Source organism: Aythya ferina (assembly GCF_964211825.1).
Source record: "Aythya ferina genome assembly, chromosome: 20".
NCBI classification, from domain to species: domain Eukaryota; kingdom Metazoa; phylum Chordata; class Aves; order Anseriformes; family Anatidae; genus Aythya; species Aythya ferina.
In genome coordinates, this window is record NC_140318.1 from 3,202,011 (window position 1) to 3,479,468 (window position 277,458).

The 277,458-nt window shown below is 46.8% G+C and overlaps 14 protein-coding genes and 6 long non-coding RNA genes across 71 annotated transcripts in view; 10 read left to right on the forward strand and 10 right to left on the reverse strand.

The window, feature by feature from the left end:
* Positions 1–293: 293 nt before the first annotated feature.
* On the reverse strand, positions 294–16,781 carry LOC311421674. The gene is made up of 2 exons (XR_014684953.1): positions 14,602–16,781; positions 294–3,409 (listed from the first exon to the last, which is right to left on the reverse strand). It is a non-coding gene; the product is annotated as an uncharacterized lncRNA (long non-coding RNA).
* EGFL7 (EGF like domain multiple 7) lies at positions 7,584–26,720 on the forward strand. 5 transcript variants are annotated; one of them, XR_014684952.1, is made up of 12 exons: positions 7,597–7,753; positions 12,211–12,279; positions 16,804–16,990; positions 18,538–18,660; positions 18,814–18,926; positions 19,474–19,569; positions 20,851–21,015; positions 21,288–21,348; positions 21,622–21,663; positions 21,826–21,890; positions 22,196–22,358; positions 26,424–26,720. XR_014684952.1 is itself a non-coding variant. In XM_084493843.1 (11 exons), exons 4-11 carry the CDS (start codon positions 16,911–16,913, stop codon positions 26,444–26,446), a joined length of 828 nt encoding a protein of 275 aa, XP_084349969.1. In that variant the 5' UTR covers positions 7,655–7,753; positions 10,319–10,378; positions 12,211–12,279; positions 16,804–16,910; the 3' UTR covers positions 26,447–26,720. The 5 variants fall into 5 exon arrangements, 4 of the variants coding, with proteins under 4 accessions (XP_084349970.1, XP_084349968.1, XP_084349969.1 ...); XM_084493843.1 differs by lacking the exons at positions 21,288–21,348; positions 21,622–21,663 and adding an exon at positions 10,319–10,378 and having other exon boundaries at positions 7,655–7,753; XM_084493844.1 differs by lacking the exons at positions 21,288–21,348; positions 21,622–21,663 and having other exon boundaries at positions 7,584–7,758.
* Positions 26,721–27,728: 1,008 nt separating this feature from the next.
* Positions 27,729–36,903, reverse strand: AGPAT2 (1-acylglycerol-3-phosphate O-acyltransferase 2). 2 transcript variants are annotated; one of them, XM_084493850.1, is made up of 7 exons: positions 36,618–36,903; positions 32,693–32,826; positions 32,242–32,417; positions 32,031–32,126; positions 30,684–30,756; positions 29,610–29,743; positions 27,729–29,507 (listed from the first exon to the last, which is right to left on the reverse strand). In XM_084493850.1, the coding sequence occupies exons 1-7, from the start codon at positions 36,803–36,805 to the stop codon at positions 29,505–29,507; spliced, it is 804 nt and encodes a 267-aa protein (XP_084349976.1). In that variant the 5' UTR covers positions 36,806–36,903; the 3' UTR covers positions 27,729–29,504. The 2 variants fall into 2 exon arrangements, with proteins under 2 accessions (XP_084349976.1, XP_084349975.1); XM_084493849.1 differs by having other exon boundaries at positions 27,729–29,743.
* Positions 36,904–41,669: 4,766 nt separating this feature from the next.
* LOC311421675 lies at positions 41,670–43,604 on the reverse strand. The gene is made up of 2 exons (XR_014684954.1): positions 43,033–43,604; positions 41,670–41,900 (listed from the first exon to the last, which is right to left on the reverse strand). It is a non-coding gene; the product is annotated as an uncharacterized lncRNA (long non-coding RNA).
* A 4,254-nt stretch (positions 43,605–47,858) lies between these two features.
* DIPK1B (divergent protein kinase domain 1B) lies at positions 47,859–56,282 on the forward strand. The gene is made up of 5 exons (XM_084493851.1): positions 47,859–48,106; positions 50,539–50,673; positions 52,593–52,700; positions 52,886–53,062; positions 53,351–56,282. Exons 1-5 carry the CDS (start codon positions 48,044–48,046, stop codon positions 54,161–54,163), a joined length of 1,296 nt encoding a protein of 431 aa, XP_084349977.1. The 5' UTR covers positions 47,859–48,043; the 3' UTR covers positions 54,164–56,282.
* A 466-nt stretch (positions 56,283–56,748) lies between these two features.
* LOC311421677 lies at positions 56,749–61,970 on the reverse strand. The gene is made up of 6 exons (XR_014684955.1): positions 61,813–61,970; positions 61,446–61,512; positions 60,669–60,737; positions 59,975–60,021; positions 59,050–59,102; positions 56,749–57,135 (listed from the first exon to the last, which is right to left on the reverse strand). It is a non-coding gene; the product is annotated as an uncharacterized lncRNA (long non-coding RNA).
* Positions 61,971–63,098: 1,128 nt separating this feature from the next.
* MRPS2 (mitochondrial ribosomal protein S2) lies at positions 63,099–71,209 on the reverse strand. The gene is made up of 5 exons (XM_084493883.1): positions 71,183–71,209; positions 64,772–64,844; positions 64,572–64,652; positions 64,333–64,462; positions 63,099–63,991 (listed from the first exon to the last, which is right to left on the reverse strand). Exons 2-5 carry the CDS (start codon positions 64,797–64,799, stop codon positions 63,448–63,450), a joined length of 783 nt encoding a protein of 260 aa, XP_084350009.1. The 5' UTR covers positions 64,800–64,844; positions 71,183–71,209; the 3' UTR covers positions 63,099–63,447.
* On the forward strand, positions 64,851–66,174 carry PIERCE1 (piercer of microtubule wall 1). The gene is made up of 4 exons (XM_084493884.1): positions 64,851–64,897; positions 64,937–65,023; positions 65,107–65,179; positions 65,726–66,174. The coding sequence occupies exons 2-4, from the start codon at positions 64,953–64,955 to the stop codon at positions 65,909–65,911; spliced, it is 330 nt and encodes a 109-aa protein (XP_084350010.1). The 5' UTR covers positions 64,851–64,897; positions 64,937–64,952; the 3' UTR covers positions 65,912–66,174.
* Positions 66,755–69,110, reverse strand: SWI5 (SWI5 homologous recombination repair protein; the record flags this gene model as incomplete). The annotated part of the gene is made up of 5 exons (XM_084494321.1): positions 66,755–67,478; positions 67,895–67,989; positions 68,498–68,619; positions 68,848–68,896; positions 68,983–69,110. The coding sequence occupies 5 exons, from the start codon at positions 69,108–69,110 to the stop codon at positions 67,414–67,416; spliced, it is 459 nt and encodes a 152-aa protein (XP_084350447.1). The 3' UTR covers positions 66,755–67,413.
* Positions 69,795–90,502, forward strand: GOLGA2 (golgin A2). Of its 7 annotated transcripts, none has more exons than XM_084493852.1 (28): positions 69,795–69,904; positions 71,210–71,332; positions 71,718–71,798; positions 75,121–75,255; positions 75,841–75,884; positions 76,027–76,090; positions 76,551–76,610; positions 77,082–77,162; positions 78,652–78,690; positions 79,113–79,175; positions 79,362–79,455; positions 80,126–80,232; positions 80,852–80,910; positions 81,328–81,469; positions 82,555–82,644; positions 82,822–82,929; positions 83,025–83,112; positions 83,604–83,950; positions 84,828–84,941; positions 85,231–85,455; positions 85,631–85,730; positions 85,818–85,906; positions 86,527–86,677; positions 86,822–86,889; positions 87,459–87,561; positions 87,805–87,911; positions 88,125–88,293; positions 88,401–90,502. In XM_084493852.1, exons 1-28 carry the CDS (start codon positions 69,857–69,859, stop codon positions 88,649–88,651), a joined length of 3,150 nt encoding a protein of 1,049 aa, XP_084349978.1. In that variant the 5' UTR covers positions 69,795–69,856; the 3' UTR covers positions 88,652–90,502. The 7 variants fall into 7 exon arrangements, with proteins under 7 accessions (XP_084349978.1, XP_084349979.1, XP_084349981.1 ...); XM_084493853.1 differs by having other exon boundaries at positions 83,607–83,950; XM_084493855.1 differs by lacking the exon at positions 77,082–77,162.
* A 1,586-nt stretch (positions 90,503–92,088) lies between these two features.
* DNM1 (dynamin 1) lies at positions 92,089–159,543 on the reverse strand. 22 transcript variants are annotated; one of them, XM_084493867.1, is made up of 24 exons: positions 159,199–159,543; positions 135,496–135,569; positions 134,401–134,550; positions 133,093–133,296; positions 132,467–132,565; positions 131,813–131,973; positions 130,661–130,803; positions 130,442–130,577; positions 129,219–129,286; positions 128,269–128,407; positions 120,024–120,110; positions 119,740–119,810; positions 119,267–119,318; positions 118,004–118,015; positions 116,679–116,792; positions 105,917–106,026; positions 105,232–105,343; positions 104,033–104,044; positions 102,650–102,820; positions 102,269–102,484; positions 101,627–101,845; positions 99,786–99,943; positions 98,318–98,354; positions 92,089–94,107 (listed from the first exon to the last, which is right to left on the reverse strand). In XM_084493867.1, the coding sequence occupies exons 1-21, from the start codon at positions 159,357–159,359 to the stop codon at positions 101,690–101,692; spliced, it is 2,448 nt and encodes an 815-aa protein (XP_084349993.1). In that variant the 5' UTR covers positions 159,360–159,543; the 3' UTR covers positions 92,089–94,107; positions 98,318–98,354; positions 99,786–99,943; positions 101,627–101,689. The 22 variants fall into 22 exon arrangements, with proteins under 22 accessions (XP_084349993.1, XP_084349990.1, XP_084349988.1 ...); XM_084493864.1 differs by having other exon boundaries at positions 92,089–92,741; positions 102,243–102,484; positions 159,199–159,542; XM_084493862.1 differs by having other exon boundaries at positions 102,243–102,484; positions 159,199–159,542.
* On the forward strand, positions 111,289–112,428 carry LOC311421683. Its single transcript, XR_014684956.1, has 2 exons — positions 111,289–111,473; positions 111,774–112,428. It is a non-coding gene; the product is annotated as an uncharacterized lncRNA (long non-coding RNA).
* A 6,318-nt stretch (positions 159,544–165,861) lies between the features above and the next one.
* LOC311421686 lies at positions 165,862–167,209 on the reverse strand. Its single transcript, XR_014684957.1, has 2 exons — positions 167,099–167,209; positions 165,862–166,832 (listed from the first exon to the last, which is right to left on the reverse strand). It is a non-coding gene; the product is annotated as an uncharacterized lncRNA (long non-coding RNA).
* Positions 167,127–188,318, forward strand: CIZ1 (CDKN1A interacting zinc finger protein 1). 4 transcript variants are annotated; one of them, XM_084493887.1, is made up of 17 exons: positions 167,127–167,262; positions 167,629–167,765; positions 169,862–169,983; positions 172,440–172,606; positions 173,325–173,460; positions 174,361–174,421; positions 177,090–177,163; positions 177,545–177,624; positions 178,695–178,877; positions 179,204–179,334; positions 180,152–180,236; positions 180,823–180,936; positions 181,261–181,437; positions 182,093–182,162; positions 183,252–183,373; positions 185,986–186,529; positions 186,852–188,318. In XM_084493887.1, the coding sequence occupies exons 2-17, from the start codon at positions 167,656–167,658 to the stop codon at positions 186,866–186,868; spliced, it is 2,193 nt and encodes a 730-aa protein (XP_084350013.1). In that variant the 5' UTR covers positions 167,127–167,262; positions 167,629–167,655; the 3' UTR covers positions 186,869–188,318. The 4 variants fall into 4 exon arrangements, with proteins under 4 accessions (XP_084350013.1, XP_084350011.1, XP_084350014.1 ...); XM_084493885.1 differs by lacking the exon at positions 186,852–188,318 and having other exon boundaries at positions 185,986–186,734; XM_084493888.1 differs by lacking the exon at positions 186,852–188,318 and having other exon boundaries at positions 186,049–186,734.
* Positions 187,858–190,961, reverse strand: BBLN (bublin coiled coil protein; the record flags this gene model as incomplete). The annotated part of the gene is made up of 2 exons (XM_084494322.1): positions 187,858–188,224; positions 190,853–190,961. 2 exons carry the CDS (start codon positions 190,959–190,961, stop codon positions 188,031–188,033), a joined length of 303 nt encoding a protein of 100 aa, XP_084350448.1. The 3' UTR covers positions 187,858–188,030.
* A 1,235-nt stretch (positions 190,962–192,196) lies between these two features.
* On the forward strand, positions 192,197–197,958 carry PTGES2 (prostaglandin E synthase 2). Its single transcript, XM_084493889.1, has 7 exons — positions 192,197–192,447; positions 193,584–193,778; positions 194,437–194,492; positions 195,076–195,228; positions 195,801–196,001; positions 196,304–196,421; positions 197,144–197,958. Exons 1-7 carry the CDS (start codon positions 192,238–192,240, stop codon positions 197,270–197,272), a joined length of 1,062 nt encoding a protein of 353 aa, XP_084350015.1. The 5' UTR covers positions 192,197–192,237; the 3' UTR covers positions 197,273–197,958.
* A 1,081-nt stretch (positions 197,959–199,039) lies between these two features.
* ODF2 (outer dense fiber of sperm tails 2) lies at positions 199,040–219,333 on the forward strand (the record flags this gene model as incomplete). Of its 3 annotated transcripts, XM_084493891.1 has the most annotated exons (21): positions 199,096–199,254; positions 201,222–201,306; positions 202,023–202,176; positions 203,494–203,619; positions 204,530–204,700; positions 205,692–205,858; positions 206,542–206,671; positions 206,980–207,111; positions 208,047–208,121; positions 209,106–209,177; positions 209,774–209,890; positions 211,217–211,402; positions 212,242–212,351; positions 213,038–213,173; positions 213,878–213,988; positions 214,455–214,559; positions 215,082–215,240; positions 216,150–216,250; positions 216,730–216,892; positions 217,235–217,360; positions 217,963–219,333. In XM_084493891.1, 19 exons carry the CDS (start codon positions 202,069–202,071, stop codon positions 218,134–218,136), a joined length of 2,469 nt encoding a protein of 822 aa, XP_084350017.1. In that variant the 3' UTR covers positions 218,137–219,333. The 3 variants fall into 3 exon arrangements, with proteins under 3 accessions (XP_084350016.1, XP_084350017.1, XP_084350018.1); XM_084493890.1 differs by lacking the exon at positions 202,023–202,176 and having other exon boundaries at positions 199,040–199,254; XM_084493892.1 differs by lacking the exon at positions 199,096–199,254 and having other exon boundaries at positions 202,008–202,176.
* Positions 219,334–219,698: 365 nt separating this feature from the next.
* Positions 219,699–231,076, forward strand: GLE1 (GLE1 RNA export mediator). Its single transcript, XM_084494161.1, has 16 exons — positions 219,699–219,834; positions 220,385–220,606; positions 221,398–221,523; positions 221,770–221,918; positions 222,082–222,142; positions 222,884–223,138; positions 223,861–224,089; positions 224,344–224,456; positions 225,333–225,402; positions 225,759–225,901; positions 226,784–226,974; positions 227,464–227,593; positions 227,925–228,029; positions 229,119–229,201; positions 229,380–229,443; positions 230,129–231,076. The coding sequence occupies exons 1-16, from the start codon at positions 219,739–219,741 to the stop codon at positions 230,195–230,197; spliced, it is 2,106 nt and encodes a 701-aa protein (XP_084350287.1). The 5' UTR covers positions 219,699–219,738; the 3' UTR covers positions 230,198–231,076.
* A 2,274-nt stretch (positions 231,077–233,350) lies between these two features.
* Positions 233,351–277,458, forward strand: part of SPTAN1 (spectrin alpha, non-erythrocytic 1) — a 50,356-nt gene continuing 6,248 nt past the window's right edge. For 2 of the 14 annotated variants that reach the window (XM_084493902.1, XM_084493898.1), the window contains exons 1-51: positions 242,045–242,284; positions 242,908–243,033; positions 244,511–244,579; positions 245,330–245,470; positions 246,566–246,712; positions 247,325–247,458; positions 248,111–248,255; positions 248,350–248,504; positions 249,242–249,377; positions 249,928–250,029; positions 250,823–250,960; positions 251,344–251,454; positions 251,886–251,963; positions 252,125–252,280; positions 252,617–252,821; positions 252,953–253,134; positions 253,959–254,202; positions 254,404–254,526; positions 255,307–255,524; positions 256,265–256,357; positions 256,747–256,881; positions 257,372–257,520; positions 258,808–258,867; positions 261,191–261,389; positions 262,413–262,517; positions 263,308–263,331; positions 263,645–263,680; positions 264,908–264,955; positions 265,591–265,682; positions 266,072–266,216; positions 266,333–266,514; positions 266,695–266,794; positions 266,935–267,132; positions 267,254–267,400; positions 267,925–268,028; positions 268,174–268,336; positions 268,834–268,848; positions 270,623–270,754; positions 271,105–271,242; positions 271,629–271,733; positions 271,944–272,152; positions 272,985–273,105; positions 273,256–273,377; positions 273,759–273,891; positions 274,156–274,254; positions 274,552–274,711; positions 274,964–275,040; positions 275,228–275,437; positions 275,701–275,997; positions 276,205–276,317; positions 277,181–277,198. In XM_084493902.1, coding sequence (XP_084350028.1) covers positions 242,048–242,284; positions 242,908–243,033; positions 244,511–244,579; positions 245,330–245,470; positions 246,566–246,712; positions 247,325–247,458; positions 248,111–248,255; positions 248,350–248,504; positions 249,242–249,377; positions 249,928–250,029; positions 250,823–250,960; positions 251,344–251,454; positions 251,886–251,963; positions 252,125–252,280; positions 252,617–252,821; positions 252,953–253,134; positions 253,959–254,202; positions 254,404–254,526; positions 255,307–255,524; positions 256,265–256,357; positions 256,747–256,881; positions 257,372–257,520; positions 258,808–258,867; positions 261,191–261,389; positions 262,413–262,517; positions 263,308–263,331; positions 263,645–263,680; positions 264,908–264,955; positions 265,591–265,682; positions 266,072–266,216; positions 266,333–266,514; positions 266,695–266,794; positions 266,935–267,132; positions 267,254–267,400; positions 267,925–268,028; positions 268,174–268,336; positions 268,834–268,848; positions 270,623–270,754; positions 271,105–271,242; positions 271,629–271,733; positions 271,944–272,152; positions 272,985–273,105; positions 273,256–273,377; positions 273,759–273,891; positions 274,156–274,254; positions 274,552–274,711; positions 274,964–275,040; positions 275,228–275,437; positions 275,701–275,997; positions 276,205–276,317; positions 277,181–277,198 — 6,776 coding nt within the window. In that variant the 5' untranslated portion in view covers positions 242,045–242,047. Of the gene's footprint in view, positions 233,425–236,397; positions 236,447–242,044; positions 242,285–242,907; positions 243,034–244,510; positions 244,580–245,329; positions 245,471–246,565; positions 246,713–247,324; positions 247,459–248,110; positions 248,256–248,349; positions 248,505–249,241; positions 249,378–249,927; positions 250,030–250,822; positions 250,961–251,343; positions 251,455–251,885; positions 251,964–252,124; positions 252,281–252,616; positions 252,822–252,952; positions 253,135–253,958; positions 254,203–254,403; positions 254,527–255,306; positions 255,525–256,264; positions 256,358–256,746; positions 256,882–257,371; positions 257,521–258,807; positions 258,868–261,190; positions 261,390–262,412; positions 262,518–263,307; positions 263,332–263,644; positions 263,681–264,907; positions 264,956–265,590; positions 265,683–266,071; positions 266,217–266,332; positions 266,515–266,694; positions 266,795–266,934; positions 267,133–267,253; positions 267,401–267,924; positions 268,029–268,173; positions 268,337–268,833; positions 268,849–270,622; positions 270,755–271,104; positions 271,243–271,628; positions 271,734–271,943; positions 272,153–272,984; positions 273,106–273,255; positions 273,378–273,758; positions 273,892–274,155; positions 274,255–274,551; positions 274,712–274,963; positions 275,041–275,227; positions 275,438–275,700; positions 275,998–276,204; positions 276,318–277,180; positions 277,199–277,458 lie in introns of those variants that run through there. The other 12 variants (XM_084493901.1, XM_084493899.1, XM_084493904.1 and 9 more) reach the window with 12 other exon arrangements.
* LOC311421692 lies at positions 236,461–241,257 on the reverse strand. 2 transcript variants are annotated; one of them, XR_014684958.1, is made up of 2 exons: positions 237,064–241,257; positions 236,461–236,966 (listed from the first exon to the last, which is right to left on the reverse strand). It is a non-coding gene; the product is annotated as an uncharacterized lncRNA (long non-coding RNA). The 2 variants fall into 2 exon arrangements; XR_014684959.1 differs by having other exon boundaries at positions 236,461–236,987.

Genomic DNA, 277,458 nt, shown 5'->3' on the forward strand with positions numbered 1-277,458 from the left:
GCGGGATGGCCGGAGCCCTTTGCCAGGACCAGACCTTTATGACTCTATTTGTGCAGGCAGCCCCGGCTGCTCAGACCTTTATTCTTTCAGGCTTTTCAACTAAAGGTCATTTTCTCTTCCCTTCCAGAAAAAAAAAAAAAAAAGGAATAAAAAAAAAAAAAAAAAAGTGAATTCCTCTTGACGCAGATCCCCTTCCCCTCTGGATGGGAGTTCAATTGTTCTTGCAAGCAAACTCCAAATCTGCCCCTTGCATTCACTTCCTGTTTCCTGCCAGAAAGGAAACAGAGATTTCGGACTGTGTGAACCGGTCCTTTATTTAAGGATACAAGAAAATAGCTAAGCCCTAATTCGGCCGAGCGCTGTGCACTTTACCATGCTGCAGCGCAAAACAAAGAAAGAGAAACACACACCCGCCCTTCCCAGCTGAATTGTAAACTGCACGGCGATGCGAGTATAATGGGTATTTATGAAAGTTGCTCTAAAACATTCGCTGGAGTCCAATGCAAACCCGAACCCTTCGGCCAGGAAGTTTTCAGCTACCAAAAATAATCACCAGGCCTGGCTAATATTTTTAACGATCATGCGTTCTTGGGAATTTCCTCTTCCCTCCGTGGAGATAAGTGATTAAACAAAATAAAGGCAGTGGCCATTTTGATAGGACGGGACGTGTCGGAGAAGAGGCATATCAACAGTTCTTTTTTTATATCTTTTCCCTAAGTCTTGACTTCTGCATTCACTGTCTGGCTTTTAGGCTGAATTCCACTTCTCTATTATGTTGCTGACATCCAGTGAAGTCAGCAGAAAGACAGATATGTTTCCTGGGGAGGGCTTCCAAGCCAAGGTATTAGATCCACTAACAGGGAGGCAGCTTCTCTTACACATTTTATTAATTTTATAAAAAAAAAGAGATCGAGTTCTATACGGGTGCATGGTATTTATCTTTATAACTTCTGCAGACCACCGTTGGTTTAAGGCCTGTCCATTCCTCAGGACTTCTCCACGGAGACCTCACCTGGCCGTAGTCCCACACGAATGAGATCAGAACTGGCCTTTGGAGTGTGATTTTCAATACACCAGGTATTTTTAACACAGAAAATTTTAATCAGTTGCAAGGGTTTTGTTCTACGATGAGGTAGCTTTAATATTTCAATCATTGTTGTCTGGAAAGATCGGGGAAAGTTGCTGGGAAAGGCAGGGGGAGTAGGGTTCATGGCCCTCAGGACTTTGGCGGAGGACAGAGCAGCCCAGAAGAAGGTGCCTTGCAGGATCCAGCACCATTTTGTGACATGGAAAGAGCTTTGCCGTGGTGAGAGGGCAATGTTTCCTCTTTCGGTGACTGCTGAAGCTAGCCATGTGTGAACCAGGGTGAGGGTTTTGGGCATCGGGAGGGTCCTGCCCCTGCACCACCCAAATCACACGTGGCTGATGCCCCTGGTGCAGCACCCAGATCTTCGGTCAGACCTGCAAGGGGATGGCTTTGACTCCGTGTCCTCTGCTCTCACGACAAGCCTTTTCCTCCCAGTCATTCCTTGCGATGTTACACAAGGATTTCATAGAAATAAATTGCCTCTGAAGGTATTCCCAAACCAGTCAGGTTCCCTGTAGGGAACAGCAGAGCACCAAGGGAAGAGCAGGCTCCCGGCTCAGTAAATCACCCTGGAGAGACACAAATTATTTTGCTATTATGAATGCCGTTCAAACATGCCCGTATGTCAGGGCTGTTCAGGAAAGTGGCTTGTTGCAATAGGATACAGCTCTCACTGGGTCACTAAAACAAACATTTATCTGGATCAGCTCTCAAAGGGCCACGTATCGCCAAGGCTTTGAAGCGAGGGGGAGAGTGCCCAGCTTTCCCAGCCCAGCAGGGAGCCAGGACACTCGTGTCCCCGTTCCCTCTGCAGCAATGCTGTGTAGGGACCTGCAGTGAGAGGCCCTTCCAGCCCAGCCCTACCAGCTGAGGAGCCCCTTTTTGTCCTCACACAAACAACGAGACACCGAAAACCACGCAGCGTCGATCTGATCCACCCTGTGTGTCTTTCCATTGCACACGGGTTTCAAAAAGATACGGTCTTACTCAAATATTTTCTGAACGCCTGACACCCACTGCAGCACGGGGAGGTATCTGCGAGATACAGAGCTGCTCTGGCAGCACTGAAACCTTATCTCACACCAAAGAGAAGATAAGGGAGCCCTTTACCAAGCTGGCTTAGCAAAAGAGAGGCTCTGGGCTTTTTCCTGCCTCTGTCCTCAATGTTGTCACAGCAGCAGCAAGGCACGGCCATGGCCCCCATGGGCTCAGGCACCCTGGGGTCCTGGTGGCACCTCGGTGCTGTGGGATGTGCTTGTCCCCTGGTCCTGGTTTGATGCCTGTGCGAGGGACACCGACGTGTACAGGAGTCACCCTCTGCTCCCTGTCTCTCTCAGTTTCTTCCTCTCCCTGAACAGCTTTCCTTGAACCCTGAGCAGAGATGTGGGGAGCGAGGGGGGAGCCCACGGGGCTCATGCAGACGAAGCCTGCCAAGGGCTGGCGTGCCACGCAGACAGGTACATCACCGTGCTTACAGGAAGGGATCGTTCCTGGGAATCCACACACAGCTCTTTTGGTAACCAGCACACACACAGTCCTTGGCAGCCACACACCTGGGAGCGTTCCAGGAGCATCTCGGGGTGGCTCCAGCTCAGGAAGGCACGGATATTGGTGGTGTGTTACAGTAAAGCCTGGCTGATGCTCGATGCCAGTCTTAGCTCTGATGGGGATGATTTAGAGGCTTTGGCAAGCAGGCACACAGGGGATGGCCCTTCTGGGGAGCCCTTTGCAGGAGAAATCTGTGGCGTGGCAACCTCCCCTTTCAAAGGCTGACCTTGATGACACACAGGGTGGTGCTGAGCTCTCCCCGCACCTCTGATGCAGCACAGGACCATGTGAGGAGCTCCAGGCGTGCTGAAAACCTTGCCCACAATGGAAACGCTTCCCTGGCCAGGGGCTGTTGCTTACACGGGGAGCCTCTGCCTTTGCTCAGCTCCATGTTTGTGGTGCACAGAACCTGCCCACCTTCTGCGCAACAACCTGACCAGCTCCTTGTGCAACGCGGTGTTGAATATCTAATTAAAAAATGGGTGGGAATTAGCCTTCGGTGTTAATGAGCAGCTAGTACCAATGGGCCCAGTCTGAGGAGGTCAGAGAGGTGTCAGCACACTTTGAGCAATGTCTTTTGCCAAAACCAGAGGCTTCCATGAGCAATGAGCAAAGAGGAGCTCTTGGCCCAATGCTGGCTTCTCCCGGGGAAGAGAGCCAGCAATCAGAGGTGGCTTCTGGTCCTGGCAGTGTCCACAGAGGATCCGTCCATCCCTGGAGGATGCAGCAAGGCGCTTCCCAGCTGTTGGACGTCAGGAGCCCTTCTGTCTCCCACTGTCAGAGAGAAAATAAGCATTTAGTGTAAGATAAAAAACCTAGAGGCATGCAAACGAGCTGAAACAACAGGGGAAGGCTTCAGGAGGGGCAGCTATCCCAAAGTATCTTTTCTTTAACTTTTTTATGAATATTTTTTTAAAAAGACCAATAATCAAAGAGCTGAGGGAACAAATACTCCCCAAAGACCCTTCCCCGCTGCCATTTCTCCCTGCCCAGCTGGGGGCTCACTGTGCTCTCATGATGGAAATGACCCAAAAACCGCTCCACAGGTAGAGACCGATGAGCTGGCCCTGCCTCATCTGCCCAGTCATCCTGATCCCATCCCAAACCAGCCACCGAGTGCGCCTGCTCACAGCCTCCCCAAATACTTCACTGGGGAGGTTTTGCCTTAACGATAATGCTTTTTTAACCAGTAGGGAAATTTCTGTGGGAAAAGTGCAATTTCAGTTGATCGTTCCAACTTCTGGGCCCTAAGGCTCAGTTTTTGAGCTGCGGGACTTTGATCGTTTCCAGGGACCTTTTCCTGAACTCAGATTTCTCAGAGATGGCACTTTCTAAGATGCGAAACGTGGATAAAATTTCTTTTCATATACAATTTTCACCAGGAGAAGACAAATGTGTTTTCCAGCAAGGCTGCGGTTGTCTGCCGGCCTCCTGAGGCTCTCCCGCGTGGCAAGAAGTGCTAACGAAGAATGCAATCCCTGACCTTGATTAATTACGTCTGTACCGCAGTGGTATTCCCATGGCACCCTCGAAACTCCTCAGTCCTGCCCCAGCACATGAGGCACAGTATAAACTCTGGGCTGGAGTCACTCGTGTCAGCTTCACCCGTGTCTGCACCCCAGGGACCATCTGGGAGGCAGATGAGAGGTGTTTGGAGGTGCCCCAGGGGATCACGGAGTCTGAGCATGCAAAACCTGGGGGTGGCTTTCATCCCAACCCACACGGTGCCTTGCAAGAAACGTCACCACAAGGGAGGAGATGGCTGAGGTGCAGCTCAGCCAAGGGATGGTGGAGCAGAAGTCCCCGCTGCTGAAATCTGGCTGGGGGCACTGAGAATTTGGCCATGGCGTGGGCAGGATGCAAAGCAGTGCTGGCACCTGGTGCCAGGCCCTCACGGCTCCCATTAATGCCCTTGTAGCACCCAGAGAGATTGTGAGGTTGTTCCAGCACGGGTAGGGCAAATGGGGCTCAGGATGGGATGAGCAGCCAAAGGCTTTGCTTTTCTTCCTCTGCTCCCTGAAGATGTTCAGGTTTGCAATACCGTTTCCTCTTACACTTTCAGGCTCGAGTGAGCATCTGATTCTGCTGAGAAGCAAATTAAATCCCACGGCAGCTCGCAACATCTGCAATTAGGAGTTAAATTCGTGCAGCAGGTTTCGTGCAGGAATATAAAAGCAGTTCATGGGTGTTAGTCGGGTAAATAGCATAACATCCATTCGTCGGGACTGGCGCTTTCATTATCCACAGTTGAGAAAACAGACAAGGGATGGTAAAACAGTTTTTCCATGGGGAAGAAGCAGCTGTCACTCAAGGATTTGGAGCGGCTCCAGCCTGTAAACATCTGATGCTGTGCTCCTGAACCCACCCCGGGTCAGGGCCAGCTCTGCGGTGCCCCTGTCCTGCTGCAGTAAAACAGCTGGGTTGTCCCAAACCCGCTGTGATGCAAAAAGCTGTGCAAAGTGAAGGTGGAGATTTTGCCACCTGATTTTGCTTAGTAATTGATTTTATTAAAGTATCACGTGTTGCTGCATGACAACATTTTCTCCGACAGTAGCTTGCAGTGTCACAGCTACCTGCTCCATGCTAGCAAACAGCCCCAAAAATGCCCATCAAATAAACCAAGCAGATTTAGTTTCTCAAGAACGGCTGAGACACAGAGGGAAAAGACACAATGAGGGGCAACGTTCCTGCTATTAAGCACTGGAGTAAAACCGATCACAAATCCAACACAGCCTCAAATTTGAGGGATCAGCGTGGGCAGGGGGTATTCAACTGCAGCCCCATCAGCTGACAGGAGAGCAGCATGCCACGCTAATTGGCTGGTGCTAATGAGGAGCCTGAAGTCCCTCCATCCCCCTACTCCATTCACGCCTGACAGGCCCTGAATGCCGCAGGGCTTTTGGAGAAGCACGTGTCCTGGCTTTGTCTGCCTGCGTATCCTTTATCCCATGCTCGTATCCCTTATCCCGTGCTCAGCCCGTGGTGGGTCCCAGCACCACCTCACCACCAGGACTACCCAAAATGTCACCGTGCCAAGGCTTGGGGCGGCTGTCAGGAGCTTGTGTGTGCTGGGGGACACCAGCAGCAGCTCTGGGGACACTGAGACGTGCGGATAGAGGTGGGCCATGGGCAAATTTCAAATTTAAAACCCGTTTGTGTGGCCCCTTCTGACCGCTTCCTGCCCCAGCAGCTACTGCCGCAGACACTGCAGGCTGGGTAAACAGGAAACTTTTTCCACACATCCCATCCCGCTCCTGCAGCTCCACCACTGAGCCCAAAGCCATCCTGCGCGTGGCGGTGTGGGCGGCCAACGTCCCAGGGATGCACCGTGACCTGTGCCGGGGCAGAGGACACAGGAAAGATGGCTTGGGGCCAGGCGGTGGTTGCTGCAAGTGGTAGGATTTGGGTCTCAAGCTGTCCCCAGAGTTCAGGGGCTTTGGTCTGGAGGAGTGGGGAGGATCGTGAGGGTGCTGGGGGCTTTGGGAAGGCTCTGTGGCTTGTGGGGCTGAGAAAGCCGCCAGCTCTGGCCCTCAGTTTTCAGCGTCCCTCAGTTTCCAGTGCTGCCTCTTCTTGCAGGCAGTGCAAGCCATCCGTGCAAGCCCTATAACTCCATAGAGAGCTTGAAACCCTGAAGCAGAAGAGGCTGAGCTACACCCTCCCTGCACACACACACACGCGCGGTGTTTCGTGCACAGCTGAGCACAAACACACGGTGGCTAGAACTGCTCCCGTGGAGTCCTTCGGCTGGCAATGCTGGCGGGAAGCAACCCGCGGTGTAAAATCACCTATTGCTGGAAAAAGAACAGCGATGGGAGGCAGAAAACAGCCCTCGAAAAAACCCTCGTGCCAAGGAAAACAAGTGGGGTCTTTCTTTAGCCATGCGTTTATATAAATAAACATGGGAATATTTTGCGAGCCTCAGGGGACTTGCCTAGAGTAGCATTTTGCTGAATCAGGGTGGGAGTCATCCTCGGCTTATTGTAAGCCTGCGCACAAGTGTGCTGTGCTGCCGGGGCCGGGAGGATGCGGTGCAGCAAGGGCTGGGGTCCTGGGGCTGCCCTGTGCCAGCGGGACGGATGGCACGTGGGCTCTAACATGGGTCTGGTGGCCAGCAGCAGATCAAGGTTTCGAATTCTGATTAAAAAGCATGCTATTCCTCCTTTGAACCAAGGTCACGTATAAACACGCATTTAAGTGGAAATGGCAATAAGCTTTGCTCCAAAATGGCCTTCAAAATGAGGGAGCTCCAGCACTTTTTTTCTGCGCTCCTCTCTGCTGAAGAGGCCATCTTTGCTGGGTGATTTCCAGCGGGTTTGGTAACCCAAATGGCCCTCTGCCTCACTCGCCTCCAAGGTAGGGACAGTGCTGTGACGAGGGTGACAAGCCAGCCAACAAACTGACTGACTGCTGAGGTGCAACCTAAATTTTGGGGCGTCCTAAACCCTGTGCTGGCACCCCACACCGACATGGCCCCCTGACAAGAAGATGGCCGTTGGCCCTGCCATGTTTGTCACGGGTTGTGAGGGCAGCCCCACCGCAGTGGGGGTCCCCACCAGCCCCCTTTGAGGGGGGATGCAGGGAGGCTGTGGCTGAGATGTGCACCAAGGGGTGCGAGGCGGGAGGGTGGGGGCGGCAGCCATTTTAGGGCTGTTGTGCGGTGCAGGTGGGAGCCCAGGCAGGCGGGCAGTGCCTCCTCCTTGGCCGCCTGTCCTTCCACATGGCCCTGATGGCAGCCAGCTGTGTCCCCTCCATCTTGGGGCCTGGCAGGCACAGGGTGGGGGTGCCGCCCCACAGCCCCTCTCCCCTCCGGGCATGCGGCAGCCGTGTTTGTTCTCCTCGCAGCGCCCGTTATCAGCGCACAACACACACAGGAAGTCCTGTCTGGGATTGTCCATCCCCGGCCTGATTTATACAGGAAGAAAAGCATAAAAAGCCACCCTTCCACCTCAGCAGTCACCTCCTGCCTGTGCGCGGCCGGCGGCCGGCCATGCGGGGGGCGCGAGGCGGGCAGCCGGGCCCTGGCCCAGGGCGGCCATGCGGGGATGGAGGCTGGCAGCCACGGGGCAGAGCGGCGACAGGGACGGTCCCGGCGCGGCGGGGGACAGCGGGGCGCCGCAGGTACGGTACGAGACACGGCCATCACCACCGAGGGGACAGACTGCGACGGGATGGGGTGGAGGGGTTGTGCTTGTCAGGCTGCGGTGGGGTTTTGAGGGCAAGGATGCAGAAATGACGAAGCGCCGCCGAGCAAACAGGTTTGCAAAGCATCCCTCGGCTGCCCCGCTGCCAGCTGCCTGTGTGCCGAGCTGAGGGATGGCTCCGGTGCTGGTTTGCTCAGAGCTGAGCGCAGCCCATAGCACTATTATTTTAATTCACTCCACTGGTGCTTAGGCTGTTTTCCAGGAACAGAAGAGTCCTGGCTGCTGGACAGAGGGTTTATTTTAGCCCTTGCGCATGCAGAGGAAGGCTGCAACGCCTGTGCACGCAAAGATACGTATATAAGACAGCTGGAAATTCCTAGCAAACCGCCTTTCGTTCCGTCATTCCTTCTCTTTTTGCATCTGTCTGTCTCTTGGAGTGCCTCTGCAGTAACCCCACGTTGTTCATCCTTGCACCCGCGCCTTGCCACCTGCGCCCATTCCCCCTGCACAGCTGGCGGCAGTGGGACCCCGGGCCATGCTGCTGCTGCTGCTGTGCTGCCGATTTCGGGTGGCAGTGGCAGAGCTCAGCCCTTGGGGACAGGCAGGACACAGGGCTGGACAAAGCTCAGGGCAGGGACTGGTCTTGCTGAGGCTGATGCTGGATAACTGTGAGCCCGGAGCGTGCTGTGCTTTGCCTGCCAGGAGCTCAGCAAAGCCTCTTAATTTATAACCGTGGGTGTTTTGCATACAGGTTTTTTTCAGCTACCTGCAGACCTGTGCGTCCTGCCCTACTAATCTATGGCATTACACGATGCAGGGAGCAGGCTTTCAGTGGCTCACCGGGGGTATTTGAGGATAAAAGGTGGGCTGTGGGTAGGAGCAGCAGGGCTACCCAGGCATGCGGGGCAGGACCAAGCCAGTGAATATTCGTGACAGAAATAATTGGGTCTACTTTTTCACAGGGCCTAACATTCACAGAAAAAATAATAAGGTTTTGTAAATGATAAAAGTAATGTGAGAGTGGGTTGGCAAGCTTTGGCACTGCCTGGGAGGTGTAAGACTGAAGCCCAGATGCGGTGGCTGGATCCTGAGCCTCCCCTGCAAATGCACCTCTCTGGGTATCAGTGGGGTTAGTGGTGCGTACAGAAACCCCCCAGCCTGCCCTCTGAATGTTGTTCCCTGTGATCAAGAATTAATTCCGGGGATTGAGTTAGTTCCTCTCTATGCTGCTAAACTATCAGCTCTGTACAACTTTCCCTAGAGGTAAGGAAGAGAAATTGAATCTGGGATGCAGGATTATTTGAGCCACTTCCCAGACTCTGCTGCTGCAGATGGGACTGGCTCTGGGGAGATAGATTTACAAACTGCAACAAATTAGAGTAAACGAACCTGACTCACAGTCACACCAGCAGCAGAAGGACATGCTGAAACACAAGGGAAGATTTAACTTGAGCTTTCAGACCAGACAGCGAAGGAAAAGGAAGGGAGGGGTCTTTGCAAACAGAAGAGGGGAATAAAAAAATGTTATTTAATTCTCTGTCCCCTCTCCCAAAGCAAACCCTTGGCTTCCTGTCTGCCTGTAGCCGGGGAGGTGATGGCAGAGAGGAGCTCCGCTTAGTGCAGATTTCTGGAACTGGAGACTTTCTCCTGATACTGAAGGATAATTAGAGGAAAAAAAAAATATATATATATAAAAAAAAAACAACAGTCTTGTGCTGAATGCTCTCGCTGGCATGGCTGTGATTAAGAGACCAGCTGAGCCATGCATGCAACTCCCAGCCGTTCCCACTGCACTTTCCGTGCGCTCCTTGGGGAGTGATTCACTGGAAAAACGCAGAAGGGAAAGGCAGGGCGGGAACCATTCCCCACTGACTAACGCTACTTTTTTTTTGGCCAGGGAAATTTCACAGAAAGCAGCAAAATTCAGTTTATTCCTGAGTGAGATGAATCATTTCCAGTTTGTATACAGCAGCCGTTACTGCCTCCCCTAAACGTATATAAGAACGGTGTGTACTAAAAGGAAATAAACGTGGCTGCAGGATGCTGCCCTGTTCACACCTTTGTTTTTTGCACAGTTGCAGGCTGCCGTATGTCCCTGTCGCAGACTCGATTTATAACATGGTCCTGCTTGAGGAGGCCTTACTCAGAGAAAAAAAATCGCTTTGTGGGAATGAGATCTGGGTCATAATACGCATAGCAGAGGCAACTGGTGGTGAGAGACCCAGTGCTATGGGCCAAGTACTTTTCTTGGTTTGACCTGCTTTGATCCCACTGACATCAATGGACGCCTCTAGATTTCCACTGAGATAACTGCTCTGCAGCTGACGCAATGGAGAACAATATGGAACATAATAGAATAGTGGGAGGTCTTTTTCCTCGCAGAGTTCTGCAGAGCAGGGGCTGCTCCAAAGCCTAAACTTTAGTGTAAAGTTTGCAGACAGCCTTACGAAAAGCCCGAGAAGGAGAATTTGTCCTAAACCAGGAAAAGCAGACCCCCCCTTTTTTTTTTTGAATCACCGAAAATTCCTATTTCTTTCACAAGCACTCCCGGTTCTGTGCCAGACCCCCGTGGAGGCCAGCGAGAGACCATTGTGCACAGCAGGTATGCAGCCAGCCCCGGTTTGGAGCAGCTGAGAGGTTTTGCATCTGTATGTGTGTCACTCTTCTGTCCGTGTCCCCATCCATCCACCTCCAGCTGCCACCTCAGCACCTCTGGCCCCCGTTTTGGGAAGCTCTCCCGTACATGGGCGCATCCCGGCTGGTGCAAAGGGCTGTAAGCACTCCCCTCGAGGAGCAGATCCTGCTGTGGGACCTTAGTGCTGGTCTCTTATGAGGTCTCCTCCGTTAATCATTCCTTTTTTGTGCCGACAGAGCCCCTGCTGCAGACACTTTCATTCTCCCCAAGCTCTCCTCCTGCACGGGGAGCCCTTGGTGCCCCACGGGACGGTTGGATTTGGGGGCTGTGGTGTTTTCACCTTCAAAGCCCGCCTGGTGCATGGTTGGAGACCTTCCCTGGGTGAGGCTCGGTTTAGCTCGTAGTACACGCTGGTGGTAAAACCAGTGGGAGACGAGATTTAATGTTCAATCTGAGAGGGAGGTTGTGCAGAAACATTTCTTCCTTGGCCTGGAGACAAGCATTAATATTAGATGTCGTGGGAGTACGCTTCTGAAGTGCAAGGGAGAAAGCTTCGGAGGAAGCAGGGAAAATGCCAGCCCAGGGAGGACTCCAAATTCAGCCAGACTCTCAGTCGGGAGCCAAAATCCCTTACTGCCACTGTCAGAGCCTCATCACACCTGTATTAACAGAGCCAACAGATCTGATCTGCCCCTGCGCCCAACTGGCACACCTCCACTGCCTCCAAGGGAACTTTGCCAGGCAGTATCCTGGGGGATTTCCTCCCGGCATAATGAATATTAGCATACAAGACACTGAATCCTCCCTCTGAGCGGAGGATTAAATGCTCTTTTAATGTGCTATACGCAGTTCTTAAGCGGATAACACGGGCACTTGCTTGCGCAAAGATTTGGCCAAGCCAGTGGAGCTGAAAAGCAAACATTTTGCAATTCAAATAATTGCAGAAATTTCAAATCGCTGCAGTGCACTCCGGGAATTATTGTGGGATGGCTGAAAGGGCGCTCACAAAGGCCTTGAGGTGTTGTGCTTAGCCCTGCAGCGTGCTGATGTCCCACGAGGAGCTGAAGGCTGCGTGCCACGAGGGAACGGGTCCATCCCCTTTCTCGCCATCCCCGGGGACTCGTGCAAAAGTTGCCTGGGGATTGAGGGAGCTTAGGCCCTAAATCAACGTCTGCAAGTGTTGGAGGTGGCAAAATACGGTGTTGGGCTGCAGCGGGTGGGATCATAAGCGAGCAGGAGGGAATTTTGGTACAGCCGGGCTGTGTCAGCAGGGATGGGGCACCCCGGAGAGGTGGGGAACCTGCTTTTGGGGGTTCATGGAAAATCCCAGCCTTGTGCAGCAGGGAAACTGCTGAGAGGGGAGAGCTCAGTGTCTAGTGAAGTCCTGGCGCTGCCTTTTAGGCAGTCCTGCTGGGCTCTGCCCTCGCTCGTGTCCCTGTCTGCTCTATCCCAAAGGGTGCAAGGGCACTGCGGGTCTGCCCAGCCTTTCCCACCAGGCTCACAGCAGTGTGACCCCACTGCAAGGCCCCCTTGGATGCTCCTAAAGCCCTCGCTGCCCAGCTGTACTGCTCAGGAGGGACGAGATGGCCCTCCTGGCACCCTTCCACCATGAATGCTGTGTCCGTGCCTCTCCAGCACACCAGCTGGATGCCAGACACGGGCGCTCTGCAGCCACAATCCCGTGCTCACCCCAATCCTCAAGGAGCTCCGGGTCCCTCATAGGCAAGGGCTGGATCCCCAATACCTTCCCGCAAGACACAGAGAGTGTAACCACGTTTTTTTTCTTTCTGTCCTGACAGTAAGAAGCCAAGATGCTGCTTCAGGAAAGGATCCCTGCTCGGGACGGATGACAGAGCACCACGGATAAGGTGAGCGTCTCGGTCGCGAAATTAGATGCATTTCAGTATGGTCACACGGAGAAGCTTTCCACCAGCTTCCAAAGATGTTTTGCAACTATTAGACAAGCTGACTATCAGGCACTGTTCATCTCCCCATAAACCAGAAAAAAAAAAAAAAAACAAACAGTGGTGCTCTCTGCATAATAAGATAATTACCGTCCCTTTGAGGCTCTAGGGAAAAGTTGCCTGTGCTTTGCGCTGATGAGATTACGTGAGCTGAAATCAGCCCCCAGAGGTTTGCTGGATCCAGGCGGGGCGAGCAAACCCTCCTGTTTCCTGCTCGTGCAACCTAAGGTGTAACGTGGAGCCGTGCTTCCACCGGCGTCGGGGATCCTGTGCCTGGCTGCTGGAGGGATCCTGTCCCCAGCACGCTCCGTCCTGCCTCGTGGTGAAGCTTTTTCTCCACAAGCATGTCCCGGAGCTGATTCCCATCTGCTCTTTTCCCTTCCCTAAAGAGAGCCTGAGCAAAGCAGTCATGCTCCTGCTACACGAGCCCACCTGAGAGCCCCCCAGCAGCACGCCCCGGCTTTCCTGGGGGGCGCAGCGTGACCCAGGGCAGCTCCGAGGCAATCTGAGCATCCACGGGGAATAGAGGGGACGGGGCAGTGACCCCGGCTGCTCTTCTGGAGCCATTACTGTTTAACTGGTAAACATTTCCTTTAAATGCCTACATGGTTTCATTAAAAAAAAAATAATAAATTGCAAAGCTTAATGGGAACAACTGTTCCCGGGGGGGTGTATCCTGCCACTCAGCCACACATCAGGCCCCTGCTATCTTGAAGGCTGGCTCCAGGCGCCTCAGTCCTTTGAAAAACAATAAAGCTCCGTGCTCTAATTTCCCGAGGAAAAACGTAGACCAAACAAGTGGCACTTCGGCACACGAAGCGAAGCGCAGGGTTTTCTTTGGTAAATAAGCAGGCATTTCACACCAAAAACCTGCCGTATCTGCCCCAGGGCGTCCCAGGAACCCTCTGAGCATCCTTTAGGGCTGGCCAAAAAGCAGCCTCCCCGTCCTGGCAGTCCTGCAGGACTTTGGTGGTGTGAGGAGTTTTGTGAGGAGTTTTGTGAGGAGTCCAGGGGGACTAAAGGGGCACGGCGGGACCCCACAGCCATTGGGTTTCGGGGGGAAGGTGATGCAGAGCCACGTGCAGCCTTTTTTAGGGAAAGACGAATAAATTCACACTGGTGATGGACGACTTCAGGAAGCCTGTAAGGGGACGGGGGCTATGCTGGGGTCTTCCTCTTACCCTGAACCTGCTGCCCACCCAGGGGAGCTGGTGTGCAGGGAGGGGGCCGGGACCTTGCCCCCCTGATGCCCTTGGGGGCTGTATGGACGCCCTGCAGGTAAGCCCGGCCACCAGCACAGCCCCCTGACAGCCCAGGGGACACCCCAGCAGCCCCCCCAAAAGGGTCAGGACCCCCTCGGGGACCCCTGGCACTTGTCACCCTGTGTCCCCCCCCTCCCATGGCCAGGCTCTGCCCGGTCCCTGCGCATCCCCCCACCCCCGGGGGGCTGCTGGCAGCCAGCATGGGGGGGGTCCGGAGGTTTTGGGGAGGGGGGCGACACATCGGGGCGGGGGCAGGCGGCTCCCCCCCGTGTCCCGGCGCTTCTCCCCCCCCCATCCTCTTTCTCCGGGAGGCTCCGCTTTTCCTGCTCATTGGGCCGGGGCGGAGGGACCGGCTGGGGCTTGGGGGGGGGGGGAAGGAAACGCCGGGGGGGGGCAGCGGCGAGGAGGCGACTCCGCGGCTCCGCCACCGCCACCGGTGAGTCCCGGAGGCTGCGGAGCCCCCCCCGGGGGGCTCGGCACGGCTGGGGGGGGGTCCGCATCCTCGGGGGGAGAAGGGGAAGGCGTGGGGAGGGGTAAAAGGGGGGTAAAAGGAAGGGGGAGAGGGGCTGGGGGGGCTGGGGCAAGGGGGTGTCGTGCCCCGGGGGGAGAGGGGCACCCTGCGGTGGGTGCTGGCACCCTGGGGGGTTGCTGGCACCCTTGGGGGGGTGCTGGCACCCTGCGGGGGGTGCTGGTACCCTAGGGGGGGTGCTGGCAGCCTGTGGGGTTGCTGGCACCCTGCAGTGGGTGCTGGCACCCTACGGGGGGTGCCCCCATCCCGGGTGCCCCCCACCCCCTGTCCCCAGGTCCCTGCGCTCAGCTCCGCGCTGCCGAGCAGCATCCATCCCCCTGCCCCTGCTCCTCGACCCAGGGGAGCGGCTGGAAGGGGTCAGAAGGGGGAAAGCTGCGCCCCTACTGCAGCTCCCGACCCTCCCCAAGGGCCTGGGCACCGAGCTGCAGGGCTCACCTCCAAAATCGGGCCACGCTGGTGGTAGAAATGCAGCTCGGGGGGAATCGCATCCCTCGGAGGGGCTGGAGCCTCTGGCATCACTTCTGGAGGCAGCCCCCGGCTCGTGCTGCTGGCATCACCTGGAGCTTTTAGCCTGGGTTTTTGGAGGCAGAGCAGGATGAGGTGCTGCTCGCCTGCCTCGGGTGAGCGTTTTCCTGCTGCTCACCTGCTTCTGGGGTTGTATTTTCCCCCTTGGGTCCTGCTGTGAGTTAGAGAGAGGGCTTGGAAGCGAAATGGGGATGTTTCCGGCTGCTGGAGAAGGACCCACAGAGCACAGGGCTGGCCGAGGAGCCTTTGCTGCCCCCTAAACCAGCAGAAGCTCCGATGCACCTACGTAGTTTCACTTGCCAAGCCGTGGGGCTTCAGCTCAGCATTCAAGAAATGAGAAAGACACTGAAAAAAGGCTTTTTTCTTTATTATTTTTTTTTTCCTTTTTTTCCCCTCAAACCTGAAAAGCTTTTCCTTAAATGATGTGCTTTAAAAATGGAATTCTAGGAGATAGAGGCAACAGGTTGGAGGATCTTCGGCAGCTTTCAAGAGGCCGATTTTCACAATTTTCGTAAGCTCATAAAAGAGACAAGCACAGGCTATGATATTTTCCGCTTTCAAAACTCCATCTGATATTAAGCAACCAGGATTTGATGTCCCGAGGGGATGCTCGGACCACTTGAGGTAGGGCAGCGCTGCCCCAGTCCAAAGAGAAAAACAACCCGTCTGGATTTTCGGCTCCTGCCCTGCATTTCTGCCCTTCCCCACAGGCAAAGCTCCCCTGGTGGCTGCAGGAATTCTGTGGGAGGCCTGCGATGGTTGGCAGGGTTTGACTTGGAGGCTTCTGGAGGAGCACCACTAGCTCAGGATCTGTGCCTGTGGGGAAAATGCGTCCCAGTATAGCTCTGGGGAAAGCCCCAGTCTGAGCAGCAGGGATTGAGTCCGTCCTTATACACCGGTGTCCCTGGGACGTCTCCAGAAGGACTGGGGAGAAAAAAAATATTGCTTTACTGGTTTTTAAGAGCTTTCCCACAGGTCTTTCCTGATTTATTAATCATTCGAACGTGAGAAGTTCTGTTAAGTCTGGAGGAAAGGTAGGAGAATGGAGGGCTGCAGGCTGCGTATCCCCCAAATCCTCCTTTCCTCCTCAAAGCCAGGCTCGCACCTTGGTTAAGCTGGGCCCAGGTGTGTGCAGCCAGAGGGTGGTGGTGTTGCCACCCCCTTAATGTGCTTCTGGAGCCAGGCCCTCAGCTTCTGCCCCGGGTTTGGTGGTGGAGCGAGCTCCTGGGGCTGCATTTTACAGCGATAAATCTTCTTACACGAAGGGGTGCTGCTGCCTGCCTTGGAGGAGGACTTGGAGAGTTGCAGGTCCACAGCTTTGGGATGATCATCCCCAAAAACCCGGCGTTAGGAATTGTCCATGGAAGTTTGGGGATGAACCTGCAACTCTCCAGTCCGTTCTCATCCCACCTCACCTGGGGATTTTAAAACTTTTAGGTAGCTCTGCGGTTTCAGAAGGCTGCTCCTCGTTGTGTTGTACCCCAGTGAAGCAACTCCTTTTTCAGGGTTTAATCAGAAAGCATGATTCTTTCTTTAATTGTCGTGTGTTTAAGGTGGGTTTTTTATTTCTTCCTCCTTTAACTGCTGCCATCCGGAGGCCAACTCTTTTGTATAAATCAGACACTGTGTAAATTAGATATTGTTACTGACCTCCTTCAGCCCTGTTTCAAATTTGTCCTCTGCTAGAAAATCAAAGCCTCTTTATTTCCAACTTGGTTAGTACTGACTCTGCGGACGGGACATATGGCCCTTAAAGCACTTTTCTCTGGCAAGAGCGTGTATGTTAAAGAGAAGAAGATCAGATTTCAGCATGTTATGTGGTGGGAAAATGCAGCTCCACAATGCTGTATGGATTAAGAAATTACAGGCCATTGTTTTGGCCTTGCTGCCTGGAATTGGCTGCGCATTTCGAACGATGCAGGTTCCCTCTGCACAGCCCAACGAGGGCAGTGCTGCCACCACATCCCACCCTGGGTGGATGCCTCAAAAGGCAATTCCTGTCCCCTTAGAGCCAGCCTGGCTGTCAGTGTCACGCTGTGCCCTGTCGGATGTCATGGGCTGGGTGTGGGCACCACGTCTTCACACCTTTTTTTTTTTTTTGCTCTCTTCCAGGGTTCCCCGCTGAAGCGTGAGCCATGCAGTAGGAGCCAGCGCTTCCCACCGAGGAGTGACCCTGGTCTGTGCCGCACAGCCCAGCAGGCAGCAGGAGGGGACAGGACATGCCCCGACTCAGCTGCCTCCTCTCGGGACTCGCCTTCATCCTCAGCACGACCAGCACGGAGAGTTTTGCCTGGGCAGGGTAAGCTCCTTTTTGTCTGCATCTCCCAGAGCTGTCACGAGCACAGGCTCATCCTCACCCGGTGGTGGGCACCTTGCTGGGCTGGCCAGGAGCTGGGAAAAGGTTCCTGGGGCAGCCACATCTCGGCAGGTCCTCACTGGGGTCTGTTTGCTGGGCCACTGAAGCGAAAAACCCCTCTAGAGAAAATGCCCTGGCTCTGTTTAGCCCATGCAGGGGACACAAAGGCACTCTGGGCTTTTTGTCTGGGAGAGTCAAAAGCTAAAGAGGCCCTGAGCTGTTCAGGAATTATTACTGGCCCTTTCAAGCACATCCTTGCACAAAAATACTCTCAAAAATGCTGTCTTGCTGTTGTGCCAGTCAGGCCTTGCAAACGAGCCATCAAAGCTGGCTGCCATCTCCCAGCTCCGAGAGGCTGCAGCATGCAGGGGATGCAGGTATTAAAACCCCCAGGGACTGCTGCAGCACTTGTGGCCCCTGGGAGCAGCAGCCCCAGCAATTCCCCTTCCCTTTTCCTGGAATTGGGGCTGACACAGGCCCTACATCCATCCCAGCACCACCTCAATAACCACATCTCAGCTCCCTGCTGGGCCAAAGGGTGCCCAGCGCTCAGCGCCCCGGTTCCTTCCCCTGCCAAAAGGATCTCACGCTCAGCAGATTCAGCTCACATTTTCTACAAATTTTGTTTTTACATTGAAATACTCTCCTCTAGCATTGAACCTTTTGCATTCTGGTCGTGACCGTACCCACAGGCTGGATTCCTCTCTCACACGCACACGCTGCAGCTATAGCTTTATTATAAAATCTGCAAAGCAAACAATTGCCATTTAAAAACCGTGTCTTCTGTAACATTAACCAGTGAGGCTGAGAGGAGTTTTCTGGAGTTAATGGAAGCCATCTGATGTCCATGTTAATTCCCAGACTCTTTTATTCTAATTTTCTAATCGAGCTGGGAGGCTGAGACAAGCAAACAAGCTCCTCAGAGGGACTGACCTGCTTGGGCTGGAAAATGTTGAAGAAAAAGAATCTTTAACTGATACCGCTTTGGCTCTTAACCTTGGGAAAGTTTTTGACTGGATCTCAGTTATCTTAGAAGGAACAGAGAGCAACTTTCCTCTGTCCTCTACCTTTTTGCTTTGAGCCTGACCCTTTCTGTGAAATCATTAAATTTGTGGTGACCACAGAGGCATCGGGTTCAGGAATAAGAAAGTCTCAGAGAGAAAAAAATACACCTAAAATTGAATGGTTTTAGGGGAAGGGAGGTAGTGAATGAAAGAAGAACAGCCCTGAGTGAATCCCAACCCCTAAATCTAGGCCCCACTTGTCCAGGACAGAGGAACTGTGCAGGGGTGAGTGGACGAGGGGGCGTCAGTGCCTTTGGTGAGGGCTGGGGAGGAGGAGGCCGTGCAGCCCGCAGCGCTGCCAGTGTTGTCTCCCTGCCCCAAAACAGCCTGCAGTCACCTCCCGGCTCACTCAGGCACCGAGCCACTGCCGTTTCAATAACCCCGGGTAATTTGGGGTGGTCAGGCTGTTCACCCCTCTCTGCTCAGCCGCAGGGCCTGCGCCGCCGAGCCGCGGAGCCGCACGGCCGCCTACACCGAGTCCCACGTGCAGCCCGTGTACCAGCCCTACCTCACCACCTGCCAGGGCCACCGCCTCTGCAGCACCTACAGGTGAGGCAGCTGCCTGCTTTCGGTGAGCAGGAGCTGGAGCCTTCCCAGAAAAAAAAAAAAAAAAGCACCTGGGGTGGTGTGGGAGCGGGGTGGGGGGCTCGGGGTGGCCCCCGATGGTCAGTCCCGCAGCTCAGCCCCGTTTCTGTGTTGCAGGACCATCTACAAGGTTGCCTACCGGCAGGTGTACAGGCAGGTGCCCCAGCACGTGGCTTCATGCTGTCCTGGCTGGAGCAGAGCCAGCAGCCATGCACTCAGCTGCAACACAGGTAAGGAAGCTGCTGTGCCACCCCTGGGCTAGTGCTCGCCTTCCCTGTCCCCAATCCCTTTTGCCCAGGTAGCTCAGGTCCCCGAACGAGGCCCCAGCTCTCTCGTTTACTGACACCAGTCCAATTCCCCCTGTAGCAAAGCGTTTACATTTTTAGCCTCCGATAGCACAGCTAAATGTGACTCGATTTCTGATTAATTTCAATCCTTTCTCTGCTGCCTCACAGGCCGTTTTGCCTTCGGGATTGTTTATTAACTTTATGGTCACCGGAGGATAAATAAAATGAGTAAGTCCTTTCCATATCAATCAGCAGTAATGGAAGAGAAATGCTTTCAGGAGGAAACTGTGATGTGCAGCACAAAACAAACGCAGAGCACATCAGCAGCTAATCTGCCCCCAGCAGAGCTCGGAGCTCAGCACCAGACACTTCCCAGGCCTGATGCTGCCTGAGCAGCCGGGGCTGCTGCGTGCACACACACCTTTGGTGGCAGGGGAGGGGGCTCGGGACCCCCAACCCTGCCAATGACGCTGTTTCTGATCTTTTGCAGCTCTCTGCCAGGTGCCGTGCCAGAACGGCGGCCGCTGCGCCTTCCCCGGCCGCTGCTCCTGCCCGCCCGGCTGGACGGGACTCTCCTGCCAGACAGGTACTGCTGCACCCCACTGCACCCCACTGCACCCCACTGCACCCCACTGCACCCCACTGCACCCCAGGGCACCCCGCTGCTCTCCTGGCCCATCGGTGGGGACAGGGAGCAGCACTGTGGCTCGTCAGCAAGCCTGGTGCTCCCCAGAGCCCAGAGGGGAACCTGTGTGTGACCTCTCCGCACATACCCCTACGCATCCTGCTCCAGGCAGCGATGCCTGCTGGTCCAGCCAGGAAAGCAGGGAAGCTCAGAGCTCCCTGTGGCTGTGCCAGTGCTGCCAGAGGTAGAGCACAGCCCTGGTACCCACATTTGCTCTATGCTGCTGCTCCACGCTGGGTCAGCACGAGCAGAGGCTGTGCTCTGCTGCGACTGCAGCCAGCGAAAGGCCTTGTGCAGAGCGGCCGTCACACTCACGGGGTCAGCCCGAGACTCTATTTGCAGTGACCCATCTCCCAGCCTTTGTAAACTCGCGCTGTAAACTAAGACACCCGTTTGCTGCACAGACTAAATCTGTAAACCAAAAATATCCGGCGGTGGAGGGGAAGGGAAGCTCTCCTGCGTGAGAGCAGCCTCTCGCCGGGGCGCAGGGAAATCTGGCAGAGCCGAGGCAGCAAAGTTCCACAGCCCTTAGCACACCAGCATGGTGCAAACCACGTCTGCCGTGGCTCCTGGCTTTCCACCCTCCTGTAACGCAGAGGAGGAACGTGTGGCATTGACCCACGCTGGGCAGGGCAGGGCTGAGCGCATCGCTGACAGCTCTGGCTCCAGCGCGGGGGAAAAGGATTTTCCCACTGCCTAGAAGAGATTCGCCCGGGCGTGGGAAGCAGCTCTGCTCATTTTGCTTTGTGGGAACAGCTTTAATAACTCCCCCGTGTGAGGAGAGGTTACTGGGTTTTATACACACTTGAAAGGCTGATAGCTCCTCGCCACGGCTGGCTGGAACCAAAACCCCGGCCGTAAATCCAGGATGAGAGCCAAGCGCTGCGAGAGGCAGTGCAGGGCCGCCTGCGCCCGCCTGCTCGGGGATAGTGACCACCCCAGCCTGAATTTGGACATTTCTGAGCTTATCTTTTTGCTTCTGACTCATGTATGGGGACACCAGAGCTGTGCCTGGCACAAATGCCAGCCCGCTCTGGGTGCCCCTGGTCCCATCACATCAACGTGGCCGTGGCAGGGGAGCAGCAGCACCCTGCTCGTGTGGCACCGCCATCCTCACCCCTCATCCCCCGTGAGCATCACCCCACAGCCCCGTCCCCACGGAGCCGTCCCCTTTCCTTCCAGATGTGGACGAGTGTGCCGGCCGGAGCCACGGCTGCAGTCAGCTCTGCGTCAACACGGCCGGGAGCTTCCGCTGCGCCTGCCGGGACGGCTTCAGCCTCGCTGCTGACCACAAGAAGTGCCAACCCGCCGGGCTGGGCCCCGGGCCAGGAACCTTCAGCCAAGCAGGTAACCTTCTGCTGAGGCAGCACAGCCCCAGCTGCTCGGGGCCTTTGATGCAAGCTGGGATTACCTCTCGGCATCACAAGGTGGCTGGAGCAGGACTGGCAAGAGGCAGGAGAGGGGACAGCAGCCAGCACCCATCAGCTTTATTCCCAGTGACCCAAGAGACCCCAAAAAACACCCTCATGCACAAGTTTGGTGACAGAGCCCGCTGTGGCATGCGGTGGCCGGGGCTGGGGCCGTGCTCTCCATCATCATCGTCGTCGTTCTTCTCGCAGGGCACGTCTGGAGCCACGAGGAGCATCGGGCGCTGCTGGTGACGGCCCATTATTACTTTTGGTACGCGCTGTGACACTTCAAACTCGTACCGTGAGTAATAATGCGCTGTGGCCAGCACTGGCATCGTGAGGGCAAGACCTGGGAGAGCAGGGCAGCCCCCGGCATGTGCCCCGCCACCTGCCTGCCTTTGTCCCAGCTCCAGGGTCCTCAGCAGGGACAATCCTTTGAGCCGAGAGGGACAGGGCAGAGCTGGCTGCTAACTGATCTCCTGACAACACGGGCATTTTGTCCTTTAAGCATCGAAGCCTGAAATGCTCCCCCACCTTGTTCTAGGTACTCCAGCAGCCAGGAGAGGCGTGCTCACAGTAGCACCAGGTCCGTGCTCGGAGCAGGCGTTGGATCTGGTTCCTGAGCCCTGGGGATGCAGGAGGGGAGCAGCAAGCAGCAGTGCTTGGCCTGAGCCCAGCACGTCCCACTTCACCTTGGATAAATTTCGTGTTTTTACTAACCGACCTTTTGTTGGTCATATTTTTTCAGGCCCTTCCAATGAAATGAAGGAAGAAATGAAGGACCTGAAGAGCAGAGTGGAAGCGCTGGAGGAGGTGGGTGTTCGGTGCACCCCTCTGCCCCTTCCTTCCCCTCCCTGCCATGGCCCACGGCCGTGCACAGCCGGCTCCAACCCCGGGCTGTGTGCAGCCAGGCTTTCCCTCCACCCCTGCTCTATTTTTAACGCCATGCCGGCCTCACACAGGCAGGGATCAGGCAAGGCTCCCAGCTGTGCTCCACGCTGCTGCAGAGCCTCGCAGTGGCTCTTGCAGCACGGTGTCCCTTTGAACACAACCAAACGCCCCTCCAGCACCGCTCCTGGCCGAGGAGGGCACGCTGACGGCTCCCCTTCTCCCCGCAGAAACTCCAGCTGGTGCTGGCCCCCTTCCACAACCTCGTGACATCTGAGCCCGAGGACGTCGGCGCGGACCCCATCAGCCGGCTGTCCCACTCCCTGCAGCAACTGGACAGAATCGACTCGCTGAGCGAGCAGATCTCCTTCCTCGAGGAGCGGCTGGAGACGTGTAAGTGCCCGGAGGAAGGGGGATTGCAGCGTGGCACTCCACCCTTCCACGTTTCTCCCCACGCAGCCAAACGCCGCTAACCCGGCCTCGGACCTCAGCCCACGGCTCTGCTTTGCCAGCAGCCTGGGGCTGGTGGTGCCCTGGGGCAGGGAGGAGGCGCGGAGGTTGGCCCCAGATGCAAGCCAGCCAGAGCAGTAACGCACACGCCACTATTAATCTGCATCTCCCCTCAAACTCGGCAGCCTGTAATTAATAAAAGATGAACACAAACAGCCCATTAGCTTCATTTCAAAGACGTCTTTGAGGCTGCAGCATCTGATTGCCCTCGTAGCATCCAGAATAGCAAGACCAGCACACGGAAATGTGGCTCTGAGGCAGAAGCAGGAGGAGCCCACCATGAGCAGTGGCTCACATCTCAGTCAGCACCTTCACCAGCTCCGTTCCCTTCCTCTAGCATTGTAACTTAGTCCGGGGTGAAATGAAAAGAATCCCAAACTTGTAGGAAATTAATAGTCCAAAAAGGCAATCAGGAAAGTTTAGGGAGCGTGCTGAAGCTGGCAGATTTATGAGCCTGGGAAGTTTTAGGCATGTTTCTTGAAGTCTATAGAGCAATCCTTTGCCGTGCAGCACACCGGAGGAGGTGTCTTGGTAGCAAACTGAGCAGATTTGAGCAAGAGATGCTGGCGAGAGCTGTCGGTGTGACCGAATGCAGTGTGTCCTGCCTGGCATGCTCCCCTTTATTTTGATCTGCAGCTTGTAGGCAATTTGCAGCTAATTTTCCCATGAAAATATTCCAGTCCAATGTTCCCAGAACCCAACCATGGTTTGGCTGGCTCAGGAGCTGGTGTGCAGCAGCAGCCTGCTGCTAACTGCAGAGGGGTTACATGGAGAGACAAAGGGGCAGCGAGGTTTCAGGGCATATCCAGTCCCAGCTCACTGCTTGTGGTAATGGCTTGGATGTAAAAGACTTCAAAGAGCTTGCTTGAAGCTTCAAAATGACCCTTTAAAAAAAAATAATCTCAGAAAGGGGTAATTATCAGACCCAGCAGTGTCACACAGCAGACCAAGTTTCCTGGCATAGTCCTGTACATATTATTAGTGACAGCAGCGAGGAATGTGAGTAACATCACAAGGTAACGTGGATTTCTTCCAAGGGATGACTGCAGAGCCCTGAAATTAGCTTCTCCCAAGCCTGCTCCAGCAAGCAAAGCGTGCTTCTGTCCCTCCCATGTTCTTGGAAGTCCCCAGAGGACACAAGACCGTTCCTTCTCTCCAGTGAGCGGTGGGGTTTGCAGGGCATCCCTTGGAGAGTGACGTAGCCATCCATTTTCTGTGCCTTGTGAAGTGTAACACAAAGGTGTAACTGTACCCCTTGATTCTCTCCCCAGTGGGGCTGTGTTAAAGCCTCTTCCTTAAACCACCAGTGAGGGCACAAGGTCAGATCTCAAGCCGTGACCACTTGAGCCCCTCCAGGCCTGCATTACCCCGCTTAGCACAGCCCGTGTCAGCGCTCAGCAGGCCGCTGACAGCCAGCTGGCAGCCAGCAGCACCACTGCCTTGGCTGCTCTGCGGCCGCAGCTCCTTCCCCAGCCCACAAAACCTCCCTGGGCTCCTGCTTGGGCCAGCCGAGGCGCTGGGGGCTTCAGCGAGCAGCAGAGCCTGCTTCCAATTACTTCCAATTCCACAGGCTGCAGTCGGGACAGGCTGGTCCCAGCCTTATTGTCACTGCTGTCCCCACCTCGGGACGCTTTGTGCAGGACTCCCCAGGCCGGGGAGGCGAGCGCCACGCTCCCAAAGGCAGCGGGAGGGAGCCAGCAGGGCGTTGTTGGCAAAGGGAAGCCAGCAAAAACAGGTGACATTTATAAAGGTCTAGGGCAGCCCCATCATTCCGGGGGAAGGAGACAGTGAGAGGATTTAGCACCTTCTGGAAGATGGGGATTGGTTATGGGCAGAACCCTGCAAAAACCTGCAAAAAATACATCAACACAAGAAGGAGGACTAAGGAGAATCTCCATCCTTTACTGGATGCGGGGGGAAACTTAGTTACAAGAGATGAGGAAAAGGCGGAGGTGCTCAATGCCTTCTTTGCCTCAGTCTTTAGCGGCAATACCGGATGTTCTCTGGATACCCAGTACCCTGAGCTGGTGGAAGGGGATGGGGAGCAGGATGTGGCCCTCATTATCCATGAAGAACTGGTTGGTGACCTACTACGGCACTTAGATGTGCACAAGTCGATGGGGCCAGATGGGATCCACCCAAGGGTACTGAGGGAACTGGCAGAGGAGCTGGCCAAGCCACTGTCCATCATTTATCAACAGTCCTGGCTATCGGGGGAGGTCCCAATCGACTGGCGGCTAGCAAACGTGACGCCCATCTATAAGAAGGGCCGGAGGGCAGACCCAGGAAACTACAGGCCTGTCAGTTTGACCTCAGTGCCAGGAAAGCTCATGGAGCAGATCCTCCTGAGAGTCATCATGCAGCACTTGCAGGGGAAGCAGGCGATCAGGCCCAGTCAGCATGGCTTTATGAAAGGCAGGTCATGCCTGACGAACCTGATCTCCTTCTATGACAGAGTGACGCGCTGGGTGGATGAGGGAAAGGCTGTGGATGTGGTCTACCTTGACTTCAGCAAGGCTTTTGACACCGTCTCCCACAGCATTCTCCTCAAGAAACTGGCTGCTCTTGGCTTGGACTGGCGCACGCTTCGTTGGGTTAGAAACTGGCTGGATAGCCGGGCCCAAAGAGTCGTGGTGAATGGAGCCAAGTCCAGTTGGAGGCCAGTCACTAGTGGCGTCCCCCAGGGCTCGGTGCTGGGGCCGGTCCTCTTTAATATCTTCATCGATGATCTGGACGAGGGCATCGAGTGCACCCTCAGTAAGTTCGCAGATGACACCAAGTTAGGTGCGTGTGTCGATCTGCTTGAGGGTAGGAAAGCTCTGCAGGAGGATCTGGATAGGCTGGACCGATGGGCTGAGGTCAACTGCATGAAGTTTAACAAGGCCAAGTGCCGGGTCCTGCACCTGGGGCGCAATAACCCCAAGCAGAGCTACAGGCTGGGAGAGGAATGGTTGGAAAGCTGCCAGGCAGAGAAGGACCTGGGAGTGATGGTGGACAGTCGGCTGAATATGAGCCAGCAGTGTGCTCAGGTGGCCAAGAAGGCCAACGGCATCCTGGCTTGTATTAGGAACAGCGTGACCAGCAGGGCTAGGGAGGTGATCGTCCCCCTGTACTCAGCTCTGGTGAGGCCGCACCTCGAGTACTGTGTTCAGTTTTGGGCCCCTCGCTACAAGAAGGACATCGAGGTGCTTGAGCGGGTGCAGAGAAGGGCGACGAAGCTGGTGAGGGGCCTGGAGAACAAGTCCTACGAGGAGCGGCTGAGGGAGCTGGGCTTGTTCAGCCTGGAGAAGAGGAGGCTCAGGGGTGACCTTATTGCTCTTTACAGATACCTTAAAGGAGGCTGTAGAGAGGTGGGGGTTGGCCTGTTCTCCCACGTGCGTGGTGACAGGACGAGGGGGAATGGGCTTAAGTTGAGCCAGGGGAGTTTTAGGTTAGATGTTAGAAAGAACTTCTTTACAGAAAGGGTTGTGAGGCATTGGAACAGGCTGCCCAGGGAAGTGGTGGAGTCACCATCCCTGGAAGTCTTCAAAAGACGCTTAGATGTACAGCTTAGGGATATGGTTTAGTGGAGGGCTGTTAGCGTTAGGTTGGAGGTTGGACTCGATGACCTTGAGGTCTCTTCCAACCTAGAAAATTCTGTGATTCTGTGAAACCTGGGTGCTTCTGCGCTTCTGTGCCCATCACGAGCGTGGTTGGAGACATCCAGTGCAGGTTTTGCCTGCAGGTGCTGAAAGGCTGACTCTTGGTGGGTGCAGCCTGCTGTAACAGGTTGTAGTTGTGTGATACGAGCCCCCAGGGAGTCAGGCAGTGCTCCCCAGCCCACGCACACCTCTCTGGCCAAGCAGTGGCACAGGAGAACTGCGTTAGCTATGAGCCAGGCGCTGTCACCACACCAAACCCCGGGGAACAACACTGCTGGGTTCATTGATTTATTTTTCGTCTTCCCAGGTTCCTGCAAGAACGAACTCTAGCTGAGCGCCTGAGGAACTGGAAGAAGCGGAGCGCATCCGTAGCTTTTATCTCACTCTCCAGCCACGGGCTGGGGCTGAAGCCACATCATCCACAGGAAGACACAGGGTAGCAGGAGAAGGCTGGTTCCCCATCAGCATCTCCGGCGTTTTCTCTTGCAGCTCGCCTTACCGAAGGTCACGCAGTTCCTTCCAAACTGGACTCCTAACCCTCGAGCATCCCGCCCCACTGCTGCTGGAGGGGCAGACAATAAATTGCCTTACCTCGTGCCGTTCATGGTGCCTGGCTGGCTCTACGTGAGGCCGTGCGGTGCTTGGTGCTGCTTGGCTTTTACTTGGCGTCACCCAGAGACATCGCCCACGGAGCTTGGGGCACGGGGTGGGCTGTGCTGCGTGCCCAGCACCAATTCCCAGCAGAGCACAGCCCCAGCAGGGCAGGGCAGTTGTCTCCTGACTGCTCAGGGACAGGGGTGCTTGGGGACCTTCCTCCCCCTGCAGCCAGCACTGGCAGGGGGCTGCTGCTTCGTGTCTCCTCAGGGTAGCTGCTGCAGCAGCTTGCTTTGAAATTACCTGCTTAATTCAGTCATCTTTGCCACCCCCGAGCCCCGTAGAGCAGTAAAGACGATGCTTTTACACCAGCCTGAAGGCACGGAGTCTGGTTTTACCTGCTGCAATGCAAAACCTTTCCCCGTGACACTCCCGTCATCCACACAGAGCAGCCAGGGACAAACCTGTGCAGCTCAGCCATGCCAGCAGGGTGCTGCCAAGCAGGGGACCAGTCCCCTGCACACCTGGTTTTGGGGCTGAGGGCTGACAAACCCATTTATTTACCCTGGCACGGTGCTGGCTGTGGGGGTAGCTGGTCTCTCCCTGCCCTACAGCCGCCTCCCAGCCCTGTTTGCTCAAGCCCAAGGTCGCAGGTGCAGCAGAGCAGATGGGACCGACCACGTACGAGGCTTTCCTACCACCACAGCTGCAGGAGGAGCCCCGTGGGCATGGCTATGCCACAGGGCTGTGATAAAATAAAGCCTCCTGCTGCACACACCGAGGCTGTGGACCTGTTACTGGGGGGAAGGAGCTCCCCAGGACCCTGCTTTGAGATGGGTTTGGGGCCACTGAGACAGCTCCCTGGCGGTCTTCGTCCTCCTGCCCCAGCCCAGGCAGGGGCTGTCAAAACAAGGCTGTGAAATTGCCACCAGATCCCCAAACCCTCCCCCTGCCGGGTCAGCACCCTTCCTGACACCAGCCTTCCTCCCCCAGCTCCCACACAAGACCAGGACTCTCCTTTATTTAAATAACCAAAGGTGTACTTTTTTTTTTTCTTTTTTCTTTTAAAGCAAATACATCATTCTCACCCCAATTAAAAGCGAGCAGCAGACAAGGCCCGGAGGCACCCCTCCCTCTTCCCAGGTGCTGCAGGAGTCGCCCCCCGTGGCTGCTCTCCTGGGACCCGTCTGGGTTTAACCTCTCTGACAGCCGCTCGCCTGCCGCTCTTACAAAGTGCTGGTTGAGTTTCCATCCTCCCACCCCGACCCATCCCACGGGTCTGACACCTGAGACTGTACCGTGAGGTCCCCCCGTAAAACCCCAGGCAAGGCTTTACCCCCAAAAATGCCCTGCGAGCCCGCTTCCACCAGCGCAGCCACAGACAGGCTGCAAGACCCGGCTGTACGGGGTACCCAAGCAGCCCCAGGGGGCTCACCTCGAGGTGTTGCCCCTTTAGCAGGGGTGCTGAAGCCTCCCCGCACCCTGGAAGCACCCCCTTGAGCCAGCCCTGCTCTTCTCAGAGGGCATCAGCGCTCCTGCAGCTCCTAGCAAGGGATCCAGGAGCCCTGCTGGTCCCCTACCCCGGAGCACAGGGGAAACCCCATTAGCTGAACTCCTGCTCTGAGCACGGAGCTTATTTCCCCCCAGGGGAAGAGCCGAAGCCTTCCCAGCTCCGTTGCTCGTTACAGATGCAGCTCACACACCCCGTGGCTCCTCCTGAGTTTTGCATCTCTCTCTCGGAGCAGCAGCTCCGCCGAGCTCAGCCCACAGACAAGGGAGAGGCACCATCTTTCGGCCAGTGCTGACCATGACAAGGCTGCGACAGGAGCCCCCTGCCTCTGGAACAAGCACCACAGGCACCGGGATGCTCACTGCGAGGGGCTGGAGCAGAGAGCACAGCAGGGAGCTGGCAGAAATTTGCACCGAGGAAGCACTGGGGCAGCCCGGGTGTGTGTCCCGCAGCGTCCAGGGGCTTGTCCTGAGCGCAGCTTGGCAGACCCTAACAGATCTGGGCTGTTTTTAATCAGGCTGTGGCTCTGAATGCCAGCAGCAGGCGTGGGGTCTCATTCAGAAGATGATTTCTGGCAAGGCTGGGCAGCACTCAGACAGCCCCAGCCCGCGTATGCTGGCTTGGGGAGCCTACAGCTTCCCCTGCACTGCTGCACCCCTCAGTGACCAAGAGCACTCGTTCAGACAAGGGAAATCCGAGCCCTACGAGACATTTAAAAGGCTGCGTGCACTCCCCTTTTCAGCCCACCTGAAGTTATTGGCCTTGGGAGCTTTCCACAAAGTGCAAAAGGCTTGGCTCAAGAGCGCCTGGGCAACGCAAAGCCCCGGCACAAGGCGCTGCTGAGACCCAAGGGCATCTCTCAGAGACAGCCGGGAGCTCTGCCCTGCCCGGGGAGGACACCGTGCTCCCAGCACGCACAGAGTTGGGCTTTTTACCCAATTTTCAGCTTGGTCTGAGCAGCGTCATGTGCACGTTGCTGCCTGGTGGCTTTCCACCTGGGGCCGTACAGGGCCAGCACCTAACGCAGGCGTGGGGACACGGGGCAGAGCCCAGCCTCCAGCCAGGCTTTCTTCATCGCCCCACAGCAGCTGCCCGAGCTGGGGAACTCACCTCTCTGTCATCGAGCCCTTTGGTAGCACAAGTTTGATGCCTGAGAAATACAGAAAAAAGGAGACGTTTCATTGCAAGATAATGTACCCAGAAGAGAAATCCGCTCAATGGGGAACCTCAGCGCTGGCTCAACGCGCCTCGTGTGCCAGTCCACGATGTCCCCAGAGTTAGAAGTCACTGCAGAAGAGAAGTTCCTTGGGTATTTGGCAACAGACAGGTCCCTTCAGCCACCACCGCATGGTGACGCCACCGGAGGAGCATTTAGGACGAGTCCTTCACCTCGCCTGGGCGGCCGGACAGCCTGAAGAGGGTGGCCCTCATGGTGCGGTAGCATCTGTCGGTGAGCTCAGAGACATCGTCGGATGTCAGGCCTTTGGTCTCTATCGGAGGCAGAACCTCGACCTTGATTTTGCCTGGGAAGACAAGAAGAGGCTGTGAGAAGCCCCCCACGCGATGGGAGCGCTGCTCCCGGCCCTCCCAGGACACCTTCACCCCCTGCCCGGCCCTCACCCCCAGGCACCCGGCCCTGCCAGCACAGGGCGCGCTGCCCTCAGGGGGAGAGATCGCTCTGGGAATCAGGCCCTGTCCTGAGCAGCTGCACAAAGCAAACAGCGAAGCATTTCCCATGCCCCAGTCTGCAGGGCAGGGCAGGAGAGGAGGCTGCAGCTTCTGGCAGCGTCATGCTTTGGGTTAGGCCCCTCTGCTTCAGAGGAGCTCAGCCCACGGGCACAGCCAAGCCCTAGCCACACGTCAGGGTGTAAATCCACATCAGGACCGGGTGTAAATCCACATCAGGACCCACCACTCTCCTGAACGACTGCAGCAACGCCTGCTCTGCAGGGTTTTCAGCCAAGGCTGGGATGAGCACGCAGGGCTCAGCCTGGGCCAGGTGCTCCCTCCATCTGCTCCTACCCGGCCTCCTACCTTCGGCTGGCTCCGCTGAGCCAGGCACGGAGCACGCAGAGCTCCCAGAACTGGAGCTACTGATCCAAGCTGGGTGAAAGCCAATTTTCTGCCCTGCACTTCCACTGAGAGCCTCCCGAGCACTGACACAACTCGCAGAGGGGTCCCTGCTCTGAAAGGCCTGCAGGCAGACCCTGCTTGCTTCTTCCCCAGAGCCTGAGCCCTCATCCCTGGCTGCGCCAGCTATGAGAGGGCGAGGTGGTGCCCCATTTTTAATGAAAACTTGGCACGTTTAATCGCATTCTTTCCCGAGTTAACCCAGCCCAGGCTGCGGTGCCAAGCATTTGAACTGCCTCCACACATCTGCCAGCAGGGCTCCTGCTGCTCCGCACCGCTTCCCTCCCACACGGAGATGGCATCTCCCCCGTCTCTGCAAGGTTTCTCTCATACCTGATGTGAACAGATTCTTCTTTGGGTTATAGAAGGTGGTGAAGGAGGAGTACACCACGGGGATCACCGGGACCTTGGGGAGGAAGAGGGGAAAAGGGAAAAGTTACTCGCACTGCAGCATCCCAGGGCAGGGCAGAGACAAGCCGTGAACGAGCCCCAGGCAACGGGGCCGGCTCTGAGCCTTTTGGGGCGCACAGCCCCACAGGGGAGGCTACACTTCAGCCCCAGGCAGCGCTCAGCCTGGCTCCTTCCAGGGCAGGCTTCAAAAGGCCTTCAAAAGGTAGTTTCCGACCTGCAAGCATTACAAGGTGCCTGTTTGGACAGGCCTCCTGTGCTGGGTCAGCACGAGCGTGGGGCAGGCCAGGCGCTGCGCCTTCAGCTGCTCACAGGGCGTCATCGGCTGCACCCCCCCTGCTCCCAGGGGAGCCTCCGACAGGCAGAGACACGGCCAGGAGGGCAAGCACAGAGCCACGGTGTTCCAGTGCTGCTAACACAGGCAGGATCTGGAGCTGGTGACTCACGGGGAGTGTAAACAGAGCTGGGTGCCGTTTCCGCCAGCAGCCCTTCCCGCTGGCCCCACCAACCAGCCCCGGCAGGAGCAAGGGTGGCACAATTCGGGCTCCACCTGGGCTTGTACCAACACCCCGGGGCTCCAGTTGGACACCACCACTCCTTGAGGAGTGCCAAGAGCCCAGAGCCAAGGAACGGGTTGTTCCCCCACTGACTGCTCACAGGTCTTGTCATTTTGGGGTGGGAAGGCATTTTAAGGCAATGCGGAGCGGTGCCATATGGCTGCCTGGGAAGAAGCAGCTTTTTCTACAAAGAGCAAGCCCAGATGTTGCTCTGAAGCTTGAGCTTTAATAAACCCAAATCAACACTTTGCTCTCGCAGCCTGGGGGATTGAGAAAGGAATTGACAGCTTTGGGATCCTCCAGGTTGAGCTGTGGAGGCGCAGGGCGTGCTGGGCTCCCTGCCAGGGGCGAGCTCTGCCAGGAGCTGCCCACGAGCCAGCCCCGAGGGCCTGACCCTAAAGCAGGTTCTGCTCAGGGATCAGGTGTGCCCATCCCAATGCTCTGCCCTCCAGATGGGACACCAGGACCACGGCGCTGGGGTGGTCAGCAGAGGGGACACGGCAGCTTGTCTGCTGCCTGCAGCCACCCGCTCCAAGTGGTCACGTTGCTCCTGGAGACGGAGAGGCCCTCAGCTCTCGCTGGGCAGTGCTTGTGACACCTAATGGTGGTTTAACGGAGGAGCACAGCTTCCTTGAGAGCAAACTGGCCCCGTGACTGCACAACCCGTCTGCAAAACCTTCCAGGGTCCCCCCACGCAGGGGCAAAGCGCTGTTACCTGCGCCTGGACGGCGACGTGAAACGCTCCCTTCTTGAACGGCAGCAGATCCCCGGTGCAGTTCCTCGTGCCCTCTGGGTACACCCACACCTTCACCTGCAGGCGGGGAGATAAGGCCCTGCTCCAGAGATCCCCTCGCAGCACCCAATCCCTGCCGGAGGAGGCAGCAGCAGGGCTGCCACGTCCCCCAGGCCGCCCCGGCCACACTCACGTTATCGGTCGCCATCGTCTTGGCCACCTCTGCCATCACCATCTTGGCACTGCTGGTGCTCTTCCTGTTGATGAAGATGACACCCCCGAGGTAGATGATGAGCCCCACGGTGCCGGCGTACATCAGCTCCTTCTTCCCCACCTGGACACAGTTGTCGGGCAGGACCTCCATCAGCCCTAACGTGACGGCAGAGGGTGAGACCCAGCAGCCACCCCCCATTCCCAAGCGCCTGCACTTGGACGGGACAAGAGACACGATCCGAGGCGGGGAGGGGATTGTGATGGCTCAGGGCGAGAGGAGAAACCCTTCCTGAACCCAGCACCGAGAGAGAAAGCTGGCCCAGCTGCCTCGGTAGCGTAGAGCAGTGCCAGGGCAGGGGGGCTGCGTGGCCAGCAGGGTTTCCCAGCTGGCGAACAAGAGAAGCGCTCCCTCCCTCGGGCCAGCTCCTCACCCATCATGTCGAGGATGCTCTGGTGGTTGGACACGATGATGGCCGGGCCCTCCACCTCGAAGTTCTCCAGTCCTTTCACCTCAAACCTCAGGCCGAAGAAGTACTTGAAGGTCTTGACTACCGTTTTGATGATCCTGGGGAAGAGAAAAGAGAAGAGGAGAGCGGTCAGACAGCAGCAGGGCAGGGGTGTAATGGGGTCTGCTGCACCGTGCAGCACCAGAAGGGGTGGAAGGAGGTGAGAATCGTGTTCCAGCCAGCCTCCAGTCTCATTTGCCCTTGGTTCACCTAGGTGCCTGTCCTGCATGACTGGTCCCACATGCCCACGGTGCTTCAGTTGCTAAGCACGGCCCTCTCCAGCGGGGAAATTTCTGGAAGCCTGGGGGAAGCCGAGTAACTTTGAGCCTGGACCACTCCCATCCCTTTATCACTGCCCGTTTCCCTCTGCATCACGATCTGCCCCAACGCCACCGACGCTTTCCTGCTGCAGTCAGCAGAGCCCCACAACCTGCTCTGACAGCTCTTCTAGGAACTGCCACTCCCCAGCACACGGCCACCAGCCTGCACCTTGCACCCGAGGAGTGCTCTGCTAACCCTGCCCTCTGCCCTGCTGGCAGGTGCTGCTCAGCAGGACCACCACCAGCGGGGTGTCCTTACCCTAGGGGATGCCAAGAAAGGAGGAGAACAAAGGCAAGAAGCACACCGGGGTACAACGAAAGGATGCAAGCAGTAAACGGGGCGCTCCCCACGCAGCTTGGCCTCGGGGAAGTGCCCCTGGCAAAGCCACCTTCAAGCCAAGAGCTTCCTCCTGCCAGTTTGGTCCCCCGGTGCACCTTCAGGTCCGTCCACCAAGCTCCTGGCTTTCTTCCCTAGTGCCTGAAGGTCAGGGGCTGGCAGGAGGCCCCAGCAGCTCGGCTCAGCCCTGCCAACGCATCCCGCGGGTGCTGTGCCCTTGCTGAGCACGGACAGCCCGGGTTCAGGGGCCAAGCCCCTGGCAGCACCACCCACGGCCACCACCCCTGGGCAGGTGGGAGCTGGGGACCCTCCAAGTGTGCCAAAGGACACGGGCAGAAGCTGGCAGCACACGAGGGCTATTTTGGGCAGGGGAGCAGCCATTTGCCAGGACGGGAGGCGGAGGAGCTTGCACAGGAGCAAAGCCCCCAGGAGCAGCCACCAGCACAGCTCTGCCTCCCCTAGAGCAGGTCTGTGAGCATCCAGCAGCACCCGGACACCCTGCACCTTCTCCCTGCAGACAGGGAATGGAGCTTTTCTCCCTGCTGTAGGGAAAAGAGGGACAATATCAGTTTCTCCCCCACCACGGGGTCCTGCTGGAGGGGTACACACCCGGGAAGCATCTCTGTCACCTGGGCTGGCAGGTGAGCAGCCAGCAGGCATCTCATCCCAGTTTGGAGGGGCTCCCAGCATCTAATCCCCAGAAGTCCCCCCTGATCCTTGCCATCAGCTCTTCAGCCACAAGCTCCCCTCCACACAACTTCCCCGCCTCGCTCCTTCCCACAGCGAGGGCCGTGTTTCCGTGGGGTGTCCCCCGCCATACAGATCCCTGGGGCTCTGGCTTGAATACCAGGGGTTCAGGGCAGGCCAGTGGCCGCAGGTAACTCCGCTGCATGACACAGCTGCTATCAGCCCCCGGCACGCAAACCTGCTGCAAAGGTCAGAGCCGCACCCAGGGAAGGCAGGCAGGGAGGCACGGGGGCTGCGGGGCCGAGGGGGAGCAGGGACAAGGGGCAGGTGAGGAGAGCCGAGGTGACACAGACCGCTGAGGGCACGGTGGAGGCCACGCCACCGGCCTGACCTACATCCCACTTCTCCTCCCTTCTGCCTGCCAACCAAAGGAGAGGTCGCTGCTCTGGAAGTCACGCCGCTCAGAAGCCGCCGGCAGAGGCTGGTTACACATTACTCAAGAGCAAACCATCCAACTTCCCCCTGCCAGTAAGGAGCGAGCGCTTCCTTGCACAAGACGTGGCCTGAGCTGCTGAAAGAGGCGAAGGGGCAGAGCTCGGAGCAAGCCAGGAGGAACCAGGCGATGGGCAGCCCTGCTCCGGCTGGCCACGTCACCCACGGGGCTGTGCAGACGGATCCTAAACCCTCCAGCCGTGCGAGCAGCCTCCCTGCTGCTGTGGGTGACCCTGACTTGGTGTAGCCGCAGGCAGCTGTAAACCTGATGTGCTTGCTGCCAGGCACAAGGAGCTAGTGGATAAATAGGGAACGTGCCTTTCCAGCACCTCTGTAACAGCTCGAGCCTGAGATCCAGCAACCCCGGCCCCACACGCTCCGCAGCCTGCGACAGAGGCTTTTTTAGGATCCCTTGATTTTGAAGGATTAGCGCAGGCTGCTGCTTACCAGATTGGAAACTCTCTCGCAAGAGGTTTCGCCACTAGATAAACAGATCTATCTCTATCAGGCACGGAGGGCAACCTCTTCCAAGTCACACCGACTCGGCGCCGGAGCCAGGAGCACAGCAAGGACAGGGCGTTCTGCGCCAGGCAGCGATGCCGCTATCGCCGTCTGACCACCGGCATGTGCTCTCCCCTAACCCCTTTCCTCACGGCGGTATAAACAGCCTGGGAGATGGCAGAAATAAGGAGCTGGTTAGATCACCTCAGCCACAGACCTCCCGGCAGCTAGGATACGCGACCAGGATCATCAGCCAGCGCCAGCGCGTGGAAACGATGGGCTTAAGTTACAGGAAAAGGGTGGTTCTGGCCAAAATTCAGCTCCCGGTTTCAACAGGAGGATTGTTCAGAGCAAGGAGCTCTTGTTCCCAGAGAAGTTCCTTTTTAGCTTTGTGGATTTTAAAAGTTTTCAGGGTAGGAAAAAAAAAAAAGAAAAAGGGGGAAAAGGGCGTTTCCATAACTGACATCACAAACTCTAGCGGTCGCAGGGTTGGCTGTCGACTCCTGGGAGGAGGAGACCTTGCTCTGGAAAGGTTCTCCGGAGCAAGCCAAGGAAGTCAATGCCCGAGACGGAGCTGGGATGAAGACCCCGGGGCACGGAGTGGTTTGTAGCGCCCACAGCCAGCCCACGGGGTGCATGGCAGAGCATGGCCCGGGGCAGGGCAGGGCGCAGGAGCCGCGTTTCCTCCCGACACCGCTCGCTCCTCCCCGCGTGGGGCACTGGGAGCTGCATCAAGCCCCAAAGCAGCCAAAGTCCAGCTCCACGGGCCAGGACGCTGCCCAACCTTTGATCCACGAGGATGCGTCAAGGCACCGGGGCTCCGCGTTCACCCCCAAGGAAAAGTTGCCCCAACTCCCTGCCCGCAGAGCTCAGCCTGCGGGGTGAAATGAGAAACGGAGCAGGGCTGGCAGCAGGGCCTGGTAGCCACCAGCAGCCCAAATCCTCCCGTAGCAAGAGGATTTTGGACAGAAATCACCAGAGACACAAGTGCTAGCCCTGCTCCTGAAACACTCCTGTGCCTTCACCTGCACTGGGGCTGCTCCTCTCCAGGAGCACCTCGGGCTCGTCCCCAAGCACCGAGCACCCTGGGGTGGCCGTGGCAGGACCCTAATGCCCCCTGGGCAGCTGCTTGGTGCCAAGTTCTTCATGCTGCTCCCCAGGCAGAGCACGGGGGTGTTTTAAACAACACAGGCACCACTTTTGGAGGAGACAACACCACTGGTGCCTTCACCGCAGGCATGCCAAAGGGAGAGCCCCAGCATCACCCCCCAACCTGCTGCTCCTGCCGGGGTCCCACACACAACCACAGCACAGTGGGGCACACAGGGGGGGCTCTGAACCCCCAAAACCCCCCTTAAAGCCTAGAAGCCACCCCCAACCCGCTCCCCAAGCCATCCCCAGCAGCATCCCCACAGCGCGGGCAGCCCCAGCGCGGCTCCCCACCACCCACGCGTGTCCCGGGGGCTTCACCCTCACGACCCCCGGGGCTCCCCCCTTTATCCCCAGCACTCGCCTCATGTTCTTGACGGTTCGGCCGCCGTTGACCAGCAGGCAGACGGGTGCCGTGAGCGCCGAGCAGACGAAGAAGAGCAGGTAGTAGAAGCCGATGCGCAGCGCGAAGTTGACGGCGGGGCTCAGCTCCATCAGCACGGGCAGCAGCAGCAGCACCGCCGCCCCCCACAGCAGCCAGCCCAGCTCCATGCTGCTGCTGCTTTCTCCCCTTCCTTTCACCCCCGGGCCCACCGAGGCGAGCTAAACCCTGGTCCCTTCCAGCCTTTCTCTGTGGGTTGCCCCCGCCTTATGTGGGCGGTTCGCCCAGCCCCGGCCCGGCCCTCAGCCAGGCGGGGAGGGCAGGGGGAAGGCGGCAGGGGCCGGCCCGGTGCTGTGGGGAGGGACGTGGGGGGCTGTGGTGGAGCAGGGAAGGGGGCTCTAAGGTGCTTCATGGTACGGTGTGGGGGGCTGGGGGTGCCCCCCGCGAGGTGAGGTGGGGGCTTTGGGTCCCCGCGTGGGCATACGTGGGGGGCTTTGGGTCCACTCGTGATAGTATGTGGGGTCTCGGGGTCCCCTCGTGATAGTATGTGGGGGCTTTGGGTCCCTGCATGACAATCTGTGGGGTCTTTGGGTCCCCTCGTGACAATATGTGGGGTCTCAGGGTCCCCTCGTGACAGTATGTGGGGGCTTTGGGTCCCTGCATGACAATCTGTGGGGTCTTTGGGTCCCCTCCTGACTCTACGTGGGGTCTTTGGGTCCCCTCGTGACAGTATGTGGGGTCTTCCAGTCCTCTCGTGACAATATGTGAGGTCTTTGAGTCCCCTCATAATTCTGTGTGGGGTCTTTGTGGCCCCTCCTGACTCTCTGTGGGGTCTTTGGGTCCCCTCGTGGCAATATATGGGGTCTTTGAGTCCCCTTATAATGCTATGTGGGGTCTTTGGGTCCCCTCGTGACAGTATGTGGGGTCTTTGGGTCCCCTCGTGACAATATGTGAGGTCTTTGAGTCCCCTCATAATTCCGTGTGGGGTCTTTGGATTCCCTAATGACGATATGTGGGGTCTTTGTGTCCCCTCATGACTCAGTGCAGGGTCTTTGGATCCCCTCCTGATGCTACATGGGGTCTTTAGCTTCCCTCACAGTGCCCTGAGGGCTGTCTTTGGGTGCCCCCATGGTGCCATCTGGGGTCTTTGGGACCCTTCGTGGCACCCCCTCACCACCCCCTGGCTGTTTTCCTGCCTCCCCGCAGAGGACCCTAGAGCTGCGTGCTTGGCGGGTGGGAGTTCCCCCGCTGGCACTGGGGTGAAGTCAGGATCAGGCCCAACAGCTTCGTGGGCGCGAAGCTGGCAAGGGAGATGAAAGGAAGTCTGCTGGAACCAGCACAAACCCTTTCTCTGGCTTCAGCAGGTTTTGCAACACTTTTTATGGTAAAATCCCAGTCCCGTGGATGATAATGACTTCATCGGGGTGGGAGGTGGGCCTGGCAGCAAGCTGGATTTACACCCCTGGCGCTGCGGTACCGGTGGCATCAGCACAGCAGACTTCCCAGCTCCTGGAAAACCAGAGGAAAAGCGATATCCCTTCACAAATAACTCATCCCCTCGGCTCCCACGTGAGCAGCCACCAAAACCAGGGGCAGCTCGCTGCGTTTTCACCACCCCTCAGCAGCTGTCATGCCTGACCCGGCAGACAAGCTTTCTCTCTGTCGGAGAGAGCAACTCCCTACAACTGCCAGGCAATGACATCTCAGAGCTGGTCTCATGATCCCTGCTAACGCCACAAAGAACCCTTATTGTGTTAGCATCTCGGCACGGCATTAGATGAATCCCTCGGGCCTGCATCGCAGAGGCTGCTCGGCGAGCCTTGCTCCAGCGCGCTGCCAGCCTGGGAAGGCAGCGCCGCCTTTGCAGCCAAGCATGTGATGGCCTAGAGCGATCTTGCGTTATCCTCATGACTTTCGCTTTTGTTGACACAGGAGGAAAGTCACCGGCAATCCGTCACTGGGGTGCGTGCGAGCCGACCCACCGAAATGTGAGTTTCAATGTGAGTTTCAGCGTGGACGTGGTGCAGGTGGCAAACGGCACTAGGAAATGCAGCATGGAGGGGACAGCATCACGCATTGCTTCGTGGATGTGGCTATAATGAGCCTGGCTGTAATTCCCTCCTCCCCGTGCTCTCCAGCAGGTTACCTGGAGTGATGCAAACGGAACATTTAGCATTAGTCTGCAGCTCAAGGAAGGGGAGTGATTTCTGATGCCAGATTAGAAGGCAGACACGGGCCTGCACGTCAGCCAGCAGAGCTGTCCCTCTGGGTTATTTCATAAGGAAGGTGGTTGTGCTGACAGATGACGACAGCCCGTGTATGAACATTATCGTGCCAAGCTGCTTTACGGAGCAGGGCCCGCACACCCCAGTGCCACAGGGGTTGTGTCAGCAGCCCCGAGCCGCGGCCGACCCTGGGCAGAGGCAGTAGCAACCCCTCCCTGCCTGCTCTCGCTTCAGCAGCCAGAAGAAAGCAATTCCAAATGCTTATTAAAGAAAAAATCAACTTACTAGATTGCGCTGCATGTTTTGCATATTTAAACTACCGACTGAATTATTTAGATGCATTGCAAGCGTACCCTGCAGGTAGTCTAGCTGAGCAGGGTCCAGAAACGGTGGCAGAAACGAGCACCCAGCCAGCACCAAGCACACCACAAACTCTCAGCAGCAGGCGCTGCCTGTTCAGGTTGTGTGCAGTGCCCGGTGCCCTCGAGCATCCGCAGCAGCAGCCTGGAAAAGCTGCCTGAGGTGAGAGTGCTCACAGCAGAGCACGGTGCTGGGACCTACATGAGCAGCAGGGTCCATGCAGCATCACTGACGATGGGGTTTCTGTGGCTGGGTCTGCGAAACACCACAAAGCCCAGAGTGTCACCGGTTGGCTTCGGTCGTCTGATGCCTTGTAATAACCTGGCGCTGTTTTTTTAACTCTTATTTGACTAAATGTATTGCTTCCCATGGAAACAGCGTGTGTGACCTCACTTGTGATGACTAGCTCCTGCCTGGAGAAGAAACGGAGCCGGTGAGAACGTCTCCCACGCAAGCAGCGCGACGAGCAGAGAAGGGCAGAGAGGGAAAGCACTTGGGAAGGAAGGAAGGAAGGGAGAAAGGAGAAAGGAGAGACGTGTCCCTCGTTGGTTCCCGAGTGCCTGCCCTTGGCTTCTCCCAGTGCCTTTGGCAGCGCTGCCCAGCAGCCCGTTTCTCCTCGCCTCCTGCCAAGGGACGTGCTGAAAACAGCAGCTGGTTTTGGTGACATTAAAAGCAGAGGGGGAGGGAGGAAGCGACCTGCTGAGCTTTGTTCTCAGCCCTGTCAAGGCACGCGCTGGTGACCTTGGCCTGGGAGCCCTGTGAGGAAGGACTGATAACGTGGGCAGCACAGAGTCCCGGGGTGGTGAAGCACCCAGACAGCAACCTCCTGCTGCTGAGGGATGCAAAATAACCTCGCCTGTCAGAGACCTGGGAACCGTAAGGTGATCCACGCATCTGATCTAACCTCTTCTGGACCTCTGGCAGCCTATCCATCCACGCACGGAGCCATCCTCTTCCCTCTTTTATTGCCTGTCTCAATAGCAGCTAGCTGAGGTGCCTCCCAGAGCCTGCTGTGGCTTAGTGTCACCTCTGCGTGGCTCAGGCAGGGGACATAAATTGCACAGCATCATGATATTGATGTACTTACTCTGCAAGAGCCCGCTCCATGAAGGTATGGGTACAGATGGGTAACCTGGGCCATCTTTACCTCAACAAACAGGGCTGCCCTAAGGCTGACACTGCCTGCTGCGGGCTGCTCTGCCAGGCAAGGACGGCGGCTGAGAGCCGTTTGTGCAAAGGATGTGGGTTCATCCCCTTTCCGTCCCACTCACTCAGCCTAAACGGGTCCTGGGGCACCCGAGGCAAAGCTCACCCTGCCGTGGGGATGCTGTGGCGGTGTCCCTGGGCTGCACCCACGCTCACAGCCTTCCCTTTCCCTCCCCAGCTCTCAGGATGGCCGGGCAGAGCTTCAGGCTGACCCCCAGCTGCCGCACGAGCTCCCGGTGCCCCGTGGCTGTGCTCCCTGTAGCTGCTGGGCTTTTAGGTAGTCACACGTCAGCGCTCTCATGACAACAGCGTAAGCACTCGGGGAGGAATTAGGATGTTGACTCAGTGTGGTTTAAATGCGAGCGCTGCAGTCACCCACCGGGCTACGAAGCAGGCGGGTTGCACAAGAAGCTGAAGGCTGGGACTGCCAAAATGCCCTGGCAGCGGGGCAGTGGATGCGCAGCCTCCCCTGCTCTCTGGAGAAAGAGAGCATACAGGAGGTTGTCTGTAAGAACGAGCAATTAAAAAGAAAAAAAAAAGAAAAAAAAAATGAAAAAATATGTTAGGTAACTGGTTTTCTTCACATAACCTTTACCCAGCTGCAGATAACTATTGGGAAAGTGACTTCTTTATCTCCTCGGATGTTAGCTGCGGCCAGATGTGGTTTTATGGTCTCTTGTGTCAGGGGACCCAAGCACTTTGCACGTCTCACACCACAGGCTCCGTGGCAGCTCCGTGGCAGAGACCTGCAGAGAACAGCCCCGCATCCTTTGGACACCCAGAACTGCAGAGGTGGAGGTCTCGGAGCACAGCAGGACCAAAAAGGGCCAAGGGGAGCAGCAACCCCCTGCTGGTGTTTGCCGTTTGCTCCCCAGAGACGCCAGCCTCCCCACCTTGTCCCTAAACACTCCTTGCCAGGCTTCTGCTCCTGGCAGACAGCGCAGGAAACAGCAGACAGAAAAAATATAAGGCTGCAAGAGCTGCCTGCTGCATTTGCATTTGCACACTGAGGCCGGAGAAGCTCCCTGCTCCCGATGCTCTGCAGGACCTTGCACCACGTGCAGCAGGCGGAGTGCTGGGTGAAACGTGAGTGCCCTGCACGCGGGGCACAGCCTCGGAAACAGAGCTCCTGCAGGCTGAAAGGTTGGGACCTTGTCTTTTTTATTTTTTTTTTTCCCCAGTTGCAATAGGATTAGGCTTTTCCCCAAATGTCATGTGTAAATAAATGAAATCAAACTGACCGTTTCTGATGGATTTTGTGCCGATGGAAGTGAGGGGGTGGTTGACCCGGCTGCGCAGGGAGGGCAAAGTCGCTGGCCCAAGGTTTCTCCTGATGGCCAACGCGGGACCGAAGAGGGGATTGCTCTATCTCCGTGTCAGAGACTCTCGTGTCAGGGAGCCACCAGACAGCAGCAGAACTCCCCCCAGCAGGGCTGGATTCGGGTGACAGCGCTGAGCAAACCTGCAGCTGGTCCTGCAAACAGGGATGGGAGAGGGCAAAGATTTAGGGACGGGAATGGGTGGCTTCCTACGTGCAGTGCCAGGTGGCCAGCGGTGGCTCCTGCTATGGCCAGGAGCACCCCGAATGGAGGGGAATGCGAGTGTTTGTGGGTGTGTGAGTGTGAGAGCAGGGCTGAGGCTGTGCTGGCTGCTTACAGCTTGCGTGATCCTCCGAGTGTGCCTGCTGCTGGGAGGGCAGGTCCCCATTGCCGCTTCCCCTGCTCCCTTTGAGCCCTTTGCCGTGGATGTGCGGCTGAAATTACAGCACAGATGAAGATCCCATTTCCCCGGGGAGCTGCAGTAATTACCACAGCGTAACGGCCCAGGAGAGCTGGAGCAGCAGGCCACGGGGGTTTGGGAGTGGAAGCGAGGCGTGTACGGAGAGGAAAGGGAAGCTCTCTCCTCCGGGATCTCCATCCCCTCCTCCAGAAGGGCTTTCCCCTTGCTCTGAAGCATCCCTCGGTACGTACACCCTTTGGACTGAGCCCACGAGTGCATTCAGGCACCAGCCCAGCTTCGGAGCCCTGGGGGCCTGTCCTCAGGCTGCATGCAGGAGGCTGCAGCTCCATCCGCAGCCCGAGCCCGTCCCTACAACAGCACACACCTCTTGCAGCCAGCCAGGAGGGCAGGGGACCACAGCAACTCCTCGCAGCCCCCTCCAAAATCCAACCTGTCCTCCTGCTCCTGCACAGAGGGCTCCCAGCTGCATTTGCCGAGCTCCAGCTCTCCAAGACGGGCTCCAGCACCGCCACAGGCACTTGCTGGGGCTGAGCGCAGGAGCTGATTAAGTAGAAAAACAGGCACACAAATACCTTGAGGGCAATGAGGAGGGAGTGGTGCAGCCCTGGGCACTTTGAGCACAAAGAGCTTTCCTTGCAGACAGCCCCAGGCTCCCCGCAGGGCCCCAGGGGCTGAGCCACCCCGCATGGGACGAGCCCAGGCTGGGCGAGGGCTGGGACACCTCGCACTGCTGCCAGGCTGCACCGGATTTAGCAAAAGCATGATGTGAAATCAATACCCAGCAAGCGGGGCTTGTGAAACCAGAGCCCACCTCCTCCTGGGGCACCCGTGTGGGATCAGGGCTGGGTGACACCGGGGTTGGGTACCTGGGGTCGGGTGTCACCAGCTCCCAAGCTGGACCCCGCTCCTTGCACGGCCTGGATGGAGCTGCTGGGTGCTGCAACCAGCTTGGGATCTCCTCCAAGTGCCGGAGTCCAAAGCAAGGTGAACTTTTCCTGGCAGCCCTCCCTGGCTGGCTGCTGGAAACGAACCAGGCGCATCTCGGGAGGCTAAAATCCACACGGGGAACACAGCCGCGTGAAGCGAGCGGCTTGGCTCTGCGTGTTTCCCCTTTTATTGATTAATGCCTCTTAATGACTCCAGCTACTAAAAAAAGAAATGAAAATCTCGTCGTTGCCGCCTGTCACAGAAGATCAATGGAGCAGCATTAGCGAGAGACAGAGAGGCAAACTGTCCCGGGCGAGTTCTCTGCAGGAGCCGTCTCTGGGAGCAGCACGGCCGCCTGCTCGATCAATAGTTCATCACCACCTCTCCCCCTTGGTTGCTTTTTTTCCTCTGTGAGCTAGCTGGGCTGCAAAGCCCGCTCCCAGCTTTCCCAAGGACTGGATTATAACCGTCCCCATTGATCTGATATCCGCGGAGTGAAAGGGCCCCTTAAGCCAGCTGTCTGCGTCGGGAAAACTCAAGTGGCTGCGCAGCCGGGGTCAGGCCCTCATTAACGCCTGGGTGATCGGGAACCCTGCTCACACCGCGGGTGAAACCTGCACCGCGGCACTGGGGGGAGCCAATTAGGGCCAATTAGCCCTGATGAGCCCAGCCAAACCCGTCCCTAGAGGTCTGCCAGGCAGCTGCATGCACCTCCAGCACCTCGTCGTGAACCTGTGGCCACCGGAGCCACTGCAGCCTGTTCTGGGCAGCTCTTGGAGCACCCCATTTGTGCTGCCTCCTTGTTTCTCCTGTGTCCCTTTCTCTGGAAATCACAGTGCTCAGGGTGCAGGGAGGACAGGATGCCCACCAGCAGCTGGCTGTGGGCAGGGGGTAAAGGGATCTCCCCAGCTTCTTAAAAACCCTTCCCTGCTGCACACGGAGCCTCCGGGCTGGAGCCTTCTCCTGCAGGCAGGTGAGATTAATAAACAAGCAGCACCTGGAAGAGGAAGGCTGATTTGTAATCCCAGGATCTCCATCCATCTTCTCCCAGCACTGCACCCCTTAGAGGTGCTGTCGTATTTCTCAGCCATGCCCAGGGCTGGGCTCAGGACAAAATCCACATTTTGCTCCGTGTCAGCGCACCCCTTGCCACCACATCACCCAAAGGGGTTTCAATAGCACCACGGGGTGAGGTCTGCCAGCCTCTGCCCTGCTGTGGATGCTCGTGGTGCTGGGGACAAGGCAATGTCCTGGCTCTTGTGGCCGCAGGATCCCAGCTCCCAGGAGGCAGGGATGTGGGGATTGCCTGCGGGCACCAGCGAGCCAGGGATCCCCCGGGCTGTGCCTCCGAGCACAAGGCATGACGACGAATCGCTCCTCCGCCAGCTCAACCCGGTCAGGGATCTGCTTGCTCAGCCTCCTTGTCCGTGCTCCTTTGCAAGCTCGTTTTTCTCCTCGGCTGGGAAGAGCCAGCACTTGGCGCATGACGGAAATCCTAATGAGAGCATCTCCCCTTCCACAGCCAGCGGGCACACCGAGCTCCTCGGGTCTGCCCACAGCCACAGCCACCATCCTTCACCTCTGTTCCTCTGCCCCTGCCCACCCCAGACAGGGTCAGGGATGTCCCCAGGGTGTCCCCAGTTAAGGGACTGGTGGTGACTGGGAGCTCCCCCTCTCCCCAGCTCTGTAGGGCTGGGTTACAAAGAGCAGGAATGTGGAGAGGAAGCGGAGGGGGCGAGCACAGGACAGATGGGAGGGAAGACTGTGCTGGGGGTGGCAGGGCTGTCAGGCTAGAAGCACCAGAGCTGATTAGCATTTCTAATTATAACTGCCGTGCTCAGCCGCATCAGGGCCTGCCAGGCGGGCAGAGGCAGCTGTGGATGGCGTGCAGGGTGCGGGTGAGCAGCCCCAAACCTTTACAGGGTGCACGGGAAGGAGCACTGGGGCCCCGATCCATCATCTCCCGAGCTGTGGCAGGGTTGGGACTGCCAGGGGAATCGCAGCCCCCGGGGGAAATTGTGGCCGTGGGCAGCAGGGCTGGGGCTGAAGGCAGCACTTGGAGAGGAGGGGACGTGGGCAGGGGGTGAGCCCGTGTCCCTCGGGCGCTAGAGGGACAAAATTTGGAGCTCCTGTTTTGGTGCTGGGTGCCTCCCTGCCCTGCCCAGCAGTGGCATTTGGACGGGCTGTCCTTGGGCTGTCAACCAGAGCGGACACCCACAGCCAGGGGGTGCTGTAATTAATTAATTGAACAATGTCCTAGCACAGTCGGGTGCATGGTAAGGGGCAGCAAAGTTCTGTTATGGGGCCGTGGGTGCCCAGAGAGCTCCCGTGTCCCCGTGACGTGGCTCCAGGACATCCCCAGAGAGCCACTGTGAGGCAATCCCAGGTGATTGTGCCGCATGGGATGGGTTTAGCAGACATCAGCAGAGCTTTTGTGGGCTGAGTAACCCAGGAGAAACCAGAGCAAATTAATCCAGGGTGCAAGGGAGAGATTCCCATGGAGGAGATCAGCGTCGATGGCTTTTGGCCTCCTCTGGATGCCGATGGATGAGGGGGGACAACATCCTCCCACCTCCGTGCCACACGGAGCAGCTCCACACGTCTGCCCCGGGGATTTTGGGGAAGGGGACAGAGCCCCTAGCCCAGGGCTGGGGGCAGCCCAAGCCGTGGGAGCTTGCAGCAAAGCCAACAGCTCCGGGTGGTGCCCGGCTCACCACGTGCCTGGGATGCGAGCGGGGAGACCCCCGCTGCCCTCGCTCCCCGCCTGGCAGATCAGCTCGCATCACACCTGCAGAATTTGTATTACTCCTCTGATTGGATTAATTAATCATTTGGCAATAACTGCTCATTAAGCATTCCAACGATCAATACTAATCACCCAATTACTCGGCGTATTACAGCTCGGGAAGGTCTGCTCGCTCCTAATTAGATTCTTTGGACAATCCACCCCCGAGCGTTGCAGAGCCCCGCAGCAGAGATCCTCCCCGGCACTTGGAGCCTTGCAGCTTTGGCCCAGACGTGGCTTTTCTCATCTTAAACCCCGAGGACTCCAAGGAGGGTCTCGTCCTGCCCGTGTGCACCACGCTCGGCCCCAGAAATGAGGGAAATTAGGAGTTTGTTTGGCTACAGGGCACCGGAGCGCTCTGCCAGCAGCCCAAGGGTTTGCTCGGCCACATGTTGTGTGCTGCAGGAGGCACCTGGAGCAAAGGGGGGAAAGAGCCGAAGGAGTAAAAGAGCAATTTCCCCGTGGCTGCGAGGGAAAGCAGCGCGTTGCAGCCCCAAGACCCCCGGGACCCTCCTCGTCCTCACAGCTGGCTCAGCACCAAGCCCCCTTGGGGTGTCCGACACTGGGGTAAGTGTGAGCCCATGGGAACGGGCTTGGGGCTGGGCTGGGGGCTCTGCCAGACCCTGGTTCTCGAAGGCATCATGGGGAGATCCCACAGCTGGGCACCCCCCTCCCACCCAACATCTCCCCCCGACACCCAGCGAGGCACCTCCTCATCCCCCTTATTTTCCAAATAAAATAAAATAAAATCACTGCAGCTCGCTGTTACTGGGCTAATTAACACCAAAAATAAGCCGTGTAAACTCCAGAGAACCATCCTGGCTCTAGCAGAACACAAAAGCCTGCGGGAGGTGGGAGGACGTGATGCTGACCCAGCCCTGGCACTGAAGCAACGCCGCCGGCAGCGGTGGCACCGCACAGGGTGAGAGCAGCGGGGACGTCCTCGGGGCTAAAGGAGGCTGCAAACAAGCTGCAGCGTTCAGGGGCTGTGCGAAGCAAGCAGCCTGATTTCAGAGGTCATTGTGAGCCAAATTCAGACGGAAGGGAGCAATCTGAAGCAAGGAAAAGGGGACGAATGGATAACCTGAAGAGCTGTTAATAGCAAAGCGAGGAATTATCTGAAAAATGGCCTTGTGAGGAGTCTTCCCTGAGCGTTTCCCATCATATTTCTGCCTCTTTCTGCTTGCTCCAGCAGAGCAGGGGCTGGCCCTGGTCTGTCTGCTCGGGGCCTGACACAAAGCAGCCCCTGTCTTGCCTGGAGCTTTCCCTGCCCAAACTCAACACAACCAGGGAGGGCAGCTGCTGCTGCTGCTTCTACTGCTTCTACTGCTTCCACTGCTGCTGCTGCTGCTGCTGCTTCTACTGCTGCCTCTGCTGCTGCCGGGCTTTCAGGAGGAAGAAACGCAAGGAGCGAGCGCAGCAGCAGCGATGGCTGCTCCTGGCCCTGGCAGGAGAATGCAGCCCCTGCGTTTAAATAAAAATAAAATAATAAAATAATAAAATAATAAAATAATAAAATAATAAAAAATAAAAATAAAAATAAAAATAACATAAAAATAAAAATAAAAATAAAAATAAAAATAAAAATAAAAATAAAAATAAAAATAAAAATAAAAATAAAAATAAAAATAAAAATAAAAATAAAAATAAAAATAAATAAGAGACCAGAGCAGCGCTGATGCTGCCCAAGGGGAGGCACCGCCGGGACCCCCCCGGCTGCCCGGGGCTGGGGGACCGCGGGGACATCCCCGCCTGGGGACCCCCGGGGGCGGCTGAAGGGGGGGCCGGGCTGATGCTGCCCGCTGCGGGGCCGGGCTCAGCCGTGCCGTACCGAGCCGTACCGAGCCGTACCGTGCCATACCGAGCCATACCAAGCCATACCGTGCCGGGTCTCAGCCCCCCGCCTCCCCGAGCTGCTGCGGAGCTGCGTGCGCCGCCCCGCGCCGAGCCGGGCGGAGCCGCGCCGAGCCGAGCCGGGCCGGGCCGAGCCGTGCCAAGCCGGCTGCGCTGCGGAGGGCAGAGCGGGCGGCTCGGCTCGGCCCCCCTCATCCCCCCCCAAACCCGCTTCCCCTCCGCTTTTTCCTCCCGGTGGCCGGAGGAGAGGAGGGGGCCGCGGTCTCCCCGGCCATGCCCCCCGGTGCTTGAGGCCCGCGGCCGCCCGCAGCATGCGGAGGATCCGGCGGCTGGTGCACCTGGTGCTGTTCTGCCCCCTCTCCAAGGGCCTGCAGGTACAGCACGGGGATGAGCAGGGCTCGGGGGGACGGAGCCCGAGCCCGGGGGGACGGGAGGGGAGGGATGGAGGGGGTGAGCACGGCGCTGGGGGGGATGCTCGGAGGTGCCCGTGCCCGCATCCCGGCACCGGCAGCGCACAAAGGGGAGCAGGGAGCGGGGGGCGCTGCTGGCAGCGGGATGGGGACCGGCACTAAGGGACAAGGGGGTGGCATCGGGACACCCGGAGTGGCATCGGGATGTGGGGTCCGGGGAGCGGCACCGAGGGGGTTGCATAACCCGCGGCTCTGTGGGGTGAGATGCTCCGCCAGGCAGCCCCAGCCATCTGGCCGTCCTTCCTTCCAGCCGTCCGTCCGTCTGTCCGTCAGGCAGCCCCATCCATCCTTCCTTCCATCCATCCATCCATCCATCCATCCATCCATCCATCCGTCCGTCCATCCGTCCATCCATCCGCCCACCCACCCCGCATAAATAACCGAGCCGGCCAACGCAGCAGTTGTAGCAGCACGGCCGACTCCTTCCCCTCACTTTATTTCTGTTCCTTCTTCTTTATTAATTAATGAATTAATTAATTTTCCCCCTCCTCAGCCACTGGCAGGAGCGCCCCAGCCGTGATGGGGCCGGGTGTTCCCCCTGCAGCGATGGGATGGGAAAGGTCCCAGAGCAGTGGGGTTATCCCTGAGGAATAGGGAAGGGGGCAGAGGATGCTGGCAGGGGTGGGAGCAGAACTGAGAGCCCTCGGGGAGGGGGTTGTGTGGCCAAGGGGGGCATTTTGGGAGCTGGCACTAGCCGAGAGCTGGCTGTCACCTTCCCAGCCCTGCAGCCTGAGCAGCAGCTGCGTGGAGCCATGCCAGCGGGCAGGGGCCGGGCACTGGGACTGCCAGGGGTGGCCAAGCCCGTGGTGTCAGAGCTGTGCTGCTCCGTCTGGTTTGCCTTTCAAGGCAGCTCTGGCCCCAAATCACTTCTACGCCTCCTGGAGTCGCCCTAAATCTAAACACAGAGGCTCAAGCAAGCGGAGGGCAGCAGCCGCTGGTTTGTGCTCCCGGCCCAGGCGGCAGGCAGGGAGCCCCGGGCCTTGAGCCTCAGCCCCCACAGGAACTGTAACATCAGCCACGAATGCAAAATGTTGCCCAAACCCCGTGGAACCTCCTGTTGCAAAACATCCCAAACCTTCCTGCTGCCTTCCACCCTCTGAGGGGCGATGTGCCACGCTCAGGTTTCAGTCCCAACCTCCCTCCTGCCTGGGAAAGTGATGGGTTCTTGGTCTGAGGAAGCCAACGGGGATATTTGGGCTGTTCCAGGGCTTTATCACCCCAAAATGGGGGAAGTCCATCAACAGGTCCCTTTGCTGAGGGTTTTGTGGGTCACACCCCTGCTGCTGGGCAGTTTCGGGGGGTCTCCTAGGCCCCAGGGACTCATCTGACTGCAGCCACCAGAGCTGCCCTCGGCCCCTGGGTGCAGCCCTGTAGGAAAACGCCGCCGTCCTTTATGTTTGCCAAGTCCTCGCTGTGGCTGGGTTCTCTTCTCACAGGCGTTAATTAGCGGAGCACTTGCTCGACAGGCAAAAAGGGCACCACGGGCCGGTTCACGCTTGGGTATTGCCAATTAACCGTGCAAGGTGTCGTGATCTCGTCTCACACCCGGGTGGTTTCACGCTCCCGTTCACCCCGGCTGCACTGCTGGCTGCAGCCTGGCACAGGAGCAAGGCAGTGGATGTGCTAGGAGGTGTTTTGGAGCTGGGAGCAGTTTTGGAGGACAGGATCTGGACGTTTGGAGGACAGGGTCAGGAAGCGGAGCCCTGCAGGCTGTAGCGGTGCAAGCAGAGCTTGGAGGCAGCCACCAGCCAAGAGCTCTGTTGGCCTGGCACGAAGCAGGGACTTTGCACAGACCCCAGGAGAAATGGGGTCAGTCCCCTGCCCTGAGGAGCCACCAGGGACAGCACCATGGGTGCTGTACGGGCCACCAAACGGAGGGCAGCGGTGCTGCTGCAGGGTCAGACGGGAAGAGTCAAAGCCAGGAGGACAAAGTCATGCTGCAAGCCTCTGTTTCGTTAGCACAGGGCATCACCCGGGCACTTACAGGTTCGTTACCCAGGTGGGAGGACAAGCAGGGTCCCCGTGGGCAGGAGGGGGCCGCTCACTGCCCTGGCAGGGACCCTTTGCGGAGGGCAGCGGCTCCCGGGCGCGCGGACGCATGGCAGGAGGCTCCTCTCAGCACTGTAATCTCCCTGCTCGTAGGGAATTTTAAGTGACCTACTTGCAGCAGGAGTTGCATAATAGGCTGCTGAATATACATAAAAAATGCTGAAGGTTTCATCGGCGCTTAGATTGGTTTGTGGGGAAAAGTTGGGGCCCGGCCTGCGCCCGGGTTGGGTGGCACCGATGGGCACCCGCAGCCGCCGACTTTCCCCCGTGCTTTCTTTCCCTTCCAGAGTCGCCTGCCGGGCATCAAGGTGAAATACCTGCTGGTGGTGTGGCTGGGCATCTTCGTGGGCAGCTGGGTGGCCTACATGCACTATTCCTCCTACTCCGAGCTCTGCCGCGGCCACGTCTGCCGGATGATAATTGTGAGTGCCCGCAGCAGCACCGGGCACGGGGGTCCCGCTGCGGGGAGCCGGGGGGAGCTGAGGAGCTGCTGGCTGGAGCAGGGATGGGAGTGGGATGGGATGGGGGAGGTCGTAGGAAGGAGGGAGGATGGGGAAAGGGAGCTTTGAGCTCAGTGCCATGCTCTGCGCCATCGTGCCCAAACGCCGTGCCAAAGAGCTCTCCTGGCAGCTGCTCCCCCAGCTCCATCCCCGGCGGCACAGCGAGCTTTGTGGGCTGGGGAGGTGACCTTCTCCTGCCAGGGCGGTGGCAGAAGCTTTTAATGGGATGTTAGGAGGGAAGCAAGCCAGGCTCTGCCAGGTTGATGCCTGCGAGGGGAAGCTGCAGTGAGGGGGGAGCTGCGGGCGGGCAGAGCATCGCGCCGGGGCGCTCTGCAGAAGGAGAAAGGGAGCAGGCAGGCTGTGGGTGCACCTCTGTAACTGCTGTGCCCTACAGAAAGCAGCAGCCCGCATGTAGGGGAGACCCCGTGTGGGATCTTGGCTCAGCTGGGGCTGGTGGGGGGCTGGTGGCCAAGTGGGGACCCCCCCGGGTCCGCTGTGGGTGTCCCGTGGCAGGGCTGCAGGTCCCAGCGAGGAGCAGGACGCCGAGGCTCTGGCTGCAAACGCCTCGTTCATCAGTCCTTCAGCAGCGAAGGGAGGCAGGAATTGCCATAACAACAGCAACGATCGTTTAATTTGATTTTCTGCATGACTCCGACCACGGGGTCTCGGGTGCTAATTCCCGCTCTGAGCTTGGGATTTCAGACACCGTGTCCAGCCGTGGCCCGTGTGAGCAGGTCCATGGGTTAATTCCCATCCACGCTAAAAAAAAAGGGAAAAAAAAAGGAAAAAAGATGCTGTGAATTTCTGCAGCTCCTGTTTGCAGCCCCGAGGCTGTTGAGCCCTCACTGCTGACTGCAGAGCTGCAGCCTCTCCTGCCTGCGGCTCGCCGACCGAGCTGCCCTGCGCGTGGATCACAGCCACCGTCTGGCCCTGGCCCTGCCGCCGCCTGGATCGGGGCCAGCCCATCTCACAGCACGGGATGCTGCTCTCCGAGAGCGTCCTGAGTCCCTGCAGCCTCATCTTCCCCCAGCCCCAGCCCCGCTGGGTTTGCAGCAGCAAATCCCCTCCAGCAGCACCTCGCTGACAGCAGCTAGGATTTGACCCGGCGATCTGCAGAGCCTGCTTGCTGGAGCCAGGAAGCCAAAAACCTCCTTTCCCCAGTTTCCCCAGGACAGGACAGCCCCTTGGATTGCTCCCTGCCAGCGGGGAGCAGCCAGTGTCAGCCCAGCCTCGTTTTTGCAGAGGCACCAAACCCTCCCCAAAGGGTCCTTCCTGCAACTGCTGCGGGTTTTGCAGGGGCTCAGCCCCAGGTGCCCCCACACACCCAGCTCACATCTCCCCCATTAAAAGCCTTGTTCTGGGGCCAGCAGGACTCCTTCAGTGTCGAAAGTGAGAAGATTTTGGGTGGGATTTCTTCGGGAGGCACAGAGCAGGGAGGCCGGGGGGCACTGCAAGGGGCTGGACTCAGAGCAATGAGCACTGCAGCTCCCTGACAAACCCACGCTGTCATTCATCGGTGCTGGGCATTTTACCTCCTCAGCCTTGCCACCCCCTGGGCTGTGAGGGTGTTAGGGGGGAAACTGAGGCACGGAGCCATGCCAGCACCCGCTCTGTGGTGTACCAACACAGCCTGGGGGGGACGATGTGGCCCCTGGCACCGCATCCTGGTGCTGAACCCAAGGCTGGGGTGATGCTGGGCTGGCAATGAGAACTGGAAAAACCCCAACTTCTGTATTTGGGATGCCCCAGGTGTCACGGGACACCCCCTTGGTTCCGAGGTGGATGGGGGAGCTGCACTGCACAGCCCCTGCTGAGCTCCTCTCTCTGCCTTCCCTCCCCAGTGCGACCAGTACAAGAAGGGAATCATTTCTGGCTCCACGTGCAAAGAGCTGTGCGAGGAGCACAGCCTCCTCTTCCAGCGCTGCCTCTCCTCCTCTCCCACCCAGCAGGTAGGTCTCTGCCCCGCTCCTGGGGCCACCGAGCGGCTGGGGGTGGGTGCAAGTGCCAAAAAACGGGACCCGGGGGGTGTCCTCCTCCACCCAGCCACGCTTCTGCTCCTTGCTCATCACCGTTCCCCGTCAGGGTCTGGCTGCTGCTTTCCTCCTGCCTTTTTCTCCCCTCTCCTGTGCTGCAGGTTTACAGCGGGCTGTGGAAGGAGAAGGAGGTGATCATCAAATGTGGCATCGAAGAGGCCCTGAAGGCAGACAGCAACCCGGCCTCGGTGCCCAGGAGGGATGTGGTGCTCTTTGACAAACCCACTCGGGGCACATCGATGGACGAGTTCAAAGAAATGCTCCTGAACTTCCTGAAGGTGAGCCAGGGTCCCTGCGGAGCCTGCCTCCTTCCACTTGCTGCATGGAGGGCTGGAGGAGCTGAGAAATCCCCTCACCCCCACAAGGGAATTGCTATTTGCAATATTTCAGTGTCACAGCCCTGGAGGAGGCTGTACCAGGGGTGCCACCAGGAGTGCCTGAGCCCCAAGCTCGTCCTCTCCCAAGCCTGGGCGCTCAGCTCTGCCCTTCCCCAGCTCAGACTCACAATACTGAAGCTGAACGCAGAGCTGCACGGCTCTGATGACAATTCTCTCGTTCTCTTGCAGTCCAACCTAGGAGACCAGCCCTCTCTGGCAGCCTTGGTGAGCCAAATCATCACCATGGCCGACGTGAACCGGGACGGGAAGGTGTCCTTGGCGGAGGCCAAATCCATCTGGGCGCTGCTGCAGCTCAACGAGTTTCTCCTCCTGCTCTCCTTGCACGAGAAGGAGCACACGGCCAAGCTGCTGGGGCACTGTGGGGACCTCTACGTCACGGAGAAGATCCCTCACAGCTCCCTGTACGGGACGGACGTGCCACCTTTCCTGCAGCCCCTGCTGCCCGCGGCCGTGCAGCGCGTCCTCCATCAGTGGGTGGCTCCGGCCTGGCCCCGGCGCGCCAAGATCTCCATCGGGCTGCTGGAGTTTGTGGAGGAGATCTTCCACGGGACCTACGGCAACTTCTACATCTGCGAGACCAGCGTCAGCAACGTGGGCTACAACGAGAAGTACGACTTCAAGATGGTCAACCTGCGGAAGGTGGCGACGGAGATGGCCATCAGGGGGTTCCTGAAGGGCCGCCACTGCGAGCAGAACGTGGACTGCACCTACGGGAAGGACTGCACGGCCACCTGCGACAAGCTCCTGAAGCAGTGCAAAGGCGACGTGGTGCAGCCCAACCTGGCCAAGGTGTGCGGGCTGCTGCAGGACTACCTGCTGTACGGGGCCCCGCCGGAGCTGAAGGACGAGCTGCAGAAGCAGCTCCGAACTTGCATGACCCTCAGCGGCCTGGCCAGCCAGATGGAAGTGCACCACTCCCTCGTGCTCAACAACCTCAAGACCTTGCTTTGGAAGAAGATCTCCAACACCAAATATTCCTAACGGAGGGGTGGGGAGGGGGAAGCACAGCCCTGGGATTTAGATTTTGGATTTGAGATCTCGGAGCAAAGCCCAGCCAAGGGTCAAGGGCCTGCTTCTCCATCCTCTTCTCCCCCGCAGGAAGCAACCCGCGCTCTCCGCCCGGAGTTCAGCGTAGCTGCAGCCCCGTCGCCTTCATGGAAAACCAAATCCCGATGTCCACCACCATGGAGCCAGTCTGCAAGAGCATGCTGCGGAGCTGGGGGACCAGGAGCTGGGCTGAGGAACGGGTTTGGGGGGGAAGAACGACGACACAGGAGGAGAGAAGGGAGCGGAGCCCAGCTGGGTGCCTCTCACTGTTCCTTGATTAAGAGGAAAGCAGTGCCGAAAGCTGAGAATGAATCATTCATGCTGTACTTGTCGCATCTTATTTTGATGAACATCTCTGATGTAAATAAATAGCTTTTCTGTGAATCACGCCAGTACATCAATAGTGCAACAGCAGCCCTTTGAGCACCAGCTTGCTTGCGAGCTAAAAAGGCGAAAAAGGTAGATTTTTCCTATTCAGAAGCATCTCCCTAAGTATCTGAGTCAGCTACCATGAGATCCAGCTGCAACTTAGGCAGCGGATAAGCTGTCTTTTCCAGGGCAGAGAACCCTGGCAATTGTTTCGCTGCTTTTTTAAGTGCCTGACCCCATGACAGTGATGCAAGGGCTTGCGTGGGGCTCTCCACCCAGCTGCTTCTGCCTGTGGGCCCAAAGTGGCTGCCGGGAAGCCCAGGCCATTCCCCAGCGTGCCAGGTTTTGGGGCATGTAAGGCCAGGACAGCTTAAAGGGAACGTAAGGGCTACCCCGTGCTCAGTTTGGACCAGCTACCACTAATTTGTCCTTCGTTACTGCCCACCATCCTCAGCCACCTGTGCAAGGATGAGGCAACCTTTCCCTTTAATCCTCTAAGCCAGGCTTGCACTGCAGAGGTTAAAGATTAATGCCAGAATAATCCAGTGCTTCTCCCATCATCAGAATGAATTTGCAGAGAATCTTTTTGGCGGCGACCATTTGTTTGTCTGTGCAAATAGCACCAGGTCTCTTCGCCACAGGCTGTTTCCTTTAAACACTCGGCTTTATACAATCAAGGGTAGCGAGGAAGAGTTTCTGTGAGCCACCCCGAGCTCACTCTGCTCCCAGGATAATCGTATCGCTGCCGCTGGAGCACATATGCTGGTGCTCTTGCCAACAATTGCTCAGTGAAGTGGAGCGTCTATCTGAAGTACAATCATCGAGGGAAAAAAATACATCTGGCAGTATATATAGCCCGCGAAGGCAACGGGTAACGTCACGGCTGCAAATTTATGAGCCCTTTGGAGGAGAGATATCAGTATTTCCTTCTATTAGTTCCATAGGATCATCATTACCTCTCACTGTTATTTATGGAGGAAATGTTTCAGTGTCAACAGTGCTCTAAATCTAGCGCAGAGCCAGCCGAGCTTGCTCCCTGCAGAGGAGTCGGCTTCGCAGCATAATTCATCTGGGGTAAGGTTGAGCATTTGTAAGGTTTCTTCACTTGAAGGGTTTAGAGTTCCTCAGCCCACTGGAGGTGCCCTTAATTCAATATCAACATCACACAGCGAGGACTCCACCTCCAGGCACCGCACCAAGCACAGGTACAGGTCCCTGCACAGCACAGAGCCTTTGGGGGAAGGCAAGGACTGGAACCCTTTTACTGAGGCTCCACCGAGCTACCCCAGCTCCTCGCCTATTGTCCTGTATTCCCATGGCAACTAGCTCCACTGACAGATTAATTTTCTCCTGCCATTAGGAAAAGAAACCTAACAACCATGCCAAATCCTCTCATTTTCAGGGCAGCCGTTTTTCACCCTCCCATCTGTTTGAAATCTTAAAAGTAAGTTTGGTCCTGATAAATGGCACTCCCACAACACTTCATCCCCACCGCTCCCTTCCCCAAAAGCCGCATTAGATAAAGCAGCAGGTAAAACAAATGCATTCTGTACTTATCCACATCATCCCAAGCATCAGAACCTCTTTATGCATTTATGATGAGTTGTTCAGGAGAAAGACAGCCCGTGTATTTAAGAGGACTAGCTAAGACACTTCATTCAAATAAAGACTTTTGACAAAAATATCACATTACCATGTTATTCATCTGCAAACCCCAGGAACAGGGCTGGACACTCATTATGACACAGACCCCAAGAACCCAGTTTTGTTCATCACTAATACAACACACAAGTGTTTCCAAACAACTGATTATTGTTTGCAAGTTATGGTACAATGTGAAGTATGACTAAAGGCAAAGCTATTTTACCCTCGTAAAGCCTCCTTCCAACTTCCCACAGCAGTTGGAAAAGGAGGAAGAGCTGGAACAGTGAAAGGCTGACAAATGGATCTCAACAGATGCTGCTGCTTGAGCAGCACGGTAGATTTAGGACTGCTAGAAGAGAAACTTGCTTCTTAACTCAGTCCTATGTTTCATTCTTCAAGGTTGAAAAAATATTAGTTCTCATCTGCACAGGTAAGTCCTAAATCACAATAGTTTACGGTATTACTTTGGGTTGTACTATTACACAAGCATAATTCAGACTTGTAGGTAGCATTTTTATAGTAGTTTTATTTTAAGCCTCTTCAACCATATGGAGAAAACACATCAAGACAACAGTGCTTCAAAACATGGGCGTGAATATTTTCACATTGCGTGCGAGCCAAGATCACTGGCAGAAATTGAAGCCTACAGCTTTTAAGGCTCTCCATCAAGAGTACATGAAAAGGACACTTGGAGCTATACATTTGAGTTCACACTTTACAGCAAACATTCAGAGCTACATTTAAGCAGCACTGCATGAGCTTTCACTGGCTGTAGTTTGCTTGAACCATATAAGAAAAGATGAAGCTTTAGGAATCTTCAAATGCAGACACTTCTAAACCATTTCTTCTGCTGTAGCCAGGTTTGTGAGCAATTTTAAAATTCAAGGCATGATCTGCAAATAAAAAAAATGCCCAAGATGTTAGACAAGAACTTCAAATACAGCCAGCAAAAGTTAGCAATAAATGTTAATCCTAAAAAGGTAACTAATCCATACCATTCAGACTCCTGCTCTTCACTATGGTGTAGTATCTAAGCTCAAAAATTATACTTCAGTCCAGAAAAAAAAAACACACATGAACTCTGCAATTCACTGGCTGAAACCACTGCAGTCAGTGGAAGCTGAGCGCCTGAAAACTTGCATGGATCAGACCTAAAGCAGTGACAGAAGGCACTACTAAATTAGACTTTAAGAGGTTCTGTGCCACTGCATCAGGAAGGTTTTGAAGCACTTTGGTTGCCCTCAGCTCCCTAAAACTCAAAGGGGAGCTTGCCAACCCCAGTGCAGAGGCAAGCTATTAATAATGCAAAGGAAGAAAAGCTGGGCTTCTTCCAGTGCTCAAAGCCATGACAAGAAACAGTTATAAGCAGTGATGGTAATATACTTTTTATTTTTTATTTTTAAATCAGAACCACTTTGATACAAAATATTGATCTTTTCCAAAGCCAAAAGCTAGGTAATTCTTTCGATAAAGAAATACTCATAGCCCAGGATTGCTGCTCAGTCTTGGGAAGATGGTTAGCAGCAAATGCCATTGGGAAAATTTTAATAGATGTTCTTTCTATGCCTCACAGTAAAGGTCTAAAGAGAGCCTCATTAGGTACTCGCTACCCCTACAGGACCCTTGATGTGAGTGAAGTCTAATGAAAAAAATCCATTACGTATTTCAGCGTTAGAAGAAGTCAGGAAATTTAAATGGAAGAGTCGCATCTTAAGGCATGCCTCCCTGCATACCCATATCCCCAACAACCTTATTAGCATTCTTTTCCAACACCACTGCTGGTAGGCAGTGACTTTTCCCAATTAAATGGCTCATTTTGCAGCCAGCAGCTACCCGCTTGGTTAATGGCACCTTTGGCCCTCATAATGCCCATTTAATGAGGACATTTTCCAACATTTAGCACTGCCAGATTTTGTCAAGCTATTAGTCACTGCAAAGCCTCAAGAGTTTCACAAAGCTACATGTAGCCAAAGCTTCTCTCACTTCCAGCATGCTAACATACAAACACAGCAGAAAACAAGTAAAAAGTTGCATTGTTCCCAATGATATTTTTGCTTTTTGTCTAATACGTTACCAGTTAGACCACCATAAACAAGGAAGCTGCCTCTTGTCTCAGGAAGCACTCCCTTCTACATTTACTGAAAGGCATTGTAATCTTTTTATTTCTACAGAACATCTAAGACATCATCTTGTCACTTGCGGATCTGTGACATTTTTTCCAGTAGCGTTGTGTCAGATTGCAGCAGGAGATCCTGTTTTGATCATTTCTGACACTTTACAACACAGAGCATGTTCTCAGCAAAGTGTCTTTGATTAAACAGCACTTCACTGTACAGACTCTTACAAGAAGTGCTGTGCTTTACTGCTGTTACTTCTGTAACATTTATTAACATCAGTAATCTGAAATTGCATAGCTCTTATCTGTGCCAATGACAAAGTAATTTTCATCTGTTGAACTTCTGGTTTCTCGAATACCTAAAAAAAAGATTTCTACAGGAATACCTCCCCCAACCAACTCTTACATGCACAACCACTTTTTTTTTTTTTTGTCTAAGTTCACGTGCATGAGTTTAATTCCAAAGCATTCCACCTACAGTACAGGTTTCTCAGAAAAAAATAGTGAAAACCCTGAATTTTAAATGCACACTTCTGGAAAGATCTTAACGTGCCACCTTGAGCAAGTTTTTGATTTGCACATGTCCTGTCAGAAGACAGAGGGACAAGATGTACCAACCCAAAACACCTACCCTGACGCTGCTTTAGTAACACACTGATGTTTGTGTATGTTTCCAAGAGATAATACTTACCTTCAATATTTGATGCAAACTGCAGAACAACTCAGACCCGTTCTCAAATGCAACTGTAAGAAGAAAAAACATCTTAGGTTGCTTTGGTGAGTTAAAAAAACAAAAACAAGTGTGATTTTATAGCCACACTTCAGAAGATTGCCAAAGGTGCTGATTGCATCTTTTGGTCAAGCTGATTAGCACCCTTGCTAGTCAAGAAGTTGTTGGCTGAGAGTTCAACAAATGTTAGGGGAAGGTTACCATTTTCTCCATATCCTGAATCCACACCCAACTGCTTCTAGACCATGCCAATACTTTGAAAACAAACTCAAGTGCCTGCTTCCCTCATCTACTCCACTCCCAGGTAGAGTGGATTCTCAATATCCACATGCTAAAACCCTGCAAAACTCAAGAGCTGCATTATGTTGCTATCCTCCCTTTCCAGATGGAACAGACATCAAAGCAAGGATGTCTCACAGGCCACAAAGGACTGCGTTCAAGGCAAAAATAGAACTCAAGGATAGAGCTGTCACTTCTGTTTGTCCTTGCAAAAAAAGCAAAAGGACCTTCCTCCCCGATGTGATTAAAACTGACATCATTCTATCTTTCCAAGGAAATTTGCTCCATCTTCCGCTGATTCTCTCGAGAGAGGTACACATGTGAACAATGTCAAGTTAAAAATCTCTGAGCAGTTGCAAGTTTCAGGCACAGGAAGCCCATTCATCTCCGCCCCCTAATGATATTAAGATGTCATGACATCAAACTCTCCAAGGAGTCAGGACTATTAGAATAAATACTGGAGTTGGCCATCTCTTCATGCCAATAAAAGACATGATATGCAAGAAACACGAATTAGCTTTCAACACAGAACATGTTAGTAAAATATGTTAAGTTCTAGCCAAAACTAAAATTCAGTTTCTTTTTATCACAGATTCCAAAGCCTTACCTTTTTTCCGTGGAAGCGTCTTCTCAAACAACTGCCTTCAGAGTTTCCTATTAAAGAAAAGACAGTAATTAGATTCATAGCAAAAGAGATCAAAAGCAAGAAAAATGGATGTAAGCCACAAGTTAAAGGACTCTAAGGAATTTTAAAGACGCAGTAGCTAACTTGGAATTCAGGCTCAGTGTCCTCCCTCTGCCTCATTCTTAGACAATGCAGCAGAAAAAAGCAGCCTGGAAAGAAAAATACTCTTTGCAGCCCGGTATTTCCATGGAAGCAGAGCGAGACACCAAGGAAGCTACTGAATTTTCAAGACTGCAGCTCAGCATAATGAGCACACAGGACTGCTGACATTTGGTAGCAGATAAGTCAGTCACATCTCTCATCTGCTACACAAACAAGGTGCTTATTGAGAATGACTGTCACACCGACAGATAGGACTAGCTTCCGTACCCTGTCCCTACACAGCTGTCCAAACTGCAAGATTTAAGATTAACATTAAAAAAGAGCCAGCTAGAAAGAAGTGTCAGGTTGCTCGCCATTTCTGAGTGCTCACAGGTTTCAGAGCACTAGCAAAGACGTCGCCTTTTCCTTTCTGCCTCCTAATGACACAAACATGGCACTGCAGCCACATCTGCAACACGACTGGGGCAGGGCATGGAGCCTCTCAGCACATGAACTCACATCTGCAACTGCTCACCTCAGGTCTTGGAGAAGACCTCCCATCTTGGATAAGACCTCCTGGGTCTGCCACTTCACACACCTTTCTCTGGAAAAGAAAATACATAAAGAATTTATGATAGCTATTTAGGCATTCTTCAAAGCCTGGTTATATGGTTATTTTCACTAAGAAATTGAAAGGCCCAGCAAAAGAAAGGAACTAGAGAACTAAATGCATAGTGCGGGTGTATTTTAGACAGCATTAGGGTTGGGGCTGCCAGCATGCAACCCCCAAGACTTGCACATTTAATACAGCACATACAGAACAGCTTTCTATTATATTATATAGAGCTCTCACACTTCAGGCAATTAGAAAAAACAACAAAAACAGGAGAGATTTAGTTTCTCAGAAGCCTCCTAACATAACCAGCCTATCTGCAGTGTCAGGCTATCAATCACTCGAGTGCTCACGGGTTTCAGAACAAGCGAGCGTAGAACATAGCCTGTCTCTCTCTGCCACCTAATGACGCGGAGGTGCCACAGCAGCCACCTTCGCAACGCCTGTGGCAGGAAGCAATTTCAAAAAAAAACAAGCACACAAAGACTGAAGGGCTGTATTATGGGTATTTATAACAATAAGATTCTATTACTTCCTCCAGAAGTTGTATTAGAAAGGTTATTTGGTGCAGATAGTGACACTAAATGTAGCTCAGCACTCATATAAGTTTATGAGGTGCCTGAAACTCGTTTGCCAGCAGCAACCAGCTTTTCCTCGCAGCTTGGGACCTGGAGAGGCATCGTGTTCAGCGTTACTTACCCTTGGTGTTTCATGCCGAAAGATCTTCCTCATGCTGAAAAATCTCGCTCATTTCACCCTCTGCCTTCTGCAAGAGAAAAGGAAGACGAATAAAAAACGAGGAAGAATGTGATGCTTTGTTAATTACACAACAAGCTTCTCTCTGAGCTATACCACTTCACAGCATCTCAGGAAAAAAGGATTAAAGCCAAAAAAATGTAACTTGCTAAGCAGATTCCCTTACAATTAATCGAATTACTTTTCGAATCTTTAGCGTTTAAATGCCGAGGAGGCCACAGGCCTGATTTCCCCCCCCCCCCCAGCACACCCCGGCCACGCTCCCTGTCCCCCTCTGGTGCCCCCCTAACCCCCCACGGCGGCTCCCGACCTTCATCTCCCGGCTCCTTCCTCCTCCTCCTCTTCCTCCCGCCCGGGCCCCCTCAGCGCCCATCCGCGGGGCCCCGTGGCGGAGCTGAGGCGCCTCTGCAGCTCGGTGCCGGCTCCCAGCACCATGGCGGGGTCTCCCCGGAGCCCCCTCATCCCTGCCCGGCCCCGTTCCCTCTCCTCTCCCCGCTCCCCGCTCCGAAAGGCCGGGCCCGTGCCCGCCTCCCGCTTATAAAGGGCGGGCGGCGGGGACGCCCCGTGAGGGACGCGGCCGCCGCCTGCCGGGCCGGAGGGCGAGAGGCGGCCCCTAAAGGACACGGGGAGATGGAGGCACGGGCTGTAGGGCTGGAAAAGGCCTCCAGGATCTGCTGATCCTGCCACCAGTACCACCACTGAGCCATGTCCCCAAGCACCGCGACCAACCTCTCCTTGAACACCCCCCGGGACGGTGACTCCACCACCTCCCTGGGCAACCCGTCCTGACACCTGACTACTCTTTCTGAGGAGAAATGTCTCCTCATTTCCCACCTGAACCTCTCCTGGCACAACCTGAGGCCATTCCCTCTGGTCCTGTCACTGGTTATCTGTAAGAAGAGGCTGCCCCCAGCTCCCCACAGCTTGCAGAGAGCAGTACATCTCCAGAAGGAAGGCAGGAGAGCACAGGAAAACTACATGCTTGGTTTAGCTTTCTCCACTCCTCACAAATGGTCACGTATTTTTAAAGTTTGGCACTATAAAAAGGTAAAAGAATTCATAAAAAAACACCTGAGTGGGAGAAAAGCATGTTTAGGTAATTATACAAATTAACCTCCGCTTTGGGTAGGTGAAAGAGCTACAAATTGTCACCTTCTTCTGGAAAGAGAGATAAGAGGCATCCGAAAGGTCGGGTTCCCACTCAGCAGGGTCACAAAATCAGCTTTATTGCTGTCGTTGCTCTCATGGGGACACTGGGACACCTTCCCCAGGGGCTCTTCCCCGCCCTGTGCCTGACGCCCATGCTGTGGGGCTGCCCTAAGGCCTCCATAGAGGCACAGGGCATGTTAGGGGTTGGGTTTCCCTTTTCTTTGGGAAAAAGGGAAACCTTTTATTTCTTTTCATCAGCCTGTTGTGGTGGATGCTCGACCCCAAGGGGCCCGGCATCCCCGTGATGCACAGGCTGGCCTTGCACAGCCCCCTGCCCCCTGAGGGTCCCCAGGATGGAGCACCAGCAGCCCATTTTTCCCCTCATCTTGTGAGCGTGAACGTTTGTCAGAGATTTCCCCACCATCACATGTAACAGGAAGAAAGAAAAAGGATCAAAGCCCTTTATTTGTCACATAAAGAGGTGCGCGATACGCGTGGTTTCATGCCAGACCATTAGCTCGGGAACAGGACGGCCTCAGGACAGAGGTGCCTCCTTGCAACAGGGCCAAACAAGGACAGAGCTGAGACTGGCCCTGCTCCATCTCCCCTCAGAACGCTCCAGCCAAACTGTTTCTGAGCTGGAGACGTCCCTCAGCACTGCTCTGCTGAAAGGTGGTGCTCTGGGTGCAGGACCAAAGCAATGCTGTGGGTGCAGCACCCATGGGAGCAGAGCAGGACACCCATTTCCAGCTGCTGGGCACAGTCACGTCTGTCCCTCAGCCAACATCAAGTGGCTCTAATTGTCTTCTTCTTTGCTCTGGAGCTTGTGGAAGACCTCCCTCTGCTTCCTGTAGTCCTTTGCACGAATGATGGTCATCTTGAAGAGCTTGCAGTAGAGCTCCATGGCGCTGGGGCTGTCATCATTCCCGGGGATGGGGTAGGTGATGAGGCAGGGGTTACAGTTCGTGTCCACCACCCCCACCGTGGGGATGTTCATCTTGGCGGCATCCCGGATGGCCACGTGGGGCTCGAAGACGTTGTTGAGGCTGCTGAGGAAGATTATGAGGTCGGGCAGGCGGACGCCGGACCCGAATTGGATGTGGGCGTTGGTGAGCAGGCCGCCCTGCCAGTAGCGCGTGTGCGCGTACTCCCCGCACTCCCTTGCCGTGCTCTCGACCAGGTGGCAGAACTGGCGGTTGCGGCTGATGAAGAGGATGATGCCCTTGCGGTAGGCGATGTGGGCGGTGAAGTTGAGGGCCAGCTGGAGATGATCCATCGTCTGGTCCAAGTCGATGATGTCCTGATCCAGGCGGCAGCCGAAGATGTAGGGCTCCATGAACCTGCGGGGGCAGAGGGCGGGCGACACGCGGGGCCGTGGGGCTACATCGAGCAGAAATTCCTGGCCCCACACCCCAACTCCCAGCCAACACCAGGGCTGCTCTCTGCATCCATCTGTGTCTGTCCCCCCTGGGTGCAGAGGGGCTGTGGGTCTGACACCTTGCTCAGCTCGGGGTCCCTGCACTTTTGTAGGGCACGAAACAGGGAAATGGATGGAAGCGGGGGGCTGTGTGAGCTGCCCCAACCCCTGCCTGGCTCAATGCCACCTCCAAAGGTGTGTGTAGACTGCGGACACGCTCCTGATGTCAACAAGTGCAGGATGACGAAGACGGGCAGCACTCACCTATGCCGACAGCCCTTTTTGTGCCCCAGGTGCACCCGGGCGTTGAAGAGATCCTTCATGGAGAAGAGCTCCTTCACGTTGAAGAAGTCGGAGTGGGCGAGAGGCTCGCTCAGCAGCCCGTCACCCGCAGCTGCGACAAGGACAAAAACCCCAACCATCGCTCCCAACCTCCCGAGCTGGCAGGGGCAGGAGCAAAGCCCCGGGGCAGGGGGAAGGGGCCGGGGCTCGGCAGCACTCACCGGGACCGGGGGACCGGGCGGCTGGGGCCGGGGCTGGGACCGGCACCGGGGCCGGGAGGCTGCTGTAGAGCCGGGGGGCGGCTGCGGGGAGAGAAGGACAGCGGTCATACTGCCGGGCACGGCTCGGTTTAGCCCGGTTTAGCTCAGTTTAGCCCAGTTTAGCCCAGTTTAGCTCGGTTTAGCACTGCCCGAGCCCTCACCTGCCCGCAGGATCCGCGGCAGCGCCATGATCCGAGCCCGTGGGAGGAAGAGGAAGAGGAGCGGAGCCTTCCGCTTCCACCGCCCCACGACCCCCCCGTGCTGCTGCCCCCCTCCGGTCCCTCCCGGTCCCCCCGAACCCCTCTGGTCCCTCCCTGTCCCTCCAGGTCCCCCCCGGTCCCCATGTCCCGTCCGGATGCCCCGGGAGTCCCCGGCTCCCGGTACCCGGTACCCCCGCACCCCGCCGGCTCCCGGTGAGCGCAGCCCCGGCTCCCCCCGGCCCCAAACCCTCCCCGGTTCCCCCCCGTTTTGATGCTCTGTGTCCTCCCCCCCGCAGGCAGCAGCACCCCCTGTACCGGACCAGCAACCAGGCTTACGGCAGCAGAGCCCCCACGGTGCACGAGGTGCCGGTAGGTGCGAGCCCGAGCCGTTCCCCGGGGCTCCGGTGACTTCAACGGGTCCCGGCCACCCCCTTGGGGCTCCTGGGGGGCTTTTTGCCACCGTCCCAAGGCAGAGGGGCACGGACATAAGAAATGGTGCCCTGCTACGACTCGGGAAGCCCCCCCCAGTTCACAAAGCCCCCCCAGTTTGGTAGAAGGGAGAGCTGGTGCTGGCACACTGAGCTGGAGCATCCCGAGGGTCTGTGGTTAATGACACCACGCTGCCAGTTCTGGGTTCATTTTCTTCTTCCCAGGTCCACGTCCTCCATAAAAGCTTCCAGGCCAAGGCAGAGCAAACCTCCCTCCTGCCCCAAAGCCACCAGGCTAGGAGGTTTTGGTGGCCACATCTCAGAGGTGGCATCCAGCAGCTCTGAGCCATCTCAGACCCCCATCCCGTGACAATGAACTCCTTGAGATGAAGAACCCTTACAGCTTTGCCCAGACTTGTGCAAACTGCAGGTGCTGCTGGTGTTGGCGTGTAAATCATCTCCTTTCTCCCGTTTCTCCTTCCCACAGACCACCTTGCACGTCACCTCGCACGCGTTTTCGAACACTCTGGCGCAGTGCGGCATGTACAGGGACAACGGGCTCAACACCTACCTGGAGAAGAGCCACGTCACCGGCCCAGACAACTTCATCACCCCCTATGACACCCTCAACTTCCACCCCAGCTACAACGCCAGCGGGCCGTCGCACTGTTAAGAGCTGCAGCACCAGCAGCTACAATGCCAAGCCACTTCAATTTAGTGCTGGCTGCATAGGTAAAAATAAATATTCCCCCCGCAAAAAAACAAGCAGGCAAACAACAGCACCGACCTTACCCTAAATCTGTTGTCACAGCAGAAACGTAGGCTGTGCGCAGGGAAGTAAGTGTGTAAGCAAGCTGTATGACATCCACGGTGTTGAGAGAGTCCTAATCTAGTGTTTTGGAGCTCTTGTCTTAATAAAGAAGCACATGCCCTAGACTCTTCCCATTCTTCTGGCTCTCCATGCACTGCAACTAGCAGCCAAGGCAGCCATGGAGCACAGCTGCCGCCACGTGGCATGTTCCTGTGCCTGCTGCAGACTCACCAAGGACAGTTTGCTCTTAGCTGGCTGGGTTTGTGTGCGCTCATCCATCGTGGACAATGGATGGAGATCAGGACACCTTCCACTGACGGCTGGCTTGTGCTGACTGAAGCGTAAACCATCCCTGCAGAAGCGTGAGCGTCAGAGCTGGCAGAACGCCGGCACGGCTACAGCCGCACCAGCGCTCCTAGAACTGCATGAAGTAGCCAAATTTAGGCTGTACAGTCACCCTCAGTCCTAGCACCTGACATTGAAATATTCACGCTCAACACAATTTTGCATTTTAGGACACTGCTCACTTTCAGTGACTCTGCATTTAGAAGTGAGCTAAGGGAGTTCTGCCCCCACCTGTTACTGTCAGGCTGCCTCCACTAAGTGTCCCCAAACAAGATCTGAATAATAGATCTCAAAGTTGTCTTAGAACACATTTTCAGGATTTGTTCCCCAGTTCATTTCATGCTTCCCAGGCTTTTAAAGTGAATTGCTGAGAGATGTGAGAGCTGCTTTATTCAGATTGGGTAGTTCAATACAACTTCACATTTCACTGTAGAAAGGATACAAAAATCTCTAGATACCTGAGCAGTTAAGTACAAAAATATAAAACACTCAAACTTCTCCAGATCCAATCCTCAAAAGCAAAATGAAACCAAACAACTTCAACCCTCTGCCCTCCCCATTTCTGAGGGTTTCTCTTTTCCTTCAAAGCAGCCATTCCATTGCACATTCGTATGCCCTCACTTCCTCCATCCATTCAGCAGTAGCTCTTCCACCTGCAGATCAGCATATCCAAATAGACCCTGGATGCTGAAGAGAGGTAAAGACTCAATGGGAACAGTCTTTGCACCAACCTTGAATTACATTTCCAATAAAAAAATAAAAATGGTGATCAGGTAGCATACAAAACCGAATTTATCCAGAAGTCCACATCTCCAACGCCCCTTCCCACAAGCAGGAACCAGTTGAGAGATTAATAATTTGGCATTCCAAAGCCTCTTAGAACAAGGCTGTTAACAGCACTCCAAGTTTACACACACACACACATCTGAGACAACCTCGTGCTGGTTCTGAACAGGAATGACAGCACAAAATGGGCCAGTAACAGTCATTGCAGGATACGGCAGTCTTCAGGTTCGGCGCTAGTCACTGAGCTCCAGATCATATTCAGGGTACAGCTGCTTTGTAGTAACCCCTCGGATAACAGCTAGAAAAGAAATAAATACCGTTGATTTCATTAAACAAAGAGCAAGTCATAGAACCTCCCGTATCTAAGAAACCAATCAAAGATTTTGCAGCTATGCCCCCTGCTTGCCCCACTACTTTTTTTCTTTAAAGCCTATGAATAACAAAGCCAACAGAAATTAGCAAGATGTACCAAATTTCAGTAATCCATACATGGACTAAAATACCTCTAAATGCCAAATATTTCATATATTCTAAGTTCTAGTTTGAATCAGTTCTAAGAACATTCCAAGAAAACAACAGAGTAGCATTTGTGCTTGCACAAGCACTTTTTTAATATAAGCCTAAAATTGAAGAATCTTTAACACAAGCTCTGCCTTCACGCACTTATATAAAAAGACTTCGTAAGGAGTTCTTCAGCAGCCTTCCCTTCCTTACCCAGCTTGCCCAGCAGCATCTGACCAGCATCTTTAATATCGTTATACTCATGGAGCAGAGCGATGTGTTTCTCCAACTCCTCCAGGCTGTAGCCTCTGCAACAAAACCAGAAAAATCAAAAATGACACAGAGGGATTGCTGCTGCTGCACGGTAAGCACTTTATACATAGAAAGAGTGCACATTGCTCCAAGAAGGAAAAACAAAGGAAGGTTATCCAGGACTAGATGTGGCAGGCCATACAAAGCACGATCGGTTTTAAGCCTCACATGAACAAGCACTTCAGATGGCATGACATCCCATGATACCACAACAATTAAAACTATTTGTTTCCAACATACGCTTAATTCCCTCAGCAAGATCCAAGGTAAAGTTAAAGTTTCCTTAACCAGGCTCTCAGTAGAATTTGTTCTCCTTTACCAAATGAACCGTAAAGGATCCTCTGCTGTCTTTACCAGTCCTGCAATTCAAACCAACGCTTTAACCAACCCTGAGCAGCACCGGGACAAGAACAGCACCGCCACAGACCCCTTCAGCTCTAATTACCGGACCACAGCACGCTTTAAACCCAAAACAACAGAGACATCGCGCTCCCGAGGACATACTCAGCCATCAGCTGGGCAATCTCCTGGTCCAGAGCGAGCTCCTTCTGCCGCAGCTCCTCTATCTCACGGCGCAGGGCTTCTCCGGTGGCCTCGGGAGGGCGGCAGGAGGCTGGGGCCGGGACCTGGGGGCACACACACGGACAGACAGACGGACAGACAGACGGACAGAGCCACGGACAGACACGTTACAGCACCCACCGACTGTTCCCGAGGGGCTGGGGCCGAGCACCCCCCGAATACCGGCGGGGCGGCCGCTCCCGGGGCGTTCCGGGCTCCCTGAGGTGTCGGCCCCACCCGGGGCAGGCCAGCAGCGCCCACCCACAGGCCGCGGCCCGGCCTCGGGCACTCACCGGGGACTTGAAGCCGCCGCCGCCGCTCCTCCGGGGGCCGCCGAGGGGCCTGCAAAGCAAATGGCGGCTGTCAAGGCTGGGTGGGGAAGGGGGAAGGAGAAAGGGGGGAATGGGGCGGCGGGGCCCGGCTCCTACCGACGGGCCTGAGGCGCGCAGCGCCCCGAGCCCTGCGGGAGCCCCTCCGCCAGGGCGGCCGCTGCCCGCCAATACCACAGGAGCCGCGGGGGGCGCTGGGAGTTGTAGGCGGCCCCCGCGCGGGGCATGCTGGGGCGGGTAGTTCTCGGCGCCTTGAGGGCTGACAGGGCCTGGGTCGAGAATAAACGTATTTGTGTGTAATTAGAGGTGGTGTTTGGGTGGTATAATAAATGTATCTGTGTGTAATTAAAGGTGGTGTTTAGGTGGTATAATAAACGTATCTGTGTGTAATTAAAGGCAGTGCTTAGGTGGCACAATGATGTATCTGTGTGTGAGTAGAGGTGGCGTTTAGGTGAGGCACAGCGTAATTATCCCAATTAACACCGGCACCCAGCGCTTCCAGAAGTGCCTCAAAGCCCCTCAGCTGCCCCCAGCCTGCTGCTGTGGCAGCCTGAGGGCTCTCAGCAGGAGCTCTGGGGGCCCTGGTGAGGGAGCAGCCAGCACCCCGCCACCGTCATCGCCAACCAGACCCCGCAGCGCCCCTCAGAGCACCCCTGGGTGCTCCCCTGGGGACACCAAGCAGCTGGGGCCGAGCCGAAGCGAGGAACGGGGCTGGAACCGATGGGCTGGAGCCCCTGAGCTGTGCCTGGGGCTGACGGGCTCGGCACCCCGAGCCGTGCCTGGCCACCCCCGTTGCCAGCAGCTGCAGGAGGGGGGTGCCCGGTCCGTAGGCTCCGGCACGGGCCGGTCCCCAGCCGAGCTCGGCCCCATTAGGACCGGGAGGGGACCGGGAGGGGACCGGGAGGGGCCAAGGCGGAGCCTGGCGGCCGCCTCCGCCGCTCCCCTCGGCGGCTGACGTGGCCCGGGCCCGGCCATGGCGGACGGCAGCAGGCAGAGCAAGCTGGCGGCGGCCAAGAAGAAGGTGAGGGAATAGGGACGGGACGGGACGGGACGGGACGGGAGCCGCCGGGCTGCTCGGGCCGCGGCGCCCCGTGAGGAGCGGAGCCGCCGGGCCGGGCCCGGCCTCTTGCGGTGAGGGGTGAGGGGCACCGGGAGGGCCCGCTCCGCTCCGCCGGGCCCCGGTGGGAGCCCCCCGGGTGTCCCCGGGTGTCCCTGGATGTCCCCCGGGTGTCCCCCGGTGTCCCCCGATGCCGGGCGCTGCGGCCGGGCCTTCCCCAGCCCGGGGGAGGCGGCCCCGGTGAGGCCGGGCCTGTTTCGGTGCTGCCCTCCCGCCCCGGTTCTGTGTTTGTTTGGCCTTCTCCTTTCTTTCCTTTATTTTTTTTTTTTCATTTTTTCTTTTATTTATTTTTTCTCCGTCCCCACCGGGCAGCCCCAACCCCGTCCGTGCCGGCGGCTCGGCGTGCCAGTGTCAAAGTCAAAGGGGCTGCGAAAGTGTCCTGGAGTGGCTCGGGCTTCCATTTTGAAACCCTGCGGATAAAAAGGAGCCCTCGCCTTAAAAAGGATCCCTTTTTATCCCGCCTTGCATTTTTGCCACCTTGGCTTTGCCACCCGGCCCTGGCCGGCTGGGTGGTGGCAGCACTGCCAGCTGCGGGGCCAATTTGGGCTGCCTGGCAGGGGGCTGCTGCCCTCAGCGCCCCACGGACACTCCTGGGACCTGCTGGGGCTCCGTGCGCCACCAGAAGACTTGGCAGGGTTCAGCTTCGAGCTTAGCAGCTTTGCCGAGCTGAAATGGATATTATTTTAAAATCAATTGGAGGTGGCTCACCCCCTCAGTTCACACTTAGGCCAGTGTCTGTGTTACTGCATCATCTATGAAGATTGCGATCTTTCTTTCCCCAAATGGAAGCTCTTCCTCTCAGACTGCTTTTCCACCTTGCATTTAGGCTTAATTGGTGTTTATTTGTTTTCCTTGCTGCTAGTTAGGCTTAAAAATATTTTTTCATCTCCTTTCAATTACAGCAAAGGCTATCAAATTCTTTGTTTCCCAGGAACTTCATTAGTTGTATACAAAAGTTATATATTTACTACTCTATAATACTTGTGATAAACCTATCATGCTACTTCTCACTTCTAAGCATCTCTGAATTATTTTTAATGTGTTTTTTTTTGTTTGTTTGTTTTGTTTGTTTTTTTAGAGGGTGATCTCTTTCAAGACAGTTTCTCTCATCCTTATGTTTTATCTTTTTACCCTTTTTTTGTTTTTGACATTATACTCATAGAAGGCATATTCTGTTTTGACTTCAGATTATTCTTTTTTTTTTCACAGCTGAAGGAATATCAGCAGAAGAATAGCCCTGGAGCAACTGCGGGAGCCAAGAAAAAACGAAAAACTAAAGAAGGAAGTAGGCCTGAGACTCCCACAAATGATGACAGACAGTCTCCAGAGAACGTGAGCGTCTCATTCCTTCTCCCAAATAATTTGCCTCCGCCTTGTTCTTTGGCTTCCCAAACAGCATAACCACAGCTGAAAGAGGGTTATGCCAGTGTAATATTAATGGCTCGTGTGCCTGTATTAGCAGCGTATGAAGTGTGCTACAGTGGTTAGCAGCTAAAACTCCTGAAAGGTGCATGCTAGAGGCAGGGTACGTGGCGAGGCGGTGTTTGATCATACGATGCTGTAGTGCAACCCTGGGTATGTCCAGAGCTGCTGATTTGAGGTGTGTGCTCCGATGGAGCTGGAGGATGCCAGTTTCTTTGGCTGCCTTTGATTGACATTTTTCTCCCTGTCCTTTTCTGAGCCGTTTCTCTTTCCACTTTTCTTTCGCCTCCTTTAGATTCAGAACATTCTGAAGGTGCTGGTGTCAGACCTTAACCGCTCCAATGGGGTAGCCATACCCTCATTGGACAAGAGGAAGGTGAGGCAGTGCTCGTGTCCCTCTCAGTGACTTGCTATCCCTGCTGCATGCTTCGGGTTCTGTTTAAACTGACCTTGATTTTCGGATGGAGCCTTGTTCTGGCATTATCTGCTGTCAGTTGCTTGAGTTTTTGTTGCTGTTTTTATTAACACGGAGCTGTTTGTTAATGCACATTTCCATTGCTCGTAAGTGCTTGTTTCCTCCTGGTTTCTGTCAAACCTAACACGTGCAAAAGTGAACCTTGTCAATGCTTGTCCTTGAGACAATTGAGCTGTAAGGAGAAAGGAATCTGGGGTGAAGCAATAAATTACCTTCTGAGGAACACCGCGCTAGGAAGAGGTAGTGCCTTTTTAGTCTGCATTTCTGCTGTTCCGTGTGTCACTGCTTTATTTACTCTCATGCCTTGCTTCTGAAGGGCATGTTTCTGCTCGTGCCTCGTCAAGCAGCTGCCCTGAACAAGCTTTGTAGTCATTCCAGCCAACCCATTTTATGACGGGTGATGAAACTGGCACAGGTGATGTACAGTCTGGCAAGTACCACGGTTTTAAATATGTTTAGGCAGGAAGTCAGGTATTTCAAGTCAGGCATTTACAGGCTTTAGCGTCTTCCTTAGCTACTGAAGAAGAAAGGGCAGGAAGTACTCCAGCAAGTAATCTACATGTGCTGAGGAGCAAATGTCAGCAAACCGCCTTTAAAAAAATATTTTCAGACAGTTTAATTAAAGAAGGATCTAATTACGATAGAAATTAAGGCAAGTAAACTTTCGTAGCCCAGATTTTTCTTTTGTTTTTGTTGTAGCAAAGCTCAGCTTTTCATTTTCCCTTGCACCATTTTGGTAGCTTATCTACCATTTTTTTTCTAGTCTAGCTGTCACAAAGTAACCCCTTATTATACTTACTGTGTATCCAAGCCTTTCCACCAATAAATACAACCAAGTGAATCACCAGGGGTACCAGAGAGATGGAGTGAAACCTGCAGGATGGAATGGAGCACAGGCTGAATTACTTTTGGGTCCATTTTCTCCTTTTTTTTGTGTGTGTGGATACTGCTGTTGGGCAGGACAGCTGCTGAAAGCTCCTCCATCCAGACCTTAGGTGTGTAGGTTGTGTGTCAGCTGAGCTTAAGTGACACGAAGACTTAGTGTAAGGTTTGTGGGTCCTGGCTTGTGCCTGAGCAGCGTCAGAAAACACGCTGATGATTTACCCTTGCCAAAGGGATTGATTTCAGTTCACCTCCCCAGCTCTGTACGTTGGATCTCAGTTCGTGCTGGAGGCTGAGGTGAAGACGGGTGGTGCAGTGCTGCTGCTCAGGTGGCATCTCGTCCTGCAGGGGAGGCTTACCTGTGCCTGCAGTTTCAGTTCTGTTCTGAAAATGGAAAACTTACTGCTTCTATTCGTCTGTTTTCATTTTTCTCTCTGCTTCCATAGCCCAGAGAGATGCATTTTGAGCCGACTGTCTGTTGCACAGTTTGTGGGTTATTGTGTCTGGGGTATTAAGGATATCTTGAAAGCTAATCTTTAATTGCAATCTGTAATGGGAGAAAGATTTCTCTTTCCAGTTGCTGTCTTGTGAAAATCCTGAGTCAGGAAAATGCTGTTCAGAGCCTCAACTGATGCTAATAGGGCAGAAAAGCTGATCATTAGCATCTGAACTGCTGCTGCCATTGGTGTCTGATGGGAGGCAGACCCCTCCCACCTCACCCACTTCAGCTTTCTTGGCTGTGAAACGCAGAAAACCCAACAAAATAGGAGCCTTTGTGTGAAAACAAATGGATCCTACTATAGGCTAGGCTGAGCAAAATTACCAGCTTCTTATTCTACCGTATTTGAACCTCACAAAGCATAATTTCCAGGAAAGTAGTTTGCTCCCAAACCTTTCCATCTCCAACAAATTATGCAGTTCATTTTTTTTCCCCTTTGATTTATTTACTTCAAAGCTCTTTCTTTTGGAGGCAGAAGGAAGGCATTCTGTGGTTAAGGCATGTTACCTGTTTTTGCATCTTGAAGTCTTAAGCAAAGAAAAGTCCCAATCAAAAAAATTGAGGAAACGTTTTTAAGATGTATCTTGTCCATCTGGTGCTCTATCCCGATGAGTGCCTGAGCAAACAGAGGCGAAGTAAACCTGAAGCTGGAAGAAGTAAGGGAATTCCTGACTTTCCTTTAAGCACCTAACATAGATTGCTCCTTGAGAGTGCAAGTGTCTGTCCTGCTAAAACGAAATCAAGACGATTCCATTTGTTTCCCCTCTGCAGTTTTCCTGCTTGTTGCTTTCACTAAATCTGTCTTCCCTGTTACTGTCACCTCCTGGCTGCTTGAGTCATGGATGGAGCGCTGAGCAGGTGAATAAGGAACGCTGAGAGAGAAAGGGAGCTCTGCTTTCCTGAGGGCTGCCAAGAAGGAAGCGACTGAAGCAAAAGGGAACTCTGTCAGATGGAGTTGCAGAGAGCTGCAGTGTGTTAGTGGGGTTACCTGGTGAAAGATTGTCATTTGCTTCACAGGGTCGTTAAATGCTGGCTTACCAGAGCTGGATGACGAAATAAAAGCAATTGCCATAAAACAGCAGAGTGCTGCTCGGGGTCTTTACAGCTCTCTGGTGCTGTACAAGGTTTGTCCAGTTCTCTGGGGCCTGGCAGAGGTGTCATCAGATACTGTTCATCCTCCCACGAACACCTGATGAGAACTTGCATCGCTGTCCAGAAATAGTTTGGGGCCCTCTTCTATTTAGATTCTTGTAGTCACGGGATTCATAGCTCCACCGGGGCCAGGGGCACCTGCTCCCAGCAATGCTGGGCTTGGCCTGTGCACAAATGTCCCGTTTCTAAACCAGGGGCTCACAGCTTGCCACAAACATCACCGAGTTCAGGATGGAGCAGCTGAGCTTGGCTGACCCAGTCTGCAGGTAGTCACTAGGCTGTCCTGCCCATCTCAGTGTGCGTACGGTGAGCAGTGTTCCCAGAGGCATCCCGAGGGCAGTGCATTTCAGAGCAGTGGCAACCACCTGGCTTTGACCTCGTTCACTTTTTGACAAATCCTTTACAGAAAAGCTGGTCGTGAGCTTAGAGTCGGGTGGTGTTACTGCCCCACATACAGAAGTGAGCTTGATTATGGGGCACCAGTTCTTCAGGCTGGGTCTGGGATGATGTCTGTGGGTTGATTCAGTCTCCTGTTTGCTCTGGGGTGGGCACAGATCCCCTTCCACATGTTCCTAAATGATCGTTTGCATCTGTCTGTTTTTCCTGGGCCTTACCACAAGGCGAGGTGCTCGTGTGCGTTCCCTTTGTTTCGCATGTCGGCTGTAATTCCTGTGATGTGTTTTGTGACAGGCGTACTTTGACAGTGATGTTGCCACTCGTAACGCTGAACAGCTTGCTGCCGATGTCCCTGTGCTATCTAACAGCAACAGTCTACCTAGTTGTGGTTCTGTTCTGCCTGCTCCCGGGAGCATGCAGCTGACACAGGTTTGTGACTCACCCCCGATATTGCCATACTGGTTAGCAAGGCCACGTTTCTGCTGAGAGAGACAATCTTTGTAACTACGACGTGACTAGCTCAGATTGTCTCCTGGTAAAAATACTGCATTCTCCACATCATCTGTCTGAGACAGCGGGGGGCACGAGCATGCACGTGCCTCTGCTCCTTCCAAAGCTGCCGTTCTCTTCCCCTTTTCTCCTATTTCATGAGCAGAAAGCTCTCCTAATAACATAGGTCTCCAGTTGGAGCAGCCTGCACTTCCTTTCACTACTTAAAAGACTCAGCTGAAGTTTTTCCAGCAAAGCAGTGTTGATTATCCTGATAATTGTAACAGCAAACACAAAGTCAGTAACGCTTAACTCTTCATTCCGTGAAACCCGGGCTCTCAACACTCAGAAATTATGTGCAAGCTAGGAACTGAGTTGGTGGTGTTAAGTTTATCTGTCTTTGGGGAGCAGTAATTACAGGTACTGTGCAACCTGAGCCCACACGTAGTCAAGTCTTAGTGACACACTCACAAATGTCACTCCCATCTTTTTGTACAGGCTTGTAATTTTTGTTTCAATCCACAGATTCATGAAGCTGAGGATCATAAAAATGCTTTGGATGAGAACAGGTGAGCGTACGTTTATTAAACAGCTTTGCAAAAGGATCCCCAAGTGTCCAACAAACTCAAGTTTTATTACTCCCCACTGCTGTACTGATTGGGGCAGTTCTTTGGGAGAAATTTTCATCACAAGGCCTTTCTTTGTTCCCAGGTCTCTCTCGTCAACAGAAAGTCTCCGCCAGTTGTCTGAACAACTCAATGGCCTGGTTTCTCAGGTATGGCCTTGTTTTGGTCCATTTGTCCTGATAATTTTCTTGGTATCTGTGGAGCTTTAAGCAGCCAGTTCAAGAAAAAGCTCTTCAGTCTTGGAGATGTCTACAGCCATCCTACTGAACAATAAGATATTTAAGCGCGGAGAAGCAAAACCTCCAGTTTTAGGAATGTAAAATTTCAGCAGTAGGAAGAGGAGCAGAGTGGGATGAATGAACAGCACGTATTCATGGAAAGATGTATTCTTGATTTAGTGGCAAAGAATCTGAAGTCAATCTGCATAATTCATATCAGCTTGTCACAGGGGGGAGTCTGCATCTATCCTTAGACACAGGAAAAAATACTCTTCTGGCTGGCTGTGGTACTTTGAAGTGAAAGGTGCTCTAAGAAGTATTCTGATAGTCAGTTTTTAATAATGATTCGTTGCCTGGGGGAATAAAACTGACTTGGCTGTTTTTCTTCTAGTCTACATCATACGTGAATGGGGAAAGTGCTATTTCTTCCACAAATATTAAGGAAATGGAAGTAAGTTGTTCTCAGTCTGTTTTTTTTTTTATTTTTTTTATTTGCTAGTCTTGATGACTGACTTGGGACTCTGTGCTTACAGCAGTGTTAACGAGACCCAATTGAATATACAATTCACATACATTGCTGTCCAGTGTTGCCTTCCTCTGTAATCAAGTAGTTGTGGTCAGCGGGAGGAGGCAGGTATCTGAGCTATTTCCCGTTTGGGGACTGGGGATAATCTGGCCTCCACACAGCTCTAGTCCTTAGTTTTGGTGGAGTTTTATGTCAAAAAGAAGCCTTAACAGCAATTGATGAAATCCGTTGATGTCCCAGCTACTCTTGTTGAAACCATAGATTTGTTTGGAGAATCTGATTTGTATCAAACTGTGATAATGATTTATTTTTCTGTTCTTTGTAATTATTGCTTTTTTTCCTCCCCTCCTCCTTTTCTGCCCCTTCCTTTTTCTCCTCTCTGCATGTGCCCATCAGACACGTTACCAGGAGCTGGCAGTAGCCCTAGATTCCAGCAATCTAACTAACAAACAGCTCATTACAAAGATAGAGGAATTGGTAAGAAACAATCCAACCAACCAGTTTGATATTGTCTCTGCTGCTCCTCCATGCTCTCTGGGTGTCTGCGAGGTTATGGGTTCTCTTATAGTGCCACAGGGAAGGCTGCTTATACAGCACTTTGTGTGGAAAACCTGTTCAGTTCCAAGTCTAAGGCCACATGTATTGGCTCATCCAAGGAACAAGAAACACGGTTTTGTTGTTTCCACTTAAATGTGCTCTGTTGATCTCATCGTGCTTTCCCTGGATGAGAAGCATCCTGATAAAACAGCTATTTCTGGTCTGAATCCCTGAAATACAGAATTCTAGTGCCGGCAGCACTGCGAAAACCTATTTCGGCAGGTGGTGATGCTGTTCTAAATATACCAGCAGAGTGGGAGCAATAGGTCTAAGAGAGAGCCTGGTGCTGGTTTCTGATCATATCCTCAGCTTCTCTTGGCACTATGAATGAACTGCTTTGTCCCATGGCTTGCATGGATTCCTGCTGCTGCTTTTCAGCCTTCAGCTTGAACGCCGTATGAAATGTAGCTAAGCAGACTTGTTTCAGTCTGAAAAGAGCCTTTCTTGGTTTGAAGCACTTTTCCTCGTTTTGTTCCTCTTTCACAGTACTCCTTTTCCAAAGTTCAGCATTTCCCAGTGTACCCCACAACCCCTCTTGTGTTATTTTTGGTTTTGAGTTACTGTGGTTCCATTCTGTTCCTTTTTGTCTTTTAACTGGGCTGCAAAGGCACCTGGTAGGGGTATTGCCCACCCAGGATTCTCCTTGTTTGCCTGCTTCTGACAGGCATATGAAACATGGTTTTGCCTGGAATTATATAGGGTCTTTGCTGCATTTGTGGTCCTGTCTTTGCTTTTCCTGGTTATGTTTTGCACTGGCTTTGCTAGAATCAAAACCTGTAATCCATCACTCTTCCATCTGTAGTCACGTTTCAAAACGTGTTTGAAATAGTGGTAGTAAAAATTGAGCAATGTCCATCCTTTGGGAAGGGGAAAAAGTATTATTTATGTAGTTCTGTAGAGAAACTGCCACGAGGACACCAGCAGCAAATAGCAAACACTCCACCCCACACAAATCTGCAAAATTCTAAGGTCTTGTCTGAATTAAAACACTATGCTGTGTTTTCTTTTTTTTCTTTTTTGAATGCATTTTGGTCATTATCCTAATATATCAGGATTACAATTAACTTCATAGATGTGGGGTGCAAGTTTAACTCAAGTTGGATGCTCAGACAGGGGCTGCATTAGTGGTATTTGGGACCAACTGTGGTAATGTTCTGAGCAACAAAAACCACACCTGGCGTATCAGTGAAGGGAGCCCAAATCTATTATTTCTGATAGATAAGACAAACTTCTTAGTCTTCTACAGAAAAGGACAATGGAAATTGTTTGCGTTAACTGGGCATGTGTCCTACTTCGTTAAAGTGGAAATGTGTTTCAGCAGTATGAGAGTACTCGCTCTTAATGCTGGTGCATCTGTTTTCTTCCACAGAAACAACAGAACCAAGAAGCAATGAATCAGCTGGAGAAGGTAAAGTGTGTCCTATTTTTGGATAGATACAGAAGTAGGTATCTGTTTCTCTGAGGAGCAGAAAGCATAGTGGACTTTGGCACAGGCCTGTGTGATCTTGTCTTACAGAACGCAGAATCATTTAGGCTGAAAAGGACTGCAATGGAAGCAGCAGAGTACAGCTTAAGGCCTTGTCAGTAGTTTGTATTCCAATCACTGGCACATTTATGCCAGCATAAGGAACCCATCGTTGCCATTCTGGGGTGGATAAACAAAGAAATAGTTCAAATAATGTTATGACTGAAGAATGTCTTTTTAAAATAGTGGTATGGGTTAAAAGCTGGAAGTACTACCAATGAATCACTGTTTTTTAGTTTGACGTAAAACAAAAAGGGTTAACTGTTTAGAATTTTGTGCTGAACAGGGATCATTTGTTTGCACAGGAAAAGAAGGAATTTGAACAGAAGTTTTCTAAAGAGCAAGCAGCACTGCGGGAACAGCTACAGGTAAGCCAGAGCTTCCATTATAGTAATGTCGCTTGGCTTCTGCATTATTTCAGGAAAACTGGGAGAGCCAGTTAGCCAGACTCTTAATTGCAGGAGTTCTTTACTAAATTATCCTTTCGTGGTAACAGTGGTGTTGCAGTTAGAAGCAAGGATTTTTTGCACTGAGCTCATTTTTTTCCCCCAAAGGTTCATATCCAGACTATTGGAATTCTGGTTTCTGAGAAGTCCGAGCTGCAGACAGCCCTTGGACATACTCAACAAGCTGCACGGCAGAAATCAGGTAAAGGACTCCAAAAACTCCAGCTCAGGCTGTTGGCTAAATTGTGGATTTCAAGTCACAGGCATGATAGTTGCTGGCAGCCAGCTCGCCATGCTCATTGACTCCTTAATGAGCCATTCTTGGCACCGTCACTGCTTCTGTCATCATATCTGCCCCCAAACTGGAGCATGGTAATCCCATGGCAGTTGAGGTTCTTTTGTGCATCATTACAGCCCTGTCAGCCCTGTTTGGGCCTGGTGACTACCCCAGACTGTTCTTTTCTCACTTTCTTCAGATTCTTTTAAAACTTTGTTCCCTTTTCTCCACCACCCCTCCCACACAGCTGTCATGTTAGTGTAGGTCTTACCCGAGGCTTTCATTCTCACCTAAATTTCAGCAATTTACTCTAGTAGAAAAAAATAAACATACTGCCTATTGTTCTGCAAAGGAAACTTCATCTCCCTCTAAAATTGAGGAAGGTACTTACAGAGAGCTTTACTGCCCCAGGTTGCTGGTGAATGACCTGTATAGCCAGGAGTAGAACCAGGTCTACTAATTTACAGAGCTCTGTGGTGTGCTGCCCTCTCTGAAGTGTTTAAGAGCTTGTTAACAAAGTAGAAAGTGCTGTTCAGCCAGCCCCCAAAATCCCTTTGTGGTCTGCTCTCAACTGTCTCTGCTCTGACTTGCTCAGGAGAAGCTGAAGACCTTGCTGCTCGTTTACAGTCATCTCGCCAGAGGGTATCAGAGCTAGAACGCACTTTGTCCTCCATCTCTATGCAGCAAAAACAGGCAGAGAAGGTAAGAGTCACCTCTGTTTATGCTTAACCAGCAGCTCTGTGCTTGGCTATTTGCTTGTCACTGTACTACTGCAAAGTCTGTAGTGACTTACTTAGAGAGGAGGTAGAAATTAACCTTGTTGATTGTTAATTAACCTTGTAAAACCCTGTATTCTCCATGATCAAGGCAAACTTTTCAGGTTTCTGTGACCACTAATTATATGGTCCAGTTGTTGTCTTCAGATCTGGCACCTTCCTGCGTTAGTTCTGCCAGCTCTGCACAACAGAAGCGTTGCTGAGTCCTCGTCCCAGGAGGGTCTCCGTCAGACACTTCAGTATTGACATTAATCCAGAAGTTTGCAGAAATAACCTCATGACCAGTTAGTAGCATCACATTTGAAAAGACCAAGCAGATGAATTCCTGGCAACTTCATCATTTGTGCAGGCTGATGAGTACAGCACTAGCCAGCCTGCTGTATCTATAGATGAGGTTCTGAGCAAACCTGTCCTGAGGGTTTTATTGAAGTTCTGACCTTTTCTGCATTAGCTGATCTGTTAAAGGTAAAAAATGGTAATCTTTGAACATTTTATGTTACCTGTTTATTTGATTTAGATAAATCGATCATTTGCTTTTTCTCCAGCATAATAAAGAGTTAGTGAAGGAGCGAGACAACCTGAAACTAGAACTGTACAAACACAGGTAAGCCCGTTCTGCATGTTACTCCAGAGTAATGCTCCTCTTCTCAATACAGCCACAAAACTTATCAAGGAGCACTGACCACAGGAGGTGCCTTGGAATGCTGGATATTCAAAGTAAAAATAATAATAAGTCACTGGATATGTTCCAGTGCTGTACACATATTGCCCAGGGTAGCTGTGGAATTTTCATCCTTGGTGTTCACACCAACTATACAGAGCTGTGGCTGACCAGAGCTGGTGTTAGCCTGGTCCCACTTTGAGTGGGATTTTGGACAAGACGACCTCCAGAGGTCTCTTCCAAATGTTCCTGTGACTCCAGCTGCTGTGAAGAACCAGATTGTAAATTTATGACATGGGCATCTGCAAACGCGTAGACAGTACAGTGTTGCCACTTTAATTTTTTGTGTGTTTCTTTCAGCAAGGGCAGTGAGGAAATAAAGCAACAAAACTCGGAACTGTCAGAGAAACTCCGCTCCCTGGTTTCTGAGAACTCAGCTATGAAGTTGGATGTGGAGGACTTGCATAAGAAACTGGAAATGGCTGAGCTGATGATTCAGCAGGTAACCATACTACTGCTGGGATGTGAGTGGAGGTCGCACTGATCATTGTAAGGCTTTGCTCCTGAGGGTGGAGGCAGGACTTAACTATTGTTTCTAAAGTCAGACAAAATCTCATCAAGATGTCCTCTTAGTAACAGGTTTTCAGTGATACCCCTGACAGTAGAAAGGCTATACTCTAAGGAGTTGGAGCAGTAGATTGAAAGTCACTGTGACCGTTTTTTTAAAAACAAACAAAAACCACACAACTTACACCGTATGAGAGGGTGACTGAATGTACCAAGTGTGCAAATGCAGTGAGTTTTCTTGTCACTGTTCAGCCTTTTGGTTACCTGGCTGTTGTGCAGTCTCACAGAGACTCCAGCTGAGAAGGAGTAGGTTTTGTACCCATCCTTAAGAGAAGCAGGTGAACTGAACAATGGCAGCTCAAAGGTCAGCTCGGTAAAGTTAAGACAAGCAACTCAGTTAGAAAGGGGATGTGTAAAGTCAGCTGCTAACAGTTAAGACAGCAAGTTCAGTGTTAAGGTGAGCCCACCATGGAAGAAACTGCTCTTTTTCCATTTTTTGGTGGTTGATTGCTTTTGGTTTTAGGCAGTGGCTTAAATTACCCTTGATATAAAGCCAGTTGCTACTCTTCTGGGGAAAGTATTACGAATCAGCCTTGTTGCTTAGTCCACTGACATGTTCCAGGCACTGGCTTTAAATTCCTGGCATGTTTGTCAACTTTTAAGGTCACAAGTTTTTATACCATCTGACCGGTCTGTGTAGTACAGACTCTTGAAATGCATGAAGTTTCTGAGCCAAGTGATTTGACTAAAGCCCATTTTCTTAATTAAAAAAATAATACTAAATATAAAATTGTTAGGGAGGAACTGCCCAGTTGAGCTTGTTTTACCAGGCTAAAATCTAAGCTTTCTGATTTTAATCACTACTTTGTTGATACACATACTTCAGTATGAGTTGGAGAACTTTAAAGAGCTAGAGAGTGTTGTAAAATGGGTCACGTGGATGGTTAAAATCAGGGGAGAGGCTACACAGAAGTTGGATACTAACATTTTGCCATCGTTTCTTGATTTTTTTGTGGTCAGTTCTCTAATCAGTCAGGGAATCTGGATGTAAACCAGCAGTTGCAGATGGCACTGGAGGAGAGGGCAAGCCTGGAAACCCAGATTGCTCAGGTAAGGTGGTGTATTAAGTACATTGATGATCCAATTCCTCACTTCTGTAAAGAAACTTGTGTGGCGGAAGAACGCAGCCTGAACTTTGTGCTGTTTTTCTCAAGCTTTACCCTTTACGCAGTCAGCCATTTAATTTATTCAGCTGATACAATTTTCTTTGTGTTCTGCTTTGCACAGCTCTCGGAGTCACTTCACCAGCTCCAGACAGAAAGAGATCAGTATGTAGAGAAACTGAAGGAAGAGGGGAGCATTTGGCAGCAGCGAGTACAGCAGCTTGCTGAGCAGGTAACCTCACGGGCAGCATCACAGCTGCTTTTGGTGAACACAGGAGTGAGTGCACCGTGTGTGCTGTTTTAACCTTCACCTCTGTGGCCTTGCAGGTCCACACAATGGCAGAGGAGAAGGAGAAGCATATGGCCCAAATTCGAGAGCTGGAAGCCAATGTTACAGAGCTGTTAAGCAAATCAGGTAGGGCTTGCAGAGTGGGACTTCATATCACAGAGTACCAGCAGGTTAACTCTGTCCCTGCTGTGCCAGAACTTCTGCGTATACACGTAGGTCTGATGCTCTGAAATCATGAAGGTGGTGGGAATCGTGAGAAACCTTTCATCCTGTCAGAGAGCAATTGAACTACCTCAAGTAATTGATAAGCAGAAGGTTTTTGTCTTTAGTATCTGCCTGGCTGTACTGTCAGTCGCTTGGGCCCGGGAGATCAGGCAGGTGGGATGCTCTTGCTAGGGCTGTGAGGGAGAGGGCAGCACACAGCTGGGTGTTGTGCTTGGTTTTGGGGTAGTTTGCTCCCTCATTCCTCTCAATGCCCTGCTCTTCTAGATACTGTGGCTGGTTATACCTTCTGAGTCCCAGTGCCACACGCTGGGGTATGCTTTGTATGGCTCTGATGTGTATTACACAAGCAATCCATTCCTCTGACTGATCTGTTTCTACTTCCACTTCCTTAGCAGTAAAACCCATGGATATTGAGCCTTCCTCACCAGCAGGGCCTACAGAGGCTGAGTTGAGTCTGCAGGAAGAGATCCAGCGGCTGCAGCAGGAGAAGGAGGAACTGCATGGGCAATACCAGGCCCAGGTCCGGGACAACGAGCAACTGAGCCACCTCAACAGGGAGCAGGAGGAGCGGCTGCTGGAGCTCGAGAAGGCCGTGCAGCGATACAACGAGGAGTCTGTGGACAGACAGCAGATCCTGGAGAACATGCAGAGTGACAAGGCCACAATCAGTAGGGCACTGAGCCAAAATCGGGAGCTGAAGGAACAGCTGGCTGAACTGCAGAACGGGTTTGTCAAACTGGTATGTCTCTTTCATGCTTCTTTTCCCACTGTTACCCACACTGGTGCAATCCTTTTGCACAGATGCATATAAAGAGAAAAAACAAACAAACAAACAAACAAAAATCTATCAGAAGCATTATCTGTCTGGTCCTTTGGGGCTATGGCTGCTCCACCTTCTGTGATTTATATTGCCATGCTAGGGGGTTCCCTCTCTGTGCTCTTTCAGGTGCTCTGACAAACAAAAAAGTATCTCTGTCCAGAGCAGTTTCCTCTTAGTTCTCCTCTACTGGCAGTCAGGCTGTTTCTTCCCCTGGAATATTCTTACAGCCTTTTTACCCTTGAAGACACCTGTCTTCTGTTCCCTGTATTTGCCTGTGAGGAAGAAATTCTCAGCAGTCTTCTGTCCTGCTGCTGTCATTGTTTCTGTCCTGGAGCTGAATCCTCACTCTTGCTTGTTTCTTTCAATGTAGCAGCTTCTCCTCTGGGGCCCTGGCACACTGACAGATGGCCTGGTCACTGGTTTTTCTTTAGTCCTTTCTGAACTTCTCGTCTTGTTTTTGAATGCCTAGTGCTTTATTTGGGATATTCATGTCACCCATCTGCTTTGGAGCTGACAGACTGTGTGATGTGCCAGGCCTCCTCTTGGCACTGTCCCAGCACTGATTCCCCTGGCTCTTTCCTTGCTCCTGTCTTCTGAACCTTTTTTTTTTTTTTAAAACAAAGTTATTTACTGCCCTGAAGAGTCAATTTATGGCCCGTACGTACACCTCAGATTAACAAGGGATGGCACCCTGTTGTATCAGGGAATGAACAGGGTTTACTGATATAGTTTATAAGAGAATATGCTTATGGTGGTTGGGGCAATTTCCTTATACAGTGGTACTGGATTCTTGCAGACAAACGAAAACATGGAGGTTACAAGTGCCCTGCAGTCAGAGCAACATGTAAAGAAGGAGTTGGCCAAGAAGCTTGGGCAGCTGCAGGAGAACCTGGGGGAGCTCAAAGAGACAGTAAGTAACAGCAGTAGGACAGCAGGACAGGTGTGTAGCAGTTTATGCAAAGAAGAGCTGGCAATTTACCAAACTTTGATGGAAAGATGGAAATTGGTATTGTAATGATCAAGCTGGGAGCCTCCCCGCGTCATCTGCTGTCTGATGTGGGGGACCAGCATGTGGGGGCAGATGGCGGCTGCCTGCCTGGTTGGTGGTTTTGGGGCAACATTGACAGTTTGGATCATGCCACGTGGATCTTTTTCTGGCAAAATGGTCTGATCTGGTGGTTTTTGTCTTGTTACGTTAGCTGGAATTGAAAACACAGGAGGCTCAGGCTCTGCAGGAACAACGGGACCAATACTACAGCCACTTACAACAGTACACTGTGGCATACCAGCAACTGGCTGCTGAGAAGGAGGAGCTGCACAAACAGTACTTGCTTCAGACACAGCTTATGGATCGGCTGCAGCATGAGGAAGTTCAGGGGAAGGTGACAGTGGAAATGCATCTGAAGGAACTGCAGCAGACCAAGGTAACAGTGCAAAGGGGCAAGTGGGAAGACTGGAGGCAAAAATGATGTCTGGAGCAGAAGCACTGCTTGCTTTTTGTGTGTGTGTGATGCTGCTGCCTCAAAATGTAGTGACTGTCTACAGTCTGTGCGGGTTTTAGGTGTAGAACTCCTGTGAATTTCTGCTTCTCTCTTGTAGGAAAGTCTGGAAGCAGTAGCTAAGGAAAACAAAGAGCTGCAGGCTCAGATCAGTCAGTTAGCAGCAGAGCTGGATGACAAGATGTTGCACAGACTAGAAGGTGAGTAGCTGCAGCTGGTCTCTAGGGAGGAGGTAGAGCTGGGCTCTCTGGGGCATTAACTCTCTGTTCGCCTTCCCTCTTTTACAGGAGATGGAGTTGAAAGCGAAGCAATGACTGAAGAAATCCCAAAACCTTCATTAGTGATCCCAGAGAAGTTTGAAAGCCATGAAGAAATGGTGGGTCTTGATGTGTAGAAAAGCTTTTGTTATCAGTTGTGAAAAAATGTGTAGAAAAGGAGGTAGATTAAGCTGCAGAGCGGTTCCACTGCGTGCATCACATAAGCTGTTTATCAGCTGTGATCCCTACCTACCGAGGCACAATAGTGAGGGAAATGTTAATAGTCCCTTGTGCACAGCAGCTTAGAAGCAAGACTTCTGCAGCATTCTTGAAAGACAGGCTGGAAGTCCAGCAGTGGCTTTATTTAATTATGAAGACAATTCAGCTGGCAGTCGCTCTAATTATTGTGTTGCTAATATCCTCCTTAGTTTGGAAGGCAATTTGGAAATGGTGTTGAACATCTATTAGATTTTTCTCTAAGTACAGTCATAATTGGAAAATATTGTGATCAAACAGTTATCATGGGAGTTCAAGTTTAATCTGCAGAGAAGAAATGATTTGTATTACTTGGGGATGAGGAGACATGCAGTAGTTGCTGCCTAGTGTAATCCCAGGGCAGGGTTTCCTACCCATAAATAACATAGGGTAGATTCTCTCATTTTGTTTGCCCTGTGATGTATAACCGATCATACTTCACACAGGAGAAACACTAACCTGTATACTTGGGAATTTATCTCAGGTTGCTTTCTTGATGTCTGCCATGTCTCAAGTGGAAAAGGAGCGAGAAGATATGAGGCAGCAGCTGGCTGCTCAGAAACAGCAGTGCAGAAGCCTCTTGCAGCAAATAGCAGCTCTTCGGCAGGAGCAGCAACGTAACGTGCTGAGTGGAGGTAAAGTTTCGTGCAGTTTGGAGACAGTGTGAATATTGAGGTGTGCCCCAGCCAGCTGACCCTGGCCTCTGTGAAATAGACCTAGGGGTTTTATGAGTGCATCCTGACCGAGGAGGCTGTGTAAATTACATGTGTTCCTTCCAGATTCCACCATGGATACTGTTCCAGTGGAGGTTCACGAGGCTTTGAAAACTGCCATGGAGAAACTACAGGTAAGTAAAGGATCTGATCTTCTTTCGGCCCCGCTATCCCACCCAGCTAGACTTTCAGCCAGTGTCAGACCCTTGTAGTACACCCAACCAAATTGTAGGGGAATGTGTTGCAGCTGTTCTGTAATAATAAGCTATTTTCCAAAAAGCCTATTGCTGCTTGTCTCATCACAGGAAGCTTGGAGTAGTAATTCCCTCCTACACTACCCTAAAGACTGTAAGGGCCTAACGCTCACTTATTTATAGTTTTTTTTTTTTTTTTTTTCTAAAGAAATAAGTGAAAACCAGACTATCTTAACCTTGCTGAGAGGTGCAGTCCTAGAGCTGAGTATGACCGGAGTTGTGCTATCCCTGCAGTGAGAAGGCTGAAAGGCACTTTGTTCCATCTGCTGCTCCCCAAAGTGCAGAGCCCTTCTCTAGCTCTCAGTTCCTTTTTACCACCAAATCACAGAGTAGTTGTAAAGGCAGCAAGAGCTGTTCCTAGGTTCAGACCATTGTGAACGGAGGGTGTCTTTAACATGGGTATTTCCTACATGTGAGCAGCTGAAACTAATGCCAATTTCTGTGTTCAGTCCCGTTTCACAGATCTGATGCGTGAGAAAGCTGATCTGAAGGAACGGCTGGAAGAGTTAGAACATCGCTGCATACAGCTGTCTGGGGAAACAGACACCATTGGTATGTTTAGGCAACACAACACAAGCTAGAGCTCGCTCAGTGCGTTATTTGGGGACTAGCTTTTGGAGCTGGAGCCTCCCAGATACCAAGCAGTTCAAGTCTCCTGCTGCTGCTTAGCTAGGCTAAACTTCCACTCCAGGGTTGGATTTGCTGGATCCTCATGCAACATAGCTCTGTGCTTATGGTAAGGTTTATGCCCTAATCCCGTTAACACCTGTTCCTTATGCTTCTCTTGTGCTCCAGGGGAGTACATTGCATTGTACCAGAGTCAAAGGGCTATCCTCAAACAGCGGCACCAGGAGAAAGAAGAGTACATCAGCAGGTTGGCTCAAGATAAGGAAGAGATGAAGGCAAGGAATCTTTTCTGTACTAATCCAGGCAGGGCACACAATGGGAGGCAGGCCTGGGGAGCACCCGCACAGTATAAACCTTCCCAAGCTGTTGTTCAGCTAGTTTTAATCTTGAAGTTGCTGATTTCATGAGAGGCGGGACAACAAACTATAGCATAGTTTGTGGCCTCGGGGGTGCGTATGCTTCATAGGTTTTCCTTTACTTTGGTACAGGTGAAATTACTGGAACTGCAGGATTTAGTGATGCGCCTGGTCAGGGAAAGGAATGAATGGTACAGCAAGTATGTAGCAGCTGCTCAAAACCCAGAGCTGTTAGCAAGCCAGAATGAAAGTGTACTGCCCGTGGAGAGGCGCATCGAACTGAATGCTACCGATGGAGAAGGTAAGCTGTAGCCAGAACAAGCTACATAAAATGGAATAACCCAAGGTCTCGCTGTTGTACGTGGATGGGAAGAGTTACCTGCCCGCCTTGTCTTGTGTGCCTTACAGGGTTACGAGAAGTGAATTTATCAGATGAAGCAGAACAAGAGGCTGCTGCTTTTCATCAGTCCAGTTTCTCCCCTATTGACACTAAAGCTGCTCAGCCAAGCCAAGACGACCCCACAGCAAAGCAAATAATGCAGCTTCTCAGAGAAATCCAGAACCCTCAGGAGAGGGTGGGCTCCTTGCTGGAAAACCCCTGCATTCCATTCTTCTACCGCGCCGATGAGAACAATGAGGTCAAAATCATGGTGGTTTAAGTGGCAACAATTCTTACAGCAATTTTCTATGAGCCTGCAAGGACTAAACTGACTTGTATGTGCCCATACCGCTGCTCAGTGCCCTTGGTGAGAACAGAGCTCTGCTCTAAAGACAGCAGGAAAGCAGGATTGCATCAGATGGAACTCGAGCACCAGACCTCATCTTCCTTCTGTTCCGTGGTATGCTTGGAGTACAGGCTGGCTCAAATTAGGGGGAGGCAGCAGGTGCCAGCACATCACCTGGGCCCAGCGTGGGTTAGGGGAAGGGACTCCATGACTTCGGGCAAAATTCCTTGAGCCTTTGTCCTGTATCCCTGCCCAGGACTCCGCTGCCAGCACCCAGCTTCACAGCAGCAACTGAGCAGCAGCTCTCATCCAGCGTTCATGACTGTAACCTGCCTAGTTCCTTCCAAGGCTCCCCCAGTAACTAACATCCTCTGGTAACAGAAACTCTTTGGATTCTAACCAGGTTGCTTTTGTTTCACACCATGTATCTTAATTTCCCATTTTCCACAGCAGCCTGCCTCCTGCAACTGTATCTGAAACCAGCCTTGGCGGTCTTCAACAGCCAAAAGTTCCAGGCTTCTGGCTAGCTAGGCAGCACTACAGACCCATTTATTCTCATCGCTAGGGGAAGGGGCTGAGGGTTGCCTTTTGAGTCTTTTCGGTTACTTGACAAAGCTTTATGTGATTATTGGGAGTGGGGTGGAAATGTAACTGCACTTTGAAGGATGACGTGTTTCACTTGTATGTGTCTGAAGGTTTTATTTATTTTTAAAAAAATGGGAGAAATAAGTAAAAGGAAACCACTTAATAAACATGCTTTGTTTTGAATTTCTGGGTTTTAGGGGGGTATGGTTCTCTCTCACTTAACTTTCTTCTCCCATTTTGGTAAGAAATACATTGAGCAGGTGGCAAAGGTTGTTGTAATCTACCCACCTCAAAGGGGGTGGTACCTGACACTGCCTTGAAGCAAGAGGCCTAATTCTAAGTGGAAAACATGCTGTGAATAGAGGTCCCCAAAGTGACAGCAAAGCAAAGCCCTTAGGTGTACAAACACTCATGCAGATACCTTACAACTAAGTCTTTCAGACACCAACTCCCTGTTCTTAATACAGTTACAGCCTCAGCAATGAAGTTTTAAAGAGGACCTGACTTCTACAGCTGTGCAGCCCAGAAGTACTAAGCTGGGCTAGTGCCTGAAGGAGCAGGCTGAGCTGTCTAAATGAGAGGTGCAAGCACACAACTGCAGTATCAGTTTTTGCATTTGTCAACACCAGCCTGTGTTTACAGTGGTGTCTGAGTTAGGTGAGCTTTACTAATATAACAGAAGTTTTCTTCTAATGCCAAAAGTAGGTTAAGGCTTTTTTTTTTTTTTTTTAAATGGTTCATTTTGAGTTTTCCATATACAACTAGAAGCGTACATGGAACAACAGGTTTTCCTATGAACCCACCAGAGGAAGGTGGAAGCTGTTTTTTTGACTTCCTTTCACTTAATTGGCCCTACTGTAGTCTGTTAATGGCACGACATGAGTGATAGGGGCCCTCATGTTCCTGGCTGCATAGGGTTGTGTACATAATGTATCTGTAAAATGCTGTATATTCCTTGAAGGAAGACCAGCCTGGTACAGTGTTTATACCTGCTCAGGCTACTCATGATCTGTATCATAATAACCAAGGGGGCAGGGTTGTGATTTAATGCAGAACATTATAAATGGAATGAATATTTATTAAGTGTTCTTCTCCATAGCTGTGAAGGAGAAGAAGCTGTTGAAGAAACTCTGCAGGCTGCTGCAAAGGTGACTTAGTCCTGTTACAGACATGCTTTCTGAATAAACTTATTCAGATGGGTACTGGCTAGGTGTATTTATTCTGTTCAGATCACTTTGAAGTTTGGTTAAAACAACTATAAAGAAAAATTACTTCAGAAACTCCCACCTTGGCACTGATGCCCTTTCCACTTAACTTTTATGAATGTTCTTTTGTAGACAGACTGCTGCCAGGTCTAGATGCTTTTCCCTTAGCTACTAATTTCACATATGAACTCCAGATTCTGATTTTTTTTTTAAATCCTTTTCCCTCTAGAATCATTTCCCCAATCTCACCTTTAAACGTAGTACACTAAGATGACACTGTTGTTCAGCTGACATACCTTACCTTTAACTTACAGTAACTGAACTGCCTCTGCCACCTCTGGTTTTAGGAAGAGCAGGAAAATGCTTCCTAAAGGCCAGAAGCACCAAGCAAACAGGAAACAGCTGGAGCCAGGACAATTTGTTTGACAAGGCTGTAGGTCAGGGGTAAAAGTTTCTCTTGCCTGGGCAGGGTAGGTGGTATTCGCGTCATAACATACTTAACCATTGACAACCAGCAGATCAGAGGTTGCAAACTAAGGCTCCACTACTCACTTGAGTAATTAGTTTAAATTAAAATAACATGTTCTTTAAGAACAGCCCTGGGGTAGTACCAGGTATAGGTAGAAGAGTTCCAGAGAAGAAAAAGAAACAAGGTAGGACAAGCACTGGGTTGTTGGCTCAGTTGCGTAGAACCTGAAATTACAACTCATGAATGTGCAAGGACAGAAATAGCTAGAAGATGCAGAGGAAGAAATCACTAGAGATCTATTCACCCAACCCACACCAATATCCACTGTACATAGAAGCTTTGAGGAAAACTTCAGATTATTAAAAATATTACTAGGGAGATTTAGACAAGTACCACAGCCAGCTGCAGCCAACAGCAACCAGGACTAAATCGGGCATCAGCATTGCAGTGATGCAGGTCAGAAACCCCAACACCTCCTTGATTCTTCCTGGGGTAGTTGTGCTGGAACCCTGCTCCACAGGGGCCTAAGGAATCCATTGTGATCGTTAGGAGAGCAGTGTTAAATTCAGGAGAAACAGGGTTGTTGCTGAGAAACAGCATGACCTGAAACCTGTAGCACTGTTCTGACACGGAGACAGTAGCAGGTTTACCCAGTTTATACTAGGACAGAAATGCCACCTCAGGTTAAAAGCAAATTCCAAGTAGAATCCATCCCTGTGCATTAAGACTGTTTAGTCTGTGCTTTGGATATGGACCCAGAAGGCACTGCTTGCCGCAGAAACTACAGCTCGGTGCCTGCTTGCTGTGTTCCACAAATAGGCACATACAAAAATACCTTTTTAAGAACTAAGCAATTGTGTGTGCAAAACTCCCACCTTCTGTGTGTCCAGTCACTGAAGCACCTCACTGCACTTTCCAATGGAGGAAGGGAGTTAACGTCTGCACATGATGAGCTGTTTCACTCAACTGCAGCTCCTGGACACCACTGTTGATGCAGATCTGTTCCAGCATCCCTATTAGTGAGAGCACCTGCTTGCATGTCTAGCTTTTTAAACTCTACGGGATGAAAAGATCAGGTTATAATTAAACAGTTTGAAATTCACCCAGAGAAAGAACAAGAGCAAGAGATGGTTTTATTCTAGTCGTGGAGTCCTTCATTATACAGAAATGATAGTTTATTTCATCCAATAAACAAGAGTGACAGGTAGATCACAAACTGCATCACAGCTACTACCAGCACTGAGACAGGTCACCCACAAGTCTGGGGTAGTACATTAACCCAACTGCACACAGCAGAGAATTTAACAATCAGCTCAAAAACTCAACATCAGGATTTGGTTAACTTTTTTTTGGGTGTATATATATATGTATATAGATATTCTTTCCCTACTTAAGCATTTCCTAAAATCCACATGGAAGCACAAATGGCTTTAAACACCTGGACATATATAGATTTTCCATCTTTATATATATATATTTATAGATATTTATAACAGTAAAGATATGTTTCTCATTACTACAATATACTTGTTTAACTCCTTTGAAGCAGCTGGGAAGAGAAAAAAAAACAGTTTCACTACAGTCACATCTGATAATGTGTGTATCACAAAATACAAACAGAACAAGCCATGTGTGAGGTTTGAGTCAGACCATTCCAGGACAGAACAGCTAAGAGGCAGGCAAAGAGTCTCAGAGGGAGCAGGCCTACATGTCAAATGGTGGTTTTGGGCTCTCCGGGCGGGAGGGACTGGCCTTACCCGGCCGGCTGGAATTTGAAGACAAGAAAGAAAAGGGGGAAGGGAAGGAAGAGGGGAAGAGGTAGTAAAACAATAGTTAAAATACAGAAAGGAACTGTCATCAGAACAATAGAGGATCCACAACAGAGATTCATAACAATCACACTGGAAAGAGAGAACTTAAATCTGAATCAGACCTAGTTGGAAGTCTGCAACATGGGTGGCTCATTTCTGGTAGAGACATGACATCCGAGATGTACAGGGTTGATACATTTTTAATTCTGAAGTCTTTTTTTGTAGTATTTTTAATACACGTAACATGAAGAGTAAAAACCAAACCTTAAGAAGATGAGTCGTGATAAACAACAGTTACAAGTTTCCCCAAACACGTACCATCCACATGCAAGAAAAGGCTACGGAAGAAGTCACCACAGTACCAAAAACACTGAGAGATGTGCTTATTCAAAGCAGAAATATTTTCAACAAAACATTACAAAGCAAACTCCCTGAAAACATTTGGTTGTCCATTTGCAAGGGGGGAGCAGCGTATCTATTCCCCTCTCCCTGCTGGGTTCAGGAAAGTCAGCCAAAAATGATGATGCAAGACAGCTGCTGGCAGGAGCCAGTGCTTCACCAGCAGGATTTCCCCAGCCCTTTTGGAGAGCTGAGCACGAGCAGGTCCGTGTGCTCCCTGCACGCTGAGGTGTGTGCGCTATCTCAGACTTCACTCTAGAGGACTATGCCGATCCATTGAGTTCCCCCCTTCTCCATCTCCCTGCCTCGCTTTGATATAAGGTAGATTGCACTGTTCCCAACATGAATTTTTGCACCTTAGAAGTCAAACTAATACACAGGACACGTAATCTGTTCCTAACAGTGTCACGTTTGACAGCATTTTGCTCCTAAGTCACACTTTTATCTTCTTAACTATGAGAAAAGAATAATTACAGATCAGTCCTAGGTGCTACAGCTAACTGATGCAGGCAGGACACTTATCCAGGCTAGACCAGGCAGATGAAATAACTGGACGGACAGCCACCGCTTGGACCTAAGGATGTCCCTGCGGCTGATCTCTCCAAGGAGCCTGTGTACTTCAGGGATCCGTGCCACTGAATGAAGGCTACTCTACGCTCACAAAGCAATACAGGACGCACGAGTGAAGACGAAGAGCTCAATCACTAGGCTAGTGTTTTACGACACACCAGGAAGGGGCGGTGGGAGGCAGATGTGGGATGGATGAGAGGAGTGACTGTGGCTGTGGAAGGGAGGGTGGAATGGGGAAGCCGCCAGCACGGCATTCGTCGCCAGCTGTCTACAGCCTTGAGTTATAGATCTAAGAGGGACGGTTCAGCCGGTCGGATTATGGTAGGTCGAGTAGGTGAGGCAGGGCCCCTTCTGCTGTGAAAAAGCAGAGAACAAAAACAAGAGAACACACACTGTGGTTAGCACAGCAATCGCAGTCACAATCACGCATGCTTCTCCACCTCGCCTGAGCCAGCAACAGGAAAAAAAACCACTGAGGCACAAACTTGCACAGGAGTGCAACTCCATACAGGAGACTCGCATGTTTTATCAGGCCTCACACTGGACTTTCTGCACAGCACGGGTCACCATTCAAGCAGTCTGCTGGACAGCCAGTTTTGCTTTCCCTCTGGAAATTTGGAAATGCAGACTTACTGCCAGTGAGCGCCCTGGCTCTGGGATGAGAGTTGAGAAGCATGGCCAACAGTGAGCTCCTGTATCAAGCACATGACAGTCACACAGCATGGATGAGGTCCTCTGAGACACGCTGCCAGAGGGTCTTGGCTGGTTTGGAGGAGCACCTACTTCCCCTGCCCTGGAGGCTGCCTGAAGCCCAGCTCTCTCTACTCTAATGCACGACACTGATCCTTGATAGAAGGGCCAAGCCTGCTGCCTTAGTTCTCTAGCTCTTGGGCTCAGCCACTGCAACTTCTGACTTTAATAGAGGTACTTCAAGCATTGCTACTGTTTCAGCTCTTTCGCTGGTACTTTAGGTATGTTGGCAGCAATGCAATCCATGCAGGGGACAGACACTTGTGTTTTAGGATCTCCTTCTTGTACAGGACTGGGGGGAAACAGCAGAAAGTACAAGACAACACCTCTGCTGTCACTCCCAACTCATTACTTGAAGGACCGCTTTAGGCTCAGACTACAGGCTTTAAGGAAGCCTACAAATAACTAAGAAAAAGGGGTGTTCTGGAAGTCGGTAAGTTCATCCTACATTCTTCCTTTAAAGCACGCTCCCTGCAGTGTCAGCATCATGACTGTGTACTATAGTGATAATTAAATTGTTCGGGACCAAGTCAGTAGTTTTACAGTCCAAACTGCCTGAAATGCAAAGAGCAAACCAAAAGACCAAACAAAGAGGAAGCATTTGCATTAATCAAACAGAATCAGGTGTCACTGAATTAACACCAGAACATTTCCACACTAACAAGCTTTAGTTTAGATTACAGAGAATCAAGTGACTGCTGGAAATGAAGGCCCTCCCAGTACAGGGGGAGCTTGGGGGAAGGTAGGGAAAGAGGCAGAGGAAGATATTTGTACTAGTATAGTCTGAGGTAGAGAGGCCTTGCTTTGCACTGACAGCAAACCTATAATCATTGCTTCTACCAGAGGAGCTATCGCCTTATAAACTGGGGCAAGCTCCCTCATCTCAGCAAATGAACCAGAGCAACTCTATAGTCCTGTTTATTAGGCCTCAGCAGAGTTTATTGCTCCATATTGATTAAGCCTCAGATCTCAAAACAATTACAGCCACTTGTTCCTTTGCCTTGGGTAATGATACATTTAAAAAGCTCAGACAGTAAAAACATTTGGAAACGTTATTTCCTTGATTGAAAATGTCAATTGAGAGTGCAAGACCCTGTCATCAGCATGCCACTCAAGTTACTTCTCCTGTAAAGCAAATGATGGGATTGAGTGAGCCTGGAAATTACAGCTATCTTGGATGGATGCTGAAATAATACTAATCTGCTAGAAGCAAAACTTGCAGTAAATTACAGCTAGGGAATCTGCAATCCTGGACCTTCATGACATATGGGATTTGTACGTTCTCTCTAGAGGGTGCTCATGGTGTAGATGTGGCCATACCAACCATTAATGACTCCTTCCCTCACTGGAACACTAACAGACTGTTGAAATTGAAACTTTACAAACTCCAGCTCAACCCTTAGTGAGACACCGGTGTGCTGTTATATGTGTCAGAAAGCATTTTTTGAGAAACTTGAAGGGCTTTTTGCATTTCAGGAGTTTGGACAGGTTGTCCTGACAGCCTCTGTGGATTTAGGCAAAAAGGATACTTGAAACCATTGGACTACATAAAGCATTCTGGTAAGGGAGGCCACTTGACCCTACCAGAACAAATAGGGCTCAAAGGAGCACAAACAATATTCTGGTAGACATGCTGCTTTTTGTGATGTACTAGATTGGTCGTTTTGCAAATAACTCATTCCTCTCACCAGTCATAGCATTTTAGGGGTCAGACCATCGCTTTTTAAAGTTATGTGTTTTAGCTCTGCTCAGGTTTTCTGGAAATTTTCTTGAGGTGTTTGGAGGATCTGCCTTGTAAGGTTACAAAGGCTGAAAACTATTTCCCAGAAAAAAAAAAAAAAAGATGGAAAAGTTATCTCAGGCACCATCTGCCCCCAAAATGCTGCTTCAGTTTGTCTCGCTACATTGCTAGCCAAGCCCTCTTACACCACTGAAAAGTATCTGTTCTTCTCCTGACAGAAGAAAGAGTTCTGCTCTCGGGGAAGCTCCAGTACGAGGTAAGACAGACCCTGGCAGGAGCCCGAGCAGACCAGCTACACTGTCCCCTCCCTTGGGGTCAGTCTTTCAAGCCATACCCAGAGTAGAACATTGAGCTAGTCATCTCCAGAAAACAGCAGGGTAATTATGAATTCTGCTAATGAGAACCTAACAGGGATGGTAAAACACTACATACATTCACCTGGGCTGCAAAAGCTTGCTATCAGAGAATTGGGGTGCTTTTTAATTTTTATTTCCTTGGTGCTCTTTATGCCAGACTAAGAACAAAATACCCCATAACAGCAAGTCCCAGAAAGAGGTACAGACAACAGCAAGCCTCTTTCCTTCAGTATTTTACCCAGATGCATGTTTCTAGAGCTGCTAGGGATGTCTGCGGTAGGCAGACTATTAGAAAACGCTGATTTGCTCCAACACCTCTGCAGTATGTCATCAGTGAGGACTGACAGATGACATCCTCAAAGAGCATGTCAATCACTGAACAATTCCTGCATCGGTTTGATGGGATGTGGCACCTCTCAGCTCCAGCTCCATGCAGCAGTAGCAGTCTCCATTTGCTGCGGGATGGTCCTAGCTGAGAATCTGTAGACTCCCCACTAGCTCTGAGCTCTCCTAACCTGACACAGGAGCTTGAACTGCTGCTATTCCTATTAGGACTTCAGGGCTCACTCCCCCAGCTCAGCCTCCCAGGACCAGCAGCAAGGGAAACTAAAGGAGCTGCTGCTCCGCTCCTCTCAGATTGAGACATTTCACTTCGAGGAACAATGTCCATAGAGAAAGGGAGAAGGAACCCCAAACACTCACACCTGCCCTGTTCTGCCCCCTCTACCCTTTTGTTACTAAGGGCTAGAGGTTCCTAGGAAAAAGACTGAGGAGAATTTGCAAGACGTCCTTTTTCATACCCCCACCCTCATCATTCAGGGCACAAGGAAGAGCTGGTCCTTGAATATCTGGCCAGCATAATAGACACTGAGCCTGCCCCAGTAGCCTGCTATGTCACTGAGCACGTACAAGGCTGCAAAACACAGGGAGATGGGAAAGGGAGGCAGGCAGGAACCTGGGGCAGAGGTTAGGGGAGGACACAGATCACTAAACCCTTCCCTCTTGCAGTGGCAGAGGAGGGAAGGCAGCTTGAACGGAGGCAGAAGAATAATGAAAGAGGTAGAGGGTCAAGTGGAGAACGAGCAAAGGGAGTTTACTTCTAACTGGCATCATGGGATGCAAGGATAACAGGGAACATTCAGTGTCAGAGGCATCCCGTACTCAGGCATGGAAGTCCTGCTGTTAATGACCCAAACTCCTCCTGCCTTCCATGAGCACTAGGGACACAGAGAGGAAGGGAGCACTTCTCCAGCCAGATGTTTGAATATAAGCAGAGGAGTCTGAACTAACAGCTCCCCAAGTCTCTATCTCACCCTTAACACAGCTGACAAGATCAAAACAGAATTCACTCTGTTAGTCTCCCACTTAATGTGGATATAAGCCAAATGAAAAACACGCTGTTTAGACCTTATTGCCAGCACTCATTCCCCCATCCCAGCTCCTCTACCTGGAAGCAGAGAACGGGTCCTCTAGTAACCCTACATCAGGTAGGGAGGCTTTCCCAGCTCCTGCAGCTCAAGCAGCTGCGCTGTCTCTGATCAGCCAGCTTTTCTGTTCAAGACTCCTCCCTTTATGAGATCCTGGCAGAGGTGGTTCATTGGACAAGGGACTCTTACTAATACAAGAACACGGCAGCAGTGCTAAGCTGCAGAGCAAAGTGATGGAGGATGGGGACACAGTGACTCATGCATCGCAGGGAGAGTGCAAAACGTACCGTGGCTGCCAGTCCTCAGGGGTCACTGATAGTGATTCTGAAAGACAACATGAAATCAACATGGCAGTTCAGACAGTTCAAGGCAGAGGCCACACAGACTGTCAGGAAGGCGGAACAGAGATAGACATGCACTTGCACAGAGCCACATTCACATGCCCCCCCTCCCAGAACACCACACGAGTGTGCACTGCTGGGTAGGGCTGCACTCAGTCATGCAGGACTTCGCACACATTCACAGCCTCATCTTTACACACATCCAGAACCCTGCTGTGCATGAGGGCGTGCTCAGATCCATTTCTCTCTTCACACACCACCAGCTGCTGCTCACTCTCCCACCCAGCTGGAGACACAACTCTATTCACACATCCAGAGACCCCAAATACACTCACACTTGCTCAGCCTGGAGCATACCTAGGTCTCAGCACCAGGCAGCTGGGCACAGGTGGGTTGACTTGTCTCATTGAGAATTCATATTTTTCTGACAATATTAATTGTTAGAGTCAAAACAGACAGCTCAGGAAAGAGGGAGGTAACATGCCATACTGAGCACTGAGTACTACCCAGAAGAGGGAGACAGGGGAAGACATTTAAAAGGTCACTAATTATAAGATCAGCTCCTTTCACCTAATGAGTAACTCAAGTGATAAAAATGTGAAGTTGTTTACCGTGATCCAATCACTTGAATTTTTTTCCTCAGACATACCAACGAACAGAGAACTCACTACTGCCTTCAACAGATTTTTCCAGTGGTTAAGTCATTCTCATTTAAATTTCTTATTTCTCCTTTGAACTTGCCTGAACTTTCACCTATAGTTTTTGTCAAAGAAGTTTGAACTTGAGACTAAGTGCCTGGTAGGATACCTTTATGTTTTTTTCTCAGACCAAATCCTTCTAAATACCCCAAATGAGCATACAGTCCTAATACATACAGTCCTTCATTACACAGACAGGACCTTCTCTTATTTGCAGCTTTCAGCTCCTAAATGGAGAAGCTCCATTTGGTAATATGGACTTCTGTAGTAGATTGAATAAACGCTAAGTACAGAGGCAGGGTGCAAAGTCAGTTTGAAGAGTACTTAATTATATGCAGGAAGATCATCCCATGTAAGAAAATGGACCATGTGGTGTTTGTATGTGAACACATGTCTATGCAATTGTGTTTATGAGAAAAGTGGAGCAACATTTGTCGTTAAGTTCATCATCCATAAAATCAGATGCTCACACAAACTGGAGGCACAAACACACAGCTGAACTTCTACACAGGTATCAATGTGCACATGCACACTAAGTACACCCAGCCACCACCATGCACTTCCAGTTCACTGCATAGCACCAACTCCTAGAGCACAGCCCACTCATGCCATCTACAAGGGCTTTGTTTCTCTCACACACACAAAATAGTGTAGCCCAGTTAGCAAGGGAAAAGATGGGTATTAAAAAAGCGAAAGTGGAGATGGCATTCGTTCACCCATGGCAGAAGGACCCGAGTCCAAGTGCTAGCAGGGAACATTCTTATTCTATATACAGGAGAAGAAGAGAAAGAGTCCCTTGTCATTGGAAATTCTCCATTCATCAGTGAACTCAAATGACAAGCTGGTATCAGGATCCGGAGGAGTCTATGAACGACTGGAAGAATCAGAGAGGGGGATCAGAGAAAGAGCATGAGAACTTCTTCACTTCACAACTTCAGGAATTACTTTCTCAACTCCAGATCAGGGCAGTCAGTAGCATGCAATTCAACCTACTATCTCTCCTTCTAAAGCAAGGGAATGCTAAGTATGAAGCACTTTCTTCTGCTGCGCCAGTGCAGTTCCCTACCTTTCCTTAAACCTTTCTATTTCATGCAAATGGCAGAAAAGCCAGTAAAGTAGGCTACATCATTTCTTCCAAAAAAAAAAAAAAAGCCAATTAATTTCAGTCATTTGGGGGATCCTATCATGACAATCAGGTATATAGAATATTTTTCATGAGTGAAGAAATGAAACCGTGACAGAAGATGGAGACAGAACAAAGTTTAAGAAGTATACTAAGAACAAAACCACAAAATAACACTATATGGAAAAGCAGGGTCACAAGAAGCAAGAGCCAAAAATACACAGCAAAAGCATGCTGACATCCATAGGTGCTACCTATGGCAATACTGAGGCATGTGTGGACAGGTTACTGTGGGAGCTGCATCAAGGTATGTAGGGAGAACTGGGGCAGAGGCACCAAGAAAGTAAAACCATTTGCACACACCAGAGTCAGTAACTGATTTATCATCTCTTTGGATTCACCAGCATCTGGGCTGGATACAACCTGACAGAGAACACTTCTCCAAACAGGCAGTTTGTGGGGTGCTACCACAAGGGTATATACCATCACCACCTATCGACAGGTTGGGTGTTTTCAAAGAACATGGCAAAGCTTCAGACATGTAGCACCAGCACTCACTGAAGAGGATGCACTTTCCAAGAGGGAAATGTTCTTACAGACGTGTATCACTGGGTGGGGGTTCTGGTTATACTCATTCTATATTCTGCAATTGCCTCCACTTTCTCACAGGGAGACCAAGTACCAACACATTCTTGGTTCTAGATTGCTTCCTAACTCCTCTTCGGGAAGATGTGCATGGCTGCATGGGGGATAACCACTTATGTTGAAATGTGTATGAAGTGACTGAACAGGAGAGGAATTAAGATTCCTAATGGGAAAGCAAAGCTGTGTCTTCTGAGCCCTTTAGTCTGGAAAACATTCAAGTTGTCTGCAGAAGCAACAAAAAAGTGTCTACAAAAAATTAACTTCCATTCTAGTGATATGACTATAGTCTCACAGCAAAAAAGCACCTAAATATCCCAAATGAAGATCCCTCTACGTTGCCTTGAAAATCCTCTGTGCCAGGAAAAGGAGGGGCAACTTCAGGCTTTGGGGAACCCCACACAGAGGGGAATTGTCTTGAAACATACACTATCATTCTAGTCCCATGATTTTCTGGTGACCACCTCCTACTTACAAGCAGAATTATTGGTATGTTTGTTTTAGTAAAGCTCTCAGGTACCGGGTCCTTTTCCCCCAACCACTGCATGGAGGTTGGTGCAGAAGAGGCTGCCCCTCTATTCCCAAGAGCTACGATGGCATTGCATCATTTGTATAATATCTGAGTGGACAAAGATGCTCCTGCTTATGGACCAAGTTCAAATAGCTGAGGACTGGACACAAACCAAGAACTCCACTTGTCTTCTATGGCCTGGGCAGACAAAGTACTGTCAAAACTGCAACCCAAATGCTGCGCACGTCCCACTTGCCTCAAAGCTGTGTTTCAGGACTTACCTGGGAACACCAGGAGGAGCACGATTAGGTCGAGAAGGAACCTGAGGAGGGGGTCCAAAGGGATCAGGAGAGGCACCTGGCCTGGAGGGCACAGGGGGTGCACCACCCAGTGTTGACCCACCAGCAGGAGGTGGCCCAGGAGCTGGGCCTCGAGACCCAGGTCTGGCTGGTGGCACAGCGGGAGCTCTCCTTTGCGGCGTGGGGCTGGACGTAGGAGACCTGACAAACAGAGAAATTCAACTGCAACAACAGGCCTGGAACTCCTGTTATACCACCAGGTCCCCATATGCTGCCTTCAGTGGTCCTTCTTCAGTTTTGTGTCACTTTAAGCACTACCCTTGGCTCTCAAGAGCTGTGCCAGGTTTCAGTTACCTTCAAAGCTGCTTCAGGCCCCACCTAACCTATAGGTTTAGCAGCTTCCGCATCTTCCATAAAGATATAGCAGCCCTACATAGCTTTCAAGGCATAGAAGCTTCCCAACACAAACACCCAGAACTCTTCATCCACAGGGAGAAGAGAAGAAGAGAAGGACTCCCTGTCTCAGTAGGAGGCCCCAGCTAGCCACTAAAGAGGCATCAGGCAGGTCTGTGGGGCTCTCCCCCTGAGCCTCTGGTACCTGCGTCCAGATGGTACGCTCTGCACCTGCAGCCAAGAGTCGTCCACCGGTGGGGGCATTGGGGTGCTGATAGTGCTGGTGTTGATGTCCCCGATGATGTTGAGGGCCTCTTTCAGGGCATGGTACATGCGCAGCATTTCATCACGTCGCTGGGCCTGCTCTGCTGATTCCTCCATCAGCGTATTCTGGTCACCACAGGAATACAGGTTCGCCAGCAGCTCTGAGTGGATGAAGTCCTTGGTCTGCAGAGGAACAGAACAGAGGGAATCAGTTGCCACTGTGTCCCAGACCACTCCATTCTGCCCCCCACCTCAACCTCCTTTCAAGCTGCCTTCAGTTTTTCATACCCTCCCTACTTTTCCCCTTCCCTATGGCTCTCCACCTCTATCAACCAGTGGGATAAGTACATTGTTTATCATGAGGTGCATGATTGTCTTCGGCATGAGGTCTCTGATGGTTTTGTTGACAATTGCCATGTAGGAATCCACCAGATTCCTGATTGTTTCCACTTGTCTCTCCAGCTGAGGGTCCATGGAGTGCATGAAACTGTCTGATCCATTCTCCTCTGCTTCGCTGGCCTGCAGAGAGAGGCAGAAACAGGGCAGTTCTTCAAATGCAATACAAAATTATTTTTTCATGACAGTTCAGTGAGGACAGAGGGAAACAAAGGAAGAGCATGCAATAAAACTTACACTTGCATTTTGGGCTGTGATTGTCAGTACGCAGTTCAGCCTGTATATACTTCTCCAGCTCAGAGCTGAGGAATTTTAACAGTAAAGCTGCTCTTTTAGTGCAAAGTTACTACACCAAAGGTAAAAGGCAACAGGGACTCCTGGCTAACGTTCACAGGCTATGACTCTAGTGCATACTCAAAGCTATATTTTTACTTTTAGTGTTTACAGCTTCATGGAAGGTTTTTCATTTGAGCTCAGCTTTCCATGCTCAGATTCAGTTCAGACCTAAGAATCACTTACCATAAATTAAGCCTTACAGGCTCTCCAACATACATCATCCTTACCCTCATTATACAATGAGGAAACTTATCTGGAGAGGTAAAGTAACTGCTCAGACTGCAAGTAGGAGGTGGAATAACCTAGAAAACCTTCCAGATCACTAACTGCAAATTCTACATCACGGTTCCGAGCATCTTTTCTTCCACACAAAGCAGAAGAATCTTGCCCTGTCTTCCTGAAATTCATTGTTTAGATTTCTGTAAAGTAAAACCCAGAGCATGCTGTTTGACAGTAGGCAATTGCCAGAACTCACTCATTTGAGATCAATTTCAAAGTAACAGACCATGAAAGCCTTTGCTGCCTTTTTCAATGCTTATTTAAAAACTTGATTTTTAAAAGGAAAAAAATCTCTTAAACCATTCCAGGCTGACTGATTTGCAGCAGTGTAGGAAATTGCTTATCAGCTTCTGCTTCAGGGAACAAAATATATGAGAAAGGGCAAATTCCTTTGAGCATCTGAGCTTTTCTGAGGAAGATCTTACATAATGAATAAATGGAAAACCTTACTAAGAAACATGAGGTAAAGGAAGCGGAAGTCAAACAAGATGACTCAAAAAGAGGGTCAAAAAAAAAAAGATTTTCACCAAGATTCAGAAATCATACAAAAAGAAATAAAAAGAAAAAACGGAAAACTCAAACCAAGAACAAACAAACAGCGGGATCCAACATGAAGTACAAAGAGAAGAAAAATGCCTCTTGGGAAATTGTGACAAAAGGAAAAAAAAAAAGAACTATCCAGTGAGAGCCCCAGGGGACAACACAGAGAGGGTCACTTACTTTGTCCTTGTCCTGGCAGGCCAGTTTGAGCACACATGAAAAAAATAAAATAAAAAAGGACAAAAATGAAAAAGATTTTTAGCTGATCTTAGAACTTAAAGAAAATCTTAATTTAGCACTGAGCAGACAAAACCAATCCCACTAAAAAATGTATAAACACTTAAGTTACTCTGGAAGGAGAACAAGTGAATTGCTTAGTTAAAATGAAAATCAGAATGGAATGCTCTGCAAAGGAAATTGCATTATCAGCAGTACAGTGCAATTTATACTTACCTACTATCGTTACTTTTTATTCTTTACATAATGTTTTGAGACTGTCAAAATAGAGATCAGTATTCCTATGTGGAGCCACTCCATTTGCTCACCAATAGGTGGCACACATCCTTTATGAGTGTATGTTTAAGAGGCCCAGTCTGGTCCAAAGTCGATTTGAAGTCACATCACTGATAAGGCCCAGAGTCCCTAATTTCATTTATTTATAAAATATCACATCACTTTGTCAGGAAATGCATTAAGGCAGAAATATAATCTTGAAGTGTAACAGGAAGGACGCATGCAAGAAATCTATTGGAAGCAACAAATACAAACAGATAAGCAATTATCACTTTTCTAATGGGAAAAGTATTTATAGCAGCAGCTTCTCACACTGAGAAACAGGAAAGCTGCGAACAGGAACTCGTACCACAGTTCTCTTTTAAAGGAGAGCAGAATGCTGACTACAAGTGCTGCAGAACAAGGCTATGTGAAGAGAAGGAGAAAAGAAAATCCCTTCCTAACTGGGAAAGGCAAGGAATGGGCAAACTATAAAAAAAAGTTGTGAAGCTCCTAACAATGCCATGCAACAAATGGTACCAAGAAGCAATGGTACCTTTGCTCAGCAGACACATACCACTTAGTAGTCAGGTAGTTAAGCATCCTTGTACTAGGGATTTACTGCCTGCAGAACAGGAGAGCTAGGAGGGCTCATCAAGGCAGTCTTTGACTACTTTGCCTCCCATCTGAGGTTGCCAGTTACTACATCCCAAGCTTCCTTAAAGGAAGCATCAGCACATATCAAAAAATTAGATTTGTTCTAAAATATCCCCACCTCAGGAAAAAGACACAACCTTCATAGACTTATTTTTATCATAAGAGTACGCAGCTATCCTTAAGATACATACTGTGTTCCTTCCCATCCCATTATTATTGCTTTAACTTACCCCAACACGTTCTGGGTAGACCCCTGCACGAAGGAAGGAAGCCTTCCAGCTATCCACTTCCTCCTGGGTCTCACAGGCCAGCTCCAGCTGCCGGTAATCCTTGTAAACATTTCTGAGAGGAAGACAAACATTTTTTACTCTTATCCACTGCAAAAGAGGCTGTTGCCCATATTTGACCAAAGTGTCAAATGGCTAGGGTATCTTCCCATCATTTGCAGGCACTTTACTTGCTAACATCCTTCTGATGTCCTTGCAGAGGGACCAGTAAATAAGTTTTTCATTAACAAGGCTGCCCCCACATCGGTTACTCCCTCAAACCTCTGGCCTTACCCTAAAAAGCCCCAGTTTCAACAGGGACTAAAAGATACTCCCTTTTCAATTTTGCTCACTACTGGACTTCAACCTGTTTCCCTTTGTCTGTTATGGATTTCCCTATTTGCTCACTAAGAACAGTAACGTTTGATAATAAATATAGCAACCATGGCCACACAGCCACAATAAATAGCTGAAGCTCACACTGCAGACCACAAACTGGTGAATGAATTGGCAAACAGTTCTAAGACCAGAAGAAATGAAGCTATACGTCTCTTTAAAAGTCACCTATCTCCTCAACAATTAGTTTTAAAGGACAGTCACCAAAAGAAGATGTGTGTATCAATTGTTTGGTGTTGAGGTGTGAGCTTACCTCTGTTCAGTGTTGAATAGAGCAAAGATGTGCTTGCTGGACATGAATCCCTTCTCAACATCTCGCAGTTTCAGGTTATCCACTGGCAGCATGTACTTCTTCTCCTTCTCCTGAAAAAGGGGATCAGTATCAAGTCACTCGCTGCTCCAGGTGAAGCCTCTGTTCAATGCAGGCTGCACACCACCAGGGAGGCACTGGGAAGCACTCCCAACCCAGGCTGGGCACAGCAGACAAGTTTTCCTGTTACCCTTCAGTCATTCACACAGAACTGCAGCCATCCACCACACAAAAAGCCTCACCCCGACCAGAGCTCCCTCAGCCTCACTTACCAACACTGAAAAGCCAGCCAAAGAGCTCCTCAATGCATGACACTGCACCAAGAGCAGTGTGCTTCAAGCCCCATTCCCTCCACCTCCCAAAACTGCTGGTAAGAAAGTGCTTGGTCTTCGAGCATCGTTTCCCTATGTCCCTCACAAACAGACCTCCCATACCTTGCTGCAGCATCTTTCAGGGACTATCAGCACAGGGGACATGCTGGCCCCATCCCAAAGACTCACAGGGAGGTTACTGCTTGCTCTGTTTTACACCACAATTGTTGGGCAAGAAGGGCTCAGTATGAGCTCTCTTGCCACATCCAGTCAGTCATATGCAGCCCTCACAGCCCACTGCTGTCATCTCAGTGTTTCTTTCTTTTTTTTATTTATTTTATTTTTAAGTCACTAAAAACCTCTGATCGGTGTTCAAGAAAAGCCAGGCATGTGATAGAGAAGCTGTTTCAGCACACATTAGGGACTACATCAACTTAAACTCATCTCTTTAGAGAAAGTGACTTATTTCATCCTGTCACTGTCCTACACTTTAAAAGGGCTCACAGTACCCAGTACAGTATTATTTAAGCAATAAATACACATCAAAAGAGCAAAGAGTAAGTCTGACTACAATAAAGGATACTGTAAGGCTACCTGAAGGCCTCTTAAGTAATATGGCAACTTTACTGTCTGGTGACTGTTAAAAGCCACAGCCTAAAGCTGTCAGACTGGTCACCTGGAATTTTAAAGGGACCCATTTTTCAGAGTAACAGGATCTATAAGCTTCCTGTACCAGTTCCTACGAGGTATCTCCAGCTAGGAATAGAACAAGGCATCCAAAAGACAAACGCAACATTTTCAGTCCTAGGTATCATCTTTTAAAGAAAGAAACTCGATCTTAATTTTGATACATCCAGAAGCGAAGTCAGAAATCATTCTCCCTGCTTAGTTTCAAATCTGAATCAACAGCAAATTAACATAGGGAGTTTGGTTTAGAGTCCTCATTTTGAGCATCCTGTTCCAGCTAGATACTATACACCAAAATAACAAGAGGGGGAGCCATCACACTGGTCTCCAAAAGGCAGAACACAGCTATCCAAGACTCAAAAAGAAACAGAGCATACTTGTCTGTGTAAGCATGCATATGTGGCTGTTCCCTTGTGAGCATCTAGGGTCTGTAGACCTTTCTTGATTGGAAACGAGAAAGTGAGATTGCTCTTGTGGGAAATGAGAATGAAAAGCAAGATTGTCAGTGAGCAGAGACCCTAAAGATCCAGCTAGAAGACAAGGGCAGGGCAGAGCAGCAGATAAGGATGACAAAGCTGCTGAGCTCAAACACATACAGGAGAGCAAGACCAACCTAATGCCCTCCTAAATTTCAGTTAAATCAATTTTGCTAAGAATACCAGACATGACACAGTTCAGGCGAGCCCCGAAGATTAAACTATACCAGCCAATTACTAGTTTTATGCAACAAGAATATCCTAGGAGTAAGTGACATCTAAACCAGAGATGACTTGGGTAGCTGCTAAGCTCTCCACTCCCTTTCACAAAATATATTGGGTTTCAAAGGAGGAAAACTATTCCAGGCAAGCTTCCCTGGATTTTTGAATATTAACAGGGAGGTAGGCAAGCACGTTTGTGAGGAGACATCTGTCATCCAGGTGCTGGTCTCAGAACCACAGAGACCACGTTGGGCTCTATAAGCCAAACAGCTTCCAGCTTTCTACTGCTTTCAGTTATTATTATGCTAGGTTAGGTTGAACGAGTGACCCAGAAGCGAAGTACACTCACTGCTGACTCCCTAGGCAAGACGAGCCCATCCCATTGCAGTCTCACTTCACTGGAACTCCCTACATCAACCGGAGTCTGAGCTAGTCAAAAAGTAACAGATGAGAACGCTGTCTGGGAAAAGTCATTCTGTAGCATTAGAACCACATTATTGCTAAATTTCTAGGGAATGAAGTCATTCTTCAGGGATAAGAAATAATCAAATAGTAAGGGAATCCCACGTCCTGATACAGAAACGCATGCTCTTTGCCAGAGTTTCAACTTTCACTCCTTCTGAGCTCTCGTATAAATGCTGCTACACGATCAAGACAACACTGTCTCTACGTGCTGATCTTTCCATACACCGAAGACCCATCTAACTGCCTGCCAGCATGAAACTTTAGTCCTCTGGCTCCAAGGTAGAAAAAAAGCAATCAAATTGGAGGGCGCCGCTGCAAGGCAACAACCCCCAGCCCACATATATTGCACACAGCGTAACGAGCCCCTGCTGCTCTCCATCTCCCCACACCTCCCCCCTTTAAGTCTTGTCCACCCCCCCAAGTCTTTCCAGCTTCTCAGTTTTCAGTCCAGCCTGTTTTATATCAACACTCTGACTTCATTTCCTGAATGTAGAGACAGGAAAATGAGGAACAAGCTGCCAAGGGCTGAGCCTCTCACAACTTTGGCTGAGCCTTCTGCCCATATGTTAGCAATCCGGCAGTATGTGCTGTGGCTGAACAGCATCCTGGCCAAGGGGGGGAAAGGGCTTCTCTTTCTAGCTTTCCAGACTTAGAGGGGGAGAGAAAGAGCCAACACACATCGAAACGGGAAAGAGTTTGTGAAATACTATATTGAAAGCTTGTCTGATCTCAAGAGGCTTACATTTCTCTTATCTCCCCTCACCTATAAGAGGAAAAAGGGAAGACAAAACTCTCAGCAGCATAATATAGGTTCTGTAAGATGTGCATACGGGCTACACATTAATCCATAAGGCCAAGGAGAGGTAGCAAAGTTGCAGAAGCACTCAGACTAGCTGTAGGAAGCAAAACAGGGATGCTCAGTGTTGGCTAGGGAATGTCACAGACACGGGGCTAGCTACCCCTGCTTGGTGCTGCCGTGCCTAACCAAGTCACACCGCTTGCATGGAGAACTGCAGGAAGATGACTGCAAGCTACTCACTCAGGCAGGATACGTGCCAGAGGATTGCTCCCCACCCCCGGCGTAGTGCAGAGACAGCCATATGGCTCTGTACTTCACATCTACCAGCACAGAAAGAAAATTCACATGGCCAGGAAGGAGACCAGGGTCCATTAGCCATTTGTAGTTGTGGAGTGTGAAGCACAGCAGGGGGGAAAGGGAGAGGGGAATGCTGCAGTTGCAACCTGATGATCTTGCACATCTTATTGTGACTGACTCCAAGATATTGGCTCTGGCCAGAGATGGAAGCTGTTTGTACTATCATCTGAATAGCTGTTGCCATCTTGTATATAATAACAGAGAAGAAACTCACAAGACTCAGCAGGCAGCAAGCCAGCCTGACTCAAAGCATTTCCTCCATTCAATCGGACAGTCTCAATAGCCAGTTACATTTTCCTGCTCTTGGATACATGTGAACTGAAGCTGACAGATGCATGTGTGGGCTCCTCTAAGGTTGGAAATTGGCACTCGCAGTAAGAGAAAGTAATTGGCAGAATTATTAGGTCTCATTGCATTCAGAGACCAAGAACTAATTAAAGATTTCCCTGTGGCTGCTATGACAGACACCTCCTCTTGCACAGAGGCAAGGGTCTACAGATATGGGAGAAGCACTGTCATTGTTTTAATCGCTGGCTATGTGAAATTAGAAACAATTCATCTTACTCAAACCTCTTGATCTCCCTTCCTTATTGTAAGATGTAAAGTTCCACGAGTAAACAAACCTGCCCCAGAGATGACTGGAATTTCAGTCAAATTCTTTACGGCATTTTGGGATCCCCTGTAATAATATTCAAATGGAAAAAAACATTAACATCATAATTAAGAACAAACACACTGTGTGGATACATGCCCACTACACAATTGCTAGGAATAAGTGTCTAGAGAACAGACTGCATTATGTGAAAACAAGTTAGCTGAACATTTTAAGTTGAACACCTCCAAGTGAGGTGCTATCAAGCACTCATCAATTTCTTGTTTTTACAAGAAAGATACACAAGGAATTTTTTATTTTATTTTTTGCTAAGAAAGATACACACTGAATTCCTGAGCTGCATTTCTTTCAGTAAGCCCCAGTCACCCATAACACACAAGGTCATCTTTCCAAAACTCAGCCCACCTGTATCACTTTTACCCTCAGAACGTATTTACTGGACACTGATCACTAATCCAAGCTGCAAAGCAGCTGTAATGGCTTGTTTACATAGGAAAGCAACGTGGGTTTAAGTTAAACAACACACCCTAAGATTTTAAGCTGATTTGGTTCGAAAGCTCTGTAGACATTATGCCTGGACTCATGTGATTAATCACAACTGTTACTGCTGGCTTAGTGAGCACAGCATTGGTAATCAGCTGCACTTGTGTTCCTCACCTGCTCATAAAGTACAGGATGAGACATCAGCTGAAGTGATGTGCAGACCGAAACGTGCAGTTTAGTGCATGGCGGCCACAACCAGCTGCCTGCAGCCCTAGGAGGCCATCAGAGGGTGGACGAGGAAATGCATGCAGAAACCAAGTAGCTTAAGAACCAGAGAGGCTTCAAAACCTCAAACCTGCACCTTCGTGACCTCTGAGGTCACAGTAGTTCCTGCCATCCTCTGCAAAGGACAATGCACTTCCTCCTATACCTGCTTCTGTGCCACGGCAGAGATGAACCCTCCTCAAGTATTTGATTTGGTTTGATCAGCAAAGCTCAACACACGCAATGTTGTGCCCCTCCAGGAAAAGGAGCCTTGGCTGTCCTTCTCCAGAACAGGGTTAGGGCCAGGTAGGAGCTGTGGGTGTTCAGATTTGTGGCTAGAAATCTCAACTGTCCACCAGCGTGCACGGAGGAAAAGGCAACCCTGGAAGGGAGACGTGCGGCACGCATAAAGCCCTCTTTATCCCTGCAGCACCAGGGAGAGAGGGAGCAAACCGCACAGGCTGGGGAACATCTGGAATCGTTAGATGGGAGCCAAGCAGCACAGAAAGCGGCGGCATTCCTCAAGTTTCCATGCGAGGTAGGGAACCTTCCTTTCCCCCGCGCAACCCTATCCGCCAGCCGGCTCACTTCCTGCCAACCTCCGGCCTTCCCAGCAGCCAGCAAGCTCCTCCCTCGAGTCTAGTTAGCTTTCCACTGCCACGTCAATTGAGGCAGAAGGACAGAAGGGAAGCAAGAAGGGAGGGAGCGAAAACTACAAGAGGGAGGGAGGCTCGGCAATGCCAGACGTGGTGGGGGGAGAAAGACGGGCTATGGATTGCTGCCGCAGTAGCTGGAGGCGAGCTGCAAAAGGCAACTGGCCAAGGTGGGTCAAAGGACCCTTTTGAGGGCTTGGAAGCAAAGGCTGATCTTGCTTGAGCTTTGCTCCGGACTCCAGGCAAAGGGGTTGATCTACAGGACAGGGCTGGGCAGGAGGAGATGGTGCATGGGGCCTGGGAGCCCTCCCAGCCAGCTCCACTAACTCTTGTGCCAGATATATCAGGGGGAGAAGAGGGGTTGAATGAAGCAACAAGTTCTGCGCACCTACGTGGCAGCCAAAACTTCACATTTCCTCCATGAACTGCAGTAACTGATATTTTTTTTCCCCCTCCTCTTTCTAAAAAAGGTGCAGCAGACCCCAGGTGGAAACCAGGTACCAGCCTTCTGACACCGGCACTGCAAGAAGGGGCTTGGAAGCTTGCTCTGAACTGGAAACACGCAGGAGCAACATCTCTTCTCAGCTGCCAGAAGAGGACGCTTCTTCGCTCAGGACTTGGACCTTCTTTCACCCCATCTCTGCCCCCCAGAGCCCCATCCCAAAGGCAGGGAGGGGAAGGACTAATGAGCTGCTGAGAGCCGGAGAGCAGATCACAGAGGCTCCACTCCGTCTGCCCAGTGTTCAGACTACCTGTTCAGGACTACGAGATTGTACAGTAGTCTGCACATTGGTTAGGCTGTGCTGGGATACACCACACACTGCCAGTGCTGCACGGGGACGGCAACACCTGCACGGCAGAGGGACATGCTTGGAGAGGGTGGTGGGCTGCGGGAACAGCTGCATGCAAAGTCCATCCCTCAGCCTGGGAGGATAACACCCTTTGAGGCCATGCTTGATCACTTTTACCTGCCTCTTCACCAGCCTACTCACATCCTTCTTGTTCCTTCTCTCCCCTTCACCCCCCTTCTTTTAGCTTCACGCACTCGTCCCAGGGGTGGCTGCATTCAGGATGGCTTGTGTTTTACGTACTAAGCTTTGCCATAAAATACAGGGATAAACCTAAGGGCCTGGTGGAGTTACAACTGCCTTGCACTTTGCTACCTGAGAAGGCATGATCAAACAGAGAAAGGTGATTTTACATCTTAAAGAACGTTGATCATTTACAAAAGAAAAAAGGATTGAGAGTTGGAGGTTTGGATGTTCTGGAAGTTGTTTGCTTTGATGTTTGTCTGGAAAAGAAAGAAAAGAAACAGTGAGTGAAAGCATAAGTAAGGACTGGGTAAGAGAATAGAGCGTTACCCAGGAGAAAATATGCACTTGAGAAGAAAATAATGAATGAAAGAGTTCCACAGATGATGTAAAGAGAAGGAACGTGTTTCAGAGAGCACCTGAAAACAGGAGAGGAAGCACCTCAGAGCAGACTTGATCCTATGGCCTTCGAACAAACTGGGTACAAAAACCAGGCTGCAGCTGGATTGTCAGTCACCACCTCCTTACAAGCTTGTGATGACTTGTGGGGATCAGCACAGAGACAAAAGGATTTCTGCCAGCTGAGCTGGGCCTTAAGGACAGACTGCTGGTGGCAGGGGGGATGGTGCAAGTGGGGGCTGCATGCATGCGTAGCAGGGGAACAACTTCAGTATTGATCCATGTATCTATTTTTAAGCTAGAATTGGACACAAGACACTGACAGGTACAGAATAAGCAGCTATCTAATGGCTGTCAGTAAGGTCACATTTTCCCCAGGACAAGGGAGAGTACCTTTGTACTTTAAGCAAAAGGGAAAGCAAAGAAAGCCCAAGCACAACTGAGGCAGCAGGAATCAACATGATGCACAGGGTTATGAAGCATCCCCACACACACACCTGAAGGCGCCTAGAATTTGCACACGCAGGAACCAAAAGGCACTGCTACTGCATGCAGCTCACCGGTACTTCTACACCAGCAAGGCCATATTCTTCTCACGTAGTCACCTGCTACTACAAACCCCAAATTTCTAGTCCATGATTTACCCAAGGACAGAAGGTCCCATCTGTGTTGTACATTCACACAAACTGCCAAAGGAACAGCAGATACGTCCTCTGTGCCTGTTTCTCCACAGAGGTCCCCCTCCAGCAGGGAGCTTTATGAATAGGAACCACCAAGCACAGGGCTCAGTGCATCTTGCCTACAGGGTCCTCATCACCAGAAGCTCCAGCCCAGCTCACAGCCCCTCTTTTGCGGCCAGAGGGAAACCCCTGTGGAGAAGCAGGCACTGAGGATTTCATAAGGGATTGAGGCAGGCCTATTTGAATCAAGTCCTTGAAGCGTGTCCACTACAGCGCTGGTCAGTGTGCTGTGGTGCTGCACTGATGCTTTGGCCCTGGGGACACTGTGGCTTCCCCGAGCAGGGAAGTTGTGTTCTGCATTGCCAGCAGGCAGAGCACGCTCCTCTCTGCCTCCCACAGCTGGCCTGCAGCACAATTCCCCAGCATTCAGGAGGCGCAGGTACCTCAGGAGGGTCTCCAGGTCTTGGGAGGCCAGCTTTCTGTGGGGCCACTCTCCATAAGGCCAGCATTTGACTCATTGAGAGGAGACAGGAAGAAAAACAGAGAGCCCAGGAGCACACACACACACACAGAAATGCTCTTGGCAGCAGAGCAGAGTGGGGAGCCAACTTTCCACCCCCGCCTGGCCCGCTCTTTCCTTCCCCTCCCATTCCCCAGCACACTCCTTCAGGCCCCTCCAGAGCATCAACAGCCATGTCCCTGCTAACATGTGATGCTGGGCCCTTTAAGACATTTTAAGTTTCAATTCCTTTCTTCAGAGGCAGAGGAAAAACAAACCAGCATTGCGGAAAGCCTGGTATTTCACTAATGGGGTCCAGATGTCTCCATTCCTCAGACTCTGGGTCCTGGCTTGCAAAACAGGGCAGGGAGAGGCTGCGCCCCTGCTCCCCCCAACGCCCTGCTAGCTTAGCCTTTCCCCTGACCCCACCACACCATTTCACCCTGCTCCTTCCCCCACCGCCACCCACAGCCCTGCCACCAGCACTTCCAGAGGCACACGACAGATTCGTCTCCCTTCTTGTGTCCTCTGGAAAGCTGCCAGAGCACAGGGGAACTGGGACCAGCGAGCCTGCAGAAGCACAGAGCTGGGCAGACAAAGCCTCCCCCTTCCTCAAAAAGCTGAAGAGAAGCAAGATCATTGTGTACAGCCTTAAAAAAAACAAACAGATTATTTCAGAAACCATACGGGACATGGATTCTCCTGCTTCTGCATTAGTGGGGAAACAGAGATCTGGACAGGCACACAGATAACCCTGTCTGACAGAGGGCCGTGCACTGCAGACAACCCTACAGGATGGAGCCAGCCACACACAAGACTGAGGTTTGGGATGGGAATTCCCATGTTCAAGGCTCTCCAAGCTGCCACTGAAACACAAACATTTATCTTCACTCTACTATGGAGTCCAGGTGGAAGCTGCTTTATTTCTGCCCCCCCCCCCCCCCCCAGACAGCCAGTGATCAAAGAGCTGAACCTGGGGAGGAATCAAAAGCACGCTTCCCTTTCCCCTCTGCTCCTGCTCAGCTAAAAACAAAAGGCTCCTTTCTCAGGAACTGCTCAGACTTTGTCAGCACTGCCTCTCCTGTGTTTAAGGGACCCAGGCCGGCAGGGGATTGCTTTAATTAGGCAACCCTACCTCTTGCTATGGAGAAGGGAAATGGAGCAGACCTCCAGTTGCTATTGACCCCCTAGGTTGCACTCCCCCGGGAGGGAGGAGAGGTCCAATCCCCATCCCATGCAACTGGAATCTATCAAGAGTTTATGTTACAGTCCTCCCTCCCACTCCCCAGGGGAAAAACAAGGAGTTCTGATCATCTCTGCAATACAGATGTAGCAGTTGGCTTTGATTAAACTACTTGGTGTTTATAACCACCCAATCAGCGTATGTAACCTGGAGGAAAGTGAAGCCTCCACAAGCAGCTCTGAATACCCAGGTCAGGAGTCTCAGAGCAGAGACGCACTGATTTAGCGAAAAGACATCTAATGCCCAGCTCTTCAATTATGAAATCTCTGCCTGCTCATCCATAGCAGCACCACAGCAGTCTCCATGCAGAAAGTGATATTTAGAGGCTGATTCATCACCATATTTGTCATCACTTCCACCTGCTGAGAATGAAACAGACCCACTGATCTCAACTAGACAAAAATCCAGGCTCAGCTACAGCTCCCAGGCACACTGTGTGCCTCAAAACACCTGAGTGACAAAAAACAGAGTGAGGGACAGCAGTTTGATATCAGAAGCCTTCTGAACACACTATCAAAATATCAATATCACACACAAAATATCAACTCTGAACACATGACTACACCATAGCAGGCATTTTTCATCTCCCAGCATACTGAGTGGGGCTAACTCTTGTGATTACATCCTTATCAAAAGCATCCAATTCTTTTATTCTTTATTCAGTATAATCAAAGACAACAATTATCTACCTTCATCTTGCAGAGGAAGCAGCACACTTGACAATGCCAATTTCTTTCGGGACAACTCTAAATGCTTACATCATTTCCCTTATTTCCCACTGAAGCAGAAAGACACCGTACCACAATGCCAGAATTCTTAATATTCACCACTTTTAAGCAGCTCTACAGAGTAGGCCCATGTTACTCTCAGTGATATTCTACACATTACTATTTCAATCATCAGTACTCCAACCATTCACAGCTGAGAATTTTACAAATACACATTACCTGGTTCTATATTGAATATACCATGAGACTTTCTTGCTTTGCAGGCTTAGGAACTGAATCCTGGGGATGTTACTTTACCAAAAGTCAGAAGGAACCAGCATTTGAGCTGCCCCTTCAGCTCTACAGCTCTTGTTGCTGTGCACAGAAAGGTGACAGCTTTCTTTGTAACCAGAACAGACGCATGAAAATCTCTGCCACGCTCCTTCAGAAAACTCACCGTGGCTGCCCCACAAATACCAAAAAGTCCAGACCTTGGACTAACACATCACCCTTGAATATAACTGTGACAGGAAGCCAAAAAAATATCAGATTCATTCCCAGTGTCTGTCAACTTTCTGCTGAGCCAGGGCTTCAGGCACAGGTTACTCCCTGCGCATCAGGGAGGCCAGACCAATTCAGAAAAGCTCAGCAGTACTAAAACTGCTGGTAACCAGGCCCAAGGATGGTTTAATGGCTTCTGCTTATGTCAGAAGCTGCAGACAGTACTCAGAAGGCACACCTGGAACAGCAAGAGCTGAAGGCTTAATTCTAACAAATACCCAAGACTCAAGTCTCAGAGCTGAGCAAGCTACTCACCTCATCGTCCTTATACCAGGAGAGGTTCTCTGCTGTTAGGACAAACCAGTACTCCTTGGAGCCACCCTTCATGATCCCAATGTTGTTGATGGTGAGCCAGCCCTTCCGGATGACCTAAGGGGTTTGAAGCAATAAGTATTAATAAGACCCCTACAAGCCCAGACTTAAGTGACAGAAGAAAGAGCAGAGGGTACCCCTACACACAGGATCACGTGGAAAGACAAGGAACACCGTGCTCTCTGCTGCTGCCAGAAGAGCCCCCCACTCAACTGGCCAGTGAAGGTTTGTCTCAGAAGGGCCAGGAATAGCACAAAAAGGATGCAGGAAGGAACCTGGCTGTGCCTTATATCCTCTGCCAAGGGAAAGAGATACAGGAAGAACTGTATTGAGAGCGCCTTGGACACTGGCACAACTACAGAAGCACCAGGTCACAGCAACACACCCAGAGAAGACCATGCCCAGAGAACACCAAGGCAGCAGTGCACCTTTTGGCACACTGCACGTGGGGTGTGCTTCACCCAACTCAGGAGTGTGGGAAACCAGTTTGAGAGGAAGAGATGAGCAAATAACTCAAGGAATTGAGTTTAATAACAAGGATACACTAAGTACAAGAACAAAATGGTGCATCTGGAATTAAAAGGCTGGACTTTAGCATACCCATGTATTCAGGTAGTCATTAACGTAGAGCAATACAAGTTCCTGTATGTAACTCTGTTGAGAAGCCAAGCTGTTACTCTGTGGAACTCCAGTTCACCACGTGCTGCTTTAGAGCCTCGCACACAATAATCAAACACAAGTAATAAAATACAAGTATGCATCAGCTTAAGGCATTAGCTTTTATGTCTTACTGCACTGTTAACACCCAGGTACTTCTGCATGCGCTGTGTGTACCTTGTTGAATGGCTTGCTTGTTGAAAGTGACTGCACTGCATATTAGGAAGTTCCACTGTGTGAGCAGCACAGTCCTTTTACCTAATTTAACCTATAAAGGTAAACGTCAGAGCACTGGATCTTCACCTCATGCCCACTGATAAACCTGAGATAGTCCTATTCTCTCTGTGGACAGGAGAGGGCAGTGAAACAGAACTCCAGAAGCCTGGATTACTGCTTTTTATTTCCACCCACTCAGATGTGCCAGCAACCCTAGGATTTTCCTCAACATACTACCTTTTCACCTCATTTATGCTTCACATGTGCCTAGTGCCAGCTGCCTTCCTCTCCCCATTCAGCAGCAGAGGGAATAATTTGCCTGTGCACTGCTCTTGCCTTCCCAGATGCAACATTAATGTTCATTAGCACACCCTGCTGAGTGGCCTTCTACTCACCAGGATCTCATCCTGCAAAGGGGAACCATAGCAACAGCAGCAGAGCAGAGAGCAGGAGAGGAGCAAAGAGAGGAGAGATTGTTACTAGGAAAGCCGGAGCAGGAGAAGAGAGGCTCAAAAATAAATTGGAACCCAAGTCTTCTACTCCAGGCATTAACAAAAGTAACCCCCATCCCAAAATAAAACATAAAACCTGCTAAAGGGAAAAGCCCAGGCACTTTACAGGTTGGTCCAAAGCTTGCCCTTTCTGCTCTTTTGCAGTCAGCTCTTCAGCAAGGCATACCACAGGGTTTGAGGCTCCCTACAGCCGCTCCGAGATCCCATAAAGTGGGTGGTTGGGCAGTTCAGCCTGATGACCTACCTGCCAACAACACTGAAAGAGTCTGCATGTTTGTGTGCAGGGAAAGGCGATTACACAGGTTCTGAAGCAAATTGATGTTAGGAATGAAGGTCTTTAAAAAGATTAACTGAAAGCATTTGTTTTTATTCTCTATCAAACTGCTTGTACAGCTTTATTTCTACAGGATCTTCTAGCCTAGATAGCATTGTCATTTTCCTAGCAAATCTGGAAGGTGTCATTAGCTCCTTTTTAATTGGACGTGCAATCCTTACAGTTCCTGAAGGAATAAGCAGACTCCTCCCCTCCACTGCTGTCTTCTCCCAATGGAGATGTCCTTATACATAACCAGTGCAGCCATGGCTATACATATCTGTCTCCCTGTACAGGGGGGTTAACTATTTCCAGCAACATTTTCCATCTGAGTGCCCATGAGCTCTTGAAATCCCTTTCCAGAAAGAGTTTATTAGTAAGTGGCTCAAATGTGAGTGTATCTACAAGATCCTAAAGTGTTCTGTGCTACCTCATTTCAGTGAAAGAGCTGGCACAGCTAGCAAAGGGGCTGAAAACCCAGGGATGTACATTAACAACATTAATAGTTATTTCTACCAGAAAAGAAAGACCAGACAGCAAGCAATGAGCTTACATAAAGTGGTGTACCCCTTCTGGCCATAAAAGACTAGATTTTGATTATCAAACACCCATTTCTCTCTATGACACTTTCTCTCTGTTGCTACACTTAGTGCTTTGACTGCAGTGAGCCTCAAATACTATCCTCCAGGTACAAGCAGAGCTGGATCAGTATAAAAACCAAAAAGCCACAGCATTGAGCACCGCTGCATTTAGCCCAGCACTTGTCCACCTGGCAGCTTCCAGGTAACAAACATCCTTCTTGCAGCAGTGAAGGAGATGGAAACTTGGCCTACCTGGTTCCCAGCTGCCTTCTTCTTGCTCATCTGGCTGCTCCTCTGCTGAGCACTGCAAACAACAGTAGAGATATTCAAAACCCCCCAGACTCTTCTTCATCACCTGAATCCTGCTCCCATCAGATAGCTGTTACAATGAATTGAGGCCTCTCACCACTAAATTCCTAGTTTAGATACCCCAATCCACCTCAACCTGCTCTCTCAGCCTTGGTCTACTCATCTGCTCAGTCCCACACTTGGGTCACAAACCCTCCACAGCTTGACATAATGCTCTAACTCCCCCTTCCAAGCATCCCTAATTCTCCTCCCCAGCCTTGTGGTATGAAACCATTGAAAAGGGAGACAATACTGAGGGTAAAGACATACTTTGGGGGCAGCACAGGCACTGCTGCTTCTGAAAAACATTTATTGGAGCAGCTATGGGAGAGAGCCACAGGAAACACATTAAGATGAGACAAGATATCAGTGCTTACTTGGCAAAGCCAATGAAATCCTCATGGTTTGTATTCATGTAAGCCAGTTCAATGTCTATTAGAAGCATGACCTGCCAAACAGAGGCACAGACAGCACAAGACAGATGTTAGGTGACTGACATTGTCTTAATCAAGGCTCACAGAGAGAGCCTTTTATATAGTTCATCTGATCAGCCTCTGCTGCCAGACTCTCCTTGGCTCAGAGTTTGGCTCAGCCCCCTCTAGCCTAGACCACCCTCCACCCCACATCGTCTCCCCACTCGCACACCCTCCTGATCACCTACCTGATCTTTGGTCCTGCCTTCTCGCTCACGGATGTGGGTAGTAACAATCCTCTCCATCTCCTCACGCAGATGAGGGTACTGGCTGAGCTGCAGGAGAGAGAAAACACGTGCACATGGGAAAGGGAGGTATAAAGGCACGGGGGGAACAGCCCCCTGCATGTATGCATGCACATGTACACCCTGCAATCAGTTTTTTTTCCTAAGGGAAGTTCTGGGAAGCTGGACTTGCAGACAGATTTTCCAAGATCCTGGAAGCCTGCCAAGCACATAGTTCATTCCTTTTTGCTTTAGACTTCAAAGAATGGTCCTTCTCACTCTTACAGCAACTTTTGTGTCATGGAAAACCTGTTCCAAAACCACCATACTCCCCCTGGCATATGAACAAGCCAGATAACTTTTTTTTTTTGTTTAACAATTGTTCTAGATGTTCGACAACTCATTGGCTAAAGTAGACAAATGGCCCATTGCTGCAGCCTGCTAAATCTTATGAGAAGTCCCCTGGGAAAAGTGGGTTTTGATCCCCATTTGCTGAGGCACTAAGTGAAAGCATTTAGCCTTCTCCATCAACACCTGCAAGCAGAGACAGAGGACCTGACTGACTCACAGGGGCATATCTCCAAGGAATGCTGTGCTCTGGGCATGCAGGTGCAGCTCCTACCTCCTCTCTACCTGCATCAGGGCAGGATTACATAGCTGAAGTCCATATTCACATACAGTTTCTTTCAACTTCACTGAGGAAGGAATTATTTCCTGAGTGCACTGAGAAAGAAGTGCAAGGACTTCACTGGCTGTGGATCAAGAGAGAAGTACCCAGAGGTCATACATGAGACACCCTTCTGAAGCGAGCACCTTAAAGCACCCTTTCACACAGTGCCTACCTACTTGCCTGTAATTCATAAGCCTCTATCAATTTCAATAACAGTACCTGGATGCTACTCAGTTCAGGTTCAGCATGGCCAAAAAATGGATTTTCCATCCCCAGGGTCTAGCTTTTTAACTCTTCACCTATCCCCCTATGAAACTCTCTCCCCCCCCCCCTTTTTTTTTTTTTTAATTACTCTTAACTACAACACCAAACAGCATTTCCTAGCATCAGTCTGTTTTTAAATATACCCCCTTGAGGGGGATAAAGAGTCTTTTGCCTGTTATCTGTACTAGTTTTGTTTCTCCAGTTTATAAGAGCTTTTAAAACTGACTTGCCCACCCTAAACAAGCAATTATTTCAAGCTAGAAAGACTGGCTCAAAAGAGAGTAGCAGCACTCCTGAAAGCCAGATCTTACACTAACCAGCAACAGCTCTCCTACCATCTGACCACAAATAGCATCAAACCCTTGCAGTCAAGCAAGTTGCAGTAGCCTGGAACTGAATTTGAGAACTAGCATTAACACTGCCTATTTTCAAATGGGTCGTTTGTTTTGAACACCAGTGACCCTGCAGAAGCAGGAAAAAAATATGGAAATCAACATTCCCCACCACCACCTTGTCTTGAGAATGCAAACTGGGTGTTCTCCGTGATCTTTATGATTCAGGCAGCTGGTTGCTTCAGAGATACATATAGGCAAAGCTTCCTGTTTCCTCTGAGGGAAAGGAGGGTTGGCAAAGGATTGACAGGAAAGTTAGGTCAAAAAGGAAAACAGGAAGTTGGAAAACCTCTAAGCAAGTCTCAGCTTCTTTGCTTCAAATAATAATTAAAAAAAAAAGTCAAACACATCAACCCTCTCCCTGCCACCCCCACCCACCCCAAAGGCACGCAAAGAAAACACACTGTGGTTTATTCAGAACCTTGGTCATCCAGCAACATTCGTGTGCAAAAATAAATTGACAGCATCGGTCCCCATGCAGGAACTTCCGCCCCCAAGCATGCACAGGAGAAGCAAGGGCAGGCAAAGAAAAGTGACACCAACAAGCCACAGACATCCACCAGGGAACATGCAATAAGGCATAGAGGGACAAGGAATTATCATCAGCAGTACGAACAGCACCCAGAAATGCCATGACTCTGAAAGACAGGAGAGCAGGGACCCTTCGAGGGGCTACGTCTGTCAGCCTGGGATCACATCCCAGTTCAAGTGGGTTTTCAATCCTCTTTTAGCTGGATTTTCCTGTTTTAAATACAAGCTCACAGCCCTCATTGAAAACCAATTTGTCCCAACGTTCCTTAGTTCCCCTCTTTGCACCTTCCAGGAGTTCATGCCAGCACACTGAAGATCAACCTTCAGCCAAAAGGATGCTGACTTGCAAGTCCTTCCCTCCACTTGTGAGATGCTGCAGTGCAGCCTGGCACAGAAGGTTCCTGATTCTGGAAAAACACTAGCTAGGACACCAGGCGTGCAAGCCTCCGTACTTGCACCAGCTTTCTGTTTATTTTGGAGCTACTCTCCATTTAACCAACTGGAAGAAGCTCAGAATCAGGCCAGGCAGAGAATTCCTGCTAGTGGCTAACTTTGTTTCAGTCCTCAACTCTAGCAGCCAACAGATAGTCAACTAGAACTCTCTCCGTGCAGGGAAAGCTGTGCTTCTGTAGCACATGAGGAACGGATGGGTTTGCCTCCTATGTTCTTTGTTAATACACTCCTATTATTCCATCTATGCAACTTTATCAACTGCACACAAAGATTTCTTCACCATCTGGAGGTGAAATGAAATAATTGTGACAGCACACAAACACCACCACAATAGTTCAGAACAGCAACAAACCAAGGCTACAGGACTGGTAAGCTAATTCACAAGGTGTTAGCCCAAGCTCTCTTCTTTTCACGAAACCTTGCAGGACTTCATTCCAAGGTTTGTTTTTGACCTCTGAAAGGCTGCATCAATCCACAGCACAGCGGACTGGGTGTGACCTTACAATTAGCATCAGTCCTGAAGTAGCCTTTTCCAGATGCCTCCCCTAATAGCACATGCTTTATGTCCAGATGAAGCAGCTACGGCTATAACATGCAAGATTAATACTGCAAATCAGTTAACGCCCCTGTGCAGTTATTACCCTTTGTCTTACACCATCAGAAACCACCTAAGACTTGCTGCTAACCTAGAGTGGTCTATGACAATTTCAGAGATCTCCTGGTTTTTCTTCCCTCTTTCAGAGGGAGATACAGGCAAGACGAAGTCTTCTCACTATGTGTAGACATTCACCTTTAAATATTATTAAAGCCTTCCTTTCAGATTTTCCAATACTATCACTAGATACAGCCACTCAAGGAGTTGTCTCATCTTTAACATTCATCTCCCTGGCCTCCCAGGCTAAATTTTATTATAGCCATTAGCTTTCTACAGTGCCACTGCTACTATTGACTTCTTTATAGCATATATATCAGTTGCATCATCTTTGAACATCCCCATGGAGTCCTCCACCATGCCAGATTAAAATCTACAGAGCCAGTGGGTGTCCAGCTGCTCTAATGACATTGCCCAATACAGCTGTTGGGTATCAACACACGAGGTTCTCATGATTCTTCTCCCTCCCCTACCTACAGGATACATCTCCTGCCAGATATAGAAAACAGCGTAAACAAAATCAAAACCACCAAAATGAAATCCACAAGAGAAACAGGCTGGAAAGGAGTTACTCTGCCTTGCCACAGCTATTTGGCAACAGCAGCACTCCGCAAGAAATACAGCGGACAGAACTCAGGAGTTGAGCTCTGTGTTCCCAAGTACAATTAGTCCTCAACAGCTTAGCTCTCAACTTCACTCTGAACTCAGTTATCCTCCCTTCCCAATTTTGGGCTGTACGATTGTGAGTCTGGCTACAACCCTGCAAGAATAGGATTGTAATTTTCATGTCTTAAAATAACCAGTGAAACAGCCCTTTCCAACTCAGTTCCAGGAGCATACCACTATTGTGCTACAGACCTGTTTCTGGCCCCTCACATCTAAGTTCCACACAAATTAATTGCCACTCTCCCTTTATTTTCAGGAGGCATGTGGTGCCCCCTCCTGGACAAAACTAGCCTGGGAACCAAACCCACTCCTGCCCCAACCTCTAAGCAGTATTCATTTGACACCTTCCATGTCACTCAGCGAGCTGCTGCTGCCCTCTGCTAGCTTAAGGCTCTTGCTGTTTACAGTGTAAAAATAAAAAAATATCTACACTACCTCAACTGAGCATAGTCCATGGAGCGAGGCATCAGCAGGAGAATGATGTAAAGGGTGCAATGTATGGAGAAGCCCCTACCTCCCCCCCAGGTCTTTTGGGCCAGTAATCTGTTGACACTGAATCTCTTGCACCTCAGACTTTAACTGATGGCTGTTTTGTGCCTGATACTGCTCAGCACAGCTCTGTAGCCAAGCTGAAACCTGCAGACCGCCTGTGCTGTGGGGGGAAAACACAAGGTCTTTTCTGGCTTTTTATTTTTAAATATTTTTCTAGAGTATGTTTCTTTTTTTTTTTTCCCCCCTCAGGGAGTCCCATTAAAAAGTAAGAAGTTCCAAATATGCAGGCAGTGGCACAGCAAACCGGGCTTACAAAGGGTTTGATCCACACTGAGGTGAGTGCCACTGGGCCAGAAAGAAGAAAAGGGCTCACTACAAAATAATCCACTGGATCCCAGCTCACTTAACAGCTGAAGAGCCCATCAGCTAATTTCCACTCCTCTTGGCCTGCTTTTGAACTGCACTGATGCCTGCAGACTGCTGCTCTCCTTTAGCTGCATCTTCATACTCATTTTCTCTCACTAGGTTTGCTGAGTTCCTGTGGTACGTGTGGAGAAACAGCGTGAATGTGTGTGGGAAGGGGCGTGGGCGTTGACCTTTCTTTGTATTTTTGGTTTCTTTACCTTTTCGCTACACTTTCTGATGGTGGATGTGAGCTCACTCACTACCATATCCACACACTTCAGACTCGGCTCCTTCAACTTCTGCACCTGCTTTTTCACTATGGCTTCAAAAGCGAGGTCAGGCGTGAAGAGACCCGTTCTGCATGGCAGGGGCAGGGTGGGAGGAAGCAACGGGGAAAGAAGAGAGCGAAGCAGAGAAAGAGCAGGAAGAAGGAAAGAGGAGGAAGGAAAAGGGAAAAGAGAGAAAACAAGGCAAAATGAGAAGTGAGATCTTTGGTTCTCTCCATTAGCTTCTTGAACCAGGTGAGCATTGCTATGGGGCCTGCGCACTGCCAAGTATCAGGAGAGTCTACAGGCAAATGGAAGTGGCAGAGGGAGGGAGGGAGGAAGAGCTGGCTGGTGAAATGGTGAGCTGTCGAGAGCAAAATGAATGGATGGAAGTCCCCAGGGATCAAGTGATCTCTTCCTGAAGGCAAGCTTATGCAGATTTTAAGACACAGCTGCTTGCCACAGCAAGCCAGACTGTTTCCTAGAGGCTCACCGTGTCTTATTTCCCTTTGTCTCTAGGTATTCCCCTTTCCTTCCCGCTGTGGTTACCCCTTTCATGCTTTCCTCATTTCAGGTGCGGGAGGCCTGAACAGGAGCCAAGCCAAGACTTGCAGAGGTCTGTCACTTGCACCTTGTGCTGGCCTGAGAACTGAACTGAGCGGATGTCTCGATTTCAGAGATTAAGATAACTGCTCCACTTACACAGTGTCTTTTATCTCACTCACCTTTCCCACAACAGCTAGCTTTCTCAGTAAAACCAGAGGTAAGCCAGTGTTTAGGGAAAGGCAAACATGCTACAGGGCATCCACAGCTACACAAAGCATCTGTCCTGCATCAGCTAACCTGCAGCGTCAGGCCCAAAACAGGCTTGTTGAAGTATATAACCAAGTATGAGTTTCCATACTATCTGATGCTATGCAAAGAGCTCTGTATTCTCAGTTCCTTTACTACGACAGAAACAGAAAATCCACAGAAACTGCAATTACTAAAATGTGGCCAAGTTATTCCAATTCAAGGCTATTACCGCAACCGAAGAAGTTTCTCCAGCACATCTATAACACTTCAGAGCTTTTACCGGGGTGCTTTTTATGTCACTTAGGAACTCAGTTCCTTCTCTTTGCACAGCATATAACTGCTTTGAAAGTGCTTTCAAGGGGACAACACCCCCTTGACATAAGGGTGGGATCCTGCTTTTTTAAAGGCACAATTAATAGTCAAACTGTGGCGTCTGCAGCTCACAATTAATCCAGGTCTAGCTATAACTAGACATCACTCCATCTAAGTCAGATATTTACCCCTTCACATCATCTTTCATCTCCGTAGATAACATCTGCAAGACCCCAAGTGACACCACTCTATTAAAATACTTCAATGCATATTATAGGACCTACCATAATCTGCATTTTAAATAGCAGAGAGGGTTGGAGTACACTAGAGGATTCAGCTTCACCCAAGGGCCTCTCTCAAGGTGCCAAAGTAGCCTCTTTTGATCAAAGCAAAGGCATTTTCAGAGCTTCCTTTGCACCCTCTGACTTGATTCCTTATTCCTACTAATCTAGTCAGCCCTCTAAACTCAGTGCACGCCATTTCCCCTATGTGCATCGCTTCAAAGACCAGACTCAGGGGGCCTTTCACAAAGGAGAAAAACAGTTCCTTCAAGTACCTGGGCACCACCTGAATGCCAGTATTTTGTTTCTTCAGACACAAAGCTGTAACCATGACTACTAGCACACAACACAGCAAGCAGCACTGCAGTCAGCCATCAAATGCTGCTTAGCAGTGGGATCTAAATTAAAACAGAACACTAATCCTGAGTCTGTGAGGTGGCCCCTCACAGATTCCCCTCTCCAACCCCCCCCCACACACACTCCATTCCTGTGGTCTTCTCCTCTTATTTCCTACCCTACCGTACCCACCACCTGATGACTAGGAAAACCTGTTGCTGTCAGAACAGATGGTCTCTTCGCTACTAGAAACGTCAGTAAAAGAAGAAACACAGAGATGAACAATGAGAAATGGAGGGAAGGATGCAAACAGAATGAATAGGATGCTTTGAGCAACAACTGATGGATGAGGAACAAACCAAGAGAAGCTTCAGAGGGCTTGAAAAGGAATGCCCTTCTGATCCAATTAGCAGGTGACTCTGGATACTTGGCAGCCTGAGGGCCTGTGCTTACCTGTCACCAGGCTCTAATGGCAATTTTCTGGGTGCTCCCCACAGTCACATACCCCAAGAGAGAACAGCAGGACAGAAAAAGGAAGCTCCTCCAGCACTCTAGAAACCTGAGCAATATCTCACTGCAACTGCTTTGCTCTCCCGGGCTGCTCTGGGAGGCAAAGCATGTGTCTGCATGCCTGAGCCCTTCTACAGAGGCTCCCGGCCCTAAGGGCTAAGCATTTCTCCAAGTGATGGCAGCTATCACCACTTGGGCACCTCTCCCCACCCTCACAGGGAGAAGGTGTCAGACTCTCCAGACACCTCCTGCAATGCCCATTTACCTGCACCTGAACAGCCAGTGGCGATTCCAGTCTCCAGTACCCATGCTACCATCCTAACTCAGGTGCCTTTTCACCAGTACCCAGCCCTGGCTGAAGCAGCAAGCCATGGCTGAGAAGAATGGCATGTGTCTTCCTATCTTGCTGCTTTTCAGCCCCAGCCTCACACAAAAGCTGCCATATCCAGAGTGCAGAATCAAGGCAGGTTCCTTACCCCAGCCCCAATAAATACCAGTATGAATCCCAAAGGACAAAGCTTGAAGTCCTCTCTGAGGGAGAGGGCAGAAGAAGCCCAGAGGTAGATTGACATTTCTAACATGATCCTTCTCAGCCATGTGCTGCTCTTCCAGAATGGGATATGGACCAAGCCAACCAGAAACCAAGCCAAACACCACAGGAACGTTCCCCTGTGATACAGCCCACAGATGTAACTGTGGTAGCCTCCAAAGTTCAGCCCCATACACCCAGCCAGCAGCACCCTGCCCTGATACTAAAGGCTTGTTTGGGATTAACCCTCCTATTTCTAGCAGAGGAGAGGGGACATGAATTAAATCCCAGTTTCTGGCTTGGAAAATAAAACCAGAAACTAAATTTAAGTCAAATGTGGCCCTATAAGAAATACCCTTGGTTTGGGGAGGAATCAGGAATCATGCTACAGACTGGAGGTGTGTGGGGGGAACATCTCCAGCACCCCTTTGCTGTAAAGATTTTTGGGAACAAGCCCATAGCCCATGTTCCACAGTGCTTTTGTTTGGCTTGTTTGCTGGATTGTCCCAGGCTGGTACCGCTCAGGTCTAGTCATGCTGAGGAGGTGGTCAGAAACACGAGTGTCGCTGCAGGCAAGTCCCTGCCCCAGTCACAATGCTGTGCCACAGCCAGAGAGGGGGGTGGAAGGTGCCAGCTCCATGCTGCCTCCAGTTACCTTCTTGGTGCACTGTCTAACGGTATTGATTAACTCCGAAATAACCATGTCGACGCATTTCAGGCAAGGCTCTTTAATCTTCTTCACCTGCTTTTTCACAATGGTCTCAAAGGCCATGTCGGGTGTGAAGAGACCGGTTCTAAACACCCAGGATAGGGGACAAGACAAGGCAGGAGGGGGGGAGAAGGGGCAAGGAGAATGTCACAGAGTTACACACACATCTCGGAGCAGGCACCACCATCACTGAAACCCAACAAACGGGGCTAGGGGAGCATCATGCCCCTCAGAGAAGTCCTGCCTTGGAAAATGGGGGATGCTTGGCACCTCCCAGGAGGCAGGTGCTGAGGGCAAAATGGATCCAAGATGGACACCAGTGCTGCCCCTGACAGGCACTAGAGGCCAGTCACTTTCCCAGGAGCAGCACGACTCAGGGTCTCAGAGATGTGTTTTCAAGAAGTTAACTGCCACTGAGGAGAATGCAACTGTATTTACTACCTGCATACTGGAACTCACATCCTGGGGCCACTGGGATCCTGGTGATGGGCACCCTAATTCTCCCTTCAAATCTCTAGGGGAGGAGGTGCTCAGCACCAGCAACTGTTTTGTGTAATGGTTAGAATGGAAGCAGAAAGTGAAAACCAACATTTAAAACTAAATGAAGTAGTGGTATGGGCTTGCAACCCTGTCCTTTCCTACACAGGAAAGGAAGATGGAGAAAGTAACTAGTCACCAAGGCAGTTTTACCTTTTAGGCTTCTGCAACTCACGTGGGAACAGAAAGCAAGCTACTTTGTCCCTGTTCCCAGATTCAAGCCACTTGGGAGTCCAAGGAAATTATCCCTCCCCTCTGGCTGACCTACCGTACCTCTGAAGTCTTCAACTCCATTCGGAAGGTCTAGAGGTATTTACAAGGCTATGCAGCCAGTGGTCTGCCTAGTGCATGATACGTGCCTGATACCATGGATGTTCTTGATGGCATAGCTAATCTCCCGTCGCAGCTCCTTCTCATCAAACTCCATCTGCACCAAGAGAGAGTTTTTAATCAGAAACAGTTTGATGCTGTTGTCTGCACAACCCTAGGATACATAACAGCATGATTTTGTAAAAAGGTCCCATGCCAGTACCATCATGTGATGGATGAAATGTTAGCCCAAGTGTTGGATACAGAATACAGCCATAAAGCTTCTACTGTCAGTACAGATATCCTGGACAAATATGAATAGCTAAGGGCCTGCATTTACAGGTGCCAACCCCTCAGCAGCTCCCAAGGAGCTATTTAGAGATAAAGCAATAGGACTGAAGCGCTAGATTGCTTTCTACAATGAACTGTTTTGTCTCCTGAGATATAGCATAAGGTCTTGGCAGCTGTTTTTCAGCTAACACCTCAAGCAGATTTACAATTCACATACAAATATATATTGTCCAATATGAGGCACGCTCTTGTATTTCACTAACAAGGCCTCATCTTATTTAAACGAAAAAGAAGGCAGCAAAATGTGGGAGATCCAGTACTAGAATGTTTTGGCTCCCAACTTCATTCAAACTGATATTAGAGGATTTTCTCCCTATCATTTCTGCTCAGGTTAGTATACTTGGCCATCCAGGAAACCTATCATTCACTACAGACCCTCTTCAGCTATGACAACTATAGAGCAGTTTCTACACCATTCTCACCCCTAGGCCATTTTTAAGAGAACAAATAAGTAAGGCCAGGTATATCTACATCTTCTTTCCTGCTTCTTGCATATGCATTAAGGAGGCTGTATGCCCAGCCTGATGCTCGGGATCAAGGATGTATAAGTTTCAAAACCATTTGCATTATGTGCAACTTAAATTAGATATCTACGTATCTGCAATGACAATCAGACATTGATTTCCTGTTGTCTGTGTTAAAAAGTTATTTTGCACATTTAATTTAGCCTTTAAGAATTAAGCACAAGTAGCATTTAAATACATAGAGAAAGTTGTTTTCACAAGGACATGGACTGAGGAAGATGTCAGTATTATTGGAAGGCTCCGATAAAGTAGAAAACATGAAGCAAAAAGTGAGGTGATAGTGGAAAAAATGACAAATCAGAAGAGGGAAAACTAGATAGTGAGAGATACTAATAGAGGTAGGAAGACAGGCAGAGAAGGTGAAAAACAGGCAAGGAGAAAATGGATCTCAGCAGTACCTTCACCAGTTCAAAGGGGAAACGCTCATGGAAGATACGGTTAATCCTAGCTCCTCCTGACAGCTCATAGGTATCAATTTGGTCGCCAGAGCCTTCGATACGTTTCTCAAAGTCCACGGCAAACTGCTGGACCATCCTAAAAGAAAACAAAAAGCATGAAGTAGAAGGCATGGCTGAACAGTTACTTCCAGGGAGGGACATGCAGTTAAGGCCACTCACTGAAGCAGAGCTTTAGTTTTGCGAGCAGGATCATCAGGACGGAAGTTCTTGTACTCCTCTACCTCCTTCTCAATGGAGAGAAGCTGGCTCTGGAGCTTGTTCCTCAGCCCTGGCAGGGTGTCACGGATGTGGTTGGTCAATTGCTGCAGAGGAAAAAGGTTCAAGATAAAAGCTGTAAGTTATCAGGAAGGGTGTGCTATGTCAGCATCCCAGAATAAAGAAGAATATTCCTCTCTTGCTGTGTTTTCCGAGTGGTCCAAATAAAGGAGTCAAACCCAGGACAGATACCAGTTATAAGTTTGGTGTATCCTGCCTTCCCATCTCCTACCTATTTCACCCATTTATTCCTAATTTTCATTTTTTGTTTTAGCCTAACACAAACCATCTATGCTGACAAGCCTGTCAACTCCAATCAGGAATAAATTTCACATACAATTATCAGCACTTGTCATGCCAAGGTAAAGGCTGTTCTGTCTGCAGGTTATCACACCACTGACACCCATCTTTGTTCTGCACACATGAGGGTGGTGGTTAAGCCCTTTTTCAGGGAAAGGGTGACAAGGCAAGGTGAAAGGAGCCAAACACACTAGGGTCCAATAAAGGGGTTTCCACAGAGCACAGATGTTGAAATATCCAACTTAAAGAGAAGTAATTAAAGAAGAAAGACAGAACAGCTCTTCACTTAAAGAATCAGTCTTAACGGAAGGGAAAATGACTACCAGCATCATATTTAAATCAATCTTCACAGCTTAGTATTAGGCAAAGATCTCTAGAAATTTATAAGTTGTCTTTTAGCTTAACTAATAACACCTTGCATTCATTCCAGTAGTGTAAATTCAGACAAATGCCATAAACCTGCTACTGATTTTGTACCAGCATCACTGAGAGGATAAAGCAGTGTTCTGCACTTGGTGTGTGAGCTCAATTATCAACATTATCCAGACAAAGCACACTTCACAAGACCTGGCATCAAAATGCTTTTTATGAGTCAGAGAAGGAAGAGTTAGCTAATCTTCAAAAAGTCCCATGGCACCAAAACAATGTTCAGAAGTTTTATGTTTTTCTGTATTTTTCCATCCCAGGAGAGCCCTGATGAGCAACCTAGACATCCTTTTGGCATAGTGGGCAGCAGTTCTCAACTGGTAATGGTACCTGGTTCAGAACTTTCTGCAGGTAGGGGGTTCCCATGCGATCAGCCATGTGTCTGTAGGCAGGGTGGGAGAGAAAAAATTTCCTCTCTGCAGCCAGAGCTGCCTGAATGTCCTTCTTTCCATCAATGTCCTTCTGACTTCTGTTGACTACACCAATGTAACCTGCAGGAGTGGGGTTAAAGAGCAGATAGTTGCAAGCATGAGAATGTAAATGGCATTCAGATTGAGAAGGAAGTTACCCAGCTGTTAACGTTGACAAAGGGAAGTTTTAGTAGCAACACTTTATTATGTACCAACTGGAAACATTTCAAACTACAATTTCCTCTGAACACCTCATGTTCTGACACTTTGGTGTGCGGGATATAAGTGCAACTATACAACTGAGAATTAGCTTATTTAGTAAATATAAGATATGAGTATAGGGTTATGCTTCTGCTAGGACTACATATCACCTAGGACTACTACAAACATCTAAAAATTTCCTAGGTGTGACTAATCCCCATTCCCCAACTTTTCTCAGTTCCAGCTTGGAACAGAGATGGCCTAAGCACTAGCTTTAACAGATTTTCCAGGATCACGGAAGGCAAGGGATGAAGCCAGGATACTTTACACAGGGAAAATAAAGGAAGTAGATCACAAACATAATAAAATATACCTCTACGTAGAGGAAGTAATTTGTTTTCTAGTACATCTCTTGCATCAGTTCCTTCATCCATAAGATCCAGCTTAGTGATGACTCCAATAGTGCGTTGCCCTTCAGAAAAAAAGTGAATATAGTTTATCAAGCAAAATGACTCATGTTATGTTTTCCTCCGTTCAAATAACTTACAGACTACCCACCTTGGCTACTAAAGGGCTCCTGAACTCAAACACTACAGTTCCCATCATTCCAAGAGGTCACAACAGCAGACCAGATGATAACAGAGGTCAGTTCTCAGTTACAGCCTGCCAAAAACACTGACATGCTATGCTGCAGTAGAGAGGGATTTAAGTGCAGGGATTTTCCTGCTTTTCCTCTAGGCACAAGGTGGATGACTACAGTAAAGGAAGGGAAGTCTTTTACCTCTTCAGAAATAGGGCTCAAAGGAAGAAACGTGGAGTAACAAGAAATTATACTGTAGTAGCTATTAAGACTCACAACCACCTCTCAGAAGGGGATATGTTGGTGAGGATACCACCACCTAAGACAACAGGCGAGATCTCACAGCTACTGGACTAATTGCAGCCTAAAAGGAGAACTGGGCCACTGGCTAGTAGTCCACGCTAAAATACAAGATTTACCTTGAGGATCCACCTCCTTTGCAATCTTCAGAGCATCAGAATTGGCCAAATCAGAGTTGGCTGGGGATACCGCCAGGATGAGACAATTCTCTTTGGTGACGAACTGCATAAGCATATCTCGGATCTGGAACTCTATGTCAGGAGGCTGGTCCCCTACCGGGACTTTTGTCATACCTGGTAGATCCACCAAGGTCAGGTTCAGGACTAGACATAGGAAACAGAAGACAGAACAAGAGTGTTGAGGTAGGTATGCTCAGGTCTATAGAGTACCTGTGGCTTTAGTGATTTCAGTACATTAGAGGTGTAAAAGATGCACATGACTCAGACGAATTCAGTTTCCCAATTCCTTTTTGTTGATGCTTAATAAAAATATTTGCTAGTTATCATTAGTCATGATTGTCAGTGAACTTATTGCCATTATTCCCTTTAAATCATTTGCTCACACTGATCAAGGACTGACCTCAAAAGTCCTTCCATACTGGCTACACTGAAGGGGAAGGGATAACGGTACATTTTTACTACTTCATATCAAAGACTGGACAGTCAGAAGAGTTAGTTCGCATTAGCTGTCCCCAGTATTAAAATATTCAGTCCTGCAGCCCTTACTCAATAGGCTCTTGTCAAAGTTACATAGGCCTTCTCCTGAAGGATGCAACATGCAGTCCTTTAACTGTTTGCTTGTCTCACTGAGGAAAAATTAGAAAATAAAAATCAAGCAGAAGTTCTATGCAGCCTACTGCTGATATAGTGCCAAGCTGCTGCTTTCCCAACAATGCCCAGAGAGCTATTCACATTTAAAGAGCTTGCAAATTTTGTGCCATTCCACTCACTTGTTTAAGCAGAATTCTTACACTGAAATCAGAGGCTTATGGTTTGAACATTATCTGAAGAGCTCTACGCAAAATACATCTTGACATATCAATAGAAGGCAAATGCTCTGCAGGAAAGCCACCCTTCTCCCATCATTTTTAGTTCCATTTCCTTGCCCAGAAAGCAGGCAAGAAAGTAGAACTTCACAGTGATGTCAATACTGATGGAAAGGAAAAGTCTAAGGAAGAAGGTTCTGCAGACATCAGTTGCTTCTAGGAGCAGCTCTGTTAGCAGTCAGACACTTCACTTGGCAGACAACTTTTAGAAATATGGCAAAGACTGGCAGGTTGATGCACCACAGGCCAGGCATATGGGGACTGAAGTGGGAAAAAAAAGGGCATGCACACTTGCCAATTCATCTTTCTCTTTACGTTATAACAAATAGGCAGTAACCTGCCTCACTTATCCCCTGACTTCAGAGAATGCATTAAGACTCACCGTGGGGAGAATAGACTCTGAGGTTAATGGGCACAGGGGAAATCCCTTTGTTGGAGCCAGTAACACGATCCGTTTCAGCCTCAATCTCCAAACGGACCTCCTCAAAATCTGTGAATTTCTTTCCTTTGCAGTGTAGGAACTCACCATATTCTGTTTAAAAACAGAAGCAGAGGCAGAGATGGTCACTAGAGTAAGACAAACTTAGTCAAAAGTGTAACAGAAGTTACAAGTGTGATTTCCACAGCTGCATTGAGATACCTTTGTATTCAGAACTTGGACTAGCTCTGTATTCAAGTACTGGGGGTAAATAATAGTCTCATTACATGATAAGAACAGACAAGAGAGCCTCAAAAAAAGTAAAATAAATAAAAAAAACATCTACTGTCAGTTTTTAATTGGTTGCTTTTTTCCTATTGTTTGGTTTTGGCCAGTCATTGACTAGGCCAACTAATTCAAGAACCCTCCATTTCAATTTAAAAAGCCTCCCAAAAGTCAAGCTGTCTTCTTCGTGTAGGCAAGAGGACTGTTGAGAACAGGTCAAGCCCACCCAACAAGAGAAAAAGAATACCCTGAAACAGTCACTTGTCAACTCCTCCTCAAGGAGTTCTTATAGGAGATCTTATGTTTGAAGGGGAACAGTAATGAGAACACCCTGCAAGCAGAGAGCAAAACACTGAACAACCCAAAAGACCAGCCACAGAACTCTATGGCCATTCTTCAGATCCCAGCATTCTCACATTTAATTTAGTGCAATAAGTCATCTCACCCCCTTATTTCAGAGGATTATCAACACGGTCCTTTAGCTTTTGGGTCTTACCCATTCATAAGAGCCACAGCTGCACAGACAGAGAAAAATCATGACAACTATATGCATGAAACCCTGCTTAGATCAAACAAAGTAACAGAGAAGCATTTTCCATCTCAATATTTAATGCATCAGATGTTAAACAGGCAGAACTGAAAACCAGCTGCAGGTCATTTTTATGGTGAAAAGCTGTTTACTTTTTTACATTGTGCATTGTCATTGATCAAACGAGACCCTTCTAGACTAGGACAGGAATCCAAGCTGGACACACGGGGAGGCAGCTCACATACCTGTGCTGGAGTTTACTAGCTGCAGGACCAGCGGGCGTCTGGTTACAATGCCTGAACCACGTGGCAGAAAGTCCCTGAAATGAAAGAGGAAGTTTCAGATGAGTGAATGATCGTTTCCTTCCCTTTTCGTGGCTTTTCTGCTTCCATTAATACTCATGGATTCCAGGGTGCTTCAGCCACAGCTATGATAGAGTTTAATGCACTAAAAAACAAGCACTCCTCCCCAAGAAGGAGAGACTGTTGTTCTGAGGAAGCCTGTGCTTAAAGCACATTCCCTTTAGCCCCATCTGCAACAGTTCTGGCCCCTTCATCTGAAGTTCCATGCTAACTAAAAAGCCCAATTAATACAGCTATATGTGGTTTGGTTTTGTTATCAAGGTACAGCTCTGTTTCATCAGAAAGAAAAGCTGAAGCAGAGACTGAGTACTAGTGTCTTCTTTCAACAAAACACAGCTAACTGAGCCACAACAAGATCACTCACACCCTGCACACTGGGACATGAGAGGACACTATCATTCCGGCATGCAACCACTGTATGACCTGAAAGAGAATAAATAACAGCCAAAGGCTTGCCTCCACTCAGGGCTTTTGCTGGCTAACAACTCAAAACCAGGTATTGCCAGAGCTAGAGCAGCAGCAACTTCCTCCTGAACTAAAAAGAATCCTGATATTTTCTGTACTTCAAGTCATTTCAAGGGAAGGAAGCCTTTCACTATCCTTTTCCTAATGCTGACTTAGCAGCCACAGCCCACAAGTTCTCCTTGCTTTTTCTTTTTTCAAATCCGAGTGCTCCAAGCAAAGCTAGGCACGCTTACTTACATCTGCTGATGACCTTGCTAGTTTGTGGCCTGTTTTCAAGTACTCAGCTGTTTATGTGGCTCTTCAAGAGTCACTGAGCATTTCTGAAAACATGATCAGTTTGATTCCTTACATAGCAGAGAAGCACCACTTCAAAAATACGGTGTCTACAGCATGAATAGAGTTGTCTTTGTTAAAAGAAGCCCTGCCCGCATTGCTTGGTTGCTGGCACGCAGTCCTCTCTGTTGATAGCTGTGGCAATGCAGAATTTTGCCAATTCAGTCCTGACTGTAACTGCTCCACTTACAGAAATCCAGGCCTCTCAATTTTCTATCGTGCCCTTGTCCTGCATGAACTTAATACAGGCAATGGAAATGAAGACGAGGAAGAGTTTTTGTTTTTAACACCTCAGACAAGGGTTTGAGCAGTTGTGGTTTCAGCTCCTACTTTTGCTACTGACTTCTTATATTATCTTATGCAGCTTTTTCTACTTCCCTATATTTCCCTTTCCTCAGCTATAAAGGCAATTCCAATTCCTGTGGCCTGCCAGAATAACTTGGTAATCTCAAAAACTGCAGAGGGGTTTCAAGTGATGAGAGGTACGGAGGCGTCCTACAATCTCTATTGCCTCAATAGAAATATCTCCTGTAAGTTCGGTCTGCAGTAACGTGACTTCTGGTACAACTCCACTACAGTTAAAATAAGACTGTAACCCACTCTCATTACTTTAAACTTGTCAGAAATATAAAGTGTTAACTGGGATCTTTCATTTGTTTTTCAAATGCAGCTCTTTTTTCCATTCCAGGGGGATTAACCCTGGAATCTTTGAGGCATTGCATCACTCTAGCAGTTTTCTGCTGCCTCAGCTTCATTCCTATAGATGTCTGTGGTCAATATGTGAAAGAGCCCTACTCTAGCATCAGTTCTTTTAGCATTAAAAAAAAATCTATCCAAGCTGCACTGACTTATTTTGACCTTATTGCAGGTGAGGAAAAGGTATGGTATAACTACAGATTCCCTTTCTAGGGCACTGAGATTCTATTCTAGCTATTGATCTCCAACTTGCAGCACCAAATCCTACCTTGCTGTAGAAAGAGCATTACTTGCTTTTATAAGAATGAGACCTCTAGGAATTAAATTCCCCTCATATCATGCTCCCTGTTCTCCTGAAGCTTCCTGCTTTGGCCCAAATCCTAGTTTTTCTGTTGTCCTTGTCACAATTAAAGGAAAAAACCTCAGGGCAAAGACAAATGTAAAACTGATGTGGCTTCTGGATTCCAGCATTACACAAAACTCATACAATTTATTGCATTAACTGAGTAACTTCCAGACTGCTCCTAGAAAAAAAAGAAAAACAGAAACAAACACTGAGTCCTCACAGAAGGCAAGAAGCTAAAAACATAAGAATGATAATTCAAAAAAAGTTTTCTGCCAGTCGTTTTTCAACAGCTTTCTCCTGAACACCAGGCAAGATGTCATTTGAGTCACTCCACTGCATTCAGTCAGGCCAGAACAGGCAACATTTAAGCCTCTGACTTTCTGCCCTTGTTGTTAACCCTAGCAATTGCATCCTTTAAAATCCTAACAGCATGCTAGTTTACTGTGATAAGTAACAGTTCTTTTCAGTAAAGAACACATTAACCAAATATTTTCTGGTTAAGAGTTCTTCATTCCAGAACTGCATGCTGTTAAGTTTAAGTTCAACCTTTCCATAGCAGCATTACTAAAGCAGCACCTCCTCGGTTTCTGTGTCAAATTCCAGGCTGCCTAGCATCGGGAATCTAGGGCTCATCTACACAGGCATTTACCCATGGAGTTACACAATTATAATTATATTAATATTAAAGTAAGTCAGTATAAATATACACCCCATGAGCTATTTAGGAATAAAGACACATCATCGATTCTCTTCCAGGAAGCCTCCCTTCCTAGAGAGGCTCAGGGTTAGTTACCTAAACCCATAGCTGGTCACCTATCAGTTATCTCAGTACTGTTTTCAATCTGAATGAACACTTCAAATTTGAACCCTACATAACAGAAAATGAACGTGTTGGTATCCACAAGCTACCAGAATATACATATGGTTCAACTTTCAAATTTTCCTTACACTCAACCCCCGTCAGGAGTTACAGCCAAAAAGCTTCATAAAAATGGACGCTCTATCACCCTATTGCATCTGTATCGTTTCCCTATTGGGTTAGCCCCCTCTTTTCTCTCTGGGACAAACTCTTCCCTCTCCTGCTCAGGCTAAGCCTTTCAAATTGGACACGAAAAAGCCCAGATTAGTGAATTCTGTGGCAAGCTGGCTGGGTGCCAAGGGGAACGCAGTGTAGAGCAGCCTTGCCTGCCCTCTTGCAGTAGGCATAATAAATTACTTCTGTAAATAACCTACAGTGGAGCACGTGTGGCATGGACAGCACGTGTAGCCCAGGTTGAATCCATTTATCAGCCAGGGGAACAGATTCATCCTGATAGAGCTGCACCAAGAGACAAAATTAATCCCGATAGATAAGAACGACATGCCAGATGAATGGGGCAGACAGGAGCAGAAAGGTGAGATAACCCTGGCTTATTCAATTCTGGCACAGGAGATGAGCAGTAGCAAGGCTGGGAGCAAAGGGAAGAAGGAGGGAATACATCTTTGGAGATAACGTGCTGTAGTATGCCCACACTGGGATGACAAGGGCAGCCAGGATTCCCCTTGGAAAACAAGGCAGGCTCTGGCATGACATTAAAAACAGCCTCATTACATAGACTGCTGCACAAGATGCTGTGCCTGAAACATGCTCTTCAATTAGGTTAAGAGCACCAACTCTGTTTTCCTCCTTTATTTTTATCTTAAGAAGGGAAAATTACTTTGTTGTTTTGTTTGTAACATGCAGGAGTGACATGGCATTTGATTTCCTATCCTTTTAAGCACAAATACCACCCTGGGACACTTCTTTACGCTAAGTTTCACCCAGAAAACAAAGTACATAATAAAATAGCAACTAAAAACAGGAGTGGAGATGCTGTACTCAGGAAATAAAAACCCACTTAATTTGCTTATATCTTTCACTTAGGTATTGACCCAAAATTCCCCCTTAAGATACAGAGGTATCAGTTCTAGTAACGTGATTCCAACCATTTTAGCAGAGCTGGAAAACTAGGCTCAGACCAGCTTTATTCTCCGAACTGTCAGTTTTTGGAAGACTCAAGCATACGTTTCACACTCTTATTAGTAAATTTTTGTTCTGACAAGTAATAGCTCTCCTCTTCAAAACTAAAGGATGAAGAAATAAGGATGTAAATCCTACTGGGTCTCTAAATCCTACCAGGTCTCAGGCTGAAAAGGTTCAGGCAGGAAGGAACAATAAATACCTTTTCAGGTCACATTTTGCATTGCTCGTTTCTGAAGTACTTACACATGTTCCCAACTAGCTTCACAGCTACCTCAGGGCAAAGCCAGTCACATCATCCCTTCCAGTCTTATTTCTATTTTAGTATGAAGAGCTGCATTAAAGCGCAGATTTGGGCTGAAAACTGCATTTGTAATGCAGTAGTCAAAAAATATTTGAGGGATGGAAAGCAATCTAGCAGTTACTGTAGAGCAATGCTCAGAGAAAATCCAAACGTCACTGGCTGAAGCATTAAGAGAATCATGCAAAAATTTGTAACATTTATCATCAGGGGCTTGAGGGTTCCCTACTGGTTTTTTAAATTAAAGTCAGGCAACTCTACAAAAATCATTCATGCATCTGGTATCTTGGCATCCAACAGAAGAAAAAGGTGCTATTATAGAGTAAATATCTGCTTGTTCTATCAAGAAACAAGTTCCTTTCTGCCAAGGGACTGAAACTTTCAGACGAGTTGATTGTTTATTCACTGCTCCTATGCTCAGGGAGCACTGACTGCCCCATTAAAAGACGACACTCGTGTGAGCTGGATTTCTGCAGTATGACCACTTTTCTTCCTAGAAAATGCACACAATGCAATAGTCAAAAACCGTACAGGTTTACCCCTTTGATCAAACAGTCTGATGTTTTCTTGTTAAACAAGAGACTGTAGTAAGGTCTTTGGAAGAACTAGTCTTCCTCTTAGCAATGATTAGGAGGATTATCACAGGCATGGCACATGGTTCCTAGTTCACCTGCTTTTATAGAATAAACACTTTCAAACCTGATAAACACACAAAGGAAAGTGAGAGCATGAGCAAGTCTGCCCCTTCCTGCTTTGCTCAGAGCAGATTAGCTGACTGTTCTGGTTTTGTGCTCTAAAACAGAGATTCCCCATAACAGTTACAGTGGCATTTAATTCCAGCAACAGAGCATTTGCACCTAACCTGCCCATGACTTTGTGGCCATGCCATTCTGTCAAGGCAACCCCCTCTTCCTACCATGGAGGAGGGCAGCGTATGAACAGCATCCCTACGTACCAGCTCAGACTGCAGCTGCTTCTCAACACATGCTCTTCCCAAGAGGATTCATCAATCCACAGGATGTGCAGCCAGGACTCCTGGACTGTAATATTAGGTTTGTAATTGGTTTATTAAGCCTCACAAACAAGTTATAATTAAAGCATTTTCACACCTTTTCCTTCTACTGGTAACCTGCACTTCTGAAAGAACACTGAGTCAGAGCTTTTCCATACACGACTTTAGTCTAAGTAAAGAAAAAGCAAAGCAACTTCAGTGAAGTTGCAACAAAAGTCATTGGCAGTCAGCAAGCAAATCAAGTCCATGTCATTGTCTTTTTTTCTAGGTGGAAGAGACCAAATGCTTTTACTACACCACTTACTTTCCCTTTGGACCTCCAGGGAAGTTGGAAGGCTGTGAAGATGTCTGTAGCAGGCTTTAAAATACAAGTCCAGTATATACATTAATACAGCATCCTTGCAGTTTGTCAGTCCTTTGAGATTCTTGGATTAGATTGCACTAAAGGTGGTAAAGCCCCAATTAGAAAGCCAAAGTAGTAGCTTATGAAGACAAAAGGAGGTCCAAAGAACAGAAGAGTGAACACCATCTGATCATTTAATTTCCATTTGATTACTTATTAAACATCTGCAGACAAGTACGTTATTAGGAGATGTGATTAATCCCCAGTTTGGATTATATTAGCTTCAGAAAATTAAGATTCACAGTATTCAGTTTCACATGGCTGTTTCTGGTTTTAAAATACAGTATTTGTTATTTCCTGTGTTCTGGTGGTGCCCGGGGATAACAATTCAATCAGAACTTCATTGCACAAAGTGCTATGCCATTACACAGCACGAAATACAGTTCCTGTCCCTGTGGACTTCACTGTCTACTTACACGGTTCAGATATGCTCCTGTTTAGGCTTAGAACTAGATGTGGTTTATCTGTCAGGTCTTATAGCTGATCACTTACACATCCAGATCAGGAGTTCTTTGTTAACTCACTGTGGGATGATGCAGGACAAGCAGCCCAGTGCAGTCAGGGGGTATCAGTACCTCCAACTCTCCTGATAATGGTCCTGACTGCCAACACTCACATCTTCCTGCAGACTGCATTTTATCAACAGCTTGCAAGCCTCTGTGAACAGAACAACAGCTATGCTTTAAGCATTCTTACTCCATCTAACACGTCTCAAATGAATCCTTAAAAACACAGGCTGACACCTATGCAGCATATTAGCCACTGAATATTTATAACAGTAAACATTTTTAGCTTCAATCTTACCAACTGCTAAAACAAACACCTCAGGAATGATAGCTTCCTACTTCTTACAGAAGCACTCAAGCCTGGGGCTCTTTCATGACAGACAGTACCCGGTTCAACTGCAAGGCAGAGGCCAGATGCAGGAACTGCCCTGGGGAGCACTTCATGGTCTGATCCTTCAAGTGACATGCAAGTACACGCATAAGCAACTCCGTAACTTAAATGTGGGGCAGGAGCAAGGGCAAGCGTGTCCCATCCTCTGCCTCCCAGTCAGCTAGCATGAAGGCTGTGTTACAGATTCAGTCTTTCCTGCTGACTGTGGCCTCTATAAGCTCTTATCTTCCCCAAACAGAAGTGCTGCTCAGACAAAAAAAAAAAAAAAAAAAAAAAGACAGATTGCCCAACATGAGCAGCACGAATTTAGATGCAGGTGTATCATGAACAGAAGTACCCATCCCCATGCTGTTCCAACTGTTTTTTGTCTACCCCTTATCTTTCACCCTTCCTTCATGATCACCATGTGATCTTGGACACCAGTCCTACAGGCTCAATCCCACGGTAAGTCTCATTCTTAAGTAGCCACATCCTTTCCAGCAAGGTTATTACTTGCCAACTCAGAAATTTAAGTGAGGTGATGCATTATCTGTCAGTCTCTGCAGCACCACCACAAGTCTGGTTTTGACCCATAGTGAAAGACAGCAAGTCCATAAGCAGTTGGTAGAATATTTCCCAATAGTGTAACCAGTACTGGTCACACAATGGATGCATATAGAAATAGAGATCTATTGTAATTACATCCATTCCATCATACTGGCAGTGTTACTGTACACAGTGATTCATTATTCACAATGACAATTGCGAAATCAAGACAGGCAATACTTCGTGTGCCTTCATAGCATACATGCTAGCAGAAACAAAAGAGAAGGCTTTCCACTGCCTTGTACCTTGAGTTCCTATTTACAGTCGTGCAAAGGGAGGTTAGCACTAAGGGCAGTAAGCCAGCACAATACAGTTGCTTTACATAATGCTGGCTCTCAAGCAGCATCTCCAACACCTAGCCACTTCTCCCCAGCACTGCACAGCTCTCCAACCCAGCAGCAGGAAGGGCCTAGCAGAGTCAGAGGGGGATAGATAATTAAATAGACAATGACTTCTGAAATTCACAACTTCTCCTAACCCCCATCAGCCTTGAGTTCTGCTCCTCCACACGGTATTGCAGCTGACACCAGTATATGCCCCCAGCAAATGAGAGGTGCTGTCTGAGAAGCCTTTATTAAGGTTTTCTGCAGAGACTGAGGCACTGTGCTCTTCAAATGCTAAAGGGTAACAGCTAGGTTAATTTACTGTAGGAAAAAAATACGTGTAGAAATAGGGTATAACATCTTCACACAGCATTCTGCTCCAGAAATGATTCTCACTGTGAGAATCATGGTACTGCATTGCTTCCTCTGCCCCTTTCACCTCTGACCAGGCTGTGCGGTGTTTCTGGACCTCCGGTATCTTTTTCCCATGCTATACTCTCACTTTGTTCTAAATAAGGAAAAGGTAGTGTTTTCAGAGAGTTTACACAACATAAAGTCACATGAGAAACCTACATTTACTGCAAAAGGCGATATTTTGAAAAAAAAAAAAAGTGACCTCACATCACAGACTTGGCCAAAGAGACAAATCCTGTCAGGAGACTGTCCCCTCCAAGAGAATCCCCCTTGATAGAAAATTGTATGGCTGGCTGTTTAAAACCTTGCATACAGTAGGCTTAGAGTCAAATCCGTGTCCTCATGAACAAACATAATGGTGAGTTTTGTTTCACTGACACTGGGGACTAAATGTGCCGCAGAAAGCCAGCAGCTAACTGGGCTCCCACCTCAGCCACAGGGTTTGTCCCCTCACGGGAGGCAGCACAGCGGCCTAGCCACTGATCTAGGTTACAGAGGTGAAGGTCTCCACTACTGCCCCGTGTCACCTCCTTGAGTGAAACCATTCTTGGAGCATAGATCTTCTCTTCCCTACAGAAGAAAGGCTCCATTACTGAAATGCGTTGTCGTATTTATGTGCTCTTGGAGGTCTCTGGGAGGTCCCATGTGCCTCGAGGACCAGGAATGTCAGTTAAAGTGAGTTTCCTCACTCACAACACATTTGTTGAGCCAAATGTGGGCTACGGGGGCTCACACAAACAGATGGGGGGCAGACCCTGAAGTGTTTCTTTACATCCCTGGTGTTTCAGCCCCAATGGCTGGATTCAGACCTCAGCCTGCAGCACCTTTGTGCACACCACTGCCACAGCAAAAAGAAAAGGACACAATAATTTTCACAATAACATTTGCTTAGAAGCAGCTCTCTCCCTTACCCTCTGCCAGAGGGCACTAAGTTGTTTCTCTGGCTTATCTCTGACTGCACAGGCCAGCTCCCCGGAGTCAGTGCACTTACTGCCTTCTTTATTCACCCTTTCCACACCTCCCTCCTTTGCATTTCACTCAGCCTCTCCTGCACATGACTCCCTGCAGGTCTCTGAAAGCAGCAGGATAAGATAAAGGTTTTTTCTGCTGTTTATTTTGGTTTGAATCCCTTGGGCTGGTTTTTCTGTTTCACACTCCACTAGCTTCAGGGTACATCAACATTTGGAAGAGAGCTGTGTGTACTATGCCAAGTCACGGCTGCACCAGAGCCTCTGCACACCAGTCAGACTCGTGGGGAACTTCAGAGCTTCACGGCTGTGCTGCTTCCACAGGGCAGGAGGTACACGAGGAGGTGAGGAATATTCTTATGCTTTAGGTGGTCCACTTTCATCTGATGGCCTGTGAACCCACAGAGAGAAGTGGCACAGCCTAGAGACTGCCCCACAAATTTCTGCTGCTACATCTCTGAAGAAATTCCAAGAAGTCCACATACCCTAGGTCAACAGCAGGATCTGGCCTGGTTTTCCAGGTGCACCATGTATTTTTTAGTTGACCTGAAACAAGGGTAGAGAGATGTTGCTGCATTCTTCTGATGCATCTGTGTATCAAACTCAAAACCAAGGGTGAATGCATTCAGTCAGCTCGCTGGCTGTGCTACAAAGCATGACGCAAGGATTTCTCACTCAGAGCTGCACTCCAGCCATAACTCAGTTTACATACTACGTATACTGAAGTCCTCACGTACAGTGAGGGGAGGCGGATGCTGAGCAAACAATTCCTCTCCATTTGAAGATTATCCAACCCTGCACCCTATTTGTGTAGAAGTAACAAAATGGAATTCCTCGGGAGGAAGCCCAAGGCCTGAATGCACTCAGGAATTCCCATTCTGCCAGTTTTCCATGGTCTGCGCTTTCTTCCTACCCAGAAAGGTAAGCTTTCTCTCTCAGTCATTGCCAGGAACAAGTACCTTTAGATTCAAGTTATCACCTGAAGCCCCCGTCTGTAAGATTTCAGCTTCTCCCAGTCCTTGGGGACACCGCAGATAGCTCCCAGCTCTTGCTAGAAATGCACACCTACAAGAAGGTACGCTGAAGTGTGAGCACAATTCATCACCTTCATCATCCTAATTGGAAAAAACTCTGCACTATACAGTCACAGATGCTGTGCTGTAGTACTACAGGCTTCCTTTCCAACTGTTAGAGACCAAGGTCAATCCTCTGTTTCCAAGTGCCACGGCGGGCTGTGACCTGGGGAATCCTGGCACGCAACCTGGTGCTGTCCCTGCAGGGGAAGCCCACGGTGGGAGCGGATTGGATCCACATGCTTCTCTCCCTGCTTGTGATCAGGGACTAGATAGATAATCCCTTCATGGGCTGCTGCTCTACAATTGCAGTGCAGCAGCCAATCCAATCTGAGAGCCAGAACCAGGCCCAGGGGGATAATTCCCCTCCTACTTCCCTCCAACATGGTGAAATCTACTTGTTCCTATGGAAACAAATCAGTTTCGTGTCCACACAGTTCCCGATTCCCTCACTGCTGTGCATCAGCCCCAAGCTGCTGAGGCTGACAGATTTAAAGCAAGTGTCTGCAGCTTTAGGTCAAGAGTTTGCAGGAGGAACAAGAGGTATTCCTGGCGCACAAACCCCACCACCTCACCCGAGATGTCATTTGCTTCAGTTCATCTCTGCCGTGAGAGAATTAATCAGGAACATCCTTCCCCTCCTCCATTTCGAGGGCTGACTTATCTGCCAGATCCCTCCCTGCTATCATCCTGCAGATGGGTTAGCCCAGAACATGTGAGGACATAAAACACAGATGGGAGAGGAAAACAGGGCACTTCAACACCTCGAGTGCACTTGTGAGCCAATTTCCCCCTTTGTATTTTTGCAGGTAGCAACCGTAAAGGGATTCTGCTGTTTGGAGCTCTGCATTTCACCAAGGAAGATTATTTAGAGAGTGGTACAGCCTACGGTGCAAAGCCTGGTCTCAAAAAGTCACTGCCCATTATAGCAAATGCCGCATTGACTCCAGGCTGCAGCACTGGGGAAGGGAAGAGCCTTGAGAGGCTGGAGAACTGCAGCAGCGCTGCGTGCAGCTTCCTCCGGGATCTTCTGGGTGACAGAACCAAGTCCTGCATCTTGCTTGCCACCTTGGGATATTTGAGGTAAAGAACAACACAGCACTGATTCTACATGACAATATCAGGAACTCAAGGGAAAAAGCAGCCCAGTACATCCTAAGTGGATGTGGCAGCAAAGATTGCACATTCATGGAAAACGCAGCTTCGATTTCAAGGGTAACAATCCCAGGAGAACGAAAACAAGGCTGATTTCACCTTCGGGGCTCTGAATTTTCAATTCATTCATGAACAAACAAACCCACCTAACAGTAGATCTGGGCAGCGATACCAGGATTCAGGGGAATAGCAACCACAACACTGGTGAGGTCCAGAGGCCTCCACAGCCACAGTTATAGGAAATACAGCATGAACAGGTCACTCTCCACCCCAGAAGCTGTAAAACAGACCTCTGCCTGCCTTGCTGATTTTTCACCACCACCACACAGAAGCAAGTTTGCCTTTTGCTCTCACTGAGGCATATATACACTGGCCAAAAAAAAGAGACACAGACAGTACCAGGCATCATCAACAACCTAGCAAGTCCAATTAGCCCAGTCCCAATTGCAGTAGTAAAGAAATCCAGTTTTTATATCCACAGAGGTAAAGCCATGACCCAGCATCTTTGCTGGTATCCTCAGGCTGCACTGATCTGTCATAATTCTGCAGTAACACCGCTCTGCTTTGGCACAAACAAACCTACTGACAAATCCTGGCTTTGCCATAACACAACAGTTGCAGCCCTGAAAAACATGACCCACACAGCACCTGCAACTGGAGCAGGGAGGAAACAAAAGGACAAGCTGTACAATAAAACTCTGGGGCAGGAATGAGTAACTGATGGGAAAGCAGAGCCACAAAAACATGGTAGGATTAATGCACGCTAAGACTGACAAGCAACACGCTGACCCTGCGATTTCCCCACCACCAGTGGGGAAATACCATCTGTCCTACCTCTCCAGAGACAGGCTGCAGCTGAGTCTAGACTAAAAGCTGCCCTGCAGCAAAGGCTGTCTTGTGCTGGGGGACACCAACAGACCACGTAGCAGTAACCAATATTCCAGCTGTTCATCACATGGAGGCTCCAGATATCAAGGGGTTTATCCCCTTTTTGCCCTCCTCTCCGGAGAGGGAAACCCAGTAAAATGGTAGGTTCAAGGACACCAAAGACTCACGGTGTCACCTTGGGTTTCTTGTTAAGATTGCCACCTTTGGAGTCCTGGGGTTTGCTGCAAGGAGAACAGAGATGCTCAATGCACTGCAGTATGACACGTCCTCCTCCCCCAGGCAGCAGCATGTGCCAGGGAAGGAGACAGTCTCCAAGAGGCAGAATGTCACAGAGGGTACAGGGAACTGAAAGGGTTCACTAGAAAAAGCAGAATGGTTTTGGTGAGCCCACTGATAACCCAAACGGAAGCTGTGTGAGGAAAAAGGGTGGTATCTCGAACTGTGATGTGCTATTAGTGGCCAGACAGAAGTGGTTGGTTTATAAAATTGAATCTACGTAGCCTGGGAATTCATCTTGCATCAGAGGTAAGAGGCAGAGCACGCTGTGGGCAGCGAGGCAGGCCAGCTCCCTACTAACAGGCCAGGCAGGCAGGAGTTCCTCAGGGTAACTGCGTCATTCGGCACCCAGGCCAAGCTGCCCGAGGTGCAGGGCTGTCCTGCAGAGGGGATTTAAGATGCCAATTTACATCTCTGCTCTGTCTGGGGAAGCACGCAGGAACAGCGCCAAGCTCCTTGCTATGCGCTGCACCTCTGCAGTTTCAGATATAATTAGGATCACCCTGACGAGAAACGTGGTGCAGAGGGACTGCTCCTTAAGCCCTTGAAGGAGAACAAGCATACGGATTGCTAGCACCTCTAGAGCAGAGGCATTAAACTCTACTTTAAACTCTAATTACCACTGAAGGCATCTCCATCGCCAGGCTACACCGGAGATGGATCAGCAGCCCCAGAAGAGGGAAGCCATCCCCTTTCTGGCTGGTTTCACCAGGAGGATGCATTCACCAGAGCCTTTCTGTCCAGCTGGTGGGGCAGCACTCCTCATGGCCCAGGGAGTATCTTTCCTCTGGGCAGCTTTAGGGGGTGACCTCTAAAGGAGCCCATACCTTCATGAAAAACTTCTAGAGCTTAAATTCAAGAAGCGGTAGAAGGTCAAAATTGGTGTTGCATGTTACCAGGCACTCCGATTCTAAAGTGGAAATGTGGTGTGACGACCAGGACAAACAGACCAGAGTCCTCTGGTCTTCCATTCCTTTCTCCATTTTCCACGAAGTGTTTACCTGAACCCCTTCCCCTGATATCTTCCCCTCACCCCTTCAAACCAACACACTGATTACTAACACCATGTGCTTTTGCTTGTCCAGTTCAAGGTCAAAGGTATTCAAACAGAAGATAGCAAAATACGATGGTAATGCAGGTCTTCGCTTGTTCTTTTGCTCTAAGCATTCTTTAAATATCATTCTTTCCATTTCCTGAATGAGTTTTTATAGACAAATAACCTCTTTTCTCTAAAAAGAGTCTGGAGCGCCAGGTATTTTACAGCCCTGGCATAACAAATACATCATGTACAAACAGGCACACACAGAGCAATCCCCAGGAACCTGAACATCAAACCAAAGCAGCAGAGCCCCACCAGAAGAAATATGTTGCAGGGGTCCCATCCGAGAGGTGTGCTGATGCAAAGAGGTGCCCCAAGTGCCAGCACCGGGGCTGCAGCATCGTCTCTGAAGCATGACACGTGCCGTGCACCAATCCCTGGAGGATGTTCTGCATTTTGGTGTGTACCAATCCCCCCTTCGCCTCCAGCTATAACCCTGCTGCAACAGATCTCCTCTCAAAGCCATCACCATGCTCAGGCAATTCCCAGCTATTCATAGAGAAGCTTCTATTAAAAGTAAAAGCACAATCAGCTTAAGAAATATCCAGAGATTACTCAAGAGATCACAGCAGCCAGAGAGAGGAAAACCTAACATATATTAGAAACAGTGGGCCCCCTCCCCACTCAGAGGGGTAGACATTCAGAGTGAGTCAAAGCAAGATAGTGGAGACAAAAATTAGCATAAAAACTGTCCAAGTTTGAGCTTTGCCTTCTACTGGCTTAATTCTGAACTAAAAGGTCACCAGGTGTATTCCCCTGCTGACAGGGAGCCGTTCCTGTGCCGGCAGGCAGGTGGCAAATGGACAGTTATTATCATTACAAGCCTCCGTTCATAGAAGTTTGTAATTACCCAGATGAGGAAGAGCTCTCAGAGCTGAAATGGCCTGCTAATTTGTTCTCAGAGCCCCGAGCCAGATCCTTCAGAATTTACTCTGCCTTTACACATGTAGGAGTAAGAGGAATGCAAAGAAGAGGAGCTGAGCAGAGACTTGTTCAAAGGCTTTTGCCTTTAGGTATCTCCTCCTTGTGCTAAGAAATTCAGCGTAGTCTCCCCCAGCCCTGGATCTTCTATGTCAAAAAAAAAAAAAAAAAAAAGAGAGGTTTCTCCTAATGCTCTCCAGGGTAAGTTTGCTCTGCTGTAAAAATGCCTGCAGATGTTGAGAATCAACTACTCAGCATCTCTGTAGACTTCTGCCTTGCGATGCTTTCAGAAAGGGTTTAAATGCAGCTGAAAAACTGCTCTGAAATATGGCCGCAGCTTATGCTCAGCCTTCATACAGCATTACGGCAACACTGCCTGGCTCTTGCTCTTCAGCCAAAACCTACTGCAGTGTCAGTTTAAAGTCTGCCGTGTCCTTTCTCAGGCATCCCAGTGCAGTGCTGGCCATTCTTACATCAAAACTGCTTCACATACAGAAAGCGAGTCCTAGCATAGTAAGGATCCCCACAATTCTCCTCTTTGGTATGGAAGCATTAACTCTTCACCCTTCCACACAGCTGCAAAAACACAACCTAGAGCCATAAGAAACAGGAAAGGGAGTGTTAAAGGGGACCATCGAGGCAATAAATTATTAAAATAGTATTTTCACCCCCAGAGACTTGAGTTAAATTCCTGTTTCAGTCACAAGTAAGGAACTGGGTTTATTCCAAGCTTCATTTTGTATAATTTTTTGTTCATTATGGCTGCAGTACAAGTATTTTAACAGAGCTTATAGTATGGGGACATAAGCCCCAATTTTTAGAAAGGGAAGGCCAACATTTTACAGTGCAGGCCTTACAGAAGCACTGGAATTCTTTATGCTTCTCCTGGAACACTTTAAAGCAGTAACCTTTAAAGACAGCTACCCCCAGGCATCCCTGTTAGGAATGGATATTTTCAATACAAAAATCTGCATTGCTCTCCTGTTAGCCGAACTGCTGCGTCCAGGCCTCTGAGGAAAACCACACAAGTCACAAGATTTGCAGAAAAGTGGCAGAAGTTGGCAAGTTTGCTTGCAGTCAGCAAGACAGTTGGAGGAGCTTGCATAACGCCTGCTTCCAACAGGCCTCCCAAAGCGTGGTGTGCCGAACTGCAAGAAGAGACCGAGCAGGCTCCGAAACACCACCTCGCTTCCATTTGGTCCTGGCTGCTTCTACCAGGGCTGGGAGAGCATCGAACACTGCAGAGATCTGAGACGCTGTTAGATTTCAGACTCAGGGCTCCTTCTTCCTGTATCGTGTCACGAAGGGAAGAAAAGCAGTTATCTGTTATAGTCAACACCAGCCCGGGGGCTGTGACAAGCCTGAAGGTCATGCAGGAAACAACCCTCAGCAACTTAATTGTTGCTTTTCTCCATCTATACAAGAGCCTAAGGAAATTGCTGGGCTGCCTTAGATTTGATTTTTGATAAAAGCATTCACTAACAGGACTTTGACAACAAAGTTCGGACACAAGTACAAAGTATAAATGAGTCACCTGGCATAATTGCTTAATTATCTAACACGAAGTTGTGCTCTGGGCTGCCAGTCACGATGTTTCGATGCACGCTCTCACCCGCTCCTCGGTAAGCACCGAAGTGTTGTCTCAGCCCTCTCTTCACAGCCACCCCAGTATTTATAGCAGCTAGTCCTGAGTAAGACACCCAATTTTCACGACTAAACTCCATCGGGTCACACAAAGTAAGCATGATCCATGCTTTAGAAGGATCATAAATAAACATAAATAAAGACAAACAGCATTTTGGAGCTTTTCGGAATGTGGCTTGCTTGCAGACTAACCTGCTAGAGGTCCAAGCAGCCACCTGTGAGCTTAAACACACCAGGCACAAAGCCCTGGGCTCATTCCTCTCCAAAGCCCGTGCTCAGTACCCATCCCTGCCCTACCCACCCAGGCTGCTGGGTTCGATTCAGGTCAGATTACACAAAAGGAGCTAAGGTCCATGCTGCAGCAGGTGTGCAAACAGAGCCCCAAGAAGTTCCCAGCCTACACAGCTCTCTCCATGCATCTCAGTCTACACTCAAAAATTCGAGTGCTACCACCCCATCTAACACAGCCTCTTGTTCCCCAGCGCTTTCCAAGAAATCCCCAGCTCCTCACACCCAGGGAGTGGTCTCTGCCAGCAGCACCAGTCCCAGTTTCCCAGATCTAAGCAACCTGTGATGTTCAATACCAGTTGGCAAGCGAGGCTGCAGGAGCAGCTAAGGCCCCTGGCACAGCAGCACTGTACGGACAGCAGGTCTTCCACAGGGCTCAGGCAGGTATCGCCGCATCGCCCCTGTACAGCTTCCATTTATTCTTAATAAAAATAGCTCTTTATTTCTTCTGGTTGACCTTTTCTAGTGTCATTTCAAGCATCTGTTAACGATAAGCGTACGTGACATGGCAGAGACCGACAGCCTCACCTTTCTGCAGGAAGGTGCAGTAAGTGAACCCCACGAGAACCTCGGCTCAGAGCTGAGAGCAGGACCCTGACCCCACAGCCAGCCAGGCCTGCCCGTCAGACAGCACACCTTGAGCTTCCCTGCTCAGTCAGGGTGTGCAAAACCAGGGCTGAAATTGGGAAAAATTCAGTTCAGGTGCAGTGAGAAACGAGCCCAGCAGTGGGCTATTTCCCCACCATGCATGACAGGATTTTTTTTTTTTTTGGCATATTTAGTTTTAGCTCTCCTCCCAGCCAGCAGTGCTCTGACTCATCCAGTTACACATTTGAGAGTCCAAGAAGGAAAGTATTACACCCAAAGGTTTTTTTTTAGTGGCATATTAAGAAAAAAGGGTTGCTGTTCTTACTGCCAGTAAGTTCCTTTTCACAGATGCTGCCACCTCAAAACCAGTTTTGCACTGGGCATATAGGCCGATCACGACGTGCTTCTAGGTGACCGCCTGCCACCCTTCAGTCAGATTTCTGGTTTTGCTGCTCAGATGCATTGCTGAAAACAAAAATCTGAGTATTGGCTCACACGGGTGGAGCACTCACGGGTTTGCATCTAACAAACTTGCTGCTCAATAACAAGTTTCATGCCTGCAGCTAATAAACAACAAGAGCTATGTTTCCTTGATTAACTTAAACTAAATTGTCAACAACTTCTGTTTCCCCTCAAAAAGGGTTTTCATAAAAGTGTTATGAAATCCTCCCTCCAGAATTTTTACTCACTCTTGGACTGCCAGGCTCAAACTTGAAGTCCAAAGCAGGGATGTTTGGGAATTCACCCGATCAGGAAGGGGACCAGCTTCCTGCCTTAGAATAACATTTTCAGAGGCTGCCTCAGACATGAGGCGCCTCAGACAGACTCCCACACCTTCTATTTCAGCCTGGCGGAGTTCTGCCTACTCACGGCATCTGGGGAAGGTAGATTCAAGGACTTCACGTGGCATCCCCAGCTAGGTATTGAACTATGGCTTCTGAAAACAATCAGGAGTCTTTAAAAATAGAAGCTTGTCTTCGCAGTATTTGGGGTTGTCTTTTTTTTTTAAAAAAGAAAAAAAAGTGTGAAAAGTTCAAGCATGTCGAGTTTTGAAGAAGAATAAGAGCTTTAGCATATAGGAATGCTTTTGGGAGCTTCTGCCTTCATTCCCCCCCTGGTTTTGCAGACCCTTATCAGCCCTGTGCCGCAGCATGCTGTTTATAGAGCAAGTACAAGAACACCTCTTACCTGTTTCAAGGCACAGTAAGGACTAATTATGCTCAGGATGCCACAAGATCCCCAACACGAAGGTTATCATGGTAGGTTATCATGGTAACAAGGAAAAGCCCACTCTAGCAGAGAAGGCATCCTCCCAGCCTGCTGGCTCCCAGGTGACGACCGCCAGCCGCGATAAGGCGACCTGTCACTTTCACACACCAGCAGGTCCACACAAGTCCCACCTCGCACGATACCGAGCATCACCTCCCAGCTCAGCAGCACAGCTGGCTTTCTTTCCCTGCGCAAATTCTGGCATGACCCAAGACGTGCCATAAGGAGCTCTTTCCCTACTGAATCTAAGGCTTGTGGCGGTTACCAGAAGCGTGAGATCATCACTAAAGAGTTAAGCTGAAGAATACGGTCAGACAGCAAGATCTGCAGAGAACATCTAGCTGCTGCAGGAAGCAGAAAATATATCAGCCTTGTGTGCGCTTGAGCCAACCCCTGTAAGATTAACACAATAGTCAGAGGATAAACACAAGCAGACACGGCTGCACCTACAAACACAGATTCACGCATTTTATTTTTCTTCCTACAGCCACTCATGTTATGTTTAAACTTAATTACCCATGCCCTTCTAATTATCCTCCCCCACAAGTGTTTGCTAGGAGCTATATAGATTTTTCTTACGTTAAAATAATTTATCTTGTGGTTTATTGAAAGACTACTCATTTCCTCCACTGTTCCACACCTTTTTTTTCCTTCCCCAATTAATCCAGGATGAAGAGAGGTATTTTCTTCACTATAGACCAAAGGCTTGCTGCCATTCGAAGGATTATTATTTGGCCACAATACACGTCCCTAAACAGCAGAGCCCTACTCCTAGCTCTTGGATCATCCTCTACAACCCCAAATAAAAATCCAGACAATGCTTGGGAAATGATTTAACTTGCAAATACATAACAGCATTTGGCCAGCTCATAGATGTATTTATAATTAGAGACCCTTAATTGTTGGGTGAGTCTCTCTACCAGCACTCTGGGCATGTAAGCGTATCTCAAAGCAGAACAGAAAAAAGAAAAACCAAAACAAACATTTAAGGGCCTATTTTGTGGCTAGAGGAGATTAAGTCGGTGAGTGCATCTTCTTGGTTAAATTATCTGCTGCTAAAGTACTGCACTGATGCTCAGCAATACCCGGTACAGCAGACAGCCTTGATCTATATGCAACATAGCTATGATTTTTAGATTTAATCCCTCAGTCCCCTTAGACAACCTTCAAGCTAACAAAGCAAGTACTGCAGAAGACTGAGCAAATTCAAAGCTTGAGGATTATTGACAAAACTCGTTTCCTGCAGTACCTGGACTGGCCAGGTATCTGCATCTCTGTAGGCATCCCCGTAGGATCTTTCACTTCTGGGTAGTTGTTAAACGCTGCTGTTGACCTCTGAAGGTATTTTGTTCAAGAAGCTTCCCACAGCAAAGCCAAGTACATGAATGCCCTCATCATATCGTCTGAGTGGAAGTATTTCTCCGCATGGCTGAGGAAGGTTGAAACATGAAGATACTAAGCTATTCCGCAAAATTAAACCAGAAGCCAAGCTAAAGTTTGTGGCTTCATGGTCTAGCTTTGTATTTTCAGTATGTGACACAGCAAAACAAAGACAGTCGTAGCACATTGCCTTGCCCTGTCTTGTTTTGTCAAAGCAGCCACTGTAGCACAAGTACCAACCTTTATTTTTAGGTATTTATCCTTACTACTGCCACAGACATTGCAGTGCTGCATTTCCCCTGCTCTTTTACCCATGTTAGTGCATATTACAGAAGACCTTTTTATTGCTGATATCTGTTTGCTAGAAGAGATGGGGCTAGCTCAACACAGCTGAGTTTTACGCCCATACCTGCCTCCAGTTTCCTTCTAGGCAATTTACAAACATCAGCTAATTCAGCATGCACCATCAGAGCCTGGCGACAGCCTGCTAAGCGTATCTGTTTGGTTTGGAATATAAAAGTTCAGAAGAGAGGGGGATGCTTTTGAGGCTAGCGCTCAAGTCTGGGATCAAATAAACACCAATTCAGTTCCTGCAGCTTTGGCACGGCTTAGCTCCCTTGATCAGAAGCACGATGGTTTCACCTCCATTCAAGTCCTTCCACCTACTGTTCCCAGCTCTTAGTCATCCCCTTCTCAGCAGCCCCCTTAGGCCATCTGTTCTCCAGAAGTCAGAGGTGCCTTGTTTTCTCCATGAAGAGCAATGCAGCTGTCCTAACGGGGCTGAGCAGCACGCTGCCTTGGATCAGCCAACGAGAACACAAGGCACAGACATTCATGCAGCCATCTGAACACAGTCCAGCGCTTTCAGTTCGTCCCGTTTGTAAAGCACAGATAACAGTAATACTTCCACAAATCCAAAGATTTATGTAACAGTGGTTTGACATCTCAGGGTTTTAAAAAGGCTCCTGGTCATGATTTATTTTCACACAGCAAAATAGGAGTAGCATGAACATGGATGATTTTACAAACAGCTCTGTGGGCTGTCTTGTATTTCCCCCCTTCTCAGTCCTTTTGTCTCAAATCATACAAGCAAATATGACTAGTTCTTTTTTAATTAGACTGATTTTGCTGGTACTAGTACGAGCTTTAAGACCACCTAACGTAAGAAAGGTGGCAGCAGGGAGGTAGCAACACCGTAAGCGTGGAATAAATGACCCCCTGAGGTCCCTTCCAAGCCGAATTAGCCCGTGAGCCTATAACCACAGCAGCAGGAAATGCCTAGAGCTGACCAGATTAACCTTCCTTCCAGTTCTGAGGCCCAGGATAAACCAGTCTATGAAGAGATGTGTCACCTGTCTGGTTTCAACACAGCTTCTCTTGTCTCTTCAGTGATTTTAACACCATCAGCCAGTATCCTAGTCACCATGCTGAGTCCTCGGCAGCAAAAGCACACATAGCTGCCTCATTGACATCTGGTCTTACAAATACAGGCTCTGCACTGTTGGATAATCTGTTAACAGCAGAATAAATGACACTGAAAGAGTAATTAGCAGCAACTAGGAAGCCTTTGCGTTCAGGAGGAAAAAAGTATTTGTTTGGTAAGATACACAAGTAAACACTGATTGCAGTCAGCAATCCTCTGTGCTTCAAGGTTTGCAGCGTGCATGGGACTTGGTGCTACTGCAAGATGCCAGCAGCAGCCCTCGGCTGAGCCCTGCACAGCCAAAGGCTAGGTCAGACACAGGGGATAAGCATGCTGTCCTGCCGTGTGAACATGGCTTGGTGACAATTCGGAACAAGTCCCATAGGTACGAGCAGGATGTCGGCCCTGGCAGGGCCTCCAGCCCCTCTGAAGTGCCCGCACCAAGCACATCAGTCAGTCCGACTGCATCAGTGTTTGTTCTCGCACAAATTTCCATCCACTCCAGCTCATCAGCACCCGCATTCACCGTGTGGTGAGCAGCTGCCACACCACCATCCCGGGATCCAGCTGGAGCAGTGACATATGCAGTGTCCACACCACAGCCTGTATAACTGTATTCGGTCACAGTGGGGCTACAGAGTTTGCCTTATGCCTACTCAGCCAAGAAAATAGCCCCTACCACAATGACATGGAGGAGCCATGCTTCTTCTAGATACTATTTCATAGCTTCTTATCATGGGTTTCAATACCTACACAGAAAGATGAGGCAATGCACTACAGCAGGGCCCCAACATTATTTTAACAAGATTGGGTTCTGCAGCATACACGCATTCATTCTGTGGAAAGAGGGCTCATGTTACTAGTCTCTAAACTAGCCAGCTCTCGAGGGTATCAAATGGAGAAAGACTTCTTCCCTTTGACACGTTTTCCATTTCCACTCCAGTTATTTCCTCTAGCTGCTTTTCTACAGGCAGCTTCACTCAGGCCCCTCAGCTCCTGCTTGGGGACCCACCAGTATTTCATTTTCTAAAAGCCACAGCGCCATGCACACTGCTGCAGAGTCAACTGATGGTGCACAGTGAGGTCACGAGTTCTCCCAGGAATCACCCAAAAAAGGCAGAAAACAAGAAAACAATTGAACCCATTTGATCTCCAACAGGTAGACAGACTCCCCAGTTCTCAACTGGAACCAGTGGAGATGCACCAAGGATTAAGATACCCCCTTGTGTTTGCTCAGAGGGAAAGAAAGGGGCAGCATACCCCAATCCATCGGCTATCCTTCGACAATCCCTGTGCTGGCCCAACACATTACACATTACGCCACTGCAGCACTGACTGCACAGATCCTCCAGAAGGGATTTACGAGGTTAGGCTGCCAGCACTTAGAAAGCATGCAAACAGCCAAGCCAACAGGTGAATGTTTTGCTTACATATTCCAGGGGACTTCTTTTCCCCTTCTTAGTAAGCTATGGCACTGCAAGTCTCTCGCTTTGGTCATGGGAATCATTTTTTTCTGGGTCTATGGATAAAAAAATAAAGTGGATTGTGGCTGATGACCAGAGGCTCTGTAAAATGTGTTCGTGCAGTGTCCTTCCCCTGGCATGAATCCTGGGATGCCTGGGGGATATTGCATGGACTGCTGGAAGTTGGCTAGAAAGGATTCCAAGCCCTCTGGATGTATACCTGTATTTTATTATTATTATTATTTTTTTTTTTTTTAAAGAAATCTTACTCCAGTGGTGCTTTCTTTGAACCATATGCAATCCTGGACCTCCTTCCCAGAACACACACTGCATTCACTGCTCGAGACAGAGGTCCAAAATTCGGGGTGCTCACAGCTAAACAAGCTGTGCATACACACTGCAGACCCTGCCAGCAGCAGGGAAGCATTGCAGGCCATTCTGTATTGCACAGATTACTTCAGAGGAAAAACAAACGGGGGGCGAGGGAACGACATCCCCGAGATGTTGTCATAAATGCAGCTTTCTGAAAAAGAAAAGCCCACGCAAGCACCTGACCAGGTATCGCAGCGCTCGCTGCTTTTCAGACAAGGCAACAGCAGCCCACACGCCGCTCGCGGCGTGAAAAAAATACCTTGATAACCAGACCTGCAATTAATTAACGAGGCCAGACACGAGCTGCGGAACAACCCCCACAGCAACCCCCTCCCCAGGTGCTGCGTGGCTCCAGGGAGCAGCAGCCGGGCTGCGGATCGCTGGGGCTGCGGAGGATGAAGGCGAAGGTCACACGAAGGGAAGGCACCGCTACGTCGCCCGCCACAAAATGGTAGCGCCACAGCAACCCGAGGGCAGGGGAAGGAGATAACCCTGGATCCCCCCCGGCCTCCCCGACACGGCACCCACCAGGGTGGGCTGCGGGGTTATGGGGTTAGACCGGAGCAGCCCCCAGCCCCTAATTGCATCCACACATGGCGGACCCCAAACCCCACTGGGAAGTGGGGGGATGCTCCTGTCGCCTCGAGGGGCCCCCTACGGAGGAGACAACCCCCGCACACCAGAGATAAGCCCCCCACAGAGCAGATAAGCCCCCCCACACCTCGCACCGCAGTGCCCCGGCGCTCTGCAGCGCTGCTCACACGCAGCCCCCCCCCAGCACTGCGCTGCCCGTGCACTGCACCGCACCGCCCGTGCGCCCCGAGGCGCTGCCCCCTGCAGCCCCCCCACCTCCTCCATCCCCCCGCATCCCCTCACAGCCTCTACGACCCCTTGCAAGCCCCCCACACCCTCTCTACTCCCCCCCCGCACCTCTTTTCCTCACGACCCCCCCCCCACACACACACACACAGAGCCCGGGATCCCCTCTCCGTCCCCAAACCTCACCTCCCGACGAAATTCTCCAGCACCGAGCTCTTGCCGGCGCTCTGCCCCCCCACCACGGCGATCTGCGGCAGGTCGAGGTTGGCGTTCTGCCCGATGGCGGCGAAGGCGTCCTGCAGCCGGTTGACCAGCGGGATGAGGTCCTCCATCCCGCGGTTCCCCATGGCTGCGGCGTGGCACCGGCACCCCCCCCTCCCGAGCTCCTCACACCGCTGCTGCTTCCTCCTCCTCCTCCTCTTCCTCCTCTCGCCTTCACCGGCGGCTCAAGCCCAGCCCTCACCGCTGAGGCACCGGCACCAGCCCCAGCCCTCGCCCCGCTCGACGCTACCCGGGCTCGGCTCGGCTCAGCCCCGCCGCGCCTGCACCGAGCCCCGAGCCGCCGCCAGGGGGCCTTAAGGGCGGCAGGAGCCGCGCCGCAGCCTGGGAGTTGTAGTTCGCTACCTCAAGGGTCCGCCCGGTGGCAGAGACCCCCCCCCATCGGTGTCGTTCAGCCGCCCACCGTCGTTGTCCACCCTTAGCAGGCTCCCGGGCACGGCCGCAAATGTGGCGGGGAGGAGTGGAAGCAGGGCTCGGGGCTGTGTGGTGCCCTGGTGTGGTTCAGCTGGGCACCTGTGTGGGGCATCGGGTACCTGCCCGTGGGCCTGGCCGGCTCTGCCGCTATCCCTGTGTGGTTTAGTCACTGTGTGTGCACTGTGCAGTCAGTGTCCTGTCACGATTTGGTCAGTATGTGTGTATGGTTTGGTTCCTGCACCTGTATAGTTTTGTCCTGAGTACCCACGCAGGTGATAAATGTGTGCTCAGCCGCTATCTCTGGGCAGTTTGGTCACTGTATATACACCGTGCAGTCAGTGTCTTGTCACAATTTGGTCAGTACGTGCATACGCTTTGGTTCCTGCACCTCTACAGTTTGGTCTCGCAGGTGATAAAGGTGTGCAGCTGGTCAACGTGCCCTGGGGTTGGGGAAGGGGTTGTGTCAGGATGGCACTCATGGAACTACCAGAATACACAAAATACTTGATACAATTCAGCTAGAGGCTTATAAAACACTTCTGCATTTCTGCTGTTGGATCCTCATTGAAACATGGATGAAAAACATAGATTTCTGTTTACTGCTGCAAAAGAGTAGATATTGCTGATGCTCCTGTCCTTGTTTTACACAAACACAAACAAGTGATACATTTCACGCACTTAGATTTTCATTTTTAAAAAGTCACTCATCTGCAATAAAGAGAAAAACTGATTTTAGGCTTTTCAAATTATTGCTTTTTTATAAAAATGTGATGTGAGGCCATATTTGATCTGAAGCCATAGCAGGGAAAACAAGCATTCAGAAAAGAAACTGATGGCTAGCAGTGACTCAGGAGAATGCTGCATTTCAAACACCTCTCAGTTCGTGCTACCCAGTACTCTTGTTCGCAGCTTAGAGACAGCTGGGGGTGGTGGGGGAAAGGAATAACAAAAAACTGCAACAGATTTGGAGCTGTATGTTTTGTTTTAAACAGCAACTTTTTATTCGTAAGGCTTCTGAGCAAAATTTCACAGATGTCCATCAAATTTAATCTGTACAGAAATACCTACCAGGGTGAACAGAGAAAGTGGAACAGCCACGCTTGATCGTGAATTTGCCTCACTGTGTCATGGAAGATGCCCAAGGAAAATGCTTCAAGAAGATCATCAGTATGCAGGTAAGACAGCTGAAGGAAGGGAAGAGAACAGATCTGCTCCATCTGTATAGGTAACATTATTGTAGGCCATACGTGGGTTGTTTTGGGGGCTGTTGATGCTATTTTTTCCTCTCAGCAAATCTCAAGAAACAAACTTAAGAAACTCAATTGATGCTGTGGACAAATGTCTTTGAGCAGATGCTCTAAGGTATTCTGATCACTTACACTGAAGGACCCTAAAAAAAGAACATTGCTTTTCCTTCAAAAGTTGATAGCTACTCTTTGTTAGAGGTCACCACAAAAAGAGCAGCAGAGACTTAAAGAATAACGTCACCTTCTTCCCTGGGTCAGAGCTAACGTTCAGAGTACTTCACACCAAAAGGATCTTTGAAGCTTTATCTGAAGAATTATGAGAAGAAAATTGTTTTTTTCCTAGAGGTTGGCATAGCCTGAAGTTCACCCACACAGGTCCAAATTCAGTACAGAGAAAAGAGCTGCCCAACTACATCACTGCAATAATATCTCATAGTATAACAGCTGTGCTAAAAGCCTTAATGGCCCTGACCAGCTTCATCTGGTGCCTCTCCCCACACCTGTGGGCTTAGGAGCTCCATTTAAACTTTAGCCCAGAATCATGGTTGCTTGGTTTAATTATGGGGGGAGTGTTGTTTTCCAGCTCAGTCATAGTCTTTTATGCCTATAGAGCTATTGAATGCTGGTTTCAATTTGGAGGTTGGCTTCTTAGCTTGTTATTAGTTATGCCTTGTTACTATAAACCTACCTGGAAATCACTAGACCTAGTCTTAATATTGGCCTGATGGTTGGTTTCCTAACTTGCCCTTTTATGTGTCTCATCACTATGCTGTTTTCTTTAACTGGGACTCTTTGTTGAGTCTGGCTGTTGTTTTCATCTGCCCTGCTTATCTCCCTAGAGTGTTGTAGGACTGGACACTAGTGGGCAAGGCCCTTGCTATGTCACCTATGTGTTTTATCCCCTGTTTTCTGTTCCTTTGGGGAACAGACTTGTTCTTGCTGCCCCCTGGCATCAACATCTACTGCTTAGATAGTGCTCATAGGGACTTGACTTTACTCCCTAGCTCGCACCCACTCCTGTGAATCCACACCTGCTTTTAAGGCTTCCATTAAAGCAACTATATGTGACTGTAGCAACTGACATTTCTGTTAACTATAAAAACATCAAACTGCAAATACAGTGTTTCACCCCCTGCTTACTGTTCTAAGCAGTTATTTTGTTCTCAGTGAGCCCACTCCAGCCCAGAAATAATCATTCTGTATTATACCACTAGAAGCAAAATCTAAAGATTAGATTAATGCATTTGTTTTGCAAAAAGGTTTGTGGAAGAATATTGACAGCACAGTAGGTCAACAGCTGATATTTGAGACTACAGGGAAAAAAATAGGATTAATGTTGCTGGTTAAGGAGCTGCTATAGCAGAAAGACTCCAGTATGACTTCTTTGCAGGTGTTTTTCGAGTATTTTTTTCCCCCATGAAACTAACAAATGGATCTGGGAAAATATGTGGGCCTATCATCTAGAAGTCCTTCATCTAATTAACTGAGACCTCAAAGTCCATGGGAGAGATATTAGGGAGCTAATAGGGTGTTCTCCAAGTAGACGAGAAAGGAAGAAGGGAGGGAAGGGAGGAAAGTGGTAAAATTCTGTAGAAATATTGGCAAGCTTCACACATTTCTTAGCAGATCATTATTAGTGGAACACTGTAAGAGGGACAGAACATGTTAAAGTCTCCAGTTTTGCAGTTGTACTCAGAGGCAAATGAGGACACAGTACACGCCTGCAGCATTACTCCTACAAGAATTCATTAATATCATGGAGTCTACCTAAGCATTTCTGTAGCGATTGTAATCATCCAGCCCAGACAGACCCAAACAGCACTGAAAGCAGCGAGGCTTGATTTTTAAGAAGCTTTAGATACCTACACCTCCCATTGATGAAAACAAGAATTGCAGGCACTTAGAATCCCAATCCTAAAGCCTTCCATTTTCTCTCCTGCAAGAAACTGAGTTATGAGGATGTTAGTAGCAAACGGGGCTTTTGATTCTGTTATACCTCCTCTCTATGACTTAGGCAGCAGTATGTAGGAGCTATAGGAGTAAAACAACTATGTGATCATCCTTCAGGGGAAATGCTGAAGAATAGCAATGTCTGTGAAATAAAAAGGGGTTTTCCAAACTGGAGCACACAGAAAAAGCTATTTCTACCTTAGAAAAATTTATGACATCAGCAAAGAAAAATTAAGATTTTTTTTTACAGGTATAATAAGTATTTCTGGCCATACATTGATATGAATTCCTATAAATGGGCATAGGCATAATTGTATGTTTCTATGTGTTGCTATAAGCGTAAAGACAGTGGTGCATTGATTTTTGTTGCCTCATGCAAACAGAACTCCCAGTTATCATAATGAGACGTAGACACTTGAGTGATAGATTCTGTCCTTCATGCCTTGCCCTTGCAAAAATAACACATCTAGTCCTTAGAGAAAGGCAAAATCATGAAACACAATTAGTTTGATTCTCCTGGTCACCTGCAAACTGTTTGTTATAGATACAGATGTCACACAGTTTCTGTTGACTCCAGGTAGAGCTATGAAAGTTTGGAACTTTTCATGATGGTTCATGAGGTGGATGATCCTTTGGTTGCTAAGCAGTGGTTCCTTAGGTTCCTAAGAAATGTTTAGAAATAGAGGTAAGAATACACATTAAATGTTCATAAGTAGGGGTGAGAATATAAGTTATAAAAAGGGTTGGGGACAGGATTATTGCTCTGTGTATCAGTATACAGTATATTACATAGCCAATTAATAGTTAAAAAGCTTAATTAGGACTACCTTCTTAAATTGTTTCTCTATAGGCGGTTTTATAATTTGTATATTTTTTTAAAGTATTTTATAGGTACTTAAATACTACTATAGTGGCAATGATGCTATAGTAGCATCATTGGTCTGTTCAGGTATCAGTGCTCAAAGAAAAAGTTTCTCCAATGTTCCTAATGGTTAGAAAAAGCTATCTGAAAGAAGAATAGCCTTTGATTTTGTGATTTTAAAATAGTCTTTCCTTGCAGCACAGAATAGTGAAATACTTTTACCTTCTGAAACAGGAAATCTGCTGAACTGGTCTGAGAATCCCTCAAAAAGAGTATAAGACTATTGGTAAGGATTATCTTTAATGCAGCTCCCCAGGAGCCAGAATATACATAAGAAGCTGAGCATTATAGTTCATTAGAAAAAGGATCTGGACATAGATGTGAGTTTAAATGAATATTTTAAGAGTAGCAAAGCTGAGTTCTCAGCTTTCCACATACAGTGAGATAATACAAGATAGTTCCTGGAATATATTTTATCTTTTGGGACTGAAAGTCGCTGGTAGAAGCGGATTAGCCATATAGTGAAATCGTGGTAAAAGTAGTATCTTAGTTTATACCTTGTGGGCCTGCCCTGCCAATCAAGAAATATTTGGAATAGGTTTCTAGAGCAATAAAATGAAGAGTGGGTGCAAATATCTCACAGATTATCTTGCTTTGAAATATTTTGTGCTATTGCTTTCACACGTGTGAATGTAGTCTTCCTACAGATAAAATAGATGTAGAAAACAGTGTAACTCCAGTAACTAATACCAGCCTTTGAGGGCAGACCTGGTGAAACCTGACATTGTTACCCATTCTTTCAATAGATAGCCCCAAAACGCAGGAGAAAAAATAAAAAAATAAAATTAAAAAAAAAAAATTACTTTATAGCTCCATGTGCTTTTTTTTCTCCGAGGAGTTTGGGAGGTTTAGAGAGACTGAAGTGAGAACTAGAATATATCCTAGTGAAATGGATGAGTAATAACGCCCTCCTTGTGGATTTCAGAGGAAGTTGTGGGCACCAGAGTTTCTTGGTACTCTTATAGGCACTGAGAAACTGAGACTGCTATTGAAAATCTGAGTGTGCACAGCTTTACTAAAGGTTGCATAGCAAGTCTTGGAACTAAAATTAAAATGTACATCTGCACTATCCAGTTATGTTCTGTAAACTAGAAATGTCTGGTTATCTGCAGGCCCGATCTGGTCCCTGGAACAAATTCATATAGCCCAGCAAAAACTTGTCTGACTATGTAATGCAATCCAGCTCCTGAATAAAAAGCTTTCCTATGGTCTGTCCCCTTATCTGCCAAGAAATTTCATAACCCTGATCTAATTGTATAGAGGTGTAATGCAGGTTGCCTTTTAGTGATGATCCAAAAACCCATGTTAGTCGCTTTATGGAAGAGTACTTTCTGGGTCATTTTCCTGTCTTGATCTTTTGATCCTCATAATGCTGTTTGATTTACTCCCATTGTCAATGAGACAACCTGTGTGTAATCATCCCTGGCCCTAGGACACCTAGGTTTCTGTGCCTTGAAGGGATTGAGTAATAACATTGTTCTCTTTATTGTAGATCTAAGTTTTTAAGGTTCCATGTATTCACACATAATGATATGTGTTTACCACTGTATCCCAAACATTCAGCAGCAAGTTGCTTAATAGCTGAAAGGGAGGTGTTCCTCACAGGAGGGGAAAAAAAACAACTTGATTTTCAGCAGATGAGAGGTCTATCGTGTACCAAAAAACGTAAATTTATATGTAGCAATGCTCAGTGAAGATCAACAGTACCCTTTAGGCTGTCAACTTAATAAATGCTGTTTTGTAGTCTGTAATAAAGAAAAGAAAGAATCCTAGCTCAATTTCCTGCATTGTTAACTTGCATCTATGTGTCTTCAAACCGAGCAGCAGGATGAACTGAATGTAGAACTTCTGTCTTCTGGATTCGGTTAAGCAATCTCTAGTAGGTACGGTGTTTACATCTGGCACATAAAGGCATTTCTGAAGATCAGCCTATGGAGTATGGGACTAAATCAACATTCAGATTTGTGTCCAATGCAGTAGTATGTGCATTGAATTGTAGACTTAATGTTTATAAACTTATTGAAGAATGTTTAATAATTTGTGTCCAGGACAAAGCAGAAGAAAGCCTGTCTTTAATGTATCTGCTTAATATAGGGATTGGTCAGGCATATACAGGATCGTAAAACTATCCCTCCCTTACCAGTGCAGAACAGACTGGTAACCGCTGTAATAGGATGATTACAGAAGCAAAAAGGATCAATTATGCAAAATGATTAGAAAAAGATTCCACATGTTTTCTGCTCCATGTATGTATTCCCTGTGATGATACTTAAGCTTTAATGCTTAACAGGAGAGCATTTTCTCTGTGTGCAGACAGCTGTGACAAGATAAACGGCTCTGGGCATTACCATGGCCAGTCATTGATTCATACGGTTGGTCATCTCCAAACTGATTATTGTAAAATCAGAACAGTATAAAAAGGCCCAAAGGAAAAATAAACATATGCTGTTGCATTGAAAATTATTAATGCTAACTGTATATCACCAGCAATTGTGTTCAGCTTACAACACTTTCACCTAAAAATCAATTTTGAGGCCTTTAATGAGTCTTTATTAGCATGAATAAAGCAGTCTTTATTGGCGTGAATAATAAGACTAGAAAGTAAATTATTTCAGGATGGATTCTCTGGAATGGCAAAGAGCAGAAATGCATCTTCACCCTTGCTAGGTTTAGTATAAGAAATGACAGTCACGATATATTTTTTTTCATGCAGAGGTCGTGTGAATTGGACATACTTAAAATTAATTCACCACTGACAGAAAACAAGTGCCGCAGGAAGGGTTTTGCTGCAAACTCTCACAAAAATAAATAAATAAAAAAGTGGATGGACCTGCTAGAAAAGTCATCTCAGCCTACAGCACAGCGTAACATTGCAAAAGTCCCTGTTTTTCTTCCAGGTTCTCATGACAAGCTTGCCAAGATGTGACCACAGCAAACGGCCTGAGGCTGTTGGTTGTTTTTTCTTCTCCCATCCCTTCAGCGAGACGGTTACCAAAGATTCCCCTGGACTATTAAAAAACAAACAAACAAAAAGGGGGTTAAAAAAAAAAATTAAAAAAAAAAGCAGAAAAGCAATGTAGTCGGCTACCATCTGCTCCTCCTCTTCAGCCGCTTATTGCAAATTCCCCTTGCCCCAGCCCTGGCCAGATGGTGCCCATCACCTCCCAACCCCTGTCGAGGGCCGAGGGGACCCCTCTTCTGTGCGGGGGACGAGAAATGGAGGTGTCGCAAGCCGGGGCGATGTGAGAGGAGGCTCCGGGGGGGTGATGCAAACCTTGCAGGGACGCCCTCTCGGAGCGGCTGGGTCCTCCAGCCCTCCAGAAGGAGCTGCCTCCTGCCCGGGCTGGGCCGGGGAGCGGGGCCGGGCAGGTGCTTTATTGTCCCCGGCGGGAAGATGGAGGCGGCTGGTGGGGAGCGGTGAGAGCCCCGGGGTGCGATGTGAGTGCCGGAGGGGCAGGGAAGAAGGGAAATTGGAGAAAAAAAAAAAGAAAAAAAAAAAAAAAAAAAGGGTAAAGGAAGAAAGGGGGGCGCGGGGAGGGCTCGGCGAGGAGGGGAGGTGGGGTGGGGGGGGAGAGCGTGTTTTTAGGAGGTGGGGTTTGGAAACCTCCTCCACGGGCTGCTGCTTGCGATGACCCCGGGGGAAAGAAGAAGGAGGAGGAGGAGGAGGAGGAAGGGGGGGATCGGCTCAGTGAATGAATGGGCGGCAGCGGCGGTGGCGGCGGTTCCCCTGCTCAATGGCTGCTGGGCTGCTAGGCGCCAGCCCCGCAGCCGGTGCCTCCCTCGCCCTCCCGTGTTTTGTCTCAGGCTCGCCCCGTTCGGGGCTCCCCAGCCATGTTCAACCAGCAGCAGTTCCAGCAGCAGCTGCTGCAGCTCCAGCACCTCCTCCAGCAGCAGCAGCACCACCACCACCACCACCATCCCCCGGCGCAGCAGGGAGGCCGGTAAGCGCCGCTACGCGAGGCCGGGGATCGAGGGCCTGGCCCCGGGGGACCGCTCGCCTCCGCTCCCTCCTCGCCCTACCCCCGGCGGGGAAGGCGACAAAGGGAGGCGGGGGCGGGCGCTGCTGGACGCCTTGGAGGCTCGGAGGGAGGCCGGGGGGTGTTGTGGAGGGGGCTGTGGGTGCTGAGGGGGGACGAGGGTGATTCCTGAGGGAGGGAGCCGCGGGGGGAGAGGGCTGAGGGCCGGCAGCCCGCTGTGGGGAGGCCGCGCCGCCGGGCGGGTCGGGCTGAGGCGTGAGGAGCCAAGGGCCGCGGGTGCTTGCCGTGACCCTCCCGTTCCCTTCAGCCGGCGTTTTGGGAGATGGTTATCAGCCTGCCAGGGCTGCTCCCGGCGCTGAAATCCCCGAGGGAGATGTCAAATGCCCCGGGGTTGAGCGAATAAAGCGAGATGCTCCGAAGGGAAGAGGCTGCCCTCGCAGCGAGCGGGAGCGCTGGGGTGGTCGCTCCTCAGCCAGCGGGGAGTTCGCTAAAAAAATGCTGTTTTTACCCCCAGAAATGTGTCTATGCACCTCGCCGAGCCTTGCTGAATAAAGATGCACACTTTCGTCTTGTATTTTTATAAAAAATGTATGACGGTGGTTGAACTTCAGTTGTGTTTGTTGTGTTTTGTTTGTTTTTTTTTCTCTCCTGGTCAGGGCGAGGTTAGTGGATGCTGTTTAGGCAACTTGTTTCTGCAGTGGCACAACGGCTGAGGACATGACTGGGCATTATGGGGCGTGTGTGGGGAGAAAATTGCATTTTGTTTGTTAGAAGACAAAAAACGTATGCCAGATTTTTTTTTTAAAAAAGAAAATAAACAGGGTTTTCTGAAAAAAATTCAAGAGAGAAAATAGCTGTTTTGGTTCAAGCAGTTGTCCCTGATGAGCTGAGATTTATTGAACTAATAAAAAAAATCCCTGAAATGATGTATTTAATTGCAGTTACTGTGCTCTATAAAGCCTTATGCTCTGGAAATTCACAGCAAGAGGATGTGAATTTAAGAGCAAAGTTAATTCCTTATTTAATAAATGATAAAAAAAAAAAAAAGACTTTATCCATATAAAGCATATGGTTATGAGAGAAACGTGGGAATCTTTCTGTTCTAGAAATATTCATCTCCCTAAATCTTCCATTTTTGTATGTCTAAAACTGTAACCAAAGCTGCCCTTAAAATGCAAATATGAGGCTGCGAGCTAGCATGGATGCATCTCGTACCTTTAAAAGTATGTTTTTTCTGGCAGAAATTTCTTCGCTCTGAGACTGGAACAATCTAGAGCAGGAAATGTGAAGATTAGCTGCTGTAAAATCTGTCAAGGGGTTGTTTTTTGTCAGCATGGTTATTTTGATCCATGTTGGTACCTGTTTACAGCCCTCTGACAGATTTAGCTGTGTCAGCAGTCGTTTTTAGAGGTGGGCCTGACCTTGCAATCGCCTGAAGAAATGCCTGCCCGTTTCTTCAGACTTTTGTCTCATGCCTGCTCCACCCTCCTTAGGATTGGAGAGTCCTTTTCAGCTCACTTCTTCCTCCTCGTGTTTTAAATACGAAGGCTGTGCTTTATTTTATCGTCCTGTTCTTGCAGTTAGGGGGCACCATTTACAATTGTGACCTGTCTGGCTCTGTGTGGGAGGCATAGATTTTGGAAAATGTGCTTTAAGCTACTGAGAAAACTCCCTGGTTTTTAGAACTTTTGTTGTTGTTGTTAAATGTAGCTGCTGATCTAGATCGCTAGTTTCTGCTGAGGAGCTGCTGCATAATTCTGTAGAACTGCAGTCAGCTCCTGGGCTTTTTTTATGCTGCTTGACAGGCTTTATGTGGGCTTGGTGCTAAGGAGTTCTCTCTGACCTCAAATTCCTTGATAGACAATCTGTCAGCTTTGGAAATTCCAGGAGAGTGGAAGAAAGCGGATACAGTGCTGGTGTACGGTATCTTTTCATGCATGTATATGAGCATTTCAGCTGTTCTTTGCTCCTCCGTTTTGTACTTGTTAGGTCTCTGAAAATGAAGGGTATGTTTTGTTTTTATTTTATTGGATTCTTATGATTAATACCTTCTTTTCCAGGGGTTTGCCACCACCACCACCGCAACAGCAACAGATGCTGAGCTTACGTGCAACAAATCAACCATCGCTACTCAATGCCAATCCTATGCTTCAGCGGGCCTTACTCATGCAACAGATGCAAGGTACTGTCGTTATGGGAGACGCTTTCTTACTGGAGTTATTTAATCACCCTTTGTAGACTGAAACCATAGTATGGCTATTTCTTGCTGAACCATTGCTGTCTTTGTATTTGGCATTTCTCTTTATCATCTTTTTTTTCCTCTTCAAATTTGTCCATAGAACACATCACAGAGGTTCTTCAGTTGATGAAAATCCCATGTGCCTAAGCGTTCACAACTGGGAATAGCACTAGAAGCTATCAGGTTAATATTAAATATGTGCATTGGAAACACCTTCCCTCTTAGACTTGGTGGAAAGAATATTTTTCCACCAATATATTCAGAGAAAATACTTATATTTTTTATTATTTGTCTCATATGGGACGCTTAACCAATTTATTTCATTGTCTGTTACATTACACTAACCTCGTTTGCAAAAGTAGATGCTTGTCTTTGTCCAAGCTTAGTGGAATACAAACAAATAAAGCATATTGTGGTGAAAAATGGTTTGGGTTTCAATTGTTGTGTGGAATTTTGATTCCCTGAAATGACTGACATGGTGGGTAATATCACTGGGATTGGGCAACATCATTGTATTTCCAGAAGTGGATTTTTGATATATTTTCAAAACAAATTTATGGTGCTGCCTTAATTAAGAGCATTGCTACCATAAAGATATTAGGAATAAATACCTGATATGTGTTTTCAACATAGAACATCTTTACCTGGGACAGTTCTAATATTACTAGTTTAGGTTAAAGCTTAGAATTTTTCTCTCGTTTGTGAATTGTGCCCTGATGTGAAGACAATAGATTTATTCTGCATGTTGTTAACTTGCCTTTTGTTCTCTTGCCCATTTAGCAAGAGGGCTCTCTAGTGACCCCAGTGGCTCTCTACAGTCCTGTGTCAGGTTGTAGGGAAACGAGCAGTAATGAAGAAAAAAACACATTCTGGAGATTGATGCATATATTTGTGTCAGGGGAAAATTGACTGACTAAAGCACAGTCAGTCATTCTCCTTTCTGATACATTTAATGTTAGCGTAGTCTGGCCTTTTCTCTAAAGTAAAACCTCTTATTGAGAAGTCGTATTCAAATAGTATGCCAAGGACCTGAGGCAAATGAGATATGAGAGCAGGAGAAGGTTTATTAATGAACACTCTATGGCACTTTGTTTTAGTGTTGTCCCTCTTTTCACCTCTATATGCTGAGTTGCATTGTGACTTCTCTTTCCTTACCCTGTACCAGCTAGCCACTGGTAACATGCAGTACAGATGTGATGTTTGTTGTGGCCCTTCGTAGGGATCTGAATTTTTTTGGGTCATTTTCACATTTGGGTTACGTGTAAGAATATCTGGTGCTGTGGTATTTCTGTACCTGGGAAACACCAGCATAAATAATTTATTGCCTGCATTCCACTTCAGCAGTGGGATTAGGAAGAAAAATAAATACTTTGAAATGTATGCATGGTCCTTTACAGGTACTAAAGCAAGACCAGGAGATAATTTCTTGCCTTATAGGTGTGTTTTTTGTTTTTTTTTTAATGCAGCTACATATTTTTACAGTAAGAGATTATTTATGATAGGTAATACGAGATTAGATTACTTTTGAAGGCAAACATAGGGTGTGCTCCCTGTTGTGTTCCAGGCTTTAAGCAATGCAGCTTGACTTCAGATTTTTGGGTGCCTGTCTCCAGTCTTCTCTGGGCTGTTTTAACAGCTCAGCAGTTGGAATATGCACTTACTCAAGTGCGAAGTAAAAAATTGCAGTATAAGTCCAGGTTCCCAGAATGGTAGACAGCTTCTCAGGGTGTGGCTGAGGCATTTGTACACTTCCATTCCCTTATCTCCTGAAATGGGGGACCGCCTTTGGAAGGGACTGTTGAGACTGTTAATGGTCTGTGGATGCTGAAGAGAACTGTTCAGAAAGCAGAGCATTATAATTGGAAATGGCAACATCTCAAGTGTCTCAGTTTAGCTTGACATGTTGAGCTTGCTTGATAACCAGGTGGCAGAGAAGACTGTCAAATCTCTGTTTGAAAAGTCCAGTGTTGTTTTAAATGAAATGCAGTTGCTGGCCAGTGTTAAATAGCATCCATGGTATGGCGTGAGCTGCCAGCTGCACAAATGTGGGATGAATTTTTCTTTTTTTACAGAGAATTTCTGTAAAACGAGACTTGTTTTCTTGCGAACACAAGCACTGGTGTGCTTGGATCAGATAATTGCTCTAATGATCTTAGCCTGCAGTGACAATTGTAATTAAAGAGCCCAATATATAGTAATAGTTGCTATCACATCAAATTGTTCTATGGGGACTAAAAAGGGTAGAGCATAGAACATTCATATGGCACCCAGAGCAGTCCAGTGTCTTGCGTGAAAGAGCCCTTCCCTTCTCTCCCTGTTGCTTGTACGGGATGGGGGAAGATTTTCTCTCTATTTTGCATACCTCAGGGTGGTGATGTGCTGTGTATTTGCATTTGTAGGAAACTTGCGTGGATTTAACATGACAGCCCCAGCACTGCAGCAGTTTTTTCCTCAGGCTACAAGACATTCCCTCCTAGGGCCGCCACCTGTTGGGGTCTCATTAAAGCCGACTCGCCTGGGCTTCCCCAGCCTTCCCTTCCAGCGGCAGAACCGGATGTTTCGCAAGGTGAGCTTGTAGTTCCCAACTGCTTACGAGCTTTGTGCTCCTTTTCCACTCACAGTGGTTGACTGTATTACAGGTAAAGAGCAAAAAGGACAGAACTTTACAGTGAAAACTATTTTTGCACCATACTGCTGACAAAGAAATGAAGAAAGAAGCCCATCCCTAAAGTTCCTGTGGCCCATATTTACATTTTTGAGGCTAAAGTCTTCTGTCTGTTCTTGCCCAGGACAGAGAGTTCCTCATAGCACAAGAGTTTAGATATAAAATAGAAGGAGAATTTAGAGGTACCAACTTCAAAGTAATGACAGTAAAAGAAATCCTGGCTGAGTACTTTGCTTTACAGAGGCCAGAGTTTCTACCCCTTCAGCCTTTCAGAGCAGTTTGGTGTTCCCAAATGACCTGCTGCTGCCATGGACATGTCACTTTGCCTCTTTGAGCTGTTTTTCCTTTTTAAGGTCAGAATTATATCTGGTCATGAGGATTTCGTAAAACTTAATTTCCAAAAAAAATTTAGTATTTTGGAAAATGCTAGAAAAAAAAACGAACATTCTCACCTTCCACCATTAAGACCTCTGTGTCCTGGAAGTTGGTTTTGGATTAATTGACCTGGTACTTCTCCTCCTCTTAGATAAGCTTTTGCATATTTGATCCCATTCTGTTGGATAAAGTAGACTTCCACACTTGGACTGTCCTTTCTCTAGAGACTCTCTGCCTGTTGCAGGACTTCCAGAGGGTCCCCGACAGGAAGCGGGAACTAGATGCAGGTTCTTCATCTCAGACACAAGGTGATGAGAAAATGGAAATCCCGGAGGAAGTGCAAGCAGGGTCAGAGCAGAACAACAACTCTCCATCCACAGGTAAGAGGGAGCCTGTAGTGAAACAAATGCTTCCAGACAATAAACTCCTCATGGCTATTCCTGCAGCAAAGACATGGGATGTCTTTAGCCTTATGTTTTACTCTAATTGTAAATACCTAAATCATTTGTTGCACCTTCTGCTTTTGGTGCTTTTTATATATACTTTTTATCTGGATATTCTTGGTAGTTGTAAGCCAGCTCCATATCTCTTGCATGAAAACCTCTCAGAATTCATCTCGACAATGAGCTCCATTTGAGATGTGGAGAAAAGAGAACTGGTTTGAAATTAAAACTTCCACATTGCTTTACTCATGCTGAATCAAACATCTCATGGAGTTACAAACATGAAGCAGAAGCAGTCCCAATCAACTTGCTTAAGGAAAAGATGAGTTGAGTGAGTGCTCCACTGGTCAGAACTGAAACTGGCACTGAATCTCTTGCAGTGTCTGTACAATACTGAAGTAGACATATTCTTTCTGCATACTCAAAAATGCAGGAACATGGTGAGGTTGTGGCCAGTGTGTATGTGGTGGGGAAAGTTACCTGAGTAAATGGTTGCTGTCGGATGGCTGTGCCACTTGACATAGGTTAATGTTCCAGTGGTCTGGGCTCTTGTCATCTATGTGTAGGACTAAGACCCAGTTAGTAGATGTAAGCATGGATTTCTTTCTGGACCACACCTCTTACTGACATCTGCAATAAAATGCAGATCTCTTAGGTCATGAATTTCTTGAATTATCTAACCTTGTCACTACAATTCCCAAATTCAGAATAAGCAAGTGTACAGTATTATTTGCTCTAAATTAGCGGGGATTTTTTTTGGTACTGACCATTCAGTTAGGGAATGTGCTTGTGGTGCCATGGGTTGCTTTGCTAAGGAGATCTTCTGTGTTCCTGCAGGACCAAGAACTCCAACAGAATCCGTGTTGAACGCTGAGCCTGCAGCAAAAAGACTGAAGAGGTATTTATTGAATGGGGTATCGAAATAGTTACAGGCTTTAGAGGTATTGTCAGGTATTGTCTAATTTGGGGCAGTACTGTACTGGCAGTCAGGAGGTATTTCAAATGATTGTGAAAATCTCATGATGCCTGCTGAGATCCGGGATGATATATTTCTCTAAACCTCTTGCCTAACTGCCAAAAAGAGAACTGAGCAGTCAGGTATCAGCAGAGAAGAAAGCTTTGGGATATGTTAGGTAGAGTGGGCATATAGGAGAGGATGGTTTATTTTGTGGAATGAGAAAGGGAAAAGAACCAGTACTCCCTGGTATCTGAGCCCATATTCATGGGCGTTGAGTTCTGTAACCCTTCTGCAAAGATCGTCTTTGCCAGTATCCCTGTCTGTTAGGTAAAAATAAACAAAGGCAATCCTATTATCCGCAAGGGCTGTGCAGCACACAGGCGAGCTGGCCGTTGCAGGCTGATCTTGGCACTCCCTGCCTCTCTGGAGGGTGCAGGAAGGCACAGGCAAGGCTGCATTGCCATCTAGTGGGAAGGCACGTTACAGAGCACTGTGCCATCTGCATGGTGCTGTGCCTCTCCCAGAACTGTCACTGTGAGCTGGTGCGGGGGGGAGAAGAGGAGGAAGTGAATAAAGATTTCTGGAGGCATTGATTTGAGAATTCTCTGACATATGTTAATGACTATGAGTCAGGGCTCCTGGGTCCTCTTATCTTCCCTGTTAACAATTCACCGCGTGGTTTCGGACAAGTTTCCTCACCTCTCTGTTTCCCATCTGTAGATTAGAGATTAATGGCTAGCTTTAGGGAGAATATTCCAGGATTACTTTGATGTTCTGATAATACTTCCATCATGTAAAACATTAAAGACTGATAAATATTATGTGAGCAGGGACCATTGTGAATTATGGACTGCAAATTAGCAAGAAAGTGAATAAATTAAATTAAAGCTAAGTCAAATGCATTTGAGCATATGTTTTGTTAATCTGTTTGCCAAAGCTAATTTAATTTTAATTACATTAATATTTAGTAGGGTATTAATCAAAGTCCTGTTACATATACTCAAAAAAAAAAAATCAAGTGTGAGTACTGCAGCAAACCTGGTATTAGGAAAATCCTCTCCTAAGCAGTAGCTAGGGACTGCCAGATTTGATGCATAACTTATGGCTGGTGTTTAGTTAAATAGATCATTCTTCAGCTTTTTTTAAAGTGTTTCTGTTTACTTTTAATGAATAGATGATAGCTCTCCGAAAAAAAATGGTTTACCATTCTCATATTGCCCTCCGCAGATGAGAATAGTCTCCCTCCATTAGTGTCACACTTTTTTTTTTCTTGTTTCATCGTTCCATTTCCCTCTGGCCAGGAATACCAGCCTCCTTCTTCATTTCAGGTTTTTCCCACTTCTGCTTTTTCTCCTCTGTGCCATCTGTATGCCTGGAACAACATCCTCATTCCAGTGCAGAAAGCACTCATCTTCAAATCCTCCTTGAACACCCAGTTCTTCTAGCATGGCCTGACAAGTATCCATATAATAGCATTTCCTCCTTAGCTCCTGCTTGTGATGGCTTTTGCTCCCCTAGATTGCTCCCTAGATTTGCAGTTTAGGCTGCAAACCCTTGCCCTGGAGTGCTGTCACCATCTGTGTGTGGTATAGTGTTGAGCCTGTTGGCAGCACTTGACAAATAATGTTAATGCCAGCCACTCTTGTTTTCATCATGTTTGCACTGCCCAAACCCTGCTGCATATTTATAGCCGTATAACCCAGTTACATTTTCACTTATCAATCTGATAAATTATGTGGGGGGTGTGTGTTTGGATCACAGGATTCAGTACCTGCGCAGTCTGCGTTCTTGCCTGTGCAGAATGTGCTGTCCCATATTGGCAGCAGGATCCTGGCAGGTGGGGTATCAGGCTGGCCTGAGGGAGAAGGCATTCAAGCCATGGTGAAGGTGTTAGTCCTGATGGAAAAAATGGGAGATGGGGAAAAGCATTGTGAAGTACAGTGAGTGTCCTCTGCAAGTCAGCCATTTTTTCTCAGCAGTCTCCCCGGGATCTTTTTCACCTTAGTAGATCAATAGTACCAAAGAAAACAAAGCAAAGTCCTCTGATTTGTGTCCTGGACAGCTCTACTTCCCCCAAAAGAGGAACTGTAGGGACTCTGGAATAAAGCACGACTGATAGAAATAGAACAGGCTGTTATGATGAAATCCCTGTAAGCTGTAATTGAGAACCTCTCTGTTCTCTCATGCACAGAGCAACCTGGAGGGATGTCCAGGCTCTGCAGTTTCACTGCAGGTCACCGATCAAAGGAACGAACTCTGAGAGTCCTTACTAAGAATATTTCCTGTATGAGCTGATTTCTCTGCAGGCCTCAAGTAGGAGAGGGCGGTGATCCAAAGAATCATTTGTAACTTTCTCGTCCAGTCTATTTGGCTGCTGTTTCTGAACCTCTTCTAGAATGATCACTCTCCATTGTTTTCATTTATTTCCGCATTGCTTTCACTTATTTCTGCTGAATCCCTGCCTGAAATACACTTCCAGTAGCTTATTGATTAGGGGGGTTTAGTGGAGAGTGTGGTAGCTTAGACCCCAGCCCATGCCTCGGTGTGTTTTCTTGATCTCTTGGTCTTTAACATGGCAAATAAGGTTGTTCTCTTGATATCCCTGAAGTGTGACTGAAGAGTCTGCATTAGAGGATGCAGCAGGCAGCAAGGAAGAGTCGAGCACCCATGGCCAAGCTGATGGTGAGTTGCTGAGCACTGTGATTTGCACGTTTAGGGCACGCCTTTCTGGAATTGCACTTAACTGTCGGCAACCGTGGATCCTGTGAGTCTCTTCAGAAATGCCCTCCTCTCCAGTCGTACTGGATGGGGAAAGGAGGAGAAAATGTAGGAACCAAATCCAAACATAGTCCCCTAAAAACTGTTCTGTTACTGTTGCCTAGCAAATGCAAATTATGGGAAGAGTTTCCCTCTTTAATAAGGATTTATATGGAGAAAGGTTTGTATGCTGGGCTTATGGCCAGCAGCACTGTGAGGAAAGCTCCCTGACTTCACCTGCTGCTTTCTTTTTTTCTGTCATTGCTATTTTGATTTAAGACAGCTGAAAAGACTCTCTGTCCCTAGGTACAGACAATGTAAAGGAGTACGCAGCTGAAGATCTCTCTAAAGAGAGGAAATTCTCTGAGGAACCAAAAGCTCCTGAGGTAAGCAGACACCACTCCAAGCAGGCTGGGGTGCTATAGAACATACAACCTCCCCCTCCATCCCGGAGATGCCTGTTGCCACTGGGAACCAGATGGCACCCACGTCTGGAGCTCTGTCTCCTGCTGTAAGCTGTCGTCCCTAGCAATAAGGCATAATATGTCTGCAATTAGTGCACAGTCTGCTCTGACTTGCTGCTTTTGTACCTCTGCTAGCCTGTACCTTCCCTATTGCTGCCTGTTTGTGGATGCTAGGCTTGGCTAAGAGTTCAGTGCTCATATGGTAAGAAGGAAAGTTGAATTGAAAAAGCCATTGAAAAACCTATATATTAAAGGGACATAGCTAAAAATACACCTTTTGTTGCTGAAGAACAGACATAAGAAAATTGGGTGATGGTAGGAAAGATGCAGCTGCTGTGGGACTTGCCATCACAGCAGGCTTGAGCAGATAGTGAGAGTCTATGCTTCTGAAAGACATCTAGGAAAAACTGAGGTGAGTGAAGCCAGCAACCTGAGAGCCTTTTTTTTAATGTGATTTACCTTGCCCACGTGCTAGACATTAAACCATCTCTTTTACGGTGTAAATCTGTGAAAGCAGACAAGATTTAACGCATGGTGTGAGTCAGACTTGAGTCTTCCGTAACCGAAGACATTTGAGGCTTAAAAATGTGGTCAAATATATCATCCTGCCCATGTATGAGTTTTTTCCTCTGTCAGGTGTGGTTCTGAGCTGCCTTTTGTCCTGCAGGAAGGCATGAGCTGAGAGTGTCCCTTACCGAGGGACCACCCAATATTGCTCGTTGTTCTTCTCCAGTGACTGGATCACACAGTGTCTAGAGGCTGTAGAAACAGCCATCTGTATTAGTAGGCCTGCTACCATGACACAGGAACTGTTGATCTGACAGTGCTGGGAGAAGGAGTGTATGTGTCTTTCTTATCAGCCTCCTGTGAATTCAAGCTTAAATGTACTTTCGTAAGGGACAGAGAGCTTAGGTCACATCTAAAAAACAGGTGTAATTTTTAGTGTCTTCTACTGAGATATTGGATTTAGTCTTGATTCTTTCTTTTGGCAGGTGTTGAGCTCTGGAGGTTCACTGAAAGTAACTATCCAGCAGAGCAGCGAGAGCAGAGCTATCAGTACAACAGCTCTAAAACCAGGGCACTGGACCTGCGAGGTGGGCACAGCTGACCCCAGCCCTGAATCGGTCCTTAAATTCTACTGTTATATCTGCAAGACCAACTGCTGCAGTCAGCAGGTATAAATCCGCAGGTCTGACTCGGGTGGACTGTCAAGAGAAATGAATTCGATGGCCAGCTGCCATGGGTGCAGCAGGAGACTTGTTAGCCAGAGGAACAGAAAAAATGATGACAGGCGTGCGGATAAAGTAAACCTCTTCTGAGGAGCTGGCAGGCAACCTGCTAGGGAACGAATGTGGGTGGATCCACAGGCAGCCATGCTCTTAAGCTTTTATACCATTTCATTGTTATATAGCAGTCAAGAGAATGGAAAGCATAGCTCATACCTATTATTTGCCGTCTTTTGAATACATTTAAATGGATCTTTCTCCTAACCTTCTCTTAGAATTTCCAATCCCACATGGCTGGAATTCAGCACCAGCAGCGCCTTGGGGAGATTCAGCACATGAGCAACGTTTGTTTTGTTTCACTACTGCCTATGGTGAAGGAGCAGAAGTTGCTGGCAGAGAAAGATGGGTGAGTGTTGGTCTGAAGTAGAGAACACAACCTGAACAAGGACCTACACAAGTTTCAAAATTCCTCGGGGCATGAGGATGCCTCTGTATTCTAGGATAATGTACAAACTCCCTCTGGTTTCTGGTGCCTTAATCTGCTTCAGGCATCTTCCTTCCTTCTTTTTAAAGGATACCAGTGTGAATTTTGATAGAATCATAGATTCATTCAGATTGGAAAAGACCTCTAAGATCATCTAGTCCAACCTTTAACCTAGTACTAAAGTCTACCACTAAGCTCTAGATTGCATGTTTCTTGAAAAATGTTTCTTCCAGGGATGGTGATTCAACCATTTCCCTGTTCAGCCTATATCAATGCCACACAACCTTTTCAGTAAAGAAATTTCTCCTAATACCCAACCTAAACCTCCCCTGGCACAACTTGAGGCCATTTTCCCTCGTCTTACCACTTGGTGCTTGAGAGAAGAGCCTGATCCCCACCTCACCACAATCTCCTTTAAGGTAATTGTTAAGTACAATAAGATCTCTCCTGAGCCCTCTCTTCTCCAAGCTAAACAACCTGTGGAGAAAAGAAGGTGTTTTGGACCTGGTGTGCAGTTTTTAATACAGCAGATCAGATTGGAGACTTGTTCTAACTGGTGCCTTTGTGTCAGCATGAGCTATGCCTGCGATGTAAGGGGCTGGGAAGGGGAGAAGATAAATCCAAGCCTGTGAAGATAGGAATGCTGAGGAAAATAAGGCTGAGAACAGATTGCAAATTGCAGTACTCCATGGAGAGTGTAAAAAGGTGTGACTTACAGATATATCCATTGTCACTTCAGAGAGACCCAGCAGCGGTGGTGTAACACTTGTCAGATACACTTCACCGGGGATCTTATCAAACATCGCAGGACCCAGGAACACAAGGTAACAGCCATGTCATCTTTGTACTGACCTTTTGTGGGGATTGAGTGGAAGTGTCTAGCAGCTCCTGCTCCCCAAGCAGCAAGGGAGAGGTGATTGGAGTGGAGAAATGCACAGAAAGTTCTGCCAGTAACGCTCTCACTGTCTGAAGGCACTACTGTGCTACCTGCTGCCTGTGAACACCAGTATGGGTTGAACTTCCAGTTACCGTGCTGTGTCAGTATTAGAGGTGCTTCAGGTGGTTTTGATTCTTGACTTTTCTGAATAAATATTCAGAAAGGACCTACTGTTTTTACCTCATCAGTTTTCAAGCTAAAATTTAGGCAGGTCACTGTATTTATTATGTGTGTATTTGTTGGCTCCTAGGGAAAAAATTCCACAACACCTCTTACAAAACACGTTTTGCTCTGCATATTTTCCACTGTTTTGGCAGGTAGGAGCTAGCAAGCCCTTTTTCTTGAAAATAAGACGCTTTTTTGTGGTCTCCCTGTTTTAGATGCAGGTCTGTGTGTCTGTTGCCAAAGATTTATCTGCATTTTTTCAGTGGCTTCTCGTGGCTTACTAGATCTTCTCATTCTTCTTTCGATAGCTGGCCAAACGCTCTCTTCGTCCTTTCTGTACTGTCTGCAGCCGCCACTTCAAGACCCCTCGCAAGTTTGTGGAACATATGAAATCCCCTGAGCACAAACAGAAAGCCAAAGAGGTAATACTGCCTGAGTGGAGAGCTGCACAACATTGGAGGTAGCTAAGCTACAGAGCAGGTTAACTTTCAGCTCCTCAGACTACTGCAGGGATGAAAAGAAGGCATGCAGTTCATCAAACCCCATTTTCAGTTTTAATCTTTGTCTGGATTCCAATTGTCAGAGCTTAAAGAAATTAAGTGAGAAAGGGGCAAGGTGTTGGGCTTGTCTGCAAACAAGACAGTTTAGTGCTTCTCTTGCAGTCCCATCCAGTCTGTGCAGAGCCTAGGGTCTTCCTTGGTTAGATGGAGAGTGCGGAGTTGATCTATCTTTTCTGTACCTGACAGGTGAGAATGGGAGAAAAGGAGTTGGGCAGCCCAGAAGATTCAGAGGAGTTGATCACAGTGGATGCTGTTGGCTGTTTTGAAGATGATGAGGAGGAGGAGGAAGAGGAAGGAATTGGTGAGGATGAAGATGACCTTGATGTAGTGCTGGTAGAGAATGAGGATTCTGCTGCCAAGCAGGTATGCCATGCAAATGGAGAAGGACTGATCTATCTGAGAATCTGCGGTGGGCTCCTGTGACTTATTCGGTCTTGTCTGCTTGAGCTCAGGGTTTAGAGAGTCTAGTCAACCTTGCACCCTACAGCAGGAGGGTGAGGGCCCTGAACAGAGCACAGGACAGTGCAGAGGAGAATTGGGCACGATGGATGGGATGCAGAAGGGTGTTTCTGCTGTGCTGTACAGCTCCTACTGGTGCCTTCAAACATTACCTTGTTGTTGAGGAGCATAAGCGATGTGTTTTCAAGGGAACAAATTTCTGTCAAAGACGTTGACATAGTCTCTTTGAATAGCCCAGCAGCAGCTTGGTCTCATAGCAAACATATGTGTGGAGGTTTATCTTGATAAATACCGTTTTCCCAGTAGAGAGCTGTTACCAAGAGGAGGAACATGGCTAAGCTACTTCAGACTTTGATGTGTAAGGGGTGTTTTTAACCCTCGCGATAAAATGGCCTCCTGACATTGGGGTTTGTATCTGGCCCTAAGCATATGCTGTGCAACTCCGTCTCTGGTGTATGAATCATCTGTTTTACTCCCAAGCTTACCAGAAAAATGTAAGGTCCCGAGAAGGGAACTGGCATAAATATTGGCTAGGCACTAACGTTCTTTTGGTTTCCAGACTGGGCTGAAGGAAGTGTCTTTGGAGGATTACGAAGGAAGTGAGAAGTATTGTCCAGACACAGCCTATGGTAAGCGAGCACAGTTGAACACTAAGGCCCACAGAGCTTTCTACGGCCGCATGCTGTAACTGTAAGGGAGGATGGTCTCTGTCCACTGCTGTAATGAATTCTTCGGCCATATTGCTTCAGCATCTGCATCAGACTGGTGCAGGTCACTGCTGCCTGGAGACAATGCCAAGTTGCTCTCTTGTACTGTGATAAAATGTAAGGATGTGATCGACGTTTGTCAGCTGTCGTTCCCTTTGAGGAAGAAAGGGTGAGAGCCAGATACCTTAACAAGGCAGGAAATGGAGCAAATAGGGTAGGCGAATAAGCTAGGTGGCAAACGAGGGATGCTCTGGAAAGATGGAGCCTGAAAGCGTATTGATTAGAATGCTTTCCAGGACAAATGCAGCTTGTACAGAGATACTGAGCAGTACTGACAGTATCGAGCTCTCTGCCAGAGCCCAAACTGTGCATGTTTCCTCTGCTTGAGAACCCCCACGCTCTACCTAGTGGTTATTCAGACACGTTGCTGGACTGGTGGGCAGCGTTGCCTCCAGATGGCTGTGTCTTGTCCCCACCCTGTAAGCAATTCTGACTTCAAACCTCTAACGGCCACTTGTGTTGCGAAGAGGGCAGCTCTGCAGAGGCTGTTTTGTGCCCAAGGAGAGCGCTGTTTACACCAATCTTCCATATCGCTGTAACCTTCCACTATCGTGTGGCAGATGGAATAATGATTCATGCTGTGAATGTTCTCTGCGTGTTCCTCTTGCGCGCCTGCTGTCTTCTGCTTGGTTTGATCCCATTACATTAGATCACATGTTCTCTGTAGTTTTCCATTGTATTCTTTTTTCTTTTTTTCCCCTTAATGCTCTGTGTAGTTTCTTTGCTCTGGCAGCCAGATTTCTCTCTGAATATCAAGCACACAGCCATTCCATGGTAAGACAAGATATTCAGCAAGTCATCTTGCAAAACCCCTGATTAACAGAAGCAAAGCTTTCCAATTTTCCTTCTTCTTCTCCCCTCCCCTCCTTTAATTTCCCTTTTAACATACTTTCATTATTTTGAGTTCCATTCAATGTGATCTGTGATTTCCCTTCCCCTCCCGTTTCGCAGGCCTGGATTTTCTGGTCCCCGTCGCAGGTTACCTCTGCAGGCTGTGTCACAAATTCTACCATAGCGACTCTGCTGCCCGGCTCGCACACTGCAAGTCCCTGATGCATTTTGAGAACTTTCAGGTTAGACCCTTTGGCGATTGCATGGCCTGGCATTTGTTACCCCTGTGCGTGTCTCTTCAGTGAATCCACCCCATTAGCTGTCTTGTCCTCAGTTCATTTCCATCATCCTTGGTGTCCGTTGTGCCACAGCTTTCTCCTGGTGTGCTCTGTGCTTGTCTCCCATTCACCCCTTTAGATCTAAAACCAGTCCAGTCCTGTTTTCCTAGCTACTGCTGCTGTCATCTTGTTGCCCGTTTCTGGCTGGAAATCTTCCTCAGAGTGTCTGCTCTGTTTGCTGAACCTGTGGAGTCTGTTGTTGAGTCTAGGCCTCCTCTTTTCCTTGTTAGACAGATTACAGGTGGGTCAAAATGGGGAAAGAACAGAGACAGAAAGAGGCTGCTCATTTTAAAGAAGGTTGATGCGTGTGCATCTTTTCATGGAATACTGCAGTGACTACAGAAACAGCTCCTTTAGCCGAAATTGAAGGTGATTCATCCATGAAGGGGCCTGGTAAAATCAGATATTCACCTTAGAAATATTGAAATTGAGCATCACAGCACACCGTGATGGACTACAAGAGTGTTTGGTCCCCAGGGTCAGCCTGCAGCAGGAAGTCAGTCGGTCTGTCTGCTCCACCTTCCTAGAAAACTCCTTAGCACAAAGCTCTGCCAGCTGATGCTGTTCCTTAGGCTCCACCTAAAGCCGCAGCATTGCCCCTTGCTGCTTTCATATCCAGAAGCTTTCCCTACTGGGCTGGCCTGGAATCTGCCTCCGTTGTTCTGTCCTTTTTGACATGCTAGGGGCCTGGATTAGTTCCTCGTGGGAGGTATGCAGGACTTGCACTGGCTCTGCCCTCTCCCTTTGACCACTGCCTGCATAGCAGAGCAGCATTCCCTGAATCTGGAAAGAGGGAAGGTTCCCACACTGACCATGTCCTCTGCCAGTACCCAAAAGCTGTTTCCCTACCACAGATGTATCCAGCTGTTGCTGCATCTTAGTGTTTTTTTGCTAATTGTCAGAGAAGTTAACGATTCCCCATCAACCACTGTGGCATCCAGCAGGGGTGGGGTTGCTGCAGAAGCCAGCACTTAGAGCTGTGGATTTGGAAAGGCAAGTAGCAAGAGAACACTACAGCTGTTCCTTGAGGGTTGCTCATCCTCTCCCACCCCTGCAGCTAGTCATTTCTGGAATGAAGGAGTTGGCCTTGCAGCTTTCCTGGCTTATTTTAGATCGGCATAGAGTGAAACTGCAGCAGCAGCGTGTATGCCTCCCTTCTGGCCCATTTAAAAGCTGAAATCAGACGCTTTTCAAATGGACACCAGAGTGACCTGGAGGGATTATTTGTGGCAGAAGTCCAGCCTTCAATATCTGCAGGCAGATAGCTAGTCTGCTTGGCTGCATCACAGTCTGAGTTAAATCATTTCCAATTTCTGGAGTATTCTCATCAGAGTAGGCTAACAAAGGATTTCAAAGCAGAGAATTGTCTGCTGTGAGGCAGTTTACAGCATCACTTTGAAAACAAACTGGCACACTTGCGCTTGATTACGTTTGGGTACAACATTTGACTTGACTGATCTAGCTCCATTGCATTATAATATTACATGTATTCCACTATTTGAGAGCAGGGAAAGAACAAACCTGCGACGATACACGAAATGAAAATGTAAAGCTGCCTGCCTGGCATGCTGTAATTTCACACTGCAGACTACAGAGCACTGCTTAGACTGGTGAAAGCCAACGTGCTGAAAATAATTTTGTGAAATCGTCAGGTCTAATGCTAGTGCAAGTTCAAGGGACCTTTCAGCAGAAAGCTGACAGTTATGTGGTGGGGGGAGCTGCTGCGGAAAGGGAGCTTTGTTTCATTCCCTTAGCTCATGCTGTGTCTGGGACTTGGAAGACCAGATTCCTGCTGCATGTTAGCTAGCTACAGAGAGTCACTGTTTTTCAGAAAACCAGGCTTGAAAATGGCTAGTAGCCATCTCAGTCTCTTTACAGACCTCTACTGGCTCACCATGGTAGCTAGCGTCAACGAGTCATTTTACTGTCAACATGCTTACCTTTATTCTGTAGACAACTTCAGTACCTTGTAACAAGAGGATATTCTTGGTATCTTAGTGTTCCTACCAACAATTTCACTGATAGCAGAGGTTGTATCAGCAGAATGAAAACTCGTAAGCTTTTAGTTTAAGTCTTGCTGTGGCTGTTGACCATGAAACCGCTCCTCTCTAGGTCAGGGCAGCGCGTAGCCTCATGGAGCTGGGGTACGTGCCATTAGCTGGAGCAAGAGCTGTCACTTGCACTATCGTTATCTACCAAGTCCTGAGTCTGACTGATATTAACAGTTACCAAAACGTTATTTTTGTCTCAGGAGCCACACGTGTGCCATGCAGTCACTCAGCATTTAGTCATGAAGTTTTTAATATCACCACTTTTTCTGACAGGAGCTGACCCTTCTCTGCTTGAAAGCCTCAGCAGCCAGGCCAGGAGAGCTGCTGAGACAGGGTGTGTGCCCCTGCAGATCCTAGCTGTCACTCACCATTGTTTTTGTACAGGTTTTCCTGGACCAGCTTCTCGCTGCAGGGACAGTGGCTGGGCTGGGCTCGTCTCTCACGTTGGTTTATTTATGTTTACAGAGATACAAGGCAGCAAGGCATCGTGCCACAGCTGCCTACCCCGAGGCTCCTTTGCATTCCCAGGGCTCCAGCTCCCAATTGCTGGATGATCAGAAACAGCCTCCTGCTACAGCAGTAGATACCGGCAAGAAGACGGATGCTGATCATGGGCTAGACAAGGAGGGTACAGAGCTGTCAGCACCGCAAGAACAAACTTCAAGGTGTCCAGAGGGTGAGGGTGAGCTGGCCACCTCTGTAGCAGAGGGCAAAAGCCTCGCCAGCATGACTGATGACACGTGTGGAATCGCGGTTGTAGAAGAAGAAAACCTGCAGGAGGAGAGCAAGTCCGCTACCACTAGTGCCCATTTCCCACCCCCTGAAGAGACCAGCGCCGCGGGGGAGTTGTTGGGACATGCTGCGTCCGAGGAGGAGGAAGCCAATGCAGCCGGGCAAAGGGAAGGCACAGACAACTGCCAGGATCCAGGGAGCGAAGGGGGGTTAGGACAGAAAGAGGCAACACACGCAGGTCAGGAGGCAGCAGCAGAGCCTTCCTCCCTAGCCAAAGGTGAGGCAGCCAGTCTTACCTCTGCTGGGTGCAGACGCTCTTCTAGGCGCAAACCCAGATAGAGTGGCCTTAAAGGGAGAGCCCTTTACATATGATATTTGCTGGAAATGTTTATTTTCGGAGTCTTTTAATAGAGCAAAACCTTCAACTTTACTGCTGTTTTTATTTTAAGAATAAAATAAGCCTGGCTTTAGCGTGTCTAATACGGGATGGTGTTGATTATTACTTGTATAGTTGGGATACTACAATTACATGGAAAGACTGAGGCTTGGATTGTTGAACCTAAAAGAAGAAAGTAATGTGATTTTTCTTTTTTTCATAGGGGGATATGGCTCATGAAGTAGATGGATACAGATTTTTTTTTTCCACTAAGAATCGTTTGTAGTTCCTCTCTGCTTCCTTTCCAGGCAGAGAAGTGTATTTCTTGGGAGGCTGTGCGTGCCCAATTCTGCTCCTCAGAAGGGTTTTCTTTCACAGATGCGCACTCTTGGACCAGCACTGTGTCCTAAGCTAGGCAAGAATGTACATCTCGGTCATTTGTTAATACTACAAGGCTTAATACAGTCTGTTCTCATAGCGGAGACTCAGGAACAAATTTTGTTTCAAACTGATTTTAATAAAACAGATTTCTTATAACTTCTTTAACTTTCAAAAACCTCTTTTAACTCTACAGAAGTAGAACAGTAAGACTTGCTTCACTGTGCTGGCTCCAGGCCATCCGGACACGATCGCAAAGTCTCAAACCACAATGCTCACGAGTACTCCTGTCAAAATGTACAGGCAGGGCTCTGCCCCCATCCCACGGCAGGCAGAGCCCCGTCTCTTTGTTCCCAAAGCTGATGCTGCAGTGGGGACTAACCCTGCTGCTCTGGCTCTAAAGCCCAAGTCCTTAATGGCAGCTCAAGGAGTTAGGCAGCTTCCAATTAAATTAAGAGTCAAAAACATCACCCCAGTAGCTTATCTGCTTGGAGGGGGATAGAAAAGTGCAGTTATCTGGGAGTGTCTGACGATATTTCTTACACTGAATAATGGTGAAGCCGTAGTTCAAGGCAGGAGATGGCCTAAGGCTCCTGTCTGTGCCAGATTACCCCTAGGGGCGAGCCTGGAGTCAGGACAGCCCCTGCCTACTGTGCTCTGTGAGGGAAGAGACTAGAGCCATAACGTTCCTCACTCGGATACAACAGCGCAAAACACCAGGCATCATTTTTCCTCTTTGTGACGAGAGCTTGCTTGCAACCAACCTGCATGGCATCAGGCTTCCTACAACCAGCTTTAACCGAGTGGCAGTGCCGGGGGGAGAAAAGAACCACGCTCCTACACCCACCCACGTGCTTCTGCACCTGTTACCCAGCTAAAGGAAAACAGAACGTGGAGGCGAATGGCAGGACACTACCACGGGAAGGAACAAGTAATGGGCAGAAGGAACCTCATCTATTCAGCTTTTATGTGAAACCAGTGACCGGTAAATGTCCTTAGAGACGGAAAGTGTGGGGCCAGCCCACTAGACAGGAGGCTGTGGTCCCTGCATGTCAGCTTCCATGTTCTGCTGCTCGCTCTGCTGCTGGAACTCCAGGCGGGTCTGGCGGTTGGACTCCAGCAGTTCCTTCAAGCAGGCGTGTAGATAATCATTCTTCTCCTCCAGGTGATCCAAGCAGGAGTTGATCTGGTCCAGCATGGAGTTTATTGCTGCATATTCTAAAAGGAAGGGAAATAAGAGACTGAACGATGCAAGTACGTTGTCGCTGCAGTCGGTGAAAGCAGTAAAAGCTTTTGCAAAACGTGCCCACAGCATTTTGGTTCTTATCTGCCCCTGGGTGGGTCAAGTACGATGCAACTGAATCCTCCAGGTATTGAATTCACTGGTCAAATGAAACCAACGGGAAGCTGGAGAACTGGTAACAAGATCAAAGGCACGTTACCTGTAAGCAGCCCAGACCCGTTCTGGGCATAGCTGGCAGCCTTTGATCTCGTGCATAAACAGCTGAGCCCAGGCTGCCTGCTAGTATGTGGTGATCCCCACTGCAACGGGACCAAATAAATCCCAAGGATGAGTTAGCCTTTATAGCTGCCCTAGGGCTCATCTTTCCTGATGAGGATGCAGGCACGCTGGCAGCGTGCCCAAGTGTTTACGTTCTGTAAATTACTTGTCTAAGGTTCCCAGGCTGGGATGTGACTCAGGAGGGCCTGGGTGGGTTCACACTGCCACAACATCACTGCCACTGCGGCGGCAGGAGCAGGGCCGAGCCCCAGGGGTGCTGGTAGTGCCACCATCCTTTCCAAAGGGAGGTAAGTGTGAAGCACCATGTCCAACCGCAGCGTTTTCGCACCCCATTAAAGCTTTGGGTAATTTGAGTTAAATCCAAACTAATTCAAAGTAATCCTAATAGATGGGTTTCTTGTTAGTTTCTTATTTAAAACACTTGTTTCAAGTGCGGAAGCGTTAGTTTTGGTACAGTGGCATTTCACAGTGATGCATATGAACAGCGCTAATCAGCTGACAGCCTGTGCTGCTGCCATGAAACCCTTGCTTTCGCATTGTGCCAAGCACTACTCACACAGCCCTAGAGAACACCCAAAAGCCAAACTGGAAAACCAGCTGAGATAAAACTTCTGCTGACACATTACTTAGGAACTGCCAGTTTAGCACTGGCTGAAACCCTGGCTTGCAGGGGCCCCCGGGGAGCACCGGTTTTGTTCCTTCCTGAAACTGCACAGGCTGAGTGAACGCAGGGAGGCAGGCAGCAAGCTGTGACCCGGGGAGGTGAGGTTTGTGAGGATCGTGGGCAGGGCGCGGGGAAGGAGGCCTGCATGGGTGGGACGAGCCCACAGCTCACCGCCTGGCGCTGGCTCTTCTCTCTGAGCAGCTGGGAGAGCACCAGAGCCAAGCATGACCCACGCAGCACCTAGCTGGAGCGGTGCTCTGAGCCAACGAGGGATACAGAGAAGGGGAGGCAAGTTCCTAGGGATGAAGGTGAAGCCATGCTGAAATCCCCCAGCCTCACGAGCCCAGCTTTGCCCCACTCAGCTGATGAGCCCAGGCACTCATACAGGCAGGGTGCCCGGAGCCCAGCACAGCAAGCTCAGGCGCTGCCAGTGCCAGCAGGACACTGGGTGTTCCTGGGAGGCAGAGGGGTGATGCCAGGGAGAGCCCACGCTGCAGCTCGGGGCGTGTTTAGGGTGGTGAACACAGGGCAGTGGGACTCTGCATCAGCACCCCATGGCGCTGCTGGCCCCAGGCCCCCAAATGTCCCTGAGTTACAGAGCTCCTGAGCTCAATGCAGGATTTGATCTGCGCGTGGTGCTCCGTGTTCCAATTAACAAGATGCCGAGCAGATACAACAGCTCGTTCTGACAACTAACATTATTCAACAGCTTGGGCAAGAAGGCTGTAATCACAGCAGGAACCTAATTACTCTCAGTGCCTAGAGCTTTAGAAAAGGCCATTTCAGTTGTGCTGCTCTTGGAAGCGGGAAAAAAAAAGTAAAAACATTTTATTTGATTGACTTCTGCTAGTTGCAAGCTTTGTTTAAGGAAAATTAGCCACCTCCTCTAATGAAGGTGTTGACCAGGAGTATGGCTATTCACGTTGTTTCCTGCTGTGCATTATAACAGGAACAGTTACCAAAAACCAACCACGTTCCCTATTTAAGGTCACAGAAGTGATCCACAGCCTCAGCACAACTGAACCAGGAAATATCTACAGATCTTTATGACCAGCTACAGCACACAAAACCCCAGTGGTGATAAACCAGCAGAACACTTAATGGAGAGGCTGGATGCGGATCAGATTTGGTGACTGTCTCCACCACATCTACTCACAAATCACTGGGGGATGATGCAGAGCGGTGACAACTCTTGGGGTATCACAGCTCAGAAACGACCTCCTGTCAGTGCAGGAGGGTCCCAGCCACAGCTACGAGGCTCACCAATGCAGGTCTCATCTGGAAACCAAAGGGTCTTTTGGGAATCAGAGTGTCAGGGATTGGAAAGGACCTCGATAGATCATCTTGTCCCATCTGCCGGAGCGGGATCACGTCGATCAGGTCACGCAGGAACACGTCCAGGTTGGGTTCTGAATGTCTCCAGAGCAGGAGACCCCACAGCCTCTTTGGGACTCCTGTCCCAGAGCCCCGTCACCCCCACCGTGAGGAATTTTCTTCCCACATTTCAGCAGCACCTCCCATATCCCAGCTTGTACCCCTTGTCTGGGAGAGCGACACTCAGCTCTTCACCATTTTCAACAGTGGCAATGTGCCCTTGAAAGGCTTCCTCCTCCCTCCTCCTCCTCCTCCTCCTCCTCCTCCTCCTCCTCCTCCTCCTCACCTTCCTCCCCGAAGCCGTCCCCGTCCCCGTCCCCGTCCCCAGCCCCGTCCTCGCCGTCCCGCCCCGGGGGGCCCAGCGGTGCGGGCGGCTCCGCGTTGGGTCCCGCCATCGCCGCGCTGCCATGCCCGGGGGCGGGGCGGCCGGCGGCCAATGGGAGCGCTGCGTTCCCCCCGCGTCACGCCAGGAGCCGGGTAAAGTTTGTGGTTAGCGTTGTGCGGGGCGGGCGGGGTGGACGGGGCGGGCAGCTAGCGGGGAGGTCTGCCCCCGCACGCTGTGTGCGGTTTTTGTGCTTTTTTTCCCTGGGTGTTTTCCCCAAATGAACTTCCAGCGTGAAGCTGTTGCCTCGCCTTGCAGTGTCTTCGCTCCCTCAAGGTCTTCCAATCCATAACCACCGCAAAATGCATTTGAACGCAAAATAAAGTTGGTCTCTGGGACCACCATCGCCATCCCGTGATTTTTTCCCCTCAAGAAAACTTATTATTTGTGTGATCAGGCCTGCACCTCCTGCAGACAGAGCGTCTCACAGTGCCGTGGCTGCAGCAGACAGATGCCAGTGCTGCCGAGCTCCCCGCTGCAGCCGTGCACCCTGCTCCTGTCACCAGTTCTGCGTGGCTGCTGGGTGGTTTGCACCAGCCCCGGGTCACCTTTGCATCTCCTCTGCCCCAAAAGCACGAGCTCGCTTTGTCTTTCCTTGTCCTTGACACGCTATCCGTCATACTTCACGCAGCCTCAGGAAATCTAATCACTGGAGAAATTTTTCATCCCCGGGAGAGATGTCACTGGGATGGAAATAACTCGGAATTAGAGCATTAAGTTAAACAGCTCAAGCCCAGTTCGAAGACTCTGTAATTAAGAGGGTATCTGGGGTGAAGAAGAAAGATAAGGTTATGTCCTCATTTGACATCACAACCAGCTCTTTTCCTTTCTGTAGAGGCACCCATGCCAAGCTGGGCCCCGTGCTGTGCCCTAGGCAGGGGAACTGCACGTTAATATAATGAATACTGTGACTGTAATGGAAAACGGGATGACCCACAATGTAAAGTGTTGCGTTTACACTGCGGGTACCTGCAGGTCACAGACAGCAACCCCGCCGGGCAGAACGTGCCCTCAGAGAACACGGTATTTCACTTCCACCTTATAATTTGGCGTCTTCTCAGCGAGCCCGGATTAAATAATTACCGCTAGGACGCCGGGCCGCGTCGCTGTACCACCAGCAACTCCCTCAGCACTCACACAAAGCCCCCACGCCCGCTTGGGGCGGCTTTGAACCTGGTTCCTTTTTCTCCTCCCTTTTACCTCAGCGCGGCGGCCGCCATTTTGTGGGCGGGGAGGCGCCGCGGGGCGGCCGCTCGCAGCCCCCCGCCCCTGCGCGCCGTGCCCGCAAGATGGCGGCTGCCGGCCGGGCCTGGCGGGCGGCCCTGCTACTGTCCCCTTGGCGGCTGCGGGCCCCGTGCCGAGCCTACGGCGCTGCGGCGGGACGTGGCGGCGGCGGCGGTGGTCGCCGCTTGCTCTTGAGTGCTGCCTTCGCCCTGGGTGGCGGCACCGGTCTCTACCTGGCGGCCCAGCACCGCCTGCGGGAGCACTCGGCCGCTGAGGTAACGCGCCGCCGGGCCCGCTCGGTGCCTGAGGCGGGTCTCGCCTCCCCTCCGCCGCGTTGCCTGGCCTCAAGGCCGGCCCCGAGGCTTTATCCCATTTGTCCCCTTCCTTCCTTTGCCTCCTCGCTTCCCTCAAGGCCAGGGTCTGGCGGTGGGGAGCCTCCCGGGGCTCGGGGGAGACACCTTCAGGGGGGCGCGCAGCGGGTTCTGCCGTCTCTGAGGACCACACGGCCGCTTTTGCTCAGTTTTCAGTCAGGAAACCGCTTAAAATTGTGTAAATATTTTTAACAGCCGCACTCTTCTCGAGTGGTTGTACAAAGTGCCTGTCAGAACTGAGAGCTCGTGGCTTGTGAAGCTGCATTCTCTGTTAGATAATTGTTGCTTTTCGCCAGCACCCACGGAGGGTTGTATAACCAGATGGGTTGCAAATAAGCAGCAGAGCGAGATGGCTGCGTTTGTTTTATAATTTATGACTGCCGGCCAGCACGTGTCAGGTTGCTGAAGTACCAGCAGCGTTGGGAACCCTCCCTGCTGCGATGCTTCGCTGGCAGTGCCACCCTGGGCTCTCCTCTCGGAGTTGAGCACAGGTTGGTTAATCCCAGGACACTGAAGTTAGGCCAATGCATGCCTAAAATCTTTATGTTCCGGCAGATTTTACCTCTGTGTTTCTATAATCAGTTGTGGTATAGTACCGCCACCCCTTGCTGTAGTGTGATCAACAGCAAAGTCTTTTTGTTCTTCCTATGCTGTGCACTCCACAGAGATTGTTGGGCGGGGGAGGAATTGAATTGAAAAGGCTTTTTTTATTATTTTTTTAAAGACCATTAAATACAATTGTGATTTTCCTCAGTTACAGAGTTTTGTGCAGAGCAGTAAGCTGTCTGGATGTAACTTCTTGTCTGTGAGTAGGAGTTTTCAACAGGTTAAGCAGATGTTTAGAAAAAGGGGTATTTAGTCCCTGTAGCAGGTGATTTGTGATGTCATTTGAAGAAAGCATCTGTTAGCAGAAAGATTTTAATTACCAGAAGTTGAAATTCAATGTCAATGACTAAGACTATAACAAAAATAAGGGTTAAATAAAGATAATGTTTCTATTTAATGGAAAATGAAAGCTTGTGGTCTCTTTCCTTCCCCAGCTGCCTACAGGGGACCTGCAGCTTACTCTCTACCAATATAAAACGTGCCCTTTCTGCAGTAAAGTCCGAGCTTTTCTTGATTATCATGGACTGCCCTATGAAATTGTGGAAGTGAACCCGATAATGAGGAAAGAAATCAAATTCTCTTCCTACAGAAAGGTGCCTATCCTGCTAGCCAATGCTGGAAGCACTCTGGTAAGTCTTACCGTGCTGAAAGCTTGATTTCCCCATAAGCAGTGGTTTGGAGGTTTTTATCTCTCTGTGCTTTGCCACATGCAGTATAATCTTCAAATCATATTTTATTCTCTCAAGAGCTTAAGATTTGTTTGTTGTTTTGTGGTATCCTCTGCCCTGGTCTTACTAGAGTTTAAGTCTTTCTTCCAAAGTGTGTTGTTTTGTGTAGTGACTCTGTAATCCAGTACATGTCTGGATTCTTTCAGCCCTAAAGGAGGACACCTTTTTTTTTCCAGAAGTAAAAAGAATGGCTTGTATCTTATGAGATCTCAAGATTACTGACAATTTGACTATCTGTAGCTTTTTTAATGTCAGCATTGCTTTTCTATTTGCTGCAAAGAGCCTAAATCCAAAACCTGCTAGTATTGCCTGAGTACGTGGCCCTTAAGTCCTCTCTTGTCACAGTGAAGGACAAATTTGAAATGATACTCAAATGATCACTGCAGAGATCTGTGTGTAGGGCTTTAGACTTGCAGGGTGGCCAGTGGAAATGCATGAAGGGAAAAAGGGACTGTGGTACTAACTTGGGACCTCAGCATGCAGGACAAAAGGTTTTGAAGGATTTCCATTTCGATTTCACCAGTTCCTTTTAAAAGTTTGTCTTAATTCTGTTTTTCAGCAATTGAATGACTCTTCCGTGATCATCAGTGCAATAAAGACCTATCTCATTTCCAAGTAAGAAAATGGGATGGGAGAAGAGTTGAACAAGACTATCTCTAGAAAACTGGAGATTTAGAAGACTCTTTGAGTCAGTTGTTAGTGTCTTGCTGACCTTAGCCTCTGAAGCTATGGACGTTTGGCCAGGGACTGACTTAGCTGTGATGGAGTGAATGATGCATGTATGTGTTGGGATATGTGTGCAGTGACACACATCTGCCTTTCAGAACTACTCCTTTTCACCTGTGAAATTCTCTTTGCATAAAACCTGCTTAAATGTGGACTAGAGGTAGTTCTGGAACTGAGCTTACATTTAGCCATACCATCTAGAGTGAAATCGCTGTACCTGTGTCCTTTGGATCCATACTAAAAACATTTGACAACTGTAAGAAACTCTATGTCTGCAAAAACTTCCAGTCTGGCACAGAAAAGTAATGTATGCTGATAATGGTTATTAGAAAGTAGCTGTTCCAGCTAGTTTCAAATTGAAAAGCTCATGCACTTACCTTTAGACTAATAGGTTGAATCTTTTGATTTCTTCTTTGCTCTTGCCCGTTCTTGTAGCAGCCAAATCAGGTGTGAACTATGTTTCTGTCCACAGGAGGAATAGCTTAGAAGAGATTGTGTCCTTTTATCCTCCTATGAAAACTGTGACTGATCAAGGCAAGGAGGTATTTGAGTATGGGAATAAATACTGGCTCATGCTGGATGAGAAGGAGACAAAGCGAGTCTATCCTGTCAAAGAAGTGAGAGTGTGAGTGCTTTTAAGTTTCTGGGTCCTCCAAGTCAGCTTACAGCCTACTCCTAGATATCCTCAGGGGTGGTGCATACATCAAGTCCTGTGGGTACTAATTATTCCTTTTAGCACCCCCTTGATGTTTAAAACCTTGGTAGCTGTGGTGTTTCGATGTGTATTTTGCCTAATTTGAAACTATGTTGTCAGAAGGTCTAGTTCCCCCCCATTGTGGTCACACTAGCCTTCAGTTGCTTCCAGTTTCCTACTTGGCCTTTCCTCAATGTCACAGAGGAATGCTGTGGAGTGCTCGTTTCCCAAGGCTGTATGTTCTGCTTTAGTTCTCGTATTGGGAGGAGGAACTAGTGCTCTATCTTTAGTCTTAATTTTAGATTGAGACTGAAGGAGCCTTGCCAAAGTTAATGCTTCTGAGTGCATTTCAGAGAGGTCACCAGAGCACACGGCTGGGTGGGATTTTGACGTTACTTGTCCTTGGTACAAACTCTGGCTAATGTCACCGTGATTCTATCTGCCTCCTGTAGCCCTGCAATCTCTACTTTATTCACTGAAAAATCTCTTTTGAATGCCTGCAGGGAAGAAATGAAGTGGAGAAAATGGGCTGATGATTGGCTTGTTCACCTCATCTCCCCCAATGTCTACCGTACCCCAAGGGAAGCCTTCGCGTCTTTTGATTACATCGTCCGTGAGGGGAAGTTTGGCACCGTGGAAGGTTTCTTTGCCAAGTACATGGGGGCCATTGCCATGTTCTTCATTAGCAAGAGACTGAAGAAAAGGTTGGTACCACTGAACGCCAAGTACACAAGAATAGCTCCTTACTTGTCTCAGCTATGAACTCCAGAGATCAAAGGGCAGAAGCTCAGTATTTTAAACCAAACCGTTTCATGCGGTGCGAGTAATAGCTGTACTTCTTTACCCAGCGGTACTGAACCTCTCTACTCATCTACTGTTTATTCACTGGCTGTTCCCTTCACCTTAAAATACCTTCCTAATTCCCCAGCCTGTAAGATTAGAAACGATGAAAGGTTAAAGAAAGAAAGATACTAGTGTCTTCAGGCTGGTTCTTTTCTTTATTTAGACATAACCTTCGAGACGATGTCCGACAAGACTTGTACGAAGCAGTTGATGAGTGGGTAAAAGCCATTGGCAAACATCGACTGTTCATGGGCGGAAACCAGCCGAACCTTGCAGACTTGGTAAGGGGTTAATTCCTCTATCTGTAGTGACCTATATTGCAAGTTGGTGTCTGATCCACGTGAAATGGTGAATACTAACATAGGCAGAGAGGGCGAAGGATGTGAGACATACGTCCTTTGTGCAGTAACACAATTCCCACGTGAAAGGGACTTAAAATATTTGTGTTAAAATAGGACATTTGTTGTTTTCCTCTAGAGAAACATTCCTTAAGACAGAGCCTGCAGTACCCTTCTGCAGGTGGATGTTACAGGTCTTGTGGAAGCGTGATAAAAGCAGGTTACAACCTGAACACTGCTCTGACTAGTGAGCACTGAACAGAGCCTCACACCTGCACGGGTTTTATTACACTCAGTGCTGCTGGGGTGTCTCTGCAGGCAGCAGAGAGTGGAGCATGATTCATTCCCTGCATCAGCAGTTCTCCCTGGAATGCAAGTGAAGCATTTTCTACCAGGGCTTGCTGCTGAGATGGGATTAACTGTTGCCCCATAACTGCATGTAGATTCTTGTGTTTACTTACCATTTTCTCATGGAAAAAGCATGTGCTTTCTTACTACCTTTCTGCCCACTCAGTCTTCCTTACTAATCAGAGTTGCGGACTAGATGGCAGAGCAGATAAAGAGGCTTTACTGTCTAGGCTATCGAGGCACTCTCATTGTTACCCGAAGCTTTTTTCCACCACTGACTTTCTCAGTGTTGTTCTAATCTTCATCCTCTGGCACAGGCAGTATATGGGGTCCTCCGAGTCATGGAAGGGCTGGAAGCCTTTGACGACATGATGGTTCACACCAAGATTCAGCCTTGGTACCAGCGCATGGAAGAAGTCATTCAAAAAGCTGAAGTTGCAGTCTGATGCCAGCTTCAGCTGCCTTTCTGAAGTACTTGCATGGATAAAGCTTCAGAAGGAATGACCTTGTATTTTTTAAAGAGTTGAACGGGCTGGTCACACCTGATGGACTGACGCACAGGTACAGAGACTGTCCTGTTTATGGTCCTAAGTCTCAGCGAGCAAAAAGGATCCAGCTATGCACAAGTCTGAATGTGATACTTAGAAGGATGGGGACAGGTAAAAGGAAGGGATCTTGGACGCTGCTGGAAAGGAGAAGCTCTGTGACTGAACTGAAGAATGGGCTGAACAGGCTTCTTTTAGGTGAGAGCCGTGCTCAGAGCAGGTTACTGTAAAAGCAAGCTGCTTTCTTGGCTAGTAAGTGTTACGGCCATATCAGATACAGTAGGTCTGAGCAGCTTTTGCTTCAGGCTGTCTTCCTCCATTCATCCACGTCATCCAAAGTGTTTTCTCTGAGTGCGACACTGGATACTAGATTTTAAGTGACTCTTAATTTTTCCTGCAATAGAATCCCGTAAGCCCAGTGCTGAGGGAACTGGAGGAATCCACGACACTGGCAAAGGCATCCTTCCTAAGACAGAAAAGATGCTGCGCTTGACAGATTGTAAGCTTTTACTCTTCCATGTAAACGGTTCTTTCACTACCTGATTCTGTACGGTTTGCAAGGATAAAGGCTTGCTTCTCTTCCTGTGCCCTTTGTGAGATCTGTGAATTCCTACTTGTAATGCCCCCAAATCACACCCTACACAGAAACCACTCATGCAAAACAGTAATTTTAAAATTTGTCTTGCATGAAGTCTCTGGAATACCCCTGAAAATCTGTGTTTTTTTTTTTTTTTTTTTTTTAAGAAAAAAAAAGAATTAAGAGGAATCTGCATCCTTGAGATCTCTAGATGTTTCTGTCATATGAGAGGAACAAAGGGTTTGCTGTTGTAGCACTCGAATTAGGAACGATCACTGGGGGTATCATCACGTGTGATGCCGACTGAGCTGTGCTATGCAGAAGGGCCTGATGTATTTCTCAGTGACAGAGAATAGAGGTTTGAATGCAAGCGATCCTCTCTGCAGCCCAAGGCTTCAACTTCATTAATTATCAGTTCCAAAAAGTTGTTTCTGCAGAAGAAAACATGCACTTCAAGGAAACTGCTTTGTGGGTGTTACAAGTGCAGCTGGAAGCTGTCTGTAACGCAGTGACTTGCACTCCGTGGGTTGGGGGGACATTTGTTCATATAACAGCCATTGTGATGGTTCTGTTGGTTTTTGTACAGAATGTCCAGAAATGGTAGAAATACCAGCAGGAAAACTAGTTACAAATTCAGTTATGTGACGGGGAGAAATAGAATGTTTACAGTAAAACCAGCTGCTTTGGTGCTTTTTTTTTGGTCACGCCTCACTGCATTTGTTAAAGGTGCTCTGTAGCACCAAAAGAACAACATTTGGGTGGGCGATACTTGTTGTTTTTATTTATTTATTGTATCGAAGCCACCCGGGGAGCTTGAAGAACCCCCTCAGGGCAAGTAGAGCAGCATCCAGAACCTCCTGAGAGCCAGCCAGCCCGAGTTGGGCAGCCACCTGAAGCCTCCCGGCTCTTTGTAGCGACCGAAGCCGCGCTGGGGCTTCCTCCCCTCAGAGCTCCCCGTCAGGACGCCCTCAGCGGAGCCTGCCTCCCGCCTCGCGTCGCCATGGCAACGGGGCCGGTGGCGGGGCGGGGCGTTGCCCCTTGTGACGCGGCGGCGGGAGGGGCGGGGCCGCCGGCAGGGTTTGAATCGCCCAATGGGGGAGCCGCGGGCGGCGGCGGCGCGGCGGCGGCCCCGGAAGTGCGGCGGAGGGGGCTCGGGCTCGTACCCCTGGTGCTGCCTCCAGGCGTCCGCCGCGCCCCGCAGCCGAGGGCTCTATGGCAGCGCCGCCCGCCGCCTCCCCGCCGCCGCCGAGGACAGCCTGAGGAGGCAGCGGCTGGGGCTGGCCGACGCCGCGTTCGGCCCTTCATGGTGAGGGAGGGGCCGCCGGGAGGGTGAGGGAGGGCCGGGACCCCCCCCCCCTGCTGCCCGGTTCGGCTCCTCCCCGCCGGGGTAGGGGGTGTGAGGGGGGCACGGCCCTAGCCTCGGGACGGGCTGCACCGGCCGCTGTGCAGCCGCCACCCCGGGAAACCCCCCGGTGGAGCCCCGGGCTGACCCCGAGCTGCCGGTGCCGGCTCGGAGCAGGAGGCCGGAGCGGGCCCGGGCCCTCACGGGTTTCTCTGAGAACCCCCCCGGGCTTCAGCAATAAACCTCCTCGGTGCTGGGGAAGCTGCCTGGCAGCTCCGCGGTTGTGTTCGTGGCGATTCAGCTGCCGTTAGGTTCCCAGCGTTGTGGCTGAAGGGGCGCTCCTGGGCTCCGGGAGCTGCCCCCGTCCTAGGGAAGGGGAGGGTGGCGGTGCCCGGCTGTGTTTGCGGCTCTCCGGAGACAGAAGGGGGAATCCTGGTACTTCAGAAAACTGTCACTTCCTTTTTCTCTTGATTTTCTTGAATTGCTTTTCGTGATTCACTCTTGACTCTGCGCTCAAGAATGTTAAGTGATGGACTGACAGCTTTAAAGCAAGCAGCAGGGCAAGCTCCTGCAAAGTGGATTTTGATGATGCATTGCTCACAGAGTAGATCTTTCCTCACTGTGACTTCTCTTTTTTTTTTTTTTAAACCAAGACCATTCTAGTGCAAGTCCCTAGCACACACATTCATGTTTTAGAGGAACTTTTATCTGTTTCAACTTCTAATTCTGAAGTATCATAGCGATCCATTGAGATTAATCGGTTCATATCCAGATCCTTTTCCCACTGACCTGTAGAACAGCATAGTTCTGACTACTTTTCTGGCGTTTATTGTCCTGGTGTTTATGTAGCCCTCCTTTCCTGTCATGTCAAATTCAGTTAAAAAGTACAAGGATGGTAGTTTAATGTGTTTTTTCTTCAGTTGTACAAGTAACTCTAAGTTAGGTGAAACTGTTAATAACTTCGATTAATGCTCATCCAATGTCTATTGCTGTTGCATTGCTATGTTAGTAATCAAAACTTGACATTTTTAGAAGCTGATATAACATTATTAGTTTTATTTAGAGCAGGTTATTACATGAACATTGACAAATTAATCAGGAGCTATAAAGAGTCATCTAAATTCTGTTCTAGCAGAGGTATTGTGTAAAATCCTGCTCTGCTTCATTACAAGTAACACTGTACTTGTAACACGTGTTGTTATGTAGCAAAGCATGAAGGAGTGCTTCCATGAGATTAGCAGCTAAGCCCTTTATAACACCAGGCTAATAGCTCTGCTCCCGCCACGCACAGCAGCCCTTGGAGGTCCCTCCTTCCTCACTCTCATTTCAAGTCCCCAAGGTAATACCAGGCAAGCAGCTCATGCTGTGGCTGATTGTTTGGTTCTGTGTATGAGTACACACACGTGCTTGCTGAGTAGCACTGAGAACTTGTGTTGCGGGCTTTTTTTTTTTTTCTTTCCAGTTTAAGCCCAGATTTTGATGCCTTCTCTGCATGTAGACCCAAACCCAGGATGTTGACATTTCTGTTCAGTTTTGTTGCTGTTGGCAGGCTTTAGGGATGGTGTGGGCTCTGAGACAGAAGGGAGGTGTACAGGTGCCCTCAAACTGTTCAAAACTGATTTCCTTATGAAACAGGTTAAAAGGGGCACTTGCAGCTGTAACTGAGTTTGGGTGAGCTCATCTTGTGTAATTCAACAGAACGTTTTCTGTTGTTTAAACCAGCTCTCAGCATCAGTGTGTAAGGAATGATAATCTCAAATCTTTCTTTATCCTCTGCTTATAGAGGAAAGCACTGACACACCAACTTTTGATGTTTAGGTTCATAAGTACAGTAAGTCTGAGTCTGCATCTTGCCTTACTTTGAAAGGAAGAGGGTGATCAGAAATTGGCACCCTTCCCTATCAGTGGTCATTTTATTATTTCTGCACCAGGTTTCCCTCAACCATCAAAAATGAAGTGACTTCAGTCTCTGCACAGAGCACATTGTCAAGAGGAACTAAAAGCCTTACAATAACTGTAAGTATACCTAAGCTGACATAAATTGCTGCTGGTGGAATTCTATAAAATTTTCCATTGCATTATACTGAGGAACCATTACCTCAAATAGAGGATCATGTCCAAAACTGATTTCTTTAGCTTTGTGTTTTGCTTTTGTGTGTTGTGTTAGGCAACATTAAGGTTATGCATGTAATTAATGTAGGGATTTGTAAATATATGCATCACTGCGAGATAATCTGAAGAAAAGATATCTGAAAGCTTTTAAGCATTTGTTTAACTTCAAAAAGACTCTTGAAGTTAAGCACATATGAAAGAGTTTGCAGGTTCAGGGTTTTAGGATGGAGTGATCTTATGGTTTCCTCTTGATTTCTTTTTTTTTTTTTTTTTTCATCTAAGCTATTAAAGGAGTGCTTTTCCCTCTTTCTCTATAATTTGTGTTCAGACTCTGATGGTGCTGGGTACTGGAGCCTTTGATTTGCACGCTTGCTCTAAGACTTGGAACTCCAATGACTCTTACGGGCATCCTCTGTCACTCCAACTGTTTGGTCTGTAATAGCTGTGTTAAAAGCAGGAAATAGCAGAAGTAGAGAGATTGTTTGTGTTAATCTCTTTCCAGCAATATAACGTGCTGTTCAAAACGGCAGATGCTACTGAAAGGAAGCTCAAACTGTAACCACAGCTGGCCACTGTTGCACACAGGGAAATGTTGTTATTTCCAGTCTCCTTATCCACAGGTTTCCCTTCCTTGTATTGCCCTTTCCCATTTGTGGGAGAAGAGCCATGAAGAACCGTTCCTCATCTCCCCCTTTGCACGTCCATGTGGATGAAAACACCCCTGTCCATGTCCATATTAAAAAGGGTCAGAAAACCACACCTGCAAAATGCCAGGTAGGAGTGTGCAGCTGGGCGTTTGTAGGGGCTACAGAGGAAACAGTGGGTCCTAGAAGCACCACCAAATCTTCAAGGTCTGCTTTACCTTTATATTAGAACTGGAAGACTTTCTGCCTTGTTAACTGTACGCATGTTCAGTGGTGAATTTTCAGTAATATGTTTTCTCTGTTTAAGATGTGTTAAGGATGGTATAGAATAAATAGTTTTCATGTTTAAGTGTATGATTATGAGGCGTACTGCTTCCAACGTGATGTAGTTTGGGGGATTTTTTCCTTGTATTTTCTGAAATTGTGTCCTCATAAAGGGTTTTCTTTGATTTCATCCCTGTTTTTGAAGGAGAGGCGTGGAGTAAGGTAGTACCCAAGTGCTTCAAATTCTGTCTTAATTGTATTAAAATGAATGTGTTTAGAAGAAAAGTGTTTGCATTCAAACCATCTTCTGGCATTAAGCACCCTGTCAGTCGGCTGAGCTATGCAGCAAAGAAAGATCTCTTCGTACCCATATCAAGAGTAGACAAGAGGCAATACTGAAGTTGCCTCATTCTTCCTTGTGTCTGCAGACATCCTGTTCCAAATCCTCTCTTAATTTGTTCTCTGCTAATGGCAAATGTAATGGGGCAGGGTCTGACAGTGAAGTCAGTGCCTCCTATTAATTAATTCCCTATAGGGTGCTTTAGAATATGGTTGGTTTTTTTTCCTCATCAAAGGTTAGAATTGTGCAAAAACACTTTAATTTTCCTCCAGCTAGAGCATCTCATCTTCAAGATAAATGTGGATCTACCTGTTGACTGCAAAGTAGGGAAAATGTTTTAAGGGTTTTTCGTAACTATGCCATTCTTTTTTCTCTGGTGGTGCTGTTGTCAAATGATACAGCTGCTCTTTTGTGAGAGGAATTTGGAACAGAGAAGGGATGTGCCAGGTTGTTCCTTCTGCACGTGAATGGGTTGTATTGCAGTATTTTTTGTGTATCTCCATACAGAGGAGGCTTCCTTCCCTATCCCCTCTCCCCAAATCTTCCACCCCTGGCCTGCTGGATAAGGTTTTAATTGCTTCACAAGTGCATATAGTCTGGTGATATAACAGAATAGCTATGTGATAAGTAATGAGAATCTAGCCATATCATCAAGTGAATATGCTTTTCTTCTGGCTGGTGCTAGCCTCCTCTGATGGCTGCTTGCTCATCTGATCTGCTGTATGACGTCAAACACTCTGGTGTTTTTGCATGAATGATCTTCCATTTGTTTTTGCAGCACAAACTGTAAATGGTTTTAAAAGTTGTAGTGATTTATCTTATTTTCTCTTTTCTGTCCTTCAGCAAAAGCAAAAACAGAAAATGAGAGGGAATACCGTGAATGCACGCCGAACTGTCCAGGTGAAAACTAAGGCCCCCTGGATGCCCCCAGGGAAAACATCTGTCCTGGAGTCCACCTACAAGTGGGAGGTACGGCTGATGTTGCTCTTAAAAGCAAGCCTTCAGTTTTAGCTGAGGTTGAAGAGAGCACTTACAGAATGTTATGATGGAGGGAGCTGGGCTGATCGGAAAGAATCCTGCCATCACATGCGATCCATTTTAAGTGTCTCATACACATCTTTGTCACTTCTTAGTATTAGTTGGTTTTTAAACTTGGTGAAAAGAAAGTTGAGGATTGACCACATTGTTCTCTTCTAAGGAGATGGGGAAGTGGAGAGGGAGATGCTCACCTTTACTTGGTGGTGTCTAGTGACAGGATGCTTGGGAGCAACTCAAAGCTGCATCAGGGAGGTTCAGTCTAGACATTAGGAAAAATTCTTTACTGAGAGTGTAGTTAGGCACTGGAACAGGCTTCCTAGAGAGGTGGTTGATGTCCTGTGCCCATTCGTGTTTGAGGTTAACACTTAATGGTATGTCTTAATATTAGGTCATCCTCAAAGTAGTCTGACCGTTTGACTTGATGACCTCTGTAGCTTCCTTCCAACTGAAACTATTGTATTCTATTTAATTGTATTGCTTCCCTTCAAGATCTCATTTTGGGACACAACAAGGAGCTGCTGTTACTAGTCTGTTCTGAAGCATGGAGCAATTTTGAAATATTGTGTAATATTTTTGTTTTCACATCTTCAACTCTTGCATTCCTGGCTCTTCCTCGATGAGAATTTTAATTTTTTTTTTTTTCTCCTTCTTTTTCTATTTTAGTCTTTCCACATTGTTGAACTTTCCCTGATGGAAACGAAGGAGCTGTTTTCAATATTTTTTCCTTCCTAGTCTTATTGTAGTGATGTAACCTGGTCTCTATTTTTGGTAGATTTAGGGTTAGAACGCTGCTTATAACTTTATATTAAAAAAAAGATGCCCATTATTGTTTTTCTACTAGGGACCAACTCACCGCCTGGAAATTACACCTCCAGATTCAGAAAAAATGCTGTCAGTGTTGCGTCTGAGTGATCTCTCTACAGATGAGGAGGATGCTGTTTGCTGCAAAATGAACGAGTATGAGAAGAAGATAGATAGCCTGATGAACGCGGTGGGAACACTGAAGAATGAGGTGAGGAGACAACATAAAGACCTGCGGATTCAGCCTTTGTAGCGGATCGTTTGGCAAGAGGAAGCTAGAGTCTTGGTGAAATGGAAGACTACTCAGCTTGTTGGTTAGCTTCTTAAAGAAATCAGTCTGAGTTGTTTAGAAGGTCTGAACTAGTTCAGTGAGAAATTCACAGGTCATAGTATGAAACAGTTTTAAACTGTATCCATTTAATATGGTATTGCTGTGCTTTAGTTTCCAAATAATCTTTCTTCAGATCAAACACAAAATCTGAAAACTGGTCATTTTAAGAAGATGAAAAAAGCAGTTTATGTTCTATTGTCAAAGAATCCACTTATTCCACAAGATTGTTTCTTCTGATTCTGTCTTGAAATACACAGCCCAGTGATACTGTGTTTTCCAGCTAAATAGCCTCTTTTGTACTTGACACTGTTTGAAAAATGGACAGGAGAGGTTTCCAGATTTCGTAAGATGCTCTATGGTGGAGGCTAACTGCATTTCTTTCCTCTGAGTTCACACTGAGGGTAGCAAATCTTGTGTTCTTATTATTTTATGCAAAACTATGTGAAGTTCAAATTAGTAAATAAGAACAGAATTTAGGATTTTAGTGTATTCTTCTTAGTAAGTCTTTTCTATTCTATTTATGCTACAAAAATTAATGGAATTACTTGCATAATTGTTAAACAAAAATTTGTTTTGCTATTTCTAATGAGTGTATTGAATCTAAATGTTTGGTGATATTGCATAATTAATTCCGTGATGTAAGATCACATTAATTTTGTAGTTTTACATCTGTTTGTGCCAGGAAATCTCAAGTGACCTCTGCTGCTGCAAAAGGAAACAAGTCTGGTGCACTAATTCAACCACCCTCTGTATTTTCTCTTCTTGCACTTCTTGAACTGTTTGTAGTGCTCATATCTGCCAAGTGGGATGCATGTGTCATTCTTGAATAAAGTTCAGGTTTATTTAAGTTCTATTTAAATTTCTTTATCAGGCCAAGATGCATAAAAAGGAGCACCAGCAGCAAATGACAAAGCGTCTCCTTGAGGAGCAGAAAGAAGAATTGAATGAGGTCACACAAGAGCTGGTAGAAACAGAGCACGAGAATACACTGCTCAGGCGCAATATTGAGCGCATAATGGAAGAGAAAGATCTGACTGTGTAAGAAACCTCCGGTTCTCCACTCTTACTGTAGTTAGTGGTATTTACAGGATGCCTGCCTCCTTATTGCTAATGTTAACTGAGGCTGAAGTTTGCACCCAGGGTTGCAGTGCTGCTGAGGAAATGATGCTCTTGTGTTTTTTGTCATCATTTAGAAAGGGTATTTTAAATGGCAGTAGCTACAGAGAAGGGCTGTAGCGTGGTCATTGAAATGGGAAAAAAACTATTCTGTCAGGAAGCTGAAAGAGGTTGGCTTGTGTGGCCTGCTGTAGGGTCATCCTAGCTTTGCAGTTCATATTTTGAAGGTTAAAGAGATGCTGTTTGTAATGTGATGGTGTTGGTACAACAACACATGAATAAATATAGAGGTGAATATTGGAAGAGAATTTCTGGCACTGCGTTGTGTTTTGGCTTTAATGGGGTGTGCAGGCTTTGATATGAACCTAGTTTGGCCCATCTAAATTCCTGTTTCATGGTTGTGATCCTAGATAGCTCTGGGAGCCCACTTACTGTCTTCTGTCAGAAAAAACTTCCACGCTGAAAGGGGGGTGAATCTTAGGTACTATTTATTTCGAGCTTTTATCCTCTGATTAGAGGGGTTTTATCTGTTTTAACTCAAACATTCATACTGGTTGGTACAGATGTCAAAATTTCTTGTTTCTCTAATTGCTCAATTACCGCAGGCTACAGAAGAAGTACTTGCAGCATGAGAAAGAGTGCCTGATGTCCAAGCTGAGTGAGGTTGAGAGGGATGGAGAAGCGGCAGCCAGACAGATCCACGCCTTGAAAAATACAATTGGGAGACTCAACCTTGTAGGTGTTTTTTTTTCTTTTTTTCTTTTTTGTTCTTTTGTTCTTTGTTATGTTGTGCTGTTTATGGCCGTCTTAAAAATGTAATGTCACAATTGCTTATCCACCAAAACCATAAAGAAAAATGGAAGGATTTAGCTTGCTTAAGGTGTTTGCTAGATCTCTTTAGAAACTGGATATTTATCCACCTTCTCACCTTCTGCACGAGTGGTGCTGAATATTGCAGTGCTGCTGCTTTTAGCAGCATACGTTAATTCCAGAGTTTGAGATGTTGCGTGTGAACAATATTATTTTATTTTTTCCTCCTCTAGGAGAAACACATGAGCAGCTCAGACATTAACACACTGACAAGACAAAAAGAGCTGCTGCTACAGAAATTGAGTACCTTTGAAGAGACCAACCGGACACTCCGAGAGCTTCTCAGAGTGCAGCATAACCGGGAGGTGAGCAGTACTGTCTGCTTCAACTTGGATGATTACTGAAGGCAATATTGTCTTCTGGACTGAAAATGGAACTTGAATTTGAGAGCTCTTAACTCTTTTTCCTAATGCTGCCATTGACCGTGTGTCATAAAGGATGGATTGTTTTCTTTATCCCTGCCTACCTCATTACAGTAAGACTGATTTTTCTGCTGTGGGGATGTCAGAACGTGTCTTTGACTGCATTAAAAGGTATAGGGCTCTACTGCACTGCTGACTCTTTTTCATTTGGATACAGATGTATCTGCAGGTCTTAGACTTGCGTCTGAACAATAACTCCTGTGGTCTTCACAGATGTCTTCAGCATCTGTGCCAACATTTTGGCTTTTCATGCTAGTCTGAAATGTTAGTGCTATACTGTTGTGTTGGCTAAAGCCTGAGGACTAGATGTTGCCTCAGCTAATGGGGGCACGAGGATTTTCAGAACTTTATTTTCATAGGCTGGATTGCATAAAGCAATGTCAGGAACTATTAACAGCTCTGTAGTGTTTGTACAGAGCAATTCTGTGTAGCTTGTAAAAGCACTGCAGAATGAAACTGCTATGCTTCCTGTAGTCGATGGTTTCTTTGAGCAAAAGCAGGCCAATGGTAACTGTTTTCTCAGCCACAAGTGAGACTAGCGAAAAGGACTGAGTTCTTCTATATGACCTTCCCCACATAAGGAGAAAGTTCTGAAAGATCTTAATTTGCCATCGTGCTTTTTATTATCATCTATGTCTGGGAGAACTGGGAAAGCTTTTTGAGATAGGTGATGATATGTGAAATATTTAACTAACTTAATACTTGAGAATTGCTGCTGCAACATGGGGAAGATGGTTGATTTTCCCGCTTACATCTAAAGAATGTGTAAAAAGCAAGCTTTTAATTACAACGTTTTTCCTCCCCTATTTCTTTTGCAGAGGGATGCTCAGAAGATATTGGAGCAGCAAGGTGTGCTGTTGAAAAGGCTTGCTGACTCAGATGCAGAGAAAGTGGTAAGCAAACAAAAACAACTTTTTCTGCAGAATGGTAAAGGAGAGAGAGCTGAATTTTAAGCTCTTCTTTGTCTGTATTCAGCCATCAATTTTTACGCTAAACCTTTTAGACCTGTAAAAAAGTCCTGGCTTTTGTAGTAATCAAGAGCCACTATATTGCCCCTCTGGTTAACAGCCTACATTACAAAGTAGATAGATTTTCAGAGCCTTTCATGTATAGGGCTTAGAATGGGGATTTCACAATTGAGACTTACATATAAGAACACTATTCTGGTTCACAGTATTCAGCTATAAAGAACAGTTTTGGATACTTAAGCCTGTTCTCATCATGTTCAGTTCACGCACAAATTACTCTGCTTGCCTTTTGCATATAGTACTGAATGTACAAACCAAGAATTGTACTACACATTTCTTTAAAAAGAAATGTCTGGGGGTGGCTGAGAAAAAAGTGTCTACCACAAAAAGTACCCCTGACAATTGGGACAACATTCTTCAGTTTGGATATCATCTTGCTGTTTCTGTATGTTTCTCATGTTATCCTTAGAGGTATCAAAGCATAAAGAGGATAAGCTTTCTGTTCCTGCTTCTGTCACTGAATGAGTGAATGACCTGGTACCAGATTTTTTTTCCCCTGTTTATTTATCTGTAAACTGAAAAAAGTGTTCTTACATTGCCAGAAGTTAGAAACTGAGAGACATGGGCAGTGTCCTTTCTCATCTGTGGAGTTTATAATCCTGCCAGGTCCTGTAGTATCTGTAGGATATCCCATGCCCTGTTACACAAATGTATGCATTTCCCTCTTGCTTTCTGCTTGAGGAGACTGCAGGCTGTTTTTCTGAGACTGAGGATGCTGTTGCTGTGGTTACCAGACAGAGTGCTGTAGATCAGAGGGTCTCAGGAGGGAGGCACTTACACCTCTTTTCCTCCACCTGCCAACCTGATTGCATTTGTTATTTAAAATCTGAGTGGTGTTTTGTTTTCCAGCAACTTCAGATGAGGCTTCAGGAGAAAGAACAAGAGGTGGATGATCTTATCATTCAAATACAGGCAGAAAAGGTACTTTCCTTTTTCTGTTCTTCCCTCCGTGTTGCACCCTCCAGTTCCAAAGAACTACAGATAGTGCAAAATACGGATTTGTGCTCCAGTACAGTTACTTTATAAGGGATCAGATGGTTGCTTTGCTTTTAAAGCTAGACAGGTAAACTACCTATTCCCACACAGTTGTAGATTCAGTATTCTGCTAATAAAACACCAATCACAAAGATTAATAGGTAGTATTCTCTCTTTGTTTGGGTTTATCACCGAATTGCCTTTCTGTTTAAGGTCCTGGTTGATTCCAGATATCAAATTCCTTTAGGTCCCTCCATTTAGAAAGTAAAAGGCAAGTATACTGGATAATACCAGATATGAAGGATGCTTTGCCCTAGAACAAATGTTTCAGGACAGCTATTCATAAGATGATGAAAAAGAAATGCCTTTTTTTGTTGTTGTTGTTGTTGTCCATTTTGTTGGAGAAGAGTAGCTGTGAGGGTCCATCGAAACTGGAGTTGGCTGGAGATAGTATCAGATTTCTTCACTGAATGGGTACATGTTAAAAAGTGTTCCTTCTATAAGCTTGCTGAAGCAAAACGTGTCATTTGCATCTTATTTAGGACCAGGCAAAGACAGCAAGTGAACTCTCAAAATCTATGGAGGCTGTGAGAGGCCATTTACAAGCACAGCTACGAAATAAAGAAGCTGAGAACAACCGTCTGACTGTACAGATCCGGGTAGGTTTTCAGTGGTCCCTGGAGGCTGACTGTTCATCTATACTCATGAACTGAATCCACTGGCAAGGGAAGTAGCACTCACCGAGTATTCTTCTTTTCTGTGTCATAGACTGAAATATTGGATGGTGGTGCTTAAGCTGCTAACACATACTGTGACTTTCAAATAAAGTAACAAAAGAAAAAGCTTTTCACTTATGACGCATGAGGCATAATCGTAGCTTTAAGGGCTATGTGCATGTATTACGTTTTTCTTCTGAGTTAATTACTATATATTCATTTTAAAAGATGGTTTTGGTTTAGTCAGGCATCAAGACAGATCACAAACTCTTCAATTTGTTTTCTGGGAAAATGCTATGCCATGAGTTTCTGTATTTGTTTACTCTCATGCATGCATCCTACAATATTAATAAGGAGGAGAAAGTTCCCCTAATTTATCTTGATCAAAGTCTTATGTTTAACATATCTGTTGTTGTTATGGCGAACATGTGCATGCTAATAATTTAGAAGAGCTTTAATTTTGTTAAGCTGTACAGCTGCATAAAGCAACATTATTATATGCAAATATTTCAATTAATAAAAAGAATATTCTCGGGTAGATCAAAAGGCTGGTAGACCAGTATTTATCTTGATTAGGAGAGGCAATCAGTATTCTGGAGAGCAGCTTATGAGAGAGGAAATGATGTCTTTCAGGAAATTTACAAATAGCAATAAATACAGAGAAAGATTTAGTTCTGAAGAATTGAGAGGTCAGTAGATTCACAGTCCTGATTTGCCTCATTTCATTTGAGTTTGAAGGGTGTTTGAGAGTCCACTTTTGATTCTGATATATGAAATCTTTTGTATCAAGGTGGAAATACTGGAAGGAATTTCTGTTTTAAACCTTAGTGGAAACCAGAGATCAATTACAAAAACTCTCTCGACGGATTTCTTATTTTTAGCATCTTCAAGCTTTTTTTTTCCCCATGTTGTTATTTTATAACTTGCAGTGAAAGGATTTATTTCTGTATGGCTAGAGTAGGCTGTTGCTTTTTGTTATAAGCAGGCAACATCGTAGGATGCATTGGGATTGAACATACAGCTTTGCTGTCTCTTGCCTTTCTATATATACATGGGCATAAATGTTTTTTCATTCTTTCAGAGGTCACACTGACATGTCTGTCTGCGTTAGGACAGGATTAAGCAGGTGCAATGCAAGTACCTATAGGCTAAAGGTTTGAGGTTTTTATGCCTGTCTCTCTCCAGTGTTTCTAGGAAACTAATTGCTGCTTTAGGTATACAGGTATGAGAATAATATTCCCTGTGGTGTGTTTCTTTCTCCCACTGCAGAATCTGGAGCGCAATGAAGCTCAGCATAAGGCAGAGGTGGAACTTATCAAGGAACAACTGAAAGAACTAAGGCAGAAGACAGATCATGATAAAGAGGCCCTGAAGAAAGCTCTCCGTGCACAGAAGGAGCGGGCAGAGCGGAGTGAGGAGTATGCAGAGCAGTTGACTGTCCAGCTAGCAGAAAAGGTATTTGATGATACAGGAGGAGAGACCTCATTTCAGATCATGTGTCTAAACCTTTGACTTTTGGTAGCAGCCCTAGGGAGAGTCTCTGCTTTCAACTAATGAGATTTATTTTTGTCTCAGTGCTTTGGCCCATTTATGCTAAGTTTAGAACAAATCCATTTTTTTTAAGCTCTCACTATATTCTTTGCATGTCCTTAAGTTAGGACATGCAGTAACTTAGATTATACAAAACTAGCAGATCTGATTTTTTTTCACCTGATTCTTCAGAACCATTTGAGGGTTGGCAAAAGCCAATAAAATAAAGCCCTGTGGTTTGGGCTGAGAAGTCTGAATGGAGTCAGTTCTTCATCAAGAAGCTAGTTAGAGCAGAAAAGTACAAAGACTTTGAGATGCACGTCCTGTTGAAAAAGGACTGAAGGATAAAAGGATTGAAGGATAAAATGACTGAAGAAAAAGTAGCAAAGTTAGGACTAAGGAGTAAGACAAATCAGAAGGGAATATGGATTTTATGCTACTTGATTTTTCCCTTGTTTGTAGAATACTAGGGACTGGAGCCACTACTGGAATTTTATCTATGTTTTGTATTTCTGATCATTTGTTTGCTGCCTTCAAAGAGGATTCTGCTTTCCATGATGATAAGTCTGTTATCTGACAGTAGTGTTGTAGAATACCTCTCTGTGAAGGATCAGGAAGAATAAACATAAATACTTGTCTTCGGTATTTTAAGCTTCAGTAAAGTCTCTGTACATATCATGCTTAGCCATATCAGCATCTCAGTATGCTGTCTGGATATCCAACGTCTTGTGCTATTTTGGTCACGCCTTTCTTTTGCTTGATAGGACAGTTATGTTGGTGAGGCGCTGTCTACTCTGGAGTCCTGGAGGAGTCGTTACAACAAAGTAGTGAAGGACAAGAGTGACCTTGAACTGGAAATCGTTACACTGAACAGGTTAAAATAAGACTAGTATGGAGAAACTGGCATGAGGGGGGATGAGTACCTAGTTCAAGCATAAAATTAATTAATTTAATTGAATAATTTGATTAAATTTAATAATTTAATTGGGTTGTCTGTAAACATCCAAGCAAAACCAGTCCTGTCTATGGGACAGTAGAGTTTGGAGAGGCCGAGAAAGGTGTGGCTTCTGCTGCTGGCTTGCCATAGCAAAGGCAGGCTGATCCTTAAATCTCTCTGAACCTTTGCCATTTTGTCATGCTTTGAAATAATTAAGGTTATTTTTCTCTTTAGATGTCTGAGATCCTTGAACGGAAGGTATTAGAAGTTATAGACAGTCTAGTTCATGGCAATTTTGTTGTGGTGGTAAATAAATATATTGGTATTACTGCAGTATAGTTGTTGCTGTAGGAAAAAATAGGTAGGTATGGGGCAAGAAATACCTCTTCATCCCAATTATCTTGGAGGCAATGCATTTGAGCTCCAGGGAGACAATTCAAGTCTTTTGAGTGGGCTAAGAAGACTGAGGTAGTAGAACAGCGTAACAGGTAGGTATGTATACATGAACAGAACAGGAATATGAAAGTATAGGGAAAAGATGTGTTTCTGAAGCTTATTTTGATGGATTAGGAATCTTATTCTTTTTTAGTCATTTAAGGATTAATTTTCTTTCTCTATGGCAGCCGTATGGCAGACTTGCTGGAACAACAGACAACCCTGGAGGATAGGATGCGGGAGGACAGAGATGCCTTGATGGATAAATTGCATCAGCAGACTACAGAGACCACTTCTTTCAAAATGGAGAATGAAAGGCTAAAGGTTAGTGATTCTAGGGATTTGAAGCTGAAATGCTACACAAAGAAGGAGAAATTATAATAAGTTGCTTGGCCTCTGAGGACAGAGCTGAATTGCACCCATTGCTGCCATTTAGTTTCAAATCAGTTTCCCCATAGCCTGAGTATGATACCTAAAGAATGCTGGAAAGAGACATAAAAAAGTGAGCAAGCGTTCTGGGAGGACTGCCTTTCTTACAGCTTTTGGTAGGAGTATCTTCAAGTCCAAGTACTGGTCCTTCTTCCAGCTGACTTCTTAAGTGTTGTTCTTAATCTTCATGGTGCTGGCCAGGGAACAAACAACTGTAACTATTCATGCAGAGAGAACGGTACCCTCTATAATAATAATAATAAAAAGAAAGGCATAATGACTGGTGTATTAATCCTGTCATTTCTTTTACCACTGGTGACTCTGTTGGTGACCTACGTAATTTTCTTCTTGTAAAGCTAGGCATTGATCCAAATGGAGTGGTCCTAATCCAGGTAGCACAGCTCATTCAAGCAAACAGACTGTGCATCCATTCTAAACCTACGTGCTCTGCTGGCATAAATCTGGCAATCCGCTTAAGTCTGGAAAGTTTTGCAAATTTACACTAACAAAATCCTTTTTTTTTCCCAATCTAGACAATTCTAGGTGGCTACTGTAACAGTTTCTTCAAGGCACTCAATCAAAGATGTATTCTTTTTCAGGCTAGTGTGGTCCCAATGGAGGAAAAGCTGAACCAAGCGCAAATGGAAGTACAGCAGCTCAAGAACTCTGTTAGGAACTATGAAGGGTTGATTGAAACATACAAATCACAGGTAGGCATCTTATTGATTCCTTCATCACTTGCACAAATGTGTTTTCTCCCCTTACTGCAGTGGTTTATTCTGTAATGTGTTAATCTGTGAATCGCTGTTGGAGGTTGCAGTTTTGTATGTTTTGGGATCTTTTGTCACTTGAGGCTGTAAAGATAGAGTTAAATAGTGAGATTCCTTCTTCTGCCTTTTGGTGTGCTAAATACTATTTCTTGGTAGCTTCTTTTGGGATTTTGGATATTCTGGTAGTTAGGAAAATAAGGCAAAAGGGGAGAATATTTGGTGGAAAGCCCAAATGAGCCAGACAGAAGAAGCAGAAAGTGAACTTATAAACTTAGCCTGAGGTGGTGGTTACTGTGGCAACAAGTCTGTTGCTGATTCTTGAGCAGTTTCAGTCACTCGAAAGTATAGCAAGTTTGTTGAAAACCACGTGTAACAGGTAAAGTATGTGCTTTTTTTGTATGCCCAGGTGTTGAAAACCCGAATGGAAGCAGATGAAGTGACAGCAAAACTGGAGAAGTGCGATAAAGAGAACAAGACACTAAAAGATGAAATGAACAAGGAGATCGAACTGGTAATTATTCCTCTAAAGACTGATATGCTGTAGACGTTTATGGATTTTAAGATTCTCAATATAGTTTAAAATGGCTGTGAATAAAGGGTTATCTGAGATTGCCTTTCTTGATTAGCTTTTCTTAGGGCTTGTTCATTCTGTGTTGAACACATTTAACAGCTTCTTTTTGACTATATAGCATTCTTCAGAGATGTTTAAATTGAGTAGCCTGTTCTTTGCTGCAAAAATAGTGGCTTTGAACTGTGGGCTCTGTAGGTTACTCCATTGTTTGCTGCAGAATGACTTTTCCTCATAAAGCAACTTATAATCCTAGTAAAATTGAAGCCCAGGATCCATTGATGCCAAATTATAAGGGATAGGCTTTTGGAGTAGAAGACATTACCTGGGCTTTGAACTCCCAATGCTTGCCTAACTTCCTCAATGTCATCAAGGCTGCAGGCTAACAAAACTTTCACAGAAAGAAACTTTTTAGTCTAGACCTTATGAACATTTGAAAGTTCCTCATATTCTCTTTGACTATAGGCTCGTAAGCAGTTCCAGAACCAGCTTGCTGAACTGGAAAAGCTGCCTGAGATCCTAAGGATCACAGAGACGCAGCTGGCAAAATGTCAGGACCAGCTTCAGAGTTATGAGAAGAAGAATGTGGACCTGTCTGTCATCATCGCAGATCTGCGTCAGCGGGTAAGGGACTGGCAGAGAGCACCTGCAACACAGCAATCTGCAAGTCTGAGACCAAGATGAATTTCTAGTCACAGGAAAGTTCAAACTTCATCTCTGTCTCTGTTCTCGTCTCTTTCTGAAAAGATTAAACGTGCACTGCAAAATAAATGTGTGTGCTATGTCTTTGTGCAAGAAGTCAGCAGGGTAGCTAGCAGAATTCCTTACTGTTTGAAAAGTTTCTAATCCCTTGGTACAGAAGCATACTGGGACTTGAATAGCAGCAGTAGCAACACTTGCAAATGCCAACACTCGCTTCTGTTACTTCCATCATCTTGTCAGCTTTACCTCCTGTGTTTTTCTGCTGGTAGTGCTGTCCCAGCCTTGTTTTCCCACCCTGATTTTGGGTTGTTTTCCCAGTCTGTTTTTTTTTTTTTTGTCCCCAGAAGGACTGTATAGGTGTCACAGAACAATTATAGACAGGCATGACTTGTACAACCATGCCTCAGGACACAGCAAATAATCTTGCAGTCTGACTATTTTACTCTGATGGATTTGGAGTTACAAACCTTCCTGGTATTTAAGTCTTGAGTGTCTTTGTGGGATGCTGTCATGTATATGGCTGTTATTAATGTGTGTGCTTTGCTGTGCTTACAGGTGGCTGCTCTGCATGCAAGCTTTTACCAAGCTGGCTTTTCATGTGCAATATGAAAGAACTTTCTCATACCTTTCCAACCGTTAGCGGGAAGCACCAACAAAATGGATGTTAAGTGTGTTTAGTGCTTTGCTTTTCTATCCACTATTCCTTTCCTAGGATCCTGCAGAAAATTGTGAATTGAGCATGTTTCCTTCTGGAGAGCCACATACGTTCTAGGGGGTTGGTCATGTGTGTAGTGACTAATCTGTAAAGTAACTGATTGCTGTAATTTTTAGATTGAGCTCCAGGGGGACAAAATGGATGTGACAAGAGAGAGGTATCAATCTGCCCAAGAGGAGAAAAAGCAGCTCACCCTGAAGGTGGAGGAGCTAGAAAGGTTAGAAATATTAGGCTCTCTTGTTCTCTTAACCTTTCCTTTCCATCCTCACGGAAACCGTTCTCCACACTTACTTATCCCACAAGGATCTCTAATCACTAGCTGTCCACTGGAGAGAGAGTTGCAGATTCTTGCAGCACACTTCACAAATACTTTTTAAAAGGATCGTGACCTATGCAGCAGATAAACCAGTTGTTCAATCTAGACAGTTTTGATGTTAATGAGTATTACAATGTTTTTATCCATATTTATCAAAACCTTTTAGTGACAGTGTCTGGGAAAAGTCAGGTATGTGAGTATTCTGTGTTCTTCAGTCTTTGAAATTCTGATTTGAGAAATTAAGAAGTTTCTTGGGCCTTGGACTTTTTTGAGGGAGTATGGAATCTCCTCCGAGACTAGTCAAGATCTAACAAAAAGGCAGACTGAAACATTCTCCATTTAAAACGAATAGGTTTCCTTCCCTTGTTGTCTTAACCCAGAAAACTAGAGACAACGAGCGCCCAGAACATAGAATTCCTTCAGGTCATAGCAAAACGTGAGGAGTCGATCCACCAGTGTCAACTGCGATTAGAGGAGAAGACCCGTGAGTGTAGCTCCTTGGCTCGTCAGCTGGAAATGGCCATTGAAGATGCCAAAAGACAAGTAAGTAATTTATTGTATTTCTGAAAACTACCCAGGCTGTGAAAGGGGAATAATGAGAATGCTGGACATAACCTCCTCAGCCTATGATCAAATTCATGAAAATCATCATGTTCAGTGAAATACAAACAATGAAATGTACTGGTACTATTTGTCAGCACATAAACCTTTGAAAAACTGAACACTGCTTCTCCAGTTTGCAACAAAAGAAAGCCCTAGACTGAGCTGCTGCTTATGGATGTGTCCAGTGAAGTTTATAGGGCTTTTGTGGGCAGTGGGTTAGGGAAAAATCATTCTTGCATAGACAAACCTTTAACAAGATTGTTGTTCTGTTGTTGCACGTAGGTTGAACAAACTCGAGAACGAGCAACAGCTAGAGAGAGGGCAGCCCAGTCCAAGATGTTGGATTTGGAGACCCAGCTGAGTAGGATTAAAACAGAGCTGAACCAGTTGCGTCGGAACAAAGATGATGTGAGTGACTTGCAATGTGTATTCTTGCTGTGCTGGTAGGATCCTGGCAGCAATTGAATCCATAAAAAGGCCCTATGGATGTGCTGCAAAAACATACAGAACTTGCTCTAATGTCTAAACAAGATTTGCACCAGATGGCATGGGAGATATTGTGACTCCAACTTCATGTACTGTGGTTTGGTATCTGAGAGAGAAGGCTATTTTTGTTCTAGAGAAAAGTCTTTATTTTAGAAGAAAGAAACGGGGAATCTTTTATAATATCCTATTTATGCTGCTTGTTTACTTGAGTTTTACTTGATATGAATCAGGTCAAGCTGGTTTTCAGAGAAGAGTGTGTGTTAATTCCATAAAACTATAGCTAATCAGTTGTAAAAGCCCACATGATTAGCTGCCTTGTCTCCTGTTTTTTATTGTTGGGTTACTGAATGGTGTTGGGAATGATCAAAAGAAATGACAAAGGTCATAGCACCATGTATGGTAATGCCATCTACTGCTGTGCTAATTTTTGCTGGCTGCAGCACTTTCTCAGAATAGCTCAAGTTTAATGTGAGTAGAGTGAATGCTGCTGTCTTTCAACCTGTGTTTTATGCTTCTTTATATAGGCAGAGCGACGGTATGAAAGCCGCCTACAGGATTTAAAGGATCGGTTAGAGCAGTCGGAGAGCACTAATCGCAGCATGCAAAACTACGTCCAGTTCCTCAAGTCTTCCTATGCCAATGTTTTTGGAGAAAGTGCCTTGCTGGGCTCTCCTGGCCGCTCTCATTCATCTCCATGAGGACAATGCTCTCCCTGAGTCTCTGCATTTAAGCACAAAATGAGCCCTACTTCAAAGCCATATGTTATTTAGAAAAGCGGTTGGCATTTCAGGGTCACATAAGGGAGAAGTTTTTCTCTTTTCCTTACAGCACAAGATGATACAATGATGGTGGCATATGACTTAAGCGTGTAGAGTATCAGCAATACTGGTTTGGTGTTGGAAGCTGGCATTGCACTGTAAGCTGTGCCCCAAAACCAGATGGTTCTGCATATGATGGAAAAGGATTTCATCCTATACAGTCCTGATGGTTTCAGCTCTTAAAACCTGTCGTTGGTTTTAGTTGTGCATTAATGTTTGCAAGAGTTCTTTTTTCTTTTAATGCTTTTTTTTTTCCATTCTGCTTCTGTATTGGGAAGATCATGTGATATGTTTCTGCTTTTCTTTTTTTTTTTTAAGCCTTTTCACATCCTATCAATACAGTGGGTGATAGGATGGTGGGAGATGGGTCCACCCACTTATCACAGAAGTGTGAAGCTGAAAATATCTTAAGTGCCTGGGCTTAACACTTACAAAAGATTATCTCCTGAACCACCATGATGTTTGTGAACAGTTTTATACCAGAAGTAATGATTTTATTATTTTTTTACTTGACTCTTGTACTCTGTTATCCTCACATTTTTTATTTTAGTGTGTTGCTAATTTTTGCTTTACTCTTCTCACACTGGTTTCCTGATCCCGAATGTCCCCAGGACTGAGTGAAAACCTTCTGTATTCAAGGACCGCAGTTTAACCTCAGTGGCACTTCAGTTGCTGTCTCAGTGTGAATGCTGTATGAGTTCAGGTTGTGCATGAAATACTGACTTAGGTCTTAAGCATAAAAAGCAACTGTTGATGCTCAACATCTTCATCAAACTGGCCTGCACTTTCTCCTCAAAAATCAGGTCGGTTGATAGCATGTTGAGTCCCAAAAACTTGTTGACTCTTGTGCCCTGTTCTTTCCAATAAATGGTTCTTATGGGGACAAAAAGAAGCATTTTTTTAAAAAATCTCTTTTGTATCCTATTTATGTGTGATGTCATTGCGCAGTATTTGTCATAAAGCTTTTATAAGTTAATCATTAATTGACAGTTCTGTAATTTTGTGTGTCATACTTAAAAATCCTAAAAGGTGCTATGGTGAAAAAACAAAAACAATAAACTATGTTTTAATTGATTATGTTATGCAATCCTCTTCATTATGCTGTGCCGAGGGGCTTTTGGGGTCTTGTTTCGGGAAAAAAAAAAAAAAAAAAAAAAGTGCAAAACCAAAAAAATCCGTGGGCATTTTGTCCGCGCAGGCGAGGAAAATCCGGACCTTTAAATGCCCCCTGCCTGCAAGCCGGACTTCCCGCGGTACTCCAGGTTCGTCTCCAGCCCCATCCCCGCCGCCACATCCCCCCCCCTCCGCCGCAAGCCCACGCAAAACGAGGGCAAAACGGGCAAATCCGCCGCTCCCTCGGAGCCCGGCCCCTTCCTCTGTGAGGAGTGGCCGTGGGCGGGACTCGAACCCGCGGCCGGTGGCGCCCCGGCAACGGAAGCGGGAGCGGGGCCGGGGCTCGGCGGGGCCGTTGGCGGCGCGGCCATGCAGCCCCGGCAGCTCCGCTGGGACACGCTGGAGGCTCTGCGCGACTCCAGCAAGGGCCGCCTGAAGTACTGCCGCCACTGGCTGCGGGACGAGGTGAGGGGTCCGGGACGCAAGTCCTGTGAGGAGCGGCTGAGGGAACTGGGGGTGTTTGGGCTGGAGAGGAGAAGGTTCAGGGGACACCTCATTGCTCTTCACAACTCCCTGAAAGGAAGCTGTGGGGAGCTGGGGGCAGCCTCTTTTCACAGGTAACCAGTGATAGGACTACAGGGAATGGCCTCAAGTTGCACCAGGGGAGGTTCAGGATGGAAATGAGGAGACATTTCTCCTCAGAAAGAGCAGTCAGGCATCGGGATGGGTTGCCCAGGGAGGTGGTGGAGTCACTATCCCTGGGGGTGTTCAAGGAGAGGTTGGACGCGGTGCTGGGGGACGTGGGTTAATGGGTGACAGTGGTGGTAGTGGGGTGGTTGGGCCAGGTGATTTTGGAGGGCCAAGCTTAGGGATTCTGTGAAAGCTGACAGAATAAATGGGAAGTGGGGTGCTGAACCACTGTTATGAGGCACGTGCTGACCCATGTGGGTGTTCTCAGCAGTGTTTGTTCACGCTTTCTTGCTGTGCTCTGAGCTCACAAGTGTTTTCTCCCAAGGATGTCTTGGAAGGATGCATGTCGCCTCTCACGCTGTCCTCTTACTCTGGCTGGGTCCTGGACAGAATAGTTGAACGGTCAGACCAGGAAATTGCACCATCCAAAACTTCAACACCTAACAAATCCACTCCCCATACAAACCAGCTACCTCTTGAGAAGGTCACATCTGCCAGCCACCAGGGCTCTTCACCACTTTCATCTACAGTGCTGAGCGAAACAAAGGTAGCTCTCTAATTATAGCCCAAATGTGAGCAGCTGTGTGGAAAAAGTATGTTAACTTGCTGCCATGAATTGCCTGACAGAGGTTGGTTTGTGCTCTGTTAATTTGTTTGTGAGGAAAAACATGCTTAGTTACAGCTATTTTTTTTTTTTTAGCATAGCCAGGGAACGCTAAAATTGGTAGTAATAAGATCTTCCTTAAATAACTTCCACAGCAGGCCAAAAGCAAGCTCTTTTTCACCATAACTAAGGAAAATCTCGTTGGCATTATTATAGTTATGTGGATTAGTAGCATGGGATTTATCCATGAGGAAGGATATGGTAGGATCAGGCCTGTTGTAAGAGTCTGAGAGTGTTCTCTTTGTCTCTTCTCTGGTGCCTTTGAATGACTGTGATGTGTTACAGCTCTTCCTGAAGAATGGTTCAAAGCATAAACTATCTTAGTTTCCTGCAGTGTAACATCTTCAGTGAATGTAGAGAGAACCTGGGGTGTCTGTCTAGCCTTTTCAGGTGATAGTGAGCCCTTGTGAATGTCCTAGAGGCTATTGGTATCTGCTGCCAATTTTACTGATTGGGAAGAGCAACTATCACAACCTCATGTGGGTGCTGGAAGATACTCAAAATTGTGAGATTACACATCTGGGTTGTTTAACTACTCTAAAACTTGTGTGTTGGTTGACTCCTTTGTCTGTTTATGTAACATGTACTTTAAGAGACTTGATTTACCTGTATTCCTCCATGAATTTCTGATACTATATTTAGTCACTGATTCTACTCATATGCTAACCACGCAGGGAAACAATGGTCTTAGTCTGCTGGAAATGGATCAAGAAGTCCTTCCAACACTACTTCCATCTAAAGTTACAGAAGTCGAAGGCTGCATTCGGATGTATGAAGAGATGCACAGGTTGAAAGGAAAGGTAAAAAAAATAAAAATAAAAAAGGGGAGTGAGGAGCTGAGGTGTATGTGAATCACAGAAGAGCTATATAACCAGAGGTAACAATGCTCGAGTTAAAAGAACTGAGCAGTTGTTTACTCTCTAAGGTTTAGCATAACCTCAAGTGGACCACATTAGCTGCCTCTAGGTAATTTCATTTGTATTTTCTTCTGGTGCGTTCTGGTGGTTATCACATTGTGCTGCTTCTGGCACCTTTGCAATCTGCAGGAGGGGCTCAGGCAGCGGCAGGAGCAGCAAGAGCAGATGGTGAGGGCAGTGTATGACCTTGCAAGTGAACAACTGAAGCGTTTTGATGAACTGAAGGAGCTAAAGCAGCATCAGGAATTCCAAGATTTGCAAGAAGTGATGGAGAAGAGGTGAGAATAGCACCAGTATCCTTAAAATACTATAGCATCTAACCAAAGTGATGGTTAATTCTTAAAAATGTTTAGAAGTAACTTGTTGTGTGTTTGTGTTTGTATTTTATTGATCATGTCTTTAATAGACTCCCCCCCTCCCCCCTTTGTTTGTGTATTTTAGCTTAAAGGAAACTCAGGGACAGCAAGAGAAGTTGAAAGAAGAACACCGACACAGAGCAAAGGTCTGAGACTTGTAACAGTTTTCTTTCATAAAAGAGCATGGCTACTTGGTAGGAACTAGAAAGACCAGTTGATGTATTTATGTAGTATTTCTGGGGTGAGAACGTATTTTCTGGTGCTGTTCCAGGCACCTGCTGTGTTGTTGAGGAAATGCAGTACAGGCACATGCCTTACAGGAGAAGAACAGTGGAGTCTTTAACTAAACTAACTTCCATTCAAAGTTTGCTGATCGTGCTTGAACTAGGGCTTGGCTCCTGCTATATGATTGGTCAAGATGTTGTCTCAATGATTAAGGTGTTAGTCTTTAAAGATTAGTTTGCCTTTACTACTTCCATAGAGATGGGGTCTTGTGTATAAAAATAGCATATTGTGACGTTCTTAGGCCTATCCTTACAACTTTGTCTGTTAATTTATGTGAGGAAACTTGAATATACTTATTTTATGTCTTAAGATTCAATCTGAATTTTTTTATTTTCTTCCTAACTCTGTGGCAATCAAACAGTCCTGAGATTCCCTGTGAACCTCTTATTCTCCAACCCTGAGGCTCCATGGATGCTGTAGGCAGCAAAATTTGTCAATCATGCTATCGCAGCTTCTGTGGTACTTCTGTGTTCAGAACCACGTTCAGACTACAGCTGGTGAAAAAAATTGTTTTCCCCATCTGCAGTTCCTTTCATTAAGCTAGGAAGGACCTGTAAAGCTAGAGTTGCTTAACTCTGTGTCTGTTTTCTTTCTCTCCCTAGGTATTAAATCTAAAACTGCGTGAGGCAGAGCAGCAGAGGCAGCGTCAGGAGGAGCTGGAGCGTTTGCGTAAGGAAGAAGGCCAGGAAAGACTGCGTCGCCTTTATTCCATCCAGGAGGAAGTGCTACAGCTTAACCAGCAGATTGATCCCAATTACAGACACAAAGACTTGCCAAAAATTGATCTTTCTGCATACAGTAGTCGAGGCAACCAGATCTGTGGGCTGGTGTCAGGACTCATCCGCACCACTAGTGAGGTAGTGGCTCTAGGGTTGTTTTTAACTGTGCTTCTCCTTCCTTTTGAAGCTCCCTGTAATTGTCTTCAAACGCAGCTTGTTTTGAGACAGTTAACTAACATGTCACAGAAATGTTTTTAGATGTTTGGCCTATAAAGCAGCTAATTCAAAAGGCAAGTTCTCTTCTTTGACACTTCAGCTGTGTGAAAATGGCTTATAAAAATGCATGAGGATTTCTGCAAGAGCGACTGGTTATTAAAGTAGTGCAGCTCTTGATGCTATTAAGTTCCTTCTTGAGGCAACCATGGAAATTGAGTGGTTCATAAATTATTAGAAATACTGAATGCGGTAGGGTACTCCTCTCTTAGTAAGCGTTTTTACAGGAACTGTGTGTCTATGAAAAACACTTTCTCTATGTGAAGGTGAGATACAAACCTTGAAAAATTAAACACTGGAATAATGCTCATCATCTGTTCCAGTTTGTCACGGGTATCTTCCTGCAAAGGAAGCCATCTAGTCTTTGCACTGGGGTTCCATTCCGCTTGTCAAAGTGTGTTATTAATTTTTGTTTTCCTAAGATCTTGTGAGATCTATTCACGGACTGAGACAAAGTTTATGTACAAATAAAGGAGAAAAAGATTTTCACTAAAAGAGGATAAAATACACAGTTAGCTCCTGGATTTTATGAAAATTAGTGCTTCAAACGTTTCAAATGTTTTATCGCCTTCTCTATTTCTTGATAGAGAGGTTTCCCTACTCAAATGGATGTGGCCAATACTGAACGAGCACTGCAGGAAATGCGGGGGCTGATATCCAGCATGCAGCAAGAAATCGCTGCAGCTGTGGAAGAAAAAAAGAGGAGAGATGAAGAGGAAGAGAGACAGAAGCAGCAAGAGTTACTGAAAAAATCACAGATGAAAGCTCAGAGTACTGCCCCTGCACAGCTGCCAGGGGGAAAGCAGACGAAGGAAGGTTGGTTGTTACTCTCTCCCTGCCATTTCCTCCTTGTACACTTTCTTACTGTTTTGCCAAATCCTATTTTGGTATCTTACTGTTGCAATGATGTACCTTCTCATAGCTTTAACTTTTAGCACAACTAACAGCATGGATATAGGACTGCCAGCAGCAAACTATCTGATGCATAAGCTGACTTAAATCAGGTGTTCTAGATTTTTGGGTCTTTGTTAATCTCCTGATTTTTAATATTTTATTTTTCTTTTTATTAGGACTTCAAGTTAAGACAGACGAAAGTATTATGCGCTGGTACCAGGAGCTTCAAGATGCTGCAAACCAGTGTGTCACTTCTTTCAGTGAGATAAGCAACTGCAAAGACAATGAGGTACAAACAAATGATTAACAGTGTTGAAGAGGGATTATCTTGATCTCTAGTGGAAGTAGGAGAGCTTTCATAAAAAAACATTTCTAACAGCAGCCTCTGTTAAGTCTGCTCATCCTTGCTGTCATAGTAGTAATGAAAAAAATATATTAATCTGTCAAAAAAAAACAGGAGCTGTAGAGCAGAATTGCAGCCTACTTTTTAAATTCTGCAGGTTACTTATTTTCTGCAGTTTTAACAATTTGGATCGGACTGCTATAGAGTATTAAAAGACAATGCTGTGTGCTGCTTCTAACGAATTACTTCTCACTCTCTCTTGCTTTTGTCGCTTTTATATATCGTTCATTCTTCATGAGATTTTTTTTTTCCTGTTGATTCAATGAGTACTTTACATCTTGGTATGACTCAAACCTTGAGACAGAAAAATGTTGAACAGTGGGTTCTGAACATTTACGTTAGTTTATTTTCTTCTAATATTTCTCAGTTATATTCAGCAAAACTAACCTACTTGTCTGCTGTAGCCTTCTAGGGATATCTTCAGGTCTTAAAGATTGTGGCTGTAGGAACCTGGCATCTTACTGTCTCAGGAAGTGCTTTTTATTCATGTTTCTGGTCTTCTAGGTACATATAACAGTTAAATTAAATGCTAGCTATTCTGGAAATAAATATTCTGACCTCAGTTCTGTGAGATTAGATTCTGTAGTATTTTCAGTGGATTTAATTCAGCTAAAGATGAATTAAGATTTAGGGCTGAATTCCTCCTTTCAGAATTTGGACCATAACATATATATTGTATCAGTGAAACTCTGCCTTTCAGTCTTGATCAATTCTCTTGCCTTTAAAGTTTTTTTAAAATGTTTTTTTGTTGTTGTTTTGCAGGTTAAGAAGACAAAAATGGACTTGCAGAAAGCAGCTACGATCCCTGTTAGCCAGATCTCTAGCATAGCAGGTCAGGAAAACACAAAGAGCTCAATCCAACTGTAATGCCTTTAGGTTTTAGTAGATTTTAGTAGAACACAGTGTATCCAAGGTTTCTATAATTACCCTTACAGAAAAGAGCTGGCGTAGGAAGAGGCCAAGTCTTTGTAGCACAGTGTTTGCTTTTGTTTTTAGAGTCTGTTGCCTCCCTGAGAAGCCTCTTGCTTCATCGTAATTCAGTTTCTTTAATCAGATGTAGCAAATGAGCAGTTGGAGGCGCCTTGCCCTTTAGGGTGTGGGTCCAGTTTTTGTGCAGTTGATGCAATCTTTTTAAGGCTTGTCTTTTTCCTAACCTTCTGTCTCCATACATTCCTGATATATTTACAGGCTCTCAGCTGAGAGAGATATTTGACAAGATCAATAACCTGCTCTCTGGAAAGTCTGTTCAGAGTGGAGGGCGAAGTGTATCAGTGACTCAGCATCCACAGGGTCTGGATTTTGTTTATTACAAACTTGCAGAGAAATTTGTGGTGAGAAACTCTTCTCTTTTTTGGGGTGGCAAAGGTAGCTGGTGCTTTAGGAAGCTCTTTTGGTCATTGTCCTCCCTATTCAACAAACAAAATTACTAGGCATATGTTAACATTCATATTGTTTAGAGAAAATGCTTTAAGGATTAAAAAAAAAGCAAGAATGAAGGAACTTTTTTTTTTCTCTGTTTTGTCTCTCCTTCCACTGTTTTATCTTTTCTAAGAGAAATTATTATTTTAAATTCCAGGCTTACATGCTGCAAAATCTTAACTAGTTTTATAGAATAATACTGGAAAAAAGGTTGATAGTTATTTATGATCTATGACGAAACTGTACACCTGCTCAAAAACCTACATCTTGGCAGAATTGGAGGAAAAAGAAGAAAGCTCACAAGAGTCAAGCTTCTGTCCCTGCTGTGCAGTTAGCACCTCCCAAAAATGATGTATCATTGTTTGAATTGCTTTTTGAAGTTGGCAATATTCTTTTTTCTGTTCTTTATTTGGTAAATTTGGGTTGTTTGAGACTTTAATTTGTCAGTACAGAGACAAAATACATGCAAAAAAAATCCCCATGGACTAAAACTGTGACTGAATTTGTAAACGTTAGAATATGGTTGTTTGGAGTAAAAATGTCTGTGCAGCCTTGCACTTTGTGCCTGAAGATGCTAACTCCTTTTTTCAGTCCTGGGCCAAGTTTGTCATCTTCTGTGGGAGCTGACGACACGGGGCCTTACCAGCTTTTTTATGGGTGGCTACAATAGTCATAGAAACATTAGTATAGGCTAATTACAACAAAGGAGATGGAACAAAAAAAAAATCTTTTCAATTTGTTGTCTGAAAAATGTCTTGGAGGGGTGGGAACAGACTTTTCTTTCCCCTTCCCAGAGTCAAGGAGAAGAAGAAGTAGCTTCTCACCGTGAGGCAGCTTTCCCAATTGCAGTGGTGGCATCCGGAATCTGGGAAATACACCCTCGAGTCGGAGATCTCTTTTTAGCTCATCTACACAAAAAGTGCCCATATTCTGTGCCATTCTACCCTGCCTTCAAAGAAGGAACCTCCATGGAAGAGTATCAGAGGTAAATTTATTACTGAACTTCTTCAGCATGCACTCAACAAGGGCTAAGACTATTCTTGTGAGTGAACTTTGCTTTTCCCCATCTCTAATTACTTAGGCACTGCAACGTGCTTGCATAGGGTCTGCAGGTTTACTCACAAGTGTGCAGTTCCCCTGATTCTGCACCCCTGGAGAATATTTTTCAGAACCTCTGGAAATGTTTTTAGGGGTAATGGATGCTCTTTCTTCTTCTTCCTTGTTCTTCTCAAAGAACAGTTGATAGCCATAGCTTGATTTGACCTGAAATAGCCAGTACAGAACCTGAAGCTTCAGTGTGGTACAAAATAGTGGAATATATGATACAAAATGTAATCGGCCTTTGCAATAATTCTTACATGGTTTTGGATTATCCTTTGTCTAAGTACATTTGACTTAAAGTAAATTGAGAAGTGCAGAGACTCATGTGAATGTGTTTTGCTGTCCTAATACTGGAACATCTTCTCATGCTTAGGATGCTCGGATATCAAGTTAAGGATTCTAAGGTAGAAGAGCAAGATCATTTCCTTAAACGGATGTCAGGAATGATTCGTCTTTATGCTGCTATCATTCAACTTCGGTGGCCTTATGGAAACAGACAAGGGGTATGTGTATATGATGTTATAATTATAACTCCGTTAGTATCCCAAGAGTCTATTAAATGTATTATAAACTTGATTTGCAGCTGAACCTAAACCAACTCATAAATTTGAAGAGAGATTGTCATAATTTCACCAAACAAGGCAATGCAAAGTACTTTGTATCATCGACCTTTACTTACTTACTAGGTATTTTCATAACAGTCACGTTGGATGTAAGGCTATCGTAAAACAACTTTATAAAAGTGAAAAGAAGTCTGAAAGCTGTCTGTTTTGATAAAAGCATTTTGCATGTTGTAAAACAAGTGGTGGTTAGCTTTTTTGTATTGCTTTATAGACACATCCTCATGGGCTGAGTTATGGATGGCGCTGGCTTGCTCAGATGTTGAACATGGAACCTCTGGCAGATGTGACAGCTACACTTCTTTTTGATTTTCTGGAGGTCAGTGATGTATGAGTCTACTTAGCAGGAGCAAAACACTGGGAAATGACATAACCAAACATTCTATTTCCTTTTGTTTCTTTTCCTTCTTTTTTAAATAAAAAAGTCATTATAGTTTATGAGACAAGACAGTAAATTGGTGAATTGGTGGCTAAAGGGATCTAAACTGGAGATACTGTAGTGTCTGAAGGGATTATTGATTGAGGTGATGTTTGTTATGATTTTTAAGAAGAGGTTTTTTTTTTTAACTTGTCCATTTTCCTTCAGAAGGGCAGATGAATAATTCCAGATTCTTGCTAATACAGCCTTGGAGTTTGAATTATTTAAAAAACTGGTTTACCCAGACCACGTGCAACTACTGTTATATTTTCCTTTAAAAAAAAAAACAAACAACGGGAACCTTAAAAAAAAATAGTTGCATGCTCCTGTAAGAAGAAGGTTTGTTAATCACTTGGCACCAATTCATACAATGCAATGCAGAATGTAAGGTCCTGTGTCCTTTCCAGATGAATTACTTTATAAGACAGGATGGGTTTTCCAGGTTGGAAAGGACAGAGTCTGATACACATGTATATTAATCCATATCCCAGGATACGTAGCTCTCCTAAATAAGAGCCAAAGCTGAAGGTTGGAGTCAAGGGAGATGCATTATCAAACAGAAGCAGCTTTTGTGCTTATTAAATGCCTTCTAAAGATTGTATACAAAGAGAGAGTAAATTACAAAGCGAAATACACCAGAGGCATTCTGTAAGCTGGCTGTATGAATAAAATTGATAAGTACATATTGCACTAATCAAGATTGGTAAATGACTACAGTACTCCTTAGCAAATGCTATTAGGGAAGGCTGTTAATTTTGAAGGGAGATTGGAGTGAGAGGAATTACAACGTCAAATGGGTATTAGTGATGACCACCCAGTCAATGACAAGAAAAGGTGATTGTGCTGGCAGTAGGGCAAACTAGAACCTTTGCTTGTTTTATTGTAGGTATAGGTATTTATCTTAATGTCTGAATTAAATATTAAGTGATTGATATTGGACAGGTTCACTGAAAGTGTTATGCTATTCTGAGACCCGATTCTATACCGTAGGTATGTGGTAACGCTCTCATGAAACAGTATCAGATTCAGTTCTGGAAAATGATATTGCTGATCCGAGAAGACTACTTCCCAAGGTATGATACTTGTTTTTAGGAATGTGAAATAATCCTTGTTTTTACTTTTTGGGTGTTTGGTGTTTGCTCTTAAAAGACTCTTCCCTCTTTTCCTATTTCTGACATTCACCTCCCTATCCACTTGCAAATAAAACTCAACTTTCTAAATAGATTTTGAGACATGCTGTTCTTTCTGCAGGATTGAAGCAATTACTAGCTCTGGACAGATGGGCTCTTTAATGCGTTTCAAGCAATTCTTGGAGGTAAAGCAATTTTTTTCAGTTTTAGAGTGACTTTTTCCTCCATTCTGTTCGATATATGCATCATTCCAATAATGATGTTGGCACTGCTTGCAGCACACTAGATAGTCCGGACCTGTAACTATGACGTAACCTGTCTTTCACTTACTGAATGCTCTTAATGATAGTTATGATGTCAAACATCTTGGTTCTTTCTTACCTCACATTTGTTTTTCTCAGTGGAAAATTATTTTGGTTATAATTGATGTTCACTGAGAATAGTTGCAGTTAGAGGAGACACACGGGCTGAGAACGATTCTGCTGAGTCATTTCTGTAACAGCTCATTTTCATCAGTGGTTTGCTTACTTTTTATGTTGTCCTGATTAGATTATGAGGAAGCAGACATTTTGAGCCGCTCTTTGTAGCGTCTTGTTAGCATTGTATTTTGTGTATGTATTTTTTAGAGAAAACTTGCAGAACTGTTGAATACTTTTGTTTTGTGTTGTGAATGTTGTCTTAAACTAGAGCTATTGTATTTTAATATCATAGTTTGTACTTTAATTTCAAAACAAATTTTGATACTTTGTTAGCAATGCTTTGGATGTGTGCAATAAGAGCCGTCAAAATTCCTGAGAAGAGATTGCAAACCAAGATAACCCATTTCTTTCTCCCTTTTTTTTTATTTTTTTGTTGTCTTCTCTTTACTAGGAATGTCTACAGAAGAAGGAAATTCCATTACCAAAGGGCTTTCTGCAGTCTTCCTTTTGGAGGTCATAAATCAGCATGTACTTCTTCCTCCCTGGATGTCAGTGCTTTCAGACCTGGCTTCCTGTTTACATATAGAGGCAAAACAAATTCATTTTGTATTTGGGTGGATGAGGAGATTATATTCAATCCATGTGTTAAAGTGTAATTCATTACATTTTATGTTGAGTAGAACAAAATCTTAATTTGTTGGAAATGGTTAAAGCTGTTCTTTATTTTGGATTTTTATAGGTTTTTATATAGTAAATTATGGAAAACTGAGAATTTTCCTTGGTATGCTCAAACATGTGGAAGGTAGTTTACATACAGTATTCTGGTAACTTCTGGATTTCACTATAAACACTTGGACTGAAAATTTGCTCAGTGGTATTCTGTTCATGGAAGTGAAAATACCTCAAAGCTTTACGAAGTCTTAACATAGTAATCAGTCTCAGAAACTTACTGGTGAAACTTTATTTTTATTATTTATTATGTCAAACTTTTGTAATTCACTTTCCGTTATGTTGATGTAACTTGCATCCTGTTTGTGGCAACATCTTAAAACTACTGAGGGACTGGTAAAAGGTACTTGGCCTAGTATCGTGAACGTTTCTCTCTGTTGAATGTAACTTTGCTCCAAGAGGCAGTGTTCTTGATCTAAGAGAGGTAGACTCACTTTTTAAAACTTTGTGTGGATTTTTATGGGGGAAAAAGCAGAGTTCCTGAAACTACAGAAATTGTGTCCACTATCCATTAAGTGGATGAAAGCTAATAATCAATTTTATTAAAAAAATAATAACGGTGAAACAGTGCATTCATCTAAACACTTTGGCTGATGTTCTGTCATCATTGAGGGGGAAATGGTATGCTTGAGTTACCTATGGTGCATTGAATTATATTTTATAATGACCATTTTATAGAAATATATTTCTTACTTTTCAATGTTATGCCATTTTTATGTATAAAGTACTGTAATACTTTTATACCAATGGTGAATTATTCTGAGAATAGTTCATTCTAGAAATCTGTTTAAATTTAATATTGAAGTGTGATTATTTTTTTCTCTTTAATCTGATGCAGCTTGTTTTTCTGCAGCCATTGGAGAGTACATAGTACAGGGGATCAGGGTGGTGGGAGATTTGTTTGATAGGTATTGCGCTGTTCTTGAACTATTTTGATAGTCTTCAAGATGAGAAAATCTGCTGCAGAGTTCTAGAAAGCAGTACGTGATTTTTTTTTCAAAATACTGTTACAAGTTAAAATTATTATTTTTACCAGATTGTTCTTCGATAATCCCAAACATTTCACACTTTGAAGCTGTAGAATGTGGATTTGAGGGGGCCATATGACAATCTGAATTTGATTTTTTTTTTTTTTTTTTTTTCTTTTACATAGCCCTTAAACTTTCTGAGGAAAGATTGTAACACATGTACTTGGTCTTTTAAAACCTTGAACTTTGACTTTAAAATTGACTGGTAATAAATTAAATCTGTATTTGGTGTATACATTTTGTGAAGTGACACTGGAACTCATTATATTAATGTTTTTGGTGATTGTTCTCATATGCTGGAAATCTTCTTCCAGTATCCTTTAACAGAAAAGTACTACACCTTTCATTAGTATACTTGAAAATACGTAGTTGTTTGGTTTTTTTTTTTTAATATATATGGAATGGAGATGTTATGAGTACATCTTGCCTATCTGTAATTATGTTGGAGACTCACTTTATCAGGATAGTAATTGGTAGTGTCTGTTAGAAATAATTATCTGCCTGTGCCAAAACACAAGGGGTGATTTGATGGTATGTACAAGATACAGAATCTTTCCTTGTTTTGGTTGAGAGGTACTGGGGTTTACTAATGTTTTTTTGGGGGGGAATATAAGTACCTATTTTCATTAATAACAAATATACAGTATGCATTTCTACCTCAGTAAAAGGCATCCAGATATTTATATGTTATTTCAAAAACATTAATAAGGATTTTTAATTGAATGGGTACGCTTCCAAATAACTAATAAATCAATATTTATTTTTAGACGTAGCTTATGGCTGCATCTACTTCTTGAGCTGGTGCTTGACTTGTATCATGCTGTTCTGTTTTTTTTTTTATTTTACTTTAGCAGCTTCGAATGTTAGCCATTTGGTGTTAAGTTACGGTGCAAATAAGGTCCTATGCATATATTAAAATGGCACCACATGCATATTCATATCAAACACGACAAGTGAGAGCATCTCACATGTGAAAATACTGCGCACTTAGGACCAGATGCATTAAAATTGCTGTGAGTCATACTCTTCCTTAGAGACAATACTTTGAGGCAGTCCTACGGGTTCTGATGCAAGATGAGTGCCAGGCTGCTTTTTCCATTTAAGTCCTTTAATAAAAGAAAGCGTTATTAACTCAAAAATCACTAAAAGAAGTTTGCTGTGTTGGTCCTAAGAAGTTCTGTCTCACTAAGCCTCTAAAAAAACAGAGATTTGGGTAAACCTGATTTGCCATGTCTATTTAAATCATCTTGTTTATACAAAAGACTCCTTTGCCTTTGAATTTATGCATTGGCTTTTTAAAAATAGACTGTTTTTGACAAGCGCGTGCACCCTTTTGATGTTCTGCCCTTGTCAAGCTTCTTTGTGATTCTGACATTGCGGGCTACTTCAAAAAGACAGCTTTAACCATGTATATACTGTGTATATATATATTTAATAAGGGAAAGTTGCTGAGGCTGCTGTTGGAGCGAGGCTTATCGATTGAATTTTCACAATCTGCAGCAGCTCGTGGCTGAGAGCAGGAACCTGGCCCCAGCGGGGCCTGAAAAGGGGGCGGAAGACCCCACTCCCGCGCTAATTAAAATGATTTCCACTGTCGCTTGGTGTTTTTATTTTTATTTTGTTACGGGTTGAGGAAAGGAGGCCCGAAGGGCCACCACACAGCCTCCGCCCTCAGGCGCCCCGCCCCGCCCCTCGGCTCTTTCCGGAGCCCTTCGGCAATTTCCGGAACCCTTCGTCACCGCCCGGAGCCCCCCCTCGGCTCTCTCCGCTCCTCCCCGCATGCGCACTCCCCTCCGTTCTACTGCGCTCGAGTGGGTGGGGCCGTCCCCTCCTTCCCCCCCCCTCCCTTTCCGCCGTGCCGCCCGTTCTGCGGCGCTGACGTCACCCCCCCGCACCCTATAAAAGGGGCCGGCGCGGGCAGCGCGGAGCGGCCGTGGTGGCGGAGGGGCGGCGGCGGCGGCACGGGGACGGGGAGCTGCGCACCGACCCGGTGAGGGCTGCGGCTGAGCGCCCCGCTCGCCTTCTTCCCACCTCCCTCGGGTAAAACGGGCCGCCGCCGCCCCGTCACGCCTCGCTCCGCTCCGCCGCTGCGGAGACAGGTGGACGGGTGCGCTGCGGCCGGGGCTCGCCCCTCACGGCGGGTCCCTATGGCTGTGGGGGGTGTGTGTGGGGGGCTCTCCCGTCAGGGGAAGGAACCGGGAGGGACGGGAACCCTCCTCACGGGGTGGGGGCTGCAGCCATGGGGTGAGGCGCGGATAAAGGGCAGGCGGGCGGGGAGAGCCGGGAGCCGCCCAGGGCAGCGGCAGGAATTGGGGTCGGATCCCCCGGGGGGGGTAACGAGGGGACAGCCCCCGGCTGTGCCCGGCTCCTGAGGAGAAAACCGGAGGGGCCAAAGCCCCGGTAATGGCTTCCAGGAGCCGGCCGGCCCTGCCCAAGGTCAGCGTGAGGGGAGAGGGGGGCGGCAGGGCCCGGGGGGCCGCTGGTAGAAAGCCTCCCCCCTGAGAGAAAGCCTTCAGCCCTCGAAATCCGCTCTATTCCTCACAGAAAGCGTCCCCTCCTCACAGAAAGCCTTCCTCTCCCCCTGCAGAAAGCTTCCCCTCACAGAAAGCCTCCCCCTCCTCGAAATCCCCCCCTCACAGAAATCTTCCCCCCCACAAAAGGAAAAAAAAAAAAGCCTACCTCCCCCTCACAGAAAACCTTCCCCCTCAAAAAAAAAAGCCTCCCCCTCACATAAAAGCCCCCAGCCTCCTCTCCCTCCAGAGGCAGGGCAAGTGCCGAGGTTTCCCTCAGAAAAAAGAAAAAAAAACAACAAAAAGAAAACCAGTATCTATTCCTCTCCTAGCCTCTTTATTTCTATATTTATTTAACGTAAAGAAATGACCGTCTTCCCCCTCCCAGATTCCTTGCCCACCCTTGTGGGGTTGGTGTGGTGTAAATACATTGCCAGTTGGTCAGTGCGTGCCCCTGAGGTAATCAGCTGCCCTGGTGTTTAAGGGGAAGCACAAGCATTTATTGCATTTATCGTTTTCCCGGCAGGTCCATGTCGGCTGTTTAGGATTTTTAGTACGTGTTCCCGTCTGAAATGTACGTGACAATTCAGCAGTCTTTCATACATATTTAAATAGGCTCTGAGCAGCAGTTGTCTGGAGATGGCAAATGAACGCATGAGGGAGAAAAAAAAAGGCCTGGAATGGTTCTGTATCTTTCTGGAAAAAAAAAATATCGGTGTTTTGTTTGGAGAAAAGTGCCAGAAGATTCCAAAGACTATTCTCTGAAAGGCCTTGGTCAGGGATTCAGATTTTTTTTCAAAACAAATATTAAATCATGTTGTGTGGCTCTTTTTGTGCATTTAAATGCAGCCAGCAATCCGTCCTTCCGTGAAATCTTCATTTGTCATTATTTGCTCTGCCCGATTTGTAGGTGAGGAACAAAAGGTTAGAAAATCGGATGTTTTCTACTGTTACGCTGTGGAAAATACTTGAACCAGGATAGCAGGTTACATTGTTCACATGAAGTAATTCATTTCCCTTCATACTGGGGGGGGAGGAGAAAAGTACATCTGGACAGGTTGGATTCAAATTCAATTTCTGTTGTTTTTTAATCAGATTTAGAGGTTTTGCTTCTATAAGATCCATAGTAGATGAAGTTAAACATATTTATGGTATTTTTAATTTAGAAAAAAGTAATAAGAGAAATACCAAATGTCAAAGACTGTCTTTTCAGCCTTCTTTACATGTTTTTCCTTTGCACAGAAGCCATGCATCTCTTTAAGACAGGGTGGTACCTCCTGGTGTGAAATCCCTGTTTCTCAATTACTACTTTTAAAACTAACCCTAGTAATTTAAAGCAAATAGCTTAGTGTCCTTGTCTTCTTTTTATGTACTTAATATATTTAATGGGTTGCCTTGTTTTGTTCACAAATGCGTTGCTTTTTGAGGGGAACTGGTTGTTTCCCCGGTATCAGAGGAAATGATACGAATTCCTCCCTTTTCTCCGCTCCATGTTAGTATAGTGTGGGAGTTTGTTTTTTCCATTTGTCCCTGAAGTGTAGGCAGCAGAAAAATGGGGTGGAGCAGACTGCAGATGCTGTCGATGGGGATTGCCAAGCGTCATCCAGCATTGTGCTCCCATTGCTGACCATGGATCAAATGGGGTGGCAAGCTGCCTTCCCTCTGCTGCAACCGATACACGTTAAGCTATGCAAATGCCAGGAGAGATATGCAGCAGCCTCAGCAAGCACAGACACAGAAATGCGGTTGTCCATGAACTGCTTCAGGGATTGCAGCACACTCATGGGGAAAACAAGAGTTAGGGGATGCAGGAAGTTTTCAGCTAAATATTTAGTGGATTAGCTACACCTAACAGCTATGTAACGAGCCATCTCAAAGAATACCTTCTTTTGCAACTGCTACTTGTCTTTTTTTTTCATTTTTACTAGGGTAATTGAAAGAAAACATCTTTGGACATATATATATATATATAAATATATATATATATATACACGCATATATATATGTATATATATATTTTTATTTTTTTTCAAAACCTTCTCACAGAATTTGTGTCTTTAAATTAAGCCACCCCGTTTGATTACTGTGTAGCAAGAAGAGTCATTTGCCAAGTCCAGATAACTTCCTTTACTTTCTGTTTTGACCTTCAGATTGTTACAGGTTTTTTTGCTGTTTGTTTGCTTTTTTAATTAACTGGAGAGGTTAGCACATACCGAAGTAATTAAGTTTTCCTGCTGATAATTGTAATCTTTTTTGCATGGGGAGGTCTGTTGCTTGCAATAGCTTGCGTAACGATAATGCCAAGTTGTTGTATGTGGCAAGGAACCAACAGGAAAGTATGGAATGCGTGCTGTGACAGAATATGCATTTTGGAGAGAGAAAAATGAGTTGAGCTATGTCCTTCCACTTGTAGTTAGCTGAATGTTATCTCGATTTCCCCCTCCCTTTCAGACTCTACATTCCTCCATCATGTTGTCATCGTTTCGTAAAGTCAAAGTCCAGGTATTTTCACGTAATGCATGAAGTGTCATTGCCACACTTGCCTGCCTTTATTGCAATGACCTGTTTGTAACAAGAAGCCATTTATCTGGGAGTTTGTCCTGTACAGCATACGCTTTATTTGTACTCCAGTGTTCAGTCTGATCTGGCTTTCCTTTAACACTCTGAATTTTCTAACTTCTCTCTGTAATGCATGGTGTGTGAACATTTCATGGTGTCTGAACATCCAGCATGTTCAGGCTGTTGGTGTGGATTATTTCTCTAAGAGCTTTTTGTTCTAAAGAGTTCTTGAGCAATATCTTTTTCGTTGTAACATCTAAAAATCAACCACGATAAGATTTACATTGCAGAACGTTTGAAGTTAGCCTTGGTTCCCATTCCATCTGCCTGCACAAATTTATAATCCCCATGCTGTGCTCGAACTGCTCATGTGTGTCATTCTCAGTTCAGTGATGGCGAAATAAATAGGATGCGTGGACCGAGCTCAGACTTCACCTGGGTAACACGAGCGACGAGGTTTTATCTGGAAATGATAGCAAACGTGCTACAATTAAAATTGTAAGGAAAAGATGCTAACTAGGAAGAGAAAATGCTGGATAAATTATATAATATCCCATTACCTGCGTTTCTGCAATGCAGTCAAGGTGATTTGCTTTCTGAGGAGCCTGGGAGCAGCGCGCAGCCCTTGCCAGCCCTGCATAGTTTCGTCAGAGGTCTGACATGGAAAACAAAGCCAAACCCAAGCACCTGGAACATAAAGGCACCAAATTCACACAGGCAGTTCGGCTGTCTAGTGCAGCTCTCTGATTTGAATAGTGGAATGAAAATGTTAAGACTGAATGCCTAAAAGAGCAGGTTTGTGATCGACTTCCAGGCTTCAGAAGCACACAGTTAAGGCTGTGCACAAACCCTCTAATCGGCCTCAAGCACCGGGTTGCAGCCTGCCTCAGTTCAAATCTGATTTGTACCTTTGTTTAAACGCCACAGCTTTTGTGTTCTTGTAATGCAAACTGAAATTCTGGGGCATGCGAGGATTTCAACTGCACTGCGGTTGGGCTCTTGGAGTCTGAGGAATTCAGCAGCGACTTCAGCACATCTTCCTTTCGTACCAAGGCACTCGATTCTCTGCCTTGGGCTTCACAGTCTTTAGGAGATCTGTGATGGCAGCCAGGAGTACGGCGATGTAGGGTTTTGCTGCACGTATCCCCTTGACATTTCTTTATTGTAGCTTTAAATTCTTACCAAACCAAATGAGTGTGCATTAATTTTCTCCCAGTAGCATTGACATCTGCAGGATAGGGTGTACGACGGGACATCCTCTGGTCGCTTTTGTAGCACGACGTGCTCCTGCAGCTCCCTTAGCAGCAGCAGCAGCAGCTGGCACTTCCAGAAGCTCCTTTCTTCACCTGCAGGACTCACACAGACTGATTTAGCACTAAATCAAACAGTCACCATGGTTTTGTCCGAGGTGTACCTGGCGGCCTGCTTCTTACCCAGCCGTTTGAGGAAGCTGCCTGCAGAACAAATGCAAATGAGAGAAGCGTGCCCTGCTTTTTCCCCTCCGTCCTTTCCTCGCGAAGGTTATTTTCGCTTCCAAGATCAGGATTCGCATTCCTTCGCTTCAAGAAAGAGATGAGCAATCCATTCCCCTCCCAGCAGGGAGGGAGTGGCAGATCACAGGGCTGGCGGCTCCGGTGACAGGAGGCAGCGAGGAGCCCAGAAGTGTGCGAGGAGCCCAGAAATGCCTGGGAGCAGGGAGTGTTTGGGCAGGGAGAGCAAAGGGCTCACCAGGGACGGGTGCTGAGTGCACATAACTCATCAGGACTTGTCTTACCAGAAAGTCATTATTTTACTACATCTTCAGATAGTGATCTTTATATACGGATATCTGATTGCTTTTCAGGCAGAGTGGTTTAATTCTTTAAGCCTCATGTAATTGTTTTTAAAAATCCGCCAAAATCTACTGTGCCACGCTCGATGCGTGTCACGTTTGACTTTTTAAATCCCCGAAACATCCTCCTGATGTTTTTGGTGGGGGAAATGCTGACATCTCTTGTGTGTCAGCCCTGCCGGCATCGCTCTAATTCCTCTCTAACCCTCCTCGCCGCCGCTGTTTGCCCGCCGTGAATGATGTTGCTGACATCACCGCTGTTGCACTGCGGTGGCTGTCGCTAGCCGCAGCTGTGCATCTCCGTCCGCGTGTCAGCGGGCAATTTGGACGGCTTGGGGCAGGCTGACGGTCTGAGCTTCACAGCTGAGAGCACTCAGCCCGGTTGTTATTGGTCTGCCTTCTTCAGATTTTGGCTTCAGTTCTCTCAGACTTTCTTTATTTTTTTTAAAAACAACACCACTGCACCAGCGCACCGAAGTGTTCCTGATCGCCCTTTGGCGAGACGTGAGCGCGGAGCAGCTTTCCAAACCGCAGCATGGGCGCAGGGTGGCAGACAGCCCCGAGCTGCGAGGGACTGCTGGTGTGGAGGCAGGAGGCCAGCAGCAGCCCCGGGCCTGGCACCTGGGGCTCGGGCTCTATCCGAGCTTATCGGCCCGGTGCAGGCTGCGCCCGGCAGCAGGGTGGGGCCGTGTCTGCTCCGGGACAGGCTGCGTGGGTAAGGGTGGCTGAGGGTAGGCTGTCTCTTCTCCACAGCTGTGCTGCTGGGAGGGCAGCTGTGTGTGGTGGAGGAAGGCTGAGCCTTTCTGAGCCTGGCTTCACTGCGTGTCCTGGGCTGGGGGCAGCTCACGGGTCGCCCACCAGACCCCTGTCCCCGCCCTGTCCTCAGGTGCTTCCAGGGAAAGGCCTTCTCCACTGCCCTCACCATACAGAATTCCTTCCTCATGTCTCATCTAAGCCCTTGGGTAGCTTAAAGCCATTCCCCTTTATCCTGTTACCCCTCTCCCTGATGCAGAGACCCTCCCTGCAGCCCCCTTTTAACACTGGCAGCAGCCCTAAGGTCTCCCCGGAGCCTTCTCTTCTCTAGGCTAAAAACCAGGTGATGCAGTTGAACCAAAACGGCTTAGAAACATCTCAGAGAATGGCTTTGTGTTCCAGGGGGGTGCTGCAGCTCTCGCCTGGAAGCGCCGGAGGTAGGCTGCACCACTCTGCAGCATCGATGACTTTGGAGTTCAGAGCTCCCCAGTGGCTGCTGATCGCGTTTTGGCACCGCGGCCGCTCGCTGACGTCAGCTGATCTGCTGCAGGAAAGAACAGTCTATTATTGCTAGACCAAAGCACTTCTTTTACAATTGACTAGCTCGACTTGCTGTAGTTATAAAGGGAGCCTTTCTTTTAACCAATTCCAGCAAAAAGATGGGCCAGATTGCATGATTTGTGTGGTGAGAGGCAAACCAGCTACCGGGCTAAAGCGCAGGAGGCCTCCTTCTTTCTTCTAATGTAAAATAGTTTAGCAATTTGAATAATTTAAATGACTTACTAATTTAAATAATCTAATTTAATCATTTGAAATAATAATTTAAAGCGATTTGAAATCATTTGGCCTGTGGGGGTTGTTTCTAATACCAGCACACAGGCTGACTGCACGGCGTTCCTAAGACCAAGCAGGGTTTCGTTTTTTCCTGGTAATGCCCTTCACCAGAACGAGGGGCAAGATAGGATACAGTGGGCAGTTTGGGCTGTCTGCCACTGTGTTTCTCCTGAACACATTCTGTTAAAAATAAGAAAAGAGTTGCTGGATTCAAACACAATGTAGCAGCACAGGCAAGGAAGTCTTCTAGCAATAACATCTTTTCTCACCTGCTGTCTGTCTGTAGGGGAAGGCAGCGTGAAGCAGCACTCGAAACGGCCGCTTTCCCAGGAAAACAGCTATGGTTGAGCTCAGGCTGTGTTCAGGATTCGGTCTTTTAAAACTCTAATTCCCCAATCAAGTGGAGCCATTGGTACCCCTGCCAGATGAACCCAAATGAACTGCACAGCCCCCACAGACCGTATTTTCCTCGCCCCTTTTGGCAGTAAGGAACGAAACACGCAGGCCTGGAGGAGAAAACAAAGCTGAATTTTTCTTCCTTCCTTCCTTAAAGTGCCGCAATGCAGTCGGGGCTCAGAGTTCACCGGAGTAACAACTGCTGCCAGAACGCTGCCCTGCGCGGGGTGGGACTGCGGGGAGGGAGCTGGGGACGTGTGAGCTCGCCCCCATATGTTCCCTTCTATCAGATGGGCCCTCTACGAGTGCTTGGAAACCAAACAGCAAACATGGCCCTGGAGATAGCGTTCCAACCCGTGGGGTTTTTCATAGCATTATGCAAGATATGGCTCTAATTAAAGCGTGCGGCTAGCTAACGACTAAATAACATAATTGAATATCTAGCAGCGTAGTTTAGAGCTCGTCTGTGTCTTTCGATGTGCGCTTCCACACGTCGTTTCTTCTTCCTACTTGATAGCATTGATGGGAAGCACGTTTAGTTCGGTGCTCACATTTATAATAAAAGCATTGACTGCGCTATCCGTGTAAACACTTGGACACCCAGACATCAACCGCGCAATTGTTCGCGCGCGGAGTGTTTGTTGCAACAGCCTCTTGATATGCACAGCGGGTTGGCAAATGACTGCCTCGGTGTCCAGACTCCAGTGACCGTAATGAGTCTGCTCTTTAATTGGTGTAACGCTTCTGTCCTAATGCGTACACTTATTGAAAATCAAATTGCATTTTGAATGTTTAGGAATTAAAAAGTAAAGGTTACCCCAGTTTTAATAGAACCCTAGATAGATAAAGCAGAGCAATAATCAGTTCTTTGGTGGCTGCGGTAAAAATACCAGGTCGTAGCGTGTAAAGCAGTGCGTAAAGGTTTTCAGTCAGCAGGATCGTTAGGCATATGAAATGCTCCTTGAATTCCTTGTCTGCTCACAACATCAGATCTGTGAAACGCAATGTGAGTCTCGGTATTGGCTTTTCAAAGCTTGTGTAGGGAGTGGCGGGGTGGGTTCATAACTTCCTAATTGTCTGCGAGAGCAGGGGTTAGACATGTGTCACACATGTGTATATACATGCATGTATAATATATGTAGATATGTGTATATATGTGTATATATGTACTTCTGGGGGCCGGTTAGCTGTCCTTTAAGAAATAGTCATAAATTAATATAATATATATTAATTAGTTTATCTATATTCAGTATTTTAAATAAAATGTTTCCACGTTGTACTAGATGTACAAGAAACATCTTGCATTTATATATCTGCATGTATATATATATACACAGACGTATATACACATATGTGCGCAAACACATTTTTAAAGCACATTTTATAATTTGTGTTGGATGCTTGCATAACACAATTTGAGATGGCCGATATACAGCAGCCGTATTTTTCTAAGACAGGTTGATGTTAAATGACTTTGTCAATCCTCTTTTCCCATGGTTTTCTGCTAGAAGTGTGTTTTCATTTATTTCTGTGTATAATATTTATATTTTATATACATATCTGCGCATATAGAGTAAGACTATATATGAACCACGTGTGATTAAAAAAAAAACAGCAACAGAAAACACACACACAAAAAAAACCAGGTTCTTTCATGGATTTCTTCCTTCCCTACCTTTGGTTTATAATACAAACAGAATGTTAACTGAGGTTTATTTGGCTTCCAGAAAATGGATCCAAGTGGTGTGAAAGTGTTGGAAACAGCAGAAGACATCCAAGAAAGGCGTCAACAAGTTTTGGACCGTTACCACAGGTTCAAGGAACTATCTTCTCTCAGGCGCCAAAAACTTGAAGATTCTTATCGATTCCAGTTTTTCCAGCGTGATGCAGATGAGCTTGAAAAATGGATCCAAGAGAAACTCCAGATAGCATCTGATGAAAATTACAAAGACCCAAGCAATTTACAGGCAAGTCCTACTGCCATTTTATGTTCTACTACTAATATTAGGGCATACCAGGTCAACTGGAATAGACAGAACTAAAGCAGAAATGTAGCTTCATCTGAGAGTAGTGAGGAAAGATGGATGCAAATACATGCAGCCTTGCAAAGTATTCTTTAAAAGCCCGGTTTCTTTGCTGATATAATTGGAATATTTCTAATAATGGATTATATGCTAAATCGGAGTAGAAAATGCTATTCAGTGCAATGTAGTGTAAAACCAGCAGGGATTAGTCCTAGAATTTGTTGGGCTTTTTGGCTCTGTAAATAAATGTGAAATAATTCTTATTGTTTCCACAAAAAGGCTATTTGTAGAAAATTAACTCGTGTGGGTGGAACTAGCTGATGGGTTCTCAGATGTTTGAACACTCTCATGTACAAGAGCAAATACAATAATGAAATATCTGAAATTTGGGATGCTTGTATCCACTGTGAAACATATGGTACAGCTATGACTTCAACTGCGCTATTTTATTGTTTGTTTTTCAGTACTAAATATGCACAGAATACACTAAAAATCTTGATGCTGGGATATGTGGGGGAGGGCCGTGCATCAGATCTCAGCCACGTTCTTTGATGTTCTGTTTGCAGGGAAAGCTGCAGAAGCACCAAGCCTTTGAAGCTGAGGTGCAGGCCAATTCAGGGGCTATTGTTAAACTGGACGAGACTGGAAATCAGATGATCAATGAAAGCCATTTTGCATCTGAAACCATACGAGTGAGTTTTAAAACGATCTTTTCCCTCTTACAGGCTTTTCCTTTAAGACTTTTTGTATGTTACACAGATAGCTCTATGTTCTAAAACACTTTTAAAAATTCTACCGATAATTTGACTAGTGAAATCGCAAGATAATTTGTATTTCAAAAGCTTTACAGACATTTCTTTTCCGTTGAGCACCAAGCTCTTATCTTTTCTTGGATCCAGTTTGTAAGTGAGCTGTCTGCCTATTGAGTCCAGGAACTTGGACAGGAAAATCATCAGAAATTCAAAGACATGTTGAAAGTCACAAGGCAGATGATTAATTATGCTTGTGATTATTCCCAAAATGGCACACTATCAAGAAGCAGCAAATTCATGAGGCCTGATGTCAGGGGCATTGCATAGTTTTTGATTTGAAAAAAAGAAATGCATTTTTTGCTTATATAACACTAATTTTCTACAATAATAATTATAAGTAATACACACAACCTCATCAGTAAACTTCAGAGATTTAATTTCTGTCTGCTCTGACCCAGACCAGGTCTCTGGTGATCTTAACCTTGTGGTTAAGCTGTACTGGCTGTACGTCCGACCCTCTTTGAATTTGCATTCCACAGCTTTTTGTATGAGCTCCAAGTACAGCCCTGTGTGTGCAGCAGGGAAAGCCTCGTAGGACAGGTGCCTCACACTAGCAGGCAGTAAGCTTCCTTCAGACCCTTTCTGAGATCTGTGATTGTTTTTAATTTCTTCTGGAATCTCCCAACCTGTGCAATGCAATGTCATGCATTTTTTAAATATTCATTGCCACACAAGGCAGGATTACACTTGACAATATTTGAGTGATAATCACATTTTTTTTTAAGTTTGAACAATTATAACTTTTAAATAAGGCCTTAAGAGTTACCTTCTACTCTTTTCCTTCTTCTATGTATTCTCATTTTTCTCTGGATATTATTAGGGTTTTCTTATTCCTGTATATCTGTGCAGGTACATACATTCACATACCCCACAATTAAAAGCTAATTTTTGTTTTTGTACAGCAACTTCTTTTCTAGGCCTAATTTTGTTAGATCTGCTGTTTCTGGGCCTCAGTGAACTTGCTTCAGTGTTGGTTATGTCTGTGTACTTAGAGTTATTTAAATAATCTTTTATATGTTTTGGATGTGAGCCGGTTTAACTTTTGAAAAGAAAAACACCTGTGGTATTTTTGTAGTGATTATCAAAACTTAACTGAGAACTTGTCAGGCACATAATGAGATTATGAAAGTAGTGACTAAGGAAAGCAGAAGTACTTCTTCATATGTTATTTAATAAAACATTCTAAGGCAATTATAATTTTAGAAATCTCATTGTGACCACATAATCTATACTGCTAATAGAAAAAAATGCTTTTGGATGAGTGACCTTAAATAATGCTGCATCTTAGCTGTGCTGCTCAATGTCAGTTCTTACTCGTGTTCTGCTTGGAGTGATAATTTGTTTTTTAATGGTTCAGTCTTTCACGCCGTACAGGACTGCACAGCGCCCAATAGTAACTGCCACCCAAGTTGGGCTCCACTTACGAGTAGGTGAAACTTTCGGCTGTGCAGTGCAACTCCTGTTTGCAGTATCTTCTTTCCTCCTTGGCTGACAGTTTGCACTATCCTTTGGGGGCAGTGCTAGGAAACGGAGTAGTGTGGGCTTTTTCTTCCCTTGAAACCTACCTAACTGAACTTTCTAAGTGGATTAAAGATGTATCCACCCATGCTCGATGTTCAAAAGCTTCTCTAGCGTGACTTTCAAGTTTCAGATCTAGATGAGCAAAGCGTTAGAGATGCTGGGTGGAGCAGATACTTTCCTGTTTTGCAAGTTGTGTCCCTGTGTGGGAGTGTGGTTTTTCTTTTAATTGTCTATAAAATATATAGTTGCTCCCAAATGTTTTGGAAGGCAGAGTGTAGCCATAAAGACTCAATATTAAACCTAGTAATTGCTCCTAGCACTTCAGTGTTATATTACTTAACACTGTTGGCTAAATATATTAGCTGACTGGTGCTAAGAGGAACGGTGAAAATACTGTAAAGTGGCACAAGTTCGACTTGAAACAAGAATGCTCAGTTCAGTAATTTCTAGCTTTGTGTTGTTGTATCATTTTGTATCATTTGAAAACTAATTACTCGAGATGAAAACTTAATGACGTTTTTCCACCCTTTGTCTAATGTAAGATTTAGGAACATAAAACTTTGGGGAAAAAAATATCTTATTTTTAAGAACAAGAAGGGAATAAATTTAATCTCATCTGCTACAGGATTTTAATATCACCATTCTATTGTTCTAGACTCGGCTGCAGGAGCTGCACCGGCTATGGGAATTACTCTTGGAAAAAATGAGAGAGAAGGGAGTCAAACTGTTGCAAGCACAAAAGCTGGTGCAGTACTTACGGGAATGCGAAGATGTCTTGGACTGGATCAATGACAAGGTATATTATTACCTGCGTTTACTGTGTTCTCGAGGGAAAATCTGATGCATTTGTATGCAAATATATCAACATATAGTTGCTGGAGTTCAGGTAGACAAAGAAAGCTTTTAAAGGCACTAATACATTTTATTTAGTTTATTTATATTGTATAAGCAATGCATCTGCAGACCACTGCTCTTTTGCAGCCACTTAAAAAAGGTACTAGAGGAAGAGAGGAAGCCTGCATGTTGGAGGGCATAGCTAAACGTAATCAGGTCTCTTCTTTGCTTTAAGAAGACCTTCATAATTATCATAGCAATCAAATTCAAGTTTCCTGTAAGGGAAAACTTCAACATGTAAAGGCAAATTTTTGTTAATATTCTCAATGATTTATTATAGAAAGTGGCCAGCCTAACCAGCAAGCTCTATGTACGTAATTTCTTATGACTGGAATGTCTTTAGATGCACATTGAAAGGACATTTGCTACAAGAGAACTGTTGGCTTTTGATTCTTTGAACTCTGAGGAAACAGACCGCAAACCACAATATCAAGAAAAGCCACAAAATAATCATCTGGGTTTTCTTAATGATAGCTTGGTATTTTGTGTCACTGTGGGTTCAATCATTAAACCCTGTGTAACTGTTACAGAATCTGACGATGCAATTTTCTTAAATCTTGCATGAGAATATAGATAATATGGGCAAAAGCCCATAAATAATCTAAAAATGTAAACAAATTCTAGTCACTGCATAGCCAATTATTTTGTTGTTATAAAAGTATGTTTTTTCCATGCGTATTTTGTTTCAGTAACTGTGTTGCTGTAGTCATGATCATCACACACAGAACAGAGAACCTATGATAATGGGATTTGTTATATTTTTAATGACTTAAAAATGGACCCATAACAATCCAGGATGTTCTAAAGTAAAGGTGTGGGGTGGGAGGTATTTATATTTTGAAGGAAGATATTTTTACATATGATTTTAAACACAGTGATTGTAACTCTCCTTGGCCTATTCCAAAATTAGCACAATTTGCTTACTGATCTCTGGTTGTGATTTCTCATAAGTTATACTGAAATATACTTTTTTTTTTTTTTTTTTCCTTCATGCTAGGAAGCAATAGTGACCTCAGAAGAGCTTGGCCAGGACTTAGAGCATGTTGAGGTTTTGCAAAAGAAGTTTGAAGAGTTCCAGACAGACCTCGCAGCTCATGAGGAAAGAGTAAACGAAGTGAACCAGTTTGCTGGCAAACTTATCCAGGTAAACATTCATGTGTGTTGAAAATCTCTCCTGGCAAGTCTGGCATAACGCAGCAAGCTTTTGTCTGCAACTTCCTTCCTTCCCCTGCCAGTTTGGTAGGAGACATTTATAATTTTACTGTGTATGTGTTGGAGACATGGCTATTTTAACCTTCAGGGGCTATCATCCAATTCATGTGTTTTTTGCTGTACAGTTTGAGTAACTGCCTCCACTGAGAAGGTTGATGAAAATGTGGAGAGTAGTGATTTGTAAGACAAATTGTAATATTTGAGTTTAAAGGTGTTTCCCTTGGACAACCAAGTTTTCCATATCTTCTCTTCTACTATGTCATCTGGAGCTTGAGCAAGGGTGGAGACTGCACAGTACTGGAAAAAAATCCAGGAAAAAATAGATATTGTTTACAGCCCTCTTCCTGTTGTCTAATTAGTTCATAGGGAAACTTAGACTATTGCAAGAATATTGAATGTTTACACAGTGGTGCTTTAGGAAAACTATTGAACCGAGAGCTCATGTGGAAATTGATTTCTTGGAAAACAGTGGTGTTTTGAGGTTTTGTCAATGGATATAAAGCCCCGGAATACACGGAAATAGCGTTTTTCCTTTGTTTACTAGGAACAGCACCCTGAGGAGGAACTTATAAAGTCCAAACAGGATGAAGTAAATGCGAGCTGGCAGCGTCTTAAGGGGCTTGCCCTTCAGAGGCAAGGAAAACTTTTTGGGGCAGCTGAAGTTCAGCGCTTCAACAGGTATGATCCTGGCTGGGTCTGCTGAAGTTGATTTTATATTCATGTGGATGTCTAATGATTCATTCAGCTACAACCAGTAATGTGAGAAGTGCTACCGTTGTCTGTTTTTGTTTTATTCTTCCTCGTGATTCTTTGAATGAGGACCTTGTTCTAGAATTCCCTTAGAACAGTCCTTCTGATTTAGGTTTTCACTACCTGGCAGTTCTGTTCATTCTTGCTCATGGCAGTTTTCTCACCGTTTTACTCTGAGAGCTTCTTCCCCCAGTTCCATCTTATATGAGCCACAAGAGGCTATTTTTTCTGTAGTTGGCTAGCTGTCAGTCCAATTGTTCTCATCTGCTCTTTATGTTATTTTTTGAAGTTTGCCTTAATTAAATTGGAGAAGGGTCCAAAGTGGAAAATGGACCAGTGGTGCTATAATTCCTTGTTTGCATCTCATGAAAGCATCTGAAGAATGGCCTGCAAATACACTTGAAGGCTTTTTGAGATTAAAAATTATATGTATACATATATATATATTCATTTTTTTAAATTGCATTTGGCTTCAGTGTTTATATATGGATTTGAATTGCCAGTATGCCTGTGATAAGTGAAAACATCCTACCTTTTCCGTAAAAGGTAGACTGCTTTCAGCTTGTGCTTTCTTTTGAAGGGATGTGGATGAAACTATCAGCTGGATTAAGGAGAAAGGGCAGTTGATGGCTTCAGATGATTTTGGCAGAGACTTGGCCAGTGTACAGGCTTTGCTGCGTAAGCATGAAGGCCTGGAAAGAGATCTTGCAGCTTTGGAAGATAAGGTACCCATAAGAGATGCATTTTACCTACGATTTAAACTATGTAACCTGCTTGTAAAAGGCTAGAAGCTTACTCACTGTTTGTCACTGGGTTTAGGTTAAGGCCCTTTGTGCAGAAGCTGACCGTTTGCAGCAGTCTCACCCAATAAATGCTTCTCAAATTCAAGTGAAACGGGAAGAACTCATTGCCAACTGGGAACAGATCCGAACTCTGGCAGCAGAGAGGCATGCTCGCCTTAATGACTCCTACAGGTAGGAATACTGTCTTGCCAAAACAACCTTTTTTGCTTTCCCTTCTTCCTTCTTCAAATTTGATAATAGTACTGTTGGAGGGGAAGAAAGGGAGACTACAAAATTTGGGGATGATTATGGTATATATTTTCAGAAATAGTCTTGTTCACCGAACAATATACAGTAGTCAAATCATTTGACAGCAAATTTAAAAGAGAATCAGAAACTGATCACTTTTTCTGATGAGTGTTAAGCATATGCCAAAGGCAGTAATTGTAAAGACGTGCTGAAAGGAATCTGAGAATTTGTTTGTTTGTTCTGAGGCTGAGGTACGTGCAGTTGAAATTTTCTGTCAGTCTACCACACACACACACACACGTGATTGTGACAGAAGCAGTCCCCTGGGCTATCTTAAGACACGCTGAGAACTGTCTTGGTATCTGTTGTCTTCAGCGTACAGGCATATATATAAGAGTATTCATTTTCCTTTCAATGTAAGTTATATGCAAAACATATCTTGGAGAACTATCAAAAGGTATCCCACTTGTTTTTAAACTTAGCATTTTCCTGACTTTAAAAGACTCTTTTATTAGGTTGAGAGCTTATTTATTTAATGTTCTAATTGCATTTTGGTATTGTCTTGTCTGCTTTCAACCTGAGGAACAGCTTTTATGTTTGTAACCCCTATCTTTGGGGTAAGGATTGAGAAACTGTGCCTACAAATGTTTCCCAGCCATTTTTTCTGTTGTTTTTATAAGGTTGCAGCGCTTTCTGGCGGACTTCCGAGACCTCACTAGCTGGGTAACTGAGATGAAGGCTCTGATAAATGCTGATGAACTTGCCAATGACGTGGCTGGAGCAGAAGCCCTTCTAGATAGACATCAGGAACATAAGGTATAATGGTTAGCCAAATCCAGTCAGCAACACTTAAAGACTGATTTGTGTGTTTAACGCAGTCTCTGAGTCAGAGCTGCTAATGTTGTATCACTAAAGGCCTTTGATCATGCAGTATGGGTTGCTGTCTGTTCCGATTTAAGATTCTGTACTTTGTGGTTCTTGATAGCAAGTTTATACACTAATAAGTAAGTATTTAAGAGTGCTTATGGTGGTAATTTATCAAAAATAATTAGACCTGATAGCAATCAGTTGGACTAACAACTGTGTTAATCCTCTGTCAGGAGGAATTGCCATAAGAAAGAATGCAGCTTGAAACCAACCCTTAGTTTCTGTTTAACATATGAATTTATACTTGCCTTATCTTCATTGTAAGGTGATACATTTGATTCTAGCTTTCACGTTCAGTGTGATGTATTTGCAGATAGTTTAATATTTATAATTTAGGTATCCAGGCTGTTGTGTCTGTTATTTTCAACAGTCGTTTTCATGTTCTGAAACTATGCTAAGCTAACTTGTAAAAACAACTTATTCACTTTGCATTTCATAGGGAGAAATTGATGCCCATGAAGATAGCTTCAAATCTGCTGATGAGTCTGGACAGGCTTTGCTTGCTGCTGGGCACTATGCTTCAGATGAAGTTAAAGAAAAGGTAAGTTGACCCCTTGAGAGCGAGGGCTTCTAGAAGAATCTGTCTTTTTTCTTCTGCATTCCTTAAATTAGAAGTTCATTTCTGGTTAAGATCGTAAGTTGTAAAGTATTGTCCCTCTAGGTTATAAAGCTTTTTTTCACGCATTTTAGTAATCTGTTCTTTTCACTCTCAGATTGACAGTTTCCATTGATCTATTAGCAGAAATTATTAGAACTTTTATGCTAGTAATTCCTAATAGATAGTACTGTTTTTCCTCACAAAAAATTAGTTACTTGTTTATCAAGGTCTGGATTTGCAACCAAAAATGACAGTAAATATTTAGTATTTCTAAATGTTGGTTTTCAAACCAATGAGGCCTCTCATGAAACCTTATTAAAATATGGTCAATTTGATGGTTTAAAAGCCATTAATTGAATGGGTCAAAGAGACTTTGGAGGCTGAGAGGGAGGAATGGTTTGCTTATGATCTTCTCTTACAAATAGCTCCTAAGTCAAAAAGAAGTGAATGTCCTTTAATTATCTCTGTGCAAATAGAAATAGAAATTGAGACGTTTCTAACAGAAGTCAGAAGTTGGTAGTCACTAATTAAGCTTGATAAGCTGAGGAAAGGTTCACCCTGTTTGAGGAGGAGGATGATGTCAGTAAGAGAAGAATGACTCTTTTTGCAGGAGGTTATTTTCAGTCTAATGTTAACCATGTGTTTTTTTTCGTGTTCCGTCTTGATTTTATGTTGAGATGGAAATTACCCAGTCTGTTAAGTAAAATATTATATATCCCTCTTCCCAATCCCTTAGCTGACCATTCTCTCAGATGAAAGAGCTGCCTTGCTAGAGCTATGGGAGCTTCGCAGACAACAGTATGAACAGTGCATGGACTTGCAGCTTTTCTACAGAGATACTGAACAAGTTGACAACTGGATGAGCAAACAAGAAGTGAGTGTATTGTTATTATTTCCTAGTGGGAATGATTACCACCAGACATATAATGGATAGAATGCTGTGTGCAGTTATTTATGTGTCTGCCCAAAATGCTGCAGTGACCTTTTCCATCTGATGCTGAAACTATAAGTTGAGACAAGTTGGCCTGAGATAGCTTCTATGTCAACTCTCATAAAATACCATTTGGATTAGAAGGTAAATAGAATTATTCAGAACCTTTGGCTGTTGGATGTGTTCAGGGAACACAGTCCCAGGATATCGTCCTACATTTCCCAATCATGTGGTAGGAAATATCATTGATCATGCCTGGGTTGTCTTTTAGAGCAGCTGAGGATGGAAACACAAAACCAAATGATGTGTTTGTTTCCTTACTTTAGGCTTTTCTGCTGAATGAAGACCTTGGTGATTCTCTGGATAGCGTGGAGGCTCTTCTAAAGAAGCATGAAGACTTTGAGAAATCCCTAAGTGCCCAGGAAGAGAAAATCACAGTAAGACATTTACATTAGGTGATCACTAAAGGGGCAAGAAATAGAACAAGTGAATTTGTTGATAGGAAACATTGTTGAAGGATGACAGAGAATAATGGGATTTGCTCTGCGAAATCCACTGTTATGAGTGATGTATGTACTATTGTAAAATGGAAAAATTAATAGTGGAAAAGTTAGGATATGGCTTAACTGCTACCTTAGAGAGCTCAGTAACCCAGTGCTTGCATACTGTGCCATAACATGAATGATGATTTATCAAAAGCTGCCATCTTCTTGTAAGATGATGGTACAGATAAAAAGGGTTTTAACAATAGCTTTCCTAATGGCTGTATGTTAGTTTTACTGTGAATTTTTGAGAATTAATTTACTATGTAAACTTGCACAAACAATTTTTATTATGTGAAATAAACAGAAAACTATTTTCTCTCTAGGCATTAGATGAGTTTGCTACTAAATTGATTCAGAATAACCATTATGCCATGGATGACGTTGCTACACGCAGAGATGCTGTAAGTAGACTGCAGACTTTAAATCATGTTCTGCTTTATTGTTTTAAACAGTATGACTGCAATATGGGATAAGTCAAAGGAGCTCTCCCATAAGAACAGATACAGTGGTCATTCTTGCACTCTGAAGAATTTGAAAATCATTACTTTTTTTTTATTTTCAGCTGCTGAACCGCCGAAATGCTCTTCATGAAAGAGCTATGTACCGCCGTGCTCAACTGGCAGACTCTTTCCATCTACAACAGTTTTTCAGAGATTCTGATGAGCTAAAGAGTTGGGTTAATGAAAAAATGAAAACTGCAACTGATGAGGCTTACAAGGTAAAAACAAAACGGATATCAGAATAATTTTAAGACGATACCAAGTGTAATGTAATCAGTCTAATGATACGGTATCAGCCAAATTTTGCTGAAGGAGGCAGTATTAATGGTAACAGGAAGAGTTCTAATTTCTTCCTGGCCCCAAGGAAGATTGTCCCGTTGTGCTGTAATCATGCTTATTCAATAGCTTAAATGTTCTGATTTCAAAGGTATATTTGTGGCACCAAATCCTCTTGTGACATCTTAGCATGTATGTAAGTGTACTCTAATTTAAAAAATTCTTCTCAGTTCTATGGATACTAATTTTGGATTGATTTTTTCTTTCTTTATCTGTAGGATCCATCAAACTTGCAAGGCAAAGTTCAGAAACATCAGGCTTTTGAAGCAGAGCTTTCAGCTAATCAGAGTCGTATTGATGCACTGGAGAAAGCTGGCCAGAAGCTGATTGATGTCAATCACTATGCATCTGATGAAGTGGCAGCTCGCATGAATGAAGTTATCAGCTTGTGGAAGAAACTTCTAGAAGCCACTGAACTCAAAGGTAAGACCTACTTGTAGGAGGAATACAGACAATGCTTTTCGTAGAGAGTTTAGCTGGGAGAAGATGAGGAAGTGAGTTAAATGAAGTGGAAAACTCAAGTCACCTTTTCCTCATCACTCTTTCTCACTCAGGTATAAAGCTGCGTGAAGCCAATCAACAGCAGCAGTTTAATCGCAATGTGGAGGACATTGAGCTCTGGCTGTATGAAGTAGAGGGGCACTTGGCTTCCGATGATTATGGGAAAGATCTTACTAGTGTTCAGAATCTTCAGAAGAAACATGCCCTGCTAGAAGCAGATGTTGCTGCCCATCAGGTGAGGGGAATAGTTTTTCTTACTGCCCTTGAGTTCTGTTCACTTGAAAATATTCATTCCAGAGACCTTGGCAGATGATAGTAAGAATATGTATTTTCATGATTTTTGTAGCTTGAGCTTCCCTGTTTATTTATCAGAAATAACTTTGAACTGAAATGTAAATTGACATCAATAAGAACAGTATCTTCCTGACTGACAAAAATACACTTTTAGAAAATGTTAAATACAGTTTTGTTCAGTGAATACCAACTTAAAAAGGTGTGCTGTGCTTTGGGTAATAATTCTCCCTTAGAGTCTCCATTTGCAAATTCTTGCTTGTCTGCAGATAGCTTATTCTTACTTATATTGTTGTCATCCAGCTCTATAAGAGATGGGAGGGAAGGCAGAACAGTTCCATTTTTAAATACAGACCTTTACAGCAAATAATCTTTAGGAGAATTAAATTCACAGCAAGAAAATCAGCAAAGCCTAAGCCCACATGACTGGAATTATGAGTTGGTAACAGTCAAAAAATGGTTCATCTAGAGTAGCACATCTGTAAAACTAATGTAATTTCAAAAAATCTTTTGCCTTAATTTTATGAAATTGACAGTTTAAAAACCATTTCATTTACATAATCTGTTGAATATCATCTGAGACAGACTTATTACAAAAAAAGTGTTGCACTGTCAGTGTGCAGCTGAGGTTCTCTTCCTCTACCACAGTATACCTTCTTAGCTAAGACCTGAAAATACTCTTCATATGTTCTTAGCCACTGCACCCAGTAAAAAGTGATAAAATTTAATCAAGGTCTTGACATAACGTTATTCCTGAATTAATTTTAGGATCGTATAGATGGCATTACCATCCAGGCACGCCAGTTCCAAGATGCTGGGCACTTTGATGCTGACAATATCAAGAAGAAGCAGGAAGCTTTAGTAGCTCGATATGAAGCTCTAAAGGATCCTATGGTAGCTCGCAAGCAGAAACTTGCAGATTCTCTTCGCCTTCAGCAGCTTTTCCGTGACATTGAAGATGAAGAGACCTGGATTAGGGAAAAGGAACCTATCGCTGCCTCAACAAACCGAGGTTGGTCCATCCCAGTGTCTTTAACTATTCCGTTATGTTATTACTGCTACAATGTCAGTGGGTAACTCAGATTTTATTGTGCTCTGTCTTCATGTGATAGTACTTACTCTGCAAGGTTGTCTAGCACTGGTTGCAGCTTCCTTGAATTTTTCTCAGTCTGATGACTCTGAATTAACTGGTTAACAATTTTACATTTTTCAGGCAAGGACTTAATTGGTGTCCAGAATCTGCTAAAGAAGCACCAGGCTTTGCAGGCAGAAATCGCAGGCCATGAGCCTCGCATTAAAGCCGTCACACAGAAAGGAAATGCTATGGTGGAAGAAGGTATGTCTCTTTTTTTTATTCTTCATTTTTCAGGAAATCCAGGAGTCTTTGTGTAGGCTAGAGTGTTCTCTAGCCCTGTACAATTAAGAATTACTGCCTGTTTTTATCTGAGAAGTAGAGGGGTACCGGCTAGCAGGATGAACTTCTAATTGTTCCTTCACTTGGAAGTAGAAATATATTCCTTGATGGGAAACTGTCACCATTGTCACAGATCTGCACCTGCCCTTGACAGAACACAGTCATTCTTATTCAAGTCATTTAGGAACTTTGTGCTGATGATACTGAAGTCTTCATTTTTGAAAGCTATTAAAGGCTTGTAACTGTAATATGTAATCATGATGTAAGAGAAGATCTTCCACAGACAGTAAGAGCCATTTCTGCTTTAAAATAAGCACGTGTTTTTATTTCTGACTGGGTTCTTAACTCCAGAATGCTAAAATAAATTCCGTTTCCAGGATGCAGAATACCCATCTGAAATAATATTTGTCAGCTGGAAAGATATGTCCTTTTCTGTTTCATCATTTAGAAGAAATATTATTGTGCGGCTTGTGTTGTTCTAAATGATTCAAATATTCTTAGTACATTTTGATTGACAGGTGCGGTGTTTTCCAGTCTGAGCCAAAAGACAAGTTGAATTATGCTTTCCTCATTCCAGTCAGAATAGGCTATGTAAATTTAAACAGGTCTAAGTTTTCTGACTTTCATAAAATACAAATAACCTTTTAGTCTGTATTATTTATGTCTCTAAGTTCTTCAGAGCCTCCTCTTTTTGTTGCATAGGACATTTTGCTGCCGAGGATGTGAAAACCAAACTGAATGAGCTAAACCAAAAATGGGACTCTCTGAAAGCAAAGGCGTCTCAACGGCGACAAGATCTAGAGGATTCTCTGCAAGCTCAGCAGTACTTTGCTGATGCTAATGAGGCAGAATCGTGGATGAGGGAAAAGGAGCCCATTGTAGGCAGCACAGACTATGGGAAGGATGAAGACTCAGCCGAGGTATTTGACGTTGTTTAAATCAGTTGTGCACAAATAGAGCAAGAAGTTTGTCCACTGGCAAAGAAAATAAGGCACTCTGATAATTTTAGGATTCTAATGAAAAAGGGTGGAAAATTTTTGCATCAAGCTGAATTTTGGCTCAGAGTCAAAAGGCAATGGCAGTTTTTCCTATATCTTAGCCATTATTGTATATGAAATTTTGCTGTTCAGTATATTAAACCAATTGCGAGGAAAGTTTACATTTGCATTCACTATATTATAGGGTTTTTGTACAGCATAATGAGATTAATATAAGTAAATTCCTGCCTGATGTGATGTTGCATTTCAGTATGAGTCTGGTTTTGAGTAGTTATCAGTCTGGAAGTCATTTTTTGTGTAAAATTTGCTGTACAGTTATCATTCCATGGCCAACCACCACATCCTAGATGCTGCACTGACATTTCATTGAAATTAACTGCAGTTTAAAGGCATTTTTCCTTCTGTTTCCAGAGTTATATGTAGTACTCTTAGTCAGAACAAAAGAGCGTTACTGAGATAAGGTAGAGGAAAAGCATCAGAAGCATTTGGACGACTATCTAGCCTGTGAATAAATAGAAGTAGCTATTCTCATGAGAGTCAGAAGTCTGGCAGCTATGAAAAACCCACATTGCCTGTGTATGGAGCCAAAGTATATGTTTTAAGCAGAATAACATCTGTAAAAATGGCTAGGTGTACATGTTGTTTTTATCATTCACTTTCAGGCTCTTCTGAAGAAACATGAAGCTTTGATGTCTGATCTTTCTGCTTACGGCAGCAGCATACAGGCGTTAAGGGAACAGGCCCAGTCATGCAGGGTAAGGAAAGATGCTAATCACGTTGCTAAAATTCTTGGGTCAGCAGAAGGCAGAGACAAAGCTTAATAACAGCTGTTGCTTTTGAGAAGTTATTGCAGGCTGTACCCAGTTTTCTCATAACAAAGTTCGTTTTCTCTTTTAATAATTGTAACAGACTACTATGTTACATTGGAAGAAAACAGAATAGTGTGGTCGTTTTCAAGGTTTGAACCCAGACAGCATGTAAAATAAGTCCATCTCTACTACATTTATTTCAACAGGAATCATTTTAAAGCATTTACAGTAGCTTTAAGTAAGGCAGAAGTAATTTATAGGACAGTTACATTGATTGTCATAAGCATGCAACAATTTCTACATCTCTACTCATCTTCCTTCTGCTCCTTTGTTAGCAACAAGTTGCTCCCACTGATGATGAAACTGGAAAAGAGCTTGTTCTGGCACTCTATGATTACCAAGAGAAGAGTCCTCGGGAGGTGACTATGAAAAAAGGAGATATCCTCACCTTACTCAACAGCACCAACAAGGTATGCTGTTGTCTGCTGGTTTGCTGCTTCTCTTACTTTGTTCTATGTGTTTTGGTGAATGGTTTTGTTTTTATTTTTTTTAGTTAATTTGCTTATTTTTGAATAAGAGCATTCAGAGAAGGTAAAGCATTTGCACATTTTGTCCCTGTTCCCATTCAGCACTTTAGCATACCTCTTTGGCTCGTTCTCATGTCTCCTTTATAGCTGCCAGCTTTTCCAAGTCAGATAAACACCATGTGCCATAGGTCATGTGTCTGTAAGAAAATCTTTTCCCTTTTTTTGTGGAATTTTTTACCAAACACAAGGAGAGAAGTGGAAGTAAGACCTAGATGTCTGCAGGAGACATTTTGAAATGACCTCCGTAAAAAGAACAAGCTTGTTTTCTTGTGTTAGTAGAAACCTCTAATTTGCCACCTTTCAGGTACACAGCATACTTTATGTTTAGTGCTTGCCTCACAGTGGTTGCTTTTTTTTTTCTCCTTCATTCCAGGACTGGTGGAAGGTTGAAGTTAATGACCGTCAGGGCTTTGTACCAGCTGCCTACGTGAAAAAACTAGATCCTGCCCAGTCTGCATCCCGAGAGAATCTCCTGGAAGAGCAGGGCAGTATAGCCTTGCGACAGGAACAAATTGACAACCAGTAAGATCTAACTAATAAGATACAACACCCATCCAGTATTTGCTGGCTTGGCCTTTGTCTTACATATACCCGAAGTTTAGGTTGTTGCCTCTTATGCTAGGGTGTAATTAATTGGAGCAAAACAGAGGGGCTCCGTTACTAGGGGCACCATACTAAGTCATGGTATTCTTATTCTAGATTTTCCTGTTGCTTTTCCCATTTTTAACTGTAAAATTCATGACACTTGAGCTCAATTTGCTGTCTGACTTCAGTATTTTATGTGTTTCTTTTGTTGTTGTACTTAACAACTTAAACTTGTTTGTGAGTTATATCTGTCCTAAGCAGCTCTTGTATTTGTAGTCGTCACTTCTTAATGTGTGATCTGTTTTGAAAAGCTTTCTTAAATTTGGCTACCAAAGTACAGTACCCTCCCTATACAGGGCTGCCTCTGCAGATGTCTCCTTAGGAGCTGCAGCCATCTTAGTGCTAGCTTTCTGCTTTTCTTCCTGAAACGTGGTGCCATTATTTGTTGTCATAACGTGGGTGAAAGCCTACTCCCATTCCTTTATTTGTTTATTTATTTATTTAAAGAGGAACATGCCATTGCAAATGGAGAAAACTGTGACGGCTTGGTAATGACCTCCTAAAGCACATGGTAGTAGTAGATTAGTTCAAGGCAGGGCTGTGAGTGATAGCTGTGAGCTGCTGGCTCATCTTATCAAGCCACTTGGAAGCCGAAGCTGTAAGTTTTGTGCATACTCCCATCTGGTGACATAGTTATGCTGTCACTCTTCATGAGAATTTCTTTCTCCTCAGTTGTTTTGAGTCACCAGTTATTACAATGACATACAATAATTACTAGCTTTAGCTCTTGGTTTTAAAAAACAAAAAACCACCAAACTAATGAAGTAGCCTGTACCAGTGAGAAGAGAGAATGGTTCAGGATTTTAATGATGTGTAACTATCTTATGGGTTTGCCTGAAGCTTTTAAGAACTAAAACAATGGTGTCTTATTTTAAAGCCAAAGAGAGGGGACCACCTTTCAGTTTTAATGGCACAGTGATCAGGAAACGAGGAGTCCTTATAGAGAGAGTTCAACTGTACTGCTGAGGTTTCCTCATGTGAATTGCACTCTGGTCTGATTTGCTTTGTTTGCTTCTGAATGACATCTAATTTTCTCCATTTAAATGTGAACTCTTAACCATCTCCTACCACAGACGACCCATGGATGGAGCTGCTGCTTTCATTATTTTTGTTAATCTAACTAATTTTTTGCATGCATTTGCTGTGCTCCCTCTGTCTGTGCAGGACTCTCATAACTAAGGAAGTCGGCAGTGTATCTCTGCGTATGAAACAGGTCGAAGAACTGTGAGTAGGATTAGCCCTTTCTAAACCATCCTGTCTCCATACTGTCACTGTTCATTCTCCCTTTGTTTCTTTCTTTGGGAAAGCTGCTCCAAAGAGACATGAAGGAAGCAATTTCTGCAATGTGAATTATTTTAGTGTAGATGAGTTTGTCCATGGTATGTGTTTCATGTGCTCTTTACAGCCAGCCATTCAGCCAGCTGCTTATCTTATTGGTCACGTCTGCACTGCTAAATTTGTCGTTGGTGTTATTTTCCATTCTAATGATTTTGCTTACCAAATGAGGTTTTAGTGATATCTAGGCTGTTTTCTTTAAAATGCATACATTGCATTTTTTGAGGTGCAGGTAGAATTGCTTGTTTATATAAATACACACAAAACCTATATACCAAGTATAACATCACACATAAATGCCCTAGAGTTTGGGAAGGATGGAGTTAACATAGATAAAGTAACTTTCATGCCAGGTCATCAAAAAGCAGTAGTTTATTTATGTAGGATGCATTTTTTTTTCTCTTTTATTTGTAATATAGCTTACTTTTCAAACTCGAATTCAAGTCTCCAGGAAAAAATACTGACCTTGCATTACATTATTGAAATTTGCTGGGAGCTCTAAAGCAGTAGTGTTCCTTGGCTGTTCCTGGCTGTCTTTTCATAGAGAACACACTTGCTGAGGATAAAAAATGAAACCATTGTTAGTCTCTGAAGCATTGCAAAGTAACTTAGAGGAAAGGTCTGTTTCTAATGGAATTTTGCCCCAGGTTCTCTATGACCTTTGAAAGTATTTAATGCTTTAAATTGTCTGCTGAAGCAAGCATCTATAGTTGGGGCAGGCTTCAAAACAGTGTTTTCCTGTATGGCAGTAGCTCCTGCAAGTGAAGTCAGGGTAGGATGTTTCCATTCAAACCTAATTTGAAAGATCCGATCCTTAGCTCCTTTCTATCCAGTCTTGAATCAGAATAGACAGGAAACAAAGTCTGAGATGAAGTCTCAGCTTCGTGAAGAGGCTTAGAGCTGATTATCAGTTTGACATATAACAGCCCAGGGTATCAAGGCTTTCCTTCAGCAGCCTTTGTCATTTCTGAGTTACTGGTTAGGAAAATATGACATCATCAAGCTCCTCAAGCTGGGAGGTAATTGCTTATGATTTACCTGTGTGCCCCGAGGTAGGAAATGAAAATGTTGGAGAGCTGCTGTATCCCCGTCCGAGGCCCCTGCAGGTGTCTCAGCCATGTTTTATATTATTTAATAACATCAGAATGGACATATTCATGGCTTAGTAATGAGAATCAGTTCTGCTGTTGATTACTGTAGTAGAGCAATTTATAATCTGATTCAGAATATGCAAAAGCCTACAAGAGGCAGCTGGAGTAACTCATCTTCTGGAAGACTTAAATAAGGTAAAAATAAGGTAACAATAAGAAGGGGAGTTAGTGGCTTTTCTGAATGCAAGGTTCGTTAAAAACAGGCATTTTGCATTGATAAAGAGACTTATAATTCAGATCAATAACGACTGTAGCCTTCTGTTGACATTTCTCAATAATAGCTCGGGAAAGGTCTTACAGGGTCATCTCTGTCTAGTTGGTTACCAGGAATCAAATTAGAGACATCAATTTTCTTGTGCTTTTAAATACAGTGATGCTGTTACGTTTTTGTGGTTGTATTTTAAGGTTTATTTGCTCGTTCAAAGCAATTTAAGCACTTCAGATGTTTTACTTTGCATTTTTTTCTAATCTAAGCGAGGAGTAATTTCACTGATGTTGGAATTCCACAGATATAAAAGTAGCACATGTAAATATAAAATTGATGTGTTTTCCCAGTTTAATGTAGCTTTGTTATCAAAGAAATAACACCTCCTTTAAACTTTCAGCAGGTTTTGCACTGAATAGTGCCTAGGTAAGACATTTTGTGTCCAATAGCTGTCAGGCTAGTGGATTTAAATAATCTGATGGCAAACTTGATGTACTATAGGAAAATACTTCTTAGAAAGTAAGGTCTTTTCTTGGTGTATCCTGTGCAGTCATTCCTGCACTGCACTGCTGCTGTAGCTTAAGAACCTACCTTGACCCGAGCTGGGATTTGGGGTTTGCCTTTGCCCACTAAAGTGTTGCATGTGGGAGGTCTCATTTTGGTGTGCTTATCCATATAGTGGAGAAACGTGCAGTTTACATTTGCCTAAATGTGAGTAAGTAGATCACTCCGTAGAATAGCAACGTGTAGACTGCAGGGACTTCCCATATCTTTGGTGATACCAGCACCTGTTTAATTGCTCAGACTGCTCAGTTCAGTCTTGACTTCTCCTGCCTTCCTTTTCTCCTTGTTCCAGGTATCATTCTCTTCTTGAGCTGGGAGAAAAACGTAAAGGCATGCTAGAGAAAAGCTGCAAAAAATTTATGCTTTTCCGTGAGGCTAATGAGCTTCAGCAGTGGATCAATGAGAAAGAAGCTGCACTCACAAATGAGGAAGTGGGTGCTGATTTGGAGCAGGTCGAGGTGCTGCAGAAGAAATTTGACGATTTTCAGAAGGTATGTTGTAATGCTGCATAACGTCTGCTTCTGGGTCATAGGTCGTTGATAATTTAGAGCTAAAATTTAGAACCTAACAAGCTCTGAAAGAATTCCATTTTGTGTAAAGCATGACTTTCAGTTAAGCTATTTCTATTCCTTTTTTTGTTGAAAGGAAATGTGCATTTTAGTTTTCAGCTGTAGAGTGTTGGACAGGATATGTTAAAATAATTCTCTGTTTCAAAATGCTGTTAGGCTTTTGGATTTATTTATTTATTTTTCTCTCAGTATTCGCAACACTTCTGCAATACTTCTTAATTTTTCTTTACTTTGCATGAGGTATGAAAGAATTGCTTGTGCATGTATTATTGTTCTGTCCACTTTGGTAAGATACTGGACACTGAAGTGTAAAGATGCCTGACCATTTTATACATCTTGAAAGCTGGCTAACGGTTTGAGCCAGCCTAATAGTGGAGATGAGAAGATAATAGCATTTACTGGAATGGGTTTTTGTTTTTTCTTTTTAAGCTAATGGTTGATATTAAAATGTGTCTTCTATTAAAATTTAAATACAAGTTCTCCAGTTTTTCTGTTTTTTTAACTGGATTTCCTTTCTACTTTATAGAAAGGTTTCTGTCAGTCTTTTTGGCTGGAACTTTAAGTGTCTCAGTAAAAGTACTTTTAAAATCTGCTTTTTAGCTTATTTATCCAGTAGTATGGATGTTAGTGTTGGATCCTCGTGTTGGTAAACTGGCAGGCATACGGTGCTAAAAGGGAATTCCATGGCTGATTGTTAATTAACTTCATGTAAGGAAAACTCTGATAGTGCATTTATTTAATTCATTGACACTTGGTGCTGACAGCTGGGATTTCTTGGCATAGACTCTCGTGCATTCTGTATTCACTGGTAACTGGAAAGTTCAAGTGTGCTAAATTCCTGCTGCTTACAAACTGTGTACCTTGTGGCACCCCTGGTGTGCAAACTTAATCCACGTGTTTTGCTTGTGTGAATGTTAATGCTTTGAATTTTACTGTTCTGTGCAGGATCTAAAAGCTAATGAGTCACGTCTGAAGGACATAAACAAGGTTGCAAATGACCTGGAGTCAGAAGGACTGATGGCAGAGGAAGTGCAAGCAGTAGAGCAACAGGTCCACTTTTTTTTTTCTGACTTACTCTAATGCTTTTGAGAAGTGAAAGATTTTATTCCTTTCTTTTGTCTATTCTACTTTGTGTATCGCTATAAGATTCTAGCTGTTCATTTTTGCTCTCTGGTCTGATAATACTGGCATTCTAATCAGAGACACTTAGTGCCTGTTCTGTAGTATGGCCAGCACAAGGGCATCCTTTGAATTGTTTATTTTTAAATAGTGCTGTATCAAATTGCACTATCTAGAGCTCTCTCTCTCCCCCCCCCCTTTTTTTAATGTCTTTAAAATAATATTAAAAGTCATGGGGATCCCATGTATTAGCTTTACTTCTTCATATAAATATGAAATTTCAGCCTTTATTTCTTTGCAGGAAAAACAGCAATAATGCTAGGGAAAAAGAGAAATATAATTTAGCTCAGTTTACAATGATGGGGTTTTCTGTTTTCTTGTTTTAATAAAACAACTTTTTTTTTTTTTTTTTGCAAACTTGTTACATATTTCCCTATTTCTGTAAGTAATTCTATACACTGCCAAAAGAGTATTGAAGCAGCTTGTCTATTTTTTAAGCCCTAAGAGGATGTGTTATAACATAATGTTGACTAGTCAAACTCCCATTTCTGCTGCACATACAAGTTGTGAGAGCAATATTTGACTTTATGACATGCTGGTAACCATTTTGTGGAAGAAGCTACCTCAAAGCGTATCTCCTGATATCCTCCCTTTCTTAAAAACAATCAGAATTTCCTTTCTGTTAGAAAATAACAAGGCACCTTGTCTTTTTCCTTTGCAGGAAGTCTATGGTATGATGCCCAGGGTGAGTGTTAATTTCGGCATTGCATTTTTAACACTTTGGGATGTACAAGTAGAGGTTCAGCCGTGACTGTAATCCATTTCCATGACGGAACTCAATAATGATTTTGAATGGATGTAAAAAGATGATCTCATCTTCCATCCATTTATTTACTGAGTGTTCTACTCCACAACTCAAAAACCCAAAATGACACAAAATACTTAGTTGTAAAAATTGATTTATGTTGGTAAGGCTCAAACAAGGAGATACCTGAGTTTTTAAAATACATTCTGATATCATTCCTATTTCAAGTTGTTTCTTCACTTCTTTCAAACAGGATGAAACTGATTCTAAGACAGCCTCTCCTTGGAAGGTAGGTGTCGTCATTTACTAGCAAACAATGGCAAAGTAAATCAAAAACTACAGCATGTCATCTTTTTTTTTTTTTTTTTTAATAGACCATCCACTTTCTCATATGCCCTTTTTTCCTTTTTTCTTTTTTTCTTTGAGACTTGCCAAAGCGATTTTGGTGATGTCATAGTCTGAACAAATGTTTTGAATTGGTATTGATCTAGGTTTACTGAATTTCCATTTAATTTTGCTTGTTTCCTTCAGCAAGGAGGTTACAAAAACTTGCAGAGCAGTAAGCAGGAATTCACTTTCATATACTTGCATACAAATTCCCTATCAGTATAGAAAGATGCCATATGGGTTCTGCTCTGCATTTTAAAAGTCACAGTCAATTCTCAATTCTTCAAGCATGATTATAAGAGTAACTGAAATAGTGGATTCCCAACGGAGAATTTGCTGGCAGTCATTTTTTTAAGGAAACTCCCTTTTTGAGCTTGTACTATAAGGCTGATCCAAGTTTTTATACCAAAGTTTTTAGGTATTATGTGGCCACTAGATGCAAAATCTTCCCCATTCACTTTGCATGTGTTTTGCTTGATTGTTTTTAATGTAGTGAGCAGAAGGAAATGTTTTCATTTCTGAAAATCAAAGCTGTTTCTGTCAATAATTCTTTAGCAAGGAATATGCTGAGTGTATCGCAGTATCTCTGACTTCAACTTCATTGCTAGCCCTTTTCTACAATGCCTTTCTCCATTCGCTAGTGGCTTACAATGGGATAGCAGTTACCTGCTAATGCATCAAAATATTTTGAAGTTTTCTCTGTCCTTATTAAGATAGTTGTCGTTTTTTGAAATTACATAAATGAGATAGCATTCACATGCATATATATGTCTAACTGTTCTTACCCTGATCTAGAATACCTTAGGTATTGCAAGTAATATTCTTAATATAGTTTTTACTTGCTTCTTGTTGGTGTTTCATAAACAACACTGTATTCAAAACAGTGTTCTAAAAATTTATAAAGAATTATATAAAAATTAAAAGAATTCAACAGTTTTCATTGAAACCTTTAAAATCTGTAGTATTTCTTTCTTCATGCATTTTGTATAGTTGTATTTTACAAAGTCTGTGGTTTTAACCTAAGGCAAGTCATTATGGATTTTTAAGTTTTCTTTCAATCTGATTTTGGCTCTGATTGGTTAAAGTAGACTTTAATGCTACTTTTTTTTATTTCTGCCTTTTCATGCAGTCTGCACGTATGATGGTACACACAGTGGCAACATTTAACTCAATCAAGGTAATAACACAACTTTTTCTGAGGTTACTTAAAAGCTGAGAACTTTTTCACCTACCTTTCTGTAGTTCTTGTCTTTCATTACCCTTTATAAGTCTTCCTGAATGAACTTGTTGAGTGAATTATTAACATACGGCAATTACTTCTCAGGTTACATCAGTATTTTATTATACACACAAAATATTTTTCTATGTTTTTTTTTTTATGTCAGGAGAAACCCTTAATTTTTATTTTTTTTTGAACCGGGCTAATTGAATTTGTGCATTTTTCTGAAATTAAGCAGAATACTTCACCTGCACTGTTACTGACTGGTGAAATTTGCTTATATACTCCAAATAACATAAGCATAACCATTTTAGGAAATATTCCAGCATTGCTGTCTGTGTCCTTAGTAAACCCCTGAAAAAAAACTATGAAGATGGACGTGAAGAAGGGGTAGTCAGCATGTTTGCAGGTGTCAGCAAAATGAAAAAGGGGGTGATAAGCATAGTGAATGACATGTAACTGGGTACATTTTCTGTTTGACATCATAAAGTTTCAGCGAGCCCAACACAAGAGTTTCTTTAAACAGAAATGCTATAAAAAAACCCTGTGATTCTGCAGTATCAGTGTGGAGATGGATTTTTGCTGTTTTTCAGGAACTGAATGAACGTTGGAGGTCTCTGCAGCAGTTAGCAGAGGAGCGAAGCCAGCTGTTGGGCAGTGCTCACGAAGTCCAGAGATTCCACAGGTAGGGTGTTTGTATCCATATTTGATTTTAAATCAGTAAAATAATTTATTTTTAAGAGTTCTAAAACGTAGTGGGAGCTGTTCCAAACGTGTCATATTTCAGCCCCTAATTTGTTTAGTGCAAGTTGGGCCACCAGTAAAACAAGAAGACTTTTTTATGTACTTCCTAGAAAAATAAAAGCTTGTTAACATGGGAGCATGGAACTACTGAGGGTTTGGGAGATCTCAACTGCTGTCCTATTTTGCCAAAGTTCACTTGTGTCATCTTGCAGTTCAATAGAATCATCAACTACTAGAGCTTCTCTAGAAATTAGCAACCTGCTGGGTAACAGAGATCCTAGTGTGGCCTCCATTTTAATTCTCTTTCTGCCTTCCTTTCGCTCAAATCAGAGATGCTGATGAAACAAAAGAATGGATAGAGGAGAAGAATCAAGCATTAAATACAGACAATTATGGACATGACTTGGCCAGTGTGCAGGCTCTGCAGCGCAAACATGAAGGCTTTGAGAGAGACTTAGCAGCTCTTGGAGACAAGGTGAGGCTGAGAAGGGGACAAAACCATAAGGTTTCTTTTGTCTAGCAGAGATAATTGAACTGTATAAAACATTATTCTTGTTTTCTTTGTGTTTATTTTATTTTCTTTAATTCTAGGTGAACTCTCTTGGTGAAACTGCCCAGCGTCTGATCCAGTCACATCCAGAATCTGCTGAAGATCTCCAAGAAAAATGCACTGAGTTGAATCAGGCTTGGAATAGTCTGGGAAAACGTGCTGACCAGCGCAAAGAGAAGCTTGGAGATTCTCATGACCTGCAGCGTTTCCTCAGTGATTTCAGGTGAAGAGTCTATCTCCCTTCTCCCCAATTTGTCTGTCTGCTGTATTATATACTGAAGTATATATGGCTCGGTGTTCCACAGGAATATTTCTGGGGAGGGTTTGAAAAAGAACTACTTTTCCTGTTCTGGCTTATTTTAGTGGAGGAAGGGAAAAATTGTTTATTAATCTGTGTTTGCAGGGACCTTATGTCTTGGATCAATGGAATCCGGGGACTGGTCTCCTCAGATGAGCTTGCAAAGGATGTGACTGGAGCTGAAGCTTTATTGGAAAGGCACCAGGTATGTGAAAGATTGTGAGTGTGTATCATAAGCATCAACAGATGTTTGTTTTTCTTACACTCTCCACTTACAGATCCAAAAATAGATCAATTACAGCTCTGTCCTCTATTTATTTGTTAACACATTTCTGTGCCATGCAGGAACACCGCACTGAAATAGATGCAAGAGCTGGCACTTTCCAGGCATTTGAACAGTTTGGACAACAACTTCTGGCACGTGGTCACTATGCCAGTCCAGAGATCAAGGAGAAACTGGATATTCTAGAACAAGAACGGACAGACCTGGAGAAGGCCTGGGTCCAGCGCAGAATGATGCTAGACCAGTGTCTAGAACTGCAGGTACTCTGCTGCATTTCTAAAAATAAAAATAAGTCCTTTTTTCGTAAGAGTTTGTTCCATCATGGTGATGAGCAGTGTTCATGGTCTGTCTTTCTCATGCTCTGGAGTTTTGTCTCTGTAGCTGTTTCATCGGGACTGTGAACAAGCTGAAAACTGGATGGCTGCCCGAGAGGCTTTCCTAAATACAGAAGATAAAGGAGACTCCTTAGACAGCGTGGAGGCACTCATCAAGAAACACGAAGATTTTGATAAGGCAATCAACGTCCAGGTGAGGAGGGTATCCGAAGTGAGGGGGGAACAGATTAGTTTTTCTTACGCAGGATATTAATACAAGAAATTACTACTGTGTATGGTTTCTAAAGGTTGGTTCTAAGTATTGAGCTGTTTGGGATCTGCACCAACAGTTCAGAAGTGGCTAATGCAGACAGGGATGGATTTCACTGCCCACAAACGTGATGTGGGAAGTATGACAGGTATTTGTGTAAATTTCTTTCTTACTTGAAAATTGTTTATTTTTACAGCAGAAAAAAAAGTATATTTTCATTTTTTTTGTAGAAGAAAACTTCCAACTTTTACTGAGATCATACTACAAAGTCCAAAAGATACTTTTTTTCCTAAATGCCATAGGTGAGAGGTGTTCTGAATTCGAACTTTCCAGTCCTGTAGAAGATAGTCTTCCTTTAGAGAAGAGAAAAAAGAAAAACAAACAAACACCACACCACCAAAAGCTCTTTTTCCATTCCAGTTTGAAGTACCTAAGTTGTTCTAATTTATGGCTTTTCTTTTGAATAGGAAGAGAAAATTGCTGTCTTGCAGTCTTTTGCTGACCAGCTCATCTCTGCTGACCATTATGCAAAAGGAGTCATTGCTAACAGACGCAATGAGGTTCTGGACAGGTCAGTATGCTGAAAGCCTTGTGAGATTGGATGCAGATACTAACTGTGGAAGAGAATGGTATTTGGCAATATTTTGCAGCTGTAAAATGTGCTGCTTTGTGCAGTCCTAGTTTTTCATTCTATACATGTATTTAATTGCTTACAGGTGGCTTCGTCTGAAAGCTCAAATGATTGAGAAGAGATCTAAGCTAGGAGAATCTCAGACTCTCCAGCAGTTCAGTCGTGATGTCGATGAAATTGAAGCTTGGATCAGTGAAAAGCTCCAAACTGCAAGTGATGAGTCATATAAGGATCCCACTAATATCCAGGTGAATATGTTTCTCAGCTTAGAAATCAAAACGAAATATTTACCTTCACAAAGCATACTCTTTTTTGAAAGAACATGTTCAGAGGAGTTCTTGTTCAGTAAGGGAGAGAATAACACACCATGTTGGACATGGTCTTCCTTTAACAAGGAGAAAATAGAAATTGCATTATGCATGAAAGGAGACCCAAAATAGAACTCACTTGATAATTATTGATGCGTATAATTAATAAGATATGTGGTGTCTGCAACAGCACACTTTCTGAAGATACTCCTTAGTAGCTGTTCTGTTTTTCTCCTGGTATCTAGATAATAAAATAATGAAACTAAGTTCCTGGATTTCATCTCCATATGAGATCTCTCTTATATTCTAAAATATAAGTCTCACTCAATTTTCAGTATTAGAGAATAATTACTTAGAATTACCTCCTGTGTTTAAATACTGGCTTATGAAGTAGTATAAATGCACTGAACTACTTCTTCTCTCAATCTGTTTTATAGCTTTCCAAACTGCTGGTAAGTAGTTTGGACTAGCCCCGGTATGTGAATTTGTTTTCTTTGTATAGCTTATGTGTGAGCACAAGGTCTGGTTGCAGTCTGTTGCTCCATCCATCAGTTCATGCAATCTCTTTGTTTTCTATTAGTTATTGACCTTCATGCAGGTACAGCTATTGATCTTCATGTTATGGATGTGGCTTTTCTGTTAATGCCTACTCAGCATCATTTATGTATTTGTTTTGCAGGTGTTCTGCATGATCTGTTTAATTTGTGATGCATAAGTGATACAGGGTTGGTTTGGGTTTTGTTTTTTTTTTTAGGTTTAGTTGTTTTTTTTGTGTGTGTGGAGGGGTAGGAGTTAGCTCATGGAAAAATGGGTTCCTATCCTTTTTTTAGAAATTTAGCTATGAGGCATGACAACCTCCTTTCTGAATTTAGAGTGGTGGTGATATAACCCACGACATGTGATGTCAGCTCTGTTAGCTTGAGCTTTTAGAATCACAGGCTGAAGATGGCGAAACCAATAAAGCTGGTAGACCTAGATGGCTTACAAGAGTAGAAGAGAATAATATAGAAGGAACCCTTGGGAAAAGGATACGTATCACGTAGAAAGCTGACAGGACTTGTTAAAATCCAAAGAGTGGAGTAAAATGAGGTTACATGAAAGAAGTTGACAAAGAGGGGGAATGTAACTAGAGTAAGGAAGGAGACAAATGTTGTGTTTGTTGCTTTAGGCTGTAGTACATTCAGGTTTTTTTCTTACTTGAAAAAATAAGAGTTTTATATTAAAAGAGAAATGGATTGTTGGATTTGTTGTCATGGTTATTATATGGAGATAAGCAATTGGCAGCTTTTAAATTGAGTTTTATGTGTTGGCAGATACTGCTTTGAAGGATATGTTTTTCTAATCTCAGCATTCAGGATTAGTGGTTTCCAAAATAAAGCAGTTCATGCAGAATTTCTCATGGCAGCGCTATGGTATTTCCCATCTTTTATTTCAAATCTAACATTTCCTTTCATTCCATTCTCTCAGGGCATCGCATACCCATGTCCAATGTTACTAGCATTTCCAGTTAATACTTGTAAATTCTGTCTTGTCATTTTTGTGCTATTCTTATCTTCCTGGTGGGTGGATGGATCGTGTAGATATGAGAGATCTGCATACTTCCTCCTACACCTAGGCTCCTGTTGTTCTCATGGTGTTCTCAACTCAAAAAAAAAAAAAAATTAAACTGTTCAAAGTTATTTTATAGAGTTTTTGATGTTAATTCAGGACTGTAATATATAATGTCAAGTATGACTGAGTAATATCAAAATGCAAAAAGCAGATAGGTTTTAGCAGTGATTTTTTTTAGCTACCTATAGATTACAAAGGGAAACAGAAATTTGTGAAGCTTCTATAGGAACAGAAAGCTACTGTGTTTATGCTTAGAGTATGTGGAGTTTTTGGAGGTGATAGCATTGTACGTGAGAAAGCTTTATTTGAGTAACCTCTAAGGTTAATGCAAGGAATGTTACATGGGCATCTGTAAAATACAGAAGATATTGCCTGAGTTATATGTATCAACTCATTGACAGTTTTGCTAGGTCAAAGCTTGGTAGCTACCCAGATTCATGAGTTACTATCTGAGTGAACAGTCAGTGTGCTTACTGAGAGAGAGAGAACTTCTTTGGATCGGACTACACACAAACCTCTCTGTGTAGACAACTCTTGTGCTCTCTTCTCAGCCCATGAGAACAATTTAGGAGCCCTTTGTCCAGTTTCTAATAGTTTCATTTTTGTCATGCTCAGAGCAAACACCAGAAGCACCAAGCCTTTGAAGCTGAGCTCCATGCCAATGCGGATCGGATCCGTGGAGTCATCGATATGGGGAACTCGCTGATTGAAAGAGGAGCGTGTGCTGGCAGCGAGGATGCTGTGAAGGTAGATAAAACAAGTCTTAGAAGATTTATTTAGTTTTGGGTTTGGAATGTTTGGACAACAGGAGGGAAATACCCCTTTAAAAAAAACTTGATTTATATCAGTTATTCTATTTCAACTATCCAGTAGGAATCAGGGTAGTCATTTTTATTTGTTCTTAAGAGGGAGAAAAGTTTTCTGGTCCTATGATCAGGATGTAAATGTTAAACTGAATTATAGCTAGGAAACATGAAATAGGTACTGTACAGTTTGTGTACCTGGAATCAGCAGCCAAACTTGTACCTTATTGTGGTGTTGCATTTATCAGAACATGTTTTTCATTTGTAGCATTTGTCTTCTCCATTTTATAACAGGCACGGCTAGCTGCCCTGGCTGACCAATGGCAGTTCCTAGTACAGAAGTCAGCAGAAAAGAGTCAGAAACTGAAAGAAGCTAATAAACAGCAGAATTTCAATACTGGAATCAAGGACTTTGATTTCTGGCTTTCAGAGGTAATTGATTGGAATTATTTACTTGCAAGACTTGTTTTTTTTTTCTATTTTTTTATTCCCTTTGCTGACTTTCAGTTTTCTAGAACGCTGTATACCTTTGAGCAAGTCTAGATTTATTTAGTAAAAACCTTTATTACAAGGCTCTGAAAAGATTAAAAATCTTGTGGATGTTTTTTATATTATTTATAAACAATAAGTGAGAATAAGCCTATTTGTATAGAACCTCCTAAGAATTAAGCAGGTGATGAGGCAAAGGTTTTTCCACACTGTAGAAGGTTAAGGAGATAATTAATTTACATGATTTTAGAGACATTACAATTTCAAGGGATTTGTGAAAATAAAACACACAGCTTGTTCTTCATCTCCTTTTTTTCCCCCACCCCCAGGTGGAGGCTTTGTTGGCATCTGAAGACTATGGGAAGGACTTGGCATCAGTTAACAACCTTCTGAAGAAGCACCAGCTACTGGAAGCTGATATATCTGCTCATGAGGTATTGCTTTCACTTTTTGTTTTGGAACATAACTCCTGGTAATCAGCAAATTGTGCAGATACCACTTCAATGCATGCTGCAGTCGTACACTTGTTGAAACATGTTTTCTTAAAAACTGTAGCTCTGCAGAGTAGTCAGATTTCTGTGGTTTTGTTGGTATAGCAATAATGCAATAATATTATTCACACACCTTTTCACCCATGTTTCCAGGATCGTCTGAAAGACCTGAACAGTCAGGCTGACAGTTTGATGACCAGCAGTGCTTTTGATACATCCCAAGTGAAAGATAAACGTGAGACTATTAATGGACGCTTTCAGAGGATCAAGAGTATGGCAGCTGCCCGCCGTGCAAAGCTGAATGAGTCCCACCGTTTGCATCAGTTTTTCCGTGATATGGACGACGAGGAGTCCTGGATCAAGTGCGTATTTTGGAAGTTCGAGGCTCTTACACGAGGGCACGTGCTTACTGCCAGCTTGCTAACAGCATTCGTAGGCTGTAGTATGGTTTTGTAGCTTGCCTTTTCTACAAGTATGTGTCTCTACAAGAAGACACATACTTGCCTCCCAGTCAAGGAACACTGTATTCAAAACAGGTTCAACACCGATTTGGGTGTGGCTTCTTATCTACAGTTTACTTTGTCAAACCCCAAGAAGGAGAGCTCTGTACTGGAAAAGTAACACTATTTAGCCCTAAACCAGATAACTGAAATTTGACTCTTTTTGGAAAAGCACACAGAAGAAATTTAAACCTTATTTTTCCAATCTGAAGTACTATTTTTGTTCCAGCCAGTTGTAGTAATTAATGAAATGTTGTTTCCGTATTGGTGTTACTACTTTTAGAGGAGGGAAAGAAGTGAGCATGATAGATATCATTCAGTTTAGAGCACTTTTTTGTTATGCTTGTTAAAAAAAGATAATAATAATAATCAGACAACAGAAAGTAAACTTTACAAAAAGTAATTATCTTCTTAAAAAGAAAACAGTTACCAAGAAACTCTGTCCTTCATAGAGAAATGATAGGCCCTCTCTCTTTCCTTTCTTTTCCCTACACGTTCCCCTTGATGTGCTGCCAGAAGACAGCTGCTGTTTGCTGATAACTCATATGCAATTTCTTGCATCCAAGTTATTTATGCTATGAAGAGCATTTCCTTATTTGCAATTATTTTTTTTTCTTTTGTGAGGCTTGACCTCACAAAAGAAAAAGTAAGTAATTTTAAAATTTTGTATTTCTCGCTTTTCTCTTGAATGTAGAGAGAAGAAATTGTTAGTTAGCTCAGAGGACTACGGCAGAGACCTAACTGGTGTGCAGAACCTGAGGAAAAAACACAAGCGCTTAGAAGCAGAATTAGCTGCCCATGAACCTGCTATCCAGGTAAATGCCTCTCCTTGACAGATTTCCTATAAGGAATGGCTTTCTTGTTTGCGACAAGTATGAAAGCCAGTAATTGGTTTGTAGGAATCCAGCATGCATCATAAAAGAGCAAGTGATGTTCTATTGATTGGGTGTTTCTCTGCTTTCCAGGGTGTTCTAGACACTGGGAAGAAGCTTTCGGATGATAACACAATTGGAAAGGAGGAGATACAGCAGAGACTGGCTCAGTTTGTGGATCACTGGAAAGAGTTAAAGCAGTTGGCAGCTGCTCGGTGAGTGAGATGTTTTTGTAACATGCAACTTAAAACAGTTAGATGGGCTTGTTTAGACCAGATTTTATTGAATTTCAGGTGTTTAGATATGGGTCATTAGCAATAATCACGTCATAACATACATCACTGATGATGGGCTCTTTGAGACTATTTAAAAGGGTTTTAGTGATAATGTTTCTCAACAGAAATGTGAGGTTTGTTTTGTTTTTTAAGATGTGCTGTGGTTAGCCTTTCTTGCACTTGCCTAAATACCATAGGCTTGAAATTAATTGGCCTTAGTCCACTTACCAGTACATGTCTGTGTACATTGCTAGGTTTTCTGCTGCTGTAATTCACAGAAAGCAACATCGCAGCTAATTTTACCTTTCTTTACCCATACAGGGGGCAGCGTCTAGAGGAGTCTCTGGAATACCAACAGTTTGTAGCAAATGTTGAGGAAGAAGAAGCATGGATCAATGAGAAAATGACACTGGTAGCCAGTGAGGATTATGGGGACACACTTGCAGCTATCCAGGTATGGAGAAATTTGTCAGCTCTTCAGTATCTTCACTGCATTATCATTGATGAGAGCTCAGTGAACCTTTACTTTGTGTCTTTCCAATGCTGAGGTTTCTTTGTTGGTTCATTTTTAAAGGCCTACATAGTAATAAATTAATTAAAAAACATCATGGATTTGTTTTAGAAAAGCACTCCAACAATGGTGTTTTCTTTAGAAATTACTTTCTTTCACAAGTAGTGAGAAAATATTTTAAAAAGTGGTTGTGTGTCATATTTGCAGGGCTTGCTGAAAAAGCACGAAGCATTTGAGACTGATTTTACTGTCCACAAAGACAGAGTGAACGATGTTTGTGCTAACGGAGAGGATCTCATTAAAAAGGTGAGAATAGACTGGTAAAGAAAAACCTTCAAAGGCTGCCCAGGACATTTTGATGTCAAAATAGACTTGCTCTGCTCTTAGGATTGATTTGTCAACTCTTTGAAATGAGCTCTTACTCATTTTTTGCAGCTGAATAAGCTACTGATGTTAACCTCTTACAGTGCTGTTTCTTAGGCGGTGTTGTACATTGAGAACAAAGTCTTTTGATTGAAGTCCTTGTTCTGTTAGCAGCTTTCTGGATGCCTTGGAAGACCTTAAGATCATATTTAATTTATTTTTTCCCCTCCTGTCGTGTAGAACAATCACCATGTGGAGAACATTACTGCCAAGATGAAGGGCCTCAAAGGAAAGGTGTCAGATCTGGAGAAAGCGGCAGCTCAGAGGAAAGCCAAACTGGATGAGAACTCTGCCTTCCTCCAGTTCAACTGGAAAGCAGATGTAGTGGAGTCGTGGATAGGTACGTTCTGTGTTGGGGCACAGTACACTGTCACAAAGAAACTGAAATGCTCTTTGAGTTCCAAAGACCTCAGATAGCTTCTCATACAGTGCTGTAATGAGCAGACCTACACCCAAAGCAATCAGCAGTGCTGTGATGGATGCTTTGGAGTAATTGTTCTATTAGCCCAGAGGGCCTTCCCCCAGCTTGGAATGGAAGGAGCATTTGAGATAGAGATGTCTACATTTTTAATGCATTTGTTTCATTTTCAAGGTGAGAAGGAAAACAGTCTGAAGACAGATGATTATGGACGTGACCTCTCTTCTGTGCAGACACTGCTCACCAAGCAGGTTAGTGCTAATGCTGCTTCCACCCTGGAAAGGGATGGAGAAGAGGAGGTGAACACTTCTGCAATACAAAAGACTCTCTAGTATTTCTATTTCTATTTTTATTTAGTCATTCCTATATCTTTCATAGGATACATAGCAAATATTTCAATGTAAAAATATTTTGTTCTTTTTTTTTTTAATGTTTCAGGAAACTTTTGATGCTGGACTTCAGGCTTTCCAGCAGGAGGGAATTGCAAACATCACTGCTCTGAAAGACCAGCTGCTAGCAGCCAAACACATCCAATCAAAGGCCATTGAGGCTCGGCATGCCTCCTTGATGAAACGCTGGAATCAGCTACTTGCCAATTCTGCAGCCAGGAAAAAGAAACTCCTGGAGGCTCAGGAGCATTTCAGAAAGGTGAGTAGCCAAACCATGAGGCTACAAAAATGGAATTGTTCTCTTTGGAGGAAAACAAACAAACAACACTTGCAACTTATGTAGCTTCTCTATTTGCAGACAATATTTATGGAAACTTCCTTAAGAATTTTTAAGACACTTGCAAGAAACAAGCAATAAATGCAAACTACCACTTAGGCTTGTTAATTCCAGATCACCTCATATACAGTGTTTGCCTTACTGCATAACTGAACTGACCAACTGGATTATTTTCTTTTTTCAAGGTTGAGGATCTGTTCCTGACTTTTGCAAAGAAGGCATCTGCCTTCAACAGCTGGTTTGAGAATGCTGAAGAGGATCTGACGGATCCCGTGCGCTGTAACTCGCTGGAAGAAATCAAAGCACTGCGAGAAGCTCATGATGCTTTCCGTTCTTCACTTAGTTCTGCCCAAGCTGACTTCAACCAGCTGGCAGAGCTTGATCGCCAGATCAAGAGCTTCCGTGTAGCCTCCAACCCCTACACTTGGTTTACTATGGAGGCTCTTGAAGAAACTTGGAGGAATCTGCAGAAAATTATCAAGGCAAGTCTTGATCTTTTCATAGCTTGTGACCTTTAAAGTCCTCTCTGGAAATTGTCCCCAAAGGTAAGTATCCAGGATACTCTTTGAGTCTTCAGTCTTCTTTTTACCTCCAGAATTGCACCGGTATGCAGTGCTGTTTTTTCTTTGTTACAGCATGAAGCCAGTCACGTATTTCCCTGTTTGAAATTATTTTTGTTCCTTTCTCAGGAACGTGAATTGGAGTTGCAGAAGGAACAGCGAAGGCAGGAAGAGAATGACAAGTTGCGCCAGGAGTTTGCTCAGCATGCTAATGCCTTCCACCAATGGATTCAGGAGACCAGGTATAGTTTGTCTTCCCAGGAGCAACCCTTAGAGAATTCCACAGCTAATAAGTGTATTCATCCTATATTTCCTTGGCCCATCTAAGTTGTAATGCCTCCTGCTGAAAAACAACTGATGGGCACTTGTTCATTTCCTGCAGTTGGGATCGGAGGGAGGCCCCATTTGCCACAGGGGAGAGGAAGACCCTGAAACACCAGACTATAAAAATGTTTCTGCTTCTGTATTCGTTTTTCTGTAGTGATTCCAGTTATCCAGGACTTGAGAGTCCTCCAGTTCCTCCTGCACTAGTCTGCCCTACAGCTGGCAGAGGCAAGGAACAAACAGCTAGAAGCAGGCTGTCTGAAGTGCTCATGGCCTTTCTGTTAATGCCTTTTTGTGTTCACTGGTATATTAGAAATCTCAATAGAACTTTAGTAGAGAAAGCAACTGTGGAAAAAACCTGAAGACTACATTTTAAACACCTTTTTGGGATGCTGTCTAATAATATCCATGCCTGGGAAAGAGGGAGTACAGATTTAACAGCTGCTTTAGTAATTAAAAAAGAAATCTCAGGGTTGAGAATTGCAGTGAACTGAAGTGCATGTTTCTAGAAAACTGAGGTAATCGTACTCAAACAGTGCTGTTAGCCAATTCTGACACACGGGGCTTGTGGTTCAGAAGAGGTGAGTTTTGTTTTCGTGTAATCCTGTGATTCTCTGTCTCTGTGTGTTTACAAATAGTTCTGTATGTGTCTTCATGAAATACCGAAATTTAAATATGATTTTTAACTTTTTGATGTTTGCTTCCCACCCAAATTTCTGTCCCTCTCTTACTGTCTTGTCTCTGTCCTGCTGCCTGATGTCTGGATCTTCACATTCTACAGGACTTACCTGCTAGATGGGTTAGTATTGAATTTTATATCTTTACAAATGTGGTGATGTGTTCTGCTCTATCTGTGTGTGTTCTTCTGTCATGATATTGCTTGTGAGAGCTGCACTGAAACCCCTTTTATTTGAAAAGAGCAATCTGGAGCTGGGGTGCACAGACACAGGAAACGTGATTCTGGAGCAGACTAAGTACAAACCAACGGAAACATAATTATTTCCTAGTCAAAAGCAGAGGAAGTTATTAATGGGAAGCCACTGGCTTACCGTGGAAGTC

Bases quoted from the DNA above. Each gene is read 5' to 3' on its own strand.
- EGFL7 (XM_084493844.1), top strand. From the start codon at position 16,911: ATGCCCCGACTCAGCTGCCTCCTCTCGGGACTCGCCTTCATCCTCAGC. The intron at 16,991-18,537 runs GTAAGCTCCTTT...CTCTCTGCTCAG, and splicing joins GAGAGTTTTGCCTGGGCAGG to CCGCAGGGCCTGCGCCGCCG. The intron at 19,570-20,850 runs GTACTGCTGCAC...CTTTCCTTCCAG, and splicing joins GGGACTCTCCTGCCAGACAG to ATGTGGACGAGTGTGCCGGC.
- AGPAT2 (XM_084493849.1), bottom strand. From the start codon at position 36,805: ATGGAGCTGGGCTGGCTGCTGTGGGGGGCGGCGGTGCTGCTGCTGCTG. The intron at 32,827-36,617 runs GCGAGTGCTGGG...TCTCTTCCCCAG, and splicing joins CGAACCGTCAAGAACATGAG to GATCATCAAAACGGTAGTCA. The intron at 32,127-32,241 runs GTGAGTGTGGCC...CCCCGCCTGCAG, and splicing joins AGACGATGGCGACCGATAAC to GTGAAGGTGTGGGTGTACCC.
- DIPK1B (XM_084493851.1), top strand. From the start codon at position 48,044: ATGCGGAGGATCCGGCGGCTGGTGCACCTGGTGCTGTTCTGCCCCCTC. The intron at 48,107-50,538 runs GTACAGCACGGG...TTTCCCTTCCAG, and splicing joins CCCTCTCCAAGGGCCTGCAG to AGTCGCCTGCCGGGCATCAA. The intron at 50,674-52,592 runs GTGAGTGCCCGC...TTCCCTCCCCAG, and splicing joins ACGTCTGCCGGATGATAATT to TGCGACCAGTACAAGAAGGG.
- MRPS2 (XM_084493883.1), bottom strand. From the start codon at position 64,799: ATGGCGCTGCCGCGGATCCTGCGGGCAG. The intron at 64,653-64,771 runs GTGAGGGCTCGG...CTCTCCCCGCAG, and splicing joins GCCGCGGATCCTGCGGGCAG to CCGCCCCCCGGCTCTACAGC. The intron at 64,463-64,571 runs GTGAGTGCTGCC...TCCTTGTCGCAG, and splicing joins CGCCCGGTCCCCCGGTCCCG to CTGCGGGTGACGGGCTGCTG.
- PIERCE1 (XM_084493884.1), top strand. From the start codon at position 64,953: ATGTCCCGTCCGGATGCCCCGGGAGTCCCCGGCTCCCGGTACCCGGTA. The intron at 65,024-65,106 runs GTGAGCGCAGCC...TCCCCCCCGCAG, and splicing joins CCGCACCCCGCCGGCTCCCG to GCAGCAGCACCCCCTGTACC. The intron at 65,180-65,725 runs GTAGGTGCGAGC...TCCTTCCCACAG, and splicing joins CCACGGTGCACGAGGTGCCG to ACCACCTTGCACGTCACCTC.
- GOLGA2 (XM_084493852.1), top strand. From the start codon at position 69,857: ATGGCGGACGGCAGCAGGCAGAGCAAGCTGGCGGCGGCCAAGAAGAAG. The intron at 86,890-87,458 runs GTAAGTAAAGGA...TTCTGTGTTCAG, and splicing joins CTGCCATGGAGAAACTACAG to TCCCGTTTCACAGATCTGAT. The intron at 88,294-88,400 runs GTAAGCTGTAGC...TGTGCCTTACAG, and splicing joins GAATGCTACCGATGGAGAAG to GGTTACGAGAAGTGAATTTA.
- DNM1 (XM_084493870.1), bottom strand. From the start codon at position 159,359: ATGGGGAACCGCGGGATGGAGGACCTCATCCCGCTGGTCAACCGGCTG. The intron at 134,551-135,495 runs GTATGTGAGCTG...GTTTTTAAACAG, and splicing joins GCTAGTAAACTCCAGCACAG to AATATGGTGAGTTCCTACAC. The intron at 106,027-116,678 runs GTGAGTAGCTTG...CCCCTTTTTCAG, and splicing joins CCTGGTATAAGGACGATGAG to GAGAAGGAGAAGAAGTACAT.
- CIZ1 (XM_084493885.1), top strand. From the start codon at position 167,656: ATGTTCAACCAGCAGCAGTTCCAGCAGCAGCTGCTGCAGCTCCAGCAC. The intron at 167,766-169,861 runs GTAAGCGCCGCT...CTTCTTTTCCAG, and splicing joins CCGGCGCAGCAGGGAGGCCG to GGGTTTGCCACCACCACCAC. The intron at 178,878-179,203 runs GTATAAATCCGC...ACCTTCTCTTAG, and splicing joins CCAACTGCTGCAGTCAGCAG to AATTTCCAATCCCACATGGC.
- PTGES2 (XM_084493889.1), top strand. From the start codon at position 192,238: ATGGCGGCTGCCGGCCGGGCCTGGCGGGCGGCCCTGCTACTGTCCCCT. The intron at 193,779-194,436 runs GTAAGTCTTACC...TCTGTTTTTCAG, and splicing joins CCAATGCTGGAAGCACTCTG to CAATTGAATGACTCTTCCGT. The intron at 196,002-196,303 runs GTTGGTACCACT...TTCTTTATTTAG, and splicing joins AGCAAGAGACTGAAGAAAAG to ACATAACCTTCGAGACGATG.
- GLE1 (XM_084494161.1), top strand. From the start codon at position 219,739: ATGCAGCCCCGGCAGCTCCGCTGGGACACGCTGGAGGCTCTGCGCGAC. The intron at 219,835-220,384 runs GTGAGGGGTCCG...TTTTCTCCCAAG, and splicing joins GCCACTGGCTGCGGGACGAG to GATGTCTTGGAAGGATGCAT. The intron at 223,139-223,860 runs GTAGTGGCTCTA...ATTTCTTGATAG, and splicing joins TCATCCGCACCACTAGTGAG to AGAGGTTTCCCTACTCAAAT.